The following is a 288,358-nucleotide window of genomic DNA, read 5'->3' on the forward strand; positions in this document are numbered from 1 at the left end:
CCATAATTAATCATTACAAAATTGGGTGATCTTTCTGATACACGGATGGAGGTCATTTCACCTGGGAGATGCTTATAACTTCCTTTAAAGTAATGAAGTGGCTTTCTACAAACTCTGCATCCCAGGAAGAAGAAAAAACTAAGCAAAAAACATTTTTCTTGGCCATTCATAAACCACCCACTTTTAAAATTGCTTTTTATGCAAAGAAAGGTACTATATTTGTAGCTATCAAAAAATGTGCTATGATTCAGATTCCTTGTTGAATATCAGTTCTCTCTGGGTTAATGGAATCAGTGGCTTGATTTAAATTCTAGCTCTGGTAAACTGCCTAGAGTGGTAAAACCTGAGAGAAGGTTCTTTCTATCTATCTATCTTTCTTTCTTTCTTTCTTAAGGTGCTTAATTTCTATTTTTCTCTATTTCTTTTCTGAAGTTAGAATAAAAATAGTATTTATATCATGGAGTTATTCTGAGTTTTATGTGATTTAACGGCTATGAAATGATTAGATAGTTCATAACATGTCATAAGCATTCAGCAAATGTACAGTCGTAATTGTTGCCAATGGTTAATATCTTCGGTGAGTTTCTCAGTCTGACACAAAGAGGGATATATTAATAAGTACCTCTCAGGATCGAACAGGAGTGCGTTTGTGTGTGTGTGTGTGTGTGTGTGTGTGTGTGTGTGTGTATTTCCATTCTGGGTCATCACCAGAGCTTTTGATACAACTGCATTTATAATAGTGTCTAGCCAAAGCATTTAAAGTAAAGAAGAAGATCCTTTAATGATTCACTAGTGTTCTTACTAGATTTTTACGTATAGTTTGGTACCAGGACTGCCATGAATAATATGATGATAGTTTTTGGTTTTGGAGAATCCATTAAACACTGTTCAAGCATTATGTCATTCAACACCGACAACTTTATGAAGTAGGGGCAACCTCATTTTGCAATAGAGAAAATGAGACTCAGAGAAATTACAATTTTTTAAGATAGCGCAGCTAACAAACACCAGCACCACCTTGATCTATTTCCTCTCCAGTAGCATGTTTTCTCTTCGATACCGCCCTTAATCCTCTACTCTAACACAGAAAGCACTTCCCTATTTCTGTGCTCTTTCATCATGCATATTTTCTTATATTGGCATCCATGTAATTTCATATCCCACTCTTCACCTAATGTTACATTATAAATACTATTATTAAAAGTTGTTAATAATTATTATCCTTTTTGGCTGACAAAAACATTGAGTGACTTTTCCTGGTTTTAGATGTTAACATTGTCTCCAATTTCTTTGGATTGATGGATAATACCAAACTAAGCATGTTTCTGCATATTTTATTTCCTTTGAAAAATTTAATTGGAAAAATTAACACAAGATTAGTCTGCTTAATTTTATAAAATATTTTATAGTTCTTGATTGATATTGATGAATTATTTTTTACATATGTCATATTAATTTATTCTATGAACAGTGGTGAATGTGCAGGTTTTCCACAATTTTGTGGCATTAAATATTACTATTCTTTGCTAAGTTAATGGATGTAAAGTACCTTGTTTTGTTTTTGAATTTGCAGTTTTTTAAAGATTTTATTTATTTATTGAGAAAGAGAGAGAGAACACATTCAAGAGAGGGAGAACAGGAGTAGGGGAAGGGGCAGAGGAAGAGGGAGAAGCAGATGCCCCACTGATCTGGGAGCTTTCAAAGTGGAGCTGGGTCCCAGGACCCCAGGGTCATGACCTGAGCTTAATGCAGATGCTTAACCGACTAAGCCACCCAGGTGCCTTTCAATTTGCATTTTTGATTATTTGTGTATTAAGGGTGTTTATACTTTCTTTTTTAATATTTCCACCTTTTTGAATTATCTGTGTCTTCTCTTTATTCATCTATGCATCGTAATCTTGATTTTTCCTTTATTGACTTGTATTTTTCTCATAAAACACCTTTTTTTCTGATTTGAATTTGTGTAAACACTTCCATAAGTTGTTGCCTCTCTTTTCCAATTGCAAAATTTAAAAGACTATGTTAAAAATTAAATTATTTCTATAAGACTTAGAGGCAACTGTAGTTGTTTTTAGGAGGTAATATTTTCCAGACAAAATATTTTACATACACAGATCAAAGAAGTTGTACTTGGTTGTGGGGCATATACTCTACATATGCCTCATTGAGTCCTCTTGTTTGGTATTTTTGTCAAGTGGACCAGTTATTTATGAAATTCTCTGAAATTCATAAATAAAATGAAATATACTGGCACCAAACCATCTGGTATAAATATTGCTTGAAAAGAACATAAAATAATTTTAAAATCCGCAGATATTTTTAGAAAGCTATTCATTTATCAGATTGAATAAACAGCACTGATTTATAAATTTCATGGTTAGGCATTCTTTTTCTAGAAGGAGAATACTAATCTGTGAGTTATTATTCACATGATTTTTAAAAATCTGTGATTTTTCATTTTATCTCAAGCTAGACCCATCTTCCACAAATCTCTTTATAGATACTCTATGACAGCTTCAAAGGTGTCATGGCAGCAATTAACTGTCTCATAACTTATAATAATACCAACCCTTTCCTAAAACCTTGGATTTGAATGTTAATTAAGCAATTAGAGGCACAGAGGACAACCACCAGATGATGCCTCCTGGTAGAGTTTAGTCAGCAGACAAAAATGATGAATTCTATTAAGATTGCATTCAAAATGAAAAAAAAAAAAAAAAACAAAAAACCTCAAGCAGCCTAAAATAAAAACCAAAATAACAATCATAAAAGTAATCTGAGAAATAAGAGGTTATTTTGTCATGCGAGTCTTTTTCCTTTTTTATGAGAGTGTTGGCAAATTCCATTAATAAAACATGAACGGGAACTTCTCATCCAAGCTTTTCCCTTGTGAATCATTTTTGAACTGCTGATTTGAGCAAATCCTTCAAAACGGAGTACCATATTAAAACCAAATCTGTGAGGTACAGATGGAAAGGCAAGCTCTTAGCATATGTTTGGATTTTATGGATGAATGGTTCATTCTGATGTGCCCTACCTATTAATAAATTTCCCCATCTTCATGTAATCCAGACTAGATCAGCAAGTTGAAAGTCCTCTTTTGCTGCAATTGCTCCCCCTCCCCTTTATCTACCCGCTCTCAACACCCATCCTCCAACCCTAACCCAAAGAAGGGCTCCGGCACAATGATGTCACTGTGTGGGGCTCCGGATCCCCATTTGCCAGGTCTGTGGATAAAATCTTTGTTCAGAGGGCTGAAAGCAGTATGTGAGCTACCCATACAGAACTTGAATACAACCTTGTAAAAGGCACCAACTTTTGAGATTAGTTAACACTCTATTTAATGATTTTAGGAAGGTAATGACTCCACCCAAGGTAATTTTTATATCAACCCCAAGAGACAGAGTATTGAATTCTTAAATGAAGGTCATTCAGGTTCTCTGTGAGTTTTGCTCCTCTCTCTCTCTCTCTCTTTGTTTTGTTTTGTTTTTCTATTTTCCTTTCTCTTTTCTTTTTTTAGGCAAGTTCAAGTAACAGTCACTGGTTTCATGAAGCTCATGAAGTTAGACTACTTCTACCATGTTAGATTGCTTTTTAGGGGTCTAAATCTTCCTGGTAACTTAGCCACTATTGGATTTTTTGCCCTCTAGCTCACAGGAAAAGATCAATGTCTTTCTGAACCAAACATTGGAGGATTAATCAAGCTTTGCATTTCTACAGATGAGGACCATGAAACTCAATATATGCAAATAAGCATAGCAGCAATCAGGGAGAGTGCCTAAAAACAGCCTATTGTGGTGATAAAATCAAATCCACTAGACTAGAACAGGACATAACAGAAATCAAACTGAAAAAATAAAAATGACACAGTGCCTCTCATGTAGTTAGTTTGCACTGTATTGAGTTTCCTTTTGTCATTTATATATCTTAAGTAAACTTAAGATCCTGCCAAACTGGAACCCCAAGTGTGCATTGTTCTATACTGTACATAAGGATATACAATAGTTCAGTTCAATAAACATTCTTAAATGCCATATCCAAGACACTATGCTAGACACTAGACAGAAAGAGATAATAAAGCACAAGTTTGCTTATTGAGTGAATGAATCAGTGGTAGGACACACTGAATCCTATAAGAAAGGACATGGGCTCTTAATGCACCTGAAGTGAGGATAAGGGGAGAGAAGAGGATTTCCATCATCATCACCATCATCATCATTGTCATAATAGACCACACTCATAGAACACTTTCTGAGCCAGACCCTAAAAACTTTACATACTTTAAGTCATCTCATCCTCAAAATATCCTATGAGGTTGAATTATTTCCACCTTATAGATAAGAGGTATCAAGAGGTGAAATAATATATTCTAGGTCACACAGCCACGAGGGCAGAGCAGAGATCAGAGCCCATCAGTCTAGCTCAAGAGTCAACTCTTCATCACCATGTTGTCCTTCTTCTTACCACAAGAGACAGAGAAGAGAAAGGGGCAAATCAGTTTGCCAGTGTTTTCTCTCCTCTTCCACCTCCCCAGGGCTGAAGGGGAAATACCTCCACTTTCCTCTAGAGGAGCTGTGGATGTGAATTTAACTTTCTTGATCACCAACACTCTCCACTGCACGGGGCCCTATAGTACCAGCTCCATTGTCTGAGTAATGAGTGAGGAGGAATTGGGAGTGAGTCCTGGAAAATGTAAATGACTTCCCAAGAAGATGCTAATTTTGTACTGGTTGGCTCCTCTTCATCTGATTTATATATCTTTAGCATGTCACTGTGTTTTGAAGTTGGCAAATTATCTGGAAACCTAAAAAAAAAAAAAAAGAGGGGGGAATAAAAAAAAAATCACCATGGTCCATTTTCTTTTCTTCTGTGTTTTATGTTTTCTTTCCCTTCCCTGGAAACTTGCCTTCAAGATTCTAAGGTTCAGAAAAATATCCAGAGAGAATGAAGAACAATAGAGCAAGAAAATGAAGTGTGAGTTTGGGAGAATTGAGTGTTATTGCCTGGGAGTATTCCACTGGGATGGGGCCTGGGTTTCTAAATCTACAGACCAATCATGCCTTCTTCTTTTCTCCTCGTATACAGGTTTTCCTGAGTACTTGGCTCAGAAATCAAACAGCTGCTCCATTAATTGCTTTAGACCTCTAGTGTTAGTTGTTAAAAATACCTCCCTGCAAGGAGTACTGCCCTCATTGGTTAGTACCGGGCACAAGAGTAGGCAAGAGATAATTTCTTGTGCTCTAGGATTTGATGGAAATCAGAAAGCCAACACCCCAGCCCTCACACAGCTAAGCTAAAACAAATCTCTGCCTGTGTAGACCTGCCTTTCTCTGTCTCTACAGCACAGTGCCATGTCTGCTGGAGCCTTTTTGACTCCCTTTCCAGGACCAATCCCTCAGTTTCTGAGTCAGTATTAGGGAGATTAGGAGGAGAATAGAATGACCGATAATAACTAAATTTGAGCACCTATACTGTGTCGATCTTTTACTATTCATAAAGTAAATATGATCTGGTTCCTTTTTGCAGGTGAGAAAAAATAAAGCAGGAGACACTTAAACAGTGTCAGAAGCTCATGGGACTGAGCATTAAGCCATCACTAGGATGATCATACATTGGTTGACCCTAAGACAGCCCCCGTGACACTCACTGTCTTCATACTATTCTTAATATTTCTCTCCCTTGCACTCTCAAATGTTAGTTATATGGTCACCCTGGTGATCATCCTTGTTTGAAGAGGAATTCTGTGGCCCCAGCAATTATGCTGGGCTCCAGTACCCTTTTTGTCTTCCATCTGGAGACCTGTTTACTTCCAGTGAGGCAGGAAACCTAGAACAAAAATGGTGTAAGTCCTAGATTTCCCCTTTAGACATTAAATTTTGTTTTTTCCAAATCCTGGTTTGGGCCAACTTTGAAACCTGAGTTTCGACTAGGTTGTACCTCTTGCCAGTTAGTTGGTAGTATTCAAACCTTCTGTAGGGCTAAGGACCTGCTTTTAAGTAGTTAGAATTCTAGCAGAGCTAATTAATATTCTGATCAGACCTTGGAGGGAGGGACAAAAACTAGCTTCTTGTTGCTCCTAAACAATTTGGGAAATATTTGGTACATACACGAGACAAGGCCCTTCATGCTTTTGGTTACAGTCTGGTTGGTCTCTGTTCCTAGGCTTGGATTAAAAAAACAAAAATAAAAACAGGGGGAGGGGTACATGTGAAGTTCTAACAGCACCACTGGAGGAAAAAGACTTTCTATGGCTCAGTAAGGAGATGCAGGGTGTTGTGGCTACCAAATAGAGATCTAGGGCCACATTAAAATAATCATAATATTGAAGTAAGGAATATAAGATCCATTCTATGGTTTTCTGGTCAAAGCAATCTTGGGAAACTCTTTCCTCTTAAAGAGTAAAGCTCTTTTTTTTTTTTTTAAGATTTTATTTATTTATTTGACAGGCAGAGATTACAAGTAGGCAGAGAGGCAGGCAGAGAGAGAGAGAAGGGGAAGCAGGCTCCCTGCTGAGTAGAGAGCCTGATGTGGGGCTCGATCCCAGGACCCTGGGATCATGACCTGAGCCAAAGGCAGAGGTTTTAACCCATTGAGCCACCCAGGTACCCTGCTCCTTGGTTGTTAAGATGATCAAGTCCATGACATACAAGGAATGTTTCCACTCATTATTTCAACAACTATTTCTTGAACACCTAATATGTACTAGGTACTATGACAGTGTTAGGGACGCAGAGTTCTCTGCCCTACAAAGCATAGAATCTACAGGGGACACAGACATTTCTCTGAGTTGCACAAATATAAAATTACTGATGAGAGCAGTGAAGATGTACAACATGCCTTACATAGAGCATAAGTGGAGACTCCGTGGGCAGTGTATGACACTGGTTCTTTGAAGAAGCAACAGTTAGACTGAACTCTTAGGGTGAGTTAACAGTTAATTGGCTAAAGGATGAAGGAACATTTGGGGCTGGGAAAAGGGCATGCACTAAGGTCTTGAATCAGGAAGGAAAAGCCCATTCATGGACCCAGTGAAGTTTCATACTTAATCTAAAGAGCAGAGCAGCCGGCAGTGATGGGATGAAAGTGGGGTGGACTTGGGTTGAGTGAGAGCTTTCCAGATAATCTGTCCTCTCTGGAAGAGGAACTAGCCTGCTACAGTTCCACTGAATGGAAGCTATAGAAACCTGTTTTAGTTTAAAATAAGAACTTCCTGAGCCAATGTTTTGAAGGCAGTGAATTTCTGCCTTCCGAGCTGTTTAAGTGTAAGCTAGATCACAATTTGGATAGAAGATTGTAGAGATGTTAAAAGGGTACTGGTCCTTTTGAAAATGTGAATCCATCTCAATAAGATTTTGTGAATCACCTACTTCACATGAAAAACAAACAAACAGAGGCACCTGGGTGGCTTAGTTGGTTGAGCATATGACTCTTGATTTCAGCTTAGGTCATGATCTCCTGGTCATGAGATGAAACCCGGTTGGGCTCCAAGCTAGCTGTGAAGCCTGTTTGGGATTCTCTCTCTCCCTCTACTCTTCCCACAAACAAAAGAAAGAAGAACAAAACAAAACAAACAACAGTAAAGCAAACTAGCCCTGCATAAGGGCAAAGTTCTAATGAAAGAATGCCATCACAGATGCCCCACTGACAAAGTAAAATCTTTGCAATTCTTTCTGATAACATAATAGCAAGATTTTGAGAAATCTCAGTCCTGGCTGAAGGTATAGTGTCCTGGAAGTATAGGATTTACATCTTTAAAAAGGTGTTTTTTATCTTGCTTTCCCATTCCTCAACAACCCCACGTACCCCCAGAGATGTCAAAATGTTGAAAATACAGACTCACTTTTGCTGATTGTGACTGGTGTCAATAACCTGCATGCAACACCAGTATGGTGAGAAAACAAGAGTATGAGCAAATTCTACCAATTTTTCCCAACAAAATTGTAACCTTTGATTCAACTGTTAAATAAAAACTATAAATGGACAAACGTGTTTGTGAGGCATCTCTCTTCTGATAAACCTATTCTTTTCTTCTAATTCCTTTTGATTCTGTATTTTTGAATGACCTGGAAGTTCTAGCTCTTCTTTAGGCACAACCTACTGCACACAGTTGCCCTTGCTAAGTTGCCACTCAGTCTTTTTGTACAAAAAAGTTCTTTCTCTTGCAAAACAACACAAAAAACAAAGAAGTAATAGTCTTTATAGTAAAGCCCATCCTTTTTAAATCCCAAACTAGAATTGATATGAAATATCTTAACCACTGGTTATAGGAAATTATGAAGAACACGTTTTTAAAATCCATACATACTTTGGTTAACTCCAGGCAAAAGTTCTGTGTGCCCTTGATAGACTCCCATAAAAATTTCTTCAAGCCAGATATTGAGGTTTACAGAAACATTACACTTTTCTAGTTGCCTCCCAGACACACACACACACACACACACACACACACACACACACACACACACAGTGTAGACTGAGGATGTATCTAGTTTATAATGCCATTTTTCATTGATAACCCAATCACCTCAAAATGATTGTGGGATTTTTTTTCTTCTCTCACATCATAGAAGACTTAGGTCCAGATTCTGATGATAGACAAAGAAAGTGCCATCATCTCTTTTAATGCTGATGTTTTGCATCTACAAATTTTTTTCTATGTCTCTTTTACTAAGATAAGTTTTCAGATACTTTGGAACTCTCTGAGCCTTCTTGGTGTGTGAGCCACAGCATCTAAAGCCCTTAAGAGGGCCTTCCAGTGACTTGAAGCTTTTCTATAAGCCAGCATTTGCATCAAGCTTCAGATAAAATGTAAACTTTCCTTTAATTAGAAAAATCTTTTAAAAAACTACCTATTGTATTTCCAGCTCTGTGGTAGGTACTGAAGATGTAATGATGAATGCAATTGTGTTGTTCTGAGGTGGCTGGCAAACAAATAATTAATGATACACAGAGATAAATGCTAATAGAATTATAACACTTTGCCTGCCAGGATTCTTATTCCTTTCTGGGTCATGGGCCATTCTGAGACTATAATGGTCTGCATTCATTATCTGTTGTTATATAATAAATATTTCCCTAAATGTTTAGCAGGTTAAAACAATGTTATCTCATGCAATTACTAACGGTCAAGAATTTGGAAGTAGATTAGCTGGATGATTCTGGCTTAAGGGTATCTCATGACGTTGTAATCAAGCTTTCTGTGGGGGTGGCTGCCAGCTGAAAGTCTGATTGGGGCTGGAGGATCTGCTTTCAATATGGCTCATTTTACACGGCCATTAGAAGAAAGCCTCAAGGAGTCCCCTATAGGCCACGTCAGAAAAACTCCATCCCAGCCACATGAGCCTTTTTTAGGTTTGACCATGACATGACAGTTGGCTCTCCTCAGAGCAAGTAATCCATAAAGGATACAGAAAAGAAAGTCATGATGCTTCTTGTGACTTAGCATCAGAAGAGACATACCATCACTTTTGGAGTATTCTGTTGGTCTATAGACCGATCTTAATAAAATTTAGAAGAGGATTACAAAGAGCATGAGCACCAGGAGGCAAGGAGCTTTGGGGCCAACCTTAGAGCTGACTACCACATTCTCTCTGGACCTCTTCCCGGAAAATACACTATAAACCCTGGGCTGAGAAATGCTATCCTAATAGAGGGCCAAATATATAAATGTACCTAGAGATGCCAGAAAGATTTTGCAAAAGGTATGAGTTTAATCACAGTCTTACAGAATGATAATTTCATCAGTGAATAGTATCGAGAGGCAGGTGGGTATTCCATACAGACTAACTGGAAAAGCACACATATGTGACAAAAATCACCCTATATTGGGGAAACTATGAGAGACCCAATATGGCTGAAACATTGGAAAAGTGAGAGACATAAGTCTGGGTCAGGTCACAAAAGATTTAAAAGCTATGCCAAACAGGATGACTTTTATTGTCCACTCTGGAGAACCTGTGAAGTCATATAAGGACCTGATTTATAAAACCCAATTTATATTTTAGAAGATTGTTCTGTTTGTTAACTACAGATGGAGAGCAGAGAGCTTAGTTAGGAAGCTATTATACCAGGATGGAAACAAGACCCAATAATGACACGAGCAGGGGCATGAACAATGGGAATGGAATGAAGAGTTCATTTCCAAGGGTTTGTTAGGAGGTAAAATGGTCAAATGTATAGGACTTGGTAATCAACTGATGTGGGAGATGAAGACAATAAGACATGAAGGAAGCTTATGAGCTTTCACTCTGGCCAACAGTCAGAAGAGGCCCTGTCTGGGGAGATTACAAAGTGTAAATATGAGTTTGGGATATCAGATAAGTATTTTCCAATGTATATGTACTGGAAAACCACACATGTGTAACTTCAAAAAATAAGTTTTTATAGATAAGTAGGTTTAGAAAATACTGTAAATGTATGCCATTGGAGATTTACAATATCAATGTATTAAAGATCAAAGTTTTTTTGACGTTCTTTTTTTCCAATAAAGAGACCCATATATTTTCCAGGTAATGGTTCCTAAAAATATTTGACAGTAGACCCTTCTGCTCAACTTCTATTAACATACTGCATATCTAGCATCCTGGGTAACAATCGACACTTCATAACATTTTCCAGTTTGCTCAACTCATCAGTAAATGTCCAACAAAACTTGCCCCAAATGACGTCACAACAAGGTAGTGACCAAGCTTTTGAGCCTCACATCAGTCATAATAAAGTCTTTAGGAAGCAATATTTGCTTGAATTTGTAAAGAAAATCAAATTTAGTTTTATGCTTTTAGCTATTTCTGTTTGTGTACTTCCCTCTCTCAGAACTAACATGCAATAAGGTTTTTAAAACTATGCCAAAAAAAAAAAAAAATTCTACCTTGAGGAATACAAATGTTTCCTAGCTGAAAAACTTACCAACTTTTTAGTATGATAAATTGTTACCTGTTGCCATATAATGAATGTTTGCTCCCTCCCAAAGTATTGCCCCATGTGGAGATTTTGCAATGAAGAAGACATCAGGGCCCAGTTGATAAGTGGTATGTCAGCCCATGTTTCTTAAGTGAGTGCGGCTTATGAGAACCGGGCAATAGGCTGACATCACGTGATCTTCACTGGGTTCTGAATCCCCATCTGTAAAGTGAGGAGAATGTTTAGCAAAACTCACTGCAACGCTGGAAACTCATGATGGTTCCTGAAGCTGTAAAGACTGTGTTTCTGCACTTATAAATGAATGCGGGCACTGAAAATCACCCAAGGGAAAATAATTTGCTTCCAACGTACAGTGTTTTTTAAGCTTCAGATTTCTGATTATAATCCCCCAAAGCCCAGCTTGTTACCTGAAGAAGAAACAGTACAGCGATTGAGGGGAAGGTCTAAGTTGGGTGAATCCTAATTCTGTTCTTTATTGCTATGCAACTGAGCAAGTTATGTAAACTTGTTTTGCTTAGTTGCTCAACTATAAAGTGGAAGGTAATAATGCTTAGATCTGGGGTTTTGTGAAAATTAAAAGAATAACTCACAGAACCCTCAATTAAGATGAACTAAAATCATTGTCAACAAAAGGCAATTTCCGCATATAATCCGGATCACCCTGATCCAGAAAAAAATTGTATAGATCTCACAGTGAGAATGAAATAATGACAATACCTTAGCTTTGAATAGTGTTTCAGAGTCTGTAAGTAATTCCACATCTCTCAGTCTCTTTGATAATAAAGCACACTTCTCAGTAGAATCGTGTTAGCAGAGCTGTGTCCAGCCGCTGGTGGGAAACGGATAAGCATAGTGAGCCAGGGAAGCACAGGACCGACAGCCATTAGTGAGAAATAACAGATGGTGTCTCGTTTTTTGCTATAGGCAAAGATCCAAATGACATGACTAAATAGAAAGACAGCCCCATAGGACCGCATATGGGCTCCTACTGAGCACGGAGCCTGAAAGGCAGGGACATTTTTAATAACCTTTCTTTGACAAGCTTAAAGCCATTTAATGTCTAAACCTGTCATACACATCCAGCCAGGAGAATAGACCTCTAGAGAAAACCCCAGAGCACACAGTCTCACCTCCCTGTGAAAAAAATAAAAAATGCACACACACATTACCAAAAAAATATATATATATATATATATATACGGCAAGGTCACAAAAATTAACTTTCCATTTAAATAAAACTGGTCATTCAGTCATTGCCCTTCTCATGGTAACCTTTTAGACCTGCTTCCCATTTTGCATTGGATGAAAAGTTGAGTTTCCATCCAGTCATCATTTAAATAAAACAATACAAGGCTCATGGCTATTTTAGCTGAAATTTTAGTTCAGTCTAATTAGAAAGCAATGCATTATAAATTATCATGTGTTGAAAGTCTGCACCAAAAAAAGAAAGAAAATGAACTCATAATTCTTTATATATTGGATTTCACTTTTTCATCAATCCAAATGAAACAACAAGTAATTGCTTCTTTTTTAACAGCTTCAGAAGTAAATGGAGGAAAAAAATCAGTAATCACCATGATTAAAAACTTTGTGATTTTTTTGTCTGTCGCTATAATATTCAGCAATGGTGCACCAGTGATTTTGCAAAAACATTTACTGCAGCAAATCTATCTAATAAATTGTATTTGTTTTGCAACACGTTGGTTAGTAGGAGCATTCATGTAGACATGAATTTGATTTTCCCTGGAGTCCATGGCTTCATTTTGCCCCAGCTGTTTCATTTTCTTCTCATCACCAAATCATTTTATTATCATAACTATCCATGCCTTACTCTCCTCTAGTTTTATGTGAATACAAGTATATAAGAGCTACCTCCATGTTGAGTAGTGGGTTTAAGATTTACATTTAAATCCTGCCTTAAAAGTACATTTGTCAGGGGAGGAAGATCGAGAGGAAAAAAAAAATGTCATTTTATCATTGCTTAACTATATCATGTGAGAACTTACTTACAAGGGCTGCAATGGGGAAAAAAAAAGTTACCTTAGTAAAAACAGGAATAATAATGTCTTTGTTCTGCAGATTAATGAATTAAACTCAAATAAAAGAGGCTCACTCATTGCTGGTGGTAGATAGACCCGGCATAACTATCTACATCTTCCTTATAACTCTCTCATGCCCAAAACATTATTGCAAACTTGAAATGTGTATTTATTTGTAAACGCAGTAACCCTGTGAATTCCATGAAAGAGGTACTTTTCCTTGTCTGCCACTGTATTTCCAGCCATGCACGCATGGTAGATTTTTAATGACTATCTATTGAATATGTAATGTAATTAACAGCACAAAATGGATAGGACTACAAAAGCCCAGTGAAACAGAGGAAAGCTGGAACACATTTTATCCTGGCCATATCAGAAGTTTGCAGTGGAGAAATGTGGGTCCCTGTGATGGAAAGAAAACATGCTCGAGCTCATTCCTTCATCAGGGCAATCTCCTAAAACCTTTGTCTTTGCCTTCTCTCCTCCCATGCTTCCTTTTCCAAGGGTGTCTAGGGTCGCTCTTCCACAGTTCTGCATAACCCAGCATGTCCATGGCTATCTTGATACTTGACCTCACGATGCCCGCGCTTCCCACTCTGATGAACCAGATACTCATCGTGTTCATGTCACTTCTCTCTGCTGTGAGCTCTCCTGATGACTGTGCTTACATTGCTGCTTCTGATAGAGGCGACATACTAAATCCTCAGAAAATGAGTACAGACCCAAGTATCCGGCTTATGATGCTTTGAATCACAAGGTTTCAACTTTGTGAGGGTGCAAAAGCCAAATGCATTCTGTAGAAAGCGTTCTTTGAATGCTGAATTTTGATCTTTTCCTGGACTAGCGCTATGTGGTCGGACCCTGTCTGTGATGGTGGGCAGGGCAGCGAGCGCTGCTCCCAGTCAGCCACACGGTCACCAGGATCAACGATGACACATTTAGAATCAGCCTGGACCTGTACACCCAATCTGTCTTTCACTTCCAGTACAGTGAAAGTTACATGAGCTACTCAGCACTCTGTTATTGAACAGGCTTTGTGTTAGGGGATTTTGCATAGTTGTGGGCTAATGTGCGTTCTGAGCGCACTTGCAGAAGGCCAGGCTAAGCTATATTATTCCTAGGTTGGTGTGTTAAGTGCATTTTCAACTTGCAATATTATCAGTTTATGATGGATTTATCTGGACAAAACCCCAATGTAAGTTGAGGAAGATCTGTAGAGAGCAAATGGGTGTACTGCTTTTATAGTCAGAAATACAAATTATATCTTTTTTTTTTAAAGGATTTATTTATTTATTTGACAGACAAGTAGGCAGAGAGGCGGGCAGAGACAGAGAAAGGAGGAAGCAGGCTCCCGCCGAGCAGAGAGCCCGATGTGGGGCTTCATCCCAGGACCCTGAGATCATGACCTGAGCTGAGGGCGGAGGCTTTAATCCACTGAGCCACCCAGGCACCCCCAAATGTTATCTTTAAAAAAAAAAAAACTTTCATTCATGTTGTGAATCTTGAAAAAAACAATTGTTAAAGAGTTCACATATCTTCTTTAACAGAAGTTCTTTAATATAGTTCTTTAACAGAGCATAGCTTCTGGGCTGTGTATACTTGGCTCATTTTTCCGTACATAAAAATAAATATTGTAACATTAATTTAAAGCATGTTGTTCCAGGAGGATACAATGACGCATCCCATTTCAAGGGGTCTGGAAACACATGGCCCCTCAGTGCTGAAAGTGTGGAGGAGAGGAGGTGAGAGGAGGTCTGGGTGGCTCCGTTGGTGAAAGGGGCGGACGCTTGACTTCCGCTCAGATCATGACCTCAGGGTGGTGAGACTGAGCCCCACCTGGGGGCTCCCCTCTGGGTGTGGAACCTGCTTAAGATTCTCTCTCTCCCTCTCCCTTTTCCCCCAACTGTCTGTAAAAAATAAAACATTAAAAAAAAATAACTTGGAGCGTAGTCCTCTCGATATCAACTTTCAGTGTAAACTGCTCAGCACTGAGTAAGGATTACTGTACTTAAAATAACGTAACAAATAATGAGCATATTATTATTGTTTCCTTTCTGATGTTCAAAATCCTAGTTTTTCTCTAAGCTACCTTTAATTCCTTGTTTAAAAATATTCTTCCCTTTATGGGCCTTATAGCACTTAAACGTATTGCTGGAACACCTGGGTGGCTCAATCCATTAACGGTCTTCCTTCCGCTCAGGTCATGATTCCAGGGTCCTGGGATCCAGGCCAGCAAGGGGGTCCTTTGCTCAGCAAGGAGTCTGTTCCAGGAGTCTGTTCCCCTCTCTCCCTCTGCCCCTCCTCCCATCTGTGTTTTCTCTCTCCCTCTCTGTCAAATAAATAAATAAAATCTTAAATAAATACAGACACACATAAATAGCTAACCAATGATGGTCTAACCTGAATTATAGTAATACTTTCTCTCGCATTGGAATTTAAGTTCCCCAAGGGCAGACAAGGACAATGTGTATTCGTCTTTGTGTGTCTTGGTTTAGCACAATGGCCAGACAGGAGTGTTTAATAAAGGTGGGTTTATTGAGAGTCAAACAAAAAGCAGTCCATTGTTTTTCCTGGTCTGTGGAGGGATTCAATCTCCTCTGGTGTTTGCTTAAAATACATCAGACCTACAGGTCAATGCTCCATATGAGTTCTCCAATGAATAAAACAAAATCACTATGACTGATAAGAATGTTACTGGCTTAGATACATCTATCCAATCATCACAGTGTACCTTTTAAATATCTTATAATTTTATTTGTCATTTATGTCAATGAAACCAGAAAAAAGTTTGATAAAATATATCTGGGTTTTAAAAAGGAAAAAATGGCTTTATTCATGAAAGATGGTATTTATCATCTGACTCTTGCCTAATGCTCCTCTGGAGAAGGGCCCAAATCCATTTTATAAGCCTGGATTAAGGCTTAAGTGATAACTGAATATGATAATGCCAAAAATTACTTGTAATAAAACCTCACATATATGTGAGTTTTCTTATAATTACGGAGCTAATTTATGTCTATTCTTAAGCATAACCCTTTAAACATCTTTCATTTAATTGAGTAAATATTTGAGGCTTCACTGTGTCAGGAATTGTACCAAGTGCTGTAAATACAAGGATAATCAGAAAGAAAAAGGTCTGTCCTCACAGAGTGTATGACTCATTGGTGGAAGCAGAGGAGGTATGGATTAGTTAACAAATGTTTGTGAAACAACAAATTAAGTGCTATAATTTTGGAATTACACAATGTTAAAGGAGTACATTTAAGAGTCTTTAATCCAAAAACCAAGAATATCTATCTGTACTCATTTTCTAGTGAAAAAATTCTTGTAATTACTTTCTTTTGCTAGTTACTTTGACTGAGCTCATTTTTAAATTGTTCTGTATTAGAGATACCTTCCCTTTTGTCCCATAGTATCTTTTAAAAGGTTTTATTTATTTATTTATTTGTCAGAGAGAGAGAGAGAGAGAGCGCACAAGCAGGCGGAGTGGCAGGCAGGTAGAGGCGGAGAGAGAAGCAGGCTCCTTGCTGAGCAAGGAGCCCGATTCAGGACTTGATTCCAGGACCCTGAGGTCATGACCTGAGCCGAAGGCAGAGACTTAACCCACTGAGCCCCGTCCCATAGGATCTTTTAAACTGGAGTATTCAAGCTTATATTAATGATTACATAAAATAACATTGTATAAAGCACTTAGCAGAATGCCTGGTACATAGGAAATGTTGTTCTTCTTGGCCTTTGATGTGCCATGCATTCTCCGAGGGACAGTAGTAATGGCAATTTGTCTTGTCTTTACAGCTGTCCTATGGGGTGAATATTATCATTATCATTCCCATTTTAAAGATTAGAACACTGGGGCTCAATGTTCAAGTAACTGGTCTCAGATCACCAAGAGACTGCTAGTGGTGCAGTCAAGATCTGAACCTTGGTCAGCCTGAATATCCAGTACATGCCTGCTTTTCTTGTTGCATTCTGCTACCCTCACTATGTCCTTAGTGGCCCAGATAGTCTGAGCATTCTCTTGTATTCCTGTCTGGACGTTTCAAGGACCTGTGGACTTGATCATTATACTTACCATGCTCTCCTGGGCCATATATCTCCCTTGATACCTCCAACCTTGCTTGCACTCTAACTCCATTACGTTTCCTCCAGCCACCCTAGACCTCTCAGCCTTTCTTTTTATTGCTTATAACTTGTAACTATCTCTCTTTGATATTTAATTTGTTACTCTTTCCCCTCTAACTAATGTTAGGACACAGCATTTGGTGATCAGAGTACTGTCGGAACCTAGAAGAATACACAGGCGCCAATACAACACATTTTGGATTCAGATCATATAGAGTCAAATCTCGGTTCTAGTGCCTTGTGTGTCTTCCTGAAATTCTCCTGCCTTGGGCTCTTTACCTGCAAAATGAGGATAATATAATTTTTGTGAGAATTACATTAGGTAATGTTTCTAAGTGCTTGGCATATGACTGGTACATAGTTAAGGGCTCAATAAATGGCACACCTGGTACATACCATGATTCAGATACTTTTAATGAAATAGAAAAAAAGCTTCTTAATAGTGCAAAAGTATTCAATGAAAATAATATTATCTCATTGTTACCATAATATGAATAAAATAATGACAAGGTTTGCTGAATATATCAATAAGACCCATGCAACCAATTATAGATCTCTTGTACTACGTTTTTATAAATCTGAATCTGGTGGACATTAGTAGTCAGCAATAAATGACAAGCCACTTTTCAAAGTTATGGAGAGGTTAGAAAATAGGGTAGTTAGCCTCCTACCCCCCTAATGACCCTTACTTCCTCACGTTCACACCCTTATGTAGTCCTCTTCTGTGTAAATCAGGGCTGAGATGTGTGATCAACAGAATACAGTAAAGGTCATGGCAAGTGACTTTCAAAGCTAAGTCATAAAAATAGAATAGTTTCTGCCTTGGTCTATTGGAATGCTATTCTGATGCCATGTAATGAAGACACTAAGCAGTCCCGCGGAGATGCCTGCAAAGGATACAAAAGGAGACCTCCAGCCATCACCCAGCGCTAACTTGTCATGCATTGAATAATCCACCTTGGAAGTGAATCCCGCAACTACCAAATCTTCAGATTCTGCAGGCCCAACTGACATCTGACTATATTCTCATGACAGACCCTTGGCCAGAACTAACCAACTGAGCTGCTCCCAAATCTATCACCCCAGAAACTGCAAGATAAATAAATGATTATTATTACTTTAAGGTACTTAATGGATTGTGTTATTCCATCATCAGTAACCAATACAGACAAGGGGGACTTAACGTAGCCACAGTCTCGTATCTCAGTCTTCGTGTTCCTTAATACTTTCAGCTGGAAGGAACTCCATTTCTTTTTTTTTTTTTTTTAAAGATTTTATTTATTTATTTATTTGACAGACAGAGATCACAAGTAGGCAGAGAGGCAGGCAGAGAGAGAGGGGGGAGCAGGCTTCCCTGCTGAGCAGAGAGCCCGATGCGGGACTCGATCCCAGGACCCTGGGATCATGACCTGAGCCGAAGGCAGAGGCTTAACCACTGAGCCACCTAGGCGTCCCAGGAACTCCATTTCTTGAAGGATTTTTCACCTTTTAGACTTATCTCATGTTAGAGTCTCTCTCTGAAAGTAGAACATTTCCAATTAATATCATCACCAGCTGTCTGCTGGATCTTGCAGCTAATACTTCTAAGTTACTAAGATTTTTATCTCTTTTCTGTGTTTTTATACAGATTTAGGTGAATTAAACTTTTAACTTCATACTCTACCCATATTATTTTCAACATGTAGCCTTTCTTGGGCCATATTTGCATGGAACATGTATCCCCACCAGCCATCATTTTGCTCAGAGTGGCTCTTATGAGCACATTTAAGTAGATGAGTGAGGGGGATATATTACTCCAGGGCTTTAATGTGTTTGATTTGTGGTTATTCTTCCATTCTGTAGGGTTGTGAGTTCTCCAGCATGGACCAGGAAGAACTCTGTGCTTATTTATGGGTCTCAGTTATTTCCTGTTGGTTTTGGATCATATCAACAAACTTCTTAGATTGTACAGTAATTTTCCACATACTTCTTGTATGTCTAGAATGTTCCAAGGCAGAAGGTTCCTAAAAAGGCCAATTAAGATGACTTAGGAGTTCTTTAATCACTGAATTTTAGCTGACTGGTCATAAAAAGTATGGGACTATATGAATAAATACTATATAAATAAATATAAATACTAAATAGTATGGACAGGGACAAAAAAATAAAAAAACCCACAGGAGACATCTGATCAGAGTCCTGTGTGACTCTGGCCACGTTCATTACCCTCTCTCAGCTTCAAATCCTCATCGGTAGAATAATACCACTCAAATTTGTAATGAGGACAGGATGTAAAGTTGGTCTTGGGTACTCTACAAGTGACAACAATTATTGAAGGGATTCTTTTGTGACTCAAAGAAGGATGCATTTCCCTTTCATCCCTTTACATGAAAGTGTTTTACCTTTTATTGTTTTTAGAGTGAGCAAAGTCTTTTAGAAAATATGAGGGTTTGACTCTTTCAATTAAAAAGTTGAGAATCCTAGATAAGCCCCCTCTAGTGGTCCTAATTTGAGGTCTGTATAAATTACTCAAGGTTATTGACAGGTTATCAGATATCTCAAAAGGTCTGCCAAACCTTGGATTTATCTGTCAACTAAATGTTCTACATTTGTCAGCAGAGCTTTCTGGTTAAGAGCATGCGTTTTGAAATTTGACCTGCTAGCTTCAAATTCCAGTATGGCCACATGCAAGCTTCATGATAAGATGCTTACCCTCTCTGAGCCTCAACTATACACATGCACACATGTGTGTGAGTGTGTGAGTATGAAATGAAGATATTAATACTACCTGCCTTACAGAGTTTTTAAAGGCATTAAATATGGTAAAACATATTGAATACTCAGCACATTTTCTAGCCCAAAGAAAAACTCAGTAAAATCCCAAGAGATGCGTTGCTGTGAGGGCAGTAGGCAGTCATTTCACCTTAATAATTCACCTGGCTCACTTTTGCATGAGTAAAGAACCTAAGTTCTCCTTTTCCTTTTCCCATTAGAATAATCCTTCCCAAATAGACTCCTCTACCACATAGGGGTTTGGAATGTATTTATGGTGCAATTTAAGAAATGATATTGAGTCTACTTATAGCCCACATTGAAGTGCGCCTCAAAGCAAAGGAATATGTCTACCACTCCATCAGACAACTCAAAGAAGTTAAGACTAGATATAACTCAGGTTTCTTCAGTGTTTCTTCCTTATTGAAAATCCGTTCTTGTCAAATGTCTTAAAATGACATTGTGCTCTGGAAGTTTGTTCCAGATGGTCTCTGGAGTTGATTCATTACAGTTTATAGATCAGCAAATATATTTCAAAGCATTTCCATTCATAGCTCCTGTGTTAAGTGAAGGAGACCTGGATTGACTCCCCAGGTATTTTCTTCACCTTCAGCCATCATCGCCAGACCAGATTCCATCAGAGAAATCCTGGTATGAAACAAAGCTTCCAAGGGTCAGTTATCTGTCCTGTGTGGAATGTTGTTTTTCACATTCAAAAATTCTCTTTCGTGCAGATTTGTAATTAAGCTGGTGTCCTCAAATCCAAGGCAAATTAACAATTGAGTGTGGCTATCACGAATGAACATGTGATTATTTATGTAGTTAGCATTGCTTATCTCCAGCTTGATAAACAGAACTTCGTCAAACCAGTGAGAGTTGAGATAACATGTTTTCATACTGTTCATGGCGTAATTTATGGCTAAACCTAATATTTGGAACCAGAAGAAGGAAACCTGAAGAGATGCAAGGACAGGCAGCACTTTAATCAGATAAGTTTCTTAAATGTTTCTATTTATAAGCTTATGTTATTACCTTAAGAAAATTAAAACAAAACAAAACAAAAAACCATAACCCCACAAAATCCACATAACCTTTGTTGATATTTTTAGAATCAAAACTAATATTAGAATTTCTGAGTGTTTACACACACACACATACACACAAAAATATACTCCTATGTATCTATAGACAAACTCATAGGTTATATATAATTACATCTATCTATCTGTATCTAAATATCTACATAGGTTTTCTAAGATTATGCTCTTAAGTACAGGTAGTTTATTTTATATACCTGAGGTCAGACTGGTAGGTAATATAATTAATTGACTCAGGAGAGGTAGAAGATAAACAAATTTGTAGGGAGAGGTATTTTACAAGTCACTAATTTGTATCAACAAATCTTAAACTGCTGAGATTCGCCCAAGGTTCAAATATTTAGTCTGTCATCCACGGGTCTTATAATTCATCATAAAGATTTTGGTTAGCACATTTTTACAAGGGAGGATAATTTAGGAGCAAGTTTTTCTGGATACAGGAATTATAAAACCTATAGCAACAGTAGCTAATGTGAGAGATAGTTTATTCGGCTTTAGGTACTATGCTAACAGTTTTTAATTTAATCTTTGAAGCACCTTATGAAGGGGATACTATAATTTTTCTCACTTTACAAAGGAGGAAACTCAGAGTTAAGCAACATGTTCAAAATCTGATTATCGGGTCCAGGGTTTGACACCAGGTTGACCCAACCATAAGATTGAAGTTCTTAAAAAATCGCTATAAGAAACTTTCTAAGACGTAGTAGGTACCTGCCTCACTTTCCAACACTGAGACTGCACAGTCAATGTGCAATTTTTACACTGAGTACACACATAGACACTTTATGATTCTCCCTAATCTCACGATATGATAGGAATGATGGTCTGTTTCACAAATGTATTTTTTTAAAAGATTTTATTTATTTATTTGACAGACAGAGATCACAAGTAGGCAGAGAGGCAGGCAGAGAGAGAGAGAGAGAGAGAGGGAAGCAGGCTCCCAGCTAAGCAGAGAGCCCGATGCAGGACTCGATCCCAGGACCCTGAGATCATGACCTGAGCCAAAGGCAGAAGCTTAACCCACTGAGCCACCCAGGCGCCCTGGGTGAATTTTAAAGATGGTTACAGATTATAGTAAATGTTTTAATAACATGAATGGCTTTGAATAAATGTTAAAAATATTTTTCTTTTAAATTGAATCCCTATCATTAAACTAATTTGGTTTTGTAAAACACAGTCAATAGTTTACACTACATAAAGTAACAGCATTTTGATTGATCAGATTTTTCTCCTATTTTCTATTTTTTCTAAGAAATTAGGTATTCAACCTGTCAGTTGCTCTTTTTCTGAGGTATCACTAAACAAATACTTTCATGGAAGTCTCCACATCAGTTTCTTCTGCATCTAAGGTATTTTCAAGGGGAATTGCTGTTCAGAAGGCAGTACTTCGGTACTATAAGATCACCATCAGTACTATAAGATCACCAGTACTATAAGATCACCGTCATTAAAGATTCAATGATATGCCCACATTTACTAATGTAACCTTTGATCAAAAAAGAAAATCAACCCAATGAAAACACCTCATAACCAGGAAAGCATAACTATTCTCTTGAAAATTTAACAAAAGGATGAGTAATAAAGACAAACTCTGGAGATAGATAGGCATAGAAAGCCATGGATGTGGAACCCAAACTCAACAATGGAGAATCAATCCAGGGTAAAATGGAATGTTCATTGCTTTGGCCAGAAACATCGTGCAGGAAAAATAATCACTGTTATGAGAAAAGTAGAACCCTGGGAGAGAATTTTCCAGGTCTTATGCCAAGGTCTATAATGTTAATATTATTTTCTGTATAAATATATGTTCTGTAAAATGGATCTAGAGTGATTTGATACGAAGACCTGATTCATTAGCAATATCCAATAAATCACAGCTGTGACACAAACCCTCACAGAGCATCTAATCATGAGGCACATTTTATTTGCAACTTTGGCTCTAACCAGAAGTGTCAAGTTATTAGTTTTTGGATTTTATAGACCGGTTTTAGCAGATTCAATGTAGCCAGGGGATTTAAGTTGGTATTGGAACACCCTTATGGAATTTTCCATTGAAGCCTGAGGAAATCCCGGAAACTACATGTTATAATTCATGCATATGAAGGTGTATGTATAAAGCTTTCACAGAGAAAGTGAGAGCACCTGGTTAAGGATTCATTTATTCATTCATTCGAAGGATATTTAGTGAGTGACTACTGTATGCCAGACTTCATTCTAAATTCCAGAGAAAGAAATGAGGAGCTTCTGTACTTCTAGAATTAATATTCTACTGGAAGGAGTTGGGTAGTATACAACTAAGCAAAAAAGTGAATAAGATAACTGCTGACAATGCTAAGATCTATGAAGAAATAAAACACAAAGATGCTGTAGAAAGTGACTCGTAAATGTATGAGTAGCTTATTTCTGGAAGAGCTCATGAAGTGAAGACTGTACTAAGATCTAAATGTAAAAGAGATCCAGGTATGCCAGAAGCTGAGCGCACAAATTATGCATGCTTCCTTTTGAACATACTCTGGTTTTATATTAGCCTTTTAAAGTTTTATTTTTCATATACCTGTATATGACTCTCTAGGTCATGAAATGTTATGATGCCTGGATCTGGCCATCCTTTCTAATTCCTCGCTTTAATAGTTAGGTGCAATCCCATATCAAGGCTCCATATCTAGCAAGCCAACTCAAAGAAACAGGCAAGGGCTCCTAGAGTCTTTAGGGCAATGTACATCTTAGAGTGTGACTACCTGACTGTATGAGTTGATAAAACTTCAGTTATAACCTTTTGAGAGGATGATACTTTTGCCTTACTACCATGCTAAGCTTATAGTGAATATAAAATTGTAGAAAATAGTAAGACACAGTTACTCTAAAAAGTTGAGGAGTGACAGATTAACTTATACAACTGGAAGAGCACTTCAGTTTTTCACATAATGGAACATGGATGTCATTATACCCAAGGGGAACTAAGTGGATTGCAAATCCATTGTTTTACTTCCTTAGAAATCTGCATGGGGTACAAAGAATTTTTAATCAAAGGCAAAATAAAAGCTTCATGGGGAAAAAAATGAGGACATGAATGGTTTTATTAAAGGATTCAGTTTGGGTATTTGCAGCTATAATATGTATTTCAGAATTGTGGAGTAAGGGTGGTTAGGAAGGGTGTTATCTGAGAAAATACATTCATGGCTCAGATTTGCATCTTAAAATATGATCCTCATTTAGCCAGCATTGCCAGTCATGAAGATAGTTAAAATTCCTACTCAGTTATTAGGGAAATCATTAAATCATGAAAAATGAAAAGATGTTCCCAAAAGCCCAGAACTCATCATGGAAAGTATAATGAATAAAAAATATTTTTATTAATCATTCATATGCTTTTCTGTAATGACTAAGGAAGTAGTATACTTAGAAATTCAAACATGTTTCCTATTCTTGGTTTCTGTAATTTTGTCACTGACATTTTCTGTAGCTTTTATTTTGGTTCTTAAATTTCCCATGCTATTTATTTTTGCCAGGTATCCAAACTTTAACTTAATAATTTGACATTTTAGTTTCCTTTAAAGTAAATGAAATAAGAAAAAATAGATGTATAAATATTATGTTTTAATCATTAAAAAATTCTTAGTTTTGCAGCAGGGTTCTCTAAGACTAGTGTAGACCATGTCTTATTCTCTAGATTGAATTACTCAACATCCATTCCAGGCTTCTTTTATAGTGCTTCTTTGTGTACAGAGTCTGGAAAGGTGAAAGTGGAAATTCCCAGATGCCCTTGAAACTAGGGCTCCCGATGCAATATTGGTTCTGCTGAGCAGGTAGACTCTGAAGAGAAAATCAAGGCCTGAAGCATCCATGTTATAGGTGCAGATCAGCAGGTAGAGAGTGTGCACTGGAAGCCAACCTCTCTTGGAGTTTTCTCCTGACCTCCGTATCACTGCTGAGCAATGATTTCCTGGAGACAATGATGGAGTAGGTGTAGCAACTTCCTGAATGGATTGTGGATGAGCTAATGTAGCACCAGGGCCAATAGTTGAAATAATGGTTTCCTGATTCCCCAGATTCCTTATTGTGGAAGAGAGAGCAATTCCTATAATAAGCAATTCTTGTCGTTTACTCTGGGAGTGTTTCCTAGGGCACCAAAGCTCTAGCTTTCTCCTCTATCCCTTTGAGTGATTTTATAAGCACCTAAGAGGCTGTTTCAAATCTCCTTCTGTTCAGACACAAGGTAGCGGTAAGTTTTCAATTTGGACAAAGATGAAAGATGGAGGCTCTATTTACGTCTGTTAGCTCAAATTAAACTCAATATTCATGAACTTTTAAAGGTTGAAAGGTTGAAATCCTAAAACTGGGAGATGTTTATGACTTTATGGGTAAAAGAAGCTATTTTTCTCTTTATGAAAGTGTTATTACTATTATTATCCATTGTGGGAGGGATCATTTTATAAACTATACGGTTCAGTTTCTTCTCAATATCCTTGATTCAGCCCCTGATTTCATGGAGTTGACCAAATGATAGTATTTTGGATAAAGATATCAAAAATTCTACTTGAAAATACTGCTGTAATCCTTGAATGGGGAGGGAATTCTCAGCTGTCCTCCATGCCAAGAAAAACTCCTTGCTCTTCCCAGGGGAATGTTTTATATATAGATACAGATGCAGACATAGACAGAAACAGAAACAGATGTATTATGGGTAGTGATTGGGCCTCATTTACTACTTCTTGGCTACTGGCAGAGTTAAGTGCACACACCTGCATGTTAGACAGGGGGTAGGTAAACTGAGTCTTAGTTTTTCACAGTAGACTCAACCATCTCACATTTCACTCTCCTTTTCTCTTTTAAATGCTCCAGTACTATTGTTTCTTATGACTCAGAGGCCAGATGGGATAAGTGTTCAACTGAACCAAGACAAAAGATACTCTAATTTCAGATCTAAGCTGATTTTCAAACTGAATTTTATCAGAATACCATATTGATTCCAGGCCCTACATGAGTTAATTAAAATGTAACACCTATTCTGCTATTATTTGAACGTGGGGGTATCTGTGGGGCTTCTTGGGTCATAGAAAAGGCAATAGTCAGTCATTCCTAAATTCCTGGTAATCATATCAAAAACTTCAGTCCTAGCCTGGGAAGTTGGGAGTTGAGTTTTTTTAATTGCTGTTCTGGTAATTTAGTAGTTGTGTGGACATCCGACCTAAGACTTAAAATTATATAATGGAAAGAGATAGTCTAGCTGTGTCCAAAATAAATATTCACACATGACAAGATAATATTTGCATAAATCCTTGACCTACTTGGATAAAGGCAGTTTTAGAACTGTCAGGTATTCTGCTTAAGCCACAAGGGAGTTAGTAAAAGCAAGCACAGAAATAACTAGGACTACATCACTTCTTGGAAAAAGTACTGGTTTGTCAAGTTCTCATTATTTTTAATGCTATTCTTCCACTAAAATAGACATTGAGTTTCCATTTTAAGCAGGTATGTCAAGGTAGAAACAAGATCGGCCACTGCTAAGCTATGGTACGTACTTGATCAGCCAGGTACGTTTTATCAACTACATGCGAACGCCAAAATGCTAAAGTCCTGTAAAACATGGCAATTTTGGTTGAGAATCCAAGGTCAGATATATCACTCACTAGCTGTTTTAAAGATTTTATAGATAATAGAGAGATATAATATAATATAATAGAATAGATGATAGATTATAGATAGGTAGATAGATAGATAAAGGTTAAGTGTAGGTAAATCTTGGGTCTAATCTTGCCAAGTTAGATTCTTTCAACCCCCTGCAGAAATTGGTAGCAAATGCAGGAGGCCCAGGGTTAAGAGGTAGATCTAAATAAGAAAGCGAGACTAATGAAAATCAGGTTTAAACTTTTCTAGATGGTAGATTTCTCCACTCACCGTGACTGTCTCCATAGTTTACAGTGCTTTGCACACTGACAATCTGGCTGAGAATCTTGATCTATTTCATTGGCTAACTCATTTGAATCCCAACTCAGCTATAAACACCTTAAAGACAAAAATCAGTTTGAGTATTTCTAGAAAGACAAAGCTTGGCTCGCCCACAGTAAGATGTCTGTGGAAGTTTGTAGCATGAATGAAAACTGTTTGCCAATTTGACTTCCACCTAGATAGATGGTATCAAGAGCTCTAGCCAAGAGCTTCTCAAAACAAATGTGAACGATGATTTGAATTCTGTCACAATTCTGATTTCTGATTGAGGAGAGCTAGGGTAGGGCTGGAGATTCTGCACTTCTGAGAAGCTGCCAAGCTATGCAGATGCTGCTGCTCTTCAGACCATATTTTCAGAAACAAGGACCTACTTCACTCCTGAAGGGTCTTACTTCTGAAGGCTACGCTGCTTAGCAGCTAAAACTATGAAACGGAGAGAGAAAGGCATGAGTTTGAGTTTATTCCTATACTTACTAATTGAGTAAATAGAGGAAAATTATTAATTTCTCCATGCCTTAATTGCTTTATGCATAAAAATTTTGATATATATATCAAATTTTGTGGGCATTATATCTTAATGAAATAATGTCTGAAAATATTTAGCAGAATCCCTAGCATATGGCAAGCACTCTAGATGCATTCTTACGATTTTTTTTCTCCCTGCCCGGGCCTGAGTTTGTATGTTCAAAAATGTCTTTGTAGGCTAAGTGAGGTTAAACCTCAAGCCAGTCTTGCCAAATTTGATTCCCCTGACCCACTGCAGAAATTGATAGCAAATGCAGGAGACCCAGGGTTGTGAGGTAGGTCTGAGGGAGAAGGCAAGACTAATGAAAAGCAGAGACTTAGAGATACTGGACAGTAATATGGAGTTAATTACTGAAAAAAGCAGAGGTTTTATAGTAAAACAAAGCAGGAAAGGGGGCTAAAGAGGAACATATAGAGAGAGAATCTGGTTCACGGGGGGGGGGGGGGGTGGAAAATGTTTACAGAATATAAAAATGACATTTGAAATGCTTCTATTTCCTAAATCTTAGGTCAGTTTGCCCACCAGGATGACGGTGAGGCCAGTATTCGTGGCAGCGGTTTTGTAAAGGAGGTTTTCTCAGAGAAAACCAGTACGAGTGTGGGAAGCTGATAAGGGCTGGGGAGAAAGCCAAAGAGGTAGACCAGCTCTCGGGCAATGTCTCACAGAAGGAAACTGAAGCCGGACAGTCGGGGCATTCCTGGAGTAGAAATTCGCCTCCAAGATGTCTTGACTTGAGGAGAATGAGCTGGCTTTTTATTCAGTGGTTTCAAGCTACCCCAGAGAAGGGGGAAGAGACATACATTTAAACCGCCACACACTTGTAATCCTCTCCAAGTGCTGGTAAAACAGGCCCCCGTGCCTGAAAGCAGTGTTTCAATAAAGAGCCACAGATCCTTCAGGTTTGAAGATAAACCGTACAGAAAAGGAGGCAGAGGACGCAAATGATAGATGCCCGAATACTAAGAATTATATTATAAAGGCAGTGTTGGTGTTTACGCCTTCCCGGGACAACTGCTAACAATGAAAGCAGTTCTTCTTCTCCCTGATTTTTTCAGTGCCCAAGGCATCTTACTGTGAGCCATTAAACAGAAATGTCAATGTTCCCTGCAAGTCAGGTTGATTTTTCAACACGAAGTCTTGTCTTGTTTCATTTTTTTATTTCCTTTTTTTAAAAATATTTTATTTATTTATTTGACAGAGATCACCAGTAGGCAGAGAGGCAGGCGGAGAGAGAGAGAGGAGGAAGCAGGCTCCTCACAGAGTAGAGAGCTCTACAGGGGGCTCGATCCCAGGACCCTGAGATCATGACCTGAGCTGAAGGCAGAGGCTTTAACCCACTGAGCCACCCAGGCACCCCTTCTATTTCATTTAAAAAAAAAAAAAAAAAATCACTCTTCAACACCAGAGCCAGTGAAAGCAAGCAAGATGAAGGAAATGTTAGTAAGCACTAGTTTGTAGAGAAATTAGGATAAAATTTGGATTGAAGATCAGTTATAGGCAAGTTGCTTAAAACTTAGTGTTGTAAACCAGAAAGAAAAATGTCCAAAAATGATGTACCACAGGGAAACAAATGATGGCACCAAAGATGTTGTTCATCTCCATGATTTTAAAAATTATGTCCTCCTTCTGTTTGCATTCTCACTTTCTGAGATGGATAAGCTCTCATGAAAACTATAGAGCTGGACCAGTGATATAATGATTGGGGTCCGAAAGAGCTAGGCAGTTTAAATTTCGTAACTTGACTGGCAGAAACGTAGAAGTTGAACGTGGAACCGAGTGCCTTAGGATAAAAATAAACTGCAGGCACTCCTATCTAGTCCCCTATTGCCCATGACACACTAACTGAATCGGAGACGAAAAACTAAAAATACTTGAACATATTTTTTGCATTTTTACAGAAAATACTGAAACTGGTGGGGTACCTGGGTGGCTCAGTGGGTCAAGCCTCTGCCTTCGGCTCAGGTCATGATCCCAGGGTCCTGGGATTGAGCTCCGCATTGGGCTCTCTGCTCAGCAGGGAGCCTGTTTCCCTTCCTCTCTCTCTGCCTGCCTCTCTGCCTACTTGTGATCTCTGTCTGTCAAATAAATATATAAAATCTTAAAAAAAGAAAGAAAGAAAGAAAGAAAGAAAATACTGAAACTGGAAGAAAAGGAGGAATTGCCTTTTTTCTAAAGACAAGAAATATAAAATATTTTCTTCTAAAATTTGGAGAGTTCAGTGTGATAAGGCAGTCTCTAGGTTAGCACTCAAATAATAGCAGTTTAAGAGACCAACAAACATGAGTATGTGTGTCTATGTGTGTGTGTGTGTGTGTGAGAGAGAGAGAGAGAGAGATATGTATATTTGTTGCATGTATATATATAATCATTTTTTTCAAATTAAAGATTTTATAAATAGTAAGATAAAAATATTGCTTATAATAAATGACTAGGAGAAGTAAATGTCTCTTATTTAGGGTCCTTTCAAGTACTTTAGAAACAAAAAGCAGTACAAAAGAGCAACAAAAGCTATAAAATACCTAGGAAGAAACTTAATAAAAAAGGTCCAAGACCTATGAAGAATAAATTAAATAATACAAATTAAAAATAATAACAAATGAAAGAAGAGCTATACAACTTTCCCGGAGAGTAAGACTCAAAAATTACAGAAATGTCAGCTCAAATTAATATGTAAGTTCTATATAATCTAAAGAGAAAGTCATTAGATTTTTAGATGGAATTTGGCACGGTAATTCTAAAGTTCACCTGAAGTAGAAAATATGTCAGAATAACAGAGAAATTCTTGGTAAGAACAATGCGAGGAAACCTACCAGATATCAAATCTATAAAGATACACAAATTAAAACAGAGTGGTTGTAATAAAAAGGTAGACCTCAAACAGAATAGAGAGTCTAGGAGTATTTGCATGGGAATTTTAGTTTGTAGAAGCTAACATTATAAAACAGTGGGAAACATACACACTACTTAATAAATGGTGTTGGGATAAAGGGATCTCCGTTTGTATTTGCTAGCAGCAAAGATATATTCTATATGGAATAAAGAGCAATTTTAAATGAATTAAATATAAACAAAAATGTACATAAGAAGCATAACAACTAAAAACTACAACACTTTAAGAGAAAACAGAGGGGGATCATTTTCATAATATTAAGGTAGGAAAAACTTTCCTAAGTGAGCAAATTAGAGACTGTTAAAAAGAAAAATAAAAACAGAAGTGACTTTTAAACAGCTAAACTATCACTATGATAAAGATGTTATCAAAACAGTTAAAATAGGGTGCCTAGGTTGCTCAGCTGATTAAATCCCCGGGGTCCTGGGATCAAGCCCCACACCATTGAGCTCCCTGCTCAGCGGGGAGCCTGCTTCCTCCTCCCCCTCTGCCCGCTGCTCCCCCTGCTTGTGCTCCCTCGCTCTCGCTTGCTCTCTCTCAAATAAATAAATAAAATATTTAAAAAAAAAAAGCAAATACCAAAACAGTTCAACTATAAGGGCGGGTTTGGAGATAAAGTATTTGTAACATTTTTTAACATACAAAATATTAACATCTCAAATATATAAGGAGGCTAAAAATCTATAAGATAAAAATAGAGGTAAAAGATAAACAGATATTTCACTGAAGAAGAAATACCAGTGGCCGATTACCATATAAGTGATCCTCAATGTCTTTGATAATCAGAAATACATTATATTAAATACATTATAAAATGAGAAGTTATCATGAAGTTATCATGTAAGATAAGAATATGTTTGTAAGAAACTTGGTAGGGTAAATTGTATATATTTAATTAATATTTGAATGGGTAATATTCACTAGTACAAAATATTATATAATACAATTCTCCTTCCCGCCCAGTTTCCTGCCAGCAGTTTCTCTCTCAAAGGCAACTCATTCAATTAGTCATCTATGTATTTTTACAAAAATATTATATGCAGTTACAGGTAAATATACAATACCTGCACTTTAATTTTCACATAAACACACAGAGAGCTTTCTCATTCTTTTTAAGGACTTTATCATAGATGTGATGTGATGTGATGTAATTGACGGGTATATAGGTTGATTGCAATGCTACAATAAAAAAAAAACACTGTATGTAAATTGTATCATATAGATGTGAATAGTTATGCAGGGTACTTTCCTAGGAGTATAATTTCTGGATCAAGGAAATATTTATACATTTGTACATGAGTGTAGCCTTTTGTGGAAGATATTTGGAGAGAGCTTTAAAATTTAAAATAGTTATGCGTTGGGCCCCAGAACCTATCCTGTAGATGTACTTTTAATGTTAAAAAATGATGTCTGTGAAAGGATGCATATTGTAGTATTTTAATAGCAACAAACTGGAAATCTAAATGTCCTTACTTTGAGAATGGTTTTACATATTGAGGAAAAAATTATATAATGACCTATTTGCTTTCCAGAATAATATGCAACTCTAAGAAGAAATAAGTTAGGTCCATATGAACAAAGATGGAGCTATCTCCAACAGATAAAAAACAAATGACTGAACAATATGTATCATGTGATTTTTGTGTGTGTGAAAGTGTACACACCAAGTTGTTAAAAGTGATTATCTCTGAAAAAGGAAGAGAGACAGGATATTGGTGATGGGGCAACATGAAGGGGCATTTCATTATTTTTGCTATATGTCAGGAATTACATTGTTTCTTAAATTTAGAAAAAAAAGGAAAATGTTAAAAACATTCCTTGAGTTGTGAGAGGCAGGGACCTGGGTGACCTCTGCAGGAAAAAAGTCAGCCTCTAAAATCCTTTGCCCAACAGCACCCTGAGAAGCTAATGTGGAGGTTGCAGACGACAAGATAAAAAAGGCGGGTCTGCAAGGATGACAGCCCGCCAAGGCCGGCCCAGGCGGGAAGGTAGACTACCTTTGCCGGTACATATGGTATTCCCATTCTAAAAGTGCCTTTTCAGCTAAAAGTCATAAATCTCATTTTAAACTAAAAAACGAAGAAAACGTAGTCAGAATCTTTGCATTTTTAAATGATGAAATGTGATCACTTCAGCAATATATATAAAATGCATTTTGTGTAAAAAGGAAAATGTGGAACCAATATAAATAAATCATGTTTTACAAGTTTTTTGCAACTGACTGCTTTATATGAATCTACCATATGAGCCTATACTTACACCTTATAAACATGAAAAATAACTAAATCAGCAGGAGAGATTTCTTTCCCTCAATAAAAGAACCACATGCCAGGTAGAAAGTAAAATAACCACAGACACCAATGTTGTTTCTTTGTCCTTGTTCAATAACAGTAAACAGCTACCATCCATTTTACTTAATGACACAGAGTAATCTTTATTTGTGATGTGAATCCATGGAGTGGCCAAGTAGAGAGACTCTCTGTTCCTGATTCAATCATCTGACAAGTTACACACAGAAATATTCCTTTTTTTTTTTTAAGATTTATTTATGCATTTATTCGAGAGGGAGAGGGAGGGAGAATCTCAAGGATGCGCCATGCTGAACCCTTGAGCTCCATCTCACGACACTGAGATCCTGACTTGAACCCAAACCAAGAGTCAGAAGCTTCCCTAACTGAGTCACGCAGGCACCACACCCCCCACAGAAACAGTCTTGCTGGAAAGTTTAATACAGCCCATCATAAAAACGTGGTATAAATGCCCCTATTCCACATCCCCGTGGGGGCGGGGAAGGGGATCAGCAAATGCTGTGACCAAGGAAGTCTCAGAATCCTCAGCTCAGCCCTTCATGAGGCCGCAGTCCCGACCCACCAACGAAAACCATCACCAAGCCAGGTGAAAGTCGAAAAATCCCCGTTTTCCATTTGAATCTTTCCATTAAAATGCTTGTAGTTGGTCAAGGTATCTAGTTCCGCTGTTGATTTCATTAGTTTAATACTTTTGAGCATTGCGATTGTGTGTGAGTAAAAAGAGAATCTGATGGAACAGAGAAATATTTTCACTGTTGTTCACACGGGATTTTGTCTTGACACCTACTCTACCGTGTGTTAAGTGGAATGTTAAGAATTGAACAATTAACCCGGTACTGTTTTTAGTACCCTACATTGAAATGAGACAACAACAACAAACAAAAAACTTACATTAATTTTAAGTCAATTTCTTGAAAAAAATTTTTTGGATTTATACTATCAAAGCCAGAAAGATCAGTCTTTTCCTCACTCTATTAAAACGAGTCATTAGTAAATATTTAGCATGTAATATCACCTGCCTCCCAAGGCTCTTGGACAGGGAAGCATCATCTGTAAATATTTCAGTACAAAAAGCAAGGTTTAATATGAATCTTTGACTTCGTCTGGCTTTTATCATTTCAGAGCCAGTCCTTGGGTCTCCCCTCCTGTTTCCCCCTTTTTTCCTTTGCTCTTATAATAGCAATTATGCTTGCTCTGCCTTCATTTTAATATTTTTACTGAAATAGGGAAATAATAGGAAATAGGAAAAGTAATGTTAAAGATTTCAGTGTACTCTATCACTTATGCAATAACAAATACGTTAAGTCAAATTTTAAGAAAAATAATAGATCAGGGTGCCTGGGTGGCTCAGTTGTTAAGCGGCTGCTTTCCGCTCAGGTCATGATCCCAGGGTCCTGAGATCGAGGCCCACATCAGGCTCCCTGCTCAGTGGGAAGCCTCCTTCTCCCTCTCCTGATTCCTCACCTCTTGTGTTCCCTCTGTCAGTGTCTCTCTCTGTCAAATAAATAAATAAAATCTTTAAAAAAAAAGTTTAAATAAGAAAAAGTAAAAGAAAAGGAATAGATCAAATAAGTCAAACTTACTTGATATAAAACTTAACACTGAGCTAATATAAAACTTAGAGTCCTGGTTGCATTTCCATTGTCAAAACTAATCATTCATTAAATTCTGTTAACCCTCTCAGTTTTAAGTGGGCTGGGAGTGGGCAAAATAGCTTTTTATAACTTTTTGTAACAAGCAACTCTGAATTTCATGATTTAGTACTCACGTTGGAATTTAGGGTAATCTAAGCTTTAACATAGTTTTTGTAAGTGAACAAGTCCCAAAATATACAATGGAGGTGTTTATCTTAGGCTCATTTCTTATCACAACCAGAACCTTACCTAGCAGGAGTTCTGGTAAGGTGTCCACTAACTGAGTGAAGAATCAAGTGCATGAATGAGAAAATAAATAAGGAAAACGGGATTCCTTGGATAAGTAGGTGCTATGTAAAGGAAGATTCAGTTTAGCATATTTTACGTGATTTATAAAACGTTTAAAATGTGTGTACATATTATGCATATTGATGACGAGTCACACCTTTCATTCTTTGTTGCCAACACGGACACTCAGCAATTGAGAGAGTCTTAACTGTTTTGTCAATGAAATAAATACTACTAAATAAAGTTAATCATAAATAAATTCTAAGAAGTGCTAACTATGCTTCCTTGATTTAAAGTCACATGTTTCCCATGTGCAATGTGGTGAGCTTTCCATTAATGGCTTACGTAGGTCAGTAAAGAGATTAGCTACAGAACCTCTCTCTACCTTACAGTACTTCAAATACTCGTCTTTAGCCACCTCTTTATCTTAGAGCCATATAAATGTGTCCAGAATTATGTGTAAACAACACTCACACTCAACATTGAATCAGTGATGAATGGTCTGAGTGGCTTTACCAAAGAGCTCTTCTAGCAGTTAAAATATGAAGAAACTTGGCAAGTGGCATTCATCACTAGAAATTTGGGTCCAGAAAGTTTTCTCAAATTCTACACCCTGTATTACTAATATATACTCATTTCAATAGAAATACATCATAGCTCATGTAATCATTGTTTTTTCCTAAAAAATAGGCATATTAACCAGAAAAATGATTCAAAAGCAAAATATGTATATAATAGAGAAATAAGTTTTCTTAACGGTATCCTTAAAAATTATGACATTTGTCCAGATGATCTATTATGTTGGATATATTTTAATAGGCACTCAAGCTTCACTTTAAGTGTTATTATTATTTACGTTGTTAAAATAACTTGGTAATCTATTCCAGACTGATAGGTATGTTAGGAGCACCATTAAATCATTGCCGTGGGAATTCACTGCCATTAATTTAAGTAAAAATGTTGTAAAGGATAAAGTTTAAAAGATAATATCTTTTTAAAAAAGATTTATTTATTTTTTTATCTATGAGAGAGAAAGAGAGAGAAAGCATGGGCAGGAAGTGAGGTAGTGTGACAGAAAGAGGGAGAAGCGAACTCTCCACTAAGCAGCGATTCCCAACACGGGGCTGGATCCCAGGGTCCTGGGATCATGACCTTAGCTGAAAGCAGGCACTTAACTGACTGAGCCACCCAGATGCCCCTGAAAGATGATAAACCAATCTATGAAAGTGTGCTTCATACGTCATCTAGAATATTTTCCACATTAAAATCAACGTAAACATAGCAGCTTCATTTTAATGATTTTCTCTTCTATAAATGTTTGCCTCCTTAGATGTGTGTGTTTGTATTCTTATTTCATATCTGTCTTCCCCATAAGTCCACAAGTTCCACGACGGCGGGATTCACGGTTATTACATTCAGCCTAACGGACAAAGACTCTGCCCTTGACCAAGCTTTAAGCAGGCTCCTCTGAGCTCACTTCTCAACTGGACCCTGATTCTTGGGTTTCCTTGTTCGTCTCTGCATAGCCCAATTTTAACAAGAATGCTGTTGAGTAAATTTAACCAGAATTCCCCACCCTTGATCGATGTCTGATTACACTCAAATCTGATCTGCTTGCTCATCTTCGAAAATCCCTCGGCAGATGGCTGATCACGCTGGCCTGACTTCAGTAGAAAGCCTGCTAATCCGTTGGTTAATCCAGAGTCCCCCTCACCCTTTATGTTTCCTCTTAGCAATTATCCATCCACTGATCCCCTCCCCTACCCTGCTGCTTGTCTGTAAAATACTTACTCATCCTTGTTGTCAGTTGGAGTTCTCCCCAACACCTTCCCCTACTACCAAAGTCCATTGCTGTGGTCCCTACACCTATTGAGATGGTGCTGAAGAAAGTCGGCCTCACTGTCTTTAACAAGAGGCATGAATAATTTTTTCCTTGACATAACAGAGTGTAGGCCCGTGACGATATCTTTTAAATTTTTTAAATAAAATAAAAGTGTCTCTCAGTTGGAAATCAATGATGTGTACTAGCATATTCAAAGTTCTAATGGACTCTTCAGTAAAGGAAACTTTAATTTTTAAATTTCTGTTTTTCAAGTTGTTGACGTCTTTTGAAATCAGTGTTCGGGAATTCATTTTGGGAAATTGAAATGCTAAGCTAATGGTAGCTTTCCAAACCTGGCATGTAATGTAGTAGAAATAAAATATAAAGATAAAATAAGAATAAAAATGGCTATGAGGATAGATATCCAAATCAAGACGTATCTTTAAGGCAGAACTCATATTGCAAGCTATTTGGGCATTAAACAAGCTGAATATAATTATTATGTTCCATGGATTTAACTTGGTTTTTCATTATTTGAACCCCATATACACATTGCTATGTATACATAGGCAAGTTACTGCCTTAATACCATCTTTACTTATATATTTTTGCCATGCATAAGTTAACAATATATATCTAAATTCTACAAAATGAGCTACATTAAGTACTGCACTCTCCTGCAGTATTAGTAGCACCTACATGATAATTGATAAGTAGGCATGATAATAAATTTCTTGTATAAAGTTAACACACCCGTATTACTGACTGGAAGTTACACTTTTCATTTGAACAGCTTATTTTTATGTAGATTCAGCCACAATCTTAATCTTCTAGACTAAGAGATAAAGCCATTTAAAATAAATTATGCAGGGGCACCTGTGTGGCTCAGTGGGTTAAAGCCTCTGCCTTCGGCTCAGGTCATGATCCCAGGGTCCTGGGATCAATCCCAGGGTCCTGGGATCGAGCCCCACGTCAGGATCTCTGCTCTGTGGGGAGCCTGCTTCCTCCTCTCTCTCTCTGCCTGCCTCTCTGCCTACTTGTGATCTCTTCTGTCAAATAAATAAATAAATAAATTATGCATACAATCATGGATGTAAATATATATATATATACACATTATAATGTATATGTAATCTTTTGACTTTTAATCTTCTACACCTAGAGGTACCTTTTACATATTTTTCTATTTAAAGCCTAAACTCTTAATAGTAATAAGTTTATTTATTTCTATTGCTTAAAGTATAAATTCCAGGAGCAAAATTCTGAAAAATAATGCAAAATATTGTTTCAGTATTTCAGCAGAATCTATCAGTGGGTCTCTCAGTCAAATCAGTAAATCCTTCAAAGATAAGAATGAATCATTTCCCCCCCAAAATCTGTGTCAATTAAGAAAAACTTAATCATAATTATCTGCACCTTTAAGAAATAATATCATATTTTCCCACTTGCATAAAAAATATTACAGATGCAGAAAATGTATAGTCTGTATCTTAATAAAAATAAGCTACTTATTTCTGCATTATGAAGTCTCTCATAAGAAATTACATCTTTGACTCTTTTTGCACAAGTCTTAAAAAAGGTTGTTAATGGATTATTTAAATATTCCTTATACAAAAGAGTCTCAGCAGATATGAATTATTATCTTTTCATGTTTATATTTCTAGAATGATCATCTGTATAATAATTCATGGTCAGGAATATATCTTTCTGTTTACTGCCTAAAATTTTATCAGTGTGTATCAGTTTTCCATACTTTCTTATATGGTTTTTACTATTCTACCTTAAAATTTCTTATGCTATTTTCCTCATATGATTAAGTGTTTCTGGAAGGAAGAAAATCTCAAACATTACAGTTGCATTGATAGGTATATGAACCAGGAGAGAACTATCTTAATTCTTTTTTCTCTGACTCTCCCCAGTTCTCTGATATTTTACACTGAAACTGTTTCTTAAACAACAATACATACTACACAGTTGAAAGTATATTATAGATGTTAAATTATCATTAGTAATTACATTGGTTTTGATAATAATTGTCTCCTTTACTCGAGAATTTAGAGGCTTATCATTTTAACTTAAACTGGAAATATATGGAAGCATTAGCCTATGTAACAAAAATTAATGTACCTTTGCAAACAAATTGAAACTATAATTGAATCCTAACTATTTTACCTGTTCTTAGATTGTCTCTACCATCCATTTGGATTATCTTGGATATTGCATGTATAATTTTAGAATATCACTAGATGAATAAAATATTTATGGCCTAGAGTTTTACTGTCCAATATACTAGCCACTAGTCACATATGACTCTTCAAATTTTACTTTATTAAAATTAACCTTAACAGGGACGCCTGGGTGGCTCAGTTGGTTAAGCAGCTGCCTTCGGCTCAGGTCATGATCCCAGCGTCCTGGGATCGAGTCCCACATCGGGCTCCTTGCTCAGCAGGGAGCCTGCTTCTCCCTCTGCCTCTGCCTGCCATTCTGTCTGCCTGTGCTCGCTCTCTCTCCCTCTCTCTCTGAAGAATAAAAAAAAAAAAAAAAAAAAAAAAAAAACTTAAAAAAAAAAATTAACCTTAACAAAATTAAAACTTCAGTTCCTCATGCTAGCATCCTTCAAGTACTCAGGAGACCCAGGAAGCTGCCAAATTAGACAGCACAGATTATACATGCTAAAATTATCTTTGCTATTACAGAACATCTCATTCTCACAGAAATTCTATTGCTCAGCTCTGGCTTCGTGAATTAAGATCAAATTATCTGTAAGAACTAGAAGGTATTTTTTCTGAAGTCATAGCCTTACATATAAATAATTCAAGATTCCCCTTTTAATCTCCTCAATATTTCAGTGAGAGAGGCAGCCAGTTAAGTAATGTTTCCTGCACCTTTCTCACCGATGTGACATGGAAGTGATTATTTTTCTGTTTCTTTAGGGCATGTCATGCTTGGAGTTCACCATAGTACTAATTCCCAGGATTTCATTATTCTTTTACTCAAACATTTTACTGTGACTGAAAATCTAATTTTTTTAACTTGGCTAATGTAAAGTAATTATTCTTCACCATCACTTGCTGCCAAAGAATCTGGATTATTTGAGGCTTCCTTATACTGGATGGCTTTATCGTGAGAAGAAAACAATAACATACTCGGTGCTCTCTCCCCTATGATTTAATATGAACTTTCCCTGTCAAGACCTGAAATTCCTTCTAGTTTTATGAGTTCTCTCTTTCCAAAAGACACCTCATTATGGTTATTTCATACCTTCTTTCTTCTTAATATCCTACTTCCTTCCTTCTGTCCTCACTTAGCGACTGTGTAATATTTTCTTTACGGAGATCAAGGCTATCTCCTTGTGTTTTTATTTTTTTATATGTGAGTTCTCTCATACGCTTCGCTTCCACACACTCTTGTCTACAGTTCTGCTCTCTCTCCTCCAGGACGTTGTAATGCTCTGGGAAACAGAGCCTACCTCTGCTCCAAAATAACTTTTCCATTCATTGTCTTTGAACTCTACCCACTCTTGTCTTTTCCCTAATGTTTTAAATCTCTAACTCCTTCCTGGTTCCTCTTTATATCAGATGAGATTATACGGTCGCAAACAACAGGGATTATCCCTAGCCAACCTATCAGAAAGAATATTTATTGGAAGTATATAAATTCCTCACAGATTTACAGGAGTCACTGGAAAAAAGAGGAAAGATCCAGAAACTAGAGAAGCTCGAAGGATCCAGACAATGAGCTCAAGTCGGGCGGGCAGGACACCATGATTAAGGTGAATGGACTCCAACCACTTTTTTCATATTTTGATCTAGGGGAGAGCAGAGGACCTTAGCCAGAGTGCCACTAGGCTATATACAAAGGGTCAGTATAGTTTTCCTAAAGCAAAAGCAAGGTGTTGTTATCTGAGGCACTGCACACTAGAAGGCATACACTACAAATCTTCACTATACTTCCCTTTCAAACATGCACAAAACCACTTTAGACACATATGTACGCACAAATGCACACCCTAAAATATTATACCTTGGGCCTCTTACAATTATCATTCCATAATAATGTAGCCATTAATTGAGCATTTACCATATTGCAAACATTACTCTCAATATAATTTTCATACACTGTTATTTATCTTTACAAGGACTCCATCGGTAGGTGCTCTTTGATCCACATTTCTTCCTGAAGAAACCAATTCTGTTGGTCAATAGGGTCTAACTTGCATCTTAAATATTGTATTCTGAGTAAATACGCTGGAATACTTCTATTTGCATTGAGTTTTCCAAGTCAGTCAGGGGGTCTGTTTTCTGTGTTTTTCTTGCATTGATAGCTTCCTTTAGTCTTCTAAAAACTGTCTTGTTTTTCTTTCAAACCTTAAGAAACTACTTATTCTCAATTTATCAAAAATCTTCTTTTAGTCAAATGTAAGACTATTTCAGTTCCTCTCAGCCTTCTGTTTCTAGATGACACCATGGACCATCCTCCTGTTAAAATGTTGTCCTTCAGTTTTTGTGACATAACGTTCCTCTTGTTCTCCTCTCATCTTCCTGAAGGTTATTTCTGAGCATTGTTCTTCCTCCTTTTGCACCATAACTGAGTGACTTTCTCAGTGTATAAGACATAAGTGTCAAAGAAAAAAGCCAAGGCAAAGGACAGACCTTTTTTTTTTCTTAAATTAACATATAATGTATTATTAGCCCCAGGGGTACAGGTCTGTGAATTGCCAGGTTTACACACTTCACAGCACTCACCATAGCCCATACCCTCCCCAATGTCCATAACCCAACCACCCTCTCCCTACGCCCTCACCCTGGCAATCCTCAGTTTCTTTTGTGAGATTAAGAGTCTCTTACGGTTTGTCTCCCTCCCGATCCCATCTCGTTTCATTTACTCTTTTCCTATCCCTGAAATCCTCCCATGTTGCCTCTTCATAAATCTGGGAGATCATATGATAATTGTCTTTCTCTGATTGACTTATTTCACTAAGCATGATCCCCTCTAGTTCCATCCACATCATTGCAAATGACAAGATTTCACTCCTTTTGATGACAGCATAGTATTCCATTGTAGATACATACCACATCTTCTTCATCCATTCATCTGTTGATGGACATGTAGATTCTTTCCATAGTTGGGCTATTGTGGACATTGCTGCTATAAACGTTCGAGTGCATGTTCCCCTTTGGATCACTACATTTGTATCTTTAGGATAAATACCCAGTAGTGCAATTGCTGGGTCATAGGGTAGCTCTATTTTCAACTAAGGACAGAACTTTAATGCTAAGTTTCTTGGATACCAAATCAAGTCTTACAACCATCATTTCTCAAAGCCATTTAATGTCAAATGCTGTATACCAATTTCTAACTCTTTAAATTCTACTTTTATATTTGCAGTTGTCAGTGGGCCAGTAGACTTTCACACTTATTTATAAAATGTATTTTAACTGACCATCTTTTGGAACAGCTCTATTTCTGTATTAACACCATTAGACTACTAAACATTGCAAACTATCTAAATCATTTTAGGATTTTTGCATAGATCACTGAACTTGCCTTTCAGATGCTGGAATGATGATTGCTTCATTAATATTAGTCTTATATTTTTCCCAGTCACTTTGATCTCCAGAACCCAAAACATCTAAATAGCATACACCACTCTGCTCCCTTCCTTGGCTAATCCTCACCACGGAACAGACCTTGGAAGGGATTCTAGTGCTCATATACTCAGTATCTGCTATGCCTTTCTGAGTCATGAACATCCACAAATGAGTCCATAAAACTCAACATCTTCAATCCCTGCTAAGGAAGGTGGCATAATGCAGCAGTCTCAAATATGTATATATACATACACATGTATATGCACATACATGTATGTATATACATATATGTACATGTATACATATATGAGACCGCTGCATAATATATATGATATGTATAAAGTTATTTATATGTTTTATATAAATATATTTATATACATATAAATATATATATAAAACTTTGTAATTTAATTTTCTATTCCTCAGTTTCCTTATCTGCAAAAGGAGGAAGATAATGAGATCACCTTACATGGTGCTGTGAAGAAATAAATGACTAATCAAATAAATGAACAAGGAATTCCAAACAGTGATAAGTGCTATAACAAACATAAAACAGACTTGTGTAACAGAGTCAGTCAAGTGTGCAGAGGGTGGGTGGGAGAGCGAGGGCTACTTCATACAATCAATGGACCCAACCAACAGCCACCCAGCTCATATTCTTCCATCTGAGGACACAAAGCTTCCCTGGAATATTTTGCCAAATACCTTGCCCAAATCATGGTAAGTTTTGCCTATAGCATTTCCAAGGATACTAGCCTAGTAAACTTCACTAAGTGAAAAAATTTTTGTTTTCATAACTTGTTCTTAGTGAATCTTGGCCAGCTGCTGCTAGTTACTTTCTTCTTTTTCCAGTGCTCATCCAATCATCTGCTCAGTGACTGGCTATGAATTTTAAAGCAAAAAGCATTATACTTGGTTCTGTATCTTCTTACCTATGCTCAGACTGTATAGAAAATCACAGAAAACCACATCTTTAAGTTTGATTTATCTGGCTATTGTGACTCTATTAAAGAAAACATCATTCTGATACTTGTAAGGTATCAGATTATGTTTTACATTTAATAATGTAAGATATGTTTTACATTAATATTTAAATTTAAGTTAATTAAATTTAAATTTAATTTAATATTTACATTTAAATATTAACTATTTACATTTAATAATGCAAAACATTATTCTGATACTTGGTAAGGAATATTTTATTCAATACTATTGCAGTAGGGGAGATATCGGGATCAAAGATGGCCTGATATCTACAGAAGAATAGTAGGGTGAGGGAGCAACAGGTAGAAAATTACTAAGAGGAGACATCAGACACAAGGCGATGCTTGCTAAACTGGCCATACAGCATTCTTGGTAAAGACAGGCCAAGGACCTAGACATTTAAAGTGGGGGATGAAGAACTTTATCAGTTATCAAAGGTGATCAAATACCAAAGGTGAGATTACTTTGCGGGATTATTTGCTAAGACTGAGCTGAGCTGGCCAAAGACAGACCTGGACAGGGGTCAAGTATAAAGATTGGTTGAAAGAGGGTTCAGAGGAACCTAACTAAAATTTAGTTGAGGAGAGAGTGTTTGCCAACTTGAAATTACCCATTTTAGTGAATTTCTCTATGACCTAATATGGGTTGGAAATTAAAAACAAAAGGAGGGACAGCTGGGTGGCTCAGTGGGTTAAGCATCTGCCTTTGGCTCGGGTCATGATCTCAGAGTCCTAGGATGGAGTCTGCATCAGGCTCCTTGCTAAGCGGGGAACCTGCTTCTGCCTTGCCTGCCACTCCCCCTGCTTGTGCTCACTTGCTCACGTGTGCTCTCTCTCTCTGGCAGATAAATAAAATCTTTTAAAGAAATGAATCCCATTGAATGATAGCTGGCTATGAACTAAATGAAGAGCATTATTGTCCTTTCTTAACTGTTTCTGGACTTCATTAAAGCTTAGCAACTTCCATCCTTTGGAATAGGCTGAAGAAATCACTATGGGACAAACAAATAATACCCTGTGTTCAAAATGTTATGAGGGCCCATTTTTTTGAAAGTTATTTTATAACTCTGTTTTTGTTTAAATTAGTCACCATGCATAATTATACCTTCAAAGAGCTATTGTAAAGCATTTATTGTTTCCTCACACAGAAATTTCATAGAATATTTAAGGCATAATGAACAAATTTCAATGTATTCAGTTAATGTAAAGTAGGATATTTGAGTAATTATTATATTCTCTCTTTTCTTTCTTTCCTCTAATCTTAACACTGTGTATCTTTATGTATTTACCCATAATTAGGGTATCAGAAAACGTAGAGATTTACTTAATAAACATTGTCAACCAATGTGTTCTCTTTTAAGACATGCCAAGAGTTTGCAACTTCCAGTTGCAGAAATCAGTCTTTTCTGACTCAAAAGAAAGTTTGAGAGGAACTGGTTTGGTACCTCCATTTCAAAGTTAGAGACAAATCATTTTCAATTAACAGATCTTCTAATTATAAACAAAGTCTGTCACCCCTCTTAACTTTTTAAAAAGAAAAACAACTTCTAGCAAAATAAATAAATTAATAATAAATAAATGAATAAATAAGTTTGGTTGTTAATTATATATTATGTATAATTGTATATAGCAACATACACATACATTTTGTTTTATCATTTATCCAATTGTCTCTTTTCTCTGACTTTTCTTTGTACCTTCTGTTATTATGTTATGTATTAGTAATCCAGGGAGAAAACATACCTGATTGCTGCACAATTGCTCTCAAAGAAGATGTAAATCAGGTCCATAGAGTCTCCAGATCTATTTAAAATTCTTCAAATCAATGCCCCACTGATGAGTATAAAATTAATGTGTCTAGTCATCTTGGCAATGGTTACCGAATCAATTAAATGGTGGCTATATTGACATATTTCCTTAATTGTATTTATAAAGATTGTTTTTAGAAAAAATATTTGGCACTCTCATTGTCTATGAAAATTTTATATGCTTACGACTTTAATTCAACAAAAGCACAAAAAAAAGTAAAAATCTTTCTTATCCTACTACTAACCAATAACAGTCATTAAATTCAACTAAACTGCCAGATCCTTTTTTATGGATAGATCTATGTCTATATCCATGTTGATACCTGTATACATATGTATACAGATGTATAGATAGGGAGTCAGGTAAGTAGACAGTAAATAAGGAAGCAGATAAATAATAGGCAGTATCTACTATGTACGAATAGGTAGGTATAAGCGAGCAAGTAAATATTTTGATTAAGTGATTTTTTTATTGAATTATATTTGACATATAATATAACATACAAAAAAATAACATTACAAAAATGGAATTCAACAGAAAAAGTTAATGGACCCTATGCAGAAAGACCCTGATCTTAACATTGCAAATAATATCTTCTACTAGGACACCTAACTTTCAAGGAGCTACATTTTTCTTTCCCTTAGATAAATAAATAAACTTGTCTCATCAAAATATATTCTTGAAAAATGAGATAATACAATCAGCAGACACTACCACCAAAACGACACAAGTGTTGGAATTATCTGACAAGGATTTTAAAGCAACAATTATATAAGTGATTCAATAAGCAATTACAAACACTTAAAACAAATGGGGGAAAAGGAAGTGTCTCAGTAAAGAAATAAAAGATATAAAGAAGAGCCATGTGAAAATCTTAGAGCTAAAAAATACAACCTAATTAAAAATTCAATGGAAGGACCCAATAACAGTGTTGAGGGAACAGAGGAAAGAATTAGTGAATTCAAAGATAGAATTACAGATATTACCCCCTAAGAAGAAAAGAGAGAAAACAGATTGCAGGGGAAGAATTTATGAGCAGAACTCAGTGACTTGTTAAAGTATAATGAAATCTTTAACATTATGTCATTGGACTTATGGAAAAGGAGGAGAAAGAATGTGGGGCTGAAAAACATTTTTAGGAATAATGGCTGAAATTTTTCCAAATTTGGCAAAAGACATAAGTCTATAGATTCAAACATGGTTGGAACTCAAATGTATTAGGCTAAGTGAAATAAGTCAGACCAAGAGAGACAAATATCATGTGATTTCACTCATATGTGGAATCTAAAAAAACAAAACAAGTAAATGAACAAACAAAAAGCAGAATCAGATTTATAAATACAGAGAACACACACAGTTTCCAGAGGAAGGGGGTTGGGGAATGGGCAAAATGTGTGAAAGGGAGATTGGGAGATAGAGGCTTCCAGTTACGCCATGTACGAGTCATGAGAATAAAAGACAAAGTATAGGGAATATAGTTAATGATACTGCAATAGCATTGTATAATGACAGATTGTAGCTACAATTGTGGCAAGCATTGTATAATATATAGAGTTGAATTACTATGTTGTACATCTGAAATTGATGTAATATTGTGTGTCCACTACACTAAAAATAATTATGTTTAGAAAAGCTAAGCAAATTGGGATAAAGCCAAAGAAATCCACCAAGATACTTCCATCAACTATAGTCAAAGAAAAAAAAATCTTAAAGCAGAAAGAGAAAAATGACATTTTATTTATAGAGGTAAAATTATTTAAATGACAGATTTATCATCATAAACCACAAATACCAAAAAGGAAGGGCGCATTTTCAAATGCTGAAAGAAAAGCCATGTCAAATTCTATAGCTGGTCCAAATCATCCTTCAAGAATTAAGGGGAAATCAAGACATTCTCAGATGAAGAAGAATGAAGGAAATGTATCACCAATAGATCTACCCTAAAAGAATTCCTAAAAGAAGTTCTTTAATATTCATGCACTTGGTTGTTTTGCTGAAGGAAGATGTAATTATTCTTATCAAGATTGTATAAATGAAAAGTTGGAAGCTTAGAGCAATGAAAGAATTTTATCCAAAGTTGTCCAGAGATAGTGTTTTATGATAAAAATCAGTCATAAAGCAAAAGCCATTTAATGAGGTTTTTATTTCCCCCTTTTTGTGTCCTTAGTTGTGCTTTAGTTCCCTCACCATAAAAAAAAAATCATTGTTTTCTTTAATCTTTAAAACTCTTAAATGGAATTATAAATGCCTTTTCAATTGTTAATATGAAGTGTAATATTCCATTCATAGAACTAGACTATAAAAATGGGTATAATACCTTTAACAAATTACAGAGGCCATATTCTTCAAATGTCCTGCCTTAGCTAACGTCTATAATGACAAACAGTGAAATCATTTTGAATCTACTGGGGCCAATTTACTGGTGCAGCGCACAACGTCCAGGGCTTCCAGCTATAATTAGAAAATGGCGCCAGCTCTCGATTAGTTTCGGTTACTATAGTAATTCCATATGCAACATATGCCTGCTGACTAGTGAACTAGATCGTGTATCTTTTGTAAATTGCTCTTGTTAGTCACTTGTAATTTATTTTATGTTTCCAACAACAATTTCAAACCAGCAATGTCAGGAACACATGTTTTTGCAATTATTAGAAAAACAGGCCAGACAATGTGCACCTCCAACCTCATCCCCACTCTTGGCTATCAATATCTATGCAAACTATTGATTATTTTTGAAAATCATCGAAGGTTGTGAACATATTTTTTTAAAATGCAAGATAGAAAACATACTGCCTTCTTGGCCCAGAATATTTATTGCAAAACTATGTGATCGCTTTATCTCTAAAGGAAACTATAAAATAATTTATAGTCTTCATTGTTTTTCCTGTTCTTCTTTTTGACAGTCAATATACTAGTAATAGATTATTTGATATTTTATCTTAACATCCATTGCACATTGAAATTCATTTAACATTTTTAAGGTACCCAATGTATCTAAGACTAGCAAACACCTTTTACCAAATCTTGTCCATGGCGCATCTATATTCAGTGAAGGCCAACAGCGTTCTGTTTTCTCATTCCATTTTGGCATATTGTCAATGCTCATAAATGCATGCATAGTCTCAAACAGAATATCTTACAAAATAAGTATTGATAACATGTCAGATGCTTGGTATAATAATGAATATTTCAACAGCTATCCCATAGAGCTTTGAACAATTATGGAAGGTAAAATATCCAATATTGATTTACACATATATCCATACCTTATATATTGCTTTCCAGATGTACTTTCTTTTTTTTTTTTTAATTTTTTAAACATATATTTTTTAAAACATATATTTTTATCCCCAGGGGTACAGGTCTGTGAATCACCAGGTTTACACACTTCATAGCACTCACCAAAGCACATACCCTCCCCAATGTCCATAATCCCACCCCCTTCTCCCAAACCCCCTCCCCCCAGCAACCCTCAGTTTGTTTTGTGAGATTAAGAGTCACTTATGGTTTGTCTCCCTCCCAATCCCATCAGATGTACTTTCTTTTAAGAAATAAAAAATTTGGTTCATAACATAAAAATATGTAAGCTAAATAAATTGGTTTGTAATCAGTTTTAGTGCATTAAATCACAGACTGACATGTAAGAAGGTGATCAAATGCTATTTGAACAAATAAATGAGTAAAAATTTGCAATGCAAATATGAAATTGAAGGATATGGTGAGGAGGCTTTGTAGTGATAAACAAATAAATATGCCTCCAGGATAAATCTATTTTAAATATTGATGTTTAAAACCCAAATTTCAGAACAAATTTCAGATATGTCTCTAACATTGAGATTATAATAGACCTTGTTCAGAACTTGATAATCCTATCTGTAGTACTTGTATAAATGTAAACTACACCTGATTATTCATTTTTTATATCCCTATGCTTACACTTCTGAATTACCTTATATAACATTTTTCTGAGATTAAAGTTCTGATCATTGATGAGATAAAAAGATAAAACCACAATGAGACTTTAAAACACTGTAAGCTCTTTTGAACTCAAATCTTTACCTCAATATTAAGAGTAATGGAGCTTCAAGAACCAGTTGTATACACATTAATTATTATAATTATTCAAGCTGCTTTCCCTTAGGGCCACCAGATTTCTAAGCCGAAAGGGCATTCTTAGCCCACTATGACAATTAGCACCTGATAAATGATGTTACTGCCACACTTCTAAGATAGTGATTGATCACTTCCAATTAATTCCTAAGAGAAATCAATGCTTCCTTCCTACACCATTTATGTTAACTAATTTATGTTAATATAAATATCCTATATCCACCATTATCTAGGGAAAATGGGTCATTCTATTTATAACTGGCAACTACTTTAGAACATCAGTGTTCTGTTTCAGAGCTCCAAAAGTGTGTAAAAGAGTTATAAAAACCAAGCGCAATTGCGCAATTTAACCACAGCAACTAAATCTTGACATCGATGAAGGCTGACCCATATCAAATGCAAAGAAGTAGCTTCAGAAGATTTTTCAGATTGTTGGGTAACAGTTTGAAAATGCTACCACATATTGAGGTCTGCACTCTTTTTGTTTGGATTTGTCCTCCTCATAGCCACTGGGAAAATTATTTATGCTTCTTAAAGATAAGACCCAAAGGATAACACTCTAAAGATATGTTTACTCTATTCCTATTCCTATTTTATTTTTTACTCCAATACCATGCATTCATAGTTACCAACTACTTAATATGCCAGTATATTTAATGTTGTGGAGAGGACAAATAACTTGATACCAGAAAATTATCCTTTGAACTTGGCATCAAGTATTGAGGGCAGAAGTTAAGTTGCTATGGGTTAAAGGAAAACCGAAGACTTCTACTTCTAGCAAAGCCATAATTGTATGTTCGGTAGGACTCAACAGCTATAAACATTTAGATTCTCAACAAAATATACTTCCAAAGCTTTCTTGGAATTTTAGGAAATAAAGTAAATTTCCAAGCCACCTCTCTCACCCTACCTCTCCAACCCCCTGCCAAACACGTACCTCCAAAGGCATAGACATGAGGAGACTGCAAACATGCGGCTTCATCTTTGAGCCCACAGCTATTGTTCCTGTTGCTCTCAACCATACGATTCAGAGTAGCTCCCTAGAACCATACTGACGTTCCAGTTCATTGGAAGGGAGGAACAGGACACAAGGGCAAATAATTTCATATTCATAGAGGGTGAACCCTAAACTGTGCGTATTAATTCTGCTTACCCACAGCTGGTCAAAACCTAGTGTGAGGGTCATACCTAACTGTAAGAGAAACTGGAAATTTACTCTCTAATTGGGTGGCCATTTCTAGATAAAATGAGGGCTGAGGTATTACTATATATCAAAAAGATATATGCCAAAACATGACACATGCAGTGAAAGCAGAATCCAGAAGACAATTTAAATGTTACGTAATAATACAAAAACAAAAGTTACAAATAAGCTAAATGTTCTTGCTTAAGAAGTAAGGAAAGAACAGAATAAAACAAAGAAAATGGACAAAAATAAGAGCATAAACTTTTGAAAAGGAAAAAATGTATGATAAAGGATTAGTTTTCTGGTAACATTATGTAACATTTAACATCTGAAGAGACTAATAAAAAAAAAAGACAGGTTAAATTAAAAAAAAGAATAACAACAACAACAACAAAAACCCAGAACTACAGATACACTAATGATGAAAAAGCTAAGATTGATTAAAAAAAAAGATCACTTTGTTCCAATAAATTTGAAAAGTTAGATGAAATGAATTTTTAGATAAATGTAACTTACTGAAACTGACTTAAGAAGGAATTGAAGTGTGAATAGCACTTATAACCACTTACAAATTTAAATTTTAGTTAAGTAATAAAAAGAAATCAAGCTCAGATTGTATTAGAGAATAATTCTACAAAACTCTCAATCGGTCATTCCAATTTTGTAAAACCCTTCCATTCAACACGAAAAATAGAAATAGTCCATAATTCTAACAGTATGAACACCATAATCTTAATTTCAAATAAAAGTAAGAATAAAAAATTACCGGCCAGCTTTACTTGTGAACTGAGAGTAAAACATCTAAACAAAATATACATGGAATTGAACAGAATATTAAAAATACATTTGATTAAGTTGAATATCCCAGAAATACAATGTCAAATTACCATTAGAAAAGTTAAGATAATAAAGGTGGAAATAGACCTCAACATTTTCAACTCATTAAATTTAGGAAAAGCATTTAACTAATATTTATTCAGGACTTAGTACAGATTTTCCTTGTTTAATTTTGAAAGACTAAACATGAAAATGTTTGATAATTTTATAAAATCTAGAAATGGTATGTACATGTTATAGGTATAGAAATAGTGGACATATGACCAAAAGATAGAAAGAAATATATAGACATTAAAATAGTGCCAAGGTGACAGGATAGTCTTTTAATATTGTTATTATGTTACTTATACAACAAAATGTATTTACTACATTAAACTCTCAAGCTCATCTTAACTTCATTTTATTTTTAAACTTATTTTTTTTTAATGGTCAAATCTAGCAAGTTTCATTCTTGTTATTCTATTGAATATGCCTATTTATAACTTCTGACATCATTTTCACATACATTTTAATTTTCTTTTAATTATGCTAAGTAGTAGGAAAGGTGGCATTTTTCCATTTAACAGATGAATAAACTCTCATTTAGAGAGTGAAATAACTTGGTAAATGTCACAGCAGGTGGTAATAAGCCAAACTTAAAGAATATTGAAAAAATACAGGGAACTGAAAGACCCCTCTCCCCTTGCTAAAGGCTTGTTTAAGTAACCTATTGTTCCCATAGCCATGGCAACACATATCCTGCACAAGCAGGATGTCTATGATCACCCGGTCTGTCAAAAGAAAAGACAAATGAAAAGTAAAATATAACTGGGACTTTCCAGAGTGCTGACCCAAGGAACCACCAGAACGCCCTGACCCCAACGCCCAATCATGCTTGATTCACATTAATCAATCAGACTCCTGTAACCATGCTCATCTGCTTCTGTAAGACCGCTTCCCGCCACCGCTTCCCGCCACCCCAACCCTTGCCCTATATAATCTGTTCCCCAACCTAGCCTGGCACGCTCAGTCCACAAAGGCTGATGTGTCCGCAGGCGCCTGTGTAACCAATAAACCTCTTGCAACCTGCATCCAGTGGAGGCTTGGTGTCTGCTTCTTCGGTGCGGATCAAGGGTCTTCCAGAACAAAAAGGGATTTTAAATTATATATATATATATAAATTATATATATATATATTTATATTTATATTTAAATATATGAATCTATTCCAACATGAATCCGTTCTCAACCATCCAGATTAGGAAATCTTGTTTTTAGAAGGAACAAACTGTCAAGTGCCGAAGACATCTCAGACAGCAAGAGGGAGTTAGGGTTTAAAATGAGCAGCGAATTGCTGCAGAGACAAGGAGCAGCAGAGGCTGATGAAGCCGAGGCTGGTAGAGAGGAAGAGGGCAACATCCATGAAGACGATCTGCCTTGGGATGAGGATGAAGTGGAGTGGGAGGAAGATGTGGTTGATGCTACTCCTCTGGAAGTATTTTTGCAGTCCCATCATCTGTAAGAATTCCTTCCCATTCATGAGAGAGCAGATTGATCTAGAAGCTCTGTTGCTTTGCTCTGATGAGGATGTTCAGAGTATACAAATGCAGTTTGGTCCCAGGAAGAAAGTTCTTAATGCCATAAACAGAGGGAAGCAGGTGCTACAACAGCCTGGGCAACTGGTCGACACCAGCCTCTGATGGAATGTTGGGTCCACAGGGTGAGCCTGCGGTGATGGGGTGATGCTGTGGCCCAGTAGAAACACTCAGGCAACACCCCCTCTGCCCAATACCAGACCACTGGGATTGGTTTCTAGGGTTTCAGAGATACCCTCCTAAAAAAAGAAGCCCAAATTGCACTCTGAGAAATGCTCTATACCTGTGTATTCTGACCACCAGTGAGCAACTCAGGGAGACCTGGGAATAAGAAAAGGGTGTTTCTCTTCAATTGTCTTCTTGATATTTTTGCGTATAGAAAGTGTTAAATGGATGACAGAGAAGAGAGAAACTTTCTTTACTTTTCCAACTCTGGACTTAAGAAGTATAATATCTTATCATGCAAGTGTGGTACATACTTTCTAATCCTCATAGCCTGGGGATTTCCAACTCCAGTTCTGTTCTTAGTTCTATGACTGTCTGTTGGTGGAGACTTGACTTCCTCCATTGGCCTGAGGCTTCACGCCCAACTTGAATGTGTCTAACCCATCAACAGATGTTTGCATGTTTACAAGTAATGGACATGGGTCTGTAATACTCCTTCCTGGAAAAGAGACAGAGTGGCACGTAGGGAGAGTGAAAAATGAAATAGAATACCGGGTACCTTTTATAAAATATAAATTGTATCTCCCCTAAATTCATATATTGAAACCTTAAGCCCCAACACAGCTGTATTTGGGGGGGAAAATATATATATATATATGTGTGTGTGTGTGTATATATATATATTCCCCATCTGCCAGACCCTGTGTTAGTTTGGAATTTACGATGATACTACAGACCTTTTAACTAAATATTGGTTTTCAAATAACTAATTACCTAAAATCACCTAGATTTGTGGAGCAATTTAAGTTAGAAAAGATCCAGATCTAGATTGGCTTACCACATAAGAGCCATACAATGTTGGGCAAATTGCTACCCTGAGACTAATTCTCGAGTCTCAATTAATAAATTGGAAGCTCATAGCATATTGCCCTTACAGAGGTTCTGCTAGATGATTTAATTGTAAAACTTTGTAAACTATATGACACCATACATGTGCCTTACTTGTTCTCCAAAAACCAAATCTTAGGTATTTTCCATTAGAATCAGAACATTGTAAGTAGCAAGAACATACACAACATTTAGATTTGAAATGTTCTAATATACTCAGTAGATATACAACTAGCCCAAAAGAAGTGCTAAAGAGAACATTGAGGTGTGTGTCCTCAAATAACAACAGAAATAAAAGACATAAAGTCATTTTATTTGCTAACTCATGAGAAGCTTGAAGTTTTTTACTCAATTTCCCATTTCTCCCTCACTTTTTTTATAGATTTCTAGAGAAGTAAGATTGCTATGATCAGTAGCATATTTTATACTTAATTGTTTAAAATAAGATGAAGAATACAGAATAAGGTTCTAGTCCTGGTTTCATTTATTCAAACATTTGGAGTACCTACCACATGCCAGGCACTGTGCTAGGCTCTGGGGGAAAACCAAACCAAACCAAACCAAATCAAACCAGATAGGGCTTCTGCTCTCATGTTGCTTATTTTCTGTGTACCCTTGGGTATTTTACCTGATCTCTTTTAGCCTATGCTGATTTATAAGAATACAGTTGTGGTATGAAGATTAAACAAGAGTATCTATGTAATGAACATAGCACAGAGCCTAAAATAAGATATGGTTAAGCATAAAAATGGATTTAAAAATTTTATTTAGTCTCTATCAATTTTTATCATTTTAAGTAAGAGTGCGTAATATAGCTACAGAAACATGGAAATAAGTTTACAAACTGCCAATCTCCAAAGCTAAAGTTTAGAGTTATGGGATTTAGGATTATGGGTCAATATTAGGACTTTCCCCTATAGAACTTCAGTAGGTTGTTTCCTGAAACAGTTCATGTAACTGACAGAAGGAACTGCCTTTCTTCCTGCATTAATGGCAGGCAATCTAAAAAAGACAGGTCTACATGGATTAGAGGTAGAAAAAGGAATCAGACCACAGGAAAAAAGAACTTGCTACTGTTAACCCAGGATTATCTATGAAAAAAAAAAAAAGTGTACATGCTAGTAGAACAGTAGCTTACTCCCAGTTCTACTATAGAGTTAAAAATTCTGCATTATTCAACTCATTCTAACTCCATTTCTGAAGTTAGAAATTAACTTTCTGAATATCCCTATGTTTTCCAAAAAATCTTGCTACCAACCTACTTGGGTAGGGACAAAAAAAATCTTAATGAATGCCAAGTTATATCCTCCTAATAAAACACTCTTAAATTTGGTGATTGGGAATCACTCTGCCAGTTGTGGAGCATCTGGGTAAACTCACAAAATTAGGTTCCTGCACACAGGAGACAAATATTCTTAACAGTCCTCATTGGGCAGCCACTAAGGAAAAAATGAGGAAACTTAACTATTAAAGCACTTTGTTTAACATATGAGGCAACTGTAGCACCAAGATTGTGATTTATTGATATAGTCAATGGCTGAAACAGTAAAACCTGGGTCTTCTAATTCACATTTGGTTTCTTTTACCATCAAATGCTAAATCCAAGTGTATGTATTTGTATTTACTACACTTTGAGCAATTTTTTTTTCTCATTCTTAAGTCACTGCTTTAAAGTACTTTTTGGTTAAAAAAATAAAAGTTTGGTCTCTGAATTTGAGAGTAGTGATTTGCAGAAATAAAAACAAACTTGTTGAACAACAGAATTTTAATACAGATTGAGGCTGGTGAATTGATTAGGATATTAGATTAAAAAGGCCAAAGTCCAGGGCTTAAACTCCACAACACAGGTTGTTGGTTAAAGAAAACTCTTAACCACTCAGGGGTGGGTGGGGGAAAACCTAAGCCATACTGACAGGAAAAAAAAGGTGTTTTGTCACTTTGAAAAGTACACATCTTTCCAGCATTCTTAGAAAGGGGCCTTCTAATAAGCAAACTATTGTTAATCTCATGGTTTTAAGCAGGATACTTCCAACATCCCTCCTCTACCCACAAAAGCCATGACAGTACAAACCAGTTCCTTCACAAATTATAATTGTAAGTTATAATTCCGCCTAGTATAAATTAGCACCCAAAATAATATTTTGGACACAAGACGGTAGGGATCTGGTGCAAGCACTGGAATTTTAATTTTGTAAACCATACATATAAATAATGACACAACACTGCCCATAGTGAACTGGGGCCTGGGCTGAGACCGAAAACTCCCCCGCCCCGCCCCCCAAAAGCAAGATCATGACCCACGCCCAAGGGCTAGCAACAGGTCTGTCCAGATGCTGACACCCGGAACTTGGAAATCTCCATCCTGCGCCTTACAGGCCTCCAGGGCAGTTAGAACTTCGTCTTTCAGAGGTGGAGGGGCCCGGCAGAGGCTTTGAAACCGGCCGTACAGCTCCTCCCAGGACACGTGTTGGGGCTCAGCTCCAACCCAAGCGCCCTTCGGGAGGTCGTAGTGCAGACGCCGACCCCAGTCTGTAAGCAGGCCCAGATAGGCCCGGCAGAGCGCGGGGTGGCGGCCTGCCACCGAAGTTAGAAGCCCGACCGGGAGGCTGCGGCAGAAGGCGGCCAGGGCATCCGACTTCGCCAAAAGCCAACGGACCAGCTCCTGAGCCCCGTCTCCGGGCGTTTGGGGGGTGCCCGGCTCCAACTCTTCTCCCTGGGGCCGGGGAGACGACGGGGGAAGCAACAGCGCGGCCGCTAGGACCTTCAGAAAGTTGTTCTGCGGCAAGCGGTCCCACAGAGTGCTGAGAAACCTGCTGGGGCCCTCGGCCTCGGCCTTCGGCACCTCCCGCAGACGCCCCAGCAGCAGCTCCGCCTGGGTCTTCAGCACCGGGTCCTCGAGCGCCGACTTCTCCCCGGGGTCGCTGAAACGCAGCAACTGGACGGCGGAGCGGCAGCGGGCGAGGCGGGCCAGGCTGCCTTGGAGCGCCTCCTCGTCGGGATCCGAGACGCCCGGGCCCGGAAAGAGCTGCTGCAGCAGGTAGTGATAGGCGGCATCCCCGAGGGCCCGGTTCTCCAGCAGGCGCAGAGACAGCAGGAGGTCACCGCGCCCCAGGGCCTGGAAGTTCGTCAGCCCGGGGACTGGAGCGGACCCAGGCGCGCCCTCCTGTCTCCACTGGTTTTGCAGCCGCCGCTCCAGAGCCCTGCGAATGCGAACATGGCGGCCAAAGCGCCTATGGACGTGGCGCAGGTAGCGAGCCCACTGCAAGGCCCTGCGCACGGTTGCGGGGTCCCAGGTGCTGACGTGGGTCGTGCGGGAGACGGCCAGAAGCTCACAGAAGCGCTGAAGGTGCTCCACGAGCGATTCCATGGGGGCGTGCTTACTTCCGCGTTCACCTTGGAGACGCCGACTCTCTGCGTGCCGATTGGAGCGCGCGTGTAAGGATACGCCTCTCTACAAGGCTATTGGATAACTTCCCTATCAATCTGACGGCGGCTTTAATCCGGGTATTTTTGATCCCGGGAAATTTAAACCGGAGAAAAAGGCCATCGGTTTTATTTTCGCCCGCCAATGTTAAGGAGGACCTTAGGGCTGGAGGACAATAAATGTGGGGCGTCCTAGGGAAAGTTCTCAGAGCCACGTGTAAGATGCTGTTAGGCACGAAAGTCTCCATGCTTCCTTTGACTTTGGAAATACTCCCTCGTGGAAATGTCCTGAGCTTTGCCTGAGATAGTCTGTGCTGAAGTTTATCATAATTGGGCGATGCCAGACACGGTGTTAAATATTAGATGAAGGCTTTAGTTAACTCAGTTTAATAGAAAATGCACTGGCCTCTAATTAATTAATGCCGGGCACTCTTAAATCCGGGCCTTCATGTTGTTCTTTCATTATTAGAACTGAAGCCCAGATTAATTGGAGCAAACAAAAACTTCAATATTAATACTTCATTAAAGATGTTAAAGGAATTTAAATTTTCATTTAATATTGCACTATTTGTGTTTTCATTTTTTTCCATGGAAAAAGAGCTCAGCTGAATTTTATTTCACACAAACAACTAATTGAACAAAAATCACAGTTAAGAGCCTATACGAAAAGCAAATATTTGACTATGATTGTGGGAAGAGGGAGGAGAGAGAAAGAAGGATCTATTTCTGGAATGTCATCTGGATTATTCACTCATTTATGCATTCAACAAATATTTATTTACCAACTACTAGAGGTTGCATTGTTAAATACCCTCGATTTAAAAAAAAAAAAATTTTTTTTTTTAATTTCTTTTCAATGTTCCAGAATTCATTGTTTATGCACCACACCCAGTGCTCCATGCAATACGTGCTCTCCACAATACTCAACCTCCCACCCTCTTCCCTCTTCCCTCCAAAACCCTCAGTTAGTTCCTCAGAGTCCACAGTCTCTCATAATACCCACAGTTTTTAACTTAACTGATACTGATGACACAGCTCATTTGAGGTGAATTTCTTTAGAGTCCTAAAGACACTAGCCAAAACTAATTTTAATTCTAGTGGGCAGAATTGATGTTTTGTTTAAACAAAGGGGAAAGAGAAACATTTAAAAGGGGGAAGAGTCATGTTTCATTTATTAAAATGAGCATTCCCAGATCTTTAAAAAAAATAAATAAAGCAGAGATGCTTATTCTGTTAATTCAGTTTTACTGTTTGATATTTATCAGCCCACACTCATTTGGTCCTGAAGTATTACTAGATTTTATGCCAGGAATACTATATCCTGAAATTCTTTTTATTGGCTACTAGACACTTTGAGCCCAGTGTGCAGCCTGCCTTTGGGAAATGTACAGGCTTCACTAATTCATTCATTTATGTATTCTTTTATTGAGAATTTATTATGTCACATCATGTAGATACTAGGGATTTAGTGATAAATAAAATAAATAAATAATATAAATAAATAAAATAAATGTAGTCCTTGTCCAAGTGGAGGAGTTTATCTCCTGACATTGAAGAGAGACATTATACAAATAACCTCTGATGTGATAGGAGGATATAATAGAGGTAGGTCAGGAAGACTTAGGTAACAGGAAGACCTCTTTAGGAAACTGGCTTTTTACCTCAAAGCTCAAAGGTGAGTGCTGAGAATTGTTTTCATGGCCAAGTAAAGAGTTAAGAAAGATACCTGAGTTAAGAAAGTCTAATCCATTCAAGGAGGTGAAAGAAATCCAATAAAGATGCCTGTAGTTCAGGATGGGGTGAGACCTTATGGCAAGAATTGTTCATCTTAACTTTTGCATCTTCAGATCTTTCACTTATCTCTTTAAAATACGATTGTATTTTAAATCCTAACGAGAATTAGAATATATAAATTCATACATAGTTCAGATTAGCCTCTTTTCAGTAAACAATGTCTATGAACTCTGACTTCCCCTTTAGAAGAAAGAAAAGCCTAGGGTTTAGAGCCTCTCTTCAATGTTCCATTTCATTCAACAAAATTCATTGAGCATTTATCAAGGTACTACTATATTAATGTCTTAGGGATTGAAAGTGATTACAACAGAGCTTTTGCTTCAAGAAACCTACAATCTTGAGGCAGGAGTGGGGAGGGGCAAAAGAAAAATCAATTATAATGCAAATCAGATGTTACTTGTTTTAAAAATTGCAACAATGATTCTCTGAGAGACCCGTTATAAACTGGAAGGTTCTAGGGGAAGTTTTTATAAAGAACCAGTACTTCATTTAGGCCTTCATTTGTTTGAGCAATCATGGAATAAGGGAAAATTCAAATGAGAGAAATAACATGAGCGTGTACAATGTGGGTTCCATGAGCAATCTCCCACTTGTTGGTTATGATCCCTAAGGTCTTGGCTACAGTAAATTAGGACAGTGAATGGAAGGCCAAATCTCAGGAGATTTTTTGTTAAAACATGATAATCATTCAAAACATGGCTATTAAGAAACATAAGCAACTAAGGTTCAGAAAAGAAAGGCTTTCATGAAAAACCTACCTCACCGAGTCTTGGGGAGGATGAAATGAGATAATAAATGTAAAATGCTGTACTTGATATCATGACTATCTTTTAACATCCATTCTTTCATCACTTTCACCCACTTTGAATGATAACTGCAATTTGGGATAGAGACTCAGCTCACCTGAAGGAGTAGTGCCTGGTAATTTTGAGTCATTCATTTTAATCTACCCCTCTTAATTCAGTAACTAAGTTAGGAACCCCATCTGAAAACTGTCAGTGAGTGTTTCCTGATGAGAGAAATTTGTTTAAAAATAACCAGGTGAATCATTTGCAATATCTTATCTTGGATGATTCAGAGAATACTTTCTTCCTCTTGAGAGTTGGTGGAGCATGAACATTGACTAAAATGAAGAGGAAGTGGTAGTAGACCAGCTGTGTGTATACAATCTGAAGGACAAGCATGCTTAAGAATGAGTTTCTCTCTTCCTCTTGATATTGTTATATATTTATAGGAAGCCCAAATCTGCCACAGCCACTTCCTTTCCAGAGTCAAGAGAATCTCAGAATCATACAGAATACATTGGATTAAGACAACCCTTAAACTAACCATGTTTAGGATTATATCCCTTTATGTTCCCAGTTGTGTGGGGGGGTGTGTGTTTGGTTGCTTTTGGTTTTGGTTTTGTTTTTTTGGTTTGGGTTTTTTTTTGGCATGTGTACCAGTTTTCCTTTCATTTTTGTCACTTTCGGCTAAATGCACCCAACTACTACAAGCACTGTGGGACTGTATGACATAGATAAACAATAAACATTGGCTGTTGCCATTGTTATTATTATTTTTAAATGTATTTATTTGACAGAGAAAGATCACAAGCAGGCAGGCAGAGAGGGAGAGAGGAGGAAGCAGGCTTCCCGCCCAGAAGGGAGCCCGATGCGGGACTTCATCCCAGGACCCTGAGTCCGTGACCTGAGCCGAAGGCAGAGGCTTTAACCCACTGAACCACCCAGGCACCCCTGCCATTGTTATTATATAAGCCTCCAAAGTATACATCTGCCCAGTTTGTTAAACTCCACTCTTCCCAAAGGTAAAAGATCAACCACTAACAGTGTTATGGGCAGTGGTGAAGAACAGTTTACTGAAGAAAGATGGAGGTTGCTGTTGCAATATTCACTCTTGGTTCTGCAAGTTTTTTTTAAATACAGTCTTGTTCAATGGACTATAAAGACTAGAAAAATCAAATTGGTTTTATTCTCTAGATTAGATCTTAATCTTTGGTCCTTTTAAGATATACAATCAGCTGGAAATTATAGGACACTATGAAGCTGAGAGACCAACAAAACCAAAATACTCTGATATCTCTTTTTTCCAGTCTAAACAATGTCATAATCATATGTCACCACATTAATTTCAGCTATTGGGTTGTTGAAATAATATTTTCTATATGAATAGGAAGACCTGGACGCCGCATCTTCAGGCAAGACAGACACAGGGTTTTTTCCTTCATCCAAGAAGCTGCTTCATGGAAGGAAAGTGTTTTGACCTTTTTACAACCCCTCAGGGGGCAAATATTATGGGCAATGATTACACCTGATCCTGGCTTCATTACCTCGTTTAAAACAGAGGCAAGAGTAGGTCTCTCTGGATTCTTTAGTAACAACAATAAATAACAAGCTGGCACACTTTTTAAAAAAATTATTATTGAAATATAATTGACATATAATGTTATATTAGTTTCAGATGTACAACACAGAGGTTTGACAATTCCATACATTAAGCAGTGCTCACCACAACAAGTATAGTTACCATCTGTCAAGTTGGCACAACTTTTGAAGAGATATTTCTCATAAAAACTTGGCAGATGCATTTATCATTTTTTTTCCAACAATGCAATCTATCTTTCTGAGAAACCTATCTTGGGTAAAGGGCCCAGGAAATTAGTGGAAGAGTTCCAGATGTCCAAGAAAGACACAGCATTGCCCTGGTGGATTCAGGAAGGTGTTGGAGAAGGGATTAAAAGGTAGGAATCTCATTGTACACATAGGTATAGATGTCTGCTCCAAATCTCTTTTTTCACAAGTTTGAAACACTCCTTTTCATTTGTACTGTATGTGAATGTAAGTAGCCTCAAAGCTAACAGTAAAAAGACTGCTCTCACAATGCATATGTATTCTGAAAATCAGAACTTGCATGAAAACTTTGAAATACTTGATACTAGAAATTTTTGGATTCAAAATTCATTTGCATCATTATAATAAAGTTTAACATTATGTTGCCTTTATAAGGAAAGAAGAGCTTTTCTTTAAATATAATCTCATTTGGGGATGCCTGAGGTGGCTCAGACTGTTAAGCAAGCAACTATTGATCTCAGCTGAGGTCTTGATCTCAGGGCCATGAGTTTAAGCCCTGTGTGGGGCTCCATGCTGGCTGTGGGGCCTAGTTAAAAAAAAAAAAAAAAAAAAAAAAGACTAAATAAAATCTCATTTCTTTTAAATTTTGATTGACTATAAAAATGGTTTTATCTGTTTATTGATTTTTTAGTCAGTGGCGATTCTCAAGAATATGAAGAAAACTTAAGGTCTTGATCAAGAATTGTGACTGCCAAACATAAAACCAATGTCCAAAAAAATCATGGAATCAAGATTTTCTGTCTAAAAGATTTCAGAGTTTTAAATGTCAGTAAGAAGGTCCACATAAATTTGATATGTAGAATCATCTCTATTCATACTAGCATTCTAAAAAAGTGCAAAAAAAAAAAAATTTTTTTTTTCACCCAGTCTTTTATACACGGCTTCCAAATTCTCTTTGTTGACAGCCAGGTGCCACAATGTGGAAAGGGTGGAAAACAGGGCTCTAACATAGGCTTTCTAAACCCAGATAGCTAAGGAAAGGGGACAAAATAAAGGGCATTGCAATTCAAATCAGCCTGCCTTCTGTTCTTGTAAATGTGCTGGGGAAGGAGTTAGTTGGCTCTCTCCTTTTGTGCTTCCCATTTCACTTCATCTGTTTTCCTCCTCCTTTTCCCTGCTCTGCACAGAGGGGCTGGTCTGATCCTTGACGGGGTCACCCTCTTTTCTTTCTCCTCTTTTGGCTGCTAAATTGACCAGTGAGAAGCATTAGTAAGCAATCCGAAGGAGGAGAGACTTGTAGCGTTTTTCTTTCTCTGCTGTCTGCTAAGGCCTCGGGATTTTTGTTCCTTCCTCTAAGAGTTCTAGAAGGCTCCCCTGAGCTTTTGACAGCAACTATGCTTCCTGGAGGCCCTGGAGACTTCCTGCTGTTGCTAATCCCTGGATGCCTTCACATACCTTATTGATGCCCTTAACCCTGGCCATACCTTTGTAAGTAATGCTCTGGTAAATTATTTTTAAAATCCCTGCTGACTGTGCCTGTTTCTTGCCAAGAGCTTGACTGACAACAGTTATTTGAATTCTGAGCCATTCCTATAATGAACATAAGTTTGTGAGTCATAATATCAATCAGTATATGTTTAGGGAATGCTGAGTGGCCTAGCACAATGATTCCCAAATACCTTTCATTGCCACACACTGATGCCCATCTATGACAAAGTCATCATTATTACAGTGATACATGACATATGACAGAACAATGTGAAATGTTTTCATAAGCATAATTAATTTAAGCAAAGGGAAGAAACATTTCTTTATAAAGCAATGATTAAATTAAATGGCAATTTTGTTTTTTCTTTATTTGGAAAGATTAAAGTTTGCTACTATTATCTTAGACACCTAGTTTAGAATATATGTGCGTATATGAATAGATATATGTTTATATCTAGCTATATAAATTATAAATCTGTGAAATCCATAACTCTGAAAATCTCCTGTCTAGTGTAGGAAATTGTAGTAGTGTTCATGAAGACATTGGAATATTATACTAAGTAATGGGGTCTGTGTTCATTTGACAATCAAATGTTATTGACGGTTTTGGGGCACAAGATTGTCATGATAGTATCTGCTGTAACACAGTGTAGACAATTGGTTGTAGCCAGCTGGGGCAAATGGCTAGAAATGGAGGTCCAGTAGAAAAATACTGCTCGGGGTGCCTGGATGACTCAGTCAGTTGGGTGTCTGCCTTTGGGTCAGATCATGGTCCCGGGGTTTGAGCCCCACATAGGACTCCCTGTTCAGTGGGGAATCTGCTTCTCCTTCTCCCTCTGACCTTCCCCCTGCTCCTCTCTCTCTCTCACTCCTGCTTACTCTCTCTCAAATAAATAAATAAACTCTTCAAAAAAAAAAAGAATTAAAAAAAGAAAAATAGAGCAAAAGTGTATAAAATGACAGTTTCATTAAGGAAGTAGCAGAGGAAACCTGTAGCAGAGGAGTCGTGGGGAGAGGGTAGTAAGTAGATTTGAAAATTCTTTGTGAAGAAGCATCAATTTCTTAATGGAGAGGAGAACTAAAATTACCTGGCATATTCTCTTGTAAGTGATCAGTGAAGTCTCTTTACCTTTGGAATGGAATGCTTGGATTGGTATTAATTTAGACAGATATAGTTTTGAGAAAAAGAGAAGAAAATAAAAACTCATAGCAAAGCATGGTTAAGCAGAAATTTTTATGAACCTGTTGTTTAATCCTAGACTACTGTCATTCCTTACACTCTTTAGGATTCCCTAGGTTAGCATATTAGGTAACAGAATAAATAAATAGTGAATAGTATGATAACTCCAAAAGATATCTTGGTTGCAAGAGGATTGAGTTATTAAAAACATAGATTGAATTATGAAAAAGGAAGAATTTAAATAAGAATATCTCCCCTTCCTTAAATAATCTCTAATGCAATTTCCGAAATCTGAATATTTAGCTTTAACTCTTGGATTGCTAATGTTCAGGAGCTACTTAAATTAACATTGAATTAATCACACTGGAAGAAACTCTCCTGACTTTTTTCATTTTGGTATTTTTTCTCCTGCCTGGGACATGTTTTGGGGGTTTGTTTTGTTTTGCTGTTGTGTTTTTGCTTGGCACATGTTTTGAAAAGAAATTCTATGTGTAAGGGACAACGATGAAATTCATGTTGACCTTGGTCGAATGTATTATCACTACATCTCAATACATAGATTATGTACCCTTCTCTATGTATTTGTGGATATTTGTATAGAAGTAAATAAGATGAAATTTCTAATAAGAAGATACTTGAGCCAAATAATTGAACTATATTTATATTTAGGATTTCTTTTTTCTTTTACAGTTGGTGACTTTTTCTCTAAGGTCCAAACCAGAGAGAAAAAAAAAAAAAAAATGTATGAATCAGTTTTTCTCTTTACCTTCGAATTAGAAGTTTGCTTTCCATGCGGGAGAGTTCTGTAATAATGTCTGGTGCCTTTATTTTTATCCCACAGTTATCAGTATATTGCTATATGACTACCTGCCAGGAAGGGCTTTTTTTTTCTCTTTTCTGGTTCAATAACTTTTTAAGTGTCTGTTGTTCCCATTTTCAAGTCTCCAAAACTTTTATGTGAATTCTTTCAGCACATTTTTTTCATTATTTCCCAACCTTATTTTTTTTCTGGATGGCTGAAGTTTCCAGACATATAACCTGAAGTGTCCTGAGAGAATTAATATGTAAAAAAAATAAAGCTAAGGAAATGGAAAGCAAAGTATGCATATATAATACATGTGTATAGATACATAAATTCATTTTAAATTTTCCTTGAGAAAGCCATAGATAAATCTAATTTTCCTTATTAACAGTCTCTCAACCAAGTAGTAAATATGGTAGAAAAGTTATCAAGAAACTTTCTTGCTTTTAATAACTTCCAGACCTAATCTTAGTTCTTAGATTGGGCTAGTCTGTTAATATCATTAATGTCAAGAAGTGTTTTCCCCAAAGATTCCTAACACTGAAAAATAAACTGGTTGAAATAAGCCAAATAGCTGATTAAAACGAAATTCACAGTATCACAGAGACATTTTATTGGAATGTAAAAATTCTTTCTGGTAATGTTTTTATCAGTTAGTTATAAAATTTTAAATATAAAGGGAGGCTTTAAAGGGAATATTCCACTGTCAGATTTGAGGGAAACAGTCCATTTGAGGGGAGAGAGGGGTGTTTGAAGCAAAAAATGTCATAGCTAATATTTCTTTTTTTCTTTATTCTTTTAAATGAACTAATGAAAGTTGTAATTTTCTACCAGTTTGTGTATCTTTACTCAAACAGATGCAGTGAGTAAAGGCCCCTATTTCTTGTTTTCTTAGAAAATGATGAGTCTTCACCTTTCCACTAGTTGGTATATTTTGGTATTCATCTGTCTTATTGATACTGACAAAGAGACGGAGCAACGTCTCTTTTTCCAGAATATCCATAGTCGTGGATCCATTTGAAGACATTTCAGTATTTGGTTGACAATTCAACATGCCAGAAAATGCCAAGAGGGGAGCCTGGGTGGCTCAGTGGGTTAAGCCTCTCTGACTTTGGCTCAGGTCATGATCCCGGGGTTCTGGGATCGAGCCCCGCATTGGGCTCTCTCCTCAGAGAGGAGCCTCCTTGCCCCCCCCCCCCCGCCGCCTACTTGTGATCTCTCTCTCTCTCTGTCAAATAAATAAATAAAATCTTTAAAAAAAATGTCAAGAGTTCAGAACAAGACAAAATTATTGAGGGAACTGTAGGGTAGAAGGAAAAAAGTAGTCATAATCATAAAAGCAAGGTTTAAAAATATGTATGTAACAAGTTAAATTTGACTGTATAATGGGACACACTGAGAAACTTTTTTTTTTTTCCAGAGAGATATTTGCCTGAGCAATATTGTTATTGAGATATTACAAAGTTAGGACTTGTAATCAATAATATAATTTTAAAAAATTGAAAATGTCAAATTTTATAATAAAAATTTTTTTTGTCTATTAAAATTGTAATTTTAAAACATGTCAACCTAAATAAAGAGGTAAACTGAGGCAAGCTCAAATTACCAGAAATTGAGTGTGTTCAGGAATAGCAGAGGATTGCAATTTAGGAAATGCGTACTGTAGCGATCTACATGTAGAGGAGTCCATTGAAGTTTTTGGGTGGGCTGCATTTATGATTTATGGCCCAGGAGTGCAAAGAGTGGGGAGTTCACCCATAGCCCAAACATTAAATTCATTGACTTGAGGATGGAGAGGGATTCTTCGTGGATGTTAGCTGGTCAGGAGATAAATCTCCCTCTTCTGTAAAGCAGGAATTTATGGGAAATCAGTTTCTCAGTTCTTAAGTTCGGTTCTTCTGACAGTGCACTCATGAGATTCCCCATTTCCTCTTTCCTGGTTGAATTGTGGGTTGAAATTCTTTCACCAGTGTAATGTTCTTAACTCTTTCTAGTTCAATTAAAATTTTCTGTTGGTGGTGATCTCGGTTGTAAAAATACAAAATACACTTGATTTTATTCCTTTAAGTGAGAAAAAAAAAGGACTTGGTGGCCAACCAGGAGAATATCAGAATATATTTGCAATTCTGTTTGATGAGAAATGATTTAAGTGAACTCTGTGTTCTCCTCTAGCTTTGCAATGTGATGGTTTTAATTAGCCTTTTAAGTAGATTTTAGTAAAAAGGGAAAAATAGCTTAATTTAAACAGGATGACTGAATATCTCTACAGTGTGCATTAGGATGGATTTTACCTTTTATTTCCTATGCCAGATTTTCCTTTACTGTCCTCTACTTTTTCAAACTTAAAATACATTAAATCTAGCATGCAAGTTCTAGCAGTTCAAGGATTTTCTACTTTATTTTTTTAATTTAAAGATCATATATATATATATATTTGACAGAGAGATCACAAGTAGGCAGAGAGACAAGCAGAGAGAGAGAGAGGAGGAAACAGGCTCCCTGCTGAGCAGAGAGCCCGATGTGGGACTTGATCCCAGGACCCTAAGATCATGACCTGAGCTGAAGGTGGAGGCTTAACCCACTGGCCACCTGGGAGGCTCAGATTTTCAACTTTAAATTCATCTATGTGTTCCCGAATTTTGTAATCTTGTTAGGTATGTCCTTGAGGAATATAAACTATGAAAATTAAACTGATACCTAGATGATAGGAAATTAGAAGGACTCCCCACACAGCATTAAAGGATATAAGGGATTGGAACTGCCAAAAGAAAAGTCTGTTTTGAGAAAGGCGGGGTGTTTGGGAAACAGTCATAGGACATTTGACTAACCGTGTTAAACTGTTTTTGTATGGTATCTCTTTTAGAAGGTAATCCAGAAATCAAAACCCCCCTTCATACACTAGCTTAGTGACGTAGTATTAGCACAGCGCCAAGTTTGTTTTCTCTTTCTAAACTTTCCTCCCTCTTTTCCCCTGACTCCCTTCTTTTCTTTGTATATTTTTTCTTTTCTTTCTGTTCACTCCTTTGCTTTTATATATGGCCCGAATAAAACTCACCAGTTTTGCAGAATACAAACTATTCAGAAAAGGGAAGTAATATTATTTTGTTTATATAGGAGCTAAAAAAAAAAAAAGTAGTGAGGAATATATGCAGGCTTTTTTTATGGTATTTTCTAAAAAAAAAAAAAATAATAAATAATGCACCTTACCTTTAACTTGACGAAAGCAGTCTTATTCCTATTCCAGAACACTCTTGTTCTTTCTTTTCTCAACCACTTTAGGACGAATGTTTCTTGCACCTGGAATTGTTGTCTTCCCTTCTGCTTTGAGTAAAACACTTCCTACCATGCTACAAAACCTAAGTTAAATCCTACCTTTCATGAGTCTTTTCTGATAACTCCAGCTGAAAGTAATCTGTTGTGCTTCCAGATTCCTATAACACTTGTGGTTGGACTGTTAATATGTCATTTACTATTTACTGCCTTTACTACAGGTTAGGTTCTTATTTATGATGCGAACTACATAATCATTAATAACATGAACCTACTGGGTCCATTACCAATCCAGGTATGTTGCTACTACAAGGATTCAATAGTCCAGGTTAATTGTACAGGGTCTCTCCTCCACAAAAAAGGCATGAATACACAAGCTAATTAAATTTTCAAATGGATGTGTGCATTTTAGCTCTAACCTCACCTTTTTGAATGGGATGACTGTGTCTTAAGGGTATTTTTAAAGTCTGCAGTAATTCTTTTGTTTTTGTTTTTTTTCCAAAGATTTTATTTATTTGACAGAGAAAGAGATCACAAGTAGGCAGAGAGAGAGGGGGAAGCAGGCTCCCTGCTGAGCAGAGGGCCTGATGCAGGGCTTGATCCCAGGACTCTGAGATCATGACCTGAGCCAAAGGCAGAAGCTTAACCCACTGAACCACCCAGGTGCCCCTAAAGTCTGCAGTAATTCTTACAGTACCTTGCAGGATATAGGAATGCAAGATGATGGACTGGAAGGCATATCCATTTTCTTTTTCTTTTCTTTTTTTTTTTTTTTTGAAGATTTTATTTATTTATTTGACAGAGATCACAAGTAGGCAGAGAGGCAGGCAGAGAGAGAAGAGGAAGCAGGCTCCCGCTGAGCTGAGAGCCTGATTCAGGGCTCGATCCCAGGACCCTGAGATCATGACCTGAGCCGAAGGCAGAGGCTTTAACCCACTGAGCCACCCAGGCGCCCAGGATATCCATTTGCTTAGATGGTAAGACTTCAACAGACATTGAGCTTCTAAAGGGGAGGGACTAAGGCATTGTACCTTTGGTTCTTAGCATAATCACTGTTACATAGTTGGTATTTAGTAACTGGGTATTGAGCTCAACCAAATTTTAGAATCAGACAGACCTGGGATTAACATCAGTGTTGCTTTTATGTCTACTCTGGACAAGTTGCTTAACTTTTCTGAGTCTGTTCCTTCACCTGTAAAGAAAAGATAATATGTGTCCTAATGTTGTTATGAGGACTCAATGAGATCATGTTTGCAAAGCACCTATAGCACACAGTCACTGGTCCACTATCGATATATAATTCCCTATTAGAGAATGCTTCGACAGGGAATTGAGAAGGATATTCTAGCTATGAGGACTGTCAGTATGAAAAAAAAATAAGATGAGCAAGATACATTTGAGAAATAGTGTATTCATTTTTTCAACTAATACTTTTTGAACCCATATCATGTACCGTATTATGTCCTATGGACATAATGATGAATATAATAGATTCTGCATAAGTGAGACACAGTCTAAGAGAGAAGAAAACTTCAAATAGTCAATAGTTAGAGTTATGATTGGGATACTGGATGTGGCCATTTTAAACAGGGTCCCAGAAATATTTGACACTCCTCCTATGGAAAGGATAGACCAATATTGCACGACAAAGGAAAGACAATGTGACTCCTAAGGCTCAAGCTGAAAAGGTCACATGGCTGGCTTCCATGGGTTCCCTCAGACTGCCTGATCTCAGGACATTCCTCTAGCAACAATTCCTCTGGGAATCCGGTCACCATGCTGTGAGAAGGTCAGTTCCCTGAAGAAGCTTCAGTCATCCAAGCCCAGACACAACATGTGTAGGAGGGACAAAATCTGTAGATTATTCCAGTTCCTGAGTTTTCCCACCTGAGACCCCCAGGCATTTTGGAACAGAGATAAGCCATCCCTGCAGTGCTCTGTTTGATATTTTCCATAGGGTTTGTTAACAACATCATGTGGTTGTCGTTTTACACCATTAAATCTGGGGTGGTTTGTTACACAGCAATAGACAGTAGAGCATGAGGTTGTACCTGTACGAAAGTGCTTAATTCAAAACTAGGCTAAATAAAGGCTATGAGGTCATTATCACTTAATGGTCCAATAATATTTTAAAACCCCTCCAGTTAGAATTATTTAAATACTTTCCTTCCTAAGTAAGTGTAAAATAACTTATAAAGTAATTCATAGGTCCAAGTGATAGGAAATAAATAATAAATAATGTAAAAGTTACCCATTTTTTTTTTCTGGTAAAGAGACATTCTTTCCCAATATGTAGTGGCTCCCTGAATCTTTATTATGAAGATAACAAATACATGATAAAGAATTAAATAGTTAACTGTAGAACTATTCTTCATGGTTAGAAAATAAAAATTTTCATTAAAGAAAAAAATATACTGTGTGATCCATACATCTGATTAATAACCAAATCTGTTAGAGAATTCATTAAATTGAAACTTGAGTTATACTACTCAAGAGCCCGCACTTCTTAATTTCTTATCCAACATTATCTAAAATCTGGTCAGATCCACATCTCCACTGCTAGCTTCTTTAATCTGAACAGCTAGGCTCTCCAGACTTCATCTCATTCCCCACAGACCGTATATTTTTATACCCCCACTCCTGGGCTCAAGTCCCCTATGTTACCCTGTAAAGGTCACCCCACTGAGCCACCTGCCCTGATTCCCAGAGACATACTGACCTTATATCACTTTGCTTTTCTCTAGACGGTCATTTGTCTCAATATTTAGCAGTTATTTCATTCTGTGTTAGGCTAATTCTTAGTGTCCATTTCCTTCACCAATGGAAGATTTTTCAAGGGAACAATTGTGTCTAACTCATCTTTGCATTCCCACAGGATCTATCTTAGGTACTTAATAAATATTTCCTACATGATAAGAAAAAATACAAAAAGCACTCTGAGGGAAGTTTGTAATACAGCAAGAAACCTTCCAAAAACATGTCAGAATCTCTACCTATTATTTAATTCCAGAATTTGTTCAAGAAACTCAAAACACAAGAACAGCAACAACAACAACAAAATTACTGTACTTTGTTGGAATCATAAACCCCAAACTGTAGAAATTGCCAATTTGTCTTGGAAAAAAAAAATAGTGTCTCTATTCATAAAGACATCTGACATCTGTATAATTCCCATACATAATTTGGTTCCACTTATAAGCTCTGCCTCAATGAAAAAAATTAATGTATGGTTTGGCAGGCCTCATAAATGCCTCATCTGCTCACTCAGCAGAAAAAAAAAATTAAACCAAACCATAAAATGTAAATAATATTCTTTCTTGGTACAGAGCCTAGCTGTATTACCTGACCTTCTCTGTGTCTGGCACAAATGTTAAATATTAAGTTTTAATTAGCAAAATTAGTGCAGTAAGTAAGGGCAAGTATGTGAGATTTCATAAGTTACTTAATAACTCCAAGGACGAGTCTTAAATAAACTTTTTGTCTATAGCATGCATTTTTACTTTCTGTACCTCTTGGATCATGCTTTTCCCCTGTTGTTTCATAGAAATATCATGCAGTAAAAAATAAAAATATCTTTATGTGGTGTCATATTGTCTGAATAAAACTGCAGACCAAAGTTATTCATAAACAAGGAATGAAAAATGTTTCAAAATAAATTGGAAATTTATTTCATTCGTGTTCATAATTTCTACAAACCTTAGCCAGAGTATAGACTAGTTATTGATATCGCTTCTGACTCTTGACATAGAATTTGGGTCTTAAACTTGGCGATATTTACTGAAACTTGAAGCTTCCCTCATCTCCTTATGAGTTGCAGCAACATATGTCATTAATGAAGGGAGTTGGGTAACCTCCCCGCTATTGTTCTTAATTCAGCACATGACAGATACCAGCCGCCAATTAGGGAGATCTGCCTAAGGCATAGAATGTTGAAAATAAATACCTGTTGAAGCAAAGAGGATGATGTGAGAAAAAGAAAAAAATAGAACAGAATTGTGCAAAGGAGAAATAGAATGAATGTGAAGAGAATGTTCACATGTTGGAGGAAGAAAAAAAAAACCCCAATAGTGTATAATCCAGGTAAACTATAAAAAATTACTAGAATTAAAAAATAAATAAATAAAATTTTATTTTTTTCTTATTTAGAAATAAATAAATAAAATTTAAAAATTTAAATAAAAATAAATTTTTAAAAAGTTTACTAAGAAGTAAAGCTTATGCTTTGACAAATCCACAACCAAGTGGTAAAGCAATATTAACAAATGAAAATCATCCCCATACTTTATTCATGAGCTGTAAGATATATGAGCTAAAGAAAATTGCTGACAGTGGAAAAAGTCAAAGGCAGTTCAAGTTCCAGTGGATATCATGCAGAGTTATTGCTTATTACTTTCCTACTGGTCATGTCTGTCATGAGTGTGTGTGTGTTTGTGTGTGTTACTTATAGCACTTACATACTTTTTTACTCTATACTGGATGTTTTCATTTTTACTCCATTAAAGTTTAATATTTTTGTTCTTTAGTTTTCACTCTTTCGAAGTATTTAGAGATAACTTATAAAAGCACAGAGAAGTATGATTAGTATATTCCTATAGAAAGGAGATCATGAGAAGGAAGGAACATCTAAGAGAGAAGGACAATGAAGCAGAAAGAATCTGGTGATCACGTAAGAAGAATAATTCTGGAAATGTGATTAAGGTGAAGAAAGGGAAATGGGATGAAAACAGAGTTCTCTATCTTTTCCTTCCTGTTTTATACACTTGAAGTTTCTTTTCATGGCAGGACACATCAACATGGTGACGCTAGGAGATGAAAGTCAGAACTCTTTGTTACAGCTCCAAAGGAGAGGAGGGTGCCAGGCAGAGCCACTCCAGGGCTTGCTCCCTGGGACAGGGTAGCAAACTGGAACAGTGGGGGATGGTTTCTGCATGGCAAGCTCAGTGGGTTTACAAAGTTTGTCAGAGCTCCCTGGGGACTGGATAATTTGAATATTTCCTTGTCTCCTTTCTCCTGTGGTGGTTAATTTTATGTGTCAGCCTGACTGGACCCAAATATTTGATCTAACATTGCTCTGAGTGTTTCTGTGAGAATGTTTTAAGACATTTTTGAAGTTTTAACATTTAAATTGGTATACTGACCTCCATAGTGTAGATGGGCCTCATCTAATCAGTTGAAGGTCTGCTTGACTAAAAAGGCTGACTGTTGAGTAAGACAGAATTCTTAATGGATTCTGAACTAGAACATGGCCTTTTTTTTTTTCTGCCTTCAGACTCAAACTGAAACACTGGTTCTCCCTGGGTCTTGAGCCTGCTGGGCCTTGTATGGGAACTACACCATCCACTCTTCTGAGCCTTCAGTTTGCCAACTCACCTTGCACATCTTGTGATCTGTCAACCTCCATAACCATACGAGCCAATTTCTTACAATAATCTCTTTCGGTCTCTGGGCTATTTAGCCTGCTTATGCTGTGGGAGCTAATTAACATGAAGACTTCCCTGACTTCCAGCTATCCTCTCCTGCAGCCAAAGTCAAAAGGAAGGAACATTTTGAAGGCTTCTCTTGACTTTTCTTGGTCAGACATGTTATCACAATACCTTCTGCTGTGTTCCTTCTGTGAGTTCTTCTTCAGACTACTATAATGTATTTGACTTAATTCAATGGGACATGGAACCCTCGGCACCAAGGCAGTTCATCTGGCCTTGAGTTAGGATACATGACACCAGGTTTCCTCTTTTCAAAACTGGTTCGATTATTTTTCAGAGTATTATATTATCATATTTTAAGATTTGAACATAAATTCATTTGAATTTTATCTCAGAAGTAAAAACTGTTAATGTATAGGCTCTTCCCTCTCCTTAAAAAGAAAGAAAAAAGAAAGCAAGGTCATAAGGAAGGTAAGAAGAAAAGAAAGGGAAGGAAGAAAGGTTGAAGGAAGGAAGGAAGGAAGGAACCATGAGGTCATTGGTATAAAGTGGTATAAAATGGAATGCCATGAAGTGAGGAGGAGAGAAAGATTCTGAGAAAGGATGCATAACATTCTCTGATCTTCTTAAATTTAATGATGGTGACATCCTTATCCTGGGATGGGGGAATGGATTGTTGCAATGAGTCAATGAGATGATTTGGGTGTTTGATTAGTCATAAAATGCCTAACATTCATTTCACACTTGCTGTATGTCAGACAGTAAACTAAGTGTTTCATAGGTGTTCTCTAGCACTTGAGTCATGCCAGTGAGAGAGGAGCTGTTGGTTATCCTCTTTTCATAGACGTGGGAACTGATAATTGGTAAGGTGAAGTAATTTGCCTATAATTTTTAGGAACTAAGCAAAGACACTAGAACTTGACCTTGGTTTTGTTTGGCTCCAGTGTGGACTCTTAATTATTATGCTAGTTGTAATGACTATTATTTTTACAATTTAATATGTCTACTCCTTGACAGCTTTGGTGAGGACAATGGCTGGTGAAATCTCTTTGCAGATCTCTTGAGTCCTAGGGACCACTATGACAGCAACAGTATTTCTTTCTGCCAAGAGAAGCCCCTGAGACTTTCCTGAGCTGCTCTCTCACTTGGCTAAGTGTGCCACCTTTCATGGCATGTTGCCCAGTCTAAGAAAGTCATTCGATGAGATAAGTTTAAGAGCCATTTCTCTAAGTTTAGTGTAAATCAGAGGCTGGCAGAGGTTCCATGTTTGTAAATTACATTCTAGTTACAACAATGGAAATTTCAGCAAGTTTTCTCATCCTTAAACAAAGTAATCCTAAGTTTGTTACTATCAGTGTTTATAAAAAATAATGGCTACCTAGACCAAGGCTTACCTGTGAGAGAGTCACAAGAAATGTGACAGTAAAATGTCACTTATAATGTAAATTCTTCCATCCACAATGAAGTAAAACCAACAGCTGATGCCATCTCAGCAGAAGAATTTCCATTTAGCTCTCTTTTGATGTGCACACTTCTTCCCATCTTGTATCTGTTTCATCATCCAGAGACCACCCATTTTTTCTCTCTCAGATATTCCATGGTTTATGGTCCATTTATTCATTCATTCAATCATTCAATATCAATTGGTGTTGAGTACTTGATATGCAAAGATGGATAACCTGGTTCCTACTCTCAAGGGACCCACAGTTTAGTCTGTGTATGTGTGTGAGGGGGAAGGGGGGTTGATGCAGAAGAAAATCACTGTGATGCTATGTTATAAATGAGATATATTAGAAATGGAAAAATTCTCAGAGCATCAGACAGAGAGACATAGCAATATTTCTACCAGAAAGATCAAGAGAACCACAAAGAAGATGACTATTAAGTTGGTCCTGGAAGAGTGAATCTGCTTTCTTTCAAGGGAGAAAGTAAAAGGTAAAAGATCATTCTAGTCAACATGAGCTAAGACATGGAGGTGTGAGGGTGTATGAGATTTGGGATATTGTTTGGGATATTGTGACATGACTTTATGTCAAATCTACCACTAGCAATATATATGCACATCTGTTTTAGTTTATAATGAAACCATCTGTTCACTGATACCCTATCTCCATTTTGACTGATTTTCTCCTTAGTTTAGTTTCTGGGTCAGATTTTTTTTTTCAAACTGTGGGTTGTGAAATATATTTAGCATTTCTTCAACAGCATTTCTTTTCAACTGAATGGCATCGAAAGACTAGAATAAAGCCAAGTAGAAAAATACCAGAAAAAAAATAAAAAGGAAAGAAAAATATCAGAGTGCATTAATGGAGGAAAGTTATGTGAAATTTGTTTTGGTCCTGTGTGTCTGAGTGTGTGTCTATGTGTCTGTTCCATAATGTATTTTTTATTATGGGTCACAATAAAAAAAGTTTGAAAGCCACTGAAGTAGTAATTTTTTTCTATTACTTTTCACTGTACTCATATTATATTGGTTATGATTAAACCTTGAGTCCAAATCAACCTTGGTTTTTAATGAAGTGACAAGTGACACAGACTGACCTCATTTATAAGCCTGGCACACAGGCAACCATCTGTTTTACTGAACACTAGTTACATTTTACCAGATGAAATGATTGTAGCTTGGGAATGAAACCATCATTTATAATGTTATTTTAACATTATTTTCTATTCTGAGTTCCAAACTACTAAATTAAATACAATATATAAAACCTAACCAATTAGTAGTAAGTTTCTTAAGAGACTGGCTTTTACTGTAATAATCATTTATTCATTCAACAATTATTTATCGAGTGCCTACTATATACCCATTGGCATTCTAGATGATGGAGATAGCAATGGTATCAAAGACAGACAAGATTATTGAAATAGAAATATTGTATATTAAACACTCATTATTAAATTAAAGCTTCTTGCAATTCAGACGACATGAATTGCAAAAACTTTTTAACAAAAGTTTTAGGAACAAGCCACAAAAATATTTAATGAAGAGGAAAAAAAAACCCCAAAACCTCCAACTCGGATGAAGAAAATCACACAACAGGATACATTGTATAGAGTACTTAAAACTAGATGAGACAAATGGCATCATTCATGAAATGATGTTAATCTATCCCCCGTGTAAAAATGAGAAGACATCAGCTTACATATAGAACACATTGTGCAAAAATATGAGCCTTGAACAGTAGGGAACGAATATCAACGCTACTGGAGTATTTTGCTTATAAAGTTTAAAGTTCTCCATTGAGAGTAAAGCAATAGTTTTTTTTTTTTTTTAAGTTGCATGTCAAACTGAGTAAACCTTGAACTTTTCCCAGGAAATTTCTCTCATTTATTCTTTGTCGTTTTATACATGAATGGTGATGAAAAGTCACAGCCTTTACTTGTTATCCTTAACAGTGTTTGTAATTACCATACAAGGACTTTGGTCTGCCCTTTGACATTTCCAAAAATTGTATTTCAGTATGTATCGATTGAAGGTTTATCCTAGGGGCCGAGATGCTAGGTAGAGAAATACAAGGATATTTGACATCACTGATAAAGTATTTTGGTAAAACATAAGTACTTCCACGGGTCCCATTGTTCCACATGCTTCTGCAGCGCCGGTGCGTGTCTTCAGGTTGCTTTCTGTATCATCACTCTCACCCGCTTTTCCAGCAATCACTTGCCATCTTTAAGTCCCGTTCGCACTCATTTAGGAATATAAGAATGACTTGGTCTCCTTTGCAAATGTATCTTACCCAGTGTCTCTTTCCACATGATTTAATGTCTTTCAATACACCGTCTGATGCCCATCATGCAGTGAAGGTTTGCCCCACTTTCCAGAATAAGTGAGTATTTATTATTTCTCTGGGGGAGAGAGAAGAGAGAGGGGAAAAGGGAAGAGGAGATGCTAACCTATAGATGAGGAAAAAAGAATTCTATTGCTCATTTTCTATATCTATATATAGAAATATATGTATATGTATATTTTTAAGAGAAAAGGTCCTGTTCATATATGAGACAATATTGAAAATTTAGAATGCCTGAAACACATATTAACGCCCAAACTTTCAATATGAGAATCCTCAAAGCTGTGATAACTTAAAAAAGAAAACTAAACTATGTTTTCTCTAACTCTGGCTTAACTTTTCTTCTTTATGCTGTCAAACTGCAAGCATGGATTTAGACTTTTTTTTTCACCTTGTTAGATGAGGAATTTATTTCCTTCACCTTCACACTGGAGAGTATGTTATAGTTGAGTCTATTGGGCCATGGTTTTCTAAGATAAACATGTTTAGGTTGAGACTAAGGCAAGAACATTCTTGGACAAAGAGAGGGTCTGACATATGTATCAGCGGCCAACTGGAATACATAAATAAAATTTTGATTCTGAAAATCACAAAATAAAAATCCAACAGAAGTTGTTAAAAATGCTGGACAAATGTTAAGTGAAAACATTTTGATGTTTCTTCAGAAATCTTTTGTATTATCTCTTTTTAAAATATTTTATTTATTTATTCTGAGAGAGAGAAAGTGGAAGTAGGGGGAGGGACAGAGGCAGAGGGAAGGAGAGAATCTCAAGCAGACTCCATGGCAAGTGCCTGATGCAGGGCTCCATCCCACCACCTTGAGATCATGACCTGAGCTGAAATCAGGAGTCAGATGCTTAACTAACTGAGCCACCCAGGTGTCCTGTATCACTTCTCTTTTGTCACCAAAGGAATATCCAGCACAATTCTAGGATGTTAAGGGAGAAAATATTTATTTCTCCTACAATTTTCCTTGTGGTTCTTGCTAAAAGGACAGAGGATCTGCTATAATGCAGATACTAAAACTAAAAATACATGGGAGGAAGGGCCTTGAAAGAGTAATTTGGATGACTACACCTTCCCAGCGCTTCTGTAAGCTTCCTTATTTGTGTTGAGCATGCTCCTTTGCTTTTTATATTATCAACGTTGAACAATTTGACAAAATTATTTATATCTGTAGAGAGATAGTATATAAGATTTTCTAGCGTTAGGGTCTTTGAACTCTTATTATATGCTGATAATACTTAAATTAACATCTATTGGCCAATGATATTTTGATCATGAAAAATTATCAAAGATGTTTGGCCTTTTGCCTAACACCGATTCAGAAACTCAAGATATTTTATTGGGGCTCTTAGAATATTCAGATCTGGTTAAATTCTGATAAATTTTATTATTCAGCATCATTTACTCAAATTCATCAGTAACCTGCCCTGTGTATTTCGTTGTTGTTGTTTATGTGTATCTATACAGTAATATAGGCTTTTTATAATGCTATTTCTCTTTAAAATGAGGAATGGCTCTTTTCACTGCCTTGTGGGAAGCCAAGGAGGACTATAGAGCTGATAGCTGAAATATCAAATCAAACTAAAATAAAAATCTTGGAGTTCAATGCCACCAAACTTTTCCATCCTTCTCCCTTTCTTCATTATTTGTTCTGATACAAGCAAAGAACTGATGCCGTTTCTAGATGTTTTAGAGCAAATAACATTTCCAGATGAAAGCGTAATACAAGCAAAATGCCTTTTTTCAATGATATCTAAAATTAGCCACATCACTTAGCTATGTGGATCTACAGGTAGATTTTCTTTTGCGGAGATGGGGAGGGTAAGTTATTCACCATATAAACAAAAACGGTATCCAAGAGAGGATCAGAGTACCTGTGTCGTCGCAACCATAGGCATTGGATGGAGAAGCACAGGGAAGTGATGAGGATGTAAACAAAATCACAACACAAAAGTGTTTAAATTTTTCAGGTACTTTCCGCGGAAAGTGGTAACCTGCCGCCATTAGGACACTCAGCAAGAGTCAACATGTGCTATGGAGGTGAAGCAGACACTTGAACATCTGTCCACTTCATGGGAAGACTTTTCATCCTAGAATACATGTACTAATAAACAACAGTTGGAGAAAATTGTCCATGACATTCAACATAAAGCTGAGCTTTAGCTGAGAGAAGGAAGGGTGGAATTGTATTTCCTTTTGCAAAGCGAAAACAGCCGTGAGTGCTGTTTCTTCTAAAACCTAATGTTTAAAAAGAATTATAAGAAATCAAATTGTTCAATTTGGAACGAAGAGCGACCGAAGTTACTGGAAAGCTCATGCCTCTGAGTCTGCAAAATCACTGGCCAGGAGAGCAAAACTTTTCCAACACCCAATTTTAATATTGTGCTAAAGCCATTGACTCCGTTAAAACCCTGGAGTTAAATATGATTCCCTCCCCACTGCAACCCCCCCCCCCCCCGCCCTTTCTCTCTTAGGTTAGTGTTTGGGGGACAAGGGGGCTGGAGCTTGGCCCCAACCTCGGAACTGCTGCCAAGGGCTTGTAATACAATCTCTCCCCCATTTGAAGGGTAAATCAGTGTCAATTGCGTTTGCCGTCCACCAGAAAAAGTAAGCATTTTACTTCCGCTCGGTCTATGTGGACTGATGAAATGTAGGAAATCTGTTTCTGGCAGGGGGGAAAAATCGTTTTCCCAAACAGCACCGAGAGGAGCCATCAGAGAAGTATGAAGAGCGGCAGTGCGGCTGAAGCTGCTGCCGCTGCCGCCGGGCTGCTGGGGTGCGGAGCGCGGCTGCTGCAGGACCTGCGCCGGGAGGGGGCCGGCCCCGAGACGCTGCGGGAGCCGAGCCGGGAGCCCCCGCGCCTCTGAGAGCCGCCGGCAGCCAGCTCCAGACGCGGGGTGAGCGAGGCGGGCCGCCAGCCCGGGGTTCCCGCCAGCGTCGCCGCAGCCGCAGCGCGCGCTCAGCCTCCGGGGCAGCGGGAGCCCTGCCTGCGGGTGCGCGGGGGGCGGCGGGGGAGGGGCGCTCGGTCGGGTGACCTCGGGGGCGCGGCTGGGACCGGCGAGGAGCCGCAGACCGCTGGACCGGCTGCGGCGCTCCGTGGGTGGGCACTGCAGTGGGTGACTCGGGTGCCCTGGACGCGACCGTGTGTTCCTCATCCCTGTGGTGGAACAGCCCAAATGACTGCCGCACCGAGAGCCCGCTGGGGCGGCTCAGCCAACCAGGGACGGAAGTGAGGACTTGTAATTAGCGCATGGATTCGAAACGCACACTTGGGCGTTCGTGCGCGGGGGTCTCTGTGATGCATGCTCGGCGTGGTCGGTGGCTGGGGAGAGGGGGGCCGAGCCGGGGCGCTCTTCCCGGATTGATCCTGAATGCTCTACGAGAGTGGAGGAGCCCGGGATGGGAGCAAAGAACACGACCCTTAGGATTTGGGGAGATCCTCTCTGTTTTCGACTGATGAGTTTCACAGAATTTGATTTTTTTTTTTTAAACGTGAATAAACAAACGAATGAATCAACCCCCTTTGGGAAGATTTTGCATAGTGGTATTGTTCTTTTCATCCGAAGAGCAGGGTTTGGGAATCCCAAACAGTTTGGGGGAGCCCCGAGGAGCCAACTTTGCTTTGGAGGCATTAGGTATCGCAGCAAAATTAACTTGTCAGCCCAGGAAGGTGAATTGCCTAACCTAGCCCAGTCCTCCGAAGTTTTTACCGTCTTGACTAGAGAGGGAGCAAAAGCAGGGGTTAACAGACTCTGTTTTCTTCGACATTCCAGTACAATTGGGGTGGGGGTGGGCTGTGCAGTACTTCCCTCCCGTTAACCTTTTCTGAAATCAAAGCCTTTCCTTTCCCGCTTTCTTCTTCATTCTCTCAACCTCCTTTCCCTTCATCCACTTCTAGTTAAGAGTCTGCAAGACTTTACCGTCCCTCTTGTAAACTCCTCCCTCTCCCCAAGCACCCTCTCCAAACAAAGCTAAGTCAGTTGTTTATAGGAGATCTTTTGTGGGGGGAAATAAGATCTGCATGTGCACAGGAACACCCATTTGGCCTCCTACTGTTAAAATAAAGGCTCAGACAAGTCGGATGTGCCAGCCAGGCGGGGGAAGTCCACCTTTCCCCCTCACCTAGCGCGGAGGTTCGCAGAAGCCAGGCTGGGAAGGGGCCCTTGTGGCTCCTTGCTTCCTTCCCCCAACCTCTTAGACGCGGGGACGCTGATTAGCTGCAGCTGGGGTCTAGTTAGCCCGGCCTTTGAAATCGATCAATGGGTTCCTTCCCGAGGAATGCTCCCCCCTAACTGCGAAGGAGGGGGTGGTGGCTGTGGTGGCCTTCTCCAACATGGGCGTCCTGGTTCTGACCGCCTAAGAGAAGGTAAGGGACAGATGTCTGAGGCATGGGACAGACAGCCTTTGCAAGCACATAAGGGCCTTCTCACAAGGCTGCCTGGATGGGCTCTGGAAGGGGAAGGTAGCTTGAATTTCAGCCTGTGTGCTAACTAAACTTTGGGCTTATTTCTTCACTTTAGTGCTAAACGCCCTGCATTTGTGGTGTGGACGGACTGTGCTTTACTGGAGATACAGTCATATGGCACAATTTCTTTCACCCGGTGCAAAGAGGTCATGTGATTGCCACTGAGTTTTCTAGAATCTTGGTAAGAAATCTTAGTTAAAGCTTCAGCTTACAGGTATGATGGATGAAATAGCAGGTCTTAGATTAATCGCAAGTACCTTATGTGTAATTTTAGAATTTTGATTCAAGGCTGCAAGTCTGTATTATTGACTTTTGGAGACTTTGGAAGGCCAAAGTTACCTTGGTTGAAAACAATGAGGCTCTGACGATTTCTTTGCCAAGTTTTTTTTAAAACTGCAGCTGATGGTAAGGCTCTCTTGTTATCTTTGTGGTTTTGATACAGAGGCACAAACAGGATCCCACTATTTCTTTTCATTTTTTCCTAGCAACAATCAAGATTTTCCACTTAGTGTTTTTAGACTTAAGAAAAGACTGGAGAGAAGGGAGAAAATACCTGCTGTCAAAATGAGTAAGGCTTGTGTAGTTTTTCTGTCCTAAATGTTTTCAGGGTCAGTTGGGTTTTTAACTACTGTTCTCTCCTTATATGAGACTATATGCAACAGATACATATTCAAGATGGTGTAGAACTCTGCTAGCTCTCAACCGCATTATAGTTAAGTAAAACAGAAATCTTTGTATCATAAACAACATCAAAACCCCCAAAATGTTCTCATGAATTAAGGTTCACTTAATCAACTTAGATGAAATTTTGAGGTAAGTCCTTAGCCTAATTGATTCATGACTTTCAGATGGTTTTCTGTTCAAATTGTGTTTCAAGTTAATCTGGTAGGGGTCCAAAAACCAGTGCTAAATCCTTTGGAAGAATGAATTAGTAGGATTTTAAAAACGTGAAAGAAAATGCCATGAAAATATAAGACTCAATCCCCACTCAGTGTTAACTTTTGGGTCATGATTTGAGAAGGAATTATTATCATTATACCATCATTTAGTTCAAGACAAATCATCACGGGGCTGCAAGAAGAGAAAGATTTTCTGGGGGAAAATAGCATTATTCTAAATTGGAGGCCAGGAAAGTTGAGTAGGATATTTTTAATGACTCTGTGAGTAAATAACCTTGTTACTTTGGGCAAGATATCTTAGGCCTCTAGTCTCTTATTAAAAACAAGGAATTTGGGACGCCTGGGTGGCTCAGTCGGTTAAGCGTCTGCCTTCGGCTCAGGTTATGTATGATCTAAGGGTCCTGGAATTGAGCCCCATATCAGGCTCCTTGCTTAGCAGGGTCCTGCTTCTGCCTCTGCCTTCTGTTTTACCTGCTTGTGTGCTCTCTCTCTCTCTGACAAATAAGTAAATAAATAAATAAAATCATTAAAAAAATAGAATCAGGAATTTGACTGCTATATCTTCTAAGGCCCTTTTGAGTTTAAAGATTTTACTACAGACTTAGAAAAATTGATAATGAGTATCATTTGCCATTATTCTTGGTGCTTTTTTTTTTTTTTAAATTTGTGGACAAGTTGTGCCTCTTAGTCAACCTGTAGGTCCACTTTAAAGATCTAGAATAATCTTTCTGATTAAATGTTAGTTTTTATTTTCTAATTAGGGCCTTAGGATAAGATTTGGCATTCATGACATTGGTTGAGAATAGGTAGCTTTGTAGAGATGTTATTGGTTAGCCAAAATGAATCACAAAGGATGAAAGAACTCAGAATGATGGAAAAGCCATCTAGAGTAGTCCTTGGTTATTGGTTCTTTGAATTTCAGTTGAAAGATAGCATTTTATCCTTCCAAATTTTGAAAGGGTGTTTGGCGTGTGGTGTTCTTTGTTAGTTTAATTTTTTAAAATGGTGTTATTGGCCTATAAATTTTCTTTCTTCATTGTTTCACACTCATAACACACAGAATTGAATAAGGATGAGGTCGGTGCTATAGATCAGAACAAAATTGGCCTTTAAGGATGGGGCCCTTGACTTCGGGTTCATTAGCTTTCTGTTTTAAATGGCTACTATTAAGGAGTCTGTGTGTGTGTATGTGTGTGTGTGTGTGTGTGTGTTGGGTAGGGGGTTGTGTAGTGACATCCTTTCTCATTTACTTTGAAGGTACGGTGTTCCCCTATCTTTAACTGGTGTCAAAAATGAGGTATAATTTGTTACCAAACTTTACTTTTAAAACACATGTAAACATCTCATTTTAGAGCTTAACATTTCCTTCATCGCTTGGGGTTTCATTCGCGTCAATATGAAGAAAACTTTGGATTTTCCATTAATTATAGTTTTACTTAACACTTGTTTTCATTTCTCCTTTTTTGACTTTTTTTAGTGATTTATAGTTCAATAAAATATTTCTATTTTGTTACAGAACTTTCTTTTTAAAATATGTCAATAGTAGTTTTATTTTGGTACATTTTCTATGAGGATGATTTGGGTTTAGCTATTACAGGGTATAAAATATAAACCAAAAAGTAGAACAAATACTTAATCTTCACAATTATATTTGAGGTATTAGCCTCCATTTTACACGCTGGAGAACTCCAGTACAAAGAAAAATTCATCCTACTGGAACAGAACAGCTATTAAATAGCTAGGTAGTAGAAGTATTTGACCCCACCACTTCTGATTCCCAATCTAATATTCTATCCATTAAGCAGGCTTCTCAGTGGATCTCATAGTAGACAGTAGTGATATAATATTTATAATTTTACTCTTTTTCTTTCTTTCCATTTATTTTCCATGCAGTACATTTTTGATAACATGTCAGCAAAGTCTAGAGAGAGACTGGAAACCATCTTGATTGTAATCAAAGCACACCTCTAGGTGGCGTGAAAGCATACTTTTTTTTCAGAGTCAAAACTGTGATGTCTTCAACCGGGATTCTGGAGCAACAGACTAAACAGTCTTTAAACATGTGATATTTTACTTATGGAGTCATTAATTTTTTTTCTTCTTTCCCTGGGCTAGTTCAGTCTCATCATATTCATAATGGTTATTCCAGAATCAGTTCTACTATGGAAAGAAAGAAAAAATAATACACACACATTCTTTGAAGATTTCCGTATTAAGTTTCTGCATGTTTTTCCCTTTAAGTTTTATTTTTCTGAATTCCAAATCCCGAGGGTTGAGTTATTCGTTTTTAGAGAGACCCATACAGCGTGGAGAAGCCATAGTTCAGAGGGTCGTAGAAGCATTTCAGTCCTTCTGTCTTCAAAACAATTGGCTTTGCTTAGTACTTATCAAAGTCACTTATCAAGCTTTTAAAATATTTAGATTATCTGAACTTTCATGGTAATATCTTTCAGTATTTAGATATATAAAATGTTTTTCTTTCCCCCAAACCTAACTTTTTTTCTTCAATTCTAATAGATCCTTAATCATTTTATTTCCCATTTTTAAAAGCTACTCCTTGGCATCTCTTTTGGTTTTTGAAAACTTTTGAATAATTCAAAGGACCAGAAATGATCTTTCTGTTATAGTTTGTTCTTTGTGACCTAATTCAACTCATCCACTTGGTTAATGCTGAAAATTCTAAAAAGGTTATAATCTTGTACTGATCTTTTGTCTGAGTAATACAAATTTATTTGACTGTTATTCATGCTGAATGAATATTAATGTTATTCATGTTTAATCATTTCTGTTAGAAACTACTTCACCATAGGATAATTCTTCCACACTCCAGATTTTGATCCTAGCTGGATTCATTTCCATGTTTCTTACTCATGTCTCTGCCATATTTAAATTGAAGACTTTCATGCAGTGACTTTCAGCTAAACCACAAAGTCATGCTAGGTTTGACGGTGATTTGAAATATGAAAAATGGATCAGTGGAACTTGGGTTGAAATCCTGATTTTTTCCCAAGGCACGTAAACAGAAGAGGCCCTGTCTATGACAGTGACTCTAGGTCCCCGTATTTGGCATGTGTTTAATTGTCTAACTTCTATCACCTGCTAATTAACCACTAAACCTTCTTTCTCCCACTTTTGCTTCCTGGGGAAATATAATCTTATTATTTTTTCCCTTTGTATATAATTTTGATTATGTCCAAAGCAGCATAACAAAATTTGCCTAATTACTCTGATTGTTTTTCTTACTAATCATCTATAAAGATCAGAAGATAGTTTGAATTACATTTCTGGCAAAATACAGGACACACTACATGAGAAATAAATGTGCCACTGTCAAGGAAAAGAAAAACTTCACTGTTGGAAGAACTGAGGGGAAGGATTGTGTCCCTCTGGCTCATTGAAACTGTTACATGCCATTAGCTTACTGTAAACTATCCCTTGATGAATTCTTTGCTAGACAATGAGCTTAAGTATCTGAGGTGTCTTCTTGCTTTTACAGTGCAAAGTAGGATTCTGGTGCTTAAATAGAAGTTTGCAGAGCACATAATAGGATGTAGGTAAAGTTACTGAACTACCACATCTCACTTTCAGGAAAGTAGTGGGAGAGATTGTGTCTTGAGAAGAAAGGCATTTTGGAGGTAACCCTTTTAAGATTTCAATTAGTTATTGAAATGTATGAATCATGTGCTTAAATGTATTATTACTTAAATGTTTGTTTCTGAGACTAGCTAGCCTATAGGAATCCTAACCAGCCACAGGGAGATGTCTTGTTTTCCTGGGACTGGACCTATTTTTAAAAGAACTGGAGCAAAACTTTTTAGATTTCTGGTATTTAATCACAGGGTTTGGACAAAGCTTCAGGACATGATATGAAAAATACGATGATTGACTGCAAAAAAATAGGCAATGATGACATTCTGGCTCCTGTAATGGTGATTTAGTAACCTACAACAAAATGTACTAAAAATCTTTCACTTTTGCACTGGTTCACTTTAGATAATTAGATATATACAGATTTATAAAAAATGTTTTTAAAGATAATTATTGATATTTTTTTCAAAAAGTTATTCGAAAGCATAATTGTTTTGGAAATGAAATTGCCTATGTTTTAAGATTATACATTTATGACACTTTTTAGGTATTGGCTCATGTTACCAGTCTTTTCTAATATTACACCAAAATGTTTGGGAAACTGTCACATCTTACAATTTTCTGAACAAATAATGTTGTCTTATTTTTTTTTCCAAAAGCAGACTCAAAAGGCAAAAAATTAACCTATGCTAAGAGAATTAGAGTATAATAAGTAGAAACAAATATTACGTAAAGAATAAAACTGACAGAAGTATGTACAATTTATGTTGGTGAATTTAAAATACCATAAATCTTGAAATATAGCTGAAAGCCCCATTATATCTACCGTGCTCCTTGCCAGGTGCAAATATTTTCATTTTCATTAGTCATACTATACTTGGTTATTTCATATGCATTATTTGTATACAGAATACAGTCCTACACATTGTTAAACTGATGGGTTTGTTTACCTTAGTGACTTTAATATTATTCCTGTAGTTTTAGGTCCTATAAATGATGCATGCAAAGTGCTACATTCAAGACCAAGTATATATTCAAACATCCTTTCTATAACCCACACAGGGGACTGTGCCATCTATAAGGTGGTCGGGTTAATGAAATCATCTTTTATTTTATAGACTTAAGACATTTCATTACTTCTACTCTAAAGATGACTGCAAGCAAAACTAGTCTGTAAAATGTATAAAGTGGGAAGAAAAAGTAAGATAAAAGAAAATCTTATGGCAGTATTTATTAGGATTGTGTGTAATTCTTGTGTTATAGTATGGGTTCTTGATGAATCTGTTTTGTAAAATATATCATTCTGGAAAGAATAATGGTCTTAGAGTATGAAGACCCAGGATCAAGCCTGACTCTGTCATGATCTAGTATATATGATCTTGGTTAAGTCACTTATCCACTCTTGTTTTTTATTTTATTTTATTTTATTTTATTTTATTTTATTTTATTTTATTTTTTGGTTGTTGTAGTTGTTTATTTTTTTCATTAATTCTAAGATGGGAATAAGTAGGTATTCTTTGAAAGCATTTCCTTTCCTTTCTCCCCACCAGTTCACTAAACTATGAGTCCATGATAGCTTACCCATATGCAAAGAACCAAGTGCTCCGCTTAATCTTCTAGGTAATAGTTTTAAGAGTAGGGGTGCCTCTGAAAAACAATCTGAGGGTTTTGGAGGGGCGGGGGATGGGAGTTTGGGTGAGCCTGGTGTTGGGTATTATGAAAAGCACGTATTGCATGGAGCCCTGGGTGTGGTGCATAAACAATGAATTCTGGAACACTGAAAAGAAGTTAAAAACATAACAAAATTTTTTAAAAATTAAAAAAAATTTAAATTAAAAAAAAAAGAGTAGGGGTGCATGGGTGGCTCAGTCAGTTAAGCCTCTGCCTTCCGCTCAGGTCATGATCCCAGAGTCCTGGGATCCAGCCCCTCATCAGGTGGTGAGTCTGCTCCTCCCTCTCCCTCTGCCTGCAGCTCTGCCTACTTGTGCTCTCTATTTCTCTGTCAAATAAATCAGTAAAATCTTAAAAAAAAAAAAAGAAACGTAGTGGCCCTAGGTTCACAGTAAATAGTGCAAATTATGTCATTGCTTGTACTCAGTACTAAAAATTCTATGGAAAATTAATTGGTTCAGACATTAACCCAAATGTTGGGAGTTTATAATTTGGATACTAAAATTTTAATCAAGCCCTTTTTGTTACTTTTGAATAAGTGGAATTTCTTGCCTTAGAAGCTTTTTCCAGTGTGATGTTTTACATGAGCTTAGTGTTTGATTTTTCTATTTGACCTCAGATTGCTGCTGTTCCCTACCAGGTGGTTGGTCAAAAGGGATAGGCCGTACAGAAAAAGCAAACAGTGTCTCATGGGGTTTAATAATTAATAACCTGACCTGTCATCAAAACGTCCATGGACCTGGTTCCTTCCTATGTCCTTGGCAGGAAGATTTTAACAAGAGACGTCTATATAAAAAGCAACTGCTCTTTTGTTTCCAAAACAGGTTTTACGAGTGCATAAATAATGTGCACTGCTCTGAGCCCAAAAGTGCGCAGTGGACCCGGCCTGTCTGATATGCATCAGTATAGCCAATGGCTGGCCAGCAGACATGAGGCTAATTTGCTACCGATGAAAGAAGATCTGGCCTTGTGGTTAACCAATCTATTAGGTAAGGTTATAAGATCTCATTTGGGGAGCAAAGATAACAGGGTTTTTTTTTTCCCCCCTTCATGTCATGTCCTTCACCTAGGCATGTGACAGCAACTTGGGAAGAAAGATTTCATTATTTGGATTTTATGTCTGGGAAACCTGAAGAATGTGGAAAATTTAAAGGAATTTCTCAATATCTCTCACAAGAACTGTGCTTAGCAATTCCAGTGTCATGCACTGAAAGGTGGAAATGTGTGGCCAAATCGCTTGTTTCATCTATACGCTGATCTGATTGATCTTGGATTTCTCTTTCATGCAGCTGACCACTTTGGCCTGTTCTTTTGACATTGTACACAGGCCACAGCCACAGAAATCTAAAACTAGATTTCTTTGCCCTACTTTTGTAGCGCACCTTCTGAAATTGCTGAATGCCCAGGCTTGAGAACAAAAACATCTATCCTCTGTCTAAAAGAGCTAACTGGAGTCACCCAACCTTGAACTGAAATTTTTCTTCTCATTTCACTTTTGTTTTTAAGTACTCTTCCAAAAGCTGTCTCTGAGAAACATGCGACTTCACATTAAGACTGACTCTTTTTCTTTCTTTCTTTTTCTTTTCTTTCTTTTTTTTTTCCATTTCTATAGTGCCAGCATATTCATAGGATATAATTTCAACCCTGTGCAAAATGGAGTCATGCATTTAAAGAATCATCATCTAGAGCAGTGCTGTTTTCATCAGTAGATTTTCCCAGAGAACAGGATGAAAACCTGAGGGAAAGACCCTTATGGACATATAAGATAGAAGATTTGAATATTGAGTAAACATAGAATTTATATGGTGCTTTATTATTTGCAGAAAGGATTTCACTAACATTATTTTCTTATTTAAAAACTCCTTCAAGGCAAGTATTTTTTTTCTCCCCACTTTCTAGCTGATGGAACTAAGGAGCTTAGTGAGGAGCACCCTGTTTATCTAAAGTCCTAGCAAGGTTTTAACAAGATTTGGCAAGATTTTGGCACATTTCAGCAAGATGTTCCTTTTGCTCACCACGGCTCTGGGGTTTTGTGTGGCCACTGCATTTTTTTTTTAAAGATTTTATTTATTTATTTGACAGAGAGAGAGAGACATCACAAGTAGGCAGAGAGAGAGGGGGAAGCAGACTCCCTGCTGAGCAGAAAGCCTGATGCAGGGCTCGATCCTAGAACCCTGGGATCATGACCTGAGCCAAAGGCAGAGGCTTAACCCACTGAGCCACCCAGGTGCCCCCGTGACATTTTTTTAAGCCTTCATTGTGAGGGTAGATGTCTCCTTTTTCCACAGTGTGTACACCATTTTGACGACTCTGTGTAGTGTAGCCAAAGCTATTGCCTATGGCTGTGCAGGGTTCCTGCCATAGGGTAAGGACAGAAATGCAGAAGACATTCCCGGGAAGACCCTGCACTATGCTATGGCACTGTATCCGCTAGAAGGAAGGGGCTACCCCTCTTAGTAAGACATCTGTATAAAGGAGGAGCTTTGGGGACACCTGGGTGGCTCAGTTGGTTAAGCAGTTGCCTTCGGCTCAGGTCATGATCCCAGCGTCCTGGGATCGAGTCCCACATCGAGCTCCTTGCTTGGCAGGGAGCCTGCTTCTCCCTCTGCCTCTGCCTGCCATTCTGCCTGCCTATGCTCGCTCTCTCTCCCTCTCTCTCTCTCTCTGATAAATAAATAAAATCTTTTAAAAAAAAAAAGGAGGAGCTTTTATCTTCATCACATACAGGGAGTCAAATTTGTCTAGACAGATGGATTTTTTTTTTCCTCTTCCTCTCCTTTTTTATTTCATTTTTTATTTTTTTGTCTCTCGAGGTTTCACTAATGTTTGTTATGTATGTGAGTAATTTATTATGAACTTTGAGCTGTCTTCAGCTGTGGTCTACCGCAAGTACAGCAGCATAGAGTGGGAGTTACAAACACAGACATGAAATAGACCTCCTGCTGTGTATGAACCCAGATCTGCCACTTACTAGCAATATGACCTTGGGCAAGTTACTTGACCTGTCGGGGCCTCAGTCTCCTTTTCTGTAAAGTGGAAATAATGTTAGGGTCTCCTTTGTAGGGTTGCTGTGGGGCTAAGTGATTACATTAGGTGTATCTCAGTGCTGGGCATATTGTAAATACTATACAGTTCTTCATTGTTATTCCATTGTTATTCCATTGTTATTCCATTTACAGAGTTCAGTGATACTGTTAATTTGATTGTGCGGGTAAGTTTGTATATTCAACAAACGTTTGAGCGTGCTGCAACATAATATATTCGTTTAAAAAATGGACTCTGGTGGGACACCTGGGTGGCTCAGTGGGTTAAAGCCTCTGCTTTTGGCTCAGGTCATGATCCCGGGGTCATGGGATGGAGCCCCACATCGGGCTATCTGCTCAGCGGGGAGCCTGGTTCCTTCTCTCTCTCTGCCTGCCTCTCTGCCTACTTCTGATCTGTCAAATAAATAAATAAAATCTTCAAAAAAAAATGGACTCTGGAATTAGAACACTTGAATTCAAATCTCAGTTCTACCGTTACCCCTCTTATACCAGGCAAGTGTCGTAACGCAATGTGCCTCAGTGTTGTTATCCGTAAAACAAGTATAATACTAATAACAACCTCATTGTTTGAAATTTGAATGGGATCCCCAGCTCTAGAACAAGATCTAGCACATTATAATTAACTGGCTGGTAAGTACTAACTATTTCAATTAACTGTTTCAGACACAGTCCGCTAAGTACTGGAGAGTAAAATAGTGATTGCGAATACAGTACCAGTTCTTATAGGGCTTGGGATAGATTGAAAAAGAAACATTTTAAATAAGGAAGTGAATAAATAATTCACTAATTAGACTTGTTTTTTATTTTATTTTTTAAAAAGATTTTATTTATTTATTTGGTAGAGACACAGCGAGAAAAATAATACAAGCAGAGGGAGTGGGGGAGAGAGAAGCAGGCTCCGCACTGAGCAGGGAGCCCGATGTGAGGCTCGATCCCAGGACCCTGGGATCATGACCTGAGCTGAAGGCAGATGCTTAACGACTGAGCCACCCAGGTGCCCCTAACTGGACTTGTTTTAAACTTTAAAAGATATAGGTTGCAATAAGAATGTAAAAAGAAGGAAATAAGAATGGATTAAAACATCAGAGTTGGTGAATGTGATCATTTACAGAGCAGTTTGATCAGGGTAAGCAGCCCAGGACATCCTCAAAGAATAGAGAGTCAGTGTGTGTGTGTAATGGAAAGATCCTTGGACCAAAAGCCAGGAGACCTGGCTCCTAACTGGGTGTCAGGAGACCTGGCTTCTGATTCTGGCTTTGCCACTCAGTAGGAAATTTGCCCAGAGTCACTCAGCTATCTTTTTTGGGCTCTGTGTCCTCAAACATAAAATGAAGGACTTGGAGTGGATGATCTCTAATGTCCTTTCCAGTTCCAAAAGTTTAGGTTTCCAAGAAATCCATCTCTTCAGACCCAGTTTGAGATCATCAATATGCATAAACAAGGAGCAAGTAATTTACATAAGTGAATACTCTTTCTTTTAAAGAGTAAGAAGAATATTTTTTTTTTTTTGATGCTGGTAGTTGGTGACAAAAATGCAACTGATGGCTTGTGAATTTTTCTCAGAAAAGGAATCTTCAAGATATAGTCAAGTACAACCTTGCATTGACTTAAATTCATAAAAGTAGATAGATAATAGCTTTCAAGTGAATATCCTCATGGTAACTTAGAAAGTAGACCAATAACTTGAGATTATTTTAAAGTGGTAAAACATAGGGAGTTAAGAAAATACACTATGTACTAGAATGGTGAAAATAAGGAAGGGAAGAAAAAAATGTATGGTTATGAGAGTAGATATTTTTATTATACATAATAGATACTTTTAGAATTCACATAATTTAGAAATGGAACCATGAAAGTAAATTTTAAATTATTTATTATTGACCATTTTATCACTTTAAATATTTGCAAATGTACATTGTGTAGCTCTCTTTCAAGTCTTGTTTTTCATCTACTTGAAAGTTAGAGATGTTTTGAAAATAGTTTCAATGTTGATACTGTCTCTATGTAAAGTATCTGCATTTTTTGGATAGTAGAAATTTATATACTAAATTAAAGCTTTTAATTAGGTAATGATGTGGACCCACTTGTGGAATGGCTTTCTGTCTCTTTTTAGTAATACTTGATTGGAATATAACTTTTTTCCTTTTATGTCTTTTAAAAGGAGTATTAATGGTTTTCTAAATTCATGTATTTCTGGTCCTATACATAAAATGTCAACTGGAAGATGTAGTTTCTTAAGGAACACTCAATGTGTATTCAGATTTTTTTGATAGATAAAAATGTTTGATAGAGAAGAAATTATTTCATTAGTTCATAGACCAATATTCACATTCATGCCATATATGGAGGTATAATACATAATTTTCAGGTGCTATATGTTTAATCAGTAACAATAATAAACACCATTTTACATTCTTAGGTATAGAATTAAGGCAACAATGGCAATTTTTTAAATTAAAATTCATATATTAGAATATTAAATTCCAGCTATGTTGCGATAAATTAACTAGTTAAGATGAATAAATAGTTATGATAGTTGGGATTTGTTTATGAAATAACATACATACTTGATTCATGAGAAGATCATCACATAATGTTTACTGTCTACTCACATATCCTTGGAGATATCTACTAATCTTGTTGAAAATAGTCTTTCTAGTCCAAGTACGTTTTCTGGTGGCTAGAACCATGGTGCATTTTATGACCAACTTTCAGAAAAGACAACAAATGAATCCCAAAGACCCCTTTATTGTTACCTAAGAAACATTTCTCTGGCCATTGTCCCCTGCTAGATTAAATGTATACATTTCTACTTTATTTTCAGTCTTCTGTTTTGTTATTTTTGTTCATGAAGGCTATTGCCCATTTATTATTTAACTGTGTCCTTAGGACATATTTGAGTATCAAATGATTATACAAATAAGTCTTGGGGAGACATTTAATTGTTATTTTGAAAAAATGGCATGTTCTTAAATTAACAGTCCCAGATTATATAGTCCATCATGAGACACATTATGAACTTCATGGTTACTGATGGAGTATTGAAGATTGTTGTTGACTTGACTTTGAAATGAATATACTAATGTAAATGATCTCAAATTGTTTATTTCACCTGTTGTTTCTTTAACATTTGAAAATAATGGTCTACCTTTATTTTCAATTAGTATTTGCTGAATAACACTATGTGAACCATATGGCAATATATTTTTGAGAAAAGATTTTAGTTACTAAGCATCAAAGGAATTGACATTGTTTTTAAAGATTATAGATTTTTAGAATGTAAGTATATATGGATTTGGATATATGGACTTTGAGTAAATCATAAAATATATTACAAATTACTTAATGTTCAATTGATTTCACTTAAATTTAGAAATGCAACATGGTAATTGATACTATAGTGATTTACCCTTTGTCTGACTTTTCCATATGCAAAGAAAAGAAAATCCATTTGTGATATGCTTAATATAATCAATAAATAGTATTTCAAAAATTTCTGTTTTTTTTAAATTAATCATATTTCAACATTAACCAGTTAAGCACCTGTTTACTGGAGTTGCTGCTGTCCAATGCAACTGCTTTCTAATAAGTTCAGAACAACTTTTCTTACTTCTTTTTCCTAAAGCCATTTACCTTAGCCAACCGAATTCTCAATATAGACAATATAGATATAGATGATAAAAATTGATATAGACAATAAAAATTCCTTAGGAATGATGGTATCTTATGCTAGTTCAAAAGTTTAAAGCATCAAATTTATGTTCACAAATTGACACCTTTCAGAGATGATAATTCTTTTTTTTTTTTTTTAACCCAACTCTTCCAACAGAAACAGCTTTGTCTTTTCTTGACATTAATGCCAGATAGATACTTTGAATCAGGAGAGAGCAGGTATTGATCCAGGGCTTCTGGATATAATGAATTATTTTCTATCTCCCTATCTTCAAAACCCTGAATAATCTAAGTTAAGACAGCAGATGAGTTGCTTTGAGTTCTTCAATTAGAGAAATATACTGGGATCGAGAAGGGCACTTGAGTCTGCAGTACAGTTGGGTCCTGTCTGCATCAGCTTAAGAGATAATATGCACCAGTTTTCTTCTGCAGGGAATCAGGACTCCCATCAAAGCATCCTGAATGACTTCTTCAGCCATTCTCTGATGTACACAGTGGACTGCTCTTCAGTCTTTAGCAACAGTATCTTTATCCCCAAGTGGTTTTTGTTGTTGTTTCAGAAAGGTTTCGTTGGAGTTCTACAAAGAAAAAGACCACAGAATTAGGGAGACTACTTTATCATAGAAAACAGTCATTGGTGTATTTAGCAAGTATTTGTTTAAGTAGCCAAGCATAGTGGCTAAGAGCATTAGGCTCTAAACCTAGATATCATGGGTTAAAGATCCAGATTTACTGAGTAATTTTAAACAAATTACTTAATCTAATACCTCAGTTTCATCATCTGTATAATGGGTACCATAATGGCACCCACTTCACAGATTTTGGTGAGGAGATTAAAAACATGAATACATGTAAAGCTCCTGGCATACAGTTAAACCTCGAATGTTAAACAGCATTATTAGATGTTACTGTACCTTTAGGAACTTGTTTAGTACTTCTAACTTACTGGGAGGAAAACTTTCTTTCTCAGCAAAGTAGAAGATAAGAAGAATTATTTTTCCAGGTGGATGCAGTCTAAAACACTACTGATTGATACTTAATCATTATGGAAATTATGGCAAGTGCATACTTCTGGGAGGAATGATGTGTATAAGCATGTGTGCTGATTTAGTTACTTGACAAAAAATTTCAGGCAGATCTTTGTTTCATATGATTGGGCCCCAGCATTTTATGAGAAAGTGACTAACCACAATCTTTAACCAAATTCCCTGATCTTTGTCTATTGGCAAGCTGTCAATCGTGACTAAATTGGTGATATGAAGATGAAAGTCCACAATTATGAACTCAAGAAGTAAAGATATTACTACTAGACTGGGCGTTTTTTTTTTTTTTTTTTTTTTTTTTTTTTTTTTTTTTTTTTTTTTTAAGTAGGCTACATGCCCAGCATGGAACCCAGCACAGGACTTGAACTCACGACCCTGAGATCAAGACCTATGCTGAGATCAAGAGTCAGAGGCTCAACCAACTGAGCCACCCCAGCACCCTTAGACTAGGCTATTTTAGATTAACCTTCAAGTTAATAGTCTTTACACTCCAGTGTGGGTCAGTTGGTACTCTATGATTACTTAATTGTGTCTAGTCGTTGCCCTATGTTTTCTGAAAGATACCAATAACATGGAAGGACACAGCTAGGGAAGAAGTGGTCCTACAATTCTAGAATCCTACTGCATCTAGTGGTTTTAATCTAATGTGTCCAAAGAGCTACATAATTCTGATTAAAGAAGATCTGGTTTTGCCTAACAGAGATATTTAGCTTTTTATAATGTTTACTCAAGAAATTGTAATTAGTGCTTCATATAACTTGCTCTAATGGACTTGTCATGGTTAAATTGAGTTAACTTTATGTAATGATTTAAAAAAAATTTTGGTAATATTAATGTAATAAGAGTGAGAATATATAATTCTATATAAAAATTATACTGATCTCTTACAATTATAAAGTATGTTTAAAATAATTTATGATTCTTTGGATGGAAAATATGTTACATATGAAGGTTAAAAAACATTCTCCATCTTGCATTTTCCCTTCATTTGAGTCAGTATGTTTCAACTCTAATGTAACACTGTTTTAGCAAAAAAAATCCACCTTTTGGAGCTATAAAATATACAGAATTGAAAGCTGACTCCTAATATATGTTTCATTAGATACAGATGTTTAATGTGAATTCTTCAAGTAGTCATAAAAATCAGAATAACTAAAAATTGTCAGGTATAATGCAAAAAGCAAAAATCATACCTTTTGGTAAATTGCTAATAACTTTTTAATGAAAGGCATTTTTCTTTTTATACTTTACAAGTTCTTTCAAATTCATTGTAATCATCTTGTCACTTAACATTATGAATAGAATCTTTAAATTGCCATGGAACATTACGGAATACAAATACCTAAGGTCTTTTTCAAATATAGAGAATTTTATAAGTAATTTATAAAGGAATCATTCAGCAATTTGAAGTAAAATCTACCTTTATTACCTTGAAATCTAATTGGTAATTTTGAAAGTATTTCCAATATTTACTTTTCATACTTATTTCCAAAATAACTTTCTTACTAGGGAATGCAGGCCAATATGGTGAATGCATAATACAAATTTTGTTGTGCTGACTTTTTGTATCCTGAAAATATTATTTTCATTCCTGAATTAAGTTGTGCTGTACATAATTTAAAAATAATAGTAGTTTTATATAGGCTACCTCTGGGGTGAGTAGTTAGAGCTACTATGTTTTACCACCTGCAGAAGTCATTATCTTAACTGGGGGCTCAAATGCGAAGTATCCAGTGGGGGAAAAAGAACATTTTTAAAAAGGTAATTTTCTTTCCTTCTTTACCTGCCCTTCCCCCCAAAACGGTCAAAAAAAATTTCAAACAGATATTTCTTGAAATCCAAATATATTACGTATTGTAAGTTGAACTTTAAGCCAATAGTTTATCTGTTTTCCAGTTGGATTATACTTAAATGTTCATGGGTTTGAGCTGCATGCATTTTTTTCTTAAGATAAAAGCTAATCCTATGAGATTCTCTGTCTAAAACTTTTTTTCTTTGCTTGAACTTAACTACTTTTTCCAAAAATAGTACCCAACATTTTCTCAAAGTTTTCCAGTAGTTTATTTCTTCATTTGTAACTTTACATGCTCACTGAACACATTTTCTAGGTGCCTACCAAGATAACAACATACTTAAGTCTGTAGGAACACAGATACACACAGACACACAGACACACAGACACAATATGTCCCAAGGAGGTTTGAGGAAGACAAAACTTTACACAAAACATATTACTAGCAATAGAAGAGGTTTGATAAGTTGCCAAAATGAGTGATGGCCTTGGGTGCAACCACATAGAAAAGAGATCAGTATCTACTAGGAAAACGTCTTTCTGGATTTCTGATTAAAGGAAAGAGAGAACTTGGTCAGGTAGGTACAAGGGAGGAAGACATAATAGGCAGGGGCCATGCCAGGAAGAAAGGCACGGCAGTAGGATTGGGAAGTCTTGCTGGAGGAACTCTGAAGCCAGGGTGCAGACCAAGAATCAGGGGTGAGTATAAGGATGTTAAATTAGAAAGGTGAATTAGGAGCATAAGGGTCAGTCTTTTGATACGTTCAAGTGGTTATATTTCATATTTTGGGTGGCAGAGAAGACTAGGGACTATGTAATGAAGAAGAATAATGACCCAATGAGGCTGGTGTTTAGCAATCATAATTTTAGCCATGAGTATGATGTGTATTGGAGAGAGAAGTTGAGGGTACAGTGAAGAGCCGTTGTTTTTGTTGTTAGAGGTTTAGGTATCAAATCATGAAAATTTTTATTAAGATTATGGTACCAGAAACAGAAAGAATCATGAATCTACAGGACTTGTGACTAGTATGTTATAGGAAATTAAGCCAGGAAAATAAAATATGCCAAAACTTAGAAAATTAGAGTACCAGGAAAAGGAGAGAACTTTGGGGGAAATGAATTTAAGAAGCATATAAGAAAAAAAATAGTTTGTTTATAAGGCTGATGGAAAAAAGGAATCAGGAGTGACAGGTATAGGGTAGAGGGTTTCTTTTGGGGCTGATAAAAATGTCCAGAAATTGTTTGTGGTGATGACTGCACAACTCCAAATCTACTAAAAGCCACTGAATTATACACTTCAAATGGGTGAATTGTAAGGCAGGTGAATTATATCATAATAAAGCCATTATAAAATTAAAGGGAAAAAAAGAGAAACAAAATATGTTTTGGGAGAATATAAGAAAGAAGACAACCTTTAACTGGTTAAATGTCAGGGATAGACAATTGTGACTAATGTTCAAATGAGCAGTAGTAGAAGCTGAGTGGTTTGGAGAAGAGAGAAGAGCAGAGATGAAGCTGATAATCCATAGTTCAAAGATGGTAGTAAGAAGACGAATGGTAAGAGAGGTAGACTTTCTTTGAGAGTTTATCTCTTGTATTGGTTTTACCTGTAATATCTTTTTTTAAAATTTTTTATTTTTTATAAACATATAATATATTTTTATCCCCAGGGGTACAGGTCTGTGAATCGCCAGGTTTATACACTTCACAGCACTCACCATAGCACATACCCTCCCCAATGACCATAACCCCACCCCCCTTCTCCCAACCCCCCTCCCCCCAGCAACCCTCAGTTTGTTTTGTGAGATTAAGAGTCACTTATGGTTTGTCTCCCTCCCAATCTCATCTTCTTTCATTTATTCTTTTCCTACCCCCTTAATCCCCCATGTTGCATCTCCACTTCCTCATATCAGGGAGATCATATGATATTTGTCTTTCTCCGATTGACTTATTTCGCTAAGCATGATACCCTCTAGTTCCATCCATGTCGTCGCAAATGACAAGATTTCATTTCTTTTGATGGCTGCATAGTATTCCATTGTGTATATATACCACATCTTCTTGATCCATTCATCTGTTGATGGACATCGAGGTTCTTTCCATAGTTTGGCTATTGTAGACATTGCTGCTATAAACATTCGGGTGCACGTGCCCCTTTGGATCACTATGTTTGTATCTTTGGGGTAAATACCCAGTAGTGCAATTGCTGGGTCATAGGGTAGTTTTATTTACAACATTTTGAGGAACCTACCTGTAATATCTTAATCAGGGAAACAAACTCAATAGAACTTAGAAGTGCGGTTTATGCATTGGCCATGCTAGTGCAGTTGCCAGTGGTGGCTGAATTTTGATGTACCTTCCTCTATTTCAAATTAAAGAGAAGAGAGCTTTGGTGTCTTATAACCAAAGACATAAGCAAAACACAGAATGCCTGTTCTGCTTTTGTCTTTTCCTTGCTGCCCAGAGTAACTGAACGGGCTATTGAGGATGAGAACCAAATGAATATCAGAGGTCAAATTGTACAATCATTGACAAAACTGTTTGGGTTTCATTAACTGGTTGTTTTTTAGTTTTCTTGATTGCCAAGTGGTGGGACTCTCACGTAGATATCATTTTGCCACTTTTACCATGAAATAAAACTTTAATGCAGTTGAAATTATGTTATGAAAATATAAAATGTTGAGATTCTTGCTGCCAAAGGAAAGCATAAAATTCTAAAGAAACCATTGTTTTCCTTGGGTTCCCATCCTAAATATTTGTAACTGAACTGGAATAGAAATTTTGGTGATAAAAACCGTGTCAAATATGCTGGCAGGAATGACACATTTGCACTGGGGAATGATTGTGTTTCTATAATGCTTCTCTTTGTTACTGCAGGGAAGGAGATTACAGCAGAAACTTTTATGGAAAAATTGGATAATGGTGCCTTGCTCTGTCAACTTGCAGAAACTGTTCAGGAGAAATTCAGAGAGGGCATGGATGCTAACAAGCCTCCAAAGGTAAAAGATCCCCAGGCAAATATCATTCAGGGAGTGGATTTCATTTATGAAATGAACAGATTTTAATTTTAGTATTTTGTGGTCAATGGGCGTATTAATATGTCTGTTAACAAAACACAGGGGGTGCATTTTAATTAGACAACATATTATTTGTACTCTGATTACATAAATTACATAATCCTTTCAGTAAGTCTAATTAACTAGAAGGTTATGGAAATTGATGGTATTGATACAAAACAAGGACTGTGTATAAACTGGTTTAGTCTGATGTATTGATTACAAATTTAGCACAGAAATATTTATGTCATCAGGAGATGAAAAAAAAAATCTGGCCAGGAATGGTTTACTAAATAAATCTTTGTTTCCAAATAGATCCTTATGGCAGTTTATTAGAATAAAGTGTCTAGAGTGTATAATTTTTTTGTTTGTTTTAAATAAGTTGTAGCATTGAACTAAGTCCTTTGGACAGTTTTTTTTTTTTTTTTGAGTGCTCAGATTTCTTTTCTGCATATATTCTTTTTTTCTTTCTTTTTAAAAATTTATTTAAGAGGAACGAAAGAGAGATACAGAGAGAGAGAGAGCATGTGCTGTGCGCATTTGCTCTGGGCTGGAAGAGGGACAGACAGAGAGAGAGGGAAAGAATCTCAACCAGACTCCCTACTGAGTTCAGAGACCAAGCTGGGGCTCAGTCCCAGGACGCTGAGATCATGACCTGAGTCTGAATCAAGTGTGGACCCTTAACTGACTGAGCCACGCAAATAGTCCCATATATTCTTTCATGATTATTATAAGCACATAATGACAGTATGGTGCTTGACGCTTTTTGAAGGAAAGAGATAGTTGACACTTTTCCTAATTTTTGATAGAGAAGGAAAAAGGTAAGAAAAAAATCAGGTTAAAATAATGTTGAAAACAGCTTTAAATGAAACGAACAAGAAAATTGAAATGAATGAACTGAGTTAATGAGTTAAAAAAAAAAAAGTAAAAATAAAAAAGAGTGAAAACCTGCTGCTTCCACTGCTTGTGTTCTCTCTCCCTCTCTGGAAAATAAATAAATTTTAAAAATCTAGGAAAAAAAAAAGTAGAAAGAAAGAAACTGGCCTCTACTTCAACCTACCAAGGAGGAAATAACACCGAAGAGGAGGACAATGTATATAGAAGGTTCACTGTGAAATTATTCGTAAAGGGATAAAATTGCTGGGCCCAGATTCTTTGGAGAGCATTATGTTAATTTGCATTGGTCCTAAAACTTCCATTTGATTTGCTTATTGTTAAGAATAGTGACCACTGGGGTGCCTGGGTGGGCTTAGTGGGTTAAAGCCTTTGCCTTCGGCTCAGGTCATGATCCCAGGGATCGAGACCCACATCGAGCTATCTGCTTAGTGGGAAGCCTTCTTCCTCCTCTCTCTCTCTCTCTCTCTCTCTGCCTGCCTCTCTGCCCACTTGTGATCTCTGTCTGTCAAATAAATAAATCAAATCTTAAAAAAAAAAATAGAGACCATTGCCTCAGTTAAGGTCTTAAATCCTTCATAGTAACAGAGAATAAACAACTCTACAAAGGCTAGTGTAAGGTTTTCTGGTTTTGTTTTGCAAGATTTTGCTTGATAAAACAGAGGCTGAGGGGCACCGGGGTGGCTCAGTCAGTTAAGCATCTGCCTTTGTCTCAGGTCATAATCCCAGGGTCCTGGGATGGAGCCCCATGTCAGGCTCTCTGCTCAGCAGGAAGTCTGCTCCTCCCTCTCCCTCTGCTTGCTCCTCCCCCTGTTTGTGCTCACTCCCTCTCTGTCACTTAAATAAATCAAATCCTAAAAACAAGCAAACAAACAACTCCCCCCAGCACACAGAAGCTGCGATCCCCAAATAGAATTGTAATCCTAAAACCGTCAAGAGCAAGCCAACCCCCCAAAGCATTAGCCTGTAATTCAAATGCTTAGGTGTCTTGAGCACATTTTGCTTGGGTTCCAGTTGTGTTATTTACTAATTAGACACATTTATCCTTAATTTCCGTGCCCATAAAGTAGGAGTAATGATTATGCATATATACTTTCCAGAAAGCATTGCATGAAAAAGACTCTAGATACATATTATTTCCCTTCCCAATGTGAAAGATTTAAGAGCTCCTGATGAGAATTTTTGATTTGCTAGACGAAACTAGAAGAAAAAGTTAGGTACTTTGCGAATGTTCAAAGTTAACATGATATATACAAATAGGTTGAAACTTTGCCCTAAATCTCCGTATGATAATATGTAATATTGAGAATAGTTATAGATCAAGATTTTGATAGCTGTTTTTCCTTTGAAACATTCATTTCAAATTATATCATTTTAATAATAAAACTATAAAACATAAAAAGAAACAATTTAAGCTTTCCTTTCAAAGTGAGTAAAAATGCAGCAAAGTTTTATTAAACTCAAAATACTTCCTTGACCCTAAGCCATTTGTTTAATTAAATATAAAGTTTAAATTTATTCTGATTATGATAAATATATTTTAGTATAAAAACTCAACTGTGGTAATTGAACAAGTGTAGATTTGTTCTACACTCTTTATGACCTCACTTTCAGTGCTCAAAAAATCAAATTTAATCTGAGTTAGAAGTTGACACAATTACTCTAGACTGAATTACCTCCTGTGTCCTTGGCAGAATTATATATTTCACAACTTACTTCCAACAATATGCAGCTTAAATCAAAATAGCATGTGTCTTACTATATGAAAAAAATTCAAAGAAGACTAGTTTTTCTTTTTTACATTTTATGAGAAATTTTCAATAGATGAGAAGCCAAATGGCTAATACTTCACAGCTATTATGGGTCATAAATATAGTTTTGTCAATCCATTCAGGTTTGACACAAAAATTTTCATAAGTCCAATGTAATTTTGTCTTCAATCCATCTTTCGTCTAAAGCAGGAATAGACATTATATGAAATTGCACATTTTGCTATTATTAAATTGAACTTTTAAACAAGAATAAATTTGCTAAAACCCAGATAGTTAGGTGTACATTGAACATTTCCAATAGAAAAAAAGGAGGCTTTCAAATTTCAAACAGGTATAAATAACCTGTAGGCTACAGTATGGTGTGTGTGTGTGTGTGTGTGTGTGCGCGCACACGGGCATATAGGTAATTATTGTCCAGCTGGGCATTTTAAAATCTAGGAACAATAGTGGTAGAGACAGATAACTTGGTCAATACCTTCGATGAATTAGAGAAACTGTTACAGTTAGGGAGATGTTAAAACAGAATTACTATTAAGAAAATCAACTATGGGGGCACCTGGGTGGCTCAGTGGTTTAAGCTTCTCCCTTCAGCTCAGGTTATGATCTCGGGGTCCTGGGATCGAGCTCCACGTTGGGCTCTCTGCTCAGCAGGGAGCCTGCTTCTCTTCCTCTCTCTCTGCCTATCTGTCTGCCCACTAGTGATCTCTGTCTGTTAAATAAAAAAAGAAAAGAAAAGAAAAGAAAAGAAAAGAAAGGAAAAGAAAAGAAAAGAAAATCAACTATGGGGTGCCTGGGTGGCTCAGTTGGTTTGGCGGCTGCTTTCGGCTTGGGTCATGATCCCTGGGTCCTGGGATCGAGTCCCACACCAGGCTCCGTGCTGGGCGGAGAGTCTGCTTCTCCCTCTCCCTCTACGTGCCTCTCTGCCTACTGTGCTCTCTATTCCTCTGTCAAATAAATAAATCAAATCTTAAAAAGAAAAAAAAAAGAAAATCAACCACAAACTTGATCCCACCTAAAGAAGTCATATCACAGGAAGCCCTTTGTAATTTTCCTAGCACTTACATTTCACCCACTTGTTCTCACAGTAATATTTTTACTCTTCCTGATTGATCTTTAATTTGGAGAATTTACAGCTGTGTAAACACATTTGATCAAGGAAGTTATGCCTGGTATGTGTGAAGTATGTCCATGTTAAGAGTGACTTGAACACTCCTAATATTTGCAAGTGTATTTAATAAAGATGTTAGACAGTTTATGTATTTAATATTTTAGTTATAAATCCATGAGTCATATCTTATTATGGCTTGATAAAATGCTGTGAATGAAAATAGATGATATCCTGTGATTCTTTTTTTCTAGGTTTCAACAGATAATAGAAATAGACTCTCTATGTTTTTAGCTATTAGTAGTTAATCCTAACCTATGTATTTTTTCACTTTACATGGAAACAATGCAGAATTTTCAAGGAATTAGGCAATAGTTAGATATATGCTTTTGAGCCTAGTGTACAGCAGTTTAATGTATAATCTGATTTTGATTAGTTTAAATGTCTCATAATATGATCAATTCACTCTAACTACAAATGTTAATATTCCTGGAGCTCAGGACCTTAACAGGCAAAAAGCTAACCCAAACTAATCTTTCCGATATCCTATTGGGGTGGGAAAACCAAAATAAGTGATAAATCCAAGGTTAGATTTTATGCTTTTTGACCCTTAGTCACCTGACTCAATGTTGGCATCTCCAGTCAAGACAGAATAATTGTTACATTGATGTATGACCTTTCACTTCCTGGTCCAGACAGAATTCCACTCTGTGAACCCCTTGTTACTGTCTATTTACTCTCTTCTTTTTCTACCAGTCATGACTTGCTGATTTGTGTACAAGATACTCTCAAGGATGGGGGCATCAACGTGGTGCACGACATTCAAAGGGTTCAACTCTATTTTTCTCCTAACATTCCTTTCTGTTTGTCTCATTTATCTTGAGAGTCCCTGCCCCAGACATCAGAGTTTCCCTGGGTTCAGAGCTTCCTTTGAGTTCAAAGAGCCCTGGGTGGTTAGATCAGTTTTGAAGCACATGAAGGGAAAAGCCAAAAAAGAAGTTCTGTTACCTAGTAGAATGCTACATTATGCTCTAAGGAAGGAACTGAACATTCACCATCTAAATGTAGAATCCAGTCCTTGTTTGGGGAAAGAACACCCTAGTCAGATAGAATGTCCATAGGACATTTGCCCATCAAGAATATCTAGTTCTCTGAGCTGCAAGATAATGCTACCTCAGGATATTTTACCATCCAGGAATTAAATAAAACATAGAGATTAGAGTTTTTCCCCTCAGAAATCAATAACACGTTTTGTTTAGAGAACATCTTATCAAGATTGATTTCAGAGAAATCCAGAAATGTGTGTTTACTGCTGATACCTCTGACAGAACAAGAAAGTGTGGTAGAAAGGATAAAAGGTTTTTCTTGAAAAGAAAATCTCAACTGTGATTAGAGTCATCTGTATCTGGCTATGCAACTAAAATAATGTGTATTCCTTAAGAAATTTATAGTTTTTAAATGCAAATATAATGTTAGGACTAAGCCAACAGAGTGAGTCATAATAAATGGAGAGAATACAGGTGTAATGATGTGGAAATAAATGATTTTTTATGGGTTATTTTGCTGCCTGGGACTGAGAGGAAAAGAAAAAAAAAAAGAAAAGTTAGTAATAACGTCCAATCCTTCAGGATTTAAAAAGTACAGATATCTTCAAGTTTTAAATATATAAAAGTAAAGTATTTCCCAGTATAAAATTAATTCCCCTGTCACCATTTCTCTAAGTTCTTAACCACTGGGAAAATCTTTTTTTTTTTTTCCTCATGGGGAGTGTTTCTCTTCTGTTCGTCTTACAAAGTTATGCCTAAGGAGGGTTTTAATACATAACAATAAATGTTGATGTATCATATAGAATGATATGAAAAGGAGTTTGACTTTTTCTCTCTATCCATAATCAACTAGTTGTAGGAGACTTGAGATGGGGCTTGACTGGGTTGCTGTTATGTGTGTGCTAAGGAGCACAAAAGCAGCAGGATGAAAAAGTAAGTATAATAGGGAGTGAATGATGGACTTATGGAATTTACCTGGATCTTAAGGCCTAATTGAACTAGTGCCAAATGTGAGAGAAGAGCTCTATAGATGATAGTGTATTGCTAGGCACAACTGAAAATGTGGCAAATTTGATCATTTGGTTCTAATTTCGTAATGAACATTTCAAGTTCCACGGTCCCTCATGTCCCAAGATGGAGATTCAATCTCCATCAGACAATAGCAAGCTAGGAACAATTGCATGGTGTCCTTTACAATGAAGGCAGTGCTCCTACAGGGTTCCTACTACTGGACCCACAAACCTCATTTACTTAGCAAAACCTCCATCCTGGGTGATTTATCTTCTACCCTCTGGAGTGCATGTCTGTTATAAAGCTGTCTGATGTGCCCACTTTTCCTGCTCTGTAACATCAAGTCAGCAAAATACCATGATCTAACAGAAAAGTGTGTTGTGTGATGTTGACATGTTCCTATAGGTTATGTCGCAGAACCTGAGCAGGACAGTAACACACTTGGGTTATTTTTGTCAAGTATACGCAAACAACTTCTGGAATTTTCTATTTATTAGGATTAAGAAAACTGCATTTTTCAGACCAATAGATGCATGTTAAGTGGTAGGATATTTTCCTTTATCCTTTTTTTTTTTCAAGATCTGATGTATGTATTTTGAGAGAGAGAGAAAGCTTGCAGCGTGCATATGCAGGGGGAGGGGGAGGGGGAGGGGCAGAGGGAGGAAGAGGATTTCAAGTAGACGACAGGCTGAGCATGGAGCCTGGCATAGGGCTTGATCTCAGGAGAGATGATGACCTAAGCCTCAATCAGGAGTCAGGCGCTTCACCTACTTAGCCATACAGGCACCATTAGGATATTTTTTAATACATATTCTTCAGTGGAAACACCACATCTGGAACAGAAGCTCTGACTGAAACTGTTACTTCATTATAATTTCCCTGCTGTTTGCCCACGTCTTATCCATCTTCTACATAGGCTTGAACTGAATGGAGATGTGATAGAAATCACTTTTCTTGCAATGTTGAGGTCATTGACAATAGCATGAACCTCTGATATTTTCTGAGTTGTGATATTTTATCCCATATGTTCGGGAATAAAAGTTACGACAGTTGCTGATATTACCCTTGCCAATTACTCATTCAGGGAAAAATATAAAAATAACTTCTGTATGTACAAAGGCACAATACTCATAGTGTAATTTAGGCTTAGGTCAAAACTCCATCTGTCACTCGATCTCCATAAGGCACTTCCCTCTCCCTAATGCATAGCGAACTGTTTAGGTCCCTTTAAAGATTAGAAGGAAGCTTTATAGGAAAAGCTTGAGATCTATACTGCTTTCATTCAATGAGCCCTGGGTCTATAAATCGGCTGTAGTCTAAGAACAGGGTGATCAGAAAGATTTTCCTCTCCTTTTGTTGCTGTGGCTGTTTATAGTATACAAATCAAGAACTTAGGACGTTGCCTTTCAATTTATAGCTATTAATAAACCATAGTCAGATCTCGTGTGGGGCTGATTATTCTAAGAGATTTGATTAGCCTACTTTGATTCTGGCAACCATATCCACCTTGCCTATGAACGTTAAGGGTCACCATGCATTCCCGCCACCCTGAGAATCCTCATTCACATTAACAAGAGAAAATTCCTGTCACCAGCATCCTTTTTCTGGAGTGAAAAGTCACATTAGGAAATTCTGGAATATTCCTACCCAACCTGTTCTCCATATCTTAGTTAAAAAAAAAAAAAAAAAAAAGAGCCTCTTTGGGCCCTGCCGAGGGACCCTGTAAAAAGTAGGCTTAGGTGAAGTGCACGTTATCAATTGCATGCAACATTTCTTTTCCAAGTTTTAATTCCTTCCTCTATATTTTATCAAGTGGTTTCTGGCCTTTTAGTGGCATTTAGTATGCGCTAGCTTTGCATCTACGTTGGTGTTAACAAATCTAGCAGACTATTAACAGGATCATCTGTAGCTATCTGTGTTAACACACTGAATTCTAGTTAGTACAATTAAAGTACATTAATTCTGCCAAATCTAAAATTACATCCTGCTCTCCTCAAACCAACACCCTTAAAGTCTATTACACAAATAGAGAAAAGCCCAGCCATAATACACTTAGTGACACTCAAGATTTTAAACATGTGTAGAGACAGTGTAACCAAAAGCCGGGAATTCCTGGCTTGGCTAGGAGTTATGCTGTTAGATAGATCTAAATCCCCTGATCCAGGCTGCAATATTGTGGTACCAGGTGGAGATCATCAGCTCTGACTATGGCTAGCTGAGATTTTAAGCACAGAGCAGTGGTTAATTGATACTCCTTTCTTAGTCTGGTCCAGGAGAAGACCAGGGGTAGCGGAATCTACTCTGTACCTTCCCTATTTCCTGAGAGGGAGTCCCAGCCTCTCCTCCCCTCTTCATATCTCTGCCCCTTCCCCCAGGATAAGAATTTAGCTCTTCTCATTTGGAAACAGAAACTGATCAGGGGACAGGAATTAAGCAAAGGACAGGAGCCAACACCAAATGCAAATCATGTTATTTGAATTCTTTATATCACAACAATTCTGTGGAACATTCTTCTGCATCCAAAAGCTCACATGTAAAAGAAACTTGATCGATTTCTCTAAATAAGGTAACAGAATTATTGTAGATTTCAAAATTCATGGTATTTATTAATGATGAGCTATAAGGCTGAAAGAGAATATCCTAAACTATTAAAAAGATTTGTTTGGCTTAATCATGCTAAAAGAAAGATTGGGTTATCTTTCTATTCTCCCTATGAAAATATTTCTAAGTTATTCTTTATGAAGAGGCAGTCAGAAAGTATAAAGCCAAAATCCATATAGAAAAGCAAAATAGTGATCTGTCAGGTGGTTAATTAACTAAAATATTATGTTCCTTTTGTGCACTTTTAATGGTTCTAGTGTTTCTCATCTTTTATTTATTTCATTTATTTTATTTATTCCATTTATTTATTTATTTATTTATTATGCTTAATTCCTTATCTAATTTTATATTCATAGTCTTGTATTCGTTTTCATAAAAACGATGCCAAAATAGTGTAAGCTTAAAAGCCCACAAAAACAGCTTATTCTCCAAAAAAAGAATGTTAGTTTCCCATTTTGGTTTTGTTCCAGTATCAGCCTCAACACCAATTTTAAATATCTCATAGTTTTCTAATGCCCAATGCCTGAACTTTACTCTCTGATGCTAAAGAAATTAAAAAAAAAAATAACTTTGGAAGACCAAGAATCTATACCAAATCCCAAGGTTATAAAACACAGATACTGGGGAGTCCCTTCAGAGTGCCACTGTCAGAATGAATCATTTGAACACCTTTAGAGAGCTTAGCAAAGCAGAGTGGTTCATCGTGTGGACTCAACAACCGCACTTCCTGGGTTTAAATAATGACTGAACTTTTAATTAGCTTGGGAAAATTACTTAATTTCTCTGTGCCTTAATTTCCTCATTTGTAACATGTAGCTAATGCTAAGTACCTAACTTATCAATTGTTACAGAGGCCAGATTTAATCTACATAAGCACTGAGTAATACCTAGTTTGTGTGGAGCTCATTAACATGAAGCTATTAAATCCATTTATCATTTCTCTCAAGTTTTAGATTTTAGCAAGAGGGAATCTGATTAGTGTGATTAACAGTCGACTCTCTGTCCAGGTCATGGCCTCACCTTGACTGACATGTTCTAAGACTGAATAAAATGAGAAAGAGAGATCATTTTCAGGAAAAGGATGAGGGATCTTGGAAGAGTAGAGAAGTTTTCAGTGATTACACCTTGTAGGTAGTACTGGCCTCCATCTTGATGGTTTCTCCATCCATCCGAGCACCTGAACCATTTTGTTATACTTAGTTTGCTTGCTTTTATCCCTTTACTAGAAGCTAAGATCTTCGAGAACATGGTTAATATTTTATTTGTATATAAGTCTATCATAAAATCAGGGGTATGGGAGCTCAGTAGATATGTTTTTGGATGAATGAATGAATGGCCCAATGTAGATACTTACTTTCAGATCCAGAATGCTGTTGTTAGTGAATTTTAGCAATTCTTGATTAGGAATCATGAAGACTTTTATTCTCACCAAGTTTGAAATTTCTCCCTCAGTGCTGGTTTTTCTTAACTCAAAAGTCTTGGATGTTCCAAACGTAAAGAACAAAGCTGACTTTTAGGTAATAAGGAAAATGGAATTTGGGGGTGGTTCAGGGAAAGAAAAAGAGTCTGAGGACGTTTGAAGTGCTGACAAGAGATTGGCAAAGTGATAAACCATGGAGGTCTAAATTAGTAAGAGAATTCTGGAGGTTGGTCATTTAGTTAATTGCAAATGTAATTATATAGTCACATGATATGTTATTACTTGAGTTCAGAGTGTTCTCTAAAGGTAAAAATGGTGACAAAAATGAGCATATTAATATCCAAATGTTTCATTCCATTTGAGGATTATTTTTCATGACCTGTTTATAGTGTTTACCATGGTTCCAATAAAATAAAAACTGGATAAGTGATAACTAGTGGTTCTATGAATTTGTTCGTCATGGATAATTAAGAAAAAGGATAATTGTAGGCCTTTTCATGGAATAAGTTCTCAATAGATACCTTGGACTTGAAACGAGGTTTTACTACAATAATTAAGGGTTCTGTCTTTCAATTACTGAAGGAGCTGTAAAGATGAAATCACTGTGGAGGGTGTTTTCTTTGCATCTTTTCCTCAATAACTGCCCCTTTTGTCCAATAAAATAGTTGGTGAGTGAAATGGGAATATAAGAACCATTGTTTCTTCTCAGAGCCCCTAATTAGCCATCTACCCAAACACTCTTTAACAACCAAGGAAAAAATACAGTTTCTATAAAACTGCAGGAGGGAATCAGAGAATTCCAGTGTGTAGGAACAAGGAGCAATAAATGCTGCTACTGGCTTTCCAAAAATGTGTTACTTTTATAACTCAAAAAGGAGATGAAAATGATCATGGGGTCTAGCAGGTTCATCATTTCAACAACCTTTAATATAGAATATTATGAACTACAAATACTTTATGACAACTGAGTCTTTTCTTACATATGTTATTTTAAAGTTTGAAAGATGATTGATGAGTATATATTAGGAACAAGAGATGATGCTATTCACTGTGAATATTTATATGCATATGTTTTGTTGGTAAGAAAGGTAGGGATGCAAAGTCTCCTCAAGGAATTTACTCTCTACTGGGGAGAAATAAGATGGATGTGGTATTACATAGGTGTGGAGATGAAAGTCACAAAATGATCTGAAAAAAATTAATTTTAAACAGTCACAGGTTAAGTAAAAGAGAGGCAATATTTTATCATGTGGTTGAATTTAGAACAGAACTTAAAATATACAGTAGTATATGGAAAAGTTTTTATAAACATAGTTGTTTAAAATTTTTTATTTTGAGTGTGTGTCATCTACTTCCTAAACCAAAAGGCACACCAATTAAAAATAATAATACCTACTTCATAAAATACAATGGCTGTGCACACATCTCAGTGCCCACTATGCTTATTTATGAGGCTGTTGGAATGATTTAAGTGGGTTTCAGTATATTAATTCCTACTACCCATACATTATTATTTCATCTTTTTCCTTTTTTATTATCACAAAGTCAAAATTTTAATTCAATTATTCTCATTTGGTCATCCTCAGTAAATCATAGAAGAATTGCCACAGTCCCTCATAGATAACTCTTTCAGTGAGTGGCCGAGATAGCCACTGTCTAAGAAGGTGGGCTCAGGATTTGCATACTTAAAATTATTTGAACAAGTGTACAGATTCTAGCTAAATGGATTATAACCAGGTGCAAAGCACAGAATTAACCTTTGCGAAAAGCCCTCATGTTTGAGATGGTTTTCTGTTTATGCATAAAGACCCAAATGAAAAGAATCGGAATTGTTATAGAATGTTCCTCAAATTACAAGAGAATAAAATATCATCACCCATTATCATGTTTGGCTCCTTACCTGTTAAAGACTAGTAATTGTCCACCCTCTTACATGAGTAAAAGGAGGTCATTTTCCCACATTCTTTTTTTTTTTTTTGTAAGATTTTATTTATTTCTTTGACAGAGACAGATCACAAGTAGGCAGAGAGGCAGGTAGAGAGAGGAAGCAGGATCCCTGCTGAGCAGAAATCCTGATGTGGGACTTGATCCCAGGACCCTGAGACCATGACCTGAGCTGAAAGCAGAGGCTTTAACCCCCTGAGCCACCCAGGCTCCCCATTTTCCCACATTCTATTGATCTTTTCATATCAGAGCTCGCTTCTGATGAGCGAGGCAGTGCAGGAGGGCATCTCAATCCCCACTGGGTAGTCTGCTAAGAATCCCCGCATTCCGGAGTGATGGGGAGAGGAGAAAGACTGGGTGGCAGCATCTAACCTAGACATTTACCAAGCGTCAGAGGCTACAAATGTATGGGAGTCTGCTGATAAAGGACCTTGCTTCAAAACTACTCAGCAGTTCTTTCCTTTCAAAATTTAAACTGTAAGCTGTTGTTGGGTAGTGTAAATAATGGTTGTGTTAGAAGCATACGAAGCATAGGACTAAAAATAAAACATGTTGAACTGAAATTCTGAAAGCATGAAAACATTAAATTCTGGATTAGAAGAAGGAGGAACACACACACACACTCACACACACACACACACACACTCACACATTTTTCATTTACATAATTTCAAAGCATCAGCAGAACATTGCCCCTGAGCGAAAAAGTAAACCTGATGGAATTTTTCCACAGTGACATCATCTCTCCCACTTACAGGCTCACATCCTGCATTTAACCACATGCAGGCACACGGGCAAGGAGTGTAACTGGGGAACTGTTTTCCTGATATTTGATAGCACTGACTGTGGCCACTGCTGTGTCGAAGTGCTCTGGATATGGAATTCTGTGTCACGAAAAGTCACTCTCACCATATGGAGAATAGAGAATTAATTACTTTAAAGAGAGCTGTTACTCCATGCTTTGAAGAAATTCAGATCATTTAAAGAAATCAATTATGAACACGCATGCCATTTCTTAAAGTAGAACACTTACAGATTTTTATAGCAAGGACCTTTTTTAAGGGACTGGAAATTTGAGGGAAAATGTTTCTTTTTCAACTTGAAAATGTCTGAGGATTGCTAGATGACATAAAATGTAAGTTCTCATCATAGGTATGTGTGTGTGGTCCAAAGTATGTGGTATTGGCACATTACAGAGTAATGGCATAACGGTTTTTAGATGAGGTAATTGACTTTGTAATATATGGAGCTCTTCAACTGTATCTTAAGCTTTTAGGGGTTGACTACATGAATACCTGCTTTTGTTCTGCTTAGTGGTTTGAAAATGCTTTACATATCATGCATGAAGCAGTCTAGTGTGTATTTTGTGTATATATTGCTTTGCTAGTCATGTCTAATTTCACACAGTGTAGACGGTTCATCTAATGGATACCTTGCTAGTATATCGCTATGCCATGTAAGAAATAAATAACGCACCAATTCCTGTAACTAGAAGCTAAAGCTAAAATCAAAACGAAACAAAAAAAAAACTTACCTCTATCAACAGTTGGTAAAAAGAATTAAACTGTCTGAAGTAAAAAGAAAGAAAGGAATCTTGAAGTGGGAGTGAACTGACTAACTTCTGAGTATGAACTCTGTTGAGTGTGCAGGAACTCTGTGGAGAGTCCGTTTTGTACTAGATGTTATGCGGGACGTGGAGGCAAATACGTTCTAGACTCTTCCTTCTAGATCAGGAATACTTGTTTTTCTGCCATGCCTCCTTTAACCATTGGCTGAAGCCTGCCAATCCTTTTTCACAATGATGTCTTTAAATACCCAAAATAAAACCTTTAAGAGTATAAAACACAAAATAGAGAGAATCCGTTTTATTGAAATACAGTTACTACAGTATTAAAAATAAATATTAAAGCACAACTTAAAAAAATAAGCAACATATTTGCTTATTTTATTAATCTGGCATTGGTTTTACAAGTATTGTAGTTTTAAATTTTTTTACTTGAATTCTAGTATAATTAACATACAGCGCTATATTAGCTTCAGGTGTACAATATAGTGATTCAACAGCTCTATACATTACTCTGTGCTCAAGGTAACTCTTTACCGTTTCACCCAACCCCTCCCCACCTCCCCTCTGGTAATCTTTTGTGTTTTCACTACAGTTAAGTGTCTGTTTTTTGGTTTGGTTTGTCTCTCTTTTTTTTTTTTTTTCCTCCTGCCTTGTTCATTTGTTTTGTTCCTTAAATTCCACATAAGAGTGAAATCATAGGGTATTTGTCTTTCTCTTACTGGCTTATTTCACTTAGAATCACACTCTCCAGATCCATCTATGTTGTTGGAAATGACAAGATCTCCATCTTTTTACATTTTACATGGGAGATTGATCTCCTGCTTTCTGAGAGACAAAGTTGGATGTGTCCTTTTTCTTCTGACTGTTTTCAAGTACTTTTAATTCAAAATAATCAGTGTGTCAAAGTAGCATATGTTGGGGTGGCATATCTTCTCCCCTTTTGTTGACTTGGTGGGCATGGGGATGAATTGGAGAGGAAAAATGAGGGAGATTGGGCTGGGGTTTCATATATGAAGAAATGGATGGTGGTGCTTTATTTTACAACTGGAAAGACAGGAGAAGAGTAGAATTGGGGGAAAAATCATGGGTTTCTATGCAGTATATCCCCATGGTTACCCAAGGATTATGAGCCCTGTGGGTTCCCTCTTACACCATTCCTAACATTTCTGCTCAAGAAAAAATATAAGCAAACTTAGTTGGGCAAAGAGGTAAGGGAAAGTCAGGAGAACCCTTATATGTTGGGCTCTGCAGTGGAAGAAAGCATGGGGAGCAGGCAAGAGTGGCAGCAGAAGCTGGTGGGACGATAGGGGAGATTGAGAGGTCACGTGCTAGCTAGGTCAGCCGGGGGGACCAAGATTAAGACAAACCGTAGAAGTTGAATTATAAGCTTTGTCTTTATCCTAAAAGCGCTGGGAAGTTAAATTTGCCTTTTGAAAAATCCACTCTAATTAGAGTGTGGAGAACAGATACGAACGCATGGCATAATAACGAAAAAAATTAGAAGGTGGATAAAAAACAAATTGTAATTAAATCACCATGAAAATATGGAGCATCTGTTTTAAATTTTTTTCCCCCTAAATGCATGTGGGCTTATTACAGTAATTACAGATGTGACGATGTAACTTGTCTCTATTTTTAAGCTCTCCTGGAGACTTCTTTGCAAATAGACCAAAAGGAGACATGTATTTGAAAAAATTAACATTAATGGAAGATAAGCAATCGTCTAGAATTGGTATTAGGCACTTTCCAAAACATTTTATTTAATTCTCAAAAGATGTCACGAATGATAGATCTGAAGTTCCAAAAGCTTAAATAGATGAAGTAACTATTTCTGAAGGCTGAATCTTATTGCTGGACAGTAGCAGTTTCAAGGCATAAACCTTGCCTCTTTGATTTACTATAAGTTTAACATTCCCATCTTTCAAATATACTGAGAGTCTAGGGAGATATCCCTATAGATGAACACTTGCAGTGTACCTGAAATCTGCAGTGCAGTGAAGTTATTAAAACAAAACAAAAAAGAGAGAGAGAGAGAGAGAGAGAGAGAGAGAGAAAGTCTTTGTTCAAAAGGTGTTTGGAAGTACATTAGCCACTAAAACAAATTAGCTTTCCTGGAATCCATTCAGGAAACAAACTTAGGACTTCTGATAATGCTTTTCTTTGTTGGATATTTTACACATGCCTACCAAAAAGTTGCCTTAACTAAAATATTAGAATCGGTGACTCTGTGAACTCAGAATTTGCTGCCAATAATTATAAATTATTATGTCTTAAAATGTACAAAATATTTGTGGGGAAGGAAAAAATTCGAGACACATTTTAAAGGAATATTCTAGCTTGTTTCCTTAATGTGATACCTTAACTTTAGAAGGGACCCAGAAAACTAACATATATTCTCAAGAATGTCCTTAAAACTATCATCATTTTGTTTGAGTCACTATAATTAATTAATAATTGATAATTACCATTAATTTTGTTGAGAATCTGAGGGACTTCTGTGCCTGATATCCAACATCCCTTTATCTGAGAAATCCTTCATATTCACAAAGTAAGTTTCTCTTATTCCCATGGAAGCCTTACTCTTGGAATCTTGCTACTCTTACTATGAAGATAGAGGTGGTAGAACAAAAAGAAATCACTTGTTTTTTTACTTCCATAGAATTATCCACATCTTTTTCTTTATTCTTTCAATTCACCCTTGAGAATAAATAACATAATTCTTTTTTTCAGAGGACACATATAGTTGGATTCCTTCTTAGTTTAAATTGTTAAAAATCTTTTCATGTTCCCTAGTAGGAACAGTGAGATTACAAGCAGACAACCACATGCATCTGTCTACACATTCAATTGTTTAAAGTCAAGGAATTTTCATATGAAAATATCTGAATTTCCAAATTCATCTAAAAAAAAATGGAAGGTCTAACAACATTGAGACTATATTTTTTTATGGTAATGACTTAGAATTCAATAAATATGGCTGCCTTTCCTGGACATGGCATGAGTGCTTCAGCTTTCCACAATCCCCACCACTCCTTATAGTCCCCTGGAGCTAGCCATTTCATTCTTTTATTTAATTTGCCTGGTCACTTCTGGGCTTCTGAGTTTAGAACCCTGATTGGGATTCCAATATTGGTAATTCTTGTTACGTATAAGATACCCTTTGTGACTCTGGCCCAGTTGACTTTTCTGGTCTCGTTTTGTCTTCTACATACAATCTGCACCATCTGTAACACCCAATGCCTGTTCAAGTCTTGTCAGATGTTCCACTTTATGGAATGTACTGCCCTTCTTTCCTATGCCTGTTGAACATTTCAGATCCTTCAGTTCTGTACATTGCTGCTCCTCTGTAAAGCCTTCCTATAATGAAGTCCACTCAACCTCTCCCCAAAGTTAAATGCATACCCTGAAATTTCCCCAAGAGCTAAACTTTAACTTCTATTTAAATACTTAAGCTTCCATTGTATTTCTCACCATATGAAATGATGATTTTAAAGCCTTTTACTCTATGATAATGAACATAACACAATCAAAAATAAATAAATAATAAAGTCTTTTTCTCAAAGACACTGAGGGGCTCCTGAAAGGAAACTTGGCCTTCTCCTTTTTGTATTTCAATCTGCAGTGCCAAGTGTCGCACTGATATGGAGTTGTAATATAATAATGATTGTTTGAATTGATTCAGATTAAATGATTTCTTTTTAAAATCACCAGTTGACTGAATTTTACAGTGTAGGACTAGAATTTTGAAATTTTTGAGAAGCTAATCTCTGTCTTGTCATATGTGAATAATTAGTTGGGAGAACAGAAGCTTTCCATAGTAGTGTAGCATTTATATAATGATTACCATATGGGTGTATATGTAAAATTAAGCACAATGTACATAACATGTACATGAAAATGCAACAGAATGCATTATCTGTTTAACAGCATTTTTTACTCCTTTGTGAAGCATTTGGTGCTTTTAAACAACTATCAATAACATAATAATGCTCTACTATGCTTTAATTTTTAGATCAGTTTTAAGTTCATAGCACAAAGAGCAGGAAGTACAACAGAATGGTACATTTGTTACAAACGATGAACCTATGTTGTCACATCACCATCACTCAAAGTCCATGGTGATGTTAAGATTCAGTCTTGGGCATATGCACTCTGTGGGTTTTCATAAATGCATAATGACGTATATCCACCATGATAGTCTCCTATAGAATGGTTTCACTGCCCTAAAAATCCCATGTGATGAATCTCGTGATGAACCTCCCTCCTTTCTCCCTAACCTGTAATTATTTTACTGTCTCTAATGGTTTACCTTTTCTAGAATGTCATATAGTTAGAATCATGTAATATATAGCTTTTTCAGATTGGCTTCTTTCACTTACTAATCTACATTTAAGGTCCCAACACGTCTTTTATAGCTTGATAGCTCATTCTTTTTAGTGTTGAGTAATATTCCATTGTCTGGGTGTGTGACTGTTTCATTCACCTATTGAGGGCATCTTGCTTGCTTCCAAGTTTTGGCAATTATAAATGAAGCTTGTTTAAATAAATACATAGTTTAAATAATAAAGGATGCTATGAATATCCATGTTCAGGTTTTCATGTGAATGTAAATTTTCAGCTCTTTTACATACCAGCCTTTCATTATCCATCTCATCCTTTAAGCCTGAAGTTTGAGCACCAAGCTCAACCTTCATTGCCAGCATCATTTTACATTATGCCAGAGATAATTTCAGATGATTGAAAATCTTAACGTATTTTTCCATCTTTATTATTCAAGTGAGTTCCTCATGATTTTACCAGGTATACCAGAATTGTGATATGAGGAACCTTTTTTCCCCCATATTTTTAAAATTTATGTGACTGATTGTATGGTGTTACAGCATGAACATTACACTAAATTTTGCTATAAGACCTGTTCTCTCTAGAGTGGGATATATCTGGAGAAAGAAAGGAGAGGCGAGGTCCATTTTGAATTCAATCCAGTGAATTCAACTGCTACTCTACTAAATCACAGCTCTCTCTGTCTGAGGCATGAGGTCCTATTGCAGAATCCCCAGGAGAGGCTGGTGGTACCAGAAGGAATTTTCCCCCAATTTTTCATTTTAATCATTTTGATCTTAAAAATACATTTTCATCCTTTCTAAAGCCACTTGGTAGTCATCGTTAGATACCTTGTTACTGTGAGTGTTCAAATAATTTTATTGAGAGGTTTTCTTCAGGAAAAATATATAGTGAAACTAAAAGCAGCAAAGGGATGCAAGTGGAAACATTCTTTCCATCATGGAAAGAGTGACTTTATTGCCTGCGTATTTGAACAGTACATTCTATATACCCTTTGGAAAAAGAAAGATATTAGTTCTTGGCAATTTCCACATCTTCTTTTATGTATCTCTTCTGTTTTATATCTGAAATGTCTACTCAATGTAATCAAAGGGAGTAGTTTGTCTCAAACTTTTGTGAAGAATGGATTATTTAAACTACTAGTATTAAATTTTCAGTTCGCTGCATGTAGAAAAGTAGAGAGGGCATTCTCTCAATTTTTTTTGTAGTTTGAGTAGGGGAAAGAGAGTACATATCTTTATTTTAATATTACCTGGCCAAAAAATGAGGGAATAAATCAGCTGCTGAAATATATTAACTTCCAGGCATTGGTGAGCTGTCAAAGAACAGTTAGAAGTATATTGGTATAAGAGATTGAATGATTTGATTTAAACTGTGTATGAGCTCAATTTTTTTGTCTTGGAAAATGGAGAAAGTATCACGGGCCTAATTCGGGGCATCATTTTTTGATAATTAAGTAGGATAATTTACGTGAAAGTAAGCATGATTTACATTTACAGTGTTAATTCCCTTTTTTTTCCCACCCACCGTATGATCAAAAAAAAAAAAAAAAAAGTCAGTGCTTCTTATAGATAAAATAGTATACTTGCTGCTATGGCAATATAATGGTTAAATAAGATCCTGGCTCCCTAGGTGTAGGCTATTATAAAAATTATAAATAGACCTGTAAGTACTATAAATAATCACTACTGCCCTTTTGAAGCTGTAACACTCACGACCTTAACTAGGACATACACAGGTTGAACTCTGCAGCATATAAGTAAACTCTTTGTAAGTGACCAACATAGTTTTTTGTCCCAGTAACTATATCCAGGAGAACTACTGAATTTGAGGGTAGTTTGAAGACATAGTGATGGTATTAGTTCAAGGGAAACTAGTCAAGGGGTCAAATATTGGACTCACAAACCCCAAATAATGGATTTCCATGTGCTAATACAATGGCCACAAGCCACATGTAGTTATTTAAATTTAAATGGATTTTTTCCCTATTTTAGTGAGAAATACTTGACATACATCACTGTATAAGTTTAAGGCATACAGCATGATGGTTTGATTCACATATATTGTGAAATGAATCCCACAATAGTTCAATGAACATCCATTGTCTCACATAGATTAAAATTAAGTAAAATTGACAGATTAGCATTCCCACCAACAGTGTAGGAGGGTTCAGTGGTGTGACTCTTGGGAGCAAGCGTACCTAAATTTCTACCCAATCTCAACTCAGCTTAGCAGTTATTCTCTATTCATCATTCTCTCTCCAGTAACTTTCAAAAATAGCTCAAAGATGTCATGTAAATTTTTAATGTCTTGATTAATGAAAATCATTAAACATTTCTTAATTTATAGAAATCATTTAATGTAAAAGTTATGCTATGAATTTCATGAATTCTGAAGGCCCTGGAAATGTATCTCCTGGGAATGTGAAAACTTTGATACAATGTTTATGTCTGTCCCATGCTGATTACAAACTAGTTTGAGGGGTCGAGTCTTACCATTCGTGTATGCATTCCTCAGTCAGGTTTTGAAGCCTTAATGTGTAAAAGCACTGTCTGGAAAAAGTTACATAGTAAATAACTGAAGATGGTCTATATTTTAAATGCTGTAGGAGTTGTTTGAAGAGGTGAGCAGTAAAGGGAAAACTGATATGGAAGATATATCTTAGATGAGTCATGTGGGGAAGTTCCCTTTTGCATCTCCAGTTCTTTAGATCAAAAGTCTTCCTCTTCATATCTGTGGTCGATTTCCAGCTTTTCCAGTATATACATCCATTAAGGCAGTTCTCTATTCTAAAACTCTTCTTCAGGATATCCTTGGCAAGGAAATCAGCCAGGAAATAGTTGTTATTCAATCTATTGTTTTTATTATATTTAGTGATAGGAAAGAAGAGATGCAGAGCTGGGCTCTTCACCCCCCAGGATTTTCATAAGAACCTAGAGAAATGAACAATTAAAAAAAAAATAACAGAACTGGAAGTGGTCTAATTGCCAAGGCTTTCAGAACTTTAAGAACACTTTTGTGTAAAAGATGTCAGAAATACTTTTAAGTTCTAAAGTTACTGAGGGCTGATATTCTTGAATCATTTGTTCTTTAATTCAAATGAAATCAAATTTATGCCCTAAGACTCTTCATTATAAATGGCCAAGTTGCCCTGGAAAGACCTTTGATTTGGGGTCGGTGTTCAACCTGGAAGGAAGAATATTAGATCCTACAACACGCTACCGCTCTTAGCCAATGCAGAGAGATCCTTACTCCTGGTTATGCGTGATGACCTTTGTAAGTACTATGTGTGAGGGCTCAGTTCGTTAGTCTTCTGAATTAATGAGGATGACTTTTGAAAATCATCAAATAAAACCTTTCATCTGGATGAGGACTGGAAGTTTCCATTCGCTCAGTTTACAGTGTCCTAAGTCTTTAAGTGACATGGAAGCAGTAAATCTGACAGGTCCAGAACAGAAACAGATATCCCATAAATCACTTAACTACTGCTTTGTTCAACTGCTGTTATTACTGAATTCCACTGCACTAGGTATCCCCAAGTTACAAAAGATCAGTAGCCAGCTTTCATTTTACTTGTCCTATAGTAACTTTTATGTCTTTGAATAGGAATGAATTTTAAATACTTATCCTCAAGTATATGTTATGTAAATGACTTCGTAAAGACCAGAAGCTTGTCGGGGAAAATGCTGTTTTTACTTCTATGCTCAGTGCTTGTCCTTGTAAGTTCTTAAAGAGTAGGCTGAATGATTTCTGAGGGCTTGTTGCTTGTGGGTATTTTCTCAAAATGTGTCCCTTGGTAGATTAAGTGTCACATCAATCTCTAGCTTCTTCAAGTACAATAGAGATATTGTATTTCTTTCCCCTACGCAAGCCTTGAAACTTTTGTCCTAAGGTGCCCTTAGCATCGTCAAATAGTTTATAATCTCTAAGTCATACTTCCTATATGCAAACTCATTCCTGGGTTTTAAGTGGTTTTCCACATTTTATTCTTTCACACTCAGGGATAAAGGTGGCAATCTTAACGTGGCTCAGTATTTGAATGTATTTATGTTCTTTTCTTAGAGATGACCTTTGCTTTTATGATGACCTCATCATAAAAAAGCTTTATGGTCATCTCTTGGAGATTTTTGTTTCCAGCAAATCCTCTTTTATGTTTTGGCTGATACAGTTTACCAATTTTGATTATTTAATCTGAAAATATTGATAGGATATAAAAGTCATTAAAAATCCTCCTACATGGGGTGCCTGGGTGGCTTGGGTGGTTAAGTGTCTGCCTTCAGGTCAGGTCATGATCTCCAGGTCCTGGGATCCAGCTCCATGTCCAGCTTCCAGCTCAGCGGGGAGTCTGCTTCTCCCTCTCCCTCTGCCTCTCCCCTGCTTGTGTTCTCTCTCTCTTTCTCTCTCAAATGAATAAACAAAATCTTAAAAAAAAATTAAAAAATAAAAACAAAATAAAATAAAATAAAATCCTGCTCTTATTTTAGAATTATGTCAGTGTCCGGCGATCGAGCATCAGGCTCTCTGCTTAAGGGAGCCTGCTTCGCCCTCTCTCTCTTCCTGTCTCTCTGCCTACTTGTGATCTCTCTCTATCAAATAAATAAATAAAATCTTTTTTTTTTTTTAAAGTCAGTCAGCAAGAAAGAGAAACCTTTGAGATAGGGCAGACATAGACTTTAAGTGGTATAATAACTGAATGTTTTAGTTATGGGGCCATAAAATCCTCAGACATGAAGAACTCTACTAATATTATGATGTTAGCAGAACTTCACCAGTACTCTAAGACAATTATCTCATTTTTTATAGCCATTCTTGCCAGTGAGTTCAACAATCAACAATGTTTTCTTCTAGGTTTTGGCTCACAGTGAATGAAGGAAATATTCTATTTATGAACTTAAATCACAAAGTGTTTCTCCCTTAATTTTTTCTCTCTTTAAAGTGAAGCTCTACGCAGCCCACATCAACCAAAACCATTGTTTAGTCTTTCACATCACAGAGAATTGCATTCTGTGATTTCTTGGAATGCCATGGAAACTGATCATGTTCTATTAAAGAAAATAAGACCACACAACTCTCTAACTCTTGGTATGATGCCAGTGGAGATTTCCTATCTAAAATTTTATAAGAGACTGTTAATAAGAAAGTCTGTCCAGGTTCAGGCCCTCCTATATCTTAAACATTTCCTTTTCTTCTTTTTTAAGTTATTGTTTATTTATTTGAGAGACAGCATGAGCAGGAGGAGGGGTAGAGGGAGAAGGAGACTTCCTGCCGAGCAAGGAGCCATAGGGAGAGGCTCCATCTCAGGACCCTGAGATCATGACCTCATCTGAAGGCAGCTGCTTAACCAACTGAGCCACCCAGATGCCCCTTAACCATATTCTTATCCCAGAAGAAAAATGATGCATAATGTCAATATCTTTCAGGGTCAGATAGTAGAAATCCAACAGAATTGTTTTATATTATAATGTAAAGTATTAATAATATAATATATTAATGTGTGCTTATGTGTGCACATAATACAGGTTTGTGTCTTACATATTGTTTATATTCATGTACTATATTTATGTTTCATTCTTCTTTCACAAATGGAAAATACATTTTAAAATAAATTTTGAGAAATAATGGTAAAATTCTTGGATGGAATATAAGTCCCAAAACAAACAGACAAAAGACAAAACATACCAAAGACACACCCAAAATAGAAAGAGAAAGAAAAGAGTAACATGAGCCAGGGAAGGGACTTGCTTGTATTACTACTAGATGGTAAGAAAAAAGAAAAATCCAGGATTTGTTCATATGCACAGATTTTTTTATAGTTTCTTAGTGACAACTGAATTTCATGTACATTTCACTTCCTTTTCTATACCTCTTCACTAACCTATTTATTGACATGAGGTCATTCTAAAACATTTTGCTGAAAACAACTGTCTATTTATGTGTCCTTGTGATGACTTTGTCAGATATAACTACCAGAGTGAGATTTCTTTGTTTTTCAGAATCTGCCCTTGAAGAAGATTCCGTGCAAAGCCACTGCACCCTCAGGCTCCTTTTTTGCCAGAGACAATACAGCAAATTTCTTATCCTGGTGCCGAGATTTAGGGGTAGATGAAACGTGTCTATTTGAATCGGAAGGTTTGGGTATGTATTTCCTTCAGAATTTTAGCTGATCAAATTGTTACGTGTCTTTGTCAGTAAAACTACTTAAACTTTTTTTATGTGATGTCATTTCATAGATTGTTAACTTTAAAAAATTCAAAGTGTTGTCAGCTTGCAGGTTTGTTGTAAACTGGAATCTTTGAACGTAGAAAAATGCAAGTCCTTTTACGGTTGGTCATTTTGTGCATGAAAGTGTAGGGATACAAGTAGCACAATTCTAAGCTAAAATCAAGAATATATAATGCAAAATGGGGGCTACTTGGAAAATGGAGTTTTACATTTTACTGCCAGGCTCTGGCCTGCACTGGAAAGGGAGCTGTATATGCTCCAGCCATAAAGGCACTATTGTTTTTTACCTCTACCAAAGGCTGAAACACCATTTCCTGTAAAGTCTAGCTGAGTTGAAAGAGAAGTTTATTTATGTATCTATTTTTAGTGAATTCAAAATCAGGTAAGCAAGCAGGAAATTGGAATAATTGAAGATGGAGAAATAAAAGATAGATACCTTAGTGTCTAACACTACCCACATAATTGTGGGGTTCTTGTCTTGTTTTGCCTTATGATTGAATATTGGCAAATCCACTTCCAGACCATAGAACAAGCTTTTGTATTTCCTTGGGACAAAACATATGTTGTTCAGTGTTTCAACATTATTTGATATGCTACTGTTAAATGTTCAGTGCTCCTGTATCAGTTCTGCCAAGAACAGCTCTCATATGGAAAGTATTGGAATTAAAGTCCTATTCTAATGAAATAGGACTGAGTGAAGAAAGGAGACCTCTGTGTGGGAAGGAGGGGAGCTTGGTTCTTTTGCTTGAGGCTTTAAAAAATCAATTCACAAAATCACATAATACCAAATATTAGCATCAAAGAAAGCTGAGCATCCTTCAGAGAGAACAAGTATACAAATTGCCTTCTAAACAGAATACCTTTGCCCCTAGGCCTCACAAAACAACATTTCCCAGCTGAACCTAGGAAATGGATGGCAACAGCTAAAATCTTACTCCTTTTCTATGCTTATGGAAATTTGTATTTCTGCTAAGAGCAGTGAATGTGATATGGAAAAGATTGCCATCAGATTTCTGAGAATTCTCTCAACAGAGAAGAAAATTATGTGAATTTAGACTAGGAGAATATTTTATACCTGAAGGGAAAAATAAACTAGAGTAATTGCCCAGGAGCCTCCAGAGTATAGTAGGGTGCCCCTCCACTGATCGTAATGTAAATGGACTTTGACAGCTCCTACTATTTCCTCACATTTAAGTAAACCAAACTTGGTGGAAGAGGTGTATGTATGGAGATAGCCCTCTTTCAGTCTGATGGCAATTTCAGAACTAGCTTAGTCACAAGGCGTATACTCTTCATGTGTGGACAGACAACATCATGATTTAAAAATCTCCAGTTCCCTGCATTCCTTAAGGAACTGCCACACGGGGAAACTGCCTTATTGTCTGTGAGTTTGCTGATTGAACAGGTTTTCATTTAAGAAGCATCTTTTGAGAAACAAAACAGATGAACACAGGGGAAGGGGAAAAAAAGAGAGAGGGAAGCATAAGAGACTTTTTACCATAGAGAACAAACTGAGGGTTGCTGGAGGGGGGTTGGGTGGGGGTTGGGCTTTAGTGGGTGATGAGCATTTAGGAGGGCACTTGTGTTGAATACTGGGAGTTATATGTAAGTGATAATCACTAAGTTCTACTCCTCTAACCAATACCACATTATATATTAACTAACTAGAATTTAAATAAAAATTTGAAAAAGGAAAAAAATAAGCATCTTTTCCAGTAACTACCATAGACCACCATGGATGACTAGAAGCTGTCAATGTGAAAAAAATCTTAGATCAGTTTTCTCATTGCCTCTGAGTTCTTTTGTTAGTTAAACTAATAAAGCTTTCAGTTGGAAACCAAAAAGCTTGGGTGGCTTTTTAAAACCCCATTCAGATAAGTAGTACATTTTATCTTGAAACAATAAAGCCTAAAGCCACTGTATAATAATGGTCCTGATATATAAATACATAGTCTGCAGAATATAAAATTATGTCAAGATGAATGTTGAGATGGCCTAGTTCTTCACTCTGTTTGAAAAAAATAAAAAACACCTGACTTTATAAAAAGAAAGTCCTAGAACATTTATACATAATAGCTACTGAGTATTTGGTTTAAACATCTTTCATTTTGATCATCTTCTTTATTATATCTTGGCTTATAACTTGCAAAGAAACCAAGTTTTCAAGGAATTTTTAATCCTCTCAGCACCAAACAAAAGCAGATAGTTAGGCTTTCTGGTTTGTTGCTCAATGAAAAGACAAATTTGAAATTTCTGCTGCTCCGAATAGGACATGAGGTGAGGTGAGGTTTAATACCCCCGTGGAGACAGAAGAAAGGAGCCAATATTATAGCATTGACTTCAGAATTATTTGGAGAAAGAAAACAGCTGTGCCCGTAGATGTTAATCATAATCAAGAGGAAGGACAATGAGAAATTCCATTTCTCCAAGTGGAACCCTTTCTTCTTTGATTTTTCGTATGATTCACTGTGGGTAAGGAAGCGATTGAGCCAGGGCTGATGGCGTTGGTCTCTGTGTTGCAGAATTGACTTTCTCACAACAATAACACTGTGTACTCTGCTTGATGTCTTTTCACACTTCACTTTTGAAAGGGAATTTAGGGCAAGGGTTTTTCTTTTTTTTCCTACCTCAAGATTTCATTTCAGTAGCGCACAAGATGAAGTGCGTCCTTTGTGTCCCAGTGTTTTGAACAGCAAATAAAATGAAAAGATGCCCTGATGAAGGGGGAAAATCTATTTGAATGAATGATAAAGCAGATCACTGTCCCCAGTGTGTATCAAGAGGCTTCTGTCTTTAGCTGTTCAAAGGTCTTTGCCAGCATAGAGCATTCTTATCTTTGTGGCAACTGATAGGCTACCCTCTGTTGCAGAGCTCTTTTGTAGTTATTTGCAAGGGGATCTTGATTCACAACTCGCTCAATCTGTTCTCTTTCAACAGCTAATGACAAGAAATCTCCGTGGTGGGGAAGGTATGCCAGGGAGGAACTGCAGAGCATGGCTAGCAGCTTATCCCATATGCTTCCCTCCTGTTTCTTGCCTTTTGGATTCTTGGCAGATAACTTTCGATGCCACACGACACAATCACATACAGAGTATAACCTGTAGTTTATCTTCTGTGAAATTCTTGATAATTTTTTCTCTGAGAAATGTCAATTCTCAGATCGTAAATTCACCATATCTCGAATAGTGTTTCAAAAAAGAGTCGATAGAAAAACGAACAAAGGTCATGAGCAGCCTTGTCGTAGAAGACATAAAAAAACCTAGGAGGGCACATGATGTGGTGAGCCCCGGGAGTGGTACACAACTGATGACTTATTGAATGAACTCTGCAACTGACGCCAGGGATGTACTCTGTATTAGCTAATTGAATTTAAATGAAAAAAAAAAAACTAATAAAAATATAAAAATGTTGGACAGCTTAGCAATAAGGTAAATGCACATATAAGCTATGAAAAATTAGCAAAGATTGAGAAAATTATATGCTTAGTGTTGAGTATGTAGGGAAAATAGGATCTTCTATACATTGCTGAAGAAAACTAGAAATTGGTATGCCTTCTTTAGAGGGCAATTTGACATTGTGTATCAAAGACCTTACAAGTATTTATGTTCTTTTGTCAAATTGGTTTCTAAAATTTTATCCAAAGACAGTAAGTAATGATAGGCATCAGAATGTCCACTGAATTTTTTTTCTAACAGTAAAACAAATGGAAATGAAAGGAATCTATAACATTTAGTGATATCTTAAACCAACTCGAGTCATTATCCACAGATACCAACCAAAAATAATATTCTTGAGACTATTTAAGAATACAGAAAACTCACAAAATATTATGAACATGAGGCCACCCATTTATATCTAGTAAACAACAATAAAATATATTCTCAGAATTTGAAGGAAAGATAAATAGTAATTACTTGTCAATGATGTCATTTTCTTTTTCCATTACCTGTTAACAAAATTGAGAGAGCAAACAGGTATGACATGTAATCTAAAGCGTGAACAATTAATTTTCTTTATATTAAGATACAATTTGAACCATTTTGTATAGAGCATTATTTGTTGACTTAAAATCTTACACATTGAGAATTATAATGGCAAAATTGCCAAGTGTCATTATTTTTCCAGAGTCTTGTTTATGTTGCTTATAATATTGAGGTTAAACAGACATTTCAAGTGACTGTAGACTTTTACACTGCAGTAAGAACAGATGATACACATCTTTTGTGCTCTGTGGAACATGCTTTATCACTGTGGGTCTACACTTTATGCTCAGTGATAACCCCCACTGTTCAAATCAGGTTGATATGTAGACCAATGACTAGAAATTGGTTTTTATCATGTTTCATAATTGATTTCATTGGATTCCTTAAAAATATTTAAGATTATTAATTGTAAATTAACAATTACCATCCTAATTGTAAATCCCGATTGTTTGATCAGTTTAAAAAAATGAACATGAATGTTTCCTTGAATTTAATAGTATATAGTTTATCAGCCTAAAGACAAAATATTCTTCCGATAAATTTTTTAAAAGAAATGAACTTTACTTTTAATAGTGGAGTAAAAAAAAAAAAAGCATTTAGAAGATTTCTAGTGTGAAAGCAATATCTGTTTTCAGTTTGACAGAGGTATAAAAGTTTATAGAATGTATTAATAGTCTCTTAATAGTAAATATAATGATTTTTCCAGGCTTAAATATTTTAGTAACCTTTTCCAACATAAGGCTGAATATTTTGATATGGCACATTTTTATCATTTAAATTAAGACCAAAAACCTATGATTTATTCTCAATCTTAAAAAGTTTTAGGTTATGAATCCTAAAATTGATGCTCTTATATGAGACTTTAAGTAAGAAACTATTTTTTTCAATTAGTGATATACTTGTGTAGGGATTTATAATTTGTAATTTACTTTAGTATAGTAACTTAGAAATTGCCAAGTGTCATTATTTTTCCAGAGTCTTGTTTATGTTGCTTAATTTGTAAGCATTCTGCCGAGCTGGGAGATGGGGGGGAAAGAAGGTTGGGGGGAGAATACTTTAAAAATGCATAAATTTGTTTGCTGTAATTGTGTCAATATCATTATGTTATTGGATGATTGTAGGATTTGGAAGCCAGTGACAATTCTTCATCTATTTCTCAGAGAAAGAATCTACTCAGCGAGAAAAGGGTTTGCTCTCTGCTGTGCTAGCATGCAAATATGTGTGATTTTTTTCTGTTTTTCTTTTCTGTGTTTGTGTTTGCTGTGTGGCACTATTTTCTGTTGATGCATGACTCTGATAAGTAGTTTTACAAAATCCTTTGTTATCTGAATGTTGGTCAAGCACCGGTCTATATGCAGTATGAGTTTGATGCTTCTGTGGAAAATTAAAAAGGATTGTGTGTGGATTTGTAAACATTGTTTTCCATTTTATACTTGGAAGTCATCTGTTACATCAGAAAAAGAATCTTTGTCTACCTTCCAGTGTTTGATAAGTCATCGCTTGTCGTCTGTATTGAGGACTCGAAAAGTATTTCTGTGGGAAAAAGGTTATAATTACTATTACTAGTATAGACAACAATTTCAAGGTAGCCATTCAGCACTATGAGTCATTTATATTTAGTTTCTTTGCCAGGGACAATTTATTTTAGGCTTTTGGTTTTTTAAAACTTGTTCTTATACTTACTTGGTTAGCATCTCAATTCTGTTTTTTCCTTTTGAATTCAGATAGTCTTTCCAAATTTAACCATTTGCCCTATGCCAGAGCAAATGTAAGAAAAAACAGTAAAGAATCTGATTGGGAGAACTAAATGTCTCCCTGGAATGAGTATTAAGTCAGGATTCAGCTGAGTCAGTGTTGAATTAGGGAAGCAAATGGCTTTCTAGCTTTCCCAGAATCAAATTTTTGCTGCACCATATTCAGTAATAATAACCATGTGCTCCTTACTGTTGGCCAGGTAGTACACATGTTACCATATCTAATCCTCCAACAACCAACGTTTTATAAATGAGAATGACCCAGAGAATTAAATAACTTGCCCCAAGTACACTTCTCAGCCGCCCAGCCAGAATCAGAATTCAGCTTTATCAGAGATCATGTCCCTCTGTTTGAATAATTTTAGAAGGTCATATGATTATTTCAAGTAAGAGGAAAAATAAAACATAAATGTAGACTGAATTAGAAAAAGTCTTGCCTCTTGTTGCTGTTCTGAGTGTTAGTGATGTAATCTATTAATTTCTCATAAGGTTCGGGTACTGAGGAAAGGAAGGGCACTATTCATTCTAGGACATTTCTCAACTTAGTGGCAAAGGCAATTAACTAGATTTTATTTATTTTTTACTATTTTATTTATTTATTTGTCAGAGAGAGAAAGAGAGAGAGAGAAACAAGCAAGTGGAGGGGAAGAGGGAGAGAGAGAGGCCCTCCCCACTGAGCAGGGAGCTTGATGAGGGACTCGATCCCAAGATCCTGAGATCATGACTTGAGCTGAAGGCAGATGCTTAACTGAATGAGCCCCCCATAGATTTTCTTCTATATATCATACATAATTGTTGAAATTTTGAACAAATTATCTTGGTTTGCATGAATATGTGGATGTCGTAGCCTATTTGAAAAGTGAGCAGTGATTCTGAGAAATCTGGGTACACACAGACTCAGCATTCATGAGCTGGTGAAAATCTGTGCTTTGTCTTTTCTTTGGCCTCCCTGAGATCAGTTTCAAATTTAAAGGTACCTAAATTTCTGTGCTACTCCTAATTGCCTCTTACCTTCAAACTCAAAGGTTTCTGCATGGGTCTTACCAGGAGTGACATGACGAAGGGAGAGGTTTGTGACTAGCCCTTCACTTTTTGGGAAGCAACTTTTGTGCTTTATTAATCCTGGCAGAAGAGAAATGCTCATAATCACCACTAAGGGCTAATCCAAAGCATGAATTATTTTTCTTCCAATCATCATCATCATCACTGTTATGTGAAACATTTGTAGAGTGTTTTGAGAATATATATCTATATAGAGAGAGATATATAGATATATCTCCCAAAGCACATTTGAATGTTTTTAACAAAACACAGGAATTATAACTGATGTTTACTATAATACACGACATTGGTTAATACAGTGCTTCTCCAACATTAAAGTGCATACCCATCACCTGGAGAACTTGTTTAAATATAAGCTCTTATCAATAAGTCTGGGGTGGGACCGAATACTTTGTATTTTTTTCCAGCTCCCAGCTGATGCCAAAGCTGCTGGTCTGTGGACCCCACTTAAGTAGCAAGGGAGTAATATTTATTGAGCACTTGCCATATGTACCAAGTACTTTTAACCATAAATCCCCTCGTAAGGGGGAGCAAGTAGAAGGCAAGATGCCTGTTTGGGAAATGAAAAAATGATGCTGTCTAGACTAGATCCCAATCCTTCTGACTTCAAGTGTATTGTATTTTCTATCACACCTCTCTTTCTGAGTACTAGAACTTGTTCTCTACTCTGGGAAGGTGGACAACTATTAATTTATGGTATTTTCACAATTAAATAATAATCAGCCAAAGTGTATTTTTTCAAGTTTCCTTCCTAAATTTAAATCTAAATTAGCCCAGTCTCCTTTAAAACCAGTGTTAATATTGTAGTCTTTATTGTACACACACCAAGCAGACAACACACTTTTTCGTGTTTCCATTTCTTTGCCCATGTGTTAAAATTTAATATATTTAGATAAATTACATTTATGGTCAAATGCATTTTATCCTTGCAGATTTTGTGACATTGAAACTCTATCCTTTGCTTTAGTGGAAGACCTCATTTTCTATTCCTGGAGCCAGCAGCACTCCATTTGACATTTGATGCCCTTGAGATTTTTATAGAATCTAGGTTATAAGACTGCGTCTCTTGCCACATATTTTTGAATAGGGATCTGTCTTACTTTTCTCAGAGCTGTTCTGCATTATGATTTTCTTTGAGGTGGTTTTGATTATTTAAAAAAATCCAATGATAAAATCCTTCACATAATAATGACCATTGGCTGGATAGCTTTCTATTTTTTAAAAAACAATATTTTAGATGAAAGAAAACAATAGTGATTCCCTCTTCTAACTCAAAGCAAAAACCATATGAATATTTCAATGATAGAGTGAAAAAAATGTTTTCTAGTGTAAACTTTAGTATAAGGAGAAGTTTTATTGTTTTTTCAAAAAGGGGAATCATTAAAATGATTTAAGATGAGTATCCTTATGACTCAATACAAAAGCTTTTGTTTAAATGCAATATACAAAATTTGTCTTTTATAATCAACTTAGGTAATTTACTAAAAATGGACTCATATAAATTATTTTATTCTCAGATACAGAAAAATTAATGGTAAGGTGTTTGCTGTTTCACAAAATGACAATTTTTCTTAAGCTTTATACTTAGCACAAACTTGTAATAACTATCGGTTATCTGCTTTATATTTTTGTATATGCTGACCAAACTGACCTACTTAACCTGGGATTTGATTTAGATTGATTTATAATTAGTGGTCTCTGATATAAATAATAAAATATTCAATATATACTCATTATAATAGACCACTTAAGATTATACATATTATACCAATAGTAATTTTTTTATTCCAAAGTTTTTATCATGCCTAGCATAGTGAATTTTGCCCGATTGGTGCACACACACAAAAATGTTTTTAGGGAAAAAAATAAGTGAATTATTGTTGACTAAGCCAAATGAACACAATCTTTAAACAATTTATAATAACAAAAATTTTAAAAACTAATAAGCTAGCATTGGGCAAGTCTTTCCTATGTGCCACACACTGTGTCAAGAATAAAAATAAAGGGGCACCTGGGTGGCTCAGTGGGTTAAAACCTCTGCCTTCGGCTCAGGTCATGATCCCAGGGTCCTGGGATCGAGCCCCGCTTTGGGCTCTCTGCTCAGTGGGGAGCCTGCTTCTTCCTCTCTCTCTATGCCTGCCTCTATGCCTACGTGTGATCTGTCAAATAAATAAATAAAAATCTTTAAAAAAAAAAAAGAATAAAAATAAATATTACCTTGTTTGATCCTCACCAAAACCTTCCAAGATATGCAATTTTGTTTATCCTCAGAAAAATGAGATATTATAGAATAACCTCCCAAGATAATGCAACCAGTAAGCCTTAGAGTTGATACTCACACCCAGATCTTTGTGGTTTGAATCCCATGGCCACTATACTCTATCAACTTACTTTAGAAACTTGCTTGAGTGCACAAACCAAACAAAGTCACCTCCTTGGGAATTTAGATACTATTTAAAGACTCTTGAATTTAATTATATGCCCATAAAGCAAGAGTATTTGCTTTTACAATTAAGTGAACATTGACATCATTGGCACTTTCTCAAGACACAAGGTTAAGATGTTAGTCTTTGTTTAGCTTGTTCCTTGTCGAAACCATGATCATCACTGGATGATTGTCATCAACCTCGATTTTTGAGTTGTAAATGCCTACTGGTAGTTACTATTTTGTGCTAAATTATGCACCTCTACAGCTTCATCTCATTCATCACTCACTAGTCAACAGACGTTGTTTTTTGATTTGTTTTGTTTCATTTTTGTGGGGTTTTTTGGTCTTTATAGGCCAGGCATAATATACCTGCTTTTTAAAAAGGCATTACTATGTGAGACAATAACACAGGGGGTTTTTTGAGGCAATTTATTTTCTTTATGAAAAATAACATTTCTAAGAAAATTGGGAAGTACAATAATCATCCTACTAGTTTTTCCTAAGAAATTATGCTGAGGGAGAGGTTCATTTGTCTTATTTTAAGGATACGAAAAAAATTTATTTATGAAATTTACATATATATGTACACACACATACACACACACACACACACACACACACACATATATATATAAAATATTCTTTTAAGGATGTAAAATGAAGAATCATGCAGTTACTTCTTCGTTTGCCAAAACTGATTTTCTAATGAGTCTAATGGTAGATTCAGCATGTGAGTTGGGCATGCCAAAGCTGTTTTAAGTTGCTAGCTCAGTTGAGGAAGCAAAGAAATACACAATAGTAACGTGTTTCACATATGTCTTTGTTACTCACATTATTGTTTTTCTTCAGGATGAATTTTATTTTCTATAAAATGTATCTATTCCAATACTTACATAGTCCTCAAACTACAGATAATGAGTTGGTTAAGGAATCTTTATAGGTGGGTCAGGTATTACTTTTTGTAACTGGTTATTGACTGCACATTGACACAATTTGGTCAGGTTAGTAGTAATTTTTATATTTTGACCCTATTTCCATCAAGAAATACAGGAAATTGTGTCCAAGACTTCCAGAGCTATAGCCACTTACTTTGCATTGCATTCACTGAAGATGAGGGTATTAACAGGGCCTAAAAAAAAAATCTTCCTCTCCTAAGTTTTTATGTATTCTTTTTTCCATTCAGAACTGATGTTTATTGCTTTGTTCCATGGATGGGGTTTTTTAAAGGCCTAAATCAGAAAGAATTTGTTATCTAGACAGAAAGATTGATTTACATCGTCTGCTTCTGTGTTGTGATGTTTGTGATTGTTCTCTTTTTGAAATTGATGCCTTTGTGGTATTACAGTCCATATGTTAAATGGCACTGCAGTTGATTCAATGAAGTTGTGAAGTTTGTATCATTCCAGCCTGAGTCAACCAGTGGTGCCTTTGAAATTGGAGTTATTAACTATCCTTATTTTTAGATCCTTTAATTAGAAATAACTTTAGTCCTCCTGATGAGGGGAATTCACTCAGGGTCACCTAACACCAAACTTTATATTACCAAGAATTGGAATATTCTATAGTCGAGATTTTTCCATAATTCTTTTTTAATGAAAATTATTGATGGAAATAGAATTTATTTTGTGAGCTTCAAAATGACATTTTATAACAAGATAATAAAATTGTGTCTGTTTAAAGCCAATTATGTACTTTTACAATCCAAGTAAATGTTCTCTTTCTCTTCACCACAAACTCCCAATAAATTCCATTTTGATGTCAGTGGACCAAATATTGCCAGTACCATAATCTGTGGAGTAAAAGAATTAGACATTTAAGTTAAAGGAATAGAATAATTCTGGAATTATTATAAAATTCTATGTTTAAGAATTAAAGCAATATTACTGTTTTTCTTAAAATTGATCAATAAGCTAGTATTTTCTTTTATCAGGATATTATCTCTATAAAGACCATTCTCAATGAATTATTATTTTTTAAATATCTGTTGGCTTTATTAGGTGCAGTACATAACAATGTATTTAAAATGCTCTAGCTTGTTAAAAAGAGAGCAATATAAGCAGTACATACACTTTTGGTAGACTCAACGAATGCAACTATGATTTGTCAGCATTACTGAATGCGTCCAAACCAATTAGTAAAGCAAGATTTATTAAGCAATCAGAATATATTAGAATCTGATCAATACAAAGAACAGTCTTCTAATTTGCTCATTTTATGGACAAAGTTGATTATTGGTATATATTGATACATATTTACAAATCCATTCAGTTGAAAGAATATCTTTCTAAAGTATCATTTAATCAGATTTGATTAGCAGAGAACATCAAGTTTCAGAGTCTCACTTGATGTCACTGCTTGGAGGATAATGAAGGACTGTGGTGTATCACTTTTATCCTTATTCATTGCATTATTTCTGCTCAAATCATTAATGAGGTAGACTCAGGATTTTGCAGAGTCCAGCTTTGTTCCATGGTCTTCCATGTGCTGGGTATTTTTAAATTTCAACTATTTATATCATAATGACAACTACATATATTTCCAAGATCAACTTACTAATATTGTGTAATAAAAGAAAACACTTTCAGGATGAAATTAACTCAGGGTAAGATTTCCTGAGACTCATGACTTTGAGAAGAGAGGTGAGGCAGAGAGTTTTGAAAGCTGGTTTAAGACTTCGGTAGAGCTCAGTGTACCGTGGGCTGGGATGGCTTCTGTGAATGTGAGAAAGAAGACGAGCTCATTGACGGGAAGCATGAGGAACGAGAGATCATTGGCAAGCCTGTTCGCTATTGAGTGGCTTTACAATCCCTTCTATTGTAAAGGTGTCCACCTCTGTCTTGTCTTTCAGTCCTCCACAAGCAACCCAGAGAAGTGTGTCTCTGTTTGCTGGAGCTTGGCCGGATTGCAGCCAGGTAGGTCAAACTGCTGCCACTATTTCAAGACGTGGACCATCTCCGCATTGAAGCAACTGAGAAGCTTGCTGGCTTTTCATTGCTAATTTAACCCGCACATTGAGAAGTTATTTTTTCCAAATATAATTTGTACAAACATCTCAAGAGCAATTGTTCAAACTTAAAGCATGACACCAATATTCCTAGCCCTACAATCTTGTCAAAGCCACTATATCTAATAAGAATTTACTAAAAGCATATCCTCTCATCTAATACATTTGCCTTCCAGTCTTTTCTTGGGGGGTGGGGGAGGGTCTTGTACATCAAGTTGTGTGTGACAATTACTCTTTCTGCTAAAGTCTATTCCTGTTCTGTCTCTCTCTCCCAACTCCTCACGTCCTCTCTTTCTGTTTATTCTTTATAATTTAGTTCTTAATGTAATCCCTAATACCATCTACTAATATTTGATAAGTTTATTATTAAATAAATTTCTTTTTTTTTTTTCATTTTCCCTCATTCAGCATCCCATGTCTCAGGTCTTTTAGCTTCTACTGCTAAGTTGGGGGGGGATAATTTTTCAGTTATTCTCCGTATTTTCATTAGAGAAAGGCATAGAATATTTTCTTTCATATGTGAAGATACGTTTGGAATCATTTTCTTCTAGGAAAAAAAAAAGTAATTGTAAAAGTAAAAATCATAGCTAAATAGACAGAGAAAAGGACTTTATTACCTCATGTGACTTGCTTTGGTTTCGTGTCTTATCTTTCATTTTCTCACAAATGACCAAACAGAACTTCTGACAGTTCTACGAAACCCAAAGAATTAGAAATAAAGATGTAAGTGGTCAAAGAAGACTTGATTCAAAATAAATTTCGAATTATTTAGATGTTTCTCATCAAAATCTGGGTATACTGTTAGGATAGAGATCAGATGAGCCAATAAGATAAAGTGAGAGCTAGCTCTGGGTGAAAACTCTCAAAGAAAAATTTATAAAGAAAATCGGGGTAAAGAAAATACGAGGCATACCCATCAGCAAATTACAGCAATGGGTAGAAAGCTTGCTGCCAGTGAATAGACCTGGGCTTTTTTGTTTGTTTTTATTTTTGGTTTTGATCCAATGGGAAATTAACCTGCAATCAGAAGTAACTCCAGGTTCCATAAAACATGATCGACAACATGATCTCAACAAATTGTATATCAAGTATGAATTTTACTTTACCACAGTATGTGGGTATGAGGAAGAGTCTTTAATTTAAAAAAATCAAATTAAGTATGACTGAGGCTCCACTCAAAATGAAAAAGCCAATTTGAGACATTTGGAGGTTTCCCTATTCTCTCCCATACTGTTCTCAGATACTGTGTGAAGACCATGGGAAAGGGTCCCCGGTCCTCTGTTCTCTGAGGCCTCTACTACTGGGGCTTAGTTTGAGCTTGGAGTGTTCCACTCTTTCTTTGGACCCCACCCCCCCTACAGAACTGTCACCTTCTTGGGTTCTATGAGGGAGCAAGACAACGGCATCAGTTGCTTCTAGGACTCTGCTAAGCCACCCAGTCTTGGGGCTTCTGACCTGTAGGGCAAACAACCTTGAGTCAAAGGAATGGTATCCTTTGAACTCTACAGATATGCCCTAAAAGGGGGAAAGTGAAAAATACAAGGGGAAGAAAAACACACAAAGTAAAATTTCAATAAATGAGCGGCTGCCACTGAAATGTTAGAGTGAGAGAAACATGGATGGTTTCTACTTAAGAGATAAGGCAGAACATTCTTTGTTCAATTATTTAAATTTTAATTATACTGCTAGAATATTCTAAAGGACCAGATTCCATTTTGTTGTTTTAATAATCTAAATACATGAATCAAGTCAGCATCGTGATTCTGAAAGCCATGATATACAGGTAGAGAGAAGGTGGTGTACCATCTGCAGAATTAGTCACGCGATGTCATTATTCTCTTGTTAGTTTATAATATTTGCTTATTTTCTGGGTTTATTTTATTTTTTTAATTATGCTTTTTATTACTGGAGCACTCAGATTAGGAATCCTGCTGGACCAGACTTTTTTTTTTTTTTTAAGATTTTATTTATTTATTTGGCAGAGAGAGATCACAAGTAGGCAGAGAGGCAGGCAGAGAGAGAGAGAGGAAGAAGCAGGCTCCCTGCTGAGCAGAGAGCCCAATGCGGGACTTGATCCCAGGACCCTGAGATCATGACCTGAGCTGAAGGCAGCGGCTTAACCCACTGAGCCATGCAGGCGCCCCTGGACCAGACTTTATAACTATGACGGATTCATCAAAGGAGAAGACATGCTACCCAATGACAAATCCCTTTAGAAATCCCCTTTCCTTCAGTTCCAAGTCTGGCATAAATTACCCCTTGCCATAGTACATAAAACAAATTAAGATCTTAATTTTAATGACAGAGAATCATAAGGGCCTGGTCAATTTCATGGTGATGGATCATGTCAAGTTTTATGTGTTTTTTTTTCCCCCAGTTTGAAACTGATAGTCTGGGTTGCTCCATTTCTTTATCATTCTTTTTTAAGAAAACCAGTTTATTGGGTGACATACAGAAAGGTGTCCATATTTAATGTATACGAGTTGATGAGCTTGGAGATGAGTGTATATCTGTGCAACCACACCACAGTCTATGCCATTAGTCGATCCATTACCCCCCACATTTTCATCCTGCTAGTATTAGGATTATCACCATCGTCATTGTTATTTATGATACAAATGGGTTGCTCCATTTCTTTTTTTTTTTTTAAGATTTTATTTATTTATCAGAGAGAGAGAGGGGGAGAGAGCGAGCACAGGCAGAGGCAGAGGGAGAAGCAGGCTCCCTGCTGAGCAAGGAGCCCGATGTGGGACTGGATCCCAGGACGCTGGGATCATGACCTGAGCCGAAGGCAGCTGCTTAACCAACTGAGCCACCCAGGCGTCCCGGGTTGCTCCATTTCTGACCATACTTAACAACCATGTACGCTGGTGAAGGCAGTAATTATTCACATTACAAAGATATTACTAATTTCAAAAAGGAATTATCTAAGGATTAAGATAACCCTTATGTTACAATGCTCTATTTATAAACCTTGCTTTTATTTTCTTCACTTACTTGAGTGACATGAAATACTGTACTTACACTGAAACCCAGAAAACATGCTGAGATCATTTAGGGTGTTACTTTTGTTGTGTGTAGCATAAGGTAAAACAGTTGAATATCAATCGGATAGATTGAACATTTAAGTATACATGTCTGCTTAAGTTTCTATCTGTACACATTTGAAGATCTTATCTTTTTTTTTTATTATTATTTGAATGGAAGTTCAATTGTGCTTTACAGACAGAAACCACTAAATCCAAATTTCACTCCCTAAGCTGTATGTTGGAGCATATTAGTTAAAGGGGGGAAAAAAAGGAAAATTCATCCACCTGACCTCATTTTATTCCTAAAATTTTCTTTGAACATATTGAAACTATGTCTGCATCCTTACCTTCTGCTTCCTCCTCTCCTAGTGCCTCCATTAGAGGATTACAGAAATTACTGAGTTAAGACATCATTAGCCAAAACTAGAAGTGATTTGGGGAAAGCTCTTATGAATCAGTACATTAATTTGTACACACACTTGATGAGTTTTTTACTATAATGAAGTCCCCAGTACAATCTTATGAATTGTGAACATTTTTCTAATAATCACTGACAGTTGATGTTTTTAATATTTGATTTTAAACATTAATTCCTTGAAATTACATAAATGTCATCTTAAAAGTATCCACATCACTTCAGATATGATTCTCAAGATGTTTCTGATTCTCTGCCATCTTCTCCTGACTGGGAACACTCAGTGACACTCCTTTGAGAGCTGTGGGCTTCTCTGAGTTCTGAGATGGGAGAATGAGACCACTTATTTTTGTTCTCATGGGTAAAACTTCCTTTTATTGTCGACTGAATAGAGCTATCATCACTGGAGAGTGAAATCCCACTGTTAATATTTCAGAAACCATGTCAGTTTCTGTGTGTAAAATATGCATGTTTTCCTTTTAAAAAGTAAAACACTCAGCAAAAGCAGGTCAATAAAACCTGAAAGATCTTTTTAATGACAATGCTTTGATATTCATTGCTGAAAAATGTCCCTATGAAGTTGACATCTTACAGACTACAGAACTAAGATTAACTTTATGCTGTAAGTTAAAAACTTTTGATATTTTGGTCTGGGGCCATAATCAATAATTAATATCTTAGTGGAGCTTTTTATATTATTATTTTTAAGTGTTTCTTTAATTTTGAATAACACTTATGGCCATTTGAAAGAAATATACTTGGTGAACATTTTTGTTAGTCTCCTATTTCAATGCATGGCCTAATGAAGTGTTGCTTAAAATAAAAATATTCTTATACAAGGTTTATTAATTAACACGTCCTATTTAAAACATTTGACTCTGCTAAGAATATCACATGTGCTCACGTGAGTGAAATTTCCTTCCAAATATAAATCTATCTTTAAATTACTTCAAAACAGTATAAAAATAGGGCAAAACTATCTTGCAAGAATCTATAAACTGTCAACTATAAACTCATCTGTTTATCTATAAACTTATCTGCCTTAAAAAGGGGGAGTTTCTAAAATGTGTCCCCCTTACTCTACTGAAATAAGTCCCAGATGTCCTTTGTTTGAAAACTCTAGTCTACTAAAAAGTTTATAAATTCTCTTAGTTCAGGGCTCAGTTTGAAAGCTCAATTATGTCATCTAGACCAATCTTAAAAATCATGTCATGTGCCAGAAAAATGAAAAAGCCATTCCTAGTACTTCTTCAGAAAGTTATTAACCAGAAGATCCTGTCTCTAGCAGTTTGCGTTTTTTGTTTGTTTGTTTGTTTGTTTGTTTTCCAATGAGACAAAACCAGATTCCTCACTGGGGTATACAGATGTAAGGGTTTGGTTTTAGTGGATTCAACCTTCTTACTCTCTTTAGTTGGACCCTTATTCAGTGTGAAGACAATAAATTCTCTCTCCCAAAATTCAAAAAATCTCATAGCTGGAAAGGAGTAGAAAACAGTATAGATTTGTGACAACCTCATAGAGTAGAAATGTGAGGTGGTATAGAATTAATCATGCAAACCAGTAAAAGCAACCTTTTGGAGAGCAGAAAAAAAGACCTATTTGGTGACCAAGTTGGCTTGCAGGTGTGAGCCCCCAGCCTCAGGGGAATGTCATGATTTACAGCCTGTTGACATCTCCAGACAGACAGGAAGCCAATGAATCGTATTTAAGTGTGCATTTTGGGACTGGCTGACTCTACCCTAGGCAGCTTGAAGTATTTAAAAGCCAATATAAGCAGAGATTTGGAGCTTAGTGTTGATTCTCTATGTTCAGTGGCAGAGCTAATTTTCAGCATTCCCAGATAAAGAAAAATCTCCAGGGCAAGGCTTTCCATGTATGACTTTGTTACCAACTTCATTCAAACTTAGGCTAACTTTGGATCAGACATGGTGAAGCCTATTGTTCCTCTAGTAATACATTATTATTTTACTTGTAAAAAGCAGAGAGAGAAAGAGAGAGAAAAGAAAAGTAAAAAAATTATTCAGCCTGTTCCTGAAAGGTGGCCTGAATCCACCAACAATTACAAATGAAATCATATTTTCCAACTGGCTTAATTTATACGTTCAAATATGATGTTTTTACTTGTGATTGACTTTTAATTTTGGCTGTGAATTCTAGTGCATTAAATTCCTCTAGGTTCACAGCCCAGTTTGTGTTATTCTCTTAAGAACATTAAATATAACAAAATTTTATACCTTGATGGACTAAGAATTCAAAGAAGTCTGGGGAGATGAAAAAGAGTTGCCTGCTGAAGTTCATCCAACGAGTTAGGAACAAAGCTGAATTTCTAACTCGTTTGGCTATATCCTGCACTAAGAAATTTCTGCTGCTCTATAATTCTAAGAAAATGAGTATAAAGAAAGGCTTTGTAAAGGATACAAACAGGAGTAATAATATAAACTGTAGTAATAATACTCCATTACATCTTAATTTTCAGGCCCCTACTTTATTTCATCTGATGGTATAATACATTTTTCACTCCAAAAGCTTCGTCAAAAACTCTTTAGTGCTGTAGTTTCCTAATGGTAAAACTTTGATTCATCAATTATCAACACAATTTCAGAGGCTGTGCCATGTGTTAGACACTGTCCTGAACATATAATGAATACTCTTTCTTTCTTTTTTTTTTTTTTAAGATTTTATTCATTTGAGAGAGAGAGAGAGAGAGAGCTTGCAAGCATGCGAGTGCACACCTGTGCACAAGCAGGGGGAGAGGCCGAGGGAGAGGAAGAAGCAGACTTCCTGCTGAGCAGGGAGCCCAATAGGGGGTGTAATCTCAGGACCTGGAGATCATGACCTGAGCCAAAGGCAGACGCTTAACCTTCTGATGCACCCAGGCACCCCTGTGATGGATACTCTTTTCATTTCTCCTAACAACATTAAAACAGGAGTTAGAATTTCCATTTTATATTGAACTTACAAGGAGCCTCAGAAAGAATGTATGTCAGGATGCCCGAATGTGTGGGGGGCCCTGAAGATGTTCAGTAGCAGCTGCTGTTCCAGCATCCTCCCTCCCTCTCTCCCCACACCATGACATCAGACCTCTGGGGCAGGCCAGTTTCATGTCTACTTTCCTGATAGAAAACAGACTTCTCGAGGTCAAGCGACTTGCTAAATTTTAAGAGTAGGTTAATGGCACAGTGAGCTCAAGTCTACCTCAGGGAAGAAGGATACACAAATCTCCATGTGAGTGTTGTTGGTACTTGTCATCAGTAATGAGATGCTGGGTTGATTTCAGTGTAACTAATGAAGTACTGGAAAGAAAAATAATGTAATTGGTTTAGTTTTGGATAGGGTTTAAAATCTGCTGGAAAATTTTTTGGTAAAGCATTTGTATGCACTTAATATTGACATGTTTTATTAAAGTGATATATGCAATTGAGGCACCTAGATGGCTCAGTTAAGTTGTTGGACTCCTGGTTTTAGCTCACATCAGGATCCCAGGGTCGTGAGATCAAGGCCCACCCCCAGCTCGGCCCTCATCCGGGGAGTCTGCTTAAGATTCTCCCTCCGTCTTCCTCTCCCTCTACCCCCTCCCCCCACTCATGCGCTCTATCAAATAAATAAATAAAACCTTCAAAAAAGATAAAATGATACGCAATTAAAGATCCAGGACAATGAAACTAAATTCATATTTGGATCTCAAAATTATTGTTGTATGATACAACAGGATTTTTTTTTTTCATTCATATGGCAGCCCTTAAGTACCTGCTGTGTGCCAGGACCTATGCTGGCTCTGGAGGGTGCTGTGAATTAGACACTAGTCTCCACTGATACAGATTTGCAGTCTAGTGCCTATTTCCATTATGTCCCATTAACTGGATAATATATATAAAACATTAGATATATGATGAATAGTGCCTAGGTCTTTTAGCTAACAATTTATTTAACTAAAAATTATTCAGTTCATTAGAGATGGTTCTCAAGAAAGCAGTTTTTCTGTGGAGCTAGACTGTTTTGTACTAAATTCCAAGTTTTCAGTTCTCAAAGAGCTTCTGACACAGCATGCATCCTTACCCTGTTAAATTCTGGGAAAAAAATATTAGAGAATGGAATAAAAGAGTTAATGATGGAACCTTAAATATCACTTTTACTACTGATAAGATCCAAGTTGATGAAGCCAGGGAGGGAGACAAACCATAAGAGACCCTTAATCTCGGGAAACAAACTGAGGGTCACTGGAGTGGAGGAGGGTGGAGGGATGGGGTAGCTGAGCGATGGACAGTGGGGAGGGTGTGAATTGTGTAAGACTGATGAATCACAGACCTGTACCCCTGAAACAAATAATACATTATAGGTTAATTTAAAAAATTAAGAAATAAAAAAAAAAGATCCAAGTTGGCAGACACGCTTAGTGTCTTTGACCTCCAGAAATAGGGCAATTAACTACCTAATTACAAACAAAGATGGAGTTTTCTATGGAGGCCTTTCTGGGGACAACTACTTCCCTGTAGCTGAAAGTGTGAGCTGAGTTCAGAAAGCTTGTTCAGAAAGGTGAACTGAGTCAAGCAAGTTTAACTGATTCTTAGATTTTACAGTTTGATAAATCCCTCCGTCTTGCTGGAAAAGTGTGAGTAATGAAAGAGAGAGGCCAGGAATTAAACTAATTTGAGTACCCTCGACAAGAACGAAAACATCAAGAGTGGGGAAGTTGCTTCCTCTGGAAGTGTATCCTGAACACATGTGTGATGATGTGAGTTAAAGTAACAAGCCATTAGAACAGAACAATAATCTAAGCTTTTGTATTCAATGACCTTTTGAATATATTATTAACTCTAAGGTAGTAGACATACCATCTACGTATTTATTCTATGTAGATTATTTTCTTTATAGATTATCCATCACCTATTTTTTAACTTCCCAAATGACTCATTCCTCTCCTTTCTAACATGTAATCACCTGATTAAAATGTCAGAGAAAAAGAACCTAAGCCCTACACTGAAAAAAATCTGAATTTGCGTCTTTGTCTTGCTCCCAGCTGATTCTGTTTCCTTTCTGGATCTTTATTCTTTATTTTGTAAAAATGTAAAATATAACTAGATGATCCCAAAGATCCTTAACAACTTTCACATTCTGGAATTATCTTTGGTCTTCTTCACCCAGGTATACTAGATAAGCATCTAAGAAACCAAACCAATTTTAAATTTAGCTAAAGAAAATTACATTTATGGGAAATAAGAATGCCAATAACAACTATTACATCTCTCTTTTTGAACTTCTAGGGTATTAATAATTTATAACATAATTTTTAACATTGTTATTCTAAATTATTTCTCTATTTGATTTTGTTCATTTTCTTTCACTGGACCCCATACCTACTTTCATTACATTGTTTTTAAGTGTATAATCTAGGACACAGTATAATCCCACACAACATTGTTCTGGACTCAAAGAAGGTATATACAATTAACAGTCATTTCTTCTCTGTTAAATCCTTTAAGGATGTTCATTTTGGGGATTGCTATTTTCATCTTTAACAAGCTTGTCTTCAAAATAGGAATTCATTTACAAATCTCAAATCTAATAAATCTAAAAGCTGAAGACTAAAGTTTACATGATAACTCATGTTATTGCCTCAATGTATTACATGGAGTATTTTTATTCTTAATATGCCAGTTGTCTATTCATGTGTCTATATACATATCTAAATATAAGTGTATATGTATATATCTATATCAAAATCAGATATATGTGCTTTTTCCTGCTTTAAGGGAGGCCAATTTTAGAACTTACCATTTCAGTGCCAGAGAAAGTTAGTTTTAAAAAGTCAGCAATTTGGTCCTATGGTGGTCGTGATCAAATATAACATATGGTAAGTAAATCATTAGAAGTTATGCATGTGTACTGATGTGGTGTCTCTTAAAAGGTATGGTGTGGAGCCTCCTGGTTTGATAAAATTGGAAAAAGAGATTGAACAAGAAGAAACACTTTCTGCTCCCTCTCCTTCACCTTCTCCTTCATCAAAGTCTTCTGGAAAAAAGAGTACGGGGAACTTACTGGATGATGCCGTAAGTAAAGTTGATTGGATTTCTTACCAGCCCTTACTCTTTTGTGAACTTCAAAATTCATTCTGTACAATCTCTTGTCAATCTAACCTTCACCTATTTCAATTTCATTCAAATTCATTTTTACATCCTATGAAAAAGTTTGTCGTCCTACAACAGTGGAAGTAGTCATTGTGAGATTCCAAACTGAGCCAGTCGTTTAAAAAAAAGTGACCTGATTTCTACTGAGTAGTATCTGAAATTTTAGGATAAGCTAACTTCCTAAAAATTATCTTTGCAAACAGTTCAACCTTGATGTTTTGGGGTATGGTTTTTTGTTTCACAGATAAGAAGCCTGAGGTAGGAGAAGAGAACACCAACATACCACAGGGAACAGAACTGCCTTTGCTACCTGCCTGCTATGGGCTAGAATCGATCATTGTTTTTCAAGTGCTTTTGTTATCATGGGGCTCCTTTCTCGTTGAAGAAACTGAAGCAGAACTTAAGATGCCTGCTGAGGGGCGAGGAGCTGAGACTCCAACCCAGTTTTGCTGTCTGTGGTCCCCACCCCTCTCACTAGCAGAGTCTTTGAGTCGTGGTCTTTGGTAGAGTAGGGAATGTTTTCATAGACCCTCATAATCACAGAGAACAGATTCGGGAGGATCAGCAACCTGGATGAATCAAAATTCTTGGGCTCCTCTGTTGTCTGTTAAAAGTAGTTCTTGGTTATAAGAAGTGTGTTTGGTTGTGTGCATGCATTCACCTCCCAGCCCATAAACTTTGAGTGCAAAAAAAAAAAAAAACAAAAACAAAAAAGGGGGCAGTTTTTCAAAAAAATAGTTACCTCAGGGATGTTAGATTAAAGTATGTCTCATACATGGGGAAGGTACTTAGAAACCAGCACCAAACATAATGCCATTTTGTGGAATAGGCAGGACTGAAAAGCCATGCTGGCCCATAGTTGAGTTTCCTTCTCTAGGGTCTGAGCTGTGAAGAGCTGGGGTAAGGGCTGACTGACCCTGTAGGATGTGGAGGAAAGATTGCTCGCCTTTTGCTTTTCCCTGCGTAACATTACGGCCTATATTGCAGAGTCACAGAACCAGAAGTACCACAATTTGACAGATTGAGAATTTCCATTTCTAAAGGCAGCAGACTTAAAACTTGGCTTGTCAAGGTATCTTAGCCAATACCAGTTTAATTTAGTTTCTTTTGCTCGAGTTGCTCAGGAATTAAAGACTAGGAAGGATATTGGTATCCAATGCTATCTAAAAAATTTTTTAAATCACAGGACAGTTTTTAGGATTGGTCACAAGCCCTTTGGTTTTTCTTATAAATGTGTTTCTCTGGGGCGACTGCACTTGATTTTTGTTCCTTTCCTCTTAGCTGTCACCTCTGTTTACTTTCTCCATCACAGGCAGAGTTCTGGCCAACATCACCCTAAGCCTTTCAGTGAATGGATCACCGAATCAAATGAATTTCTTTAAAAAGTTTTATCTTTATTTATTTTAGATGGAGGGGACTGAGAGAGAGAGAGAGAGAGTGCTCGCAGGGGAGAGTAAGGAAGGGGATGGAGAGGGACAAACAGAGCCTGTGTTGAGCCTGGAGACCCAGACTAGGCTGGATCTCAAGACCTTGAGATCATGACCTGACCAGAGATCAAGAGTCAGGCCGCTCTACCAACTGAGCCACCGAAGTAGCCTCTCAAATGAACTTTTTTTAGTTTGCAAATTAAGAGAACACTTTCTGGTGTTGGATAACTATTTACTATTCTGTTCTTGAAATTATCTTCCTGAACATTATTGCTACGGGAATGATCAGCAGAAAATGCAACTCAGATTTGATTCATATAATATAGGGGTTCCCTGTCCCATTCCAGGATAATGCCCAAACTCATTGACACACCATATAAGCGCTCCAGGATCTGGCCCATTTTGCCTTTCCTGGACTTTTTACCCTGTGGACTTATTCTTGCATTCGGATGTATCCATTATAAACATGCCTCCTAATCCGAAAGTTCCAAGGTCATTTTTATATCCTGTGTTTTTCCTCACTTGCTTTCCTCTTCAGACTTCTGCTTACTCAATCTTTGAATATTCATATAAGCACTTTTTCATCTTATAAAATTCAGATGGCACCGCCTCCTATATAAAGTTTTTGTCAGCATCTCTTATCCCAGGAAAAACTGACAAGTTAGTTCTTGATGCCCCAAAGTTTTGTGTATATTTAATAAAGTATGTGCCTTATTGGACATAAATGCCCATTCTTCTCAAGGTGCGGCTCCTGGTCTCCACGACAGTATCCTATTTTATTCATCTGTCTCTATCCAGAGGCATGCATGAGGGATAAATGACCTGTGTAGGTTCTAAAAGTTTAAAAAAGCTTCTGCCTTCTTCTGTTTATCAAGCAAAGCCATGTGCTCTGGAAATAGTTGTACTTACTCAACCTTGCTGTAGCTTTGCAGATGGTGGAGATGTTGCCCCTTGAAGCCATTTACATGAACCTGGGAAAAGTAGCTAGAAGGAACCCGGTTCCTTTCCTTCACCATCTTGTCCCATGTGTGGCCATCCCTTGGGTAGGGGGAGTAAAAGGACAGGAAAGAGAAGGTGGAGCAAAAAGCATGGAAGGGATTTTGGAAAAGTCTTGCCAAGACTCCCATTGAGCAGTAGAATGAGACAGGTACTCTCTTGAAAGTGGCCTATTGCTCTGGGGTTATTCTCCCTACTCCAAGTTCTTTTCTCTCAGCTGCAGACCATGAAGGGGATTTCAGAAGAGCTTTTAACCCCCTGGACGTTTACTTGAAGTTTGGGAACATAACTGTTTAGTTAAGGGGTTTTAATTGAATGTAGGAAATGTGTCACGTGGATGTTTCTGTACTATTGTACTCTGTTCTGAAAGCCTTTAAACCAACATTTCTCAAATAATGTTTAATCAGACATACTGCCAGAGGCCCCACAGGGGAACGAATTCCATGGTTACGTTCCTTTGAGAAATACAGCTTACTATATAGTCCATATCTAGAGTTTGGCAATGCATGCATTGACAGATCAAAAGCACTAGTGAGTTCTCTGAGAGAGTCTTGTTTAATCTGGAGTTTTCCAGACTTACTTGGACACAGCCGTCTTTTACAGGCTTTTTCACTCTACATTGGGGAAATTGCATTGAAATATTCACATTCTGGCTAAGGGGTCGTTTTTTACTGGTGTGTTTTGTTTCAGGGACAGTGTAACAGAGAGAAAAATAATTTGGGTCTCACCCACGGTTTAAATCAGAGCTTTATATGTCAAATATAAAAAGGAAAGAGTTCCTATGGCAACTGCTCTGCTGTGTGTGAGGCCTTACCAGCCATAGGAGAGTTGAAATTCTTGAGCAGCGGTGTGTGCTACAGAATAGGGGTATTAGAGAGAGAGATAGAGATTGCTTGCAAAGTCCCTGTGTTTTGTTAATAATATTGGCTATTTTTACTCTGGCGAAGTTATTTCCTCAAAAAAAAAAAAAAAGAAAGAAAAGAAAAGAAAGGAAGGGAAAAGAAGGAGAATAAAGAAGGGGAGCAAAAAAGAAGAAGGGGAAAAAGGAAAAAGAATAATAAAAGAAATGTTGTCCTAAGATATCATATTCCATGAACAGTTTCAAAAATAACTACCAGTTTGAAACTTCCTGTGTATCCTCAAATTTCCGTAGGGGAATTGTGGAAACCTGGAAAAAAAAAAAAAAAGATAATTCTTTATGCGGATAATCCATGCCACCTTCTTTATCAAGATATCTTTAGAGAAACCCACTGAATGTGGAGTTCATTCAGATTAATACATTCTCCAGATGTCCTGATAGAAGGAATCAACTGTATCCAAAATAAATAAGTAAATAAAGATCGGGTTGTGTTGAGTTCTCGGTTGGCCTTTGCTCACTGTGAGCGAGTTCCCACACAATGAATTGAATTCCGTTCTAAGAAACCATTCTTAACGTTCTTCCTCTTTTCCATCAACGTCCTCAGTCTGGGGATGGGAGATAGTATAATTCTGAGTAATCAGGCTCCTCTTGAAATCCTATTTTAGCAGAAAATTGGCTGAGTTCCTGGCCAAAAACAGAACACCTGCCAGACTGACTTGTCCCAAGGTAATGTAAGAAGCACAGATGTCATCAGTCACTGTTGACTTCATGATGTATTTCCACTACCCACAGTCTGGCCTTGTCTCTTCCACTTCTGCCTCCACCTCTCACACAACTACAAAAAAGCCCTTGATTTTAAAAAGCCAGTCCATTTTCAAAGCTAGGAAGGCAATGGAGAAGGGCAGGTCACTTGAGAATATGTTTCTTGTCCTTTCTTTCTTTTGAAACCAATAGTTTCTGTGTTTCATCTAGGAACACTTCAAGATGGAAACACTTTCCACGCATAATCGTGATTGTCTTGTCTTAGAGGAACCACTTGAACACCAATTTATTGCTTTGCCCAGTTCCTATGCAGCATTGAAGCTGTGCCAAGCATGGCTCTTTTAAAGTTCGGACCGTGTGTCTTTATGTTGCTGACTGTCTGATTTTCTGCTAGATGGCCAGTCCTTTCTCGGTCCCTCCCTTCCTTCCAGCCTTCCTTTTTCATGGAAGCCCTTATTGTGGTGAAAAGACATGTATAAATTAGCAATAGCATAAAGGGAACATAATTGATATCTATATTTATATATTTATATTATATATAAATATATTATAAAATAGAAATATATATTTATATTATATATAAATATATTATATATATTATATATTTACATTATTTATATATATACTTTTACTTTAAAAACATGTGTGTATATGTATATGCACTTTTACTTCAAAAACACTTTTACAAATACACTTAGAAAGAAATACACATAGAGGAACTCTGAGAACATATTCACTGACCCCACCCTACCCCAGAATGTGGTTCATATCACTTAGATTATGTATTTTTTTTTAAAGTAGGGAGATCGTTAAAATAGAGATAAAATCTGATATTCAGACAGGGATTCTATATGACATGTAAATTGTGAGACACTGCCACAAAAATAGGTTTTGGTAGGTGAGAATTACTGACCTGGAGTGAATTGCTGGTTGACTCTGGGTGAAGTAGAGATGATTTCCTAAAGGAAATCTTAGAATTCAAAATAATAAGGAAACAGTAGGCTCGTTAAAAAAAAAAATTTAATTCTCATTTATTTTGAAAATGGTAAAATTAATATCATTAAAATCATAATGAGGAAATTTTACCCTGTTAACACACATTCTATTCTAGCTTTCAATGTATTTATCTTGGCAACCCAACGTACAGGATCTCGTCGGTACTCCCCCAGTGAGAAGCTAGCTCGTTATTTCTACACTGCCAATTGATTTGCTCATCATTATCCTCCGGCATCATCTTTATTGTCATCATCCAGCTTATTCCTTTGTGCGGTTACTGGCCTTTGGAAAATGCCTTCAGGGCCTGACTTTTATATAGTTAGGATTTAATGTGATATTGCTGTGCTCATATCGTGTCCATAGTTTGATATAGAACAAATCTAAAAGCATTAATGGTCTGGGGGTCTTTGAACCCACAGAACAAATTAATCTAAATGGAACCTGATTAAGGAAAATTGAACTTTGCCTGCTCTTCTTTTTCAGGTGAAGCGAATTTCCGAAGATCCTCCTTGCAAATGCCCAAACAAATTCTGTGTGGAGAGGCTCTCTCAAGGAAGATACCGAGTGGGAGAAAAGATCCTCTTCATTAGGGTAAAGTTTTACTTTTCACTTGATATCTTGTCCTTTCTGAGGCTATTCAGGACCTGAGTTGGGAATTACAGGGGACATGTGACCCATAACTAAGCAGGAGCTTTCCTGATGCTACATAGAGTTGGATTTGAAGATAGGAGGTATGAACATTTGTTAATATATTATACATAATTACTACTGAGGGCTAAATAAATAGAACTATCTTGCTCTTTTTATATACATATAAATACACACATCAACTAGATCATAGAGACCAAACACAATGAGAAAAGAAAAATCAAATTCCTTTTTTTGTTCACACATTTCATTTCAAAGGAACTTAACCCCTCCCTCCACTCCCCAGACCCCACACCTCATAGGAAACAGAAATAGTCTCTTGCCCTGGTCTTCCATATCCCAAGTTTGGGACATGATCATCCTAATGGTCCTGGTAACTTTTCAAATGATTTGAACATGATTTTTTTCAAGATGTTTGGGTCATGAACCAGAATGAAAATGCAAACCCATTATGATGGCATGGTTAACTAGTGACTGTCATTTCTTATTGTTTTCTGGGTTAGAATAAAGAAGCATGGTTGGGTGCTAATGAATTTTCTGGTGGTCTTTGTCCATTTTACAATCATTTACAATCATTAATGTTCACTTCACTAATGAAAAATCAGACTAAATACCATGAGAAGTTTTAGGTTATTATTAGTGGCTCCAAGTAATGTCTCATGCTTTTTACTTGTGATCTCTTTTGGTGAATAATCAAGATAATTTCATCTCAAAATAAATTTGTGACATTTTCTAAGACCAAGATTCTTCTTTTCAAAATTAAAAAGGTGAAAATACAGCACTCAACTATTCCTAGAAATTAATAACTATCCCCCCTCCCCATATCTTTTAGTCATTTCCTAAAGAACGGGGGTTAGGATTCAAAGGAACTGCATTCTCTCATTTGAATAAGTTAAAATATCTTGCTGGTTAATCTGTTTTGTGGAACAAAATAAATGTGTGCGGCAAGTACCATCAATGAAAATTCTTAACAAAGCTCAAAATCAGTGATGACCCAGTATAAATTTTGTCAGTGTAAAGTTTTCTTAACTACAACTTTTGACTGAAAGTTATTCATAAGACAAATTTTTAAGGCTCTACAACATGTTATTTGAAGAAAACCTTGATCGTGTTTAGCCTTTAAAAAAGTGTTCATCATTTCATTTTTTAATCCAACTTTAGGGTCATGTTTATTGATTTTTTAAAAAAATTCCAGGTAATAATTGCTATTTTGCATTGTAATGACGATGAGAAAAATATAATGATATATGATGATTAAGGGTTTGAGAAAAATCTGAAGAATGCCCTCATTAAGATAAACGGTTGCCCTAGTATTTGCTTATTGTTCTCTTCTTTTTATTAGAAAAATAGCATTTGTGTTTATTTTTGCCAAACTGCCTTCTTTTGCTTTAGTACATTAAAAAATAATAATTTAGCATCTCTACAGATGTGCTTAAGTTTTACTAGGTTGACTTTTCTCAGGTCAACCTTTCTTGAGACTCAAGACTTTTTGAGAATGTTAGGCCCTAAAGCCTAGAATCAAAACCTAGGGCTTCATTTATCTACGTAATTATTGCTTCCTATTTTAGAAGTGTTAACAAACACATGATTAATAAATTAGATACTTTTCCCTATAATGTAGCCTAATATATTTAAGTACAAATATGTATCACATATGTCTATTTGTGTCAGGTCTTCCATATTTAGTCAATGGTCAGAGAATTTGCTATCCATATTTATGAATATGATAAATTTACATCACATTGGACATTTAAGGTATTTTTTGATGTTCTGTTTTTCTCTTCAGAAAATGGATTCCTTTTGGTGAAATTCTTTTCATGTATTGTTTATAGAGTAAATGAGATTTGCTTTACTGAAAAAAATTTCATTGAGGTCCTGAGTGAGAGCATTTGAATTTAATATCAGTTCCCACAGAATACACATATTGCACACATTCTGTTTCATGTTGCACACATTCTGTTTCATGCTTCTGGTGTCACAAGGGAGCCTGCAAGAGAATTAACTGGAATATGGTTTTCCTGATTGGCCCAGCAAGTTATGGCATCACTCGGCCATGCCAGGTGCTGTAGAACAGTGTTGTGATTACCTGTACTAATCCCCTTCTCTTTTTACACTGTTCACAGGTAATTTACACTGGTTTTATTTTTACAACAGGTTTTACTTTATTTTTGATTTTAGTTTACTTTTATCATTATGTTCAATTACCAGCATGTAGTACCTCATTAGTTTTTGATGTCATATTCAATGATTCATTAATTGCATATAACAGATTTGACTTTGAAAGTGATCCATTTTTTTTTTTCAAATCCTTTTGAAACGAAACTTGCTATCAGTGCATAAATTGGAAACTAAAAGTATTTGTCAAAAAAGGAAAATATCCATTAACGTGTATTCATTGAAATTCTTATCCTTTGGCTTGCTAGGGGTCCATTCCCACCATGATGGAGTAAACTAATTTTAAAAAGGCCCCTCTCCTTGTCTCTGTTTTCCCTAGAGGACTTCACCACCCATTCTACCAAGTTTAGGAGCTGAAATGTCACACGAAGACCATATGCACCTTTCATTACATGTTATCTCCCTATTTCTTCTTCTAAACTGAATGGAAAAGCTAAAACAAAGTCTTATTGATGAGTATATACACTTTTACTAGTACTTTTTGATTTGTGGCTTGGACTATAATTAATTGTCATTCTGCACTCATTCACTGTAAGGAACTGACAGTTATGACTCAAAAATACTTAGAGACCATAGTTTTCAAGGGATCTTATGGTTGTTGCTGCTAATATCTTTAGTTTGCTCTAAACACCTGGATTAAGTACTAAGTGCTTATAGTCAGAATCTCAAACATACTAGGGGAGTGACTGCCTTACTGTCTCTGCATTGCTGTCCTGTGTTTCTTATGCTTGCATTTTTAACATTGGCATATTTTAGAATTTGCCATATCTCTTTTTAGGCTACAAGGTGTGGCCATATTTACTACATAATATAAGTAGATGCGTTTCTGCATATTATTATATAAAACACACATACAGTGAAATATACATGGTACAGTACATTAGTGTTTATTATCCCCTAGTTTTCTGTCCATTCTGAGAGCAGCAGTGTTTTCATATGGCCGTAATGAACCTGTCCACACAAAGAACAATTTTGAGTCATTTAAGGCTTGTTAGGACTGTTAACTTAGCTCTTACTTAAAGATATCACAGTTACTAAAACACTAACTCAGAAAAAAATCATCCCTTAGAAAGTCATAAATACAAGATTTTCTTAATCTTAAAAGATTCTTTTATTTTTACTCTTCATCTACTCTTCTCCATATAAGCCAGAACTAACAAGTTAATTGTCAACTAGATTTCAAGGTTTGTTGACAACACCCAATCACTTTACTTATGTATGGTTTTAAAATTACTATGTATCTGAACACAACTTCTCCTTACACACTCAAAGAGATACAATAACAACAAATAAGAATGAAAAATACAAGAATGTTTGCAGATTACAGAGAAAGAGCCGGGAAGACATTTTCTGCAGCAGATATTTTTGCTAAGCATATGTCTTATCTGTTGGCTTCTAGAAACCAGTGTATGAATAGCTACTTTGCATTGCTGGCTATCTAATATTTATTTATATACACATATCTATATGCTTACGTGGGCTTGTTTATTTATATGTGCACGTCTCCATTTAATAGTAAGGTATTGTCTTTACCCAAATATAAAGAATCCTTTAGTACAAGGGAGAACCTCTGAGGTTTTTGATTGTGGCTTTTAGGCAAACATGCTAATAATCCCCTGCTAAAGTCAGAATGTTCTTGTTTCTAACTTATCAAAAACAATTTGAAGCCAGATTTTTGCCCTACATCTTCCAGTGAGTGACGTGGTTTCTGAACTATCTGCTGGGCAAGCAAGCTAAGTGTAGCTAATATGTATCTGCGTAGTGAAGATACACATTTACTCTGCTCCAAGATATAAATATTTCAGTTGCTTTTCAGTGATTTTGAAATTGGACAAAGATGATAAATACTCTTTGTTAATTTCTGTGGTAACAGATGTTTGCACCTTACCATTTAGCCATGATCTGTATCTTTGAAATATAAATAAATGAATCTGAGGCTTCAAGTTGTGATTTTGAGGGAAAAAGCGTGAATTTTCCATTGTCTTAGTTCTTACAGTTAGTTGGTTTCTACCCACACTTCAAGTATCAAGAAGTCAGGTGGCAATATAAATCTGTACAAACTTGTAGGAAAGGTTTTCAGAAATATGTCATAGATGCCATAAAAATATACTATTTAATTTCTCAATCTGAACTCAATGATGATAATGTTCTGTATAAATAATAAGTAATCATTTAAAGTGATCTCTCTGAGGAGTGCCTGGCTGGCTCACTTGGCAGAGCATGTGACTCTAGACTTGGGGTCATGAGTTCAAGCCCCATGTTGGGTATAGAGCTTACTTTAAAAAAAAAGAAAGAAAAGAAAAAAAAAAAGAAAGAAAAATTACAGTAAAGAAAAAAAAAAAAAAAAGATCTCCCAGATAATCAGCATTTGCCTTATCTGGGAACTCAGTGGAATTGCAAATTCTTGGGTCTCACCTGAGATAGGTCCCAGACACCTCCATTTTAACAAGCCATCGAAGTAATTGTGCTGTGTGCTGAAGTTTGAAACCACTCATCTAAAAGATGGGAAGGAAGAGATTGTTGTAACACAGTACAATTAGAAATAATTTGCATGTCTGATCATGGAAAAATATAACCATTCAGATGCTAGAAATGATCATTTTGAAGACGTCTATGTATCACTGTGAGGAAATACTGAAGATATGATGTTAAGTAGAAAAATTAGATTTTTAAACGGTATTTACATATGAAATATCTCCCTGTGGAAATTATATATAATTATGATTAAGACTTGAATGGAACAGGAATAATTATTAAACAGTTTTTAATTTTTGAGAGCATAGAATTTTGAATGAACTAATTTTTGTTCTGCTTTTATTCCTAATGATGACATTAAAAATATGAACTCTTTAAAAGAAGATAAGTCAGCAACATGATACAATTGCAGATTTGAAAAGAAATAAAGGAGGGGACGTCTAAAGAGTGTCAGATTAATTAGCTGACTGCTCCTTTTTCTGATCATTGTCTAAGCTTCCCACGTTCTGGAAAAGGGCAAGGAGGTTTATTGGAATCATGGTGTTATTTAGATTAGGGGGGACTTTGCATCTTGTAAACTTGTGGCCTATTGTCTCGTTGGATGAACACCTTTCCTTGAACCATGCTCAAGTGCAATGTTAGGGTAGTGACAAATTCTAGTTAAGTAAAAGACTATTCAGCAAATAGTGCCCAAATCAAGCACCACAGAAAGCCAGCTACCTCGCGATAGATCCCACTGGCTTTCTATCTCTTGTCAGGATGTCCTACTACCAGGACATTAGAGCAACTCTGTTATGCGTGAAGATCCTTCCCCATGGATGTTCTATTCATTAGAGCCATTTACTTCTACTTCATGCATTAAGAGAGATCAGTATGTCATGTTGGGCCATTTGCATGTCACTGAAAATTGAGCCATAAAGGAAAGAGATATCAATGGATTAAGGTTTTAATGACTAGGAGAGAGAAAACAGAGTATAAGGTTCACTGATGGGTCTGCAAAGAGAAGGGGCGTTATCCAGCTGTGTATATGTTTCCTAGTGCTACCCCAAAAGAGTTTGAACACCCAAGGAAAGGTGTTCAGAGATATTATCTGTAAAGAACGGTTATCAAGATAAAGAGTTTAAACAGGTGTCTTTAAGAACTCTTGTTATTGAACGGACTCTATTAGCCTCTGTATGAGCACATGGTAGATCTCATTTTAACCTCTCATCCTGGTGTGGTAGATACTGTTGCCGTTCCCACTTTACAGATGAGGAAGCTGAAACATGGAGGTGGAATAACTTCCCAAAGTGATAAGCTAATGAGCAGCTGAAGTGGCATTCACAGGCCTAACTCCCACTCAATGCTATGGACCACAAAGCAATATTGATTTCTTTATTGGAGATTATCTGAGATTTCTTGGACGGTTGAATATGTTCATGTGATCTACTAACTCCTAGAGTGAGATGTACTATGTAGCATTTTCTTGATGTATGTGACCACAGAAATGTTCCCTCTCCTGGCTTCCCCACTCCCCCCCCCGCCCCCCCAGAGCATCATCCTGGGCTAGGAGGCCATGAAAACATACTTTGGGAAAAATATTATCAATTGAAGCAAGTGAAAAAAGTAACATAGAACTATATTGAAAGTTTTCTACCTTTTGCCAGAGTTAAAACCCATCTATCTTAAAGTACTGCTAAGAATTATTGAATTTGTAGTCATTTTTACCTTCAAGTTCCATTTGGAAACTATGATTCAAGAAAATGACTGGAAAATCCTTAAAAGGAAAAACACCTAAAATGTAAGAAGTATCATTCCTAACATGCCTTTCGGTGGGGATCTTTCTATACATTGTTTCTCTGGATTCTCTCCATCTCACGGCTGGTTTTGAAATTACTTTTATCTTTCTGTTACAAATGAAAATACAAAGTCTTAGAGGGTTTAAGGTTTCAAGGAAGAAGTTGATGAACAAATTGAAGTCCCAACTGCCAGACACTCCACTCCACCCTGCCTCCCTGGGGCATGTCCATTGAATGCAAATATGTTATTCACAAGGCTAGGTCTCTAAGAAGGACATGCACCTTTCACAATGTATTTAAGTCTCAGCTACACAGGAGTGTATTCCTTTTATCATTTTTACTTTAAATATACTCCAATGCAGATGTCATTACGATTGCATAATCAATAGTGCCTGCTATAAAGAAAAGAATATAAGGTGTTTGCCTGACTGTATTACAATAGTGATAAAATTATAACAGTATTTATTAGGATGAGATGTTTACTTGTATGCCAGATGCTATCCAAAATGCTTTATATGTTTAATAGGCAAAACTAAGCAGAATTCTCTATAAGATATATTATCTGTCCTGATATCTTTTTCATAGAAATCAGAATTTAATTCTTCTGTTACCAGTAGAGTCTTGTGGAATCTTTTTGCTAATTGTAGATATTTTTTTAAGTGGGTTAATACTATTTTAAGACCTCTTTATATCAGACCTTCACAGTTAGATAAAATCTTCATCTGAGGTTCCATGCTAACACGCTAATGGTTCAAGATATTTCACCACTCCCTACCCCACACTTTGAGAAATGTGACTACTTAAGGAGCCTAAAGAAAAGACAATTAATAATTTAGTTGGAAGTCAGCAAAGGAATTTGAAATCTTACGGAGTCACCTTCTTTCTACTACGTTTGAATTAGATCATCTCTGATCAATGGAAAGGTCAAACACCTTGTTACTGATTCTTTATAATTTCTTATTTACCATATAAATTCTTCAGGTTTATACCTGTGTGCTAAAGATCAATTCTCTGTAACAAACCAAGCAAGAGAGGCACACAAGCTTGGTTGCCATAGCAACCCAACCTGGCAGTGTCTTCTGGGACTGGCTGTAAGGGAAGGTCCAATGATAGGGAGTGATACTACTTTCTTTTCTGCTCTTACAACACATTGATTTACTGTGAGTAAAAAGTAGCATAGTTCAATTGCATACCTTTCCTGGTAATGAAAAATGACCTGTCATATAAAAATGCAAAGGAGTTTCAAACAAGTAGCAGGGAAAATAAAACTTTCATTTATCATTGTGGAAACAGCCGTTAATCAGCAGCTGGATGTTAAAATTCATTTTGTGAGTGACATGATTCTAAACATTTTATCTAATTTAAAAATTTATGTGAGCGGTGATTATGATTTCAAAGCTATTTCATAGCTTATATTTCTTTTCTATGAAAAACTATGGCCATGTTTGCCTCTAACGTATGTAAAATCTTAGGCAGCATTTAGTGTTCTAATCCATGGTGAGAGAAGGGAGGCTGTTATTAGAACCCAAATTGGATCCCTTTCTTTGCCCAACTGCCCCCAAACTGAACACTAATTCAGGAAAAGCAAGCAATGACATTTAAAATGTATTCAAACACTTTAATTTCAGATTTTAAATTCTTTTGGGGGGGGGACTATTTTGCTCCATTAAAGACACTTTCATTTGTTTGTAATTTATTCATGTGCAATGAGGCTGAGTGAATAACGGGGATATAATTTACACTTTGGTAGCACATCTCTCAAAGGACTTTGCAAATGGTAATAAGTCCTCTTCACCTCTTTTTTTCCTGGGAAAGGCAAAGATCTTGGTTGAATGCAAAATAAATAGTGATTAATCATTACTGTAAAAAAATTTATCTGATGGAGATCTCTCTTTCTGAGATTTATCTCTTGAATTTGAAAATCTTTAAACATGGAGAAATTCAGACTTGACTTTGTCCAAGATTGCACCCAATACACCATTGGACACCACTTTTGAAAGCAAGAAAAAAAAAAAGTGATCTGGTATGTTACAAGAATGAAAAGATTAGTTAATATATTGAGATAGTTCTCTGTGTTCTTATTGGAGAATTCACTGTTCCCTTCATAGAAATGTTAAAAGGTAGATCAAGTGTGAAAGAACAATAAATAAATGAAGACTTAGAACCAAAGATCCCTTTCCCATGAGAATTCGTCACTATTGGCCACTTAGCATTGAAAAGGTTTTTAAAAATTTCATGTATTTTTCAGCTGACATGATAAGCATTTTTATTCATTTCCAATGGGATTTACCATGGATTTACCATTTATTCATCTCCAATGGGATTTACCATGGATTTACCATGCCTTTAAGTTGTACAATACATGTGTGACTCTATTTCACCTTGAATCATTTTCTTTTGCCATTGCACTGCAGCTAAATAAATAGACACCACCACCGAACTGGCCACAAATCAAAATTATTTAAACTTACAGAAGCATTGGAAAATTAAGCGGCTTCATTGAAGAGAAGCCTAGATCCTGTGATCTGCATTTCCAATACATACATACATACCTAAAACACAATCTATAGCCTTCCTGCCATTAAGATAAATTTGCCTGTGTGTATGTCTTATATAGTAATATGTGTGTGTATATGTGTATATACTCACACATCTATGTATATGTAATGAAAAGGCACAATATTGATATTGAATATCAATATAGATATTGAATATCAATATTGAATATTGAATATCAATATTCAGTGATTTGGCATTTTGATTGTTATAAAGTTCTCACATTGATTTTTTGTGTGTGTGTGTGTGTGCCTAATATCTCCAGTTAAGGGTTTTGTGAAAAAAAGGTAAATGTTTTATTTTGTCTATATTTCTTTACATATACTATTTACCACTCACTAAATGCTTGCTGTGTGTCAGTTGCTTTTCTAAGCACTTGCCTTGAATTCTTTTATTTAGCCCTCACAACTGTTTGAGATAGGCACTATGATTATCTTTGCCTTAACAGTAAGGAAACCAAGCATGTGTGAACAAATTACTTCTCAAAAGTCACAAAGCTCTAACAGTCAAACTTTCTTTGAATTCAATAGATCTGATTTGAAGGCCCATGGTTTTAACTCTACATTATTCATTCTATTTCAGACCACCTAGTCTTTTGGCAAGTCATATTGTGAGTATTGCTGCTCAGCTTTTCAGCATCCATTGTTAAGTGACTCACACTTCATGTACAGCTCCTAATTTGCTTAGACTTTTGTGGGTGGGCTCTGAAAAATGGAATTGAATAGCTAACCCCTGTTGCAGTGTACCCAGTGAAGAGTACCCAGGAAGCAAAGAGTCTTATAAGACAATAACACCCCCTAAAAAGAAAAATCAGAAAAACTAGCCAGAATGGTTTTCACACTGTTCAACATATTCATTGATTTTCTTTTCAATATATTGACCAGATTTGAAAAGTCTTCTGAAGCCAAAGTTTATTATGGGAATGAGGATACTAAGGGGTATTTTCAATTTACTGCAATTATTTATTTCCATATTTTCATTTACAATTTGCTTTTATGCAGCTAAAATTAAGACCCTTTAACCTGATTATGTATGAAAGGATTTCCTATACATGCTATGGTGGAGTAGGGAGGTGAAATTGTCTTTTGTACATTTTTATATTTTTATTAAAGGGTCTACAGTAAACTTAAGAGGAAGTACAATCTGAACATTTTTGGCGTAGCAAATGATGTTTTTGAAAGCAACTTCCCTAAAAATGGATGCCAAGTGATTTTTAAATAACATCTGTCCCTAACTTTTTATCCTGGTACTTCATGGAGGTAGAGTATATCTTAGTTTTGTATGATTTGTGAAGTACATTCACCTACACATCATCTCATTTTATTTTCATTACTTTGTGAGAGAAATCAGTATGATTGTTAATTTTTATATCTCTCTGATGAGGGGGAAATTGTAGATAAGAGAGATTTAACAACTTTCCCAAGGTAATCCAGCTAGCAAGTGGTTGATCTAGGATTAAATAATATCACATTTTTATATATTAAATTTTGTATATTTTAAGTTTCATACAATAAAATGTTTTGCGAAAGGGAAAAGAATGAAACTGTGTTTCGTTATACACAATGTGTCATGTTTGAATCACTGATGAGTCTTCTAGAAGCCAAAGAACAAACCAACGTACTATCTATCATTGTAAATTGTACATAATTTGTGGTGCCTGGCTGGCTCAGTCAGTCAGTAGAGCATGGAACTCTTAATCCCAGTGTCATAAATTCAAGCTCCATGTTAGGCATGGAGCCTAATAAAAACAAAATACATACATACATACATACATACCTAAAACACAAATATCCCATGGGTTCAAGTGGCATAAATGGTTTGTAGCAAGGTTCATAAGAGACACTTTGCAAATGCGGCCATCTTGAGTTTGGACTGAATGTAGTCAAGATGGTGGAATTTTTTTATTGCAATATTGACTATAATAAATTAGGAGTCATTTATTTAGTGTTATCTTTTTCATAAAATCAATTGGTTAACTGTCTGCATGACTCAGTCATTTTAGATTGCCTTGCATTTCTCCTCTAAACTTGGCATTTTTGAATTTCAGTTTTTCAGTAAAAACATAAACTTTCAGTCCTAGACCCACCAGGTGCCATTATCACCTAACTGCCAAGACTTTCATTGCAAGAACCTTACTCGTTCAGATTTTAGTTCACTGGAATGGTGTGTTCCCATTTTATTAGTATTAACATTTTCATTTGAAGCTGGGTTGTGTGTGATTTTAGAATATATTCTGCCAATTCCTGCCATCTTGTTAGAAGCATACTAAGATCTTGAGGAAATCTTTGTGTAGGTTTAGGAGGAACAAGGTATAAGAATTTGATTTTAATATTGGTCTTAGGATATATACTCAATTTGCTTTATAGCAATAATCCTGATGTTACCAAAAAAATCCAAATCCTGGTGAGTTATTTACCAATATTTTCCCTGTTTCCCTAAAAGAACACCAGTAAGAAGTCATTACTTAATGACATTAGTCTTCTAGTTGTAGCTTTCTTTTACATTGTCATTTCTTCTACACACTTTCTTATCTTACCAACTTCTAACCACCCCCACACTACACTCATATTGTTTTTCTAATGCTCTTGGCTACTATAAAGAAAGGCCTACATTTTACCCCAGAGTTCTTATAATCTACTTTGTGTTATAGAAAAATTTTAGGTTACTATAAACTCCATGGGAAAAAATTATAATTACTTGAGATAGCTCCTTTTAAAGGAGTTTTTCTTCCTCTTTTTAAACCAACCCATCCAATGTTAGATCTATTGTTTCCCTTGGTTAACAGTCTCTTTTGTTCTAAACATGTCATTTGTCATATTTTTTTTTTTTTTTTAAATCCAGCCTCAGAGAATCTGTGAGGCAGAGATAATTAAGTAGTATGTCTGAAGCCTCATTTGAAGGCATGTGAAGGGCAGGGATGATTTCAAATCTCTCTTTCAACTTTGGCAATAGGCATAAGATCTTCAAGAGTCACAGTTTAAAATGGCAACACCCAGACAAATAGTTACCCATTGATTTGTCATCATTCACCAGTGTGTTAGCCTTCATTACGTTATTCAGTCCGGGACTTTGTTTTTAAATAATCATGATGTTTTGAAGTCCTGGGTTGACAGAAAAATGATGGAAACTTATATGACACAGAGAACCTTACGAGAATTGTTAATATCTTGTTGCCTGCCAACTTGATAGGACTAAGGTGGGCTTCAGCTTTGCACAAAGAGGCACTTTAAACTGCAAAGTATATGTCAACAAATTCCTTTTTCATCATGATGTCCACAAAATGCCTTTCTACCCCCTCTCTATCTGCAGTCAACGTGACAAAGAATTAGAAGTGTTCTCGGAAGCAAAAAGAGGAATGTCTCTCAAAATTAACCTTGAAAATCTTATCTATCGCCTGTATTAACTCAATATCTTAAAACAAAAAGAAATTTCCCAGTGAGGACTGAAAGAACTCCAGAGAAATTTGAATTTTAATTGACGTCTTGGCACCAAAGATTGACTAGGATCTTCCTTCATGTACAGCGTCCTTAGATCTGATCGATAACACACTCATATATATCAACTAGAGGAAAGGTAAGGTTGGAATATTCTATACATAGAATAGTTTTCCCTTTGAATAATAAAAAAATTACAGCCATGATAATATCCAATCATGGGAAGGGAAACAAATATTTCCCAAGAATGACTTCACTTTGGAACTCTAATGCTTAGGCAGAGAATCTGGATACATCCTTCAATTCTGATTAAAGAATTTTCAATAAATGACTTTTCAGGTAAACTAGGTGTCTCCTTGTGAGTCTGTGAACATTGTGAGATTAGAATTCTACATACATTTTAAACTACAACAGAAGGAAGTGTAGCATAGCTTGTGTGTCACACAATTTTCTGAGCGTGAACAAAATGGTAGTGCCTTGATAGTAAAAGCAAGTGCCTTGGTAATAAAAGGAAGAGGCCCAAATGAATAAGGAGAATGGGCACCAGTGAAGTCAAAACAAGATGGCAGGATTTTCCCCTAAAATAGGAAGTTTCATGCGGAAAATAAACATTTCACTTACTTAATTTTCTCTCGTATTTCATTAGATCTTTCCTAGAGTGTATATGCTTTTCTTATGGAATCGAGACACAGACTTAATGTCTGCTTCTCGGGCAAAATTATTACCTTGCATGTATCACATGGTTTTAACAAGAGCTCTGAGCAAGGAGCAGAAGACCGAAAGTCTCCAGGAAATATATCGCTCCAGCCTGTGTGTTTTAAAATGACAATGGCCAGCACAGTCTACAATTCCCAGACTGTGTACGCTTCCATTAACACTGACAGTGGATTATTAGGCAAGAAAACTTCCCTTCACTCTAGGATCCAGGGCAGTAGAGGAACCCTTCTTACTGCAGCTTGAGAACAAAGGTTTTCGCTAATCCTGTCACAAAAGATCCCAGTTTGCATTTTCAGGTGATGTTCCTGTGCTTCTCTGCAACGGAGACACTGAGACGAAGAGCATTTTATGAACTTTGTATCTTCTTGTTTCAGTAGGGTCTTCATGGTTGTTACTATGTCTCCACAGCCAAAGCAAAGCAGACATTTAAGGTAATTACTTAGATAAGTAAGGGGGAAACCTCACCACTTTGCTTTCACTGTGGAGCCTGGGCCTCGATTAAATGAGGGTAGTTGGGCATCCGTGCGTGAATATTGTACCTGCTTTAAAATTTCCAGTAAGGTCTTAAAATGTTGTTTCTTCTTTGGTTTTCCCATAATACTTTGTAAAAATAGCAACGTGGGGCTTACCCCGCATGGGTCACAGACAGTAACCCAGCGATTTCTGTCTTTTCTTAGTACAATTTCCACGCTCCAGTGTGTTCCTTCCTGAGCTGATTATTAGAATTATTTGAAAGTATAAACCTGGATTTGGCTTCTATCTCCCATATCAGCTTCGTCTTTGCTTTAAAATATTTAAAAGAAGGTACTTGTGGGATAAAAATGAAACACAGTATCACTTCATTATATTTCCATACTATTCACTTTGCACAAATTGCCCTTTGTGGTTTAACACATGGAACCTTGAGGGCCCCTGCCAGATTTTGGCTTCTGACACCACACCTAACCTCCCCGTGTATTAGCAGTGCTTTAACAAACACATGTGATTTACCACTTTAGTACAATAAAAGTTAAAGAGATGGGGGATGGAATAGGGTGTGAATTTAATGCCTTGAGGTTGCCAGTGTAAACAGAAATGTTGGCTCATTTTTTAGTTTTCAAATATCAACAATTATGATCTAGGAAAAAAAACAGCTTATTCAAGTAACTCATCTATTACACATAACCATAAAATGATTATTAGAAATGCTCCATTTTGTAAACTCAGCTTTATACCCGATGACTATATCTTGAAGCTAATTATGAGAATTAGTCTAGATTTCTAAATATACTTAGATTGTTAAATACATTTCTTTATCCATAATTTGTCCCGTGATTCATTTACCAAATATATGAAGGTGCTCTCTGATCTGACAACTACCAGAAATCCTGAGGATGCCCTTGCTCTGTAAGCTCTGTTTCATTGTAAGGATCATATTTTACAATGTAAATAATGGTCATATACTGCTAATAATTCTGACAATGAAACAGAAATTAATTTGTTACCCATACTGATAATTGACAAGAGACAGAGATGCGTTCCTGTAAAGTCACTTCTTTTTTTTTAAGATTTTATTTATTGATTTCACAGAGATCACAAGTAGGCAGACAGGCAGACAGAAAGAGAGAGAGAGAGAGGAGGAAGCAGGCTCCCTGCTGAGCAGAGAGCTGATGTGGGGCTCGATCCCAGGACCCTGGGATCACGACCCGAGCTGAAGGCAGAGGCTTTAACCCACTGAGCCACCCAGGTGTCCCCCGTAAAGTCACTTCTAAGGTCTTCTCAATTAACTTGGGAAAGTTGCAGAACATCAGAGTGTGGGACCCAGTTGGGGGTCCGAAACACTGGGTGGAACTTTTCTTGGACCTGTTGGAAGACGTTGCGTAGGGACCTTGTGAGGCAAGTTATTACTAAGTGAAGGTGAAATCTTAAATCAGGTGCACTAATCTGGCTGTGACAGCCTTGACTCCCATCTATTATTACCAAAGACGACTGAACCACTCTTGCTGTCTGGGTGCAGTTTTCCCTTGTCACTATTCAGATGTCACTTGGTTAAAGAAGAAGACATTGTCTTGCAGGTTTTCTTTCTTTGAAGAATATGAGTGACTATGTTTCTTTTACTACTTAAATCGTTGCACCTCTCCATGCTTCCCTGAAAATTAAATAGTTAAAAAAAAAATCCGTGATGCCTCCTGAGATCACTCTAACTTCAAAGATTTTTAAAGGAGCATATAGATTGCGCTAGAAAGTCAAGAACCTGATTACCTGCCAGTTCACACCATGATTCTTCATAACTTAAGGGTGAGTCTCTATAGAAAATCTTTGAAGTTAGTGTGATCTCAGAAGGCACTGTACATTTTATAGGGGAGTTTTGTATTGAGGCTGGCATGCCAGTTCTTTGGGGACAAATTCACATCTCCCTTTGGGGAGGCTAAAACCTGTGCAGAATTCTCTTCTTGATTTTTCTCTGCCTTCCCGTCTTTCCCCAGAGAAGATGCAAAAAGGAAAGGAGTATAATTTGCCAAGTTTTTTAGGTGACATCCCTATCCTGGTTCCCTTGTTCTTTGTAAGTACAGACATAGGATGTCAACACTGGCATTGTCCTCATTGGAGTGAAAGGAGTTAAAATCAATATCTAGACTTGCTTCCTGGAGGCATTTCTCAGAAATCCTATAACACCCAAAGAAAGTGTTTGGAGCTAAACTTTATCATTTGGTAAGCATGGTTCTTCCAGGAGTTATTTCTTCTTTGACTCTTGAACCCAGGAGGTTCTGGGAGAGTACTAAGAGCTTTCTAGACAGTGCCACACAGGATTTAGGAAGTTTTGTTCCACCTTGGACCCAAGGTGGCTGCCATCCCTGAGGCTAGCAGAGGCCAATCCCCTAATTCTTCCTCCTCCTGGAGGCTGTAATCTGCCTCTTGTGGTTCCACCTTGCTTTCACACTGTTCCCTGGAGGAAGCTCAAGCTGTGGGCTTTCTGACTCCTGCAGGGGAGGCTGTCAGGCTATGTTCTTTCTTGAGTCTCATTAGCCAACTCAGTACCCATTTCCAGTTTTCCCTACCTCGTTTCAAACACCTTTTCACAGGTGGAACATACATTCTAATCCTCTTCCCTCTTAATATCCACGGCTGTACCTCAATCCTATCTCTCCAATTTAGACCTCCTTCAAATCTGGCCATGTCTCTATAGGCCTAAAATTGGCCACCCACCTTGGGACTTACTCCGTTTGAACTATTGTTCTCTCTCAAGCAAGATTATATTTTCTGCCTGCTGTCATCAGCACTTACGACATCAATTCTTTTTATTCCCAAAATGTCACTTGCCACCGCAGGTCATAAAAAAGATGGCAGACATCATTTTAACCATTTAGATTACAGCACTTTCCACACAACCAGAGGCTAGCCCAGGAGGTGTGGAGGCACTTAAAAGAACTCCACCCAGTGTTTGCAGTCTGGACATTCCTCGTTAAATACATTGAAGTTCCGTTTTCATTTTTTGCTCACTTTCATATTCAGTGGTCTTTGAACCAATTTGCTTTGTAACCAGTATCTCTCTAGAATAACCCAGTGTGTTTTCATATTGCCAAGTTTTGAGGCTACCACAAGGAGCTTATCTTCATCCATGTTCTCTCCCTGACTTCTTTAATGTGAAAGATTTCAAAACAAGAGTTATGTCTTGGATTAAAATATATTTCGTGTGCCATTTTGAACAGTACACTGCTACCATATTTTAGAAGACCAATTTCTGGACTGTTGGTTTGTTTGGTAGCAAAGCATTTGAAAATTTATCTAAGAGACTCAGTTGAATTGCTTTGAACAGTGCTTAAAGCAGAACTTGTACCTTGACTTTAAGAATTTAGAGCATGTTGGGGGTGACATCAAAATAAGTTAGAAATCTACTTTTCATTAATCTTTCATTTGACATGTTTCTTGGGGTTAGATTTGGAGTTGGAGTTCCCAATAGAGTGTTACCTATCTTGGAGTTTTTCTGTTAACCTGGACTTCGGGAATCCAGAAAGGCTACCAGGAGAAAGAGAAATCTGCGATGAGAGTCAGAGAACAACTGATGTTGGTGAACAAGAGTAGAAGGGAAAGTGTTTCAAGCAGAATCAGAAAGGGAAGAGCATGCACAAAGGCTCAGAAGCACCAGAGGGAAGAGAAAGGGACAAAAAGAGGAAGAATGAGACATTATCAGAATTCCTAGAAGCACTGCCTTCAGACCCGAAGACAAGGGGAGGAGAGAGTGAAGAGGGCCATGTGGGCAAGGGGAGAGTTGGGGTAGGCACACACCCAAAACCATCTCATGAAGACCCTCCTGTATTATGAGAGCTTTGGCTTTCTCCTGAAGGGAGTGCAGAGGTGTGAAGCACTTTTCAGTGGGGAGAGATAGGAATAGACTACATTGCAAATCCCTCAGGCTCTAGTGCAGAGATGGAATAGAAAGGGTGTAACACTGGACCGACACCCTCCAACCATGTTGGCTTGGGAAGTGGGCGGGTCATCACTCTGGCAGCTCAGCCTGGAGACCTATCTGATAAAAACCTGAAATATAATGCATATTATGGTATACTGGGGTGGGGCTATCGTAGTATATAGGTTACTCAGAATTGAAACACTGTCCCTTAAACAAAATATCTAAAAAGAAGCACATTGATTTTGGCTGGGTTTCAGTAGGTCAGAATTTCTGCTTGTTAATAATTTTTAAGTTTTAAGTTAGTATTATTTCTTTGGTGAGAATTTTACATAGAATAAAATTGTAAGTTACTTGTAGAAACTAAAAGAGAATGACAGGAAGTGGTGTTTTTAGATCTTACAACTGTGATGTTTAATTTTCTTTTCCTTCCTTTTTTTTTTTTTTTTTTTTTTAACCTCTGGGTAATATCAATCGACAGGAGTCAAGTAAATTCATAAAAAAGGCACAGGTTGGTGTTCCTATCAACAAGCTTTTAGAAATCTGTTACCCTAAGCTCTTATTTTCCAGATGTTACCTAGTTTCTCAGTCCAGGTCTGCCTGCTGATTTAGTGTATATTTCATTTAGCAGAGCAGGGCTATAAAAAAAAAAAAAAATACAGTGCTCTGCCCCCAGTAAGCCCAGCAGTGAGACCAAGTCCTTTTCAATGAAAACTATTCCTTGGGCCAAGAATCGTCCCCAGAGTATTCTTTGGCCATTTACAAATTTCTTTACATGAGTTCATTATGTTTATGCCCAGAAAGCAGTGATTCCAGATGTGGGATCAAGTTCAGAGCTCTTAGAGGTACATGTTAATGCAACTTATCCTCTCTGGTTAAGTCTGTGAGTGGTCAGCAACAGATATGAAGCACCTACTATGTCCCAGATACAAATTTCCTGGTTAGAACAGTGAACAAAACTGTCTCCCTTCACATTCTGCTGTGGAGAGACAGACTATAAGCAGGTAGGACAAGGGTCAGATAGTAAAAAGCCATATATAAGTATCTTGGGTTTTGGGGGGTCCTACAGTTTCTGTCACAACTACTCAACTCTATTGTTTTAGCACAAACGCCATTTAAGACAATGCAAAATGAATTAAGCATGGCTGTATTCCGATAAAACTTTATTTATAAAAGTAACATGAGTGCTAGATTTGTCCTATGGGCCCTATTTTGCCAGCCCCTACATAGATCGATAAATAAGTGGGCTGTTCTCATGTACTAATAAGAAATAAGACAGAACAGGATAATATAGAAGAGAGGGACTGGATGTGGCTATTTTGACATCAGTGGTTCTTTGTGACTGGAAGAAATCAGTATCCAAATGATCAAAGAGCAAGTTGACGGTGTCATCTGTCTTTCTCGTAAAGTATATATAAAGCTATTCAAGTGAAGTGGCAGATCATAAAGGTATAGAAGGTCGAGACTGTATAGATTAGCTAGACACACACAGGGACCTAATAATAGTTGTACTCTTGCTCAAGAGAATTTCAGATATCTTCCCATAATGCCCCAGTCATCACCAATTTGTATTGTCTCTGAATTTCCATGGCATATATTGAATGATGGTACTAACTAAACACCAAGAAAATACAACATTGGCCAGTATGTCTTTTGTGGATGTTGCCTTTTGCTGCTCTGGACTGTATGAACCCTGCTTTATACTAGTTTCTATCTTAAGTGCCTAGTTGGTGTCCTTATGTCATTGGCATATGATGAACCATTAGGTTATCATATCATGAGGTTCGAAAAAGCTAAAAAGGAATACAGCTAGGTATTCCAACAACAAGGGGCCCCACTTGATAATTTGCTTTCACAATGTGTCAATGATGGTAAGACATTAATTAAAGAAGAAGGAGGGACCTAACTTTGAATCTCAAGTGGTCTCTCTGATAAGGTCTGTAGGATTTATCATTTTCTGTGCAGTTATTGTTAAATTCTGAGCCATACCACAAATCAGAGAGTACAAGTTTATCAATAAGACTATTGACAGTTAAAGCATGTGGAGTAATCTGTCAGACAAAAGATATAAGGAGTTGAATCGAATTTATGGCTCAAAACTCAAAAAATACAGTTGGGAAGGGATCCAAGAATTAATAACACAAATAAAATTTAAAAAGAAAAAATAAAGGTTGCCATAAGACAGGGTATGATTTCAACTACAGATCCAGCCATTCATTTGACAAAAATTTGCTGAGCACCAACAATGAGCTGGACACTATTCCAGGCACTGAAAAATTTAGAGACAGGTGGATCCACCTGCGTGGGATTTGTCTGGAAAGCCTTCAAAGAGAAGGTGGAAATTCACCAGTGTTTTGAGAAAGGAATGAAATCTGGGTGGGGGAGAGCATTTTTGGAGGACAATAGGATCAGCGTGGTGTAAGAACAGGAGGAACTCAGGAGATGTTTAAACAGTGAAAAGGCCAGGTTAGCTGGAGCTCACGTGAGCGTTTAAGTAGGGAATAAGGTGATAAAGGCACAATGGGGGCAACTGTGGAGGTCCTTGAAAACAAAGTCAAAAACTGTTCTTTTTGACATTAGACAGCAACTGAAGGTGTTGATCAAGAGCATGATAAAATTGAAATGTAAGGCAATTAATTTGGGAGAGGTTTATATACAGAATTATTGATTGCCGCAGGAAGAAACTCAAGGCAAATGCAACGAAGTAAGAGGTTACTCATAGGATATGAACATCGATTAAAACGGTGACAGAAAGAATGGAAAAAGAAAAATGTGACTAGTATTTGAGGGTGGGCTTCAATGGATATTAATAGAACAGAAGAAAGAGGCAAAGAAGAAACTAGATTTTTGAAATGGTGATTTTTCTTTTTTTTTTTTTAAGATTTTATTTATTTATTTGACACAGAGAGAGATCACAAGTAGGCAGAGAGGCAGGCAGAGAGAGAGGGGGAAGCAGACTCCCCGCTGAGTAGAGAGCCCGATGCGATGCGATGTGGGGCTAGATCCCAGGATGCTGGGATCATGACCTACGCCGAAGGCAGAGGCTTAACCCACTGAGCCACCCAGGCGCCCCGAAATGGTGATTTTCTTATAGGAAGTTACCTCCCCCACCCCCCCGAAAAAAATCATAAAAAGAAATACAGTTTTCAAGAGCCTCTGAGGTCAGTGTGATTCTGCCATCAACTTGCTGCATAACTTTGGCCAAGTTTTTAAAAATCTCTGTAAGCCATCCGTCATGTGAATTATAATAGTACTCGTTTCAAAGAACTGAGGGTTCTTCATTTATTTAGTGGGTATTACATAAATCATCTTCTAGCTTCTGAGAGGGGAGTGGTGGGTAGGACACAGTCCCTCACTGCCCTTGAGGAGAATGCTCTGTAGTAGAGACAGATTATCTTCAAGTAAGCAAATACACAAGGTCATTGGGGGTTCTGGTCAATGTCAAAGGAAACATTTTATGCAGCAGAGAACAATGGGATTTAGGAGGAGTGACTTAGGTAAAGCTCTGAAGGATGGCCTCTTCAAGGAGGTGATCTTTGAATTAAGACCTAGACCAGGAGAAGGAGTCCGACTTGAGAAAAACAGGGAAGGAATGACAGGGAGATCAAGTACAAAGCTCAGTGTATTTGAGGAGAAATGTAGCAGATTTATTTATTTATTTATTTATTTTTTACCTTATATTTGAACAGTTCTGGAAAATGAGACCAATTAAAGCATGCATCCCTACAGTCCTAGTGGTGGGTTGTCAGTCCGTGGGCGGAAATCGCAGCAGAGGCAAAGGGAACACCTGCCCTCTAGTGTCCTCCCCGGGTTATTTAATCCTTTCATAGCATTTTCCCAGCTCAGTGCAGCAGGGGTTGTTGAAAGAGGTTATGCATTCACTGGTTCAGTGGAAGGCATTAATGTATGTAGGAAACAAAGGAAAAAAAAAAATCTGAGAAGCCAGCTTCTGTCAAAGAGCAGATTTATATTTATTTCTTTATATTTGCAAATGAGAAGGCTTGGAGACAGAGGGGAACAAGAATTGTTCTGTTGAGAGAGATGACTTGCATATTTTGGTCTGGTCTGTTCATTCTTATATAAACTAGGGCAAAACAATGGTCCCATTAAGCGTTGTCTTATCTCCCTTCAGTATTTTTCCTTTTGGGGAGGGGGAACGAGAATCTGGGACTACTTTGATTCTCTGGTGTAGGTGTAAATTCTAACTCCTCACCCACGAGAAAAATTTCTGAAAAAATGGGCCCTGGAATTTTCTTCCTGATGCACTCTTGTCCTCTTTCTCATTTTTTGGTCCATCCCCCTATCTTAGAAAGTGATGGCGAGATGATGGAGAATAAAGTGGAAAGTTCTGCACCCTGACTTCCTCTAACCTTACCTCTGGTGTCTTTCTTGTTCTGTTCTAACCACTGGACTTCTCTTCTTTCAACACGTGTGTTGTTTCCTCAAAGGTCTTTGGAAATATTGTTCTTTTTTCTGAAATGCACCTCCACTCTCTGCCCATTGCCTAACATCTCATTGTTAAGTCATTATTCCATAATGTCCTGCCGTCCAACAAAACTTCCTTCCTCCCCATGTTTGGCCCCTGATCATTCAGTTTCTATGTTAAGGTGCACTGGTCCCAAGCACCCTATAGGGACTGGAGGGGTACGTCTCGTGTTGTGCCCACTGATTTCTCTCAGTACATCGGACTCCCAGTACTTGGTCTTGCATGTGAGAGTTACCTAATATTTTCAACTGTATTGCCCTGAAATAAAGAGATATTGTCAAGACATAATGCAGAATTCTTGAAACTTGAGGGACTCTGAAAACGAAGATGTGGAAAAGTAATTTCATTGGTTGGCTGTAATAGACACAAACACAACATGGGCAGCTTAAAGAAGGTAGATGTGTATTTCTCTACTGTCAAAGTCCAGGGCTGCTCGGATGACTCTGTTCTTCCAAGTCCTCAGGCACTCAGGGTTTCTCAGCTCAACTCTCTGCCATCCAACACATGGTCTAAGATGTCTCTGTGCCCCAGGCAGAAATATGGAAGAAAGGATGATGAAAGGGGCACCGTGCCTGTGCACTTAAGGAAAGTTCCAGACTCACTTGACTCACCTCCCTGCAGGGGAGACGAGGTAGGTGGCCTTTATACTAGGCAGATGTGTGCCAACTATGTTTCTACTACTCTCAAGGAAGATATGAGCTACCGTGAGTGGACTGTGTCTTTCACCAGATATCAGAGTAAATGTCACAGAGATCAGGTGTGAGCACGGTGACCACAAGGCTGATCAGCATGCATTAATTGCAGCCTTGGATTTAAGGCTTTGGTTCTGTAATTTGCAATAAAAATGAAAGGCACAAGAGTCACAGATACTAAAACCATCTCTTCTTCTGAGCAGCGGCTTTTGTTTTTGTTGTGCTATAATCCATACAGGAGACGTACGCATCCAGGGAGGCTTTTAAAAAGAAAGAGCACACTTTTCTCATGAAATGTGTTGACATGCAAGCAGTTTAATTGTCACTTGGATTCAGGATTACATTCAATCAACCACATAAGTCTCTTGAGTTTCAAACAGTGGGATGAAAGAGAGCAAGTGAAGTTTAGAGACAAAGGAAAAAGAAGAGTCATGATGCTTGATGTTTATTTAATGCATGATGATTGACAAAGCCCTTTGAATTAAGGACATTTGACCTCCTGACAGCCCCCAAAGCGAAAGAGAGCTGTGTGGGTAAGAACCGTAGACATTAACAGACCAGGCCAGTGTCAGGCAACTTACAAGAAATGGAAGTATGGATGAGAAAAGATCCACCTCCTAAATGCCCTTTTGGTAAAGCAGGGCAATAGGAGAAGGAACCGTTTTCTTTATGATCTTTTTATGGATCGTGGTTATCCTTTAATCATAGTTCTTAGAGAAATTCTTCATGGAATCTTCCATGGTCAGGGCTTTTCGTTACTTAATTACTGCAGCAAAGGCAGCAGTGCAGTCTGCCAAGGCACACTGCTTTCAACAAGGGACAGTACACACACTCACACACACACACACACACTTGCACACACACTGAAGATGCTGGGGTCTACACTCTGCTGTCACTAAGCAACCAAGAGCAGATTTCTTTGTAATCGGAGTTATTCACTCAGCTGGGGCAAGGTGGAGGGGGGGGGGGAATCTCCCAGAAGGCCCTTCAGAGCTAGACCTTATGGAGCGCTGGATTAAATGAAATTCAAGGATATTATGGCTGTTCTCACAGGAGCTCCATTTCCTGACGTGGGTCCCGCCTCTGCTTTTACAGCAGGTCATGTCTGAGTGCAGCTGCCACTTGGCCTGACTCAGAATTTTTCACTCACAGGTTTAATTAAAATTTCTAGCAAGCACCATCTATCATTTCTCTTTTGTAATTTTTCTCCCTCAGAGAGAAAAGCTTGGCGCTCGTTACCCCTCGTGTGTTTATGGTGCCCGTGTTTCTGTAGGAAGAGATTCATAACCCCTTTAACAACTCACAGATTTTCACTGGGAACCTTAATGGAAAGCCAATCATCACGGTTGGTCTGTGCTTTTAATTAAACATGTGTGTGTAAACTCCCTGAGGTTTATTGGACTCAGGATAAAATATTATAAAATATAATACAATATGGATGGGGATTCTTTTTATATTAATATGACAAAGTAGTTCCCACCTTGATCTCCAAGTCTTTGCTTGCAGACATGGGGGTCCATAGGCTAATTTTAGCATCTCAGAAAGGAAAAGTGGAACTTGTATCTTCACCAAAGGTATCTTCACCAGCGGTGCCTGGGCTCACCAAAATATCAGGGCTTAGGTCAAATTAGTATACTAATTGTTTCTTTATGCTAATCAGTTTGTGTTCTGTAGAGCGCAGCTTTGTTTTTGATTAATTAGAATGGGATACATTATTTCTTAATATGTTTTGCAGACAGACTTTCTCAGCACGAGATGTATAAAGAATGTAGGTTTTAGAATAAAATACACGCTGCAGCCCTGGTGTTTCTATGTCCCTTTGAGGAAGGCTTGCAACTACTGTGAGAAGGAATTCTCTCTGTACAAAGGAGATTCGTGGCATCTGTGACAGATTTGCTGGGAGAACTAGAGATCCTACTTGGCCATGTAACTGGCACGCAGTAGCCTCTGTTTGAAGGCTCAGCAAAGTTAAGACTCAGTCAATCTGGGTAAAGCCGACTTGGACCAGCCATGATATCATTTCAGAGCTCCTCGTCTGTGGGAAAAAGTGGGAAAGCACTGGATTGCTCATCTTCATGACATACTTTCTAGCCTAGATTGTGTATATTCCTCACCACCCAGTCTAGACCTCCCCTCCCCAGCTCTGCCATATTTGAACAATGTTGTCTGGAACATCATGGCTCTTCTGTGAGCCTATTGTCTATTAAATGGAGATAAAAATATCTACTTTCTGGGGTATACAGGAAAATCATGGCATATATAAAATTTGCTTAGATGAAGTGGCAGCCAATAACTCACAGAATTCACTCAGCCCTTCCCACCAGCAAGGTGTCCTGGGTTCTGTTCTTCACCATCCTGGCCGTGCTCTCTGGGTGCGGGCCACATGACCCGTATCTTTCCTCCAGGGCCTGGAAACCAAACCCAGCCCTGCACACATGTTCTTGCAAGTCATCTTCTAACTCTACTCTTGTAGGAGGATATTTAACCTTCATCTCTGAGACATCTCTCTTGATACTCTTTCTACCTGGTTTCATCAACGGGTGGTTGACTCTCAAAGGTCAGAGGTCACCGGTTAGATTCCCTTGTAGACCATTTTGCATCATCTGGCACGGCCACAGAAGGCTCTGGTAAACTTATCATAGGCAAAAGCCTGTGGTTCCATTGCAAGGACATCCTCTTTCCTCAAGTACAAAAAGGAGGAAAAAATTAAGACAACTCCAAAGTTCCTCTATCACATTCTACACCGGGGATGGCTTGGTTCACTTGTGCGGGTTATTGCTGTGTCATCATCTAAGTCCGGCCTCCACTACGTACCACAGGCCCATGCTTCCCAGTGTCATTGCTGAGGGAAACAAGAAAGGGCCCACAGCACTCAGAAGGTTCCTCCTTATAGGCTGCATGGACAAAGAAGGTCAGGGGCACAGAGCATTTGGTAGCCTACCACCTCCTCTTTTTCTATTCATTCTGAGTGAGTGGGTCTTCAGCTTCTCCCACACTCTCACCCAGTTTCCCTGACTCATCCTGACACATCATCCGCATTGGAAACTATCTTCCTTTACTCCCGACGCGCTCATACTGTATCAGAGCTGTGCTTACCAGGGAAGTACCAGATGGCACTGAATCACCAGCTGCTTAATATTCGAGAACGATATTATAGACAGAACAGAACCACGTACGTGCCCATTACAGGACTTTGCTGGTGTCTTGGGAATCTGGGAATGCCCCAGTCACCTCCACAGCTGCGCCTTGACAATCTGTATGGATCACAAGCCTCTTTGGGCACTCTTTGCCACGCGTGTTTCCAGCTTGACTTTTGTCACCGCACCAGCACGCAGCACTTGGATTTTTCGCTCTGAGCTTTCTGCCATTCAAAGCTGGATAATGTTATTACCTTCATGGGAAGGGATGTTAGCCTCCAAGTGCTGAGTGCTGCTCCTCAGGGTGGAGGCTACAGGAAGACAGATACAAAAACAAACTATTAACATAGATGATTTTACTTTGATGGAGAAGTTGGCATTGTAATTCTGGAAGCTGCCAACATGCCCGCACATCCACAAATTGCTTTTACGCTGAGTTACAGATAGCGATCTTGATTGATTCTGAACACAGAGGAGGACGATACGTAACAAGGCAGACCTCCGCTTGGGTAAGTCCTGCAAAAGGACTTCGTTTTCCATGAAAGCTTTGGTTAAAAACCAAAGCAACACAAACCAACCAAGCAAACAGCAACATCAAAAAAGCCCCACTCACTTATTATTTTGTCTTTCCCAAGGCAAACCACTTTGGCCGTGGTGACTTCAGAACAGCATGAAGCGGTCCTGATTATATCTCACAGTTAGGTTAGAACCATCATAAAGCTTTGCCAGACCCTTGTTTCTGAAAATGGATCTGCATTTAAATCAGTTTGTTTAAAAAAATACGTAAAGGAGAGTCTTATTGGATGTGTCAGCATCAATCTTTATTACTATTTTAAAAGATTTTATTTATTTGACAGAGAGAGAGACAGTGAGTGAGGGAACCCAAGCAGGGGGAGTGAGAGAGGGAGAAGCAGGCTTCGTGCAGGCATGGAGCCCCGTGAGGGGCTCAGTCCCAGGACCCTGGGATCATGACCTGAGCTGAAGGCAGAGGCTTAACGACTGAGCCACCCAGGCACCCAGTCTTCGTTATTTTTTAAACAATTGGCTAGATAGGGATGCTGGTAAAGATGATCAAGCATCCTTTGTAGTGGGCTTTGAAGATTAACCAAGAAGACCAGCCACGAATCTTCTCCTCACTTAGCAAGTCACTCTCCTTCCACTCACCCATGGACTCGTATAGCAGTCGGTTACCACTTGTCCATCGTGTGCAAGGACCTGTGTTCAATAATTGTGATTTAGAGTTGGTATTAATAAAAAAATCACATCTTAAGATACAGCTTGAACATCTTGCTGAAATCCTATAAGGTCATCAGTAGTGTAGGACAAAGAAGATTCTAACTGTAGGCACCACTAACTTCTGTGAAGTTTGGCCTTGCATGAATATGTTGTTAATGAAAATAGACAAAAAAAGATTCCCGTCTTTGTCACTGAAGTCGCAAGATTGATTACATAACAGAACACACGTGGGTGTGATGTTCTCAGTGTGGGTTCTCCTTTAGGGCCAAACATCATTTTCATAACCTTCTCCATGCTTTCTCGCATTTTCCATTCTGTATTTGAGGGCTCATCAAAAAGAAGCAAGAAAACTACTCAAAACTTTACTCTCATAGTCACGACTATAGGGTGTCAATGATAGCTGCATATTAGAGTCAACTGGAGACTTTTAAGAAAATTACTCTCTTTAAGAAGTTCTGGTTTAATTAGTCTGGGGCAGAGCTTGGTAATCTGCATTTAAAAAAATACTTTATTTATTGGGGCACCTGGGGGGCTCAGTTGATTAAGCGTTTGCCTTCAACTCAGGTCATGATCCCAGGGTCCTGGGATGGAGCCCCACATCAGGATCCTGGCTCAGCGGGGAGCCTGCTTCTCCCTCTCCCTCTGCTGCTCCCTGCTGTTCTCTCTATCTCTTTCATATAAATAAATAAAATCTTTTAAAATAATATATTTATATTACATTTAAATTATAATGCATAAATAGATAATATAAATTTCTGTTATATAAGTATAATAGAAATAAAATCTTTTTTTTAAAAAAAGAGGGGGCTGGGAGGGAGCAGAGGGAGAGGGATCAGAAACCCAAGCAGACTCTGCACTGAGCACAGAGCCCTGCGTGGGGCTTGATCTCACAGCCCTAAAATCAAGACCTGAACTGAAACCAAATTTGGGCGCCTAACTTGCTGTGCTACTTGGGTGCCTGGGTAATCCGCATTTTAACATGCATCCATGCACTGCTTTCATTCTGTCACATGAATTATATTTCCTTAACACCATCAAATAGTCACAAGCTATTCTTACAACTGATCTACTACATTGGTAGCACATACCCATGTTTGGTGAGGGAAAATAGAAATTAAGACGAGATTCTTGATCTCAAAAATCTTGCAGACTTGGAGCTCACTGAAGTGTACGACATGAATCCCACTTACGTAGCTACTATACTGCGTGAGTCTGGTCAGGTTTTTCGATCTCTGTGATTTTTAGCATTTAAACTGCAAAGGGAGAAAGCTAATACCTTTGCATAAAGTTGTTAAAAGTATTAAATGAGATAAAATGCTCAATAGAAAGTAACTGACATTATCATTTCATATTCACTATCATTATTGTTATAGAATGAATGTGTATCACTTTTTCAATTACAAGCAATATATATACAACTTATGTACATGAATATGATTATATGTATATAGTGTATGTATAGAGAGAGTGTGTGTACACATGCACACCTAGCATTTGTTACTCTCACATAAGCAAATATTCTAGAGTTGAAAAGTATATTTATTCGGAAGAAAAAGCAACTGCAAAGTTTTCAGTCCAGTAAATTAAATAAAAGGCAATGATGAGAAATACTGGGAAAAAATCATGTTTACCTCTCATGTTCAAATGGATTTAAACAAGAGCAACACTTAATTTTTCAGGTGGGGATGATCCCGCATTTGTGTGCTACTGCCACCTAGTGCCCAGATTCATGACTGCAATTCTGCTACATGTTACATTGACTGGTATTCGAGATTGAAAACAGCTTGGTTCCTTGCTAGTCCTTTTTTTTTTTTTTTTTTTTTTTTAAGATTTTATTTATTTATTTGACAGAGAGAGAGAGAGACACAGCTAGAGAGGGAACACACACAAGCTGGGGGAGTGGGAGAGAGAGAGCGGGAGAAGCCCTGATATGCGCGCCATGTGGGACGCCATCCCAGAACCCCGGATCGTGACCTGAGCCACCCAGGCACCGCCTTGCTAGTCATTTTGAAACAAATGTTAGATAATGTTGAGATGTGTCTGTGGGAATTTATGCATTTCCCTCCCCTTTTCAATTATGTAATAGGGCGTAGCTGCTGGCCCAAGTGGAATGGCTTCCTGACTTCTTGCTTGTCACGTGGTCATCTGTCTTTAAGGTGTCCTAGTGCCTCTGCCATAGGAAATGCTGCACATTGCCTCCTCGAGTCTGGTTGTAGCAAGGCACTGCTGCCCCGCAAGAGAAATGAATGTTGCCACCACCATCATCTCTTCTATTATTCCTGTAGTCAGTATTATTTTGTGAATCTTGCATGTTAATCTCATGTGAGTGAAACAGCAGGAGAAACGAGAAATTATGGCTGAGGTTGGGTAGATGATTAAAACGTGTGTGTGTGTGTTTTATAGGAATGGTTTCAGTATGATTTGACTTCATGGGAACAGCCATATATTATAGAACAAGGTTTCTCAGATTTGTCACTATTGACTTATAAGCCTGATAATTCCTTGATGGGTGGGGGTGGGGAGTGTCCTGTGCCAGGTAGGAAGGTTAGCAGCCCCCATAACCTCTACCCACTAGAGGCCAGGGCAACTTCCCCTCCCACTTCTGAAACCCAAAAATGTCTCCAGAAATTGCCAAATGTCCCCTGAGTTGAGAACAACTCATGTAAAAGCATGTGATGGTAACTTCATGAACACGTGATTTTTAGACTTGTTCATTAGTCTAGGGTTTGTACTAATAGGGGAAAGACTTATAATGCCTCATGAATCATCAACAAATTCAGTCAATCTATTCATTGGCTTACTCACTCATTCATATATTTAAGAGAGGCAGTATCATATATAAATAAGTGCTCTGAGTTTGAATCCCAGCTCTGTGACTTACTATTTATTGTGATTAAATAAATAACATCTCTCAGTTTCATTTTCCTCAACTCTAAACTGGTAATTATATCTGCTTCATAAGATTAATGTGAAAATTAAATGAGTTGTTGCATTTAAAGTCTGTAGCACAGTGTTTACTAATTACATGATAATTATTTGTTATTGTTTAATAGATATTTGTAATTAATGCTATATACTGGGGATTGTGTCAATCACTAGGGAGATAATTCTAGCTAACCTATTTTTCTAAAATAGATGAAGTTGTGGTGGAGAAAGTAGTTAAATAAAGGTATACGTAATTATTTTTATTACTATTGTGATAGAGGAAGAGAGTGATAGAGGGTCTTATGAGGTGTCATTTGTCTTGGGATTGCCAGTAATGTGACAGAGATACTTTTAGAAAATCACCTGCTAGTCAATAATTGATCAGCTGAAGTAGAAAAAAATCTGACAGCCTGGAGCAGTATTATGACCCCTAGATTTAAGAAAATTATATCACTTTACACAATTAATTAACAAAAAAGAAATATGCTTTACCTCTGAAATATGTCTTATCTGTGTTTATAGCTTCGTTATAGGCTGTTATAAAATATGAAGCAATTTAAAGTAAAGGTCAATTGGGGCACCTGGGTGTCTTTGTTGGTTAAGCGTTTGCCTTTGTCTCACTCAGGTCATGATCCCAGTGTCCTGGGATAGAGTCCCACAAAATAAATAAGTAAGTAGTATTTATTTTATTTTATTTTTTAAAAGATTTTGTTTATTTATTTGACAGACAGAGATCACAAGTAGGCAGAGAAGCCGGCAGAGAGAGAGGAGGAAGCAATGTACGCGGGGCTCGATCCCAGGACCCTGGGATCATGACCTGAGCTGAAGGCAGAGGCTTAACCCACTGAGCCACCCAGGTGTCCCAAGTTGTATTTATTTTAGAGAGGGAGCACAAGCGAGGGCAGGAGGGGAAACAGAGGGAGAGGAAGAGAATCTCAAGCAGACTGAGGGCAGAGCCTGATGTGGGGCTCGATCTCATGACCCTGAGATCATGACCTGAGCCCAAATCAAGAGTCAGAGGCTTAACTGACCGAAACACCCAAGTTTTTCTAACATGACATGCAGACTTGGATCTGAGTGCCTGTTCTGGAAGTTTCTCTAAAGTCGTGAAGTGTTTGGTAAGGCATATTGCCTTCTGTGTCTCACTTTTCTCCATCAAATGGGGAATGTGTACCTTCCTCCCTCCACCTTCCTCACATCATGTCAGAGAGGATGACATGATTCCCACCTGTGCATCAGCGGTACATTCTAGGAAGACAATCATGTCAACCCTGGGGGTGCTGTGAGGCGAGAATGAGGTCATTGGGACACTGTAAGAAATATTCTGGCAGCCATCCATCACCTTGCCCAGGCAACCGTCTTTAGCCGGGACCACCGCTCTGGCCTCCAGACTGCTCTACTAGATCCACTCTATCTAGTGATCACCATGTAGCTAGAATGAGCTAATAAAAGTGTAAACACATTATTTCCCCCCTCAGAGTCCTTAAAAGGTTTTGCATTGAATTTAGATACCAGAGTCCTTCAATGGCTCAATAGGACTCCTGCCTGGTACTTCCGGCTGGCATACTGATGCTCTCCCCTTTGTTTTCATCACCATGATCACCGCATACGCTTCTGCAGCATCTCCAGTGAGCCAAGGACTCCACATCAGGGCCCACCTTGATTCCTATGCTGGAATGTTCTCTGCCTGCTGTTGCCCCCAACTTCCTTTGACAGAGGAACACACAAATCCCTCAAGGCTCATCTTCAGGCAGTTTTCTTGGACTTCCCAACACTGTCAGTTTTCCCGTGGGGCCATTTGGATTGCCTTTGATGTGATGTAACAAAAACTGTGTTGACAATGGCTTGAACTTCACAAAGAGTGAGGCTCAGAGATTGGTTACCCCTGCTTTTCATTAACCAACATACTGATCCCATCAAGGGACAAGGGCTTCTTTCATCTTTAGCTCTGCTGCCCTTAGTGTTATCCACTTCCTTGTTCACCTTTCTTCCCTCATGGTTCTAAGATGGCTGCTGTGAGCTGCAGACGGTGAGTCTGAGTTTAAGGCAGGAAGAAGGTGGAAGGAGTGGTGCCAGTCATGGCCTCTTTTGAGTTCCCCTTACCACTTGTTGGCCAACAGAGTTATAGCCACCCCTACTGCAAGGAAAGCAGAGAACGTGAGTATTTTGATTTATTAGTCTCTAGCATAGAAGCAAAAAGAGAGGGATTTGAGAATGGTGGCTGAGTCCGTTAATCTAGATTGACTTTGAGAACATGTTTTTTGATCCCTTAGCTCCCTGGAATTGTCCTCTATGGCACCCATCACATTTGCATTTATTTGGTTCATTGTCTGTTTCTTCAGTAGTCTCTAAGCTCCATGAAGGCAGGGAAATATTGGATTTATTCTATATGATAGATTCCCAGTGGCTAATATATTATCTGCCATATGATAGTTTCTTAGTGAGTATTTTATGGAAGAAAGAATAGAAAGGACAAAGAACCTAGTGTTGCCACTATGGAGGATAAAATGTTGGGTGGGACGCAATGTTCACAATAAGCATTTCTTTTCCCTCTTCTTCATTTTATAAGAGATGAAGGAAATAAATAATTACAATAAAAAGTATTCCAAGAGAGTGATTCAGAAGAGGGGTAAATGGCATCTGATTTGGAAATAGGAAGGTATAGAAGCCATGAAAGCATCCAGGAAAGGAACAGATTTAGGATGAATTTATATATGTTATTAAGGAGAACATTTTGTATACAAAAAAATGGTAACATTCAGGAAACAGCAATGTTTGGTTAAATGACTGAGTAAGGTAGGTATTAAGGGGAAGAAAGCTAACGAGTTGGGTTCAGACCAAATTTGAAAGAACCTAAAATGTACATGTCAAAGATTCTCAAGTAAAGAGTCAATTCAATCTTGCAGCAGTGTGTACATGGGCCCTGGAAAGAAAGGCAGAGCAATTGGAAGCCATTGTCAACATGTTTTTTTTTTTTTTTTCTTACACCTAATCAAATGCAATCCAAATGGCCCCAAATAAAAACTAGCAGTGTTGGGAAGTCTAACCAGAACCATTGCTTGTTCAAGAAAGAGAATAAAGTCTTGACAATGGCCAGTGGGACTAGGAAATCGTGGAATCAATTTAAGAAAGAGCAGACATGCAAGCCTATTGGGCTTGTCAACTGCTTAATGTGGGTTGGCTTTTCAGCTTATGGGTCCTGTTGAGTCTGTTCCATCCATCCCCTATCCAGAGCCATGTGTCATGGTGCACTCCCTAAATCATCCTTTCCTCCTGAGATTTTTTCCTAGTTCATCTCTGTGAACAAACTCTTTGCATTTCTGGGATCCTGTAACTATGTGGTGCCCAGCCTCGGGGCAGGAGAGAAGTCAAGATAAAGCGTTGAAACATAATGCTCACCATCTTCTGTTGTCTCCCGTAAAGCAGAATGAATGTCAGGAGCTGGAAGGGATAGCTTCTGAAGCTACTTACCAGTGAAAGTACAACAGACAGTTCACCTCAAGCAACCCCTTTCTCTTTATTTCAGTCAAAATCTTGGTCATTTTCACCTTTTCCCTACATACTGTGTCTCTTATCTAATCTCTTTTGCTCCTTGCAAGTCTTGACTCTTCTGTGGGTCTCTGGGTGATCTCTGTGCAGGAGACATCTTGTCATGCCAATTCCTTGCCTAAAATATGTCAGGGACCTTTTTTCTCTCATGTGCATGGAAAGGGATTCATGGTCTTCTTACGCTTGGTCACTTTTTAACTCACTGGACATATCTCTTAGATGTCTCTCTCTATTCCTCTTGCATCTCAGCTGTGGAAGTAGTGAACCATTCACTGTTATACATAGACTGCACTATATTATGTTCCTGTCCCTTTGCACATGCTTTTCCCACAGACTGGGATGTCCTTCTATTGCTTCTTTATCCAGCAAGATCCCAAGACAGCACTCTTTGAGCCTCAGATGACTTCCTCCAAGAAATATTAATGAGAACCCTTACTCCTCAAGGTATTTCCAGAGGGCTTCCATAGCATCCTTTGCAAACCTTTATCAGAGCAAACTTGATGAAGACATGTGGGAGATGACTCAAATTATGTTAGAATAAAAAGAAATTTAAAACATGGTGTACACAGAGAAGACCTGCTTTTGCTCCAGAGCATCAAAGAACATGGAAATAAAACAGCCTATAAAAATTTAGCTCAGGGGAGGAATAAAAATAAAATGAGGGCATAGACAACAGCAAGATTTGTACAAAGGTGAAGACACTGTAACAGGAATAGCTTCCATCCAAGACCAAATAGTCTCCGAATGAAAAGCAAAGACAGATCAGGTGAGATTAAGTCCCCTTCCTGAATACCTCTTAGGATTTGGGAGAGACAGAGAAGAAATGGAGTACGTTTGAGATTTAAGAATGAAATGAACAGTGAACCCCTGGGTGGCTCAGTGGGCTAAGCCACTGCCTTTGGCTCAGGTCATGATCTCAGGGTCCTGGGATCGAGTCCCGCATTGGGCTCTCTGCTCAGCAGGGGGCCTGATTCTCTTCCTTTCTCTCTGCCTGTCTCTCTGCCTACTTGTGATCTCTCTCTGTCAAATAAATAAATAAAATCTTAAAAAAAAAAAAAAAGAAATGAACAGTGAAGGTCTGGAAGGTTGGATAACGGAGTTTTGTCAAACTGTGTGAAAGGCTAGAAAAGATAAGGAAGGAACATTCTCCAAACGAACTAGGCAAGAAGGGCAGGAAGGGCAGGAAGGGGAGAGGGTTAGGTCCTGATGTCACACTTCGAAGACCCTGGCATTTTGGTGTTGATGGATAGTACATCCCAGCCGGAAGGTCCTGTGCCCTTCCAGACCTCAGACAGTCATGCTTTTAATAAGTACTTTAGAAGCTAATGAGGAAAATATGGAGTATCCACTTTCATTAAATTATTTGTATGAATTCTATTATGTACAAATGAGAAAGGAGAGATCTAAAATCTGGAGGCTACCTATGGGACTTTAACATGAATTATGAAATGTTTGTTTTCATCTTGCCACAGAAGTTTGTTAGATGCTAAAGAAAATGAGTCGCCGAGTGACAGGAAAGAGCTCTGGGTGGCCTTCAAAGATATGAGAACAAACAAAAGAGGACACTGAAAACAAAAAGAACCAGAGTGAATTACACTGTTGTCATCTCGGCTGTCTTGGACCCATACGTTAGAGACGGAGATGGCCTCAGTCTGTCAGCCAGGGTGATATGTCTGTTAACAAGTAAGGATGGAGTCTGGGTACAAGGTCCTGACATAAACGAGCATTTGACTGGAGGTTTAGCTGAATCTGAAGCAGGGTGTTAGGAAGTATAGATTCTAGTTGTCGGTGAGGAGTCTAGTTGTCGGTGAGTAGATAGAGCTGTTTGTCCATCATAACTGACCTTAGAATAAAAGGGACACAGGAAAGTGTTTATCAGAAAAACCATAGCTTCTTGTCGACTTGAAGAGATAGAGCGATGCTGGAAAGTTCCTGAAGTATATCAAGACATTTGTAAAAACGGGAACATGCCAGCACGTGCTGTGGGGTTGTTGAGAGGAAAGGAAGTGGCCAGAAGACCCAGATGGCTGAGGATGTGTTCTGTGCACTTTGTCATGAGGAAATGTACATTCTTATTAGAGTAGGACTAAAGAAATATACAGTCATTCCCTTGGGCCAGCCAGGTCCTCATTAGACAAACAACACCCCCTCTAATAGTTGAAGGGAAAAAAAAATATGTGGGGATATGGATGCATGTGTATCATTTACATGGCATGGAATAAATTTATGTAAGTTATTTCTCTCACTATATGTGTGTATATAACACACCCACACCACCCCCCAACACAGGCACTGACGAAAGACTTTAAAAATCAAAACTACAGAAAGGAGAGAATAGGGCTATACAATTATAGAAACAAAGAAGTAAAAGATGATCTGGTGAAAGTTTCAGTATAAACTCTGACATGAAAGGTACCAGCTTTCTGGGAGGCAAAAGTCAATTTAAAAGCAAAAAAAGTCAGCCTGGGAGTTTGGAGAGTTCATGCCTGGAAACAGTGAATCTGAGCAAGCAGTGTTTGGTGATAATTTTTTAAGGAATGAGTTGTGTGTGGCTTTTATCAAGACCATTTGTGTCACCCTCCCTAGTGGGACCTCTGGGTGGCCCCAAAGGAACAATAGGCTCCTTTGTAAGTGAGCATGTGACTCATCCCTGAAGCAAGAAGGGATAGACAGTGTGTGAAGAATTGTTCAGTTCTTCTGGACTTCGTTTTAAAGAAGACTGGATAATCAGAAATGAGCTCCAGACTTCACCTACTCATTTTGAAAAATGAAAGATGAACATTTTTATATTATTCTTCTATTTTCTTGAATGGTTTAAGTAGCATAAGAGTTAGAGGGACACCTGTGTAGCTCAGTCTGTTAAGGGTCTGCCTTCGGCTCAGGTCATGATCCTAGTGTCCTAGGATGGAGCCCCTGCTCAGTGGGGAGCCTGTTTCTCCCTCTCCCCCTGCCTGCCGCTCCCCCTGCTTGTGTGCCCTCTCTTTCTGACAAATGAATAAATAAAAATCTTTAAAAAAATTAATTAAGGGAAGAAACTGAGTTAATGGAAGAGAAGCACTTTGGTGCCTCAGAGAAGTTTTGGGGAGCCAATTAGGATTACAGGAATGCAGCGACCGAGCCGTGGAAGGTGCCTGGCAATTTATTAGAGTGGAGAATGAAATAGGAAGCACAAGCAATCCTGATTTAGAAAGAAAGTTTCTGGAAGAGAAATGCTGAGATTTATCATTGTTCAAGACTCAGGAATGTGGGAAAGGGAAAGATAAAACAAACAAAGGAAAACCATGCAAATCACAAAACTTTGCATTCCTAAGTTCATGTCATAGTCTTATCTGAGGATATTGTGATGATTTTGTTTGATGTTGGGAGAAATCCAAATATGCGTAATCTGAAAATAATTTGAACAGTGACTTTAGAGGATAACATGAAATGATGTTAGAAAGGATTCTGTAAGCCATAAAGTACAATTAAAATATTAGAACACATTTGATATTAGGTAGCCACGTTGTGCCTAAGGTCTGAGTGTTCTTCTGTGAAGTATGTCAAAGGGGAAAAAAAGACCATCATTAATTTTGCAGTGATTTCAGGTAAAATTGCATCCTTATATCAGGAAGTATATGAGACCCTGCCTGCTAGTTTGCAAAGAGGAAGAAGGTCTTCATCGCAAAAAAATAATTTTCTGGATGATTAAATATATATTTTTTCCTGTTTCGGAAACTTGATTCTTTTTTTGGATTTTGTTTTCTTAAATTTAATTTTCATTTTTATATAGAAATACAGGTACACAGGTAACATAATGGTGCTGTAAGATTTATGATCCCAAACTACAAGCCTGCCCTGCTTCCTCCTGCCTCCTCCTACTCATTCCTTCTCTTGAGTTCCCTCAGAAGCAGCTCATTTCACCTTTTATAGCTGTTTCTTCTATTTATCTCCAGGTTTCCAAATAATATAATTATGCTAGTCTATCTTACTTCTTCCATTTTAGACATTTTTCTATGGAAGACTCATAAACTCAGAATAGCAGGAGTAGGAAGATGAGGAGTGAGTGGTCTAAGGTCCCATCCACCTCACCACACCACACATGTCGACTTCCTTCCTCTTGCTTGTCCGGCATCGTTGGTGATACCAATGTTGGTCAAATAGGTATTCAGTGCTTACTTTCTAACAACCATGTAAATATTGGAGTGTGCCATGATTACTTTTCCTTTTTGTTGCCAGTTCTCTTTTCCTAAGTAGGACTGCGAAACCTTTACCAGATCCCCTTAGAGAATGGTATAGCCTGTCACAATGCCGTCATAGGCAGATACACCAGCCAATCTAGGGGTTTCATTTCTGTCCCTCCATGTCTCCCCCTTCCTCAGGTCAGCCTCACAATGTCAACCGAGACTTTAATTTGCTCTTATGTTGGATCCCCTGTTTCCTGGATCACATGTCTTTTGTGGATTACTCCCTTGTTTTCTTAGGGGTCATCCTGAGAAAATGTGAGATCATTTGTTCAACATACACTGACTGAACATATATTATGAAATAAGCACTGGTTGAAAACTAAAGATATATCAGAGAAAAACACAGACGAACCCTGACTTCCTTGAGAACCTTTTTGTTCCTCTGTGCGTTTCTTTGTGTGTTGGCGTGGGAGGTTGCCAGACTAAAAACAGAGAATGTATATCATTTCAGGTAAACAACAAATACATATACATATGTCGTGTTCCAAATATTGCAGGGGACATACTTAAACCAAGAGAATATTCGTTGTTCATCTGACCTTCAAACTTAACTGGGTTTCCTGTATTTTTGTATGATAAATCTGGCAACCTTAATTTGGAGGGATTATATTGTTCAGACAAGGAACATAATAAATATGTAAACACTTGGCTAGAAAGTGATAAAACCCTTGATAGGTTGGGAAAGGAAAAGTAGGGCAGGGTCAGGCAGGGTGGGAGTGCCAGAGCAGAGCCTCCTCAAGAAAGTGGGAGATTGTCAGGGCATCAGGGAGTTGAGGGGTTAACTTGGCAGTCGTGGGGCAAAGTGTCTTCTAAACGGGAGGAACACCAAGTCAAGAGCATGGCTGAAGTAGCCTTGGTGTGTTTGAGAAATAGCATAAAGTCCAGTATGGCTAGTACAGAGCATGGGAGAGGCAGTGGTCTAGGACGTGAAGTCAGAGAGATAACAGGAGTCCAGATCATCTGGGAACTCAGAAGCCTTTAGAAGGCTGGGTGATGGACGTTGGGGAGGGCATGTGTTGTGGTGAGTGTTGTGTACTGCATAAGACTGATGAATCACAGGCCTGTACTCCTGAAACAAATAACACATTATATGTTGTTAATAATAATAATAATAATAATAATAATAATAATAAATATTTTTTTAAAAGGGCGTAGTAGTTTACTCTTAGGGAAATGGGGAGTCACACAGGGTTTTGAGCAGTTGTAGCATGAGGTAACTTCTGTTTTAACAAGATCCCTCTAGTTTCTCTGTTGAGAATTTGCTAAGGGCCAAGGGGAAAGCATGAGGAGCAGTTGCAGGATTATTATAGTCATTCAGGTAAAATGGAGGGAATTTGCACTTAGGGAGCTAGGAGTAGAGATGGGGAGAACAGATGGGATTTAGGGTGAATTTTTCCTCTAACATTTTCTCGTGAAACCTTTCAAACATGCGGAGAACACCCACAGAACTCCCATCTGGGCTGTATAATGAACACTTTGCTGTATTCGCTTTATCATGTATTTACCCTTCTCTCCATCCGGCTCCTGTATCATCCCCTTGTCTGGAGCGTCTCTGATTCAAGTCGTGCAAAGATAAAGCTTCAGGGTCTTGCTGGGATAACAGAGTCATTTGCATTGTGGGATACTCTCAGGCAGAGCACATTGGGAGTGGGGCACAGGAAATCTGAGTGGCTAGCCAGTCCTTAGACTGACTTTCAACCAGTTCTCCTTTCTTCAGCTGCCCAGCTCTTCTCACCTGATGGAAGTACCTGCTGATTCTAAAATCTGAATTTCCTGGGGCACCTGGGTGGCTCAGTGGGTTAAAACCTCTGCCTTCAGCTCAGGTCATGATCTCAGGGTCCTGGGATTGAGCCCCGCATCGGGCTCTCTGCTTAGCAGGGAGCTTGCCTCCCCCTCTCTCTGCCTGCCTCTCTGCCTATTTGTGATTTCTGTCTGTCAAATAAATAAATTAAAAAAATAAATAAAATCTGAATTTCCTATCGTTTCAAGGCATGATTTGACTTCCTTCTTTTTAGCAAGCTTTCATTTCAGGCTTCGAGGTTCAACTCTCTCCACCCTTGGTCACGACTCATCCTTCTGTTGTCCATCTTCTAAAACTGTGTTGACCTTTCTGATCTACCATCACATCCTCTCAATTTCCCTTTGTCCTGTGATTTTAGAACATTTTTATTCCTGGCCTTTCACTTGAATGGGACTTTGAGAAGAAAGAGACTCATGTTTTCAAATATTTCATCCATATAAAAGATCTAACTCTAACTGTATTTATTCATACTCTGTTCCGTTTTGATGGATCCACCCATATGCTAAAGATACATTAAAAACAGTAGCAAATTAATAGTTTTTCCAGTGTCTGCATTATAGGCACTGTTGTTATCTTTCAGGATCCAGGAAGACACCAGATTGGGAACCACTGGTGTGCATCATTCTCATGAAAAGTTAGCCTTTGGCTGTCTCAGTGCTGTTGGGGTCTGGTGTCTGTGTTTAGTTGATAGAATGGGAGCTCAGATTGAGTCAGACAAAGGTGACCCCATTTGATGAGTGAAAGGAACAGGTTTTCATGGCCCCTTGGAGCACAGCTCCCTTTGCTGAAGTTGTTATGTCTTTGGGGTGGATGAATCCTAGTTTCAATCAAGCTATACCAGCTACAAATCCTTCTTCTAGTCAGCTCTCCTCTTGCCGCCGCCAGTATTTTCACCTCGTTGCTTTCACTCTGCTGAGTGTTCTATGAAATATTTATCATAACTGTGCCTTTCCTGCCTGAAATGGTGCTGTAGACTGGTAATTAGACTGCAGCTAAGGCTTCTTAATTTCATTTGGTGCAGAGCTGGGAGAACGGAGACCTTATGTAACAAGTCGCTAAGAACTGACAGGCAGTTGGCATGAAGTGCTCCTACACATATTTCCAAGCAGATGCAAATGGAACTTTTTGCCATTCGCTCGTTACATTCATCTGCAGGCTGCTCTTCTCATGTTTGCTTCCAGAAAGCAGCTACTGAGAGTCGTTTGTCTACAATGAGCCTGGGAAGAAAACTCTTCCCTCCCCCTCTCCCAACAAAAGCAGGCTAGGAATTTTTTTCTGGCCAGTCTCAACAGCCAGATTTCTGACTCAAGGCTCTGTTCCTGTTGGAGGATTGTTTGTCACCATCAAGGGCACAGTGATAGTTCAGCCTTCACACGAGGGTTTGAGGATTACATTCTCCCTAATGTACAATTTTATTTTCAAAGGCAACAAATCACAAAACTGGGAATCAAAACACCAGGGCTACATTCTTGCTGTGTGTCTGTGAGCCACCTACTAGACCTTTCTGAGCCACAATTTCTCCATTTGTGCAATGAAAGCAGTAACAGTAGCCTGAGGAATGACTGGGCAGATTGATAACAAAATGAAATAATTGAAGAGAAGGTATGTTGTAGACTGTCAGGGGTCCCTCCTCTACAGTTTCCCATTAGAGTGGGAGATCCATTGCTAAGCGCTCTGGGTGTACCTAATTTCAAATTTTCTGTATGGGTGAAACATCAGGCTCAAATTCAACTACATTCTTCCAAGCATGAATTAAAACACTTTGTTTTTTTGGGTCCAGGACACATTTAGAGCTGAGCAATATGATCATCCGGGAGACGCCATAAAATGTCAACATGTATTCCTTGAAAAAGAGAGGTGTTGTCCATGGACATAGTCTAGATAAGAAAGCAAACAATCATAACCCCTGGCAAAGCCCCTTTAGGGTATATAGTTAAGTGATAATGAATATTGTCTTTGAAGTGGGGGAGACTCAGGTTCAACTTTAAACTTGGTCACTTCCTAGCTAGGTGACTTTGAGTGATTTACTTCCTCTTTCTGGAGCTGCCATTTTCTTATCTGTCAATGCAGATAACAATGCAATCCACCTAGAGTTGCTGAAATAAAATCTGTGAGAAGCTTCCTATCATCATCACAATAACAATATTAATATAATAATAATTATAATAACAAAAACAAAAACAGTAGCAGACGACTGTTGGATATGATGTACTAGGCAATGTTACTACATGCTTACACATTCTTGTCCAAAAAACTCTGTGGTATAAACTGTCGCGGCTGGCGCGACAAATCGACCAGGAATGTGAGGGTAAGAGGATGAAGAAAAGAACTCAAGAAGAAGAGAGATGGGGACAGGAGGAGCACTGAGGAGGATGTCCAACAGTACTAAGTTGATTCAAAGCATTAAGGCCATATATATAGTGATGTTACAATAGGAGAAGCAATACACCTGTGTCTAGTTAAACAACCACGAGTTCCCATAATAAGTTTCACAAGTAACTATAAACAGACCTCGTGATGCCAAATGGATGATGCCAGTACAATTGTTCTGTATTGATACAGCAAACCTGAAAGTAATTTATGGGCTGTACTAGGGCAGCAAGGACCAGCCACGAACTTATGACCCCAACCGAATTGCTACTCAACTTTTCCTGTCCTAAAACTTTTGGTAGGTTATTCGGACATTTTTTTTTTTAAAGATTTTATTTATTTATTTGCCAGAGAGAGAGAGAGAGGGAGAGAGAGAGCGTGCGCAAGCAAGCACAGGCAGACAGAGTGGCAGCAGAGGCAGAGGGAGAAGCAGGCTCTGGCCGAGCAAGGAACCTGATGTGGGACTCGATCCCAGGACGCCAGGATCATGACCTGAGCTGAAGGCAGCTGCCCAACCAACTGAGCCACCCAGGCATCCCAGGTTATTCGGACTTTAAAGGAGGCGCAAGTCAGGGCCTGGTTTGGTCCCTGTCTCAACCCTTATTGCAGCCTCCCACAATAAACATTCTGCAGATGAGAGTGAGGCACAGAGAGATTAAATCATATCTTAGGGCCATCCAGATAATCAGTGGTAACCGTAACCAGGCATTCCGGTTAAGGACAAAGCAAATGGCAGCTTCTCTCTGCTGACTGTTGCATGTATTTCTGAAGCTTCCTCTAAGAAAAGGGCAGACAGGACTTTAGGAAGACAAAAGTGAATCAATAAATGTGAAAAATGTTTTTGCAAACCAAGTGATAATTCCAGCTTGTCTATTGGGGTAATATGTAACCATTCATAATTTCAATTTAGAGGGGCTGAGTTGAATCTCCAACCTTTGACAAGGAAGCCTTCACATGGCATCTGTGGCCAGCAAAACCTCACTCGCCCTGTCAACAGGTGACCTTTTCAGTTACCTTGAAGATGCTGGGAGCAGGTTTCAACGTGCAAACTAGCAACTAAACACCTGCCACCTTACGCCTCCATGTGTCCACGTACCTTAGACAGGCAGCTGAATTCCCTACTGCCCGATTTTGAGCATATGCCATTTCAGGATAATATCAGTTGATGACAGAGTCTGTTGTTCTATAAATTAATTTAACACTCTTTCTCTGGAGAGCAGATAACTGCATTCTAAAAACAATATTTCCACTCAAGTTACGATGGCTTGTAAAAACACACAGCGAGTGGGGTTGATGAGGAGGTGTTAGGAAGCATATGATATCCCAGGAGGCTATACTGATTTAAATTTAGGTGGCTTGCTCCTCGAGGCAGTCAGTGTCAGAGACAGTTGTCTCTTAAAGCGATGGCTGTGGTGGAGAGCAGTTCACGGATTGGGCAGAAATAGGAGCCATTGTGGTCAATGTTGTGGGGAAGGGATTAATGAGACCCAGAGTTATGCTGAGGGACCCAAGACACTGAAGCATTAAAAGAGAAAAAAGGATTGTGGGTCTGTTCAAATTTTCTATTTCTTCCTGTTTCAGTTTTGGTAGTTTATAGGTTCCTGGAATTTATCCATTTCTTCCAGATTGCCTAATTTGTGGGCATGTAAGTATTCATAATATTCTCTTATAATTGTTTGTATTTCTGTGCTGTAGGTTGTGATCTCTCCTCTTTAATTTGAGTTCTTTCTTTTCTTTTTGGTAAGTCTGGCTAAGGGTTTATCAATTTTCTTAATTCTTTCAAAGAACCAGCTGCCAGTTTTGTTGATATGTTCTATTGTGTTGGGTTTTTTTTTTAAATTTCTGTATCATTTATTTCTGCTCTGATCTTAATTATTTCCCTTCTTCTGCTGTTAGGGTGTATATTTGGGGGGGGAGTGAAATTTTTATTAAGTAATTTTTTACTATGGTGAATGGTATAGTCTAAAAACTGCATTCCACATGTAATGAGAATCTGTGAAGAGAGATAATGAAAGGAATAATATACTTGAAAAAAAAAAGAATAATATACTTGATTCTGGATCCATTCAGGACATTTTCTTATTCTCTCCTCCCTCCTTTGTCTCTTTTCTGCTTGTCCTGTCCATTTCTCTACTGATTCTTAATTCAACCTCCCTCTCTCCTGTATGATTCCTGTTATTCTTTGACCCAAATGTATCTTTCTCTCAAAGGAATTCTCTAATAAATACATCAAACCTTAAAAGGGGGGGCAGGGGAGGCACCTGGGTGGTTCAGGCAGTTAAGCATCTGCCTTTGGCTCAAGTCATGATCTCAGGGTCCTGGGATCAAGCCCCGCATCTGGCTCCTTGCTCAGCAGAGAGCCTACTTCTCCCTCTCTCTCTGCCACTCCCTGTGCGTGTGCTCTCTCAAGTAAATCAGTAAAATCTTAAAAAACGACAACAATAACAACAACAACAACAAAAGGAATTCTCTAAGCAGTAGTTAATGTGGATTTTCATTCACATCCTGGTTTTCTCAGACTCTCCCTCATAAAGACAAATCATTTCATCTTTTCCTTTTTCTTTTCTGTAAATAATAATGTCTTCTACGTATCACACATTATAATTGTTGTCAGGTATACAAAGCTGAATAGGATGTTGACCTTTTAAAGAGGTCACAGGAAATTAGAGAAAGATGGACGAGAAAATGAGGGAACAAAATATAACAAGTACTGTGCTAGAGGTCTGTGCAGGAAAATCTCAATCCCCACCCCCCACCCCCAATAATCTGAAGGTTGGAGAGTATGAAAATATTCCATAAAGGTGGTGATGGCTGGGTGGAGCATTAGTAGGCATTAACATTGTTTCTTCATTCATTTAAAGGAGCATTTCTTGAGTGCCCATTGTGTACTTGGAACTGTAGTAGGCTGCCAGGGGCTGAAATTTACTAAGGAATAACCTTGCCTGGCACTCAGTAAAAACTCAGTAAATGTTTTTTGAATGTCCAAAGAAAATGACTCACTTTAATTTACCTGGTGAATATGGAACAATTCTCTGCCTTCTCTCTAGATCGTCATGAACTTTTAGGGGATTCCAAGGAGTCCAGAATATTTGTGGGTTAGGTAATTTGGAGTGTAGGCATGGGCACTGACAGGCAGGGCCACACAATAGCTGCATCGTTGTGTAATGCGTAACTCGGACAACAGTATGTGATCATTAAGGCATAGCGAGGAAGAAGGTGGGAAGGAATAGTAGCAGAATCATGAAATGCTTTGTGTGAGATAGGAGAGGGGGTTTCAGAATCACTAGCAAGTTTTTTCTTCAAATTACGTGTGCTTCTCCCCACCCTCGAGATGCAGATTCTGCCCTGATCCCGCACACGTACACAGATGCTCACGTGTGTTCACCCCACTGCTCTTTCACAATCTTTGCCACAGGCTTCTTGTGCTAATGGGAATGAGTCATATTCCTCAGGTGAGCGGGAGCTAAAAATGGCTAAGAAGCACTACAGACAATGGAGACAATGGAGACCCATGCTCGGGTTTTTAAGCAAGGCAGTGGACTGACCAGATTTTCCTTTTAGAAAGACCCTTCTGGCTCTGGAGTAGAGGGTGGAGTAGCGAAGAGTCAGAGAGGATGAGGGCTTCCTGCTAGGAAGCTTTCACGTCTTAAGGGGCTACTGACAACAGTTTTCAGAGAACTTGACAGATACTCCTGTTTCTCTGTTTTCAAGGTCAAGGACCTAAGATTCAAATCAGAATAAAAAAGATTTATCAGTGTTTTGCTGAGAAGGAGGTGACACCTGAAATGTTTCATAAGAATTATGATTTAGGACAGATGCAAATATTCACACATATTTCCTGGGGAATTGATAAAATAATGCTATCAAATATGAATATGAAGCATATAAATTATGTTTATCCAAAGACACTTCTTTTACTTATTGTTTGTTTTTGTTGGTGCCTTTTTTGTTCATTTCTTGTATAATATAGCTCTAGTTAGCTTGGTCATCTTAAAAAGACATACATCATCAATAAACCCATAATATTTGGGGTGGGTTTCTCTTACATGACCTTTTTTTTTTCATTTAGTGAAACATAAGATTTTCTATGGTTTACATAGATATCAGCTGTGCCTTGTTAACAAAACGTGAGTTGATGTTCCCAAGAAGAAGAAAAATACATATTTTCCTTGCTTTAAGCTCCTTAATACCAACACATAATGTAATTCAAGTCTGTCTCTCCAAGCTACAAAACTAAGGGGAGAAAAAATATCCTTTCTGAAATCCTTTTGTATTATAAGAGCCAGAGCTCTGAACCCCTATACCACAGTGACCCCAGTGACCCCAGCATTTGTAGGGAGCTGTTGGTGAATTATTTCTACAACTTTAAAATTTCCTGTTCTGTTCTAACTTGATATGGGAGAATTATCTTATTTCCTTTCAGCCATTTTTTTTCCCTTTGAATTAAGTGTCTGGATGAGCTACAGAACTGGTTGGTTATGAGATAGTTTTTTACCTTATAATGTTAGGAAGATAAGACTGAAAGGTGGTGCTAAGGAAGCCGGCCTTAGATTCCACATTGTAGCCTTACAAAATGTACATTGTATCCAGTAAAAGAGTTTACTGGACATGTTACGAACCCCTGCTGGATCAATATATCAAGCGATTCATCCATCTTTAAATATTGGATTTATTTTTAGAATAATAGTTTCTGGAAGACTACAGCTCTTTAGTTGTAAGTCCCTGTGCTAGATGAGAGATAAAGGAGATGTGATTTCTAGCGTGGCTCTCTCTTCACTGATTTGTACACCTGTGAAATGAGAGCATTGCCAATGGTTTGAGTGTTGTTTTTTACTCATTTTAACAAGGTGTGCTTATAGGTCACCAGATACCTAGTAGGTGCTCTAATATTATGACTCTGTGTCATCTAAGGAAAAGGGGTTCCCTGCTGCTGGAACATACGAAGAGGCCTCCTTGGAAAATGACACGTAATTACATCATAAGAGAACAAGGCATAAGGCAAATGCCCTTGATAAGGGTGAGAATTTTTTTGCCATTTCCAAAAGGAATTATTAAAAAACATAACTTTGAGACATATGGTTCTCTTCTTGGGCAAGGAATATATACTACTCACAGCTACCAAAAAAGAAAATATTTGCATGTCTCCAACAGCCCAAATCTGTCTGAATTTCTCGAGGCCATTGGGAGAAACGTGGACAGATTTTTTGGTATTGTTGGGTTTTTTTCCCCCCTTTCAGCATTGAAAGATGTTGGTAAGTCAGTAATGAATCCTCTTCCTTTCAGTAGGACCAAAGGCACAGTGAGGAGTGAGGTCCCCTGGAAAAACTAGTATCAGCCAGAATAGGCTTTACATGCAAACACTATCGCTTTGCAACGTGCAGTCTTGGAGAAGATTTGTAGCAATTCTAACTTATTTTTCTCTCCTTGAGAAGACACACACCAAGGAAAACCAATACTAAATACTCAATTGTCATGTGCACGTATGCTACCAGTCAAGAGGAGTCGTCTTTTGGAATGGAGAACACAAAACTACTCAGTATTGTGAAACACAGAAAATAAAGGCACTGTAACTGTACGGATGATCAAAGCCTAGTTCTACTTACACTGACAGCTATCTGGCTATAAATATATTCTATCCTATTACCTGCACTTGACAGAAGTTTATTTCTGAAGTAATTATAGGACCATTGCAAGATAACCTTCTGAAATGAAATTCGATGTTTATATGGGGTTTATTAGAACATAGCACCATAAATCATTTTACATGGGCATTTAGTTTGCTTAAGCTGCTGATTACTGCTTCTGACATTGACAGTTCCTTGCCTGTGCTAAATTTCACTAGCAAGTAACTAAGCAAATATTTTATAGAATCAGTGGGTGTGACCTAATGGGAGAAAATAATTCTTATTCAGCTCTGCCATTGATTTGTGGTGTGATCATGCACAGGTGGCTTGAGGACATTAGTCCTTCTTCTAAAAGCATCAGTTTTCCCATCTATAAAATGGAATAATTCTGAAAATGACATCATCAGCTAAGCAAAGTTAAGTAGAGCCTGTGGAAGCATACACGGAAAAGAGTATTAATACGATAACAATATTGATACTGTTCCGAGCTTGTATATGGGAAATTTAAGAAATGAGATGCATCATCACTCTCTCTGGAGAGCTCACACATTATTTATTTTTAAAGATTTTATTTATTTGACAGACAGAGATCACAAGTAGGCATAGAGACAGGCAAAGGGGGGGAGCAGGCTCCCTGCTGAGCAGAGAGCCTGATGCGGGCCTGGATTCCAGGACCCTGAGACCGTGACCTGAGCTTAAACCACTGAGTCACCCAGGCGCTCAAGTGCACACATTATTAAAAGAGGCACGCAGGTAAATTGACAGTTACCGTAGACGGAAACAATGAATCACGGGCAACCTAAAGAGCATACAGGAAGGAAGCATTCGCTTATCTGGTAAGGAAGGAGGAGATGGTGAAGAATTTTTCAGGCAGAGGTGATGTTTGAATTAATGTTTGTAGTCCTGGTAAGCAGGGAGGGCAAAGCAGAAAAGACACTCCACATTTAGGGGCAAACATGCAAAAGCACGAAAGAAAGGCTGTGCCATAAGGGAACATAGAACTAAAATAATTCATGGGTCCCCAGAGCTCAGGGAAGGGCAGGTGAGGCCAGCAGGAGAGGTCTTGGTGTAAAGGGAACTGAATATTAGCCTGTGGTGGGGAGGGAGCTAGTGAAGGCATTTAGGCAGGAGACAATCCAACAGGCACTTGTGGAACTCCCTTCGGTGGAGATGGATTTACTAAACCAGACACAGCAAGGCTCGAGGCAGTGAGATCCTTCCAGTGGCCCACTGAAAAGAACGAGGTACTGAAATGAATAACAGTAACAATAACATAGACCCTGAGAATCATTTGGGGGATAAATGAATGGTTTTGGAGTCTGACTAGTTACAGAGAATGCCCATCCTATTGATTCTTTGAGGAAAAGCCTGTGGAGCCTTCTAATTGAAGCGGGAAGGTGGTGGGCTCGTTATGCCCTTGCACTTGGAAGCTCGGGGAAGAGGCAAAGGCCAGAACTATAATTTGAGAGATAAAAGTACATAGTAGAGAAAACCGTGAGGTTCCAGATACAGAGTGGTCAGAATGGGAAAAGCAGTGGAGAAACGACAGAATCCTTCAGAGTCATTTGCAACAACAAAGCTTAAAAGTAGGCAGAAGAAATAGCACCTATGAAAGAGACAGAGAAAGTTCAAGGGGAGAGGTAGGAGGAGGTGCAGGAGAGAGAGTCTTGCTCTAGAGAATAAAGCAGAAGGGAAGGATTGGTCAGTACTAATCAGATACCTTACCTGAGTGATCATGAAAGATACGGATTAAGAACCATCCGTTGAATTTGACAATTCGAGAAGTCAATTCCCTTCAAAGTTTAGTCAGTAAACAGGTGGGGGAAGAATTAACTAATTAACAGGAAGGTGGAAGCAAAGACATCAGGTGTAAGCTTACCAGAAAGCTCAGTTATAAGGAAAACATATGAGAACAAAGAAAACTGGTATGGAAGGAGCAGAGTTTTGCTTTGTACAGGAGTGAGAGAGGCTTGGGTATGTTTATGCCCTGAAAGCTAAGGGTACAGTGAGTTGGAGAGAGAGAAGAGAGATGTTATGTTTGATTCAGGATCTTCTGCATGGTGGTAATGGGAATTAAGACATATGGGGAGGAATTGACTTTGGACAGGAAGACTTCTTTCTGTGATGAGGAAAGTGGAGAAAAGGATAAACATAGATTGGAGTAAATTAGCCAGTGGAGGAGCTGAGAGAGGAAGCCATACCTGATGATGGTGAAGCCATCAGTAGAATGAGAAGGACAGAGATGAGTAGTGTGTTTGAGAATAATAGGGAGGAATAAGAAATTGAGCTAACCAAACCAAAAGGATCAATTAATTGCAACTGGCCTAACGTCACTAATCCCTGAGATGAAAAGAGTTCTTCCAGCAGGAGTTCGACTTCTCTACTGTGATTTAGAAGATTATACAGTTAATTCAAGGCTGGGGTTTTTAGAGTAAGCACTGTGGGGGGTGGGAGGGAAGAGTTGAGAGTAGTGTGGTTTATAGCAGGTTAATTTGCTATTAGGTTAAAATAGTAGGGGTTTAGTTTGTGGACATTGGGATGGGCGTTATTATTATTTTTTTTTTCTTGAGACTTAGCACATACTAAGATAAGACATGGAATTTAAATCTCTGCCATCAAGGGTGTAAGTGCTTATGGCCATGAAATCTTAATCCCATGCTTGAAACCGTTGTTCAGTTTGACCACTGACCTTCTTAGAGAATTATAGGTTACTGCTTAACTGTTGAAAGGATATGGAAGATGAGGTGGGCAGAAATTTAATTCCTATGTTCTTCACATTCTGCAGAACAGTTTCATGTTGGATCCACTTTGCACACGTGGATTCATTAAAGAATCTGCAAGAAGGGTTTGTAATGATTATATATGCCAGGCAGAAAAACATTTCTTTTCACTGTTTTCCAGAGTTAGCTAATTATCTAAAAATTGTACGGACTGGTGGTTCCTTCTGGTTGAAATAGTCTGCTCATAGGTGAATTTGGGCATTCTGCCAGGCATTCATAGCTAGGAAGCTTAACGACAACTCTTAAATGTAATTTGCAGGACTAGGAAGAACCAGAACATCAACAATAGGCAAAGCTGTTTTCTAGAATAGTGGGAGAAAGGGTCAGAATACTGTTTGGATGCCCGCCTTTGCAGTTTTTGTCCCAGTAACTCCAAGTTTTGGAAGCAAGCAGTAGAGACACACCAGAAGCTTGTGGGAATGAAAATGGGTCAGTCCAATTTTAAAAAGCCTTGATGGATTTTGCCATACAAAGAAGAACAGTTGTGGGGCAAGTATTAGACTGGAGTCAGGAAATCGGGGCGCTAGTCTCAGGAAATTACACCAAAGATCTGGGCCTCAGGATCTTCATCTGGAAAACAAGATCATGGTATTATTGGCAGGACCAGGGGAGGCGAAAGAGATACAGCCAAATCCTGACTCCTTTTGCCTGCTTCATATGACATGACAAGGCTTCCTGTTGAGATTTTAACGAGTAGATCCGGATGTCAAAATAAGTTTAAAAACTTCTAGCTAATGTTTCTGAAGGTCCTTTATTCTAATTCTAATTACAATTGTTATTCTCTCAATGAGAATAACCAGTAGAGTAAAATTTAACTTCATCTTTTTTCATGAGTCTCCATTTTTATTGATATCCAGCACATTGTTACTTTGTACAACATCTGAAACTTCTTCACATCAACCACATGCATCAGGATTTATCTTGAGTCCATGGGTGGATTTCTGGGTGTCTGCAAAGCCCCTAAACACACATGCAGATTTTTGTGGATACAAGGATTCAAAAAGAGTCCAGCACTTCCATCAGATGCTCAGCAGGTAAATGAAAGCAGTAAGGATATTGAAAAAGAAAGCCAACGTTGGTGGCATCACAATTCCGGACTTCAAGCTCTATTACAAAGCTGTCATCATCAAGACAGCATGGTACTGGCACAAAAACAGACACATAGATCAATGGAACAGAATAGAGAGCCCAGAAATAGACCCTCAACTCTATGGTCAACTAATCTTCGACAAAGCAGGAAAGAATGTCCAATGGAAAAAAGACAGCCTCTTCAATAAATGGTGCTGGGAAAATTGGACAGCCACATGCAGAAAAATGAAATTGGACCACTTCCTTACACCACACACAAAAATAGACTCAAAATGGATGAAGGACCTCAATGTGCGAAAGGAATCCATCAAAATCCTTGAGGAGAACACAGGCAGCAACCTCTTCGACCTCTGCCGCAGCAACATCTTCCTAGGAACAACGCAAAAGGCAAGGGAAGCAAGGGAAAAAATGAACTATTGGGATTTCATCAAGATCAAAAGCTTTTGCACAGCAAAGGAAACAGTTAACAAAATCAAAAGACAACTGACAGAATGGGAGAAGATATTTGCAAATGACATATCAGATAAAGGACTAGTGTCCAGAATCTATAAAGAACTTAGCAAACTCAACACCCAAAGAACAAATAATCCAATCAAGAAATGGGCAGAGGACATGAACAGACATTTCTGCAAAGAAGACATCCAGATGGCCAACAGGCACATGAAAAAGTGCTCCATATCACTCGGCATCAGGGAAATACAAATCAAAACCACAATGCGATATCACCTCACACCAGTCAGAATGGCTAAAATCAACAAGTCAGGAAATGACAGATGCTGGCGAGGATGCGGAGAAAGGGGAACCCTCCTACACTGCTGGTGGGAATGCAAGCTGGTGCAGCCACTCTGGAAAACAGCATGGAGGTTCCTCAAAATGTTGAAAATAGAACTGCCCTATGACCCAGCAATTGCACTATTGGGTATTTACCCTAAAGATACAAACGTAGTGATCCAAAGGGGCACATGCACCCGAATGTTTATAGCAGCAATGTCCACAATAACCAAACTATGGAAAGAACCTAGATGTCCATCAACAGATGAATGGATCAAGAAGATGTGGTATATATACACAATGGAATACTATGCAGCCATCCAAAGAAATGAAATCTTGCCATTTGCGACAACATGGATGGAACTAGAGCGTATCATGCTTAGCGAAATAAGTCAAGCAGAGAAAGACAACTATCATATGATCTCCCTGATATGAGGAAGTGGTGATGCAACATGGAGGCTTAAGTGGGTAGGAGAAGAATAAATGAAACAAGATGGGATTGGGAGGGAGACAAACCATAAGTGACTCTTAATCTCACAAAACAAACTGAGGGTTGCTGGGGGGAGGGGGTTTGGGAGAAGGGGGTGGGATTATGGACATTGGGGAGGGTATGTGCTTTGGTGAGTGCTGTGAAGTGTGTAAACCTGGTGATTCACAGACCTGTACCCCTGGGGATAAAAATATATGTTTATAAAAAAATAAAAAAAAATTAAAATGAAAAAAAAATCATCTTCCACTTGATGGGAGAAAAAAACAAAAACAAAAACAAAAACTCCAGGTTTTCAACTGACACAGCAAGAGAAATCCAAGTAGATTTGATAGCTTCTGTGATGAAAATGATTCCTCAAATTCCCTCACACATCACTATATGTCCTTCCCAAGATTATATTGCTTTGTGGGCAGGGAACAGAGTCAGCAGGGTCTTTGATGATGGAGGAACAGCTCCCCTTAACCTTACATTTTCTGATATTTGAAAGAAGCCAAGATCAAATTCTTTGGCTCTCCATGCCAAACCTCTGCAGCTCTGACATGGTTTTGCTAGATAAAAAGAACCATATATTCTTCACTTTTTTAACCGGCAGCCTTGTTAATCTGGAACTCTAGATGGCCCATGGGCCTGGAAGGTAAGTTATTCTTTTAAGCAATTAGGAAAAAAAAAAAAAAGTAAAGAGAAACAAATGGCCATTCAACAACATCTGACCTTGAAGGGCTCAGTGCCTGGAGAAGACTTCAGTTTGGGGGGTACTTTTCCATGCTATTTCATATTGAGTATTTGTGTGACTATTCACATGATAGTCAATGGCAGACATTTCCATGGTCTTTGGGGTCCTGGTTCAGAGGGGAATGACATGGTGAGAAGAATGTAGCACTTAACTGAGGCAATGGGCAGAAAATGGGGGCAGTGATGAGTCTATAATGGAACATCAGAGAGAACTTTCCAGACACATTCAACCAAACAAGGGGTTATACATAGATCCCTTAGATTCCCATAGCAGGGTGATGCTGGATCCTGGGCATGTGTGCCCGTGATCCACATACATGGGAAAGAGAAAGCCTCTTTCACAAACTATGTAAACTCAGAGGCTGGGCACCAAGTAGGAAAACAATGGGGCATGAAAAACAAGACAGACAAAAAACAGTAACAGGGTAGAAATGAAGGTGGATTTGAGATACTGTAAGAATTCTCAGAATGTAATCCTTTTGCTCTTCTTTCATTTCAGATGCTGCACAACAAACATGTCATGGTCCGTGTGGGAGGAGGATGGGAAACTTTTGCAGGGTATTTGTTGAAACATGACCCCTGCCGGATGCTGCAGATCTCCCGTGTCGATGGCAAAACATCCCCCATCCAGAGCAAATCTCCAACCCTTAAGGACATGAATCCAGATAATTACCTGGTGGTCTCTGCCAATTATAAGGCTAAGAAGGAGATTAAATGAAACTAGTTGGTCGCTATAAGGGGACTCTCATAATGGCCTGTACCCACTTCTCCAGTGTAGTCAGTTTAGTCCACACGCTCTGAAAATTACTTTGAAAAAAGGAGTAACAGACAGAAAAATGTCATTACTATTGAAAAATGTTCAGAGAGTAGCACTATTTATTTTGTTGCTTCTGTAGAAAATGACCAATTAAATTCTAAACTCAGATTTAAATTAGAAAAATTGTAGGCAAATTATTATTTTTCAGTATGTGAACACAGTATTTAGTACATGTTAGAAATACAATCCTAGCTAGAGATAAAAACTGCTCTTAGAAGAAAATATTTAGGATTTCTAGATCAGTCAACAGGAAGTGCCTGCCTTATGTCTACAAAAAGCACCCCAGACACTTTCATAATTGCAGGCTTTTTAAGCCAAATTTTAAAAAGGTGACAATTAGTGTGATAATATGTACTAAAAAATCTTCAACCACACCATGAATAAGTGCAGAGCGTTCACAACAGTAATACTTTACTGGAAAGGCCACTTTAGAAAAGTTTACATTCGCTTGGAAGATGCCTTAAAGTTTATTCCTTATCTATGACCAAATATCTGGGGTACTTTTGGAAGTTTTCAGTACACCCTTTAGAGGATCGCTTATGAAGTATTTCATACATTCCTAAGCACATGGCGGTGTTGAGACTGACTTAGTGTAATTCACACACATAAGCTGACATACGTTTATATTTTGACAGTAAATTGTACAGTCAAGTGTTCATTGACTTCATGTTATTTTAAAGCATTTTCTTATGAAAATATATCTTTAGTTAATCCTACTTTGCTATGCTGTCTAGTAAAGTAAGTACACTGTAGCTTATGTTGTTACAGACTCATGTATACCCTTGTATACCTAGGACAGGGCTGTTTCATACCCATAAGCAGCAAACTATTGTCCTCACTGATTCAAGAATTAAAAAGATAAATTTTAAAAAATTACCTGTCTCTATATCGATGCTTCATTCCGAAATAAAGATTATCTTCAAGTGGCGACTTTCCCGGAGAGTTCTAGGAAGGGTCAAATTAGGGCTAGCTAGTGCTTCTTCACTTTGGGCAGCTGGGTGATGGCATTGTTTGTTCCCCTGGGCAGATAACCTAGATATTATCATAGGTAATCCCTTAAGTGCTATCTTGAGTATCTTAAGTATAGGCAGAATTAATTTGTCATTCCCTCATTTTTCAACAACAACAAAAAATCCACCTTTCTTGCTCCAGTAAGTCAGGGAGGAAGCGTTTGTCACATGACTGATTTAGTCAAAGTGTATACAACCTGTTATTTGTGAAGTTTTTAAACAACAGGCATTGTATAATTTGGTGGTACTGGAAATGGTGGTAATTGTTCTGGGGGAAAAAAATTAAAGTTTGTCAGAAATAAAATCCCCTTGGAACAGTAATAATTGTAGTATATTTTAAAATACATTGATTTGATTTTTATGTTCCTAAACTAATATGAGCATTGAATTTCTCTGTATCTACAATAGTGTTTTCATCAAAACTTTCTCCAGTGCTTACCTTTTTCCATAAATAAACCTATGTCTTTTTTGTTTGTTTGTTTAGATTTTATTTATTTATTTGACAGAGATCAAGTAGGCAGAGAGGCAGGCAGGGGTGGGGTGTGGGGTGGGGAAAGCAAGCTCCCTTCAGAGCAGAGAGCCTGATGCAGGGCTCAATTCCAGAATCCTGGGATCATGACCTGATCCGAAGGCAGAAGCTTTAATCCACTGAGCCACCGAGGCACCCCTATATCTATATCTTTAAGAATTAAAATTAATTTCATTAATTTAGTTTAAAAATGTATAGGTTAAAAAAAAATCATTTATTTTGTTTTCTATGCTAATGTGCCAAATTACCGGAAACTTAGTAGCTTAAACAACACAAATTTATTGTTATAGTTTCATAGGTCAGAAATTTGAGATGGTGTGGCTGGCCTAAAACCAAGGTGTCAGCAGGGGCCTAGAAGAGAATCCCTTTGCTTTTTCCACTTTACAGAGGCTGCCTGATTTCCTTGGCTCATGTCTTTCCTCTGTCTTCAAAGCCAGCAATATAGTATCTCAACGATACTACTTTATTCACATCTCTTTGGAACCACAGGTTGGAAAGATTTTCTGCTTTTAAGGATCCATGTGATTAGATTTAATCCATCCAGATAATACAATATAATCTCCCATTTTAAGGGCATTAACTGAATTACATTTGCAAGATACCTTTTGCCATAAATATGCAATGGTGTCAACCATTTAGATTTTTTTTCTAACTTCTCAACTGTGTTTTTATAGGTTTTAGTTCAAATCTTTTACTTCTTTTTCCCAAGTATTTTCTTTTATGTGATGATACTATCATTGAAATTACTTCTTAATTTTCAGATTATTTATTATTTGCACATAGAAATAGCAATGACATTTTCATATATTGGTTTAGTATTCTGGAACCTTTCTAAACTCCTTAGTTCTACAAATTTGTGTGTAGCTATGTAAGGATTGTCTGCATGAGATGCTTGGTATTTTTTAACCTATTTAACCTATTTTAAGTATGTCTGTTATTTATACCCTAGCTATCTGAGAAATGTAGAATGAGAAAATACATCTTAGGAAGTAGGTATAGAGTAAGGAGTTAGGATAATGTGACTTCTGACTTCTGTGACAAAACTGATTTCAGAAAAATAGCTTAGAAAGGGTCAATCTGTGTGCAAAACTAATTAGGTCCATTTGAGATTATTTTCGAAGTACTTGCAAAAATGTAACTAGAAGGGATTAATTTGAAACTTAAGTATGGTGCTATAAGAATAGGCAGTGTGATCAAAGATATAATAAAGTATAATATCCAGGTCAAGTAATTTATGAATTTTCAGTTCTCAGGCCATAATAATCCTATTTAGAGGCAATATTTGCAAAATGAGACATATCTAGAACAAGGAGAACAGAATAATAAAAAGGTTATGTCATATGAGAAATTTAAACTGTTTGAGTTGCTGGAACAAACTTCTCTGAATCAACCCAAAACTTGTTCAAAATTTGTGAAATATACAAATGCCTTCTAAGTGGCTTTTGAGAAAATCAAAGAAAATGGCTATGGAGCCACATTTGCGTCAACTTAAAGCACATGCGATAGTCATGGGGATTTGAGATGCTTGTTTGAAAATGTTAAAAAAAAAAACCACTGCACACCTTAAATGTCAACACAGAGAGAGATGCCTAGCTACCTACCTCTCGGCTTACTGACCTATTTACTCAGATATTACTCGAAACAAAAACTGACAAGTTACTTTTTCTTCTAAGGGCGTAGAATAATTCTTAGCAAAGATAAACACATTGAACTGTTGGAGGAGAAAAGGAAAATTCAAAGCTGATGTCAATTCTCCTGGGGTACCAAGGAGGAAAGCTAGACACTTTGTATTATTTTGCTATTTCTCAATGAAAACAGGAAACTAACAATATCATCTCTCCTTTGGAGTATAGAAAAAGAATCATGCCTAGCTATAAATTCAGAGATTTTATGAACATACCAAACAGCCATTAGCTCTGTTGTTCTCGTTCATCCCAAAGAGATGAAAGGGTCATGGTTTCCCTAACCATTCACCTAACTTCTAATTATTTAATACGTAGTGAAGATGAAACTTGTTAAAGAGGGAACCCGGGTGGCTCAGTGGGTTAGAACCTCTCCCTTCGGCTCAGGTCATGATCCCAGGGTCCTGGGATCGAGCCCTGCATTGGGATCTCTGCTCAGCGGGGAGCCTGCTTCCCCCTCTCTCTGCCTGCCTCTCTGCCAGCTTGTGATCTCTGTCAAATTAATAAATAAAATCTTAAAAAAAAAAAACTTGTTAAAGGATAGCCAAAGTCAATTTTTTATAGGAAAAATGTATATTTGTGTCCGCATAAGGCAATACAGAATTTATAACAAACCATGTGTGTGAAAACTATTAATTACATCCCAAATACAATCGGTGGAACCATAGTAGCACGTATAGATGTTTTAAAACAACATGCAGCATGTCAACAAAGGGGCTGTGTGATGATATACAGCTTTTTGTTACCACTCTTGTTAGCTTGATGATCAGAATTAAGAAGCCATAGTTTTAGCATTTTACATCTGAACATGATAGTTAATATATATGCATTTTACTGTTTCAGTTATATTTTAGTAATTTTTTGGAGGGTTTGGGTCACATATTAAGCATTTTACTATATTTTCCTATTTAAATGATGATTTATGGGAAATTGGCTCCAAGTTAAGATTCCCACCAGGAACTGATTCATAACTTGATGAGGGAGATGCGTGGATGTATAGGTACAATTTTTTTTTTTTTTAGTAGTCACTTACTGGTTTTCTATCAAGCATCTCATCTCCTCTTTTCCCTTCCCCTTCCTAAAACTATTCTTAGCATTTTAGTATCACGCCTTAGCCGATGCTTCCCTTATGGTTTTGGGGAACGCGGATTAAACCCACGGAAGCAGCCCATGCATGACTGGCTAAAGCAGCATATCCCATTGTTCCCAGAAGGCAAAACACCAACATGGTTCAAAAGTAAATAAACATGCTATTTGGATATAAACTCTATTAGAAATAGGGCATTATCCCCTGGATATAAACCTTTGCTTACACCAACCCAAATTGTAATTCTTAAGGTAGTACAGATAAAATTGTTCTTTATATATTAAAGCAGAATGAAGGATTTGCACAGTTCAAGGATAAGATGATTTGGTTCTATATTCAGCTACTGAGGATCTTTCTTCCTTTCTGCCTTGGAAAAATCAATCATGTTCATAAAGTCAAGAATTTTATTTCTAAAATAAAGTTTAATGATTTCACTATCCTTTGTGAACAAAAGTACCACTAATATTCTAAAGGATGAAGAAAATTGAGCCTGTTTAAATATATGTCTTGACTGGATATTCACAAACTATTCTATACATAATAGAAAAAGTAATTTTTCCAAACAAGAGTCAAGAGACTTACACCATAGTTTGATCTCTTTAAAATTAACATATACAATATACTGCTATATAATGTGAGCCTTGTGGGAGGGATGAGCACAATAACGGCTCAGATTCTTTCTGTAGATCAAATGAGCTGGTCTATTTAATTTATAATCCCTATTGGTACTTACTATCTATGAATTCTAATTTAGGGCTCGGATTGTGGCCCTGTCATCCAAAAGAGCAAACAAATTAAAAGATAGAGAAATTCTTGTATTTTAGCTTATTATACACAAGGAAGGAAAACTCAAAAAACAGAAATACTATAAACTCATGTTTCTAATAAACACACACGTGAAAATTTTATGACTCTGAATCCCACAGAATTAACCTCATAGTATTTTATGCTTAAAGTAGACCTTTTAAAATACAGTACTGACATGTTTCTATTTCATACATTCATGTTTGTATTGGCAATTTCACATCTGTACAAATCTTACGATCATTCTTTAATAAATACTAAAGAATAAAAACACCTGTGAAATTTGGAAAAATATATTGCTACTCAGTATAGCCCATCCAGATTCTTAGTTTAACTCACTCAGTTACCACAAAGATCTTTAGAGTTGAATCTGATATTGCAGAACAGTCCATCACTGCCCTCTGATGGCACTACTAATATATAATTTTAAATTCAGCAAGCAAAAAAACACTTTATTGCAATGTAATACACCATATATTAATTTTATAAGCCACAGAAATAGAAAATAAATTAGGAGAAATTCATAATTTTCTACAAATATTACTTAGTACGTTATAAAAATTTATAGTGTTCCTTCACATAAGCCCTTCAAATGATTTTTCAAAATTTTCCCTGATGAACTGTTTAAAGGCACGAAGTCCATATGTTTAAGCAAAAGCCTTCATAAATAATGAAATAAAAAGAGATACAAGATTAAGCAGAAAACTATAGATTGCAAGGTCATTTTATAAAGGAGAGAAAATACAATAGCAAACTTTAATGTCTGAGGTGTAGGCAGACTTTTTACATGCGATATATATTTATTCACTATTTAGGTCCCTGTTTTAACTACTAAATAAGGGCAAATCGCCTACTGTCTGCAGAAGAGCAATTATAAGAAAATAAGTATTTAATGAAAGGTCTGGCATTTTCTAAATCTGAACATCAAAAGCATTTTCAGTATATCAATATTGAAAAGTACTGACTGCATTTAATGGCACTAAAATTGCAAAGTCTGAATCTTGATTTATTCAAAGAGAAGAAAGTAAGCTGAGGACGTCCACTTGATTGCAGATATTCGTTATTGGCAATAGACTTTTCCACCCATGTTATGCTTATGAAACTGTCCACTAGAAAAGAAAAATATATGGAGAAAAGTAAATTTTATTTAAAGTTATGTTAAAATATCCTTGTGAACAAAAATAGGAATGTGGGCTATACAAATGCAAAATGATTTCTGTGCATAGTAGTGATAAGTATAATTTTCCATTATGGTCAAACATCTGAAATAAGATACATAATTGTTTAAAAACACGAAGAAGTTAAACAAAATATCTGGGCAGATTAATGGGTAGTTAAATCCCAAATATCTAATAATTAGTTCAGGAAAAAAATAAAACATCACAAAATAAAAACATTGAAATCAATACAATAAAAACAGAGGAATTCCTGTTTGAGGCGGGGAACTAAGAACTTGCAGAAATTAAGTAATGGTTTGTCCAAGTTCTTTCCTTGCTTGACTTGAGAAACTTTGTTGTTCTGTTCAAGCAACTCTATAAAATCTGCAGTAGTAAATTCTGGAAAAAGCTACTGGGATGGTACCAGGTATTTACCAGTCTCTTGAGGAGTGGTTTTCATGTACATCCAAGGAATTTTACTGGGTGTTACATATTCTTTTAAATATCTGTATTTCAGTTTTGAAAGTTCAGGGTTAATCCAAGTAAAGATGCTTTTGTTTATTTTAGGACTTCTTAGAGACTTGAACACTGTGCCTTTTTTTTTAATTTCTAAGAAAAGGATTCAGTGTACAGTATAGGATCCAGGATTTAAATTTTTTTGTTTCATTTTTAGCCTGGGACTTTATTTCCCACAATGTATCTCTGAAGACTAGTGTTAAAAACACTAGAGTTGGCATTAGGTTGAGGAGCTTAAGAACGTCTTGATGACTAAATTCTACTCTCGCACTTTCCGAGATTCTGATTGGTATGAGGTGGGACCCAAGGGTCAATCTTTTTAGAAAGTTCCTCCTTAGTTCCCACCACATGGCTAGGGTTGAAAGCCACTGAATGAAAGTACATGCACTACTCTTGTACTGTTATATCCTGTACTGATATTAGTGTGCACCCGGATGTCAGCACCACACTCACTTCTTAAAATAAAGCTGCGTTGCCACTATGGAAGACAGTATGGGGGCACAATCCTCAAAAATTAAAAATAGAAATATTGTTTGATCTGGTATTTCCACTACTGGCTATTTACCCAAAGAAAATGAAAACACTAATCTGAAGAGATCTATGTACCTGTATGTTTATCACAACATTCTTTACAATAACCAAGATATGGAAGTAATCTAAGTGGCCATCAATAGATGAATGGATAAAGAGGGTGTGCTGTGTGTGCCCCCCCCCCCCACACACACAATAAGGAGTATTACTCAGCCATTAAAAAAAGGATGAGGTCTTGCCATTTGCAACAACATGGCTGGAATGAAAGGGTATTAAGCTAAGTGAAATAAGTCAGAAAAAGAAAAATACCATATGATCTCACTTACATGTGGAATCTAAAAAACAAAAAAAATTTTAAAAAGCAGAAGCAGAGTCATAAATACAGAGAACAAACTGATGGTTGCTCGTGGGAGGATGGGCAAAATGGGCGAAGGGTAGTGGGAGATACAGATTTCCACTTATGGAATGAATAAGTCATGAGGAAAGAGGGTATAGCTTGGAGAATACAGTCAATGGTACTGTAACAGGGTTATGAAAGATGGAGCTACACTTATGAGTATAGCATAATGTATGGATTTGTGAATCACTATGTTGTATACCTGAAACTAATGTACTGTATATCAATACAAAGAAATTAAAAAGGTAAAAAAAAAAAAGCTGCCTTTCCAGAAGATAGTGAGCATTGCCAATGCCAATTATCCTAGGCAGAGCTAGTCAGGAGATGAAGATGTAGTGTTTTCTTCATACTATGGAGTCTGGTTAGGAAGAATCTAGCTACATAATACGACACTCCAGGCCAGTCGTAGAACAGGCCTGGCAGCAGTCTTTACAGGACCCTAGGCCAAGAAGGGTTGAAAATTAAAGTCATACTCTGCCTTATGTCCCCCCTTCTGTTAGTTCTGAGCCTCTAAAAATTGATTTTGAACTTCACTGTATGCTTTTGATGATCTACATAGATGGTCAAGGAGAAAGGAGTATGTCCCTTAAAGCTAATGTATTTATGGTAGAAGTGCTTAGGAATATTCTAAAGGAAAATGACACAGTATGCAACAGTTGTGGTTTATCAGAATGAGTGACTGTCCAACTTTGATGGCCTTGAGGGTGATTTTTATTGACAGAACCAAAGAGCTCTCTTGTAAAAACAGTACACAAAGAAAAACAGGTACTTAATTTAAAATTGGGATGATTCTAATTCTGAGCACTTCTGAAGGGACCAGAAGCAGTACATGGCCCAATTTATTTTTAACGTATAGGTTTCAGGCTATGCTTCAAGTTTAATTCAGAAAGGTTCTTTCTTTCCCAGAGTTTAAAAGCTGATGTGAAACTGGTTAGGTTAGAATATGTCAAATAAGTACCTTCTTAACTCTGGCTATAGGTAAGTATCGTTTTCTTATAACCTTGTATGTGATTTTAATTGCTGCTCAGTACCTCAGCATCATTTCCAGTCCTACAATTTTTCATAATTTTTTTGTTTTTGAGAAAGTTCCATAAAGTAAACCTAGGAGCAGAGACCTATATCTCAGTAGAATAATTAAACTTCTATACTTCTGATAAATATTTGACTTTGTATCAACCAACTATTTCACTTTATGGTGGATTTATTCTACTCTATTGTATTAGTATATTAAAAAATATAAGCACAATGGTCACAGTTATTTACCTTACCACTGAAACCAATTAATCTATACATTGTTAAAAGTTAATGATAAAGAATTTGTTTTCTAGTAATTTAACTTATTAAAAAAATTAGATGAATATACAATGACGAAACACACACAGATAAATCTTATTTCTGTGTTATAGCACTGAGCCAGAATCACCTCTGATCAGGAGGCTCCTAAGTGGCCTGCTCCACAGGTTAGGAGGATATATACATGTATGTATTTACAGATATAGTTTTAGGAGAAAAAAAAAAGTCAGTAGTATTGTCATAGGGTTGTATGGTGATAGGGTAGCTACATTTGAAGTGAGCATAGCAAAATGCATCGAGAAGTTGCATCACTATGCGGTACACCTGAAACTAAGGCAACATTGTATATTAACTAGATTTAAAAAAAATAAAATAAAATTTTAAAAAAAGCAAACCATTGAGAAGACAGTAAATCAGCAAAGTAAGTGCTAATAAATCATTGACAAGTTAAATATAAACAACTAAAATTCAGGATATTGATTTTCACAAGTATACTTTAGAAATTTATTTTCTTTAAAAATGGATCAAGGAATAAAATCTTAATATCTGAACAAATATTTTCTTGAACTTTAATGTGTAAAATAAAACTTTATAGTTTGGCAGACAATAATGATCCCCAAGTTCTGGGACCTGTTTAACTTGTCCATCATTATATTTCCAGTGTCAAGAACTGCAATTGCTACATTGGGAGGCACGAGGTACATGTATTACACGCCCCACCCTCCCGTACACCCTACTGTCCAATTTACTTAACCATGATAATGACTGATAATAGAAAACTCAAAAACCTCAAATCACTGAGTAAAAAAATATAGGTTATATATAAAAAAGAGAATCCATAGTGTAATCCAATTTAATAAGATTAATGAATAAATGGATATTAGAAATGATGTCTGTCAAAATGACACAGAATTGAGGTGATTTTTATGTTCTTCGTTATACTCTTCATATTAAGTTTCTGATATATTAGCATTAGTTATATCAATATAAAGTACTAAGATGTAGTGTCAAGATAATCTGGAAAAACAATCTATTTTCCTTTTGGGAAAAAGAAGGCAAATCTATTACAATGAATGTTGGAATGTCCAAATAAATTGGCACTTCTCCCAATCTCTACTTTTCATGCTTTTAAATTTATTCAAAACTTCCTGATAATCTATTGCAAGAGGGAATTACTCAATAGACTATTACTGAAGGTTTTAAAAACTCCAGGTAAATTAAACCTTTAGTAAATTTTAATACTTACCCTAAGTCCACCTTCTGGTGGGGGCCTGGATTCAGCCATTTGTTTTTCTAGTTTTTCCTTTTTCTTTCTCTTTTCTTCCACAGACCGAACATCCAGAATGCCCCGAGATGCAGCCTTTAGAAAATGTATTAAGTGGTACAGAAAAACAACAAAAATCAGTATTCAGTATCCAAAAGGTGTTTGTTGCTTTTTTGGTTTTACTTTGGAGGTGATGGGTTTTATCTTTGGTTATAAAGAAGAAGACTATTTCTATAACAGCTTTATATAAAACATATTATCATTTCTTCATTGGGTATTTTTTCCCTAAATTTCTCATGTGTCAGTGTTTTATAAGGCATCATCATATAATCCCAAGGAAGAAAGTTATTAAAGGGGCATCTCACATTACAGAAGACATCTATAATTTTCATGCATTAAATGATATAAATGCATTAATATGACCTATAGAAATATAGAAATCATTTTGAAAAATGATTACATGTAAATTTACAGGTTATCAGACACCATTTTCTTTAGCAATGCTAGTAATAAATAGAATGAAGTACCCAATTATCTACATGAGCAGAATTTTATTTCTACTCTTACCTCTTTCTGTCTTCTCTCTGCAGCCTCTGCGAGCTTTGCTCTTTTCTCTTCCTAAAGAAAACATGTCAAAAAAATGTTTTAAAATAAAATGAAACATTATCATGGATAATTTATATCTTAGAGATAATATAACCGATTTACAAAAATATTTAGTACTTGTTCAAAATGTCCCACTAAGACTGCCACTATTTACAATGTTTGTGAAATACTTAACTTCCTGAATTTCATTCTTCTAATCGATAGGTCTTCAAATACGCACAAGATAAGACACATATACATAATATATATTACATATGCATATATATATATTCAGGTTAGCCTATAAAATAATTCATTTGCTTTTTTTTTTTTTTAAAGGTCTTACAAGCTAGTCAGGGCAATAATACAACAAATGACATTTAATAAGGCGAAGGAAGGAAATAAGTGGTTTGAAGTAGGCTGGTATTTTCAGGAAATGTTCATGAATGAAATGGGCTAATCTCATTGTGTAGGACATGAAGCCCCAAAGGGAATTTGTAAGAGGTACTGCTCCATGTTGGGAAACAGTGGATACTACTTTTTATACCACGTATTGCTACTATTAACAATTATAAGTTATAAATTCTTTAAATACATAAGACAGTAAACAATTCTCTTAGCTGTGTTAATAGCTCCTTTGTTTTTCATACCACAATACATACATTCATTCATCCACTGGACAAATAGTTACTGAGCAGTTATCATGCCTCAGGAACTTTTCTAGGTGCTGAGGTTGCAGCAATGAAAAAAACACAGACAAACATTTCCATAGGCATGGAACTTACATTCCTATGAGGGGGACTCAGGTAAATATAATCAAGTAAATACATGTCTGTTAAAGAGTAGTAAGTGCTTCCAGAAAATATAAAGATGAGTACGGTGGATAAGAAATGGAAGGATGAGTGGGTGGTGTAGTAGGGGATCTATTTTAGTTAGGGTGGTCCCCAATAAGCTCCAAAGATAAAGTGACATTCAAGTAGTGAGCCATGTGTTTATCTGTGGGGAGGAGGGGCAGGGCTTAACAAATGCTAGTATATTGGTATTTTACTAACAGCCATATAAACAAAGTTAACAACATTTAAAAATAACCATACAAGAACGACCAGGTAAATTTTCCCACATCGACTTCCAGGTCATTTTCAGTACCCATAATCAAATGGTTGAAGAGTTCCTGTACTTCCCTAAACAACTCAGTTCCTTCAGCGAATTTTCAGACAGGAGAACAGAGGAATTTAGCTTTTCTGTTATCAACAACCTGTAAGGACTATTAATGTAAAGACACTGTTGTAAATAGAAAGGTACAAAAAGTATATATGGATTGTACCACCCACCACCTACTTAAGTAGGAATTTCATCTAGACAATGACTAATTTCTAGTGTTAAGTGTGTCCCAAATATTACATGAGGCACATCTATTTTTTAAAAATGTATTTTTTAAATCTAAAATTTATCTAAAAATTCTAATTTAAGTAACTTAAAAACAGTGGGCACCCGGCCCTTTTATTGGCCAAACATGGATTACAAATTGTACCCCCTTTACGATGTAACATCCGTATTCTTTTAAAAGGAAGAACTTGAAAGAGAGAGAGAAATAGTAACGGGGAGTCATCGATTACTACGATAGCCAATGAAGCACAGGAGGAGCGTAAGAGCCTTTATTGAGCACCTTCTTTGAACAGTTGGTACAGACAGAGGAAAACGCACATCTCCTAGAAGACCAAGCACGCCGGGAGTCGACGAGAGGAGCTCTTTCCGCACCCCGACCCCAGCACCGCACCGTCCGCGCGCGCCTGCGTCTTACGAGCTCCCGATTTCGCCCAAGTCTGCGAAAGGTAAACACCGCGGTGCCGCCTGCGGGCAATTTTTTGTAACGGAAGTGGAGAGAGCGGCGCGGCGGCGGCGGCGGCGGCGGCGGCGGCGGCTCAGGTCCCACCGCCTGACCCGAAGTCCCTGGGAGCGCGTCCCCACACACACGTCTTCGCCACCAGACACCCACCCGCGGCCAGCTCTCCAGCCCGCGCCCCCGCTTCCAACGGCCCCGGTGCCCACAGCTCGGGGCCTCCTGGCGCGCCTCTCGGGAGAACAGGTGCGCGCGGCGCGGGTCGGCCCCACGGGAACCGGGGGACATGGGGACGCGGCCTTACTCACCAGGTCCGGCGAGGGAGGCGCGGTCTCCCCCGGACAGGGAAAGCACAGCCCCATCGGGAGCGCGGCTGCGGGTCCTCTTCTGGGCCCGCCCCAGACCCGGCAGTGCCAACTGCGCGGTCAGACAGGCTTCCCAGGTTCGCAGCGCTCGTCCCGCCCCCACCCGGGACCTGCGCGTCGGCTTCGCTCCGCCCCGCCCCTCTGCGGCAACGCCCCGCCCCGCCCCCGGCTCCTCCCCGCTCCACCCCCTTCCGAGGCTCCGCCCCCTTCGTCTCTCCGCCCCGCCCCTGCCTCACACCACCTCCCTCAAGAGGAGACTTCCCACGGCGTCCAGCCCTGCCCAGCCCAGCCCTACAGCGCCTGGCCGGTCCCAGGCAGGCAAAGGCCTCCCTGTGAGGAAAAGCCTGCTGCTTTGGGGCAGAGAGAGAGATGGGGAGAGAGAAATAGATATACCGTATTGTATTTATTCATTTGTCAGTGGACACATTAAGTTGTTTTCCTAAGTTGCTATTGTAATAACTGCAATGAACATGGGGTTACAGACATCTTATTATGATAATGATCTCTTCCTTTTGACCTTATACCCCAAAATGGAATTCCTGAATCATATATATGGTAGATTTAATGTTAGTTTCTAAGGATTCCCCATATTTTCCATGGTGGCTTTACCAGTTGACAGTTCCAGCAAGAGCACATAGGGTTCCCTTTTCTCCACATCCTTGCCAGCAATTATCTCCTCTTTTTGGAAATAGACATCATAACAGGTGTGACCTGATACCTCATTGTGGCTTTGATTTGCATTTCCCTGATAATTGATGTTGAGCACCATTTCATGGACCTGTTGGCCGTTCACATGTTGTTGGAAAAATGTCTATTTAGGTTCTTTGCCCATTTTTAAAAATTGGTCATTTGTTTTTTTACTCTTGAGTTGTAGGATTTACTTGTATATTTTAGATATTAACCCATTATTGGATACGTAATTTACAAATATTTTCTCCCATTCCATCGGTAGCCTTTTCATTTTGTTTGTAGTTTCCTTTGCTGTGCAGAAGGTTTTTGAGTTTGATATAGCCCCACTTGTTTATTTTTGCTCTTGTTGTCAAATCCAAAATATCACTAAGACCAATGTCAAGGAGCTTACTGCTTATGCTTTCTTCTAGTTTTATGGTTTCAGGACTTATGTTCAAGTTTTCAATCCATTTGACTTGATTTTTGTGTATGGTGTTAAGAAGTCCATTTTTGTTCTTTTGCATGTGGCTGTGAAGTTTTTCCAACACCATTTCTTGAAGAGGCTACTCTTTTCCCATTGTGTCTTCTAGGATCCTTTGTCAAAAATTAACTGGACATATGTATGTGGATTTATCTCTGGGCTTTCTATTCTGCTCCATTGATGTTTATGTCTGTTTTTTATGCCAAATGGAACTGCTTTGATTCTAAACGCTTGGTAATATAGTTTGAAATTAGGAAATGTGATGATTCTAGCCTTGTTCTTAAGATTGCATTGGCAATTCATATTCTTCGTGGTTCTATACAAATTTTAGGATGTTTTTCTATTTCTGTGAAAAATGACATTGGAATTTTGATAGGGATTGCATTGTATCTGTAGATTGTTTTTGGTCGTATGGACATTTTAACAATATTAATGCTGATCTTTGAACATGGGATATTTTCCCATTTATTTATTTCCCATTATTTCCCCATATATTCCCATTTTCCATAAACATTGATTGCTTTCTATCTCTATAGGTTGATTATATTTCTAGAGTTCCAGATAAATGGAATATCATATGTGCTTTATCTTTCCATTAAAATAAAGTTTTTAAAGTTCATCTGTGTAATTGTGTGTAAGTTCCTAAAGCCAGCGTATTAACAAACAGTATTGGTTTCTATAGTGTACAATATAGTGATTTGGCAATTCTGTACAATACTCCATCCTCATCAGATAAGTAACTATACATTTTATTTTTAGTTTTCTTTGAAGTTTTTTTTTTTTTTTAAATTTACTTGAGGGAGAGAGAATGGGAGCGGGGAGGTGGGGGTAGGGAGATGGGGGAGCGGAGAGGTAGGGGGAGGGAGAGGAAGAGAGAGAATCTCAAGCAGACTCCATGCTGAGCACAGGGCCCAGTGCGGGGCTGGATCCCATAACTCCAAAATCATGACCTAAGCCTAAATCAAAAGCCAGTGCTTAACCAACTGAGCCATCCAGGTGGCTGATATACAACATTTGAAAAATCAGTTTTTCTATCTGTGGACTTAATGGGCTGTTTGCACTTTCAGGCTGTTATGAACAAAGCTCTATATGGTCATGTACAATTCTTTGAACATGTTTATTTCGCTTCAATGAACAACTGAGTGGAATAACTGGGTCATATTTCACATGTATGGAAAACTGTTAGGAATTTTTTTTTTTGTAAGTTATGGTGCTTTTGCCATTTCTATAGCAATGATGTAAGTAAGAAAGTACCAATTGCTTCTTATTCTAGCCAAAGTTGGTACTGGCAGCTTTTTTTTTTTTTTTTTTGGTACCATCAGCTTTTTAAGTTTCATAAATTCAAATGGGTGTAGAGTGGTATTAATTTGAATTTACCACATTTTCATGTACATCTTGGCTATTTGAATATCTTTTTAGAAATAGTTAATATCTTTTGTCTACTTTATGGAAAGTTTATATTCTATAATTAGTTCTAAAACCTTTTTTTGATTGTGTGTGTGTGTGTCTGTGACCAAAGTACATATTATCACTTCAATCCTATGAAATCCACCTGGAATTACTTTATGGCCCAGTAGGTGGTCTATTTTATTGTCTCATGGTGTACTTTAAAAGTATATGTGTTCTGTTTATGTTGGGGTATTCTTTAAATATCAGTAAGGTAATTGGCTGGTAATGTCATTTAATTTTCTCATCTATTTCTAAGATGAGTTAGAAACACTATGAGTTAGTTAAACACTATCTAGAGACATGTGTGGCAATCAAATGATTTTTATGTCTTGTAATTTTTATCAATGGGCTGAAGGCCCACACCAGGATCTTTCCAGGGGTGGTCGTTTTAAAAGTAATATCGGTCCGGGCTCCTTTAAGCTACATTGCAATAACCCTCAGGTCCTCTAGAAGAAGATCTATTTCCATTTGGCGGTTTCAAATTCTACCCTCAGATGCCAATGTGTGCATTGTGAGGAGACGATTAGGCACAGACTCTTAGGGTATGATCCCATGATCCTGAGCAAAAAGCAGTCCCATCAGGGGAGACTCGGAGAGTCATCAGCTCCACGCCCACTCCTGCCCCCCCAGTGCCACCCTCACAACCCCCCACCCCCATGGGCCCACGCCTCTGCTCCCCTGCCCGGGGCCTCAGCCATAGATCAGAGAGGACACGGCAGGGTTGGCTGGCATAGTACCACAAACCCAAGGGAAACAGAATGTGCCCCTGGGCCATTTCCCTGGGCCATTTCCCACCCCCCTTAGCTCCTAAGAGAGGCAGTCTGCCCTAGTGCCATCCTGGAATAAGCTGCCTCTAGGTCAGAGTCCCAGGAAGAGGCCAACCCGCCCTGACCCCCACCCCCCGGCCCCACTCTCTCTCTCCCCCTGCCCTTTGGAGCCCAGGCAGCCCAGAACTAGGCTCTCTGTGGAGGAAGTGGAAGCCCCAGGGTAGACAAGGTAGAGGCCCCTCCAGGCTGTGGTGAGATTGGGGTGTGCACTCTCCTCTCTGTGCTGTGTGCAATGGCTCCCTAGTATTCTCTTCTGTACATATATGCATGCTTGTTCTGAAATAGAGGATTTAAAATGAAAAAAGAAAAAAAAGAGGAATGTTTATATTTCAGTTATAATTGTGGATTTGTCTGTTCTTTGAATTCTTCCAGTCCAGTTTTTGCTTAATATATTTTGATGCTCTGTTATTGAGTGCATATGTTTATGATTATTATTTTGTGTGAACCTTTTATTGTTATAAAATGTACATCGAGCTCCAATAATATGACTTATTCAGACAACCAACTTATGTTTTTAATATAGCCATTTTAGTTTTAAGATTTTTGTTTTCATTTTATATATTTAATTTTTAAACCTATTAGCATTTATATCAAAATGTGTTTCGTGTAGTTTGTAGTTCTTTTTTGCATTTCAAAAATTTAGTTTGACAGTGTCTGTCTGTTGGGAGAAATTTTTCTATGGGTCTTTCATGTTTTTGTTTTGTAAGCAAAGGTTTTAATATTTTTTATCCTAGACTGTCTTTTCAAGGATGTTTGTACAATAAGCAAACTTGGAAGATATATTCTCCTCTGGAGCAGGTTTGTTTGCTGTCTAGCATAATAGAGATTATGTCTCCTCCAGAGAAAAAGGTTGGGTAGGTTTGCTAGTAACCTCTTATAGAAGATTGGGGCTTCCTTAGCTGTGATACAAACCCACTGTATGCACAGCATCCACCTGGGCCTACCTGCCCTCCATGGGACTTGGGAGTCAAAGGAAACCAATATAAGCATGCACCTGAAATAACAAAGTCCTTGGTTTTCTGCCAGAGTCTATGAAAGTATGGTAATCTAACTTGTTATATTGCACAAATAAAATTGAAAATCCTTCACAATTCTCGCTACTTCCTTTTAGTTGGAGTGTTTAGGCCATTTGCATTTAATGTAGCTATTGATCAGTTTGGGATCGATCATCTTGCCATTTGTTTTATTTTCAAATCGTTCTTTTTTTCTTCTTTGGATGAATTTTCAGCATTCTATATTTATCTTCACAAGTAGCTATATCTCTTTGTGTATGAGTCAGTTTCTCTAGTATTTACAGTATGTATTCCTTAAAATCTGAGTCTCCCTTCAAACAACATACTTTTTTGTGTAAAATATAATCTTTCAAGGAATTGTATTTCCATTAGCCGTCTCCCACCCCTTATTGTTGCCGTATATTTTTATCACCGCATGTTATTAACACCAAAATGTTAGTTTTGCTTAAAACAGTCAATTATTTTATAAATGAAAAATTGGAATCCTTTCATATTTACACATATATGTGTCATTTCCAGAGCTCTTCATTGTTTCATGAAGATCCAAACATTTATCTGATATCATTTTCCTTCTGCCTAAAGAAACTTATCCTGCAAGTCTGCTAGTGATATGCTTTTTTTTGGCTCTTCTTTTCTGGAGAAAATATTCTGCATTTTTCCTTTCAGTTTTGAAATATATCTTTGCTCCATATAAAACATAAGTTGACTTTTTTTTTTCCTTTAAAGATATCATCCTGGTTTACTTGTTTTCTGATGATATTATACCCTAGTCCCCCATGATGTTTCCTTTCCCTTTTTGGTGTTTTTCAGTAGTTTGACTCTCAGGTACTTTGGTAAGTTCTGGTCTTTATCTTGCTTGGTGTTTATTAAAATTTCTGGATTTGTGGGATTCATGTTCACCAAATTGGAAACATTTTGGGATTTTTTTTTTTTTACTCCCATCCTACTGAACTCAGATATTCCTAATTATTCATATGTTAGATCACTTGATATTATCTCACAATTCAGCAAGGAGCTAATCATTTTCCATTTTGCTTCAGTTTGCACTATTTCTATTGCTATAGTCACTATATCTTAAATTTCAGTGACTTCTTTTTTTATACCAAATATATTGTCACTTGGTGAAATTCAAACTTTCAGGTATTTTCCAGTTCTAAAAGTTCTATTTAGTCCTTTTTAATATCTTTCATTTATGCCACATTTTTCTTTAAACTGCTGAGCATAACCAACATATGGATAATAGATGTTTAAGTCTGTCATCTCTTTTCATTTTGGATCTCTTTCTATTGACCTGATTTCCTTTTGATTATATGTTACAATTTTCTATTTCTTGGCAGGCCTAAGAATTTTGATTTGGTAATAGACATTGGGTATTGATAACAGACAAAGAGTAAACAGATCTGTACAGATCTGAAATACTCCTCCAGACAATAAATGGGGTTCATTTTGTTTCTTTTATTTTGGAAACTGCAAATCAGTCACTGAATATAATATCTTTGTTAATTCAGTAGTCAGTAATATATAAAATAATTGTGATACTTGCATTTACATGTTAGAAATTACTTATGGAATTAAGACAGCATTTTACAAAGACAGATGTGATTATCATTTTATATGTAAAAGTAAAATTTAATTCAATATTCAAATTTTACCATAAATGAAAATTTTAATTACATGATAGCTTATTTGCAGTATAAGATATAACATAGTCTTTAGTTATAACTCTTCCCTAGGACTGTGTAAAGATTTTAAACATTTTGTTTAAACATATGTCATAAATACATAACAAAGGAAATCTCTTTTCCTGTATTATTTTTTTTTCAGATTTTATTTAAATTTTAGTTAACATATAGTGTACTGTTAGTTTCATGGGTAGAATTTAGTGATTCATCTCTTTTATATAACATTCAGTGCTAATTACAAGTGCCCTCCATAATGCCATCACCCATTTACCCCATTCCCCCACCCACCTCCCCGCCAACAGCTCTGTTTGTTTCCTATAGGTAAGAGTCTCGTGGTTTCCCTCCCTCCCTGTTTTTATCTTATTTTTCCTTCCCTTCCTCGATGGTGTTCATCGATTTTGTTTCTTAAATTCCATATATGAGTGAAATTGTATGGTATTTGTCTCTGATTGTCTTATTTCACTTGGCATACTACACTATAGCTCCATTCATGTCATTACAAATGGCAAGATTTCATTCTTTTTGATGGCTGAGTAATATTGCACTGTATATATATATGGTAATATTCCATTATATAGATATAAATCTCACAGATGTTACACACACACACACACACACACACTACACATTATATGTAATATATATATATACACACCACATCTTCCTTCATTAGCTGATGGACATCTGGACTCTCCATATTTTGGTTATTGTTGATAATGCTGCTATAAATACTGGCGTGCATGTGTCCCTTCAAATCACTATGTTTGTATCCTTTGGATAAATGCCTGCTAGTGCAGTTGCTGGGTGATAGGGTAGTTCTATTTTTAACTTTTTGAGGCACCTCCATAATGTTTTCCAGAGGTTTATACCAGTTTGCATTCCCACCAACAGTATAAGAGTTTTCCCCTTTCTCCCCATTCTTGCCAACATCTATTGTTTCCAGAGTTTTTAATTTTAGTCATTTTGACTGGTGTGAGGCGGTATCTCATTGTGGTTTTGATTTGTATTTCTTTGAAGCCAAGTGATGATGTACATCTTTTCATGTGTCTAGCCATTTGTATCTCTTTGGAGAAATGTCTGTTCATGTTTTCTGCCCATTTCTTAACTGGATTTTTTTATTTTTTGGAGTGTTGAGTTTGATAAGTTCTTTATAGATTTTGGATACTAGCCCTTTATCGAATATGTCATTTGCAAATATCTTCTCCCATTCCATAAGTTGCCTTTTAGTTTTATTGTTTCCTTTGCTGTGCAGAACATTTTTATCTTGAGGAAGTCCTAATAGTTTATTTTGCTTTTGTTTCCCTTGCCTCCAGAGACGTGTCTAGTAAGAAGTTGCTGTGGCTGAGTTCAAAGAGGTTTCTGCTTGTGTTCCCCTCTAGGATTTTGATGGATTCCTGTATTACACTTAGGTCTTTCATCAATTTTGAGTTTATTTTTCTGTATGGTATAAGGAAGTGGTCCAGTTTCATTTTTCTGCATGGGGATGTCCAATTTTACCAACACCATTTATTATAGAGACTACCTTTTCTCCATTGGATAGTCTTTTCTGCTTATTTGATTAGTTGACCACATAGTTGAGGGTCCATTTCTGAATTCTCTATTTTGTTCCATTGATCATAACTGTTTTTGTGCCAGTACCATACTGTCCTGATGATTACAGCTTTGTGATGCCATTAGCTTCAGTTTTTGTTTTCAAAATTCCTTTGGCTATTCTGGTTTCATAAAAATTTTAGAATTTTTTGTTCTAGCTCTGTGAAAAATGCTGGTGGTATTTTCATAGGGATTACATTGAATGTGTGGATTGTTTGGGTGGTGTAGACATTTTAACAGTATTTGTTCTTCCAATCCATGAGCATGGAATATTTTTTCATTTCTCTGTGCTTTCTCAATTTCTTTCATAAGTGTTCTGTTGTTTTCAGAGTACAGATCTTTTACCTCTTTGGTTAAAAAGAGGTATCTTCTAGGTATCTTCTGGCTTTTGGTGCAACTGTAAATGGGATCAATTCCTTAATTTTCCTTTCTGGTGCTTCATTATTGATGTGTAAAAATGAAACAGACTTCTGTGCATCTTATATCCTGTGAATTTGCTTAATTACTGTATAAGTTCTAGCAATTTTTTGGCAGAGTCTTTTAGGTTTCTTCATAGAATATCATGTTGTCTGCAAAGAGTGAAAGTTTGACTTATTCCTTGCTGTTTAGGATGCCCTCTTTTTTTTTTTTTTTTTGTTTTCTGACTGCTGAGGCTAGGACTTCCAGTACTATGCTGAATGACAGTGAGCAAGGGTGGATATCCCTGTCATGTTCCTGACCTTATGGGAAAACCTCTCAGTTTTTCCCCATTGAAGAGGATATAAGCTGTGGGTCTTTCATATATTGCCTTTATGATGTGCAGATATTTTCCTTTTATCCCTACTATCTTAAGGGTTTTTATCAAGAAAGGATGCTGTATTTTGTTAAATGCTTTTTTTTTTTTTGATCTGTTGAAAAGATCATATCATTCTTATCTTTTCTTGAATTAATGTGGTATATCACAATGATTGATTTATGGATATGAACCACCCCTGCAGCCCAGGAATAAATCCCACATGGTCATAGTGAACAATCCTTTTAATGTGCTATTGGATTTGAATAGCTAGTTTCTTGTTGAGAATTTTTGCATCCATATTCACCAGGGATATTGAGCTGTAATTTTTCTTTTATAGTGGGGTCTTTGGTTTTGGGATCAAGTAATGCTGGCCTCATAGAATGAGTTTGGAAGTTTTCCTTCCAGTTCTGTTTTTTGGAAGAGTTTCAGAAGAATACATGTTATTTCTTCTTTAAATGTTTGATACAATTCCCCTGGGAAGCCATCAGGCCTTGGACTCTTGTTTTTTGGAAAAATTTTTGGTTACTTTGCTGTCAATGGGTCTGTTCAGGTTTTTTATTTATGCCTGTTTCAGTTTTGGTTTATGTTTATGTTTCTAGGAATTCATCCATTTCCAGATTGCCTGATTGGCATATAATGCTCATGACATTCTTTTACAGTTGTGTTTCTGTGTTGATTGTGATCTCCTTTCTTTTATTCATGATTTTATTTGGGTCCTTTCTCTTTTTGGTAAGTCTGGTTAGGGGTTTGTCATTATTTGTTCAAAGAAATAGCTCCTAGTTTTGTTGATCTGTTCTACTTTTTTTTTTTTTTTAATTTGTATATCATTTATTTCTCCTCTGGCCTTTATTATTTCCCTTCTCCTGGATTTAGGTTTTATTTACTGTTCTTTTTCCAGTTCCTTTAGGTGTAAAGCTAGATTGTATATTTGAGGCTTTTCTTGCTTCTTGAAGAAGGCCTGTATGGCTATATACTACTTTCTTAGGACCCACCTTTGTCATATCCCAAAGGTTTTGGACTGTCATATTTTCATTTCATTTGCCTCCATGTATTTTTTTTTAATTCTTCTTTAATATCCTGGTTAATCCATTCTTTAGTAGAATTTTCTTTAATCTCCATGTATTTGTAATCTTTCCATTTTTTTCTTGCAGTTGACTTCAAGTTTCATAGCATTATGGCCTGAAAATATGCATGGTATGACCTCAGTCTTTTCATACAGGTTTAGGCCTGACTTGTGACCCAGTATGTGATCTATTCTTGAGAATGTTCCATGTACACTGGAAGAGAATGAGTATAATGTTGCTTTAGGATGGAATGTAATGAGTATATTTATTAAGTCCATTTAGCCCAGTGTGCCATTCAAAGCCCTTGTTTCCTCATTGATCTTCTGCTTAGATGATCTGTCCATTGCTGTGAATGGGATGTTAAAATTCCCTACTACTATTGTATTATTATCAATGAATTTCTTTAAGTTTGTTATTAACTGATTTATATATTTGGCTGCTCCCAAGTTAGGGGCACTTCCCCTATTATTAAAGTATAATTCTAAACTTTTAGATAAGTCATAAATTTAATTGCAAAAATTTAAAGAGGAGTATATAATTTTTAAAGGCCTGTATAATTGTTTGTTGAAAAGTAGCAGATCTCAAATTTACCATAGAAAAGAAAGTGATAATGAGTTAAGTTATTTAAGAAAATTCTAGACCCTCTGGCTTGGATGTTAGATGGTTGTACTGCATTTATTTTGTTGAAATGGCAGAGTATGGCTTTTATTTTTCAAATGAAGTCAAATTAAAAAATGCCACTTGATGTTATTAATCTGCACATTTTCATCTGGCATGATTTCTTCCACACAGACTCCAGCTTTATGTCCACTAGAAAAAAATTAAAGTAATAAAGAAAAATAAGTTCAATTGAAATGTATATAAGGAAAAATTTATACAAAGTTATAAATTATCTGGGAAAGATATCAATGGGAGTAGACTTTCTTACACAAAAAGAATTTCATAAAGAGCTAAAAGTGCTATTCTAAATTATCACAACATTACATTCAGATAGTAGCCAGATATGAAAAGCAATATTATGAAATAATTCATATGAATATGATATAAAGTGTTTTTTTTCCTCCGAGTTAGATAACAAACACCACAAGCAGGAAGAATTTGTAGAAACCAAAAATAACAGGGAAGAAAGGGTTAAAGTCACTTCTAACCATTGTGGATGTGATAGAGTTTTTAAACATAGGGGTTTTCTTTTCCAGTCTTATGGTCTGTGGTGGGCCAAGAAAGCATGCTATGTGTATCTGTTGAGAATTTTTTAATCTTGAATTAAAGTAAGCAACAGCAACAATTAAGTAAATATAGAAAGGGTATATATATCAGTATTGGCAGGAACTCAACCATAAAATAATATTTCATGATTATTTTAATGTCCATGATAATGATTATTAATAATTAGGAGACAGCTTTGTTATAGAGACTTTAAGCAGACAAACATCAAAATAAAAATTCTTTTCCAAAATTTTTACAACTAGTTGCTCTAGCCTAATCATACATCCTCTGTCCTACCGGGCACAACTCCTATATGAAAACTACCTGTATGTATGGACTCATGTTTTTATCTTTATCTCAAGTCATTTAAGTTGTACAAATACTGTTGTTATACTTTTTCCTGAGGCAAAAAAACAATTTAAGAAGAAAGAAAAAGAGAAGAGGGTATTTAGTAGGGGCGCTGCTTATAACCCAACAATTTGCAAAAGATGTAAGGGGAAGAAAGTGAAAAAAAAAAGATGTTATTCTGTGTGGTCTGGTTTTAGTCTAGCCTAACAGTCATTACACCTTACAACAAGATTAGTTAGACAAATTGAGAATGAGCATTTATGTTCATTTATAATAATTTGATACTGCTATGACATTTTGATCATATGTTACAAAATGACAGTCCACGGTGGTTTGAAAATTAAACTGAACCAAACCAAACCAAATCACACAAAATTGGTCCTGACCTCATTTGAGAAGCACTGAGAGTTCAAGCTTAAATATGATACACTATACATCTTGGTCAATATATAGAAGAAACACTAGATTAAGATTTTCACAGTAGCTCCTTGCTATTATTACTCTTTGGTGAGTCCTGAGAAGCCTGTTAGCATAGTGTGTACTTTGGGGCTTTGAGTCCCTTGATGTTCTTTCTTGGGCAAAGGGTTTATTTTCTCTTTTATAGGATATCATAGCTCTCATGACTGCCTAATACTGCCAGGGCAAAAATATCTAGCTGTTTTGAAGACAATTCTAAGAATCCTTATAGTAAGGAGAAAAGGTACTAAGTACTAGACTGAACTCCAGCTTCTCATACATCATGCTTTTGTTTTATATATTTTTATTTATTTGGAGATATTTTGTCTCTGAAAGCTCAAGTGTGTTCATTGGATCATTGATATAGAACAAGTCTGTAGGCATTTCTATAAAAACCATCTAGTAAATCAAGGAAAAAGGTGGGGGGAGCTTTTTAATGGAAGAATCCTAAATGGTTTGGTGTTGAGGGGCAAGTCATGAAGGGAGAAGATTGATGGCCCAAGATATCTGAACTTGCAGTGAGATAGCAAAATTAGCCAAACTGATGTGTAGAAATGATTCAAAATTTAAAGGGCTCAGAAGTGGTGGTAATTGCCTTAGAGAAGGGTGGTCTCGGGAATTACTGCTTCCCCCCATCCCATATAATTATACTTTACTAAGGGATCACTATATAGATGTAAAATATGTTGTGCAGACATATTTTAATGCATATCTCAGAGGCCATGATTATGTGGGTGGTATTTCAAACACTAGCATATCTGCAAGGGAAGAACTTTGTAGATATTTAAGGCAGTGCAGTAACTATAAGGTTGAGGATCCTGAGTTTCTGGGTGGCAATGCATAGGCTCCCTTGACTAGGCAAAGAAAAACAGAAGGGGGAAAAAAAAAAAGCTGAAGAGTGGAACTGTTACTCATAATCTGTATTTATTTCAAAACTAAAGGAGGAGAGTGAATTATAGGAGGAGGACCATCACAGCCTGAGAAAAGAAAGTACTTTCATCCACACTAATGGAACCTTAATTCTCTTCAGAGCAACAAAGAAGCCAGGTCAGCTTTTCACCACTTAAACATATTGCAGCTTTGGGTGGCTAGTGACTCAGTTTTGAGCAAAGACATATAAGTGGGGGTTTCCAGTCTGACATGTAAAAGAACTTGGGAATCATCAGTCCCATCCTCACAAGAAAAAAGCTGAAGTAAAAATCAACAACTTTTCTTAGATCCATTGGAGAATTGAGGTCATGGGACAAACAAGACACAAATGATGTTGTTGGAGCCAATACTGTTCCAACAGAACACTCAAACTTTAATGAATGAATTGCTGAAACTCACTGTGGATTAGCTTAAAGGTTCCAGATTTAGGGTGGGGGAATCTGTCTTAGCAAGGCCTGCATATTCCTTGAGTTTTACCTCTAGAAGTACCCCCAGGTCTTATTGTGATAATTAGGGGGAAAATCTTTTGCTTCCAGCAGTGGGAGAGGAAGAGTAGCTATTATGAAAGTCTCCTGAGCTCTCTCTCCTCCAACAGGTCATGCTGTCAAGGGAAACTATTTTATCACAACCAATTTGGGTTTTATTAATCCCTTACTGATGTAGGGAAGGAAAATAGCCAAATCCAGACTCTTCCTACCTAGCAGAGGGAAATACGCAACTCCAGTCCCCTGTAGCCTTCCTGTTTCACTTAAGGGTAAGGGTAGCTAAGTAGTTGTTGGGAAAATCATGTCCTAGGGACACAGGCTCTCTAAAAGACTGAGATCTATTCATAGGTCTATAAAATGCTCCCCTCCACAACAACTTACCACCAAAGAATAAGGCTTCTATATAACATCAGGGAAGTTAGCTTAAAGAACTACAAGCCTCAGATCTTATTTAAGAGGCTCTAGGGGAAATAAAATACAAGAAGAGACACAAAAATACAGAGTAAATTTTTATCTCGTATGCCGCAGCTACAACAAACAGACAACACAGCCTAAATCCTAGCCAGGTATACACAAAACCTACTCTAAAGGTTTATCTATCTCAGTTTCTAACTTACTCAGTATATCATGTCTGGCTCTTAACATCAAAAACAGAAGACATGCTAAAAAGTAAAAGCAGTCTGAAGAGACAAAGGAAGCATCAGATTCAGACTCAGGTATAGCAGAGATTTGGGAATGATCAAACTGGGAATTTAAAATAATTATTATCAGTATGCTAAGGGCTCTAATGGAAAAGTGGGCAAGATGCAAGAACAGATGGATAATGTAATGCAAAACTGTAAAACTCTTAAGATAACGCAAGACAAAAGTCTATGTGATCTTGGGAGTTTTTAGATACAATACCAAAGGCATGTTCCATGAAAGAAATAGTTAATACATTAGACTTCATTAAAATCAAAAACCTCTACTCTGGGAAAGACACTTTTAGAAGAATTTAAAAAGGCAGAGACTAGGGGAAAATATTTACAAAAATGCATATCTTATAAAGAACTGGTATACAAAGTATACAAATGGTTGTTAAAACTCATGAGAAAATGACTTCAATTAAAAAGTGAGCAAAATATTGAAACAGACACTGTGCCAAAGAAGTTATACAGAGAGCAGATGAACATATGAAAATATTTTCAATAGTATATGTTAATATGGAATTGCAAATGAAAACAATGAGTTGTCACTATACACCTGTCGAAATGGCTAAAATCCGAAACACTGATCATATCAAAGGTTAGCAAGGAGATGGAACAACAGGAACTCTCATTCATTGTTGGTGGAGCTCCAAAATTATACAGCTACTTTGGAAGACAATTTTCCAGTTTCTTATAAAACTGAACATATTTTACCATATTATCCAGCAATTGTATTTAATTTACCCAAATTAGCTGAAAATTTATGTTCATGCAAAAACCTGTGCACCAATATTTATAGCAGCTTAATTCATGATTACTAAAAATTGGAACCAACGATGGTGTCTTTCAATAGGTACATGAATAAACTGTGATACATCCATATAATGGAATATTATTCAGTGATAAAAAAAAATGGGTTATTAAGCCATGAAATGCATATTGCTGAGTGGAAGAAGCCAATCTGAAAGGTTACATCCTGTAAGATTCCAACTATATGACATTCTGGAAAAGGTAAAACTATAGAGACAGTAAAAACTTAAATGATTGCAAAAAAAAGGGGGGGGGATTGCACCTTGGTGACTCAGTTGGCTAAGGGTCTGCCTTCAGCTCAGGTCATGATCTCCAGGTCCTGGGATAGAGCCCCAGGGCAGGCTCCCAGCTCAGCAGGGAGTCTGCTTCTCCCTTTGAATCCCTCCCCCACTTGTGCACATGTGTTTGAACCCCTCCCCCACTTGTGCACACGCTCGCTCACACTCGCATGTGCTCCCTCAAATAAATAAATAAAATCTTTAAAAAAAATTGTGATTGCTAGTGGCTTGAGGCAGGTGAGGAGGAAAGGAGGAGGGATGAATAGGTGGAACACATAGGATGTTTGTGCAGTGAAACTATTCTGTAACTGTTGTGGACATTATGCTTTGTCAAAACTAACAGAATTACACAACTCTGAGTAAACCCAATGTAACATATAAATACATATATATTATCTGCTTTATTGAAGTATCGTTGACATACAATAAATTGTGCATATTCAACATGCATATTTTAGGGGTGCCTGGATGTCTCAGTCAGTTACACTTCCACCTTCGCCTCAGGTCATGATTCCAGGGCTCCATGCTCCTTGCTCAGCAGGGAGCCTGCATCTCCCTCTCTCCCTCCCCACTTTCTCTCTCTCTCTCTCAAATAAATAAATAAAATCTTTAAAACAATAACAATAAAGTGAACATTTTAAAGTATTTTGGCACGTGTACAACTTGAGACCATTACCACAACCAAGACTTTATTTATAAATATATTTTATATATTTATTTCTTATATACATATATGAAGGAGGCTCTTTTCCTGATAAAATGGGTGTTGACTTAGCTGCTGGCATATACTTTTTGTCCTTAGTTCTGTACTGTTTTCTATTGGAATGTAGACACATCTACTATTGTAGAAGCCTCTTGAGACCATGAGGATGAAAGTCATGTGAAAAGTTTGAAAAGATCATAACGATGGAGGGAACCTGGAACTTTTTTTTTTTTTTAAGATTTTATTTATTTATTTGACAGGCAGAGATTACAAGTAGGCTGAGAGGCAGGTAGAGAGAGAGGAGGAAGCAGGCTCCCCGTTGAGCAGAGAGCCTGATGCGGGGCTCAATCCCAGGACCCTGGGATCATGACCTGAGCCGAAGGCAGAGGCTTTAACCCACTGAACCACCCAGGCGCCCCGGAACCTGGAACTACTTTAGTGATTTTTGGAACCATCACATCAGCTTTAGTTCTAGGTCAGGAGCTTTTCTTTGGAGAAAAAATATACTTCTATTTGGTTAAGCCACTAAAGTTGAGTTTCTCTGATAAGGAGCTAAAGTTAACAATTCCTACCTGCCATAGCTGTTCATTAATTGTGCTTATAAAATATTTTCTTTTTTTTTTTTTTAAAGATTTTATTTATTTATTTGAAAGACGGAGATCACAAGTAGGCAGAGAGGCAGGCAGAGAGAGAGAGAGAGGGAAGCAGGCTTCCTGCGGAGCGGGGAGCCCGATGCGGGGCTCGATCCCAGGACCCTGAGATCATGACCCGAGCCAAAGGCAGCAGCCACTGAGCCACCCAGGCGCCCCTAAAATACTTTCTTTCAAAAACAAAACCAACAGAAAAAAATCTTGATTACTGGAAATGTAATTTTTTCCAAATCTCTTTTAATAATAAAATATAATTCTGATCCTGAAGATTGCCTAAATAAGGCCAGGACTTACTACTAGTGTTAAAGAGGAATGGATGAGGAAAATGGGGATTTTCATCCTGAGGAAAAGCTGAATATGAAGGAAGATAGTAGTTTTCCTCAAATATCTGAAAGCCTTTAAAAGGGAGGGCCATTGGATTTATGTTTGGCTACAAGAAATATAATTAACACTACATATAAAAGTCTCATGGAGGCCATATGACAGGTTATTTGGAAGCACTTTTAAATCCATGCCAAAGAGATGCAAAGATGACTGTTGGTGGGAATGTAAACTGGTACAACCACTCTATAGAACAGTATGGAGGTTCCTCAAAAAATTCAAAATAGAGCTACCTTATAATCCAGCAATTTCACTATTAGGTATTTACCCAAAGGATATAAAAATATAGATTCAAAGGGGCACATGCACCCTGATGTTCACAGCAGCATTATTAATGATAGCCAAAATGAGGAGAGAGCCCCAATGTCCCTCAAGAGAGAAATGGATAAAGATGATGTGGTGTGTGTGTGTGTGTGTATTCAAAAAAATAAGGTTTTGTTATTTGCAATGATGTGGATGGAGCTAGAGTGTATTATGCTAAGCGAAATAAGTTAGTCAAAGACAAATACCATATGATTTCACTCATATGTGGAATTTAAGAAACAAAACAGATGAATGTATGGGAGGGGCTAGATGGGCAATGGGTATTAAAGAGGGCACTTGTTATGATGAGCACTGAGTGTTGTATGTAAGTAGAGAAACCCTGAGTTCTATTCCTGAAAACAATATTGCACTGTATGTTAACTAAAATTTAAATAAATAAATAAATAAAAGATGTGCAGAGAGGCAATAAGCTGTGATTGGTGTAGACTTTTATGATGTTGCAAGTTATTAAGCCTAGGCTGAATAACTATTTGCCAAGAGATTTATTTTCCAAGTAATATAATCCAAAAGATTCAAATAATGATTTGGGGCAGTCAAGATCATATATGGTAAAGCAAAAACTGGAAACCAGAATAATGTGGTTTCCTCAGATCATGCTCTTTCCATTAAACCACATCATCTCCAGGAGACTGTTGGAAAGGAGATTTAAATAGGCTCTACCCTCCTCCCCATTCAAAACCCAGCCACATCTTTTTGTTCAGTGCCACCCAGGTCCCTGAGACACAATGGCAAAGGTTAAAGTAAATGGATGGACATAATGGGTTCCTGGTCATCAGGGCTGCTTTTAACTCTGAAAAACTGGATATTGTCACCACTCATGACCCTTTCATTGATCACAGCTACATGGTCTGCATGTTCCAGTATGATTCTACCCTGACAAATCCAATGTCACAGTCAAGACTGAGACTTAGACCTAGAAACCCATCATGTCATCTCCATCTTGCAGGAGCAAAAGCCCACTGACATCAAATGGGGTGATGTTCTTGTTGAATATGTTGTGGAGTACATTGGTGTCTTCACCACCATGGAGAAGGCTGAGGCTCACTTGAAGAGTGGAGAGAAGAAGGTAATTATCCCTATCCCTTTTGCTAATGCTCCCATGTTTGTGATGGGTGTGAAACATGAGAAGTATGACAACTTCCTGAAGATTATCATCAATGCCTTCTGCATCACAACTGCTTGGCCCCTTTGGCCAAGGTCATCCATGACAACTTTGACATTGTGGAGAGACTTAAGACCACATTCCATGCCATCACTGCCATCTAAAAGACTGTGGATGAGCTCTCTGGGAAGCTGTAGTATGATGGCCGAAGGGCTACTCAGAACATCATTCCTGCTTCTGTTGGTATTGCTAGGGCTATGGGCAAGGCCATTGCTGAGCTGAACGGGAAGCTCACTGGCATGGTCTTCCATGCCTCCACCCCCAGTGTGTTAGTTATGGATCTGATCTGCTGCCTGGAGAAAGCTCTCGGGAGAAGGTGGTAAAGCAGGCATCAGAAGGTCCCCTCAATGAAACTCTAGGCTACACTGACCAGGTTGTCTCCTGCAACTTTAACAGTGACACTCACTCTTCCATCTTTGATGCTGAGGCTGGCATTACTCTCAGTGAACACTTTGTAAAGCTCATTTCTGGGTATAACAATGAATTGGCTACAGCCATGTGGGTGGTTGGACTTTATGGTCCACATGCCTGCCAAAGAGCAGGAGTCCCCAAACCTAGAGAAAGCACAAGAGGGAGAGAGGAGCCCTCAGCTGCTAGGGAGTCCTTGCCCTAACTCATTTGCCAACACATTGAGACTCTCCTGGCCTGGAATCCGTCTCTGACTCTCTGAAGAAGAGAGACCCACCTTCTCACATACCATCAATAAGGTACAGTTTATCAGACAAAAAAAGAGAGAGAGAGAGAGAAAGATTTTAATAATAAATGAGAATTTGATTGGAGGACTTTTAAGGTAATTTCCCAGACTACAATTACAGATTTTTCAAAGGAAAGAGGAAAAACAAAACTTAGAGTACTACATATATTAAAAATGAGGGTGTCTTTTGCAGTTAAGGACCTGTTAATTTTAGTGAAGTCTCTCTATTGTACTTACTAGGAGTCCTGGCTCTGGAAGAGGAGCAGGTCTTGCAAACCGTTTAGTAAATCTCCTCTTCTCCTTCCTTAGGTTCTTCATATTCTCAATACGTTTATCTCTGGACTTTTGGAAAATTAAAAGGAAAACAAATCATACTTTTTAAACCATAAAAATTCAACATGCTTATTATATTTTTGGTTAGTGTCAATAAAAAAAGATAAACACAATCAGTGGATATGGTTTACATAGCTACATAAAAGTAGGAAAAATCTTTCTTCAAATATGTGGTTCATAGATGAAGAAAACACATTGGAGCGTCTCTAGAGTTTTCTAATGAGACTATTTACTCACTTCACCAACTGCGGGATCTAAGGCTCATGGATATATATGTTTACTTTTATTTTAAAATAAATATTAAAAAAATAATGTTAATTAAAAGCCCCAAAGGAATTTTCTTTGTAGAAATAAGAAAACAAAATTTGTGCACATTCTTTAGTTCCCTTAAATGCTGCGTATGTGAAGCAGAGGTTTTTATGTCCCTATTACATGGCAACTATAAGTGGAAGAGACCTAAGGGTTCAAACTAGAATGCTTTGAAGATAATGGAGTATTAGGGTGTAGAGTATATGAATGAAAGAAACTTTTATCCACTTCCAGTGGGAGTGCAGATGGTATAATTGCTTTGAGAACTATGTGGTATTACTTCATAACTATGAAAAAATTGGTTTCTCTATGATCTAGCCATTCAATTCCTATTACATTAAAAAATAAGAATATAAAGCATTTAATAGTAGTCACATTATTCTAATAGCAGTCACAAGATCCTAGATTTCCATGAAAGATAACACAGAAATTTCTAGCTAATAAAAGTTCTATCATATAGGGACCACCACACATAAAAAAGACAAAGTTACAATTTTGAAATACCCAGAATTATTTATTTAAACATTACCTGCCTTGCAGTGACGTCTGAAGGATGTTGCCATCTTGGCCCTTCCTACATAATATGTAAAATTAAATTAAAACAAAACAAACCATAAGAAACCATGAGCAAACAGAAATACCAGTTATTGTAATAGGAAGCCTATGCTACTGTTTTTTATTTATGTAATATATGCATATTATCTCAACTACAGGAGGCAGGAGAGAATGAGAACATTAAGGTAAAAGTCACGGGGAAGGATGGCAATTGTTTGAGGAAAAAAGAACCAGGCTTGAACCACATTATAGAAACATATAGAGAACTGAGATTTATCATGGAAGGAAAAGGTGTACAAGAAATCAAATAATTATGTTTCTGCTGGTGTTTGGGGAGCTTGAGGAACCCCAGCAAGTGGTATGGTTTTCTGAGACACAGGGATCTTGGCTGTTTGGTTTGTAGGGTTCCCACAGCTTCCTGCAATTTCTAAATTGTACCTTAAATACCTTCCCCTGCCTTCAGTTTGATTCAGTTGTTCAACCCCAAGACCCAGAAGCAGTCTCCTCCCTGTCTTTCCCGATATTGGGAAACTTAAACTGCGCCCCCCACCTCTGTAAACCCCATCCACCTCTGGGGCAGATTAATGGGTCAGTCAACAGATGATTGTGCCTGGCTTCTAGAGGATGCGGGGGGCCGGTAGGGGGGCTTTTCCTCCTCCTGGGTGGGTCTGTTGCAGTCCAGAATCTAGTCTGTCTACTTCACCCAGGATTCCCAACCCTCGGCACCCAAACCACCCTCATTGGCCACGATCACAAACGACCGTAATCCCAAGTGTCCCAGTAATCCTAGTGCAGGGCTCAGGGTAGGGGCCTCCGAGGTAGGGTTAGGGCCTTGGAAAACTCACGGGGTTGACTTGGATGGCTTCGTCATCTGCACAGCACAGGCACATGCTGCTTAAGATGCAGAGGCCCCGAGTGCCCCCAGCACGCAGTGGGGGACTAGACCAGGTACTGGATGGGTCACTGCCCACCGCCCAGTAGCCCCGCCCCGTAGCCCCGCCCCATCCATCACAATTCTCTTTATCTACCCGCATGCGCCCCGCCCTGTCCCTGTCTTCCAGTCCCCTGCAGGGAAAGGTCAAGTTCTTGCTGTCCTGAGCTCACCTGTAGAAGAACTAAGGCTGGCAGGTTACCACAATTCTTCAACAAGCACAGAATACATTTCCATCGCTCTAAGTTCCCAACTCTCTGGCTTCCTTCCCTGGAAACCCCTCACTTCTCAAGACATCTTGCTTGATTCCATGGCCCTTCACTGCAGCCTGTCCTCAGGGTTCTCAGCTCCATCCCTTCATGGTTCTTCCTTCACCGCTGTCTGTTGGATCCATCCAGCTCTCTACCTTCCCCCTGTCAACACCTGGGCTGAAGGTGGGGAAGGGGGTTTGGGAACCGCCCCAATGACATGTACACAATTCCCAACTAAACTGACTTTTCACCACTGCTTCCCACCCTTCAGTGTTTGCCTGGCTCTTTCGTTTTTGTACCCCGCAGTGTTCCCTTCAAACTGTCTCCTCTGTGGAAATCTTTTGAGCCCACAAGTCTTACTTCACACAGCGAGGGCGGCTCACGCTTCAGGAGAGCGCAGGTCTGCACTGTTGGCTCCGTGTGTCATGAATTCCTTACAGCAACCAGGAGAATAAGAGCATGGCTATTATCATGGGGGAAATCAGGCATTAGTATGTTAAATACCTTGCAGAGGTGACCACAATTAGAAGGTATTCTGGGACTTAAACCCACAAAGTCCTTTTCCAGGGCCGGTGCTCTTTGATCTCTCTGCTCTGCCACCAATTGCTTGGAGAAGCCCGGCCAGGAGCTACCTCACTTCCTTACCATCTCTAAGTCTGTTGCCTTGTTTGTATCCACATTATCCTTTTCCCTGTATTCTGCTAAACCGAAAAAGTTGTTGCCTCTCTTTCTGTCTACAATAAATCTGTTCATTTTTGTTCCCATGCTATTTTCCTCCTAGGAGCCTCCTCAGGGGTCGTGCTGTAGATTGTTCCCTCCCCTTGCTAACCTCACTACATTTTCTGTTTTCTTTAAGCAGTTAAATACATTATGCTACAAATCATCCCCTAATTAAACTAATAAACCAAAGCCCTTTGAACAACAGCTAGATGTAACTTGTCCATCCCCTGTATTTACAGTAAATAACCCTGAGCGTTGTCTGTGGCTTCCGTGTCCTCTTCCTTATATCCAGTGCAATATTTGGCTCACTGCAACCTGCTTGAATGCTTACTACCCCCATTGGTACTTGTTTCAAAGTGGTCACTGGTGGACCATCCTGCTAAATTCAATGGACACTTTTTATCAGGTGACTTTTGCATAGTGTTAGTAACTGCCGCCAGTTCTCTTGGAAGAGTTAGGCTTAGAAAAATTAGATAATCTTGTCCACCGCTAGTGTTGGAAACCACTGACCACTTCCTTCCTGAAACTCTCCTCTCTGGGAAGAACAGAACTTAGAAAAATTATGTAATCTTGCTCGTGATCACTGCCCAGGAACTGACTTAAAATCCTGTGGCTTCTCCACTATCCCTTGTTGCCTCAAGAACATGTGTTTTGGACACTTACTATTCTATATCTTGCTAGGTCCTGGGAATACAAAGATCAATAATCTGAATTACTCAAGGAAAGCCAGATATAAAAACGATGAAATAGTAAAACTGTGTGTTGGGAGTAGTAATAGGCCACATGTTGTGCAGAAATTCTGTCTTAAGGACGAAGCCTTCAAGGTAATGCTAGGATCCTTACCAGTGGAGAAGCCAGCTTGGCTGCTAATATTGGTTCCATTCTTCTGATTTTCTCATCTACCTTTGCCTTCCCAGGATGATGCTTCCACGAGTGGATTCACCTGTTAGCTATGTAATTCACCCCTAGCTTATGTAATACCTCTAAAGCAGGTAAATTAGCTTAAGGACAGAACCCGAAAGTGCATCTGGAAGTGTCTGGGCTATACTTTAAAGGGTGGATAGGAGTTATCCAGTAGCTAAAGACAGAGTATTCCTGAAGGAGGTAGCAAGCATGTCTACATGGCAGGGGGTAGGACTGCTGGGTTTGATGAGTAAGGAACTATTGTCAGGTTGTTATCACTCTTCATTCAACACTATTCAATGCTTTTCCTCTTCCTTTTTTCAACAAAACATATAAACAAGCAAAGCAACCCACAAGGACTGACGCTGAAATGAAACAATGATTCAACAATGATTCACTGGCTTCAGGCACCCTGAGACTTGCTGTAACAGAATGCTTCAGAGTGGTGCGGCTCGAGGCTTTTTAGGAAGCAGATGGTGGGACTCACGAGAGTTCACATTCTGCCTTCACTACCTTCACTTGAAAACTGGGTGATCCTGGCCGTTAATGATCTTATATCAGCTACCATTCTCCTTTCTAAATTATGAAATGGAAATGATAATACCTAATAACATAGGTATTGGTTCAGAAACTCAGGAATTTCCCAGGTGAAATCTGAAACTGACCTCTGTTCATGGGGGCCAAGGCGAGACAGAGGAAAGAGGCAGACCACTCCATGTTGGTAGGTGTTGGCAGGTTTAATATGCAAGAAAACTTACATAGGAGGCTTGTCTTGGGCATTCAAAAGAGGAGTAGATCTCTGTACCTGCCCACTTGAATCTTAAGTTTGAATCTAAGTTTATATAAAGTTTACATAAACTTTATAAACTTTATGTAAATGTGAAGTTTATATAAACTTGAATCTAAGTTTAAATAGAGGACTTAACTGTGTTTAGTTACCTATTAAGTCCATACTGTCTCAACAACACACCTCAGTCTACCAGGGCTCTGTCCTCGAAAATGGCCCCCACAGTGGAAGCAGTAGGCAGAACATACATTCCAAGGACAAGGCGGGGGGCGGTGAGAAGCCTCTGACGTTTTCAGGGTCTGCAGTCACATCCTTTCTGTGACTTTCTCCAACAGTAGCATTGTTTATGAGCATTAAGAATAATAGAAGTAAGGAACTGGGGAGTTAATTCCTTGCTAACTGAGGAATTACTCAGTAATTGTAGTTATAGTTACATTTTCCCATAGAATCAACCGAATGGAAAAAACCTTGTATTTCATCCTGTCCCATCTCCCACCTGTACTTTAAGTCCTGTCAATATGTTAATTTTGTGGCAGATTCTTCTTTTGATTAAATTAATGGGTAGAAAATTCAGTGCAGTCCATTCCGTTTTTTGGCATCTCTAATGGTTGGAATCTGTTACTTCAACCGGTGAGTTCCCGTTCTATCCTCATGGGCCTCACAAAAGAAACTCATTCTCTTCTACCTGATGATAAGGTTGGGGAAGAAGCTGAAACCGTCAGAATCTACAGGTTTGGAGAAGGGACCCCACAAGTTGGGAACTGGATCTCCGAAGAGGGGAATTTTGCCAGGCTGGACTGGTACCACGGGACACTGGACGGGGTGAGTCCTTCAGAGCAGGGGATCAGAGATCTCTTAGGAGGGGGCGCTCTCTGGCAGGTGTTGTGTGATTAAGCTCGAGCAATAAAACCACCTCTGGGTGTAGAAAAAAATAGAAACTGGGAACAACTGCTGCTGAGATAAATGTTCTCTCCAAGTGACGTGTCACTGCTGGGGTGACACTGAGGGCAAGGAAACCAGCACAAATAAGACCCTTCTCCACTCCACTCATCTTCACGTCTTCCTCCAGCATCCTCAACACCCCCCGCCACCTGCCATTGGCTAAACCTACCAGGACCTGAATTGGCTAAATTTCCAACTTTTTATTTCTAAAGAGAAATAAAATGTACAAAGTTCCAGCTCTGGCTTTACAAGGGAGAACAGGGAAGAGCAGGTTTAGAGCTGAAAGTCAACAGGTTCCTGTGGCCCAGCAACCATCATGCCTCAGATCACCCACAGTGTTTCACTTTGATGCCTTCCAGAATGGTTTCGGATCTCCCCACCATCCAGGCTGACAGCCTGTTACACTACAGTCAGGCAATGTCCTGCACCAGGCACAAAGCTCAGAGTGTGATGTGACCAAGAGGGAAGGGGCGAGAGCATTAACTTCCCAAGTCTGGAGAATATATTTGCGTAAACATTGTCTTTGCAAAAAAAACTATAAAATAAGTTATGAGAACTCAAGAAAACTAAATGCAAGCATAGTCAGTATTCCTGTGTTTTACGTTTCATTGGTATAGAGCTACATTTCTGCAGGTCAACTCCAGAAACCACCAGCATTCCAAAATGTTTATAATTTTATGTGAAAAATAAAACAAGTAAACCACCCTTTATGTTAAAAAAAAAAAAAAAGGATACCAAGTTCAAATAAGTTTGGGACATTCTAGGTTAAATGAAGTTGCACACCTATCTTTACTGCTAGACAACTCAGAACCTATAATATGCAAAAGTGGTTATGAACTTCGAGAAGGGTGTATATTATATGGTGTTTCTCCAATTTACTTGCTTGTGGGACCCTCTTTTACAGTGTGCCATCTGTAATCTCTCTCATATAGAGAGGCTTCTAGATTAAAGATAGTAGTTATTTCTGAATAACTATGTATTATTTCATATTCCTTTAAGCATCACCTTATTATGTCATAAACTACACTGACACCTCTGGAGGTCATTATTGAAATCACAGTTTTTTTCACATCCAATTATTTTTCTCATTTTCTGACTAAGGAATATTTGCTGTTTTTTTTCGCTCTTAAATATCTGTTTCATGATGCAAGTTAGTTGTTGGGAGTGTCCCCATAATGTAGCTGGTGTTTTTATTCTCTTTCTCTGGGTATTTGATAAATAGATATATACAGATGAGATCAGTTGAAGCTGCATGATGCTAATAGAGGCTGTATCTGCCCTGGGTAGATAAATAAGACAGGATTTGTGAAACTGAATAGTCACACATTTTTCCTTAGTTTAAAGGTTTTTTTTTTTTTTTTTAATTTATTTATTTGACAGACAGAAATCACAAGTAGGCAAAGAGGCAGGCAGAGAGAGAGGGGGAGGCAGGCTCCCTGCTGAGCAGAGAGCCCGATGCGGGGGCTCAATTCCAGGACCCTGAGATCATGACCTGAGCTGAAGGCAGAGGCTTTAGCCCACTGAGCCACCCAGGTGCCCCTCCTTAGTTTAAATATTAAGTATTTTCTTTCATTTTTTGCTGATGAAAGCATTTGAGGTTTATGTCTATTCAGCTTTTCTTCTGCCATCCCCGGTGTTTTAAAACTTGGGTATTTAGCAACAGAATTCATAGAAATATTTAAATATATCATTTACATCTTAGGAAAAAGCAGCTCATCCTGTTTGTTTGATGTTTCCATAATTAGATTTTATCTCTTTAAATTTGTACAAAAACAGTGCAGTGCAATTCTTTAATTCTTAAAGAATTAACTTGTAGGCTTTCCCCCATAAATGAAACAACTTATGCAGAATACAAACGGAGTACCAACTTCGGTTTATTTTGTACCATTATTCACAGATTGTCTGTTTTGTTCATTTTCTGGGTTTCCAGAGGGTCATGGAATCTACTTGGGGGAATTGAGAAACTTCAAGTATTTACTTTGATTTCAATGCAACCATTTATTGTTTGATTTGAAAATATTTTACAAAGTAAATGGGACATGTGTGACTAATATGTGCATTTAGGGTTTTCCTGTGACTTTATTTTTTATTTTTAAATAGAGTTTGAGGGAGCAAATCCTTTTCAAGTCCTAAGAATCCTTAAACACTGAAAATATTTCTTATGATTGAAGTCTGTTCCCTTTCCACGATAAAATGCTATTTTTTTGTTGTTGTTTTGTAAGTAGGATGTGGACAGGTTCACCACTCTTTCTTTTGATCATTCTTTCATTCAACTGATGTCTGTATCCACTGAGTCCCTCTTTTGTTCCAGGATCTTTGCCTTGTGCTCAGTTTTTGTACTGAGCAGGCAGAGATGAGTCTTCTGTGAATGGGTCTCCTTTAAAAGAATACCAGTGCAAGGGCCAAGTTCATGGTTGTACGGTTTTTGTTGTAGAGTCATTCTTAGAAAGATTAATGCTCATTCTTGTTGTCTTAAACCTCTTGATTTTTAAGTAGCTCTACATTTTTATTCAGCACTATGGACCTTCAAATTACATAAGTGGTCTTGAATCTACCCTCCAAAGTTTGTGAGAAATTGTCTGTCTGTCAGTCTGTCACTGCCATGTCTGAGTTTTTAACAGATTTTCTTTTTTCTGTGCTTGGGCAATTATATTGTGAAATCTGGGTTAGAGACTTAAAATCTTGCTGTATGGTAAGTTACATGTAGATTCAACTTATGCCATCCTGTTATAATACATTCTAGTTACTCCCTCCTGTCAAGAGAATTTTTTGTTCTTCTTTATAGCACAACTCCTCCATGTCATTTGCCATGAACCCTGCCATGAGCCCTCAATTAAACTTTCTCCCGGGGCTCCTGGGTGGCTCTGTCAGGTCAGATGGAGCCCCGTGTCAGGCTCCATCTTTGGCGGGAAGACTGCTTCTCCCTCTCCCACTCTCCTTGCTTTGAGTGCCTCTCCCTCTCTATCAAACAAATGAATAAAATCTTTAAACAAACAAACAAACAGACTTTCTCCCAAGTTGTTTTGCATTTCATCTGCATTTCCTCCTCCTTACCTTTGCTGACACTGCATCTATTTATCTGACTGTATATCTATCTATCTATCTATCTATCTATCTATCTATCTATCTCCTTTACCCATATAAAGTAAAGCCAGTTCTTTCCTCAAAATTATTCCTCAGAAAGGAGTAAGTCACTTTATACCAGAACCTTTATGAAGTCTCTGTAATTTAGAGCTCTTTTTCAATTACTTGAATTTGAAAATGTAAAGTTTTTCAGAAAAATATATTAGTTGGGAATGGCCTTAATGAATGCCAGTTATCAAGGTGACCTTAGACTTTGGGTAAATTTCCAGTAACAATGTAACCAGATCAAACTAGAATTTAGAAAGGGCTGTATTTTTGAGACATTGAGATGGAATGAAAATTAATGTCTTTGAAAACTGCTCAAAAAGTGGCTCTGGCAACAATTAAGCCATTGCCATTCAAAATGCGTATCAATTGGTTGAATAAAACTGTTTAATGAAATACGCGTATGGAAATAAAAATATTTTTAAATGAATATATTGTTTATATAATATGGTTTCAAATATGGGTGTGTAAGAAAATTAACAAATTAAATATTATAAATAGATGTTTAGCTATTATAGCTACATCTCTATGAGTATTTAAATAGTTAAGTTGACCAAACCAAAAACAAAACCAAAAAAACTTGGGTTTATTTGCCCTCCTAAAATGTCTCTTTCTCTTATTTGAAATATTTTAACTTTTTATCAATCCTATATTATAAAGCAAAATATTGGAAAAAGACAAATCAATTTGTTATCAGAAGGAACCCAATCTTACTATTAGATCATCAGACACATTTTCTCTCTCCAAAGAATGATACTGTTAAAAGATAAACTGAGGCATATTGAAATTTTTTTTTTAAAACTTATTTGAGCAAGAATCAATGCAAAAGAGACAGTGGTTAGGGAGAGGTTAGCGGGATACTATCTTACAGGAGCAAGAGTAAGGGGAAAGAGTTCTATATAGCAAATGCAGAAACAAAGAAAGGAAATTACTTGCTTGGTTATAGCTTAAAATGTTGGCAGTTTGTGATTGGTTGTCTTAGAGTCTTGACTTAGTAAATCTGAGACATTTACAGGGTTAGATTTTGGGTTGCATAGGTAGGTTGTAATGGCATTAGAGTCACCTCAGTCTAATGGCCTCCTTGTTTAATTAATTTAACAGAATGTAAAACATTTTCTCACCTGTCAAGTCTAGGAGCAGACTTACCTTTCATTACATACAGCCAGCCTAGAGAAAAATGTAGGGGCTTGGCTTCTTATCTCTGCTCTGATTTATGGAAGTCTGGGTTATAAGATCCTTGGTCCCTGCCTCCATCACCCTGAAAGGCAGATCTTCAAGTGCAAGAATAGGCTGATCTTCAGCATTTTCCCAATGCTGAATCAACAACACAAAAAAGACTCCTCATGCTAATGGAGATCAGCTTGCACAGCAAAATTAAAAGGATTTTTTCCCTACTAGGGATGATCTTCAGAGAGGGGCAGGAAAACTCCCCCTAATTTCTAACTGGAGAAATCTTCTAAAAGTACAGATATTTTCATGTTTTCTCCTTGGAAATGTTATGAATATAAAAGTGACCTATTAGTGGATTATTTAGCTGGATTGGCTGTTAACTCTATTGGGAAAAGCAACCCTGAATTTAAGAATCTAACACTAGTTTTTAGGCAATTATCAAGCAGAATGAATGATGTATAGTCAGACTTTTTAACTGTTCAGCACTTTTAATCTTACAGGGCACGCTTTAAATGGCGATACTGGATCCATCTTTATTAGATAGAATGTATTTCTAGTAATTGTCTTTTGAAAGTAATGACACGAGGGTCAGTAATGTTCAAGACTCATGGTTTTTTATAGGAGGTCATAGCTTCTTCTTACTCCATTTCCTCTGTGTTCCCACTGTTTTATTTGAGTTTACAGGAAGAAAAAGTTAAAGACTCATTTGAAGATTCTTTTTATTCAGTTCTTTTTTCCTTTTGCAGTCTTTGGTTTATTTAGGTCATTCTTATTGGGGAAAAGCACAAGCAACTTCACACGCAATTTTTTTTTAGCACAAAGATTAATTAAGAGTTAGGTTGTAGTGATAAAGAGTATTTCCAATGGTGGGGAAAGTTGGATGGGAAAGGGGAGTATGCTAACACCGTCATCCTGTGTCAGAGGAGATCATTGTATTCAAGTTCGCCGAGATAATAAATCTCTTCTTCATATATTCTCTAGTTTGGGCTGTCATACAATTTTCTAGACTAAGTTGCTATTTTGAGAACACACAAAAATACATAGTATACAACTGGAGATTCAAACAGAACATAGACCCATTTGTTAAACTAGAGAAACATAATCTTATTTAAGTTATGCTGAAGATATAATTCTTTTAAAATATCTGATTTCATCTAATCATAGATCTTTAATTAGTCTACCGAAACTGCCTTGGGTACTTAACATCATAGGAATACATATGAATTGCTCTTATAATTCTTTATACAATCACAGGAACATTAAGATTTGAGTCAGTATTTCATAGAAGTTTTCCAGGTAGCAGGAACTGAAAAATCAGTGTGGGAAATGATCTTCACTTTGTACTGACAGATGCAATGACTTGGCTTTTCTACAAAGGAGAAAAACATGTAAATGCAATGTTGTTTCTTAGGAAGCATTTTCTTTCAAGTGCTTATTGTATGACAGATACAGATGTCAGTGACCATCCTGATACACTAACTTATTCAACTTACTTTCTCATAACATTGAGTGACAGTGCTATATTAAATAACAAGTCCTTTGGCAAGTTCCCCATGCCTATCTTCATGCGTTAGAACTGACACAGTGAGCAGATTAAGCTTTATTGAAGACATACCATGTTTAAGAAGCAGTATCCTGGGCACGTGGATTGATTTCTTCAACAGTATGGCAGGTTTATATTTACCTAGCACATTTATAATCAATTTCCAAGTTTTTCAATTAGAACTCTTTCATTTCATATGGTATTCATTCATTTGACCTCCATCAACCTTGGGAGGAAAGTAAAGTATGGATGAATCCCCTTATTTTAGATTTGAATTTATTTATTTATTATTATTTATTTTTTAAGAGAGCATGTGATTATAAGGATGGGAACAGAGGGAGAGGGAGAGAGAGAATCTTCAGTAGGCTCCATGCTAAGTGTAGAACCCCATGTTGGTCTCCATCCCATCACCCTGAGATCAAGACCTGAGCCGAAATCAAGAGTTGGATGCTCAAACACAGCCACTCAGGCACCCCCTTAATTGAATTTGAAAAAAAAAGGAAACTCAGAGGTCTTAGGAGAACTAATGAAGGTCATTCCTTTCAACATTTATTAAGTCAATAAGCACTTCTGGAGCATTGTATAATTTAGTATTCCTTTAGTTGCAAGAACAGAAACAAAGTGAAAGGGAATCTTTTTCAGTTTACATGACTGGGAAATACAGAAGGAGACTTCCTTCAGTTGAATAATAATTATTCATTTCTATTAGCATTGCTTCCCTCTGTAGATTGGCCTTTGTTTTGCTGCAAATGGGGTTTTTTGCAGATAATGGGGACCTCTACCATCCTTTACAGTTAGATCCACAACCTGCGAGAAAGTCCGTATTGTCAGCTTTTGGGGAGGATTCTGATTGACATACATGATCAGTCAAGAGAACATTTGAAATGCGTAATTAAAAGCTCAGGTTAAATCACATTAAATATGGCTAGTGTTAGCAAAGTAATAGAGCATCTGTTTTTTGTTTGTTTGTTTGTTTTTTAGAAATTTTAGCATTCTTATTCTTAGGTTGAATCTAATCAACACTCTAGAAAAAGTAACGAATTATTCTTTCTTTCTTTGTACTTTTCTGTCCAAATACCAATATGGAAGATTTGAATTCATGGTTGGTCTTGGAGATACCCAGGCAGAAGGAAGCCAATGGTAACAAATGGAAAGTGTGTTATTAAGACTGCGGAAAAGTTAATAAAAGGCTATAAAATGATCTTGACTGAAAACTGTACAGTTCTGTCAAGGAAACATGTTAGGGGAGATTAGAAAACCTTTTAGTAGGCTTTACATATAATCATATATATAGACAGTCTGTATGTACCTGAACTTCATTAAGTAGCAGTGAGAACAGGTGGGGTAGAAAAAGCAGACTTCGGTAAAAGCAGGCCTTGGCTCAAAACTATCTGTGTTTCATTTTGATATAAGGTATTATAGATAAGGACAGACTATATCTCTGTTTTCCAGAGGGGCTAATGGGTCTAATACTATTACAGTTATACAGTTTAAGGAATAATGTACTCAGGTGTGCTCAAGTATTCTTTTATTTTCCTCTTAACCAATGGGTGGGTAATTTTGCATGGGTTTACGGTTGTGTGGGGACAGCAAAAGAAGAGCTAAAGAATGAGTTACCAAAGGAATATATAGCCTCTTTGTCCATTAGTAGAATACATAATAGTTGTTTAGAATATTAGAATATTATCTGTGGATAATTTATGCTAATTCTTAGAATCAGAAGGTCTAGTTATCTGCAAATATCACTCTTTTCTAGGATGAGTAGAAGTCATGCCCTTGCCTCTAATTATTTAGTGTCTCAGCAACTCTTCAGTGTTACGTTTGTTTTTAGACCAAAAAAATCCAGCAGGTGGCGCCACAATCATAACATTTACACAGTAGCTTCTTGAAGAAAGGGAGAAAATAAAAATTATCATGTAGCCAGAAGATGGTGCTAAGTGATCAATCTTTAAAAAACAAAACAAAACAAAAAACAAAAAACAACAATGTCTGCATTTAAAATAGGCAACTTCAATTTTACTGATTTCCAGGATTTATAATGAGGGTATTACTGACACCATTGTTTGGGATTCTTCAGTATTTTCTTCAGTAGCTTCAACTTTAAACTTCCAATGTGTTGCTTTTACAATAAAAGAACCCTAATCAGCTCATGAAAAGAAGAATACTTTCCGGCTCTACTTTTTATCACTCACTTCTTTGCAAAGAAAGAAGATAGTATTTAAAATGTTAACTTTTTTATTTTTTACTGTTCTATTTTCATTTGCTTCATGATTATACCTCTTTAAAAAAATATAAACACTTATCCACCTCTAAATTCCTTGTCATTTTCCTTTTATTCTTCCTCTAAAATTCTTTCAAGATGAAATGCTAAATTAAAATTTGCAGATATACTTTCTGATGTGTTCAAATTAGAAAAAAAGAAATTCGATGAAGTGTTTCTTTTGTTATACCTTGTTGACTTTTAAAAACTATGGTTTTATTTTCATATCTTTGTATATTCGGTGTTCAAGTCTTTCATCCTCCAAAATAATAGGAAATTAAGATTAAACTGTTTTGTCTTACACTTCTGTATTAGCAAGAACTTCGAAAAATTGTTACTGGTTCATTTGGCATTCTAAGCACTTTTCTGCTAAATATCTCTTAAATGCATTGTTTTTTTTGCCAGCCATTCTACCTCCTTTATCCTCTAGCCTTTGGTATGGAACCATTAAAGTAGCCTGCTAATGCTTGACTTTCCTTCCTTCCTTCCTGCCATCCTCAGATCTCTTTTCTCTTGTGGGATCTGAGCCATATTTGTAAATGCAAATTTGGTTATTGATTCCTGTTCTTAAAACCTTTCGATAACTTTCCATGGCTCCTAAACACCCAGACAAACCTTAACCACACCCAAAAGGCACTTCTCCAGGGGTATTACATTCTTTCCAGTCGTTTTCTATGCACTTGCTATACCACTTCCCTCAGACTATGCTCCCTCCTCCTCAAAATTGGATTCAATCTTCTTTCAGTCCGGAAAGCTACTCTCTTGCATCTCCACCTATGTGTCTCTTAAGTGTTCTTCAGATCAGAACTCAGACATCACTTTCTCTGGGAAACCCCCCAGATTCCTGAGGTCTAGGTCAAGGCTTTCTCCTACATGCTCCCACAGCGCTGAATATCTCTCCTTTATGGCACTCCCCTCTGTAACTGGACACGATTTATGGCAGATACCTCGATCAATGTCTTTTTTTGCCCTAACTCTCATGTAAGCCTCATGAAGACAGAGGAATGTTTTCTTTTCTCACTATTGTATTCCCAGAGAGTAAGAGTGTCATACTTGACACGGGGGAAGCTCTCAAGCAATACTAGTAGATAGATAGAATGAATGACCAACGATAAAAATCAGAGGTTTTTGGAAAGTGTGACTGGCTTGATGGGTTCAGAACAGTTTCCATTGGCAAGATGTTTATCCTTAAGAGACTGACAGGTTGCAGGCGATTACTATCTTTCAGATATCTACAAGCCTATTCCATGAAGGAGGGACTCCAAAGTTGATCTAAAATCAAGAGCTTCCAGGAGGATCTAAATCCAAGATTTGAAAAATAGAGTATCTGAAAATAGAACCAATTTCTACCATAGGTAAGGAACTGCCTGCAACATAAGCTAGTAGTCCTTTGGTCGGGAGCAGAAAAGGGAATTCCAAGGCCAACCTGTCTGGTGGCCTTCAAAGTCCCTTTGAGCTTTGAGATTCTATGGAGGTCTCATTTGTTATAAAGATGATTTGTCTTTCCCCACGCTGATGGCATTCTGAGACCAGCGTTGACTGAGTTGGGGATTAGAGTTCTCCTTAAGAGTTTTTGGGATTAAGTTTCATTGTATTTAGGACTTTAAAGAATAAAGGATTTCCTAGCACGGTCTGTACCACCAATTTCAGCTTAAACAATTATTTTCAATCTTTTCTCGGCATACCCTTCAAATGAAATATAACTAGAACTTGTTTCAGGTGTATTACTTCCTCTGATAACTGAAGTTGTCTATTTCAAATTATATTTTTAATCTAACTTTTACATGCAGCCTTTTAAAAGAACAAGGTCGTATAATTAATACTGACATGGAAATATGTCCATGATATATTATAAAGAGAAAATAGAAAATGGCAAGCTGTATGTACAGTGCTTTCACATTAAAAAAAAATACTAATGTATGTAATTGCACCAAAAAAGGTCTCGAAGGTTTTACCCAGACTGGTAGCAGAAGGATCACCTGGGGAGGCTAAAAAAGTTGAGGGGTCAGAAGCTCCCTTTTTACGCATTTGTTATACTTCCTGGTGGACCACATTTTTCCTACATGCATTTACCTTTAAAAAACTAAACTTAAGAAGGACACAAAATAATACCATCTTCTATCAGAAGAAAGGGGAGGAAATGAATCATAGCCAAATAGACATCGATGATTTTCATTTCCAGTGTGCACTGTCAAAATTCAGAGTTCTGTTGGGAGAAGAAGAATAATGAAATCATATGTACAGATCAGAATGTGCAAACACATGCTTCTGAATCATCCTTGCTCTTGGTTTTATCCGCTCAAGGAGAAGCCCAGGACTTCTGAAAAGTCTCTTTCCACCTCCACTTTTTATGGGCTCAGGGGATTACCTACCGCACCTCACTCTGTTGCTGTCCTGTCTGATTGGACGCCACAGTTTCCCTGCAGAGACTGTGGTTGCTTTGCTGGGCGTCTGGGGAAGTGGCAGGAATGTTAGAACTCTTTGCTGCTACAGGACATGTCATGGTTTCTTTCAGCTGGAACAGATCAAAGGAAGACACAGACCATGCAAATGCATACGTAGAAGCATGAGCAAAGGACATTTCTGGTATGGTCTTCGGTAAAGAGACCAACTTAATTTAAATGAGAGGTTTGTCTTGGAGAGGCATGGAATGAGATTGAAAAAGAAATACTTTTGTTACACAAGACAGGTATATATTTAAAGTCAGAGTACAGTGAAATGTAGATGAATCAGCAGGGTAGCATGCAGGAAACAGAAATTAAGTATTTTAAGCAGGAAGGCATTTAATACAAGATATTAGGGACCTACACAATTGTTGAAAGGCCTGAAATATCAGTTTCTGGGCTAGACTTCCTGGAATGGTTTCCAGAGTAATACAGAGCTGATCTGTAAGGAAAGATCCTGTCTCTGCAGCAGCCACTACTACATGCTGGGACAGCTGACTCTCACGCTGGAGAAACAGCCGTGGAAGCTGTGACCCAGATATTAGCAAGTGAGAATGGGAGGTCTCTTGGTGTTTTCATACCCACAATTGTGGGACAGGCAAAGGAGTGCAGCTGCAGGAAAGTCTCCATTTTCTACGTCACCAGCAACCACAGCCAAGAGGGGTAGGGAAATGGTGGTTTCTTTATTTTGCCTTCCAAATCTCTCCCAAGTACTCACGGCACATAATTTGCATCCAGAATGCTAGCTGCGAGAATACTGGGGGATCTAGATGATTGCTTTCCAGACCCTCCAGACTGAAGAAGAGTGGAATGGGGATTGAGAGAGTATCCACCACCCACAGAGAACTTCCAAGAAAGAAAAAAGTCACCAACAGAATCAGTGTCCAAATAGACTAGCTGTTAGTAGTCTGTCCCATATCTACTATTTTTTTTTCCATTTTTTTCTCATCTACCTATTTATTTAGCCATCTATCCATTTCATCTATTGAATTGGAACTAGATATGATTTTTCTGGCTTGTTCAGCAGACCTTCCTTCCTTTCTTCAGATCAAAACAGGATCCATTTTTCTTTTAAGAAACTCTACTTCAACCCATCTATGTTTTTCTGGCCAGCAAGTCTTGCTGCCTCCAACACTAGCATCCCTGAGTCCCATTTATAGATTACAGGAACCAAAAAGTTCATTTTTTTTCCCCTAGTCATTATTCACTAGTTCTAGTAAGTGGTGTCTGACAATTGATGTGTGATGTGTGATGTGATGTGTGTGTGTGTGTGTGTGTGTGTGTGTGTGTGTGTGTGTGAGTGATATATATGATCATTGATTAGGACATAATTTGCAACTTGTGCTTTTCATGTATAAATATGGGAAGAGAAAGAGAAGAAAGGGGGGAAAGATAAAGGAAGGTTTATTATGAAGAATTGGCTCCCATGATGATGGAAGGAGAGAATTTCCTAGATCTGTGGTTTATAAACTGTAGAGCTGGGAGAGTGGGTGCTCCAATTCAGTCCCAGTCTGAAGGTCTAGGAATTAGGGTCCAATGGCTTAAATCCCAGTCTGAGTTCCAGAGAAGATAAAATGAGATGTCCCAAACTCAAGCAGGACAGCAGGAAGCAAAAAGAAATGAATTCCTCCTTCCTCCACCTTTTATTCCATCCAGACCTTCAACAGATTGCATGATGCCCATCCTTACTGGGGAGGCCAGTCTACTTCACTGAGTCCCCTGACTCAAATGCTATTCTCATCTGAAGATACATCCAAAAATACCCTTGAGATATTTCTGTCCTTAAGTTAGACTGAGGAAAATCTAGAACTTCAATGTAATGATAGGCATTGCTTAATGAATATTGCCTATGTTAAGATTCAGCAGCAAAAATATTACATGTTGTTTTCATTTTACTGATTTCCTTTTCCCCACTATTTAAAACAGCATCTTTCAACAGTTAGTCCTCATATTGTGGGGACTTTCTGTGCCCCTCACCGGACAAGATTCAACTCCTTCTTCGTGGCTCTGTCCTCTTTCCCTTGTCCTCATGCGTGGCATTTTTGATGTCCTGAAGGATCATTGGTTTTATGGGCAATACCGGCACATATGAAACAGTGTGTTAGGAGATAGCAAATATAAAAGATTTGGAATCAGACAAATTTGGGTTTGAAGACCAGCCCCATCTCTTATTAGTTGCGGGAACTCCTGGGAAGATCTCTATGAATCTCATTCAGCTATTCATAAGGATTTTTACAACCAGAGAATCTATAAAAGCAAGGTGTTTAGCACACGAGAGGTTAACATTCAAAAGACAGATTATCAATATGATTAGTATCCATTCTTTGCAATCTGATGAATAAAACATTAATGAAAGCTTTCCTTATACATTATTATAGTGTTACTACCGCCCTCGTGTTCTGTCTTCAAAGAGCTTTTGCTCCTCTCAGTGTTGAGCTGTTTTTTGTTTTTTGTTTTTTTTTTACATCAGGATGTATAAAATATACTTATTTGAGATGAGAAAAGGCTGGCAACTCAGGTTCAAGGTTGTTTTCTGGAGTTTGCTGGAGTAGGTGATCCCAAGAAAAGTAAAGCTTTGCTGGGAAGTTTCTATTGTGTGGGGGTGATTTCAGTAGGACCTATTCCATTCACACAGACAATGGCAAAGTGTGTTATGTGGGCATGGATATTGACCAAGGACTGTCAGTGTCGGTGCTGTGATAAATGCTGTTTTAGAGGTCTGTCTGAAAGCCTTCTATTTTAGCAGATAGCCCAGCATTTTTTTTTAATTTTTTTTTTTTTTTTTTTTTTTTTTTATGGTGCAGTCCGATGCGTTTTCAGCTGAGTTCCTCTTTCTTCTTCCACATTTCTCACCATGGGTTGCTCAGAGTTGCAGACCTCATAGGGAACAAGGTTTACATCTGTCTGTGACTCATTTCTCTCATCTTGCCCCAGAATGGGCCATGCTGTGTTCCAGGATCCTGCAGAGAGAGCGCTGGTGTTTTCTCCTCCTTCCTGTGGGTGTCTCAGCCCTGCAGCTGCTTTGTCACCCCTACCTTGTGTGCAGCCCAGATGTGGTGAGAGGAAGTAAGAGCAGACATGTTGCTTATAGGAGCTAAAGATGATTTCTCATGGGAAAGTAACCAAAGAACTCTTTCTATAAGCAGGAGATTATAATTTTAGGCTGCATACTGTAATTTGCAAAGGTATGAATATTAACTATCCCCTTTGGATTAGACTCAGATGGTTTCCAAACTTCTGATTTCTCTGGTAATTTTTTGAGAAAAAGGAAAGAACAAGGCTAGCATGTGCACTACCATGCCTTTCTCTAATCCTGCTCAGTGCTGGGATGGCAGACTGGTTTGGTTGTGTATCCCAGTGCATCTCTTCCTTTCTTGCTAACAGGATTCCAAGTGGGCTTGGCTGGTAGGGTGCCCAGAATTGTGATATTTTTTGGTCTGGTAGTTGGAGGCCAATGAGATGTAGTCTAGAAAACAGTGAGTCTTCAGGGGAGGTCCTGGGAATAATTTGCCTTCCTGGGGAACGCTATGTAAGCAGAAACCTATTTTGTCCATGCTGTTGTTTTTCTTTTTTGGTTAGGGCCAAAACATTCTTTTAAATTAATTTTAACTACAGCATAGTCAACAGGCAATGACATACTATTATTCAACAATTCGATATATTACTTATTGCTCATCAAGTTCAGGGCACTGTCAATCCCCTTTGCCTATTTCAACCATTTCCCCCACCCACCTCCCCTCTCTATTTGCCATAATTGAGTCTATCTTTTTGGTTTGTTCCCTGATTTTCCTCAGTAATTTTCTTTTTTTCTTAAATTCCACCAAAGAGTGAAATCATATGGTATGTGTCTTTCTCTGACTGACTTACTCTGCTTAGAATTATATACTCTATGTCAATCCATTTAGTTATAAATGGCAAGCTTTTGTTCCTTTTTATGGCTGAGTAATATTCAATTCCGTGTGTGTTTGTGTATCTCTTCTTTATCAATTCATCTATCAATGGACACTTGGGCTGCTTACATAATTTGGCTACGGTAAATAATGCTGCTGTAAACACAGGGAGGCATATATCCTTTTAAATTAATATTTTTCATTTTTGTGTAAATACCCAGTAGTTCAATTACTGGATCTTAGGGTAGTTCTCTTTTTCACTGTTTGAGGAAACTCCATACTGTTTTCCACAGCAGCTGGACCAGTTTGCATTCCAAACAGTGCATAAGGGTTCCTTTTTCTCCACATTCTTACAAACACCTGTTCTTTCTTTTGTTTTGATTTTAACCTTTCTGGCAGATATGAGGTGATATCTCATTGTAATTTTGATTTGCATTACCCTGATGATGAGTGACGTTGAACATCTTTTCTTGCATCCACGGCCATCTATATGTCTTTGGAGAAGTGTCTGTTCATGTCTTCTGCCAGTTTTTAATTGTATTATTGGGGGTTTTGAGTGTTGTATTGTATAAGTTCTTTATATATTTTGGATAATAACTCTTTATGTGATATGTTATCTGCAAATATCTTCTCCCATTCTGTAGGTTGAATTTCAGTTTTGTTGGTTGTATCCTTCAGTATGCAGAAGCTTCTTATTTTGGTAGAGTCTCATAGGTTATTTTTGCTTTTATTTCCCTTACCTCAGGAGACATTATCTAGAAAGGTATTATAATAACCAATGTCAGAGAAATTACTCCCTGTGCTCTCTTCTAGGGTTTTCATGGTTTCAAATCTCACAATTAGGTCTTTGCTCCATTTTCAGTTTATTTTTGTGTGTGTATCCATTTCTTTTAGGTTGTCCAATTTTTTGGCTTATAATTTTTCATAATATTCCCTTACAATCATTTGTTATTCTACGATGTTTGATTATTATTTCTTTCATTTCTGATTTTGTTTGAGTACCCCCCCCGCCCTTTTCTTTACCTTCTTTCTTCCTTTCTTCCTTTTTTTTTTTTTTTTTTTTTTTTTTTAATGATTCTGGCTTCAGGTTTGTCAATTTTGTTGATCTTTTCAAAGAACAAACTCTTGGTTTCTTTGGTCTGTTCTGTTGGTTTGTTGTTGCTGTTGTGTTTTTAGTTTCTATATCATCTATTTCTGCTCTAAACTTCATTATATCTATCTTTCTGCTGGTTTTGGATTTCATTTGTTTTTCTTTCTAGTAAATAAAGGTTAGGTTGTTTATCTGAGAATTTTCTTGCTTCTTGAGCTAGGCCTAGATTGCTATACACTTCTCTCTTAGAACTGCCTTTGCCACATCCCAAAGTTTTTAGACTGTTATGTTTTCATTTTCATTTGTTTCTATGTATTTTTTAATTTCTTGGTTGATCAATTCATTATTTAGTAGCATGTTATTTAGCCTCCATATACTTGTCCTCTTGCCAGGTTTTTCCCTTGTGGTTGATTTCTAGTTTCATAGAGAGTTGTGGTCAGAAAAAAAAAGCATGGTGAATTTCTGTGTTTTTGAATTTGTTGAAACTCATTTTGTGGCCTAATATGTGATCTATTCTGAAGAAAGTTCCATGTACACTTGAAAAGAATATGTATTCTAATGTAGTGATCCGAAGGGGCATGTGCGCCTGAATGTTATAGCAGCAGTGTCCACAATAGCCAAACTATGGAAAGAACCTAGATGTTCATCAACAGATCAATGGATAAAGAAGATGGGGTATGTGTATATATATATATATATATATATATATGATGGAATACTATGCAGCCATCAAAAGAAATGAAATCTTGTCATTTGCAATGACATGGATGGAACTAGAGGGTATTATGCTGAGCGAAATAAGTCAATCAGAGAAAGAAAATTATCATATGATCTCCCTGATATGAGGAAGTTGAGAGGCAATGTGGGGGGTTTGGAGGATAAGGAAGGAAAATATGAAACAAGATGGGATTGGGAGGGAGACAAACCATAAGAGACTCTTAATCTCACAAAACAAACTGAGGGTTGCCGGAGGAGGGGGGTAGGGAAAGGGTGGTTGGGTTATGGACGCTGGGGAGGTTATGTGCTATGGTGAGTGCTGTGATGTGTGTAAACCTGGCAATTCTCAGACTTGTACCTTGGAGCTAATGATACATTATATGTTAATTTAAAAAAATAAAAAATTTTAAAAAAAGGAATATGTATTCTGCTGTTTTAGGATGGAATGTTCAGAACATATTTGTTAAGTCCATCCAGTCCAGAGTGTTATTCAAAGCCATTGTTTCCTTGTTAATTTTCAGTCAACATAGTTGACTTTTGCCTTTCGTCAAGTCATCTGTAGTCGCTCTCTTTGCCTGTTGTTTGGCCCCTGAAGTGTTAGTGGGCTAGACTGGGGCTGCCTTGGGCTTGAGTTGAGGCCAACTAGGCATTTACCAGAGATGTAGAAGCACCATACTTTAGGGTGCTTTCCCTGTGTTGTCTTCTGAGAAGCTTTTGGTGGGCAGGGCCTAGAATCAGAAAAGCTGTCGTCCTCCAGTCCACTGCTAAAGCCACCGTCTGACTGATGTGTGTGGTTGTCCTTCCTTCTCCTCAGGGCAAGAGTCACTTTGGGATGCTGCTGGCCCTTTTTGGGGCTGTCTGCACGTTTCCAGGAGTGTGGCCCTGGTTTGAATGGGCTCCGGCCAAGGGCATATTGGAGGGGGCAGATCCAAACGTGCTGGGGGCGGGGGTGGGGCACACAGGAACTGAAGGGTTTGTGCACCAGGAAGGGGGCATCTGTCACCATTGCTGAGATCAGGGCCAGCTGTTTGGATTCACAAAGTGTGTGTGGGCAGGGCATGCAATTTTAACCTCCATGCCTGTCCTTCATGGTAGGGCATCCACGGCTGCAGCAGCTAGAACGAGGTTTGGAAAAGTGTGTGGGGTGGAAGTTACGATGTTTGCAAGGTTTATGTCGGTCTTCTGAGGGAGGGGACCCACAGAGCTGGGACTGAGGGAAGTGTGAGTGGAAAGGGTGGATCCACCAGGCTGGATTTCATAGGTTGCAGTGTGTTTATGCTGAGTAACTGCCTGCCAGCTCCTTTTAACCTGAAGAGTCTCCCAGGGATTTCTGTCCCTCTGAGACATGCTCTGAGATTAGTAAATAACTCTCCTTCCTATATGCCCCAGACCTACTTCAGACTGCTGCTTCTATGCTATATCTCCATAGATTATTTGTTGTGCTCTTTAAGAGCAGGGACTCAGGTTCCTATGCTGTCCCTGCTCTGCCAGATGCAAGCTTGATCATTTTTAACATTCTAGACTTTAAGTCACTCTGGTTGTAAGAACTCAAGAAATTCAGCCCCACTAGTTTTCAAAGCCAAACGTTATTAAGATTCCTCTTCCGTGTGTGAGCTCCACAGTGTGAAGATTTTTTCTCTCCCTTCTCCATGCCTTTGGGTCTCTCCCTGGTCCAGAGGGCAGTCCCAGGGTCTGTTTAGCTCCCCACTGTGTCTCTTCCCTTCTTACCCTCTTTAATGTGGCCTCTTCCCTAAATTTAGTTGTAGGGTTTGTTCTGCTAGTCTTTGGGTAATTTACACCGATGTACGTGTTATCTAGTTGTATCCTTGGGATGATACGGGCTTAGGGTCCTCCTACTCCATCATCTCCCTGGCCACCAATTCACCCAGGCTTCTTTTTTTCTGCTTCAAATGCTATTGTGCCCCAACCTGTGGCAGCAGCCTCCCGGCCATGTTGGGATTCGTTGGCCAGCACAGGAATGGCAGAGAACAAATCTGGAAAAAGTTTGGATCGTTGATAACAATGCTGAATGTCTGCTCCAGTGCCAGTACCTCTTACATCTAGACTTCTGATTTGTATGATAGAAAGTGCCAGTGCTGTTTTAACTGGTTTTAGTTGGAGATTTCGGGGGCAGGCCTTCTCATTGATGAACATGGTATTTGATACCCTTTTTGATTTTTGGAGCAGGCTGGGTCATCATCTCCCCGAATTTGTACCCAGATGTGGTAGAATAAAACTGAATCAGGAGGGATGGACATCTAGATGAGGAAAAGAGTGTTTGCATGAGTGCAAATGAATTTCCAAGAAGCTTAGAGATTCAAAGCCAAGGAAAATCCTAATATCCAAGTATACCCAAAGCTGAAAATAAGACATAAAACACAAAAGATCAGAAGTCCCTGGGTGGGACAGCAGAAGTAAGAGTATGGGTCAAGTGGGATAATTAAGTGTATTTCCATGAAAAAGATAGGATGCCCAAGGCTGGTAGTTATTGGATGCTTTCTTGCCCCTTAAGGAGTGTGTGATCCTGGCTTAAAAGCATAACTTCAGAGAGATAAATGAGTCTTCTTTCTAACACCCCAGCATCTTTTCAATTCCCCTTTCCCTAAGCTCTGAACTACAGAAGGCATCTTGTGTTAAGAAGTGGATTTGTAGGTTTCTGAATGAAAAGTTCTGCTATGTGATTTTCTGCAGAATAGCTCTTATTCTAAAATCACCAGGCAAAGCAACATTCTGTTCAGAAACTGGTAAAAATATGATTAGGGAATGTTCATATACTGTGCTTTATATAGTCAAATTAAGAAGAATTTCCCAAGAGGCTTTTTTGAGTTTGGCACTGGACCAGTTACCATCTTTCAAGGATAACAGCGCCATATTATACAGGAACCTTATAAAATTCACAACAAAATATAGCGAAGGGCACACTTTCTTTTTCTGTCATGATAGCTTTCCCTTTCAAGGCAATCTTTATCTATTAGAATCAGAAGAATCTGTTTCTCTCATACAACATCAAATACCTATCTATGATGTTTCTCTTCCAACAAGTAGATATCAGCAAGGGTTGGCCAGTCTCTCTAGAGGACAGAGCAAAAACATTCACCTGGAAACAAAATATATATATTCCCTAGTCATTTGTCAAGGCTTCCTGAAACATCTGAATTTATATATTAGCTGGGGTATTAGGACTGTTAAATACAAGTAACAGTAAAAACTAACTAAGCAGAAGATTTATTGAAAGCTTATTGGCAGCTGTCAGAATCTCTGAAAATGGTACAAAACCAAAGTTAGAAACTATGTAGCCAACAAGAATTCCCCAAATGACACTGAAGAACTGGTCTAGATACCGCAGCACTGACTTGGTCATAGTTACCACAGTTTTCTCTGCAGACACCATCAACACTGGTCCGTGGCACTGTCTTTAGATCTGCAGTGTAGCTTACCAGTGATGGAACTGTTCTGCTGATGGTACCCTCTGCAGAATAGACTCTCTGCAGTTACTTGGTTTGTTTTGCACTGCTAATACATGATTCAAAATCTAGGGTGTGCTTATGAGATTGGAGGAGAATGGGCTACATCCTTGAGCCTCGATTGCAAGAAAGGCTGGGAAAACAACCATTTGAAATTTTATCTTGTTGTAATAGAAAATGGGATTTGTCTAATTAGGGAGGGATCTCCTAAACCAGTGATAAAATAAAATGCTGAAGACACTTTTATTTTTATTGTTTATGCTTTGGCTTGTAAGGCATCTGCTATTTTTTCCAGTCAATCTCTTAATTTATACACCAGTAAGTGTTTGTCACCTGGGGAGTTCTCATAGAGAATATGCACCTACTAGCCACAACTTGGATCTGAACCAAGTCTACCTGACTGTAAATTTTATAACTTTTCACTGGAACAGTTTATAATATTTTACATGTACCTCGGCTGCTGGAAATATTTTTGGCTACCATAGTTTGTTCCTGGATTGCTAGCTTCTCAGATCTTTCACTGCCAGTCTATGTCCTGTTTTATGCAGTGAAGTGAACGATGTAGTTGTTCACCTTAAAACATAGGAAAGAAGAAGCACTTGGGGTTTATAGAGGATGGCTGATACTCACAAAGCATAAGCATACTTCTGTACTTCTGAGTCTAAGCCAAGGTAGAGCCTGCTAATTATCTAGGCTCTGGTGTTGGTGCTAGTATTTCCGGTTTCAACTCCTGACTTTTCAGGTCATTAACTAGGTAGACTTGATCAAATTACCTATCTTCTTTGTGTCTCCTTTTGCTCACCTATAAAGTGTAGATACTTATTACTTTCATGGAGTTTGCTCTGAAAATTAAATTAATTAATGCATAAGAAGCCCTCAGAATAATGTCTAGAATGTGATAAATACTCCAAGAATGTTGATTATTATTATTTTCTTAAAGTTATGATTTTCATTCTTTGTTTTTTTTTGTTTTTTGTTTTTTGTTTTTTGTTTTCATTGTGAAAATCTATCTTCAAATAGAATTTTCCCTGAAAGCCCCAAATGGAAACTGAGTAATAGCAGACCTGCTTTGGGAGGTAAGATGGGAGGGAGTCCTCATTTCACTCAGTCTCAGGTCTCCTTTAAGGCATGTTCAGTAGATGATAATAGTTTGGATTTGTCAAACTGTCACTCGGTACTATGTTCTGCGCAGAGTTTGCTTGTATTTTTTCACATACAAGTACAATGACCCTGTGGGGTAGGTATTGCCCCCATATACAGATTTGCTTGTAGAGGGGTGGTGAAACTGGGGCTTCTTGAATATCAGTAACCTGCCAAGAGTTGCACATCCAGTAACTGACAAAGTCAAGACTGGAGCCACATCTGCCTGAGGGCCCTGAATTAAATGTTCTTAACCATCTTATTGCACTGCCTACCCTTATAGCTCAGGTGCCTGGTTTTAAAACCGGTGCTTTGATGAATTGGGTCATTCTTGTGCCTTGCAATGATGAAATATTGGTTGGACTCCTGAATTTTACCCAGGAATCAATTTGGAGAACACTTGTTTTTTTTTTAATGTAAGTTTGGAAATCTCTACAGTATTAAATTATATGAGATATGAATCCAGAGAAGCTGGATCTACTGGGATGAGTATAAGTATTAGACATGGAAGTCAAACAAACACTATGCATGATTATAAAAGATAGCTAATTAACAAAGAAGCAATAAAATGTCCAGTTTACAGGAGTAAAATTTGTTTTGGGGGGGGTCAGTTTTCAACATCATAAAAATCACAGGAACCTAACATTTGTGTGGAGACATTTCTACTTGTCTGAAAGCCAGAACATTTGTGATATCTGGTGATGGACAACCTCCTGCCCAAAGCAAATGTTTTCATGGTAGTCCCCTTGATAATCATTTATCTCCTTTTTGTAATGAATCCTTCAGCAAGATGGGACTCCCTTATTCAGGTGTTGCCATCTTGTATTCTCTTTCCCACTGACACCTGGAAACTTGTCAGGGGAAGGTGCTGTTTTTCCCTTATTCCTCCTTCCTTCTGCTACTTAGGTGGCATGAAAAAAAAATCCAGATTTCCTGCATCATAAAGATTACAAAGTGTATGGCCATCTCCTATTTCCGTGACCCAGGCCTAAAAGGAGAATTGGAAGAAATTGTTGGAAGAAACTGTTACAGGACCATGGACAGAGTCAAACAGGCTGTTCATTATGATTGGAGAAAAGATCTTTTAAGAAACACAAGTTACTTGAAAGAAGGTAGCTTTAGTAGAATCAGTGCCATGATCTTACTCTCCTCTGGCAACTCCTGGGGAATACCCTTTGGTTAAATCCAAGTGGAAGCCAGAAAGTACCAAAAAGCTGTCAATGTAGCTCATGCAAGTCAGCCTCTGAAGGCAGAAATCAAGAAGATGGGTAAAAAGTAGACCGAATGAAGGAATGTGGGTACATGAACAGCATATACACTTAGTGGAAATCCACTTCATGCTAGTTATTAGTGCAGATCTCCCTCCTTGGCTACAATAAAGGGATTTTTTTTTATTATCAGTGGAGCTGGCCTTGGCAAAAAGTTTTTTTTGGCATTTCATTGCAATTAGTTATAACTCTAAATCAGCCAGGTAGAAAAATTGAAAAGTAAGCTAATTTACTTCTCAAAGTTTGCAAATAATTGTATCAGATGCAATTGCAGAACAAAAATCTCAGTAGTCTCCCGGGAGACAATTTTTGTAATAACATAATTAAAGCTGGAAGTCACAGGTACTGGAGCAAATGATCAGAAATACATTATCCCTCCAGTCCTTCAGCATGGATGCTTTTCAGACCGACCTATACCTTTTGCATAAATTGGGTACATTTTTATTCCACATACTAACTTTAGTGATCTGCAGTGGGTCTAGCTGTATAGTGAACTAATGAATTTTTATCATGAGGAGTAGTCCAGCTAATTTAAATGCACTTCCAAGGGAATTCAAGCACATAGTCCCTAAGGCTGGGAAAAATGTGTTCCTTTCTGGATATCATGTATATTTTGCTGCAGGTTTGCACTGAAGGAGATTTTCAAAGTTCCTGCTAAAGGTACCTAAGTTTTAAAAGTTACATAATAACAGTGCATTCAGCTTCACAGTCCCTGAAACTTCTAACATTTTCCAGTTTTTAACATGGTCCTTAATGGATATGCACGGAACTTCTTAAATGGGTTGTGAGAGAACCTTGCCTCTGACTTTGAAGTTGTAGGGGATAATTTGGTGACTTGTTTATTGTGGTGACAGCAATGTAGGTTATCAGCTTTCCTGAAACCATGCCCTCCCTGGTCAACTTTTGGAGGGAGGCTGTACAAGGGAAGTTCTTAAAGGATATTCAGATTTGCCTTCTAGCTCAGACTCCCAGCTCTTAGGTCATATGGACATCTCACCTGGCTCCAGTCCCTGAAAGACATAACCCCACTCATTACAACCAGTGGCACTCTATGTGGTCAGAAACAGAAAAAGGACTCTTGGCTTAGAGGAGCTGATCTATCAGAGGAGCTCAAATGGAAGAGCCAGGTATTTGTTACAACAGCACCCCAACTTCTTAGAACCAGCTTTCTTAGTCTATAACAAAATACCATAGAAACAACAGGGAGAAGTAACTGTGACAAAAATGTCTTTCTCACTGTTCTAGAGGCTGGAAGGCCAAGATCAAACACCTGTTAAGTAATTATTTGTTAAGGTTTCAGTTGTTGATAGCTAAATAATTAAATTTTCCTTGAGTCTCTCAAGACCACTAATTCTTTACTTTAAAAGGTCACATAAAGGTGATCGTGCACCCAAAATGGTCACTTCTACTAACTATAAGAAATATTTAATTGATAAATATCAATGCAATTGACAATTTACATTAAGAAAGTGTTTTTGCTGTTGAAGCCTATCTGAACCTCTTTTAACTGATAAAAGATGACTACAAGAAAAGTCCACAGGCATATTTTAGAAATTTCATTGATATGTACCCTTTTATGAATGAAAAAAATGGTAATAAATATAACTGTAGAATTTATCAAGACTAAGTTAGAAATATCCAAGAAAGGGGCGCCTGGGTGGCTCAGTGGGTTAAAGCCTCTGCCTTCAGCTCAGGTCATGATCCCAGGGTCCTCAGATCAAGCCCCGCATCGGGTTCTCTGTTCAGCAGGGAGCCTGCTTACCTTCCTCTCTCTCTGCCTGCCTCTCTGCCTACTTGTGATCTCTATCAAATAAATAAATAAATATCTTAAAAAAAAAAAAAAAAGAAATATCCAAGAAAAAGTTTGATCCTTGATGAGGAAGTGAACAGAGATATAATCCCTAGGCATATAGGAATTGAGAGAAAAATCTAAAAAAATCCCTAATACTGGTAATTGATTTGAGGGTTGCTTTTTTGGATATCCATGTGTTATGCACCTGGCCACTGTGATATGTAATAAAATGAGGGACTAAAACTCATTGGACTATATGGTCATTTGAGTGCTTTGGCTTCATATAATCAGATATAAATGTAGATAATTTAATTACGACATCCTATTGACCTGTGCTTATAACAAAAGCACCGTTAAATAAACGATTAGACTATTTTGATCATTAGTGTACTTAAAATTATTTCTCCAAGCTTTTGTTGCATTTTCATTTAATAATGGACAGATAAGGAAAGCAGACCTATTCTGCAAGGAAGTCTCAGTTGTGTGCAACCAAGACATTTTGTTCAGTCAGGTGCAGCTGCCAAGAATATGGGGATAGAAATGATTCTCTTTGACTTTAAGTATAGTTTATACCTTTCATTTTGCCTTCTATCTCCAAACATGAGTATGTTCCACAGTTGGATGTGCTTTTTCTACAGAATGACTATGTTGTGACTGATACGCTATGGCTCCTTGCCATCTTTCCTACTCCGTTGTTTACCAAAACTGTACGATGAGGCTGCCTTTTTTATTTTGCCCAGTAGAAACAGAGGTATAACATTCTGGTATTTATTGGGATTCTAGTAACCAATTCCTAATGGAAATTGAATGCTTGAGTGACAGTATCATTTTATTCCTTCAAATGGATTTAGTTTTTCGTCTCTTCATTTTTTGTACGTAAGGTAGGAGAACAAAGAGGGAGAGAGAGAGACAGAAAGAGAAAAAGACCGAAAAGTGAAATAATTAGGAGGGAAAGAGACAGTTTTATTCCCTTATGAGCAAGTGAACTTGGGAAATGTTAGAAAGGGAGCCTCGCTATCCTCATTTGAGAAATGGAGAATATCATACTTACCTCTGAGTGGTTGTTTAGAAAAATTGGTTATCATGTATTCAAGATAGGAGGCTTGCGATGGGTACTCTAAAATCAAACACTTCCTTTCTCTCTTCTGTGAGAGCCCAAAACACATACAAGCGGAGATACTTATACCCTACTTCGGTTTCAGCTGCCTCAACTACAGGGGGTATATTCTGGGGGAATGAAAGTGACCCAGTGTTCACTTGTTTCACCAGGCAGCACATAAGGAGGCTCAGACTGTGAGGCTATTTCTATTTTAGACCTAAAATTTCTGTTAAAGCTTTACCATGTTTTAGTTTGCATGACTAATACAATTTCTGGCAATATACATGATTGAGGCATAATAATGAGAGAGAGAGGGAGATTGAGCATAACTGGGTATGCTGAGGAGGTATGAGAGGATTTTGAGTTTCCATGTTCTGTCTTCATGAATACACACATATATTTAATTGTGGTCTTGTCTGCTCTATGTTTTAATCTTTTTATATCACAGAGTTTGGCTAACCTTTACATATCACTTTTTACTTCCACATGTAGGTATGAAAGTCACTTCACAAAGCCCTGGAGATGCATACTCTTTCATTTTTCTCTCAGTTTATTGTATATTGAGATAGAGCGTGAATAAAAGTAGCTGAAATTGAGTTCTATTCATTCATTCATTCATTTACGCAGGCTCGATAGCCTTTTACTTACTATCTTGCTGTCAGATACGCTATCGACTGTATCCTATCATGGGCAAATGTTTTCTAAAACTAAGTCAGTTATGTATAAATTACATTATTTAAGTTTATTTTCTTTTTACTAAAAATGACTATTTTGCCTATTGATATCCTATTAAGGGACTCATTTTTAAGAATTTATTTTAAAGAAAATTATTGTAATGACCATGGTTTTCAAGACAAAATAAACTGTGTATGCAAGTTTATAAATCAGTCATCCATGTATACTCTAAACTGAGTGCTTTCTTTTATCACTGAAGATAGAAATATAGCAAGTTAAATATTTTTGAAAAGAAGAAAAATGCTTCCTTAATTTTGCTCACCTGATGACATTCTCACTTTCACAAAAGAAAGTCAATTTCCGATCCACATACATAGGCACATTTTAAATAGTTGCAGTCATCATGTCTGCAGCATTTCTGATTTCGAAATTTTATTATACCTTCTCCTGAGTCTTAAGAGACTTCATAATTATGAATGAGTATGTTATAATACACTTGGTTGATTAAGCATATCTACTTTTTCTTTTTTGAATCAGACATTTATGTGGCTTTTTGTTTTAGTTTATCCCTTCCTCACTCTCCTCTTCCTCCCTTCCACCTATTAATAAGTTAATTAATTAATTTTTATAGTTTATACCTTTAGAATTCATGGAGAAATGAAATATTTGTACTTTTTTAAAAATGCTTCATGTTATTTTATTCCCATAAGCTTTAGTTCAGAGTGTTTTAACAGAATACCACAAAGTGTGAAGCTTATAAACAACAGAAATTTATTTCTCATGGTTATGGAGGCTGGAAAGTCTAAGATCAAGGCACTGGCAGAGTTCCTATTGGCTGAGGACTGGCTTCTAGGTTCCTAAATGCCCCCTTGTTGCTGTGTCCTCACATGGCGGAAGGGAATGAAGAGAGCTAGCTCTTTGGGGTCTCTGTTATAAGGATTAATCCCACTTATGACAGCTCTACTCTCAGGACCAATTACCCGCCAAAAGGCCCCATTTCCAAATGCCATCACTTGGAGATTTGATTTCAACATATGAATTTGGGGACAAAACTTGAACATTCCATCTATTGCATCTCATGAAGAAGTCTTATGAGTGGAATTACAGCATCAAAGAGTTTGAATGCCTCCATCGTTCTGTCTGTGTTTTGTGTATTTTTTTTTTTTCTAAGTTAGGAATAGTGCTTTTGAAAAACTTCTAAGTTTTGAGAGGGCAGTGAACATAGAGAAATAGTCTTGGTTTTCACATCTAATGTGCTAGTCTGGCTCACGTGTCAGTAAATAAGAAACACAAGAAATGCTGGTCTTTGCACCTGAATGTTATCATAATTTTTATTCATGTTGTTAATGTTACTGTTATTTTGTTGTTAATTTTAATATTTAAAAGAAGATTTAAGTCCTGGAGGCATTCACAGTAGCTAGGCAACATTTCTGTGGACTGATTCACAAATTTGAGAACAAAAAATTCCCTTGTCTAAAAAGAAGTGCTTTCAGTACATTATTATAGATTATACTATCTCCTTTTTCAATGGTTTTAATTTTATTTTTAGAAATTTAGATACAATAAAAGTGCTCTTTTTTGGTCATACAGTTCTAGAAATTTCCCTATATATACATATATTTGTATAACTATAACCACTACCAAGATACAGGAAAATTCCATAACCTCCCCAAGTGTCCTTGTGCTATAGCTTTTTATTTACACTCTCCTGCCAACTCTAACTCCAGATGATGTCTGACGTGTTCTCTGGCACTGCAGTTTTGGTAGCTCAAGGATATCATAAAAATGTAATTATATAAAATGTAACCTTTGAGACTGACTTCTTTTATTCAGCATTAGATTTCCTGTTTTTTTTTCCTTTCTATTTCATTTGTCTATATCCCCTTTCTTTTTCTTTCAATTTGAACATCTTTAATATCACATTTAAATTTGTCATTACTATATTTGATATATATTTCAACAAAGCTTTTTTTATTTGAGAGAGAGAGAGGAAGAGAGCACACAGGGGTAGGGGGTGAGGAGGGGCAGAGGGAGAGAGAGAGAAAGAATCTTACCCAGGCTCCACACCAGGGGCAGAGCCCTATGCTGTACTCAGTCTCACAACCCTGAGGTCATGATATGAACTGAAATCAACAGTCAGATGCTCATCAGACTGAGCCACCCAGGTGCCCCTGGACACAGCTTTTTTTTTTTTTTTTTTTAAAAGATTTTATTTATTTATTTATTTGACAGAGAGAAATCACAAGTAGTCGGAGAGGCAGGCAGAGAGAGAGAGAGGGAAGCAGGCTCCCTGCTGAGCAGAGAGCCCGATGCGGGACTCGATCCCAGGACCCTGAGACCATGACCTGAGCCGAAGGCAGCGGCTCAACCCACTGAGCCACCCAGGCGCCCTGGACACAGCTTTTTAAAAGAGCAGGTCTGCTGGGGACAATTCTTTTTTTTTAATTTTTTATTTTGTATAAACATATATTTTTATCCCCAGGGGTACAGGTCTGTGAATCACCAGGTTTACACAGTTCACAGCACTCACCAAAGCACATACCCTCCCCAATGTCCATAATCCCACCCCCTTCTCCCAACCTCTCTCCCACCAGCAACCCTCAGTTTGTTTTGTGAGATTAAGAGTCACTTATGGTTTGTCTCCCTCCCAATTCCATCTTGTTTCATTGATTCTTCTTCTACCCACTTAAGCCCCCATGTTGCATCACCACTTCCTCATATCAGGGAGATCATAAGATAGTTGTCTTTCTCCGCTTGACTTATTTCGCTAAGCATGATATGCTATAGTTTCATCCATGTTGTCGCAAATGGCAAGATTTCATTTCTTTGGATGGCTGCATAGTATTCCATTGTGTATATATACCACGTCTTCTTGATCCATTCATCTGTTGATGGACATCTAGGTTCTTTCCATAGTTTGGCTATTGTGGACATTGCTGCTATAAACATTTGGGTGCACGTGCCCCTTTGGATCACTACTTTTGTATCTTTAGGGTAAATGCCCAGTAGTGCTATTGCTGGGTCATAGGGCAGTTCTATTTTCAACATTTTGAGGAACCTCCATGCTGTTTTCCAGAGTGGCTGCACCAGCTCGCACCAGCTCCCAGCAACAGTGTAGGAGGGTTCCCCTTTCTCCGCATCCTCACCAGCATCTGTCATTTCCTGACTTGTTGATTTTAGCCATTCTGACTGGTGTGAGGTGATATCTCATTGTGGTTTTGATTTGTATTTCCCTGATGCCGAGTGATATGGAGCACTTTTTCATGTGTCTGTTGGCCATCTGGATGTCTTCTTTGCAGAAATGTCTGTTCATGTCTTATGCCCATTTCTTGATTGGATTATTTGTTCTTTGGGTGTTGAGTTTGCTAAGTTCTTTATAGATTCTGGACACTAGTCCTTTATCTGATATGTCGTTTGCAAATATCCTCTCCCATTCTGTCAGTTGTATTTTGATTTTATTAACTGTTTCCTTTGCTGTGCAAAAGTTTTGATCTTGATGAAATCCCAATAGTTCATTTTTGCCCTTGCTTCCCTTGCCTTTGGCGATGTTCCTAGGAAGATGTTGCTGAGGCTGAGGTCAAAGAGGTTGCTGCCTGTGTTCTCCTCAAGGATTTTGATGGATTCCTTTCTCACATTGAGGTCCTTCATCCATTTTGAGTCTATTTTCGTGTGTGGTGTAAGGAAATGGTCCAATTTCATTTTTCTGCATGTGGCTGTCCAATTTTCCCAGCACCACTTATTGAAGAGGCTGTCTTTTTTCCATTGGACATTCTTTCCTGCTTTGTCGAAGATTAGTTGACCATAGAGTTGAGGGTCTATTTCTGGGCTCTCTATTCTATTCCATTGATCTGTGTCTGTTTTTGTGCCAGTACCATGCTGTCTTGATGATGACAGCTTTGTAATAGAGCTTGAAGTCCGGAATTGTGATGCCACCAACTTTGGCTTTCTTTTTCAATATCCCTTTGGCTATTCGAGGTCTTTTCTGGTTCCATATAAATTTTAGAATTATTTGTTCCATTTCTTTGAAAAAGATGGATGGTACTTTGATAGGAATTGCATTAAATGTGTAGATTGCTTTAGGTAGCATAGACATTTTCACAATATTTATTCTTCCAATCTAGGAGCATGGAACATTTTTCCATTTCTTTGTGTCTTCCTCAATTTCTTTCATGAGTACTTTATAGTTTTCTGAGTATAGTTCTGTGTCTCTTTGGTTAGGTTTATTCCCAGGTATCTTATGATTTTGGGTGCAATTGTAAATGGGATTGACTCTTTAATTTCTTTTTCTTCTCTCTTGTTGTTGGTGTAGAGAAATGCAACTGATTTCTGTGCATTGATTTTATATCCTGACACTTTACTGAATTCCTGTACAAGTTCTAGCAGTTTTGGAGTGGAGTCTTTTGGGTTTTCCACATATAGTATCATATCATCTGCGAAGAGTGATAATTTGACTTCTTCTTTGCCGATTTGGATGCCTTTAATTTCCTTTTGTTGTCTGATTGCTGAGGCTAGGACCTCTAGTACTATGTTGAATAGCAGTGGTGATAGTGGACATCCCTGTCGTGTTCCTGACCTTAGCAGAAAAGCTTTCAGTTTTTCTCCATTGAGAATGGATATTTGCGGTGGGTTTTTCATAGATGGCTTTGATGATATTGAGGTATGTGCCCTCTATCCCTACACTTTGAAGAGTTTTGATCAGGAAGGGATGCTGTACTTTGTCAAATGCTTTTTCAGCATCTATTGAGAGTATCATATGGTTCTTGTTCTTTCTTTTATTGATGTGTTGTATCACATTGACTGATTTGCGGATGTTGAACCAACCTTGCAGCCCTGGAATAAATCCCACTTGGTCGTGGTGAATAATCCTTTTAATGTACTGTTGAATCCTATTGGCTAGTATTGTGGTGAGAATTTTCGCATCTGTGTTCATTAAGATATTGGTCTATAGCTCTCTTTTTTGATGGGATCCTTGTCTGGTTTTGGGATCAAGGTGATGCTGGCCTCATAAAATGAGTTTGGAAGTTTTCCTTCCATTTCTATTTTTTGGAACAGTTTCAGGAGAATAGGAATTAGTTCTTCTTTAAATGTTTGGTAGAATTCCCCTGGGAAGCCATCTGGCCCTGGACTTTTGTTTGTTTGGAGATTTTCAATGACTGTTTCAATATCCTTACTGGTTATGGGTCTGTTCAGACTTTCTATTTCTTCCTGGTTCAGTTGTGGTAGTTTATATGTTTCTAGGAATGCATCCATTTCTTCCAGATTGTCAAATTTGTTGGCGTAGAGTTGCTCATAGTATGTTCTTATAATAGTTTGTATTTCTTTGGTGTTAGTTGTGATCTCTCCTCTTTCATTCATGATTTTATTTATTTGGGTCCTTTCTCTTTTCTTTTTGATAAGTCTGGCCAGGGGTTATCAATTTTATTAATTCTTTCAAAGAACCAGCTCCTAGTTTCGTTGATTTGTTCTATTGTTTTTTTGGTTTCTATTTCATTGATTTCTGCTCTGATCTTTATGATTTCTCTTCTCCTGCTGGGCTTAGGGTTTCTTTCTTATTCTTTCTCCAGCTCCTTTAGGTGTAGGGTTAGGTTGTGTACCTGAGATCTTTCTTGTTTCTTGAGAAAGGCTTGTACCAGTATATATTTTCCTCTCAGGACTGCCTTTGTTGTGTCCCACAGATTTTGAATCGTTGTATTTTCATTATCATTTGTTTCCATGATTTTTTTCAATTCTTCTTTAATTTCCCGGTTGACCCATTCATTCTTTAGAAGGATGCTATTTAGTCTCCATGTATTTGGGTTCTTTCCAAACTTCCTTTTGTGGTTGAGTTCTAGCTTTAGAGCATTGTGGTGTGAAAATATGCAGGGAATGATCCCAATCTTTTGATACCAGTTGAGTCCTGATTTAGGACCGAGGATGTGATCTATTCTGGAGAATGTTCCATGTGCACTAGAGAAGAATGTGTATTCTGTTGCTTTGGGATGAAATGTTCTGAATATATCTGTGATGTCCATCTGGTCCAGTGTGTCGCTTAAGGCCTTTATTTCCTTGCTGATCTTTTGCTTGGATGATCTGTCTGTTCCAGTGAGGGGAGTGTTAAAGTCCCCTACTATTATTGTTTTATTGTTGATATGTTTCTTTGATTTTGTTATTAATTGGTTTATATAGTTGGCTGCTCCCACGTTGGGGGCAAAGATATTTAAAATTTTTAGATTTTCTTGTTGGACAGACCCTTTGAGTATGATATAGTGTCCTTCCTCATCTCTTATTATAGTCTTTGGCTTAAAATTTAATTGATCTGATATAAGGATTGCCACTCTTGCTTTCTTCTGATGTCCATTAGCATGGTAAATTCTTTTCCACCCCCTCACTTTAAATCTGGAGGTGTCTTCGGGCTTAAAATAAGTTTCTTGGAGGCAACATATAGATGGGTTTTGTTTTTTTATCCATTCTGATACCCTGTGTCTTTTGACAGGGGCATTTAGCCCATTAACATTCAGGGTAACTATTGAGAGATATGAATTTAGTGCCATTGTATTGCCTGTAAGGTGACTGTTACTGTATATGGTCTCTGTTCCTTTCTGATCTACCACTTGTAGGCTCTCTCTTTGCTTAGAGGACCCCTTTCAATATTTCCTGTAGAGCTGGTTTGGTATTTGCAAATTCTTTCAGTTTTTGTTTGTCCCGGAAGCTTTTAATCTCTCCTTCTATTTTCAATGATAGCCTAGCTGGATATAGTATTCTTGGCTGCATGTTTTTCTCATTTACTGCTCTGAAAATATCATGCCAGCTCTTTCTGGCCTGCCAGGTCTCTGTGGATAAGTTAGCTGCCAATCTAATATTTTTACCATTGTATGTTACAGACTTCTTTTCCCGGGCTGCTTTCAGGATTTTCCCTTTGTCACTAAGACTTGTGAATTTTACTATTAGGTGACGGGGTGTGGGCCTATTCTTATTGATTTTGAGGGGCGTTCTCTGAACCTCCTGAATTTTGATGCTCGTTTCCTTTGCCATATTGGGGAAATTCTCCCCAGTAATTCTCTCCAGTATACCTTCTGCTCCCCTCTCTCTTTCTTCTTCTTCTGGAATCCCAATTATTCTAATGTTGTTTTGTCTTATGGTGTCACTTATCTCTCGAATTCTCCCCTCGTGGTCCAGTAGCTGTTTGTCCCTCTTTTGCTCAGCTTCTTTATTCTCTGTCATTTGGTCTTCTATATCACTAATTCTTTCTTCTGCCTCATTTATCCTAGCAGTGAGAGCCTCCATTTTTGATTGCACCTCATTAATAGCTTTTTTGATTTCAACTTGGTTAGATTTTATTTCTTTTATTTCTCTAGAACGGGCTTTTATATCTCCCAAGAGGGTTTCTTTAATATCTTCCATGCCTTTTTCAAGCCTGGCTAGAACCTTGAGAATTGTCATTCTGAACTCTAGATCTGACATATTACCAATGTCTGTATTGATTAGGTCCCTAGCCTTTGGTACTGCCTCTTGTTCTTTTTTTTTGTGGTGAATTTTTCTGTCTTGTCATTTTGCCCAGATAAGGGTATATGAAGGGGCAAGTAAAATACTAAAAGGGTGGCAACAACCCCAGGAAAATATGCTTTAACCAAATCAGAAGAGATCCCAAATCGTGAGGGGCGAGAAAGGCGATAAAAAGAGGTTCAAAAAGGAAGAAAGAAAAAAAAAAGAGAAAAAAAAAAGAAAAAAAGCGAAAAGAATTTTAAAAAAGAAAATGAATAAAGAAAAATATAAAAAAGAAAAAATATATATATTAGATAAACTAGTTAAAAAACGTTAAAAAAGGGTAAAAATTAAAAAAAAAATTTACCCAAAGGCGAGAAAAAAGAAAAAGAAAAAAATTAAATTAACTGCAAGACTAAAAAAAAAAATCACAGGGAGAAAGCCATGAGTTTCGTGCTTTGCTTTCTCCTCCTCTGGAATTCTGCTCCTCTCCTTGGTATTGAAACCACACTCCTTGGTAGGTGAACTTGGTCTTGGCTGGATTTCTTGTTGATCTTCTGGGGGAGGGGCCTGGTGTAGTGATTCTCAAGTGTCTTTGCCCCAGGCGGAATTGCACTGCCCTTACCAGGGGCCGGGCTGAGTAATCCGCTCAGGTTTGCTTTCAGGAGCTTTTGTTCCCCTGAGCGCTTTCCGGAGAGTTCCGGAGGACGGGAATACAAATGGCGGCCTCCTGGTCTCTGGCCCGGAGGAGCCGAGAGCCCGGGGCCCCACTCCTCAGTGCGCCCTCAGAGAACAGCGCCCAGTTACTCCCGTCTGCCTGACCTCCGGCCGCGCTCCGAGCTCACCGAGCCTGTGGCTGGTTCAAGGTAACAATGAGCTGTGAGCTTACTGTCGGCTCTGTCTCTGTAGCCAGTTTTCCCATTCCAATTCCCGCAAGCTCTGCGACACTCAGACACCCCCGATCCTTCTGTAACCCTGCGGGACCTGAAGCCACGTTGACCCCGCATGGGCTTCGCCCCGGTTTAGCCTCTGGAGCGATGTCCCTCAGTGGAACAGACTTTTAAAAGTCCCGATTTTGTGCTCCGTTGCTCCGCCGCTTGCCGGGAGCCAGCCCCTCCCCCCAGGGTCTATCTTCCCGGGGCTTTGGATTTACGTCTCCGCCAGTCCTACCTTTCAGAAAGTGGTTGTTTTTCTGTTTCCAGAATTGCTGTTCTTCTCTTCGATCTGCCGATGGATTTGTAGGTGTTTGCAATCTTTAGATAAGCTATCTAGCTGATCTCCGGCTAGCTGAAGTAGTCTCAGCCTGCTACTTCTCCGCCATCTTGACTCCTCCTTCTCCTGGGAACAATTCTTATCATTTTCTCATTTAGGTTTGTCTTCATTTCATCTTCAGTTCTGATGGATGTTTTCACTGAATATAGAATTCTGGGCTTACAGTTCTTAGCATTTAAAATTGTTTCACTTCCTTCTGGCCTCCATGGTTTCTGATGAGAAATTCTCAGTCATTTGAATAGGTTTCCCCTTGAACAGAGTTTCTCAACTTTAGCATTATTGATACTTTGGGGCCAAACTATTCTTTGTTTTGGGAGACTGTCCTGTGCATCCCAGGAAGTCTAGCAGCAACTCCTGCCTCTAACCCCTACACATCAGTAGTACCTCTCCCCTCCATAGTGACTATTAAAACTGGCTCTAGAGTTGGCCAAGTAAGTGGTCCCTGGGTGGGTGAGAGGACAGAATCACCCCAGTAGAGAACCACTGCCACTAAGTGATATGCCACTTATCTCTGGTGACTTTCAAACATTTTTTTCTTTGTCTTTAGTTTTTGGATGTTTGATTGCCATGTGTCTGGATATGAATTTTTGTTTTTCTTTTTGTCTTTCCTGTTTGGATTTGTTGAGTTGTTGTCTATTGCCATATTTGGGCAGTTTTTACAAATTATTTCTTATAATATATTTTTCTGCACTGTACAGTCTCCTGGGACTCCAATAACATGGATGCTATTTTCTCACAGGTTCCTCTGTCTCTTTGTTTTTTCACTCTCTTTTTTTTCTTCCCTGTTTTCAGCTCACCTAATTCATCTGTATTCAAGTTCACTAGTTCCTCTGTAATGTCCATTCTGCTATTGAGACCATTGAATGAGTTTCTGTTTCAGTTATTGTACTTAGTATTCTAAAATTTTCATTTCTCCTTTTATATCCTACAGTTATTGCTGATATTTTCTGTTCTTCCATTTATTTCAAGGGCTTTTACCTTTAATTCTTAGAGAATTTTATAAAAGCCACCTTAAAGACTTTTTGTGATAATTTCAGTATTGATGTCATCCAGACATTGGTGTAATTTTCCTGGCTCTTGGGATGGCAAGTGATTTTGAGTTGTATCTTGTACATTTTAAATATGGCATGGAACTTAGGTTTTTGTTTATATCCCATGTTTTACATGTTCTAATCAGCATTCTGTGAGTTGTAGTGTCAGGGTCACTTATATTTTAAAAGATTTAATGATATCTTTCTGAGTTGTCTCCTGTCTGCACACCACCTAACACTTAGTTGGAATCTTGGCAGTGATCTATCCTATAATTCAATTCTTGATATCTTTTTATGTTACTTAGTATTTTACCCATGCATGCACACCACAAAAGTTTATGGAGTGCTTTTCTGAACTCCTCTACCACAGTAATCTCTCCAGTGTTTTCTGTTTCTCTGGGTTTCACTTTTCTGTCATCTGGCCAGAAATCTGGGCTTTACATTACTCAAGCTGTACTCTTTCCATAGCTACACCCTCTGTTCAGGGTCAGACAACAGGAAGATAGAGAAAAATGAGGGCTTATCCTACCCCATTAGGACCTCCAGTCAGGAAGAAAATATCCCTTTCCTTAAAGATTTAGTCCTGTGGGCCCCATCATCATCACTGTTGTTGCAGGATTGCTTGTGAGTTGGGAGACACTAAAGGATGAGAAAAGGAGCAAACAGGGGGAAAGAAAAAGCAAATAAGGGATTCTTACACACACCCATACCTCTGCCTATACAGCACCTTTTCCCATGCAGCATGAAATAAACCCTGTTCCAGTTCACAGAGTCATACCCAGAGAGTGTACTGTGGAGCTATCACTATCACTATCCACGTCATTGCTGGGTTCCATGTTTAAGATTCTGATGGGTTAGGTTGGGGATAGACCAAAGGGGGAATAAATAGTAAACTGCCTCAAGTTTCTATGGTACTTTAAATACTGATCTTCTTCCTCAATCCACCTGCTACGGTGTCTTTTTCAGAGTCCTCCAATAACTGTTCCACACTTTCTGTACCTATTTTATAACTCAGTGTCAGTAACAGTGGGGGTTATGTTATTCCATTTGACTTGGAACAGGAGCACCCGTTATCTCAGTAATTTTGATGTAAATTATCTTTATGAAATAGATTTTTAGAGTAGACTGGTTAACTAAATTCATACCTGTCAGATACATTGTAGTCTCTTCCTGCCAGAGAATAAAATTGTTGGTCCTGTTGTTCGATTCCAGAATGCCTGGACCTGAAGTAGCATTTCTTGCAGAGATATTCAAGACTTACCAAATGAACATAAAAATCTTCTTTATTTACATTAGTGTCTCATTAATAGCTCATTATCTATATGAGGGATGGCAAACAAATTTCTTCTCATGTTGTACTCAGCTCACCTAATTGTGGCTACCTGGATTGTGGGTCTGAGAACTGGAGGATTCATATTGCTTAGCAGGAAGGTGTGCTGGGACTAAACAGTTTCTCACATCTTCCATGAGGAGAGTTGTGGCATATGTATTTCACATTCTTGCCTTCTTGGATCTACATGACTTTCTGGTAGTCAACATCCATAAACTGGTGAAGCAATAATAATAATGATTAATTTGTACTTTCAGTTTTTTTTTTTTTAAAGTTGTATTTATTTATTAGAGAGAGAGTGTGGGGGTGGGGTGGGGAGGCAGTGAAGGGCAGAGAAGGAGGGAGAGAGAAACTTAACAGACTCCATGCTGAGTAGGAAACCCGATGCAGGGCTCGATCCCACAACCCTGAAATCTCATGACCCTGGTTGGGGTCGATGATCTCATGACCCTGAGATCAGATTGGAGCCAAAACCAAGAATCAGGCACTTAGCCAAATATACCGCCAAGGAGCCCCTGAATCATTGATACTTTGTAATCCCACTAAAAATAAAGTTCTGCTTGGTCATAGGAAAGCATCCCCTTATCACCAATAGCTCCTTTGTTGTGCAAAAGTGTTGATAACTATTTCTGACATTCTTAGAGGTGTAACTCAATTATTTTATCTTACTAGCTTAAGTTTAAATGCAGCTACATCAATGCTAGTGTTTAAATTTTATTTTTTAAAGATGTATTTAATCATTAATTATTTTTTTTAAGATTTTATTATTTATTTGACAGACAGAGATCACAAGTAGGCAGAGAGAGAGAAAGGAGGAAGCAGGCTCCCTGCTGAGCAGAGAGTCCGATGCGGGACTCAATCCCAGGACCCCGAGATCATGACCTGAGCCTAAGGCAGCGGCTCAACCCACTGAGCCACCCAGGCGCCTTAATCATTAATTAATTTGAGAGCAAGAGACAGAGCAGTAAGAAGAGCAGTGGGGGAAGTAGAAAAGATCTCAAGCAGACTCCATACTGAGCATGGAGCGCAGCTCAGCACTTGAACCCACAACACTGAGATCATGACCTGAGCCCAAACCAAGAGTCAGATGCTTAACTGATTGATCCACCCAGGCACCCCTAAATTTTAATAGTGCTTAGCTCTAACTTCACTCACTCTAGGAGACAGCACTTTTCAATGCAGACTGTAAGACCAAGTGGGAATGTTTAGGCAATCTTTGGGAATCTATGTGATTGCCCACGTGATTGGAGGTGTCTCTGTAATTGCGTTGGTAGGTTTTAGGAATTCTAGAAGGTCTTTAATGTGCAGACCTGGTTAAAAAAAGAGTATTATTCTGTTCAGCAGGACTCTAATATCCAGTGAAAGAAAATTTACAGGCACCCTTAGGTTGGTGCAAGAGGTGTTCATACACCAGACACTTGTGAAATACCATAGGTCCTACAGAAATTTTTTAAAAAAGTTATCTGTCTTATGCTCCTGGAATAAGATTATAGCTTTCATGCTTTGAAGATACATAACTGTGCTACTGCTGCTATTAAGAACATGTTGTTTTGGAGGGCAAGAATGATTTGAGAGGCAGAAAGCTTCCTTAAGAGAAAAGACAAATCAATTGATCTATTGAATTATTTCTCTAATATAGAATTTATGCAAATAATTCTTGCATATCTAAGTACAGTTTCACAGTAGTGTTGAATGTCCATTTTTCCCCTTCTGTTTGTGTTCCAATTTGTAATTACTTACAATCTAATACAGTTTTTACAACCACTGTACGTCTAAACCAAGGAATATTTTGCAATATTAAGGAGTTTGTATCACTCTTAAATTTGCATATAGCTATAGAAACAATGCATATTCAATGACATATGTGTATTGTTTACATTGGCAATGAGACAATGAACAGTATAATTGTGAGTAGTAAAAAATAGTAAGATTTACATTAAATTAAAAGAAACAATTTTACCTTTACTCAGTTTTTGTTTAAAATTTTAAAGTTACTAATTATAATTAGTGTGTTATTTCAAATTATTAGTTTGACTATTTTAGAAAACAGTAACTTTTTATTCTATTTAGGTTTCCTTTACATTCCTTGACAACGTAAAGACAGAATAGAAATCATCGAAATTGACTTGGATCTCCCTAAACTTATTAAACCTATATTTACTACTCATAGATCTTTCAAAGGATAGAGTCAAAACCTTTATGTAGATAATTTTTGATATTACTTATAAAATAAAGGTAATTTCTCTTTCAATGAATCTGGTCTTACCTCACTGAAATTTCACACACGATTATATTCATCATCGTTATCATGATTACCTAGAGGCTTAAAGTTAACTTTTTGCACATGATTACCTTATCCTAGAAAAAAGAAAGTAATATCATTTCTCTCCACATGTCCTCACCCCCAGTTTTATGCTCTTTAATTTTTTTGTATCCGTTGTTCAGGTCTGTCATACTGTGTTTTTATTTTGAACACTAATCTCTTTTGGAATTGGGCAGGATAAGAAGTATTTTATTGCTAATTAATTATCTGATTCTACATATTATCTCACACCTTAATGCTTATGACTTCAGAGGCACACGCACATAAGAAATCTGGCAGCAAGCACTTCAGAATTAGACCCACCAAATCTGCCTACTCTGGCATTAAAGCTTTAACTACAGAATTGAGAAGAATTCTGCATGATTCACATAAATATAAAGATTCTTCAGTTCAGGCTTTACTAGTGATTGGCTCAAGTCCTACTCTACACTGAGGACACTACGTTGGTTCCTAAAAGATTGGCTTCTACATAGTCAGAAATTCAGAACTATAACATATAGGGTAGGATAATAACTTGAATTTCCAGTGATCCTTCTCCCCTGAATAATTGATGAAATCCATTCACTAAAGTGGTGAAGAAAATTATTTTTCCTTTAGTTTTCTAGATTTTGCTGATTGCCTTGTGTGTGTCCCTTGCTATGTTAGTCCTAGGGCATTCTGTACAGTTGCTTAAGATTCCCTTTGAGAAGAGAAATGATCTTTTATAATTTTATTGACAAGAAAGCATAAGTTCTTTTCAGCATGCAGATCATTACTTACTAGCGGAGAATCACTTCATTTTGTTTTACATGGCCCTGAGATTTCCTGTATCTCTTTAACTAAGTGTTCTGTGCTTTATGTTCACCAAACTAAGTATTACGTCTCAAGGTGGTATGCATTCATAACTCCATGTCTACAATTTTTGAAAAGTATCTGAAAATTAAACGATTTCATGGCAGAACCTGAAATGAATCGACCTGAATCTGTCAAAGGCCTTTATTTTTCCCATTTATTGTGAATGGTCACACATTTCACTGCAGTAATATTTATATGTTTGGTAGAGGTTACTGCCTCAGACCCTTCTGGGGTAGAATGTAATACCCAGATTATGCACTTTACTACTTTTCTAAAATCATAAAAGTTCCAAACTCCAAAACAATCTGCCTTCAAGAATTTCAGATAAGGGATTCTGAATCCATAAAAGAAAGAGCCTCTGTTTTCCAAATCAGATTGTACCTCCTGTTGAGAAGCAGTAGAAATACTAAATGTGTTAAAGCCTATAATTTTACTCTTCAACTCTTTCAGTGTCACTGTTAGGTGACTTCTGATGACTTTAAACAACAAGGATCAGCCTTCACTAGAAACTATTATAAGAATCTTAACAAAACTATACTAAGAGAAAAACTTTGATTGCCTGGCTCTCTCCTTGATCTATGACTTGCCTATAAACATCCTTTTGCTTTATAAGATTTTTATTGAACTGATTTCAAAAAATTACTTTGGATTTTTTTTTAATCCTACTGGATACAAAAAGGGGGAGGGGCTAGAGCCCAGTGCTGATATTTAAAAGGATAGCTCTGAAAATGCATTCTTTTCTTTTCTTTTTTTTTTTTTAAGATTTTATTCATTTATCTGACAGGCATACAGATCACAAGTATGCAGAGAGGCAGGCAGAGAGAGAGGGAGGAAGCAGGCTCCCTCTTGAGTAGAGAGCCCGATGTGGGGCTCGACCCCAGGACCCTGGGATCATGACCAGAGCCGAAGGCAGAGGCTTTAACCCACTGAGCCTCCCAGATGCCCCAAAACACTTTATTTTCTTAACTTTAATGTGTTTGAATAATCTCACAATGTCAGAAACTTCTGAAATACACGTTTAAATTCGTATTGTTTGGATTTAATGTCAAATTCTTATGCAATACCGTGCTTGAAAGGAATTCCTCTTGGCTCAGTTTTAGATATTTTAAGGTTACAAAAGTAAGTGTCAGACCAAAGGCATCCTCTTCACCCATAGATCTTTTACAAAGGGAATGGAACCAAGCTGTTCTGTAGCATGTGAAACCCTTCACCCTATTCTAAGATTGAAAAAGATCAAGAGAGGAGAGGTTACTGGTGAAAAGCTTTCTCTGGAGAGCTGTGGGAATATTACAAGTGTCCATATGGTGGTGGATAGGGGTGGGAAGTTTTCTGACTCCACATTTGATCAAAAGTTCCTTTTGGAGAACTTTAAAATATGTTTCCTGCAGTGGGAGTCATAGAGAATGGATGCCTGACTCCTACTTGTGGAAGCCAGCCTGATCTGACTTCCTCTTCTGGGAAAGCGAAGCAGCAAGACATGTGTGGCGGGGGGGGGGGGGGGGGGGTGTCATGGAAATGAGTGCTGTGTTGAGATTAGCCTGAACTGCCTGAATGAATGGGACAAGGTCTCTGACTGCGACACTTGTAATCCTGAGTGCTATACTACAGAGTAATACTTAATTCCATATGAAAGAATACTGTTTGAAGTTGGATTAGGTTAAAATAAATGGAAATTATTATACAAAGTAACAGATATTGCCTAACAGTGGAAGCATATCTATATCTGTTCTAGGTAACAAGAGACAGTTAGTAAAAGAATGAAGTTATTCAGACTTGAGGAATTAGATGCTAACAGATTGGAGAATAGAATTTACTCTCAACAAGAACCTCCAAGATGAGTGGTTGGAAGACCTTTATGTATCCTTAATTCATAAATAGTTGCAAACCTTCCTGTCTTTCTCCAGAATCTATTTCTATCTCCCCTGTCTCTCCACCTCTTGTTCTTTAAGAGTTATGTTTCCAGGGAATATAGTCACAAAATCAATAATCATAACTTTTATTATATTTATCTGAAACTCCTAAAATGTATTTTTTTTCACAAGGATATTTATGATCAAATAGATAAGTATGGTCAAAAATAATATGAGATACAGCTCTTGGGCAGTAACTTGGACTCTCTCACAAGCTAAGTAACTGATACACCCCCCACCTCTCCGCACCTCCTGCCGCTTTTTGTTTAATAGTTCCATCTCATCAGAATTACATTTTGCCACAGGTCAAACTTATTCTTACAAATAGCCAAAATCATTGCTCCACATACTGTTTCCTCTGCCTGGGATGCCAAGTACTACACTCACACCCCCACACAAATTCTGTCCTTCACCAACACTTTTCTTCAGTTAACTAGCATTTGGTCCTTTAAGTGTTCCTTATACAAGAAAGCCTTCTAGACTCTCCTGGTCTGATTCAGATGGTCCCCTTTTGGAATTTATCCTGTGGCTGGTGGGTTATTTGTCTGCCTCCCCCACTAGATTTTACTATCTATGAAGGTGTTAGCTAGGTTGCAACGGGGAGTTGTCAGGTCAGAGGGTTGAAAGCCAGCAGCAAAAGGTAGGAGGGGGAAGGGACAAAGGGGGAAAAATGTGTCTGCAGAATGAGCAGTTCACAACAAGGAGAGGGATGGCCAGGAGTTTCACCAGGTATCTCTGTGGGTGAGCTGGTTTGAGCCAGACTGGAGCTGAGGACCTGTGCTGAAGCCCCTAAAGTTACCTTTTGGTCATTATAATACTAAGATCTCCTCCTATGGGCCGGGTTTAATGCCATTTTTTGAGCATAGGAGGTATGCTGTAGCATGTTGACATGCCAAGTGTGCAGGGTTAAGCTTAAGTACCTAAATAATAGAATATGTATAAGCTTCTTAATGTATATGTAAGCTCCATGCCCCTGCCCCCTAGCTCCCTGAATGAAAGTCCCAAGGGGAGACAGCGCTTCCAGAGTTATTTCTCCATCTCCTTACTTGTAAAGTAATACAATTATTTGCTTTTAACACTTTCTTGGGTTGAATTCAACTTAAGGCGCCCTGACCAATGAAGCCCTGGAGTTTGATTACAAAGGAAAAGAATGTGCATGCATATTTGTTGTTTTTCTTTATTTCCCAGTACAGTGCCTTGCACAGAGCAGAGGCTCACCAAGTATTGGCTGAATGAATACATAATAGAATGAAATGTGAAGGAACTAACAAGGACAACAGAACAAAGAGCCCATCTGTAAAGTGAAGCATACTACCTACCTAACAGGTTTCTTATATCCTAAAGGAATTAAAATGCTTAAGCAGTGCAGGGCACATAGCAAGCTTTATGTAAGTGTTAGCTACTATCATTAGCAGAAAATGTAGTGAGTTGAGACATTAGGAATTAGCACAGCATCCAAATTTAGATATAATAGGGAGTTAGAGTTGAGGATGCCCCTGGGTGGCTAGAAAGAAACTGAGAAAATAGAGGTATGAACATAACTTGCTGTCTACTTCTGTGATCTTTGTTTTAAGCTTGTTCTAAAGTGGCTTTGGAATCCATTAGTGGAGCACGAATATTGGATATTGTGATAAAGCTGTTAACTTTAGTAAAAGCAAAATTTGAATCAGTGGGCCCAGGTCCAAGGATGCTTTTCAAACTCAATAACCTGAACTTAATGCAATAGAATAATGATGAGCGATGATGTCTTGTTACAAAGACCCAGACTTAGGAGGACAGATGTTGTTCAATATCAATGCATCTGTGTCTAACTAGATAGTTGAACTGGACCGTGAGACAGCAGCATGCCCAAAAAGCAGGCTGTAAGGGGAGAACGGGTGGAAGTCTGATTTAGCATTCTAGTTGGCCCTCTCCCTGTATAATCTGGATTGTTTTTAAAGAACTAGATATGAACATCACTTCCATTTCACCTTCATAAAATAAAAGTCTTCTAATAGAAAAGCTATTAAAAAATGATCAGATAGAAAACTTTTTAATGGAGTACTTAAAGTTTCTGAACTTTTTAAATCATTACTCTTTCTTTTCCAAAGTGAATGACTTTAATCTACTGGGTTGGCTATAAGTATCGTTTTACTCATGTGTGACCAACCCTTTCAAAGTCCATTTTTCAAAATGGAGGTATATTAATTTATAATGGAAAGACTAATTTTTTCATTGGGAGTTTGGTCTCTAATAAGAAAGTTTGACCTTGCATAATTGTCTTTTCTTCTGTAATTTTTGTGGCCAATCTTAGTATGTTTGACTCCTTCATGTAGTCCTGCTAAACCCTGAGCTAATATAATATTGATTTTTCTCCGAAGTTCTATTTTGTTACAAATTGTAAGCATTTTTCAGATCAACTTATATACTATTTCTTTACTATTACTAAAAGATTTTGAATAAGATAGATTGCTACCATCATGGGATACCTAGGAAAAGTTTTGATACCTTCCAGAAAAAACATAGTATCACAGAAATTTGTAGGAAGGGCATTTCAGTTGCCAGACTTCCCAAATACTACTTTGTGAAACAGTGAAAGAGGAGCAGAAGAGCATAAAGATTAGAAATGTGTGTTTATTGGAATTAGACAGATAGGTCCACTTCTAAAATTTGTGGGGCCCAGGCAAGAATTCAAACATAGGTCATGTATCCAATTAGGTAAATGTACAAATTTAAGAATTTAATAAAACATGTCTTATTTTCTTGCTTACATAACTATTCCTCATAGTGACCTGGATGACCAGATTATCGAATTTAGAATTCTCAAGTTTTATTGAGTTTTGCACTGAAACATGGTGACATGGAGAGAGGAGGCTGTTGGCTTGTGGACCATGGCTCCTCCCCTTTTCTTCTCATCCCTGAATGTGTTCTGAACTGCAAGGTGTCTTTTGTACACATACG

At 37.5% G+C, this 288,358-nt stretch overlaps 3 protein-coding genes and 1 long non-coding RNA gene across 7 annotated transcripts; 1 reads left to right on the forward strand and 3 right to left on the reverse strand.

Annotated features, from left to right (window-relative positions):
- Positions 1-55,652: 55,652 nt before the first annotated feature.
- On the reverse strand, positions 55,653-57,465 carry FANCF (FA complementation group F). Its single transcript, XM_082683389.1, has one exon. The coding sequence runs from the start codon at positions 56,855-56,857 to the stop codon at positions 55,781-55,783; it is 1,077 nt and encodes a 358-aa protein (XP_082539515.1). The 5' UTR covers positions 56,858-57,465; the 3' UTR covers positions 55,653-55,780.
- Positions 57,466-79,867: 22,402 nt separating this feature from the next.
- Positions 79,868-206,995, forward strand: GAS2 (growth arrest specific 2). Of its 4 annotated transcripts, none has more exons than XM_082684145.1 (9): positions 81,292-81,603; positions 88,685-88,849; positions 100,289-100,410; positions 124,162-124,303; positions 136,466-136,529; positions 145,971-146,112; positions 151,714-151,821; positions 165,391-165,444; positions 205,805-206,995. In XM_082684145.1, the coding sequence occupies exons 2-9, from the start codon at positions 88,705-88,707 to the stop codon at positions 206,021-206,023; spliced, it is 996 nt and encodes a 331-aa protein (XP_082540271.1). In that variant the 5' UTR covers positions 81,292-81,603; positions 88,685-88,704; the 3' UTR covers positions 206,024-206,995. The 4 variants fall into 4 exon arrangements, with proteins under 4 accessions (XP_082540269.1, XP_082540271.1, XP_082540270.1 ...); XM_082684144.1 differs by lacking the exon at positions 165,391-165,444 and adding an exon at positions 81,758-81,883 and having other exon boundaries at positions 81,295-81,603; XM_082684143.1 differs by lacking the exons at positions 81,292-81,603; positions 165,391-165,444 and adding an exon at positions 79,868-80,134.
- A 3,837-nt stretch (positions 206,996-210,832) lies between these two features.
- Positions 210,833-219,328, reverse strand: SVIP (small VCP interacting protein). The gene is made up of 4 exons (XM_082684146.1): positions 219,126-219,328; positions 216,960-217,010; positions 216,375-216,488; positions 210,833-212,343 (listed from the first exon to the last, which is right to left on the reverse strand). Exons 1-4 carry the CDS (start codon positions 219,177-219,179, stop codon positions 212,329-212,331), a joined length of 234 nt encoding a protein of 77 aa, XP_082540272.1. The 5' UTR covers positions 219,180-219,328; the 3' UTR covers positions 210,833-212,328.
- A 10,036-nt stretch (positions 219,329-229,364) lies between these two features.
- Positions 229,365-240,022, reverse strand: LOC309841213. Its single transcript, XR_014299054.1, has 4 exons — positions 239,888-240,022; positions 239,017-239,061; positions 238,083-238,187; positions 229,365-229,542 (listed from the first exon to the last, which is right to left on the reverse strand). It is a non-coding gene; the product is annotated as an uncharacterized lncRNA (long non-coding RNA).
- Positions 240,023-288,358: the final 48,336 nt, after the last annotated feature.

This window comes from Mustela nivalis (assembly GCF_964662115.1).
Source record: "Mustela nivalis genome assembly, chromosome: 9".
Lineage (NCBI taxonomy): Eukaryota > Metazoa > Chordata > Mammalia > Carnivora > Mustelidae > Mustela > Mustela nivalis.

What these genes read in the sequence shown, in the direction of transcription:
- FANCF (XM_082683389.1), bottom strand. Translation starts at nt 56,857, where the DNA reads ATGGAATCGCTCGTGGAGCACCTTCAGCGCTTCTGTGAGCTTCTGGCC.
- GAS2 (XM_082684145.1), top strand. Translation starts at nt 88,705, where the DNA reads ATGTGCACTGCTCTGAGCCCAAAAGTGCGCAGTGGACCCGGCCTGTCT. An exon ending in CTTGGCCGGATTGCAGCCAG is followed by an intron (nt 136,530 to 145,970) that starts GTAGGTCAAACT and finishes GTCTCTTAAAAG; the next exon opens with GTATGGTGTGGAGCCTCCTG. An exon ending in AAAAGATCCTCTTCATTAGG is followed by an intron (nt 151,822 to 165,390) that starts GTAAAGTTTTAC and finishes TTGTTTCAGTAG; the next exon opens with GGTCTTCATGGTTGTTACTA.
- SVIP (XM_082684146.1), bottom strand. Translation starts at nt 219,179, where the DNA reads ATGGGGCTGTGCTTTCCCTGTCCGGGGGAGACCGCGCCTCCCTCGCCG. An exon ending in CGCCTCCCTCGCCGGACCTG is followed by an intron (nt 217,011 to 219,125) that starts GTGAGTAAGGCC and finishes TGTTTTCTTTAG; the next exon opens with GAAGAGAAAAGAGCAAAGCT. An exon ending in CAGAGAGAAGACAGAAAGAG is followed by an intron (nt 216,489 to 216,959) that starts GTAAGAGTAGAA and finishes CATTTTCTAAAG; the next exon opens with GCTGCATCTCGGGGCATTCT.